Here is a 236,968-nt window from a genome sequence, read left to right on the forward strand (position 1 = left end):
AAAATATATCCTAGCTGCAGGGAATAGAATTTCCTGTTTCAGTTCTAAAAGTTAGTTTCCCCCACTCCTCACCCTCAGCAAGAGGAAGATGCTTTCTTGACAGTGGTCTGATCTGTTAGGTCGCCCACAGGCAGAGCCACCCTATGTCTCTGGGAGGGCTGAGAATGGCCTCTGAGCATGACAGAGGAAAGGGGGCTCAGGTGGCAGGACCGAGGTGCTCCAAGCACATTGGTTGCAGACAAGGGCCTCAGTACATGAGGACCCACCTGGGAAACATCACCATCAGTGGAACCCATGTGCAGTCTGCCCATGTGAGTTGCTTGAAAGGGACACTTGTCTTGGTGTGAAATTTTCCAGGGTTTTATTCTGGCTGTAAAACTTAGTTACCTAAAGATGACATCAGGGAAGATGTGGAACACGAAGCTCCAGGAGTCTATCCTCCATCAGGTCCACAGCTGACCTGGCAGGTGCTCTGAAGCCACTGTTTGGTAACTCTGGGTCCAGCAGAACCCATGCAGCACCCAGGAGGGACTGGGAAGAGGCTGGTCAGTGTCAGTGAACTTCACTTCAGCTTTGGCTCAGTCACGCCTACCCTCCCCCGTCCCCAGGACACGCAGACCACATATCTGTGGCTTTCTGGAGCCCGGGTGCGAGGGTGGCACTAAGGACTGGTTCTCTGAAAATCAGGATCATATATTTCTGATTACTGCTTTTGAGCATTAGTTCTGGTTTGTAGAGAAAATCTTTGTGACACTGGATTCGGAGTGGTTTATTGAATATGTCATCAAAAGCACAAGCAAGAATGGGCTCAATCCTCAGTACCACAGAGGGAGGGAGGGGGGAGGGAGAGAGAGAGAAAGAGAGAGAGAGAGAGAGAGAGAGAGAGAGAGAGAGAGAGACTAAACACATAAAGAACAAAAGAAAAAAAAACAGATAAATTGGACGTCACCATTAAAAGTGTTTGTGCATTGAAGGAGACTATCAAGAGTGAAAAGAGACAGTCTGTTACAATACCTGATAAAGGGCTGGGGATGTGGCTCAAGCGGTAGCGCGCTCGCCTGGCATGCGTGCGGCCCGGGTTTGATCCTCAGCACCACATACCAACAAAGATGTTGTGTCCGCCGAGAACTAAAAAAAAAAAATAAATATTAAAAATTCTCTCTCTCTCTCTAAAAAAAAAAAAAATACCTGATAAAGAATTAGGATTCAGAAATATAAAGACCAACAACTCAACAACAAAAGAAAAAAAAATTCAAAAATGAATAATGGATTTGAATAAATGTTTTACAAAGACACACAATTGGCCAATAAGCATGTGGAAAGAAGCTCCTAGGGCTGAGGGTGTAGCTCAGGGTTGAAGTGCTTGTCTGGTGCTTGCCATGTATGAATGAGGCCTCGGGTTCAATGCCCAGCACTGCAAAAAAAGGAAAAAGGTTCACTGCAAAAAAAGGAAAAAGGAGCCTCTGTCATAAGTCATTAGAGAAACGCAAATCAAAACCAAAATTTGGTACTACTTCATACTCATTAGGATAAAACAAAAATGTGCAAAGTGATGTGCAAAAATCGGAACTTCTTTGCATTGCTGGTGGGAAAACAATTTGGTGGTTCCCCCAAAACAGAATTACCCTGTGATCTGGTAATTCACTCCTAGGTACAGACCTGCAGAAATAAGAAAGGAGGACTAGAACAGATAGGTGTAAGCCAATATCCACTGCTGCATTCTCACCATAGTCAGAGGGTGGGAACAACACAGGTGACTATCAAGGGATGAATAGATAAACAACATGGTGTGTGCATGGTGTACACACACAGATTCAGCCATAAGGAGGAGGGAGGCCCAACACCTGCTACAGTGTAGATGAACTCAGAGATGTTATGTCTCTTGAATTAAGCCAGACACAAAGGAAGAAGCACTGTATGAGTCTACTTACATAAAGAATCTGCAATAGCCAGATTCATAGAGACTGAAAGTAGATTCGGAGGAATGGAGTTATTGCTCCATGGTTTCTGAGCTTTTGTTAGCTGCCATGAAAAGATTTTGAAAGTAGACAGTAGTAACAGTTACATGACATTGTGAACGTAATTTGTGCCACAGAGTTGCACACTTAAACATAGTTAAAGGACAAACTTAATGTCTTATGTGTATATATGTATATGTATATATATTCTACTGCAATTTTTTTAAATTAATAAGGTAATACATCAAAAAACATTATCCATACACTTTAAGTGAAATTTATAGTATGTGAGTTGTATCTCAGTAAATCTTTGTTTTAAAAAACTCCTAGTTGACGGCTGGGTTGTGGCTCAGCAGTAGAGTGCTTGCCTAGCATGTGCGAGGCACTGGGTTCGATCCTCAGCACTATGTAAAAATAAATAAATAAAATAAAGGTATTGTGTCCAACTACAACTAAAAAATAAATATTAAAAAAAAAAAGACTAGTTACCTAAGATTGGCAAATGCCACTTGTGGTGGCAGCTGGCTAGATGCTAAAGAGCTCGAGATCCTGATTAGGTGCAGTTGCGGCTGTGGAGGGACTGCAGATGGGATCAAGGTTACTAATCAGCCAACCCTGAGACAGGACAATGATCCTGGGTCATCCAGGTGGGTCTTCAGAAACAGACAAGGAAGGTAGGGGTCTGCGAGGTGAGGCAGGTGAGGGCCAAGAGCAAGTCAGTGTCACCCGCCATTTCTGGGTCCTGAGTGGAGGTTGGAGTCAAGAGAGGAGGAGAAAGGTGACTTCTAGAGGTGAGAACAGCTCCCGGCAGGTGGGAACTTCAGTCCCACAACTGCAGGGGATGGGGGGCTTGTGAGCGGATTCTTCCCAGAGCCTCTGGCAAGGGCTTCAGCCGGGACACTGTCAGCAGAGGGCGTGGCTGAGCCACATGGGATGGCTCTCCTGCCCCTCAGCACTGAAGACAATAAAGGTGTTGGTTGACGGTGGTACGTGAGTGGTGATTTGTCACACAGTGATAGAGAACTTTCTAATGCACTTGTTGCAGCTGGGTATTGCCAAATGGGACATGCCTTGTCCCTTCCATGTGTCCATCGGCCACCCTGACCTGGGCCCCAAGAGGCTGATCCATGCGGACAACATTTGGCCTCTCCTGCTCCCTGGGTTCCTAGCAGGAGGCAGAGGGCAGGAGGGAGTCTCCCTGACTCCCGGCCACATAGCTCAGGGCAGGCTAAGCCCTTGACTGAAGGTCACAGCCCCTCTCAGGGTGTCCCTCTGTCCACACTTTGCCTAGGCCCCAGGAACCACCCCTTCCCCTAGGCTTGGGGAGGTGACAGGCCCCTGTTTTTCCCCAGGGAATGCTCTATTCCACTTCGTTTCCCTGTACCCCTGACAAAACTGTCAACCTCAGACAAAACTTTAATCCTTCCTCAAGGGATTTAATTTGAGGTCATCTGTTTGTTGTTGTGACCCTAAATTAGAAATTCATAACTTCATGATCCCTACTTTTGTGTATGTTTGAAATTTTATATAGTTTGATTTCTAAAAAATGTAAAGCTACCTTCTAGTTGTATCTCGTTTAATTTAGTGCCTGTGCATTACAGTATAACTAACAGGTGAAAATTACACAGAGGTGCCAAAAAAGGTACAGAATGTCCAATTTATTTACTAGCTCATTTCAGTTCTCAAACTCGGAGCTGCTGATGGCAGACAGCTTGTCCTGCTCCTCCAGATGTCCCCAGCTGCACACAGCCATTTTTCAGTCCCTTGTTGTGCTCAGGAGTGCTGTTGCCCTGTCCTTCCTCAGGTCTACCTCTAAACTCCACAGAGCCTGGTCCTCTACACAGCACATATTGACCCATGTGAGGCTGGGCTTGTGTTCCCTGTGTCCCTCTGGAGACCTCCTACCAGGCCCTCCCTTGGCCTCCTCATCCTGCCCACCTGACCTAACTGGACCTCAGCTTCTCCTCATCCCTTCTGCAGATAGGCAAGGTCCAGCTGTCCTGCCTCCTGCAAGGGGGACTGGGTAGTCAGTGGGTAGTTCTCAGGGCCACCCTGCCCTAGAGAGGGCCATGCAGGATGTGGGAGTCACGGTCCATGCACCCATAGCTCTTGCTTTTCCTGCATATTGAGCACGCTGACCCAGGACCACCTCTATTCTTCCCTTCCCTCCTGCTCTGCTCAAGTCTCCTGGGGGCCTTAAGTCACTGGGGCTGCAGGTCTTTCTCTTTTTAACCTTGGTTCACTGTCATTCCCACCACAGTTCTCCCAAGGACAAATGGAGGTCCTAGCAATCTCATTCCAAAGGCAGAGTCAAAGGTCAGGGTGTACAGAAAGGGTACCCTTGGGCTGATGCCTCAAGTGAACAATCCCAGCACATGCACCCTCAGAGGTGAGAGCCAGTAAAGGCCCATTCTCACTGGATCAGGGTTCCCAAGGCCAGGGAGTCCCCTCCTCATCAAAGCCATTTACCTCACTACTGAGAGCAAAGAAATACTCTTACCCAAGGAACAAAGGTTTTGAGGTCTGATTTACAGTCTCAGAAGCCCTTCTATTCTTTTCTTCATCTACTCACAGATTTTGTTTAAAAGCCCAGCCACGTGGCCCAGTTCTGCTCTGTGCCCAGACGGACAGCCCCCAACAATGCCTCTGCTGCATCCGAGGTTCCTGACACCACAAGAGGGAGGAAATGACTGGTCTCATCTTTGCCCTTCTAGAAGGCAGCGGGTGGGTGTGAGGCCAGGCTAAGTCAGCGCAGGTGCTCCTGGGTATGCAAGAGGGCAGTATCCTGTTAACCCACCATCAGTCAAAAAGCTCTGTAAGCACCAAATGCTCTCAGTAGCTACCCTACACCTGGCCCAGCTGCCCAATGAGGGGCTGCTGTTGCCCAGCATCACGAGAGAGGATGGCACCCTACCTCTCCAGCCAGGAGAAAAGCAATATTCAAAATTGAAAGCATGGTTTCTACTTCATGCACCACTGTGATATAAAAAAAAAAAATCACAATTCAAACCATCATAAGTCAAGGACGCCCAAAGAATGGAAGAACAAAGTGACCTGAGGATGGAGAGCCACTCCTCATTGTTGGGTGACAGAAGTTCACTCACATTAGCTCAGAAGCTGAGCACCTGGGCTGCAGAGGGGCTTTCCAGCAGCTGGTCCTTCTCTGGCACTAGCATTCCATGCGGAGGAGGAGGTGGCCCATGTCCAGTCTGGGTTGCCTACTGGCTGCAGGTCCTGTGAGTGCATGCCATCTTTCTCCTCAGAGGCTCCCCAGGTGGGCAGAGCCCTATCTCCATGGCATTTCTCCTTGTGAAACTACAAACTGGAGTCCTTGTCACACCCAACCAGAGAGGGCCAGAGCCCTGAGGAGAGCACAGGACGGGACGCCTGCTCCAGATCTGGCAAACCCCGTCCAACCAAGCAACCTGATACGACTTCAAGATAGAGCTTCATCTGCTGCTCCCTTCATCTTCATCTACTTTACTGATCCCCATACATCCCTCTGGCCCCAGTAAAACCCTAATCTTTTCTTTGGCTCCCCAGACCCCACCCCCACCCCAGAGGCCACCTGGTCTCGTGTGTCCGAGGTTTCAATCCTGAGTTTTGTATTATTCCTAAACAAAGCTTTTATACTTGGAGACTGGTCTCTGGTTTTAGTTGACTATCACCCTTCACGTACCTCCACAGCACCATGCCAGGTGGGACAGGCATCTGGTAGGCTCACACAGAAGCAAGGGAATTGCAACATTATTATTTAATCATATAAGTTTAAAGGGTACTGTGATATAATTTGATACATGTAGACAAAGTGTAATGATCTAATCAGGGTGGATAATATTTCCACCTCAAACATTTAAAATTTTTATTAACATGTAGTAAATTGTACGTATTCATGAGGCCCTAACCATGAACAACCCCTATGAAAATTAAGTCATGTAGGAGCCCCAAAGCCTTGAGCCACCGGCTGTGAGAGCAGCCTGATGCTCAGGTGGGCACCTAGAGGCAGCAGAACAGCCAGGGTGCTCCAGCCCAGCCACCAGGTTGAAATCCCCAGGACTGTTCTCAAGGCAGTTCCAGAACAGACCACATGAGGGCAGTCAGAGCCCCTCAATGTCTGGAGAGGAAGAACGGGGGTGGGAGGAGTTCTGATAAAGCCACCAGCCTTCAACCATGGGCTTCCCCCTGACAACCCTGTTTAATTCTGATGACCTGCCCAAAGTCCCACCTCTGAACATCCCGAACACCACGGGGGGGATCAAGTTTCCACCCTCAACATCCCATGATGCAGGTTAAACTCCAATATGAGTTGCGGAAGATACAAACCATACTAGGTGTGTTCAGATCCAGGATGTCCCCAAAGTGAACACCACGGTGGAAAGTCACATTTGAGGGCAAACAAGAATTTGGAAGTTGAAGTTTGTTAGCAACAGAGTGCATCTAAATCTTCAGGGGTGTCCCCCTGCCCTGTGACTCTAAATAAACAATGCCCTGGCCGTGGTGCCCACCAGCCCCACCTGTTGGCCCTCCTGCCCTTAGTGAGGTTGCCACTGAGATACATAAAGGAGCTTCTGGGGACATGGCACCAGGTACACATAGTGGCATCTGATAACCGTGATTTTGCCCTTCCAAATAAGGCAACTGAGTCAAAAGGACACATGAGTTACAAGGCTTGAGTGTCACCTGCATTAACATAGTTTTCTTAATATTCCAAGGTACGGGAAGGGAATGGGTTGAGATTTTAATACAGATTCCAAGTGTGATCAGCTCTTAGGAACCTAGAGCTGCGTTTTGTTGGTTACTTTAATCAAACAAAATAAAGGAGAATATGTACCTTGTTGGAACCCTCTGGCGCCTCCTCACAGTCTCAGTGCCCTCCCTGTGAAGTGCATATTACAGAAGTACCCAGCCCTGGGGACATCTCAAACTTCCCATCAAAATGCTCTTGAGGACATAAGAGGTGCCTTACAACCCCAGGGTGGCAGGTGGTGGTGAGGAGGTGGAGAAGGTGCCCGCAGGCCAAAGTTAGGTGTTCCTAGAACACACGTCAGTGCCTTTAAAAATCATATGAGTCTTTCATTAAGCGCCATAGTATATAAAAATTTAAATATAAAATACTATTTTAATTTTTTAGCATCTGCTATGGATTGAAATGGGGTCTACCAAAAAGATATTTGAAGTCCTAACCCTAGTACCTCAGAATGAAATATTTTAAAAAGGTTTTGCAGATATAGGAAAATTAAGATGAAGTTATTAAGATGGGATTGTTAATCCAATAGGACTGGTGTCCTTATTAAAGGGGGAAAGTTGGACAGATAGACATGCTCTCAGGGAGAATGTGCGAAGACAAAGCCAGAGGCCAAGGTTCTCGGGTAAGTGAAGGAGCACCCAGACAGCCAGCATGCCCCCAGGAAAAAGGGAAGATGCTGGCATGGACTCCAGACAACCCTTAGGAGCAGCCCTGCCAACACCTCCATCTCAGACTCCACTGAACTGTGAGATCAACTGCGGTTGTTGAAGCCACCCTTGCAGACTAATAAGCAATCAAATCACATTGACACTTGAGGGAGACACACCACTGTCACCCCACGTCTCCCACCCCTCCCCAGCTGATGTCCATCTCAGGAGACACAGTGGAGCTGCACAGCTCCTCCAGGGACCATGGAAACACACACAAAAGCACTTCATGGATTCTTGAGCATGAAAAGTCCAGCTATTGCCAGGAAATGGCAGGGAAAGGCAAAGAGGCTTCTGGGAAATGGTGACATCAACTGAGTCAAGATGACCAGTGACTTGGAAGCCTACCAGGGCGCTCAGGAAAGCATTCAAACCTCCATCAACTCATAGGCGTGAAAAGCTCAGGGATCATCGCCTCTTTAATGGTCCCACATAAATTGGCTCAGCGCATAGAGTATTCAAGTATAATTCCTACAGATGCAACGTAGAAGAACATCTAGCCTTCTATTTAAGGGCAGTATTGATCTTCGGAGCTCATGCTACATGGACACCAGATCTCCAATGGAAAGACAAGGAACAGACATCCAGAAAATGATGGCACTCACCATGCATTTTGGTGGGGTTTGAATGTGAGCATATTCCCAAGGGAGAAGAGATTTGGGCCAATATTTTGTTCGATAGTAAAAAAGCCAGAATGAGGTTTATAGTACCAACACCGGAAGGCACTTAAGTACATCTATTTGGAATGCCAAGCATGGTTTTTATTAACACGACATCAGGCATGTAGAAAGCATGGGGACAGACTCCAGGCCACCGTTGTAATGGCTGCTGTAACGATACTGAAGGCACAAATGATGAAGAGCCGGTGCTCCACTTGTAGACATAAACACGAACGGACCTTAGAACAAGACAAGGGCCAGCATGGGGTCACACCAAGGTCTCTACTTCATTCCTAAAAAAATAATAAATCACTCAATGAATTATAAGTTTCTTGATATGACTCTTCAAGATGCAAATCTTTTTTTTTTTTTTTTTTAGTTATAGATGGACACAATACCTTTATTTTGTTTTTATTTTTATGTGGTGCCAGGGATCAAACCCAGTGCCTCACACATGCTAGGCAAGTGCTCTACCACTGAGCCATAACCTTGGCCCTGAGATGCAAATCTTGATGTATTGATTGTAAAGAAACTGTGAAGAGAATAGGACACTTGAAGACTCCAACACCTCCAACCACCGTAGGCCTATCATAGCAAAGCCAGGAGGTTTGAGAGGCAAACAGAAGATATTTCATGAGTCTATAATTTTTTTCTTGTCATCATTTCAGTTCTTCAGTCTTCACTTGCTGTGTCAGTTCTGGGGAAGGCAGGTTCCGAGTAGCGTTCCCAATACTTTCAAACAGATTTCCTTTTTAATGTCAACAAATGTTTCAGGATCCTCTTGAAATAACTGTCTTTGAAGAAAAGAGAGGAAATAATGAAACTGTGACCCTCCTGAATAAAGTTGCTTATCGTCATCATCAGATCAACTGGACGCATTGAAGAGGGTGGCCCCCCAAACTCCCTGACTTTAGGCAACTGCATTCACTTTAGGCAAGGCTTGGTGCACATGGAGGGTCTAGGTCCCTTGCAATAAGATTAAGGAACAGCCCACGTTGGGGACCCCTGGCCAAGGTACCTGGGTTTTTCAGTGCAGGCCTCTGTCACACACACAAGGATGGCAGCTGTGGAGAAGGTTCGAGCTGGGACGAGGTTAGTGGATACCTTGAGTCTTGGCTTAGCTGCTCTCTAGCAGCTCAGCTAATCTCATGGGGTCTCTATGTCTCTTCTAAAAAGATGCCTTGCAGGGTGGTAATCTTAAGTGAGGTGAGGCTTCCCACACAGAACTGAGAACCTTTGCTGTCACCCCAAACGTTCCAGGGACCAAGAATCACCAGTCTGAGGGCACCTGGGAATAAAGAGCCACTGGGTTGGATGAGGAAGGCAGTGTCAACTGCACTCTGGAAGAGACACCGCCTGACCTTCCTCGAACTCAGAACTTGCCATCTCCTGGCTAGGCAGCATCGGGCCTGTCGTCAACCAGAGCTCTGCCATTGGGATCCCATGTCTGTATTCTTTTTGTGGCTCCCCACGATGATTCCAATGTGATTGAGGTTGAGAGCCATGGAAAAACATCTAGGAAACAGAAAGACCTGCTGGGGTTTGAAGGGATTGTGCTGTGTCCATAGATCACGTGGGGTGTGGGGTGGGAGGTGGTCACTATCTTAATAACACTGAGGCTTCCCCATGAACATGGGATGTCTCTCCGTTTATTTAGAAGGGCGAACCTTCTTGATCACCTGTTACACTGATGCATTAACCTAAATCAAGGATCATCTGCATTTTACTGATGCCTCGTCTGAACCCAGAGTCATCCAGAAACCTATGACGATACCGTAGCTGGAGGCTGCAATTCCAGCTGGTCTGTCCAACTCTCTTGGAGCTTCCCTCTGTTGGCTCTGCTCACTGAAGCAACTGATAGCACCCCAGCCAGCTCCACCTTCGTGCATTGATGAAAAATAACAACTCTGCTTTGAGGAAATAAGAAAATGGTTTATTCTGAGCCAAAAATGATGACCATGACTCGGGAACACAAATTCAAGTGACCCGAAGCAACACAGTTTCTTCCTGGAAGGAGTTACGTGAGCTTTTATAGTCACCAAAGAGAGGAGGTGGGTCATGAGCGGTGGACCAGAAAGAGGAGAGGGAATCTCTTCTGTGAGATTCAGATGTTATCACATTCTTAGCTTTTGGGTTTGTGGAGGCCAGAGATCTTCCAAGCTTACCACACACTCCAAAAGTTTTATCTTATATGCTGAGGGCCATTACCAAGTAGGAAATTTCCTTGCCAGCGTACCCCATGTTAATTTCGCTGTTGACATTGCATGTTAGGTGACCCTGCCCAAGGACGAGGGTGGATCCAGGATTAGGGTGTATCCTGCAGTTTGAGGAAGTATCCCAATCCTTGGGTTTAGGGCGTTCCCGGTTTAAGACAAGTTTAAGGCGTTCCCAGTTTAAGACCTTGGATTTTAGGGAAGTTCGATGTTGAGGATTATTGCTGCTGGAATTAGGGCGTTCCCGCTGCCTAAGCTCCTGTTGAACTCTCGTGAGATTCAGAGAGCATTTTGGGAAATAAGCCTCATGGAGTAGGTGATTTGGGTGGCAGAAGAACTGGGATTTCGAGAGAACGTGTGTGGAGGCCAGTGTGAGTTCGGGAATAAAGAATTGCTGTTTGAATCTACAAAGCTGTGTGGTGGCTCCTGATTCTGTGCCCAGCCGAGACTGTGGCATTATAGTCACGAGAATGCCGGATCCGACACAGGGGTTGATATTAAATGGCTGTGAAGAGAGACTATAGCTAGTGCAAGATGACTTGGGCTCTTGCTTTCATCCCCTCCACAGCCATCAGTCCTGGGCCAGCCTCAGCCGGAGATCTTTAGTTCACAAGGGTATTTCATGAGCACAATCACCTGCCTTCAAAAACAGCTGAGAAACAACTGAGTGAGACAAATTAAAAGGAGATGAGTTATCTGTAGTGATATGTCCAAGACACAGAGATAAGTGAATAAGGAAATCACCAAACTTTGTGTATCCTATGACCTGTGTGTTTTTTTACAACCAAGATATTTGTGTGTATGTGTATAGGGAAGTCCTGGAAGGAGACCCAGGAAATTCTGAGTAGCGTTTCCTTCTGGGGAGGGAAATGCTAGTGGTAGTGGGATCAGTGAAAAGGACTATGACATTTTTTTTTCCTTTTTAAAATTTTTAAATTTTTTTTTTAATTTTAAAAATATGTTTTAATTGACTTTTGATCTTCTACCATCCTCTCTTATCAGTGGAAGTTTCTACTATAAGCAGGTGTTGTCCTTGCAGTAAAAAGAATGTCTGGTTGAGAGAGTTGGGAAAGATCTCCCCTGTAGTGCTGATTGCAGAACCTTGAAAATAGGAAGTTGCTGCCTCTCCCTCCCAGCCTGGTGACCTGGTGACCATGGGGTGATGGGTCCCACCCTCCCGGCAAGGGCGAAGTTTGCAGGGGAGCCACACAGGCACACACACACACCTGAGGGGACAAACCAGCACCTTCCCCTCCCCACGGTCCTCCCCCAGGCCAACTGTGAGCCCAGCCACAGCAGCTGCCCTGAGATTAGGTTGCTGATGGTGTCCAGGGTGGGCGCCCAGGCCCCTCATCCCTCTCCAGGGCTGCTGCAACCTTGCAGCACTTCCTGTTTGGGGATTAAGGTACTCTGTGGGGTGACAAAGAGGAAGCTGTGGCTGTGACAGTGAGAGTAGTGCAGGGAGGGCCTCTTGCCCTTGGCCTCTGGGCACCTTGCAAATGGCTCAGCAGGACAAGAACCGCCCTCTAGTGCCCCACGAGCCACAGGACAACCTGGTAGCCTGCTGAGGGCCATTGCCAAGTAGGAATGACGCATCGAAATTTCCTTGCCAGCGTACCCCATGTTAAATGGGCAATTCGCTGTGACATTGCATGAGTGTTTGAGAAAGGTGACCCTGCTCAAGGACGAGGGTGGATCCAGGTTTAGGGTGTATCCTGCAGGTTTTAGGAAGTATCCCGGTTTAGGATAATTTGGGTTTAAGGCGTTCCCGGTTTAAAACTTGGGTTTAGGGAAGTTCCAGGTTTAAAGTGTACCCTTCGGGGGGAATAGGGTGTGTCCTGCTGCCTCAGGCACGCCGGATCCTTGAGTTCCCGTTGAGTTCTCGTGAGATTCAGAAAGTATTGAAAAAAAAGCCTCGTGGAGTAGGTGAATTGGGCGGCGGCAGAACTGGGATTGCCCCAGAGCGTGTGTAGAGGCCGGTGTGAGTTCGGGAATAAAGAATTGCTGTTTGAATCTACAAGGTGTGTGGTGGCTCGTGATTCTGTGCCCAGCCAAGACTGCGGCAGTAGCCCCTAGGTTTCCGACCTGTGCTATACAGCTCAGGATCTGCTCTGGGTCCTTGGGTTGCTGTGTGACCCCAGGCCAATTCCATTCTGGAGCACATTCAGAAGCAGTTCCTGCTTCCCCTGAACAGGTCCCCCTTGCCTCAGCTCTGCTTTGTTTGCTCCATGAAGCTGGCCTCAGCTCAGAGGGGCTGGTCCCAGAGCCTCAGGGTTGGAACAACAGAAAACCTTTCTTTGCCTGAGGGCTGAGGGACCCGCAGGGAATGGAAGAGGCCAGAAATGGCTGCCTTTTAAATATAGACCTTCCTGTATGAAGTGACTGTTAAAACTGTGCACATATCTATTCTCACAGACCAAAAGAGGGACTGGGGGCTAAGCTCAGTGGTGTAGCACGTGCCTGGTACGCATGAGGACCCTGGTTCAACCCCAGCGTGCGTGCGCGCGCGCACACACACACAAGCCTAAAACAAAATCAAAGTTGTTTTTTGTTTGTTTGGGTTTTTTTGCTGGCTGGGGGTAGGGCATGGAGATAAAAATTCTGGATTGGTGGCTGAGGATGTGGGATTGTGGTAGTCCGGGGGCAGCTGGCCTAGCAGAGGGCCACATTGATGTATTAGTCTTCTTTGGCTGCTGGAACCAAGCATTACAAACTAGGTGACTTAAACCACAAAAATTTGTTCTCTCATAGTCCTGGAAGTCTGGAACCAAGGGGTTGGCAGGGTTGGTTCCTTCTGAGGATGTGAGGGAGATTCTGTTCCAGGTCTCTGTCTTGACCTGTCAATCTTTACACAACATTCTCTCTATATGCTGTCTATGTCCAAATATTGCCCTATTTATTATTTATTTGGTACTGGGGATTGAACCTGGGGGTGATTCATCACTGAGCTATGGCCCAGGCTTTTTTAAAATTATTGTTTTATTTTGAGACAGGAACTCACTAAATTGTTTAGGGTCTTGCCAAGTTGCTGAGGCTGGACTCCAATTTGTAATCCTCCTGCCTTAGCCTCCTGAGTCACTGAGATTATAGTCAGGTGCCATTGCATCTGGCCCACTCTTTTAAAATAAGGACACCCATTACACTGCAATAGGGCCTACCCTAATGACCTCATTCTACCTTGGTTTCCTATAAAGACCATCTCTCCTGACAAGGTCACATTCTGAGGTAAACTGAGGGTTAGGTCTTCCACATATGAATTCAGGGGACACAATTCAACTATAACAACAGAGCTTCCACCAGCCCCTGGAAGATGTTCCTACAGTGAAGCAAAAGCCAAGTGGCCACATTCCTGGGAGGTGCAAGCAACAGGGACTCTCCAGTCACCTCAGGAGAGGGTGGCCCATGCCCAGGAGCACAAGCAGAGCTAAGGTTCAGACTCAGTGCTGGTGAGCTCAGAGAGCTCCTGGCTCCGCTAGGCTCATGCTGTCTCTCATGGCTCAGTGGTCCCCACCTCCCTTCCAGCTCCCCCTGGGGAGAACACACCTGGTTTCTGCCCTAAGACTGTCTTGCTTCCTTGGTTAGCCACTCACCGCTGCACTGATCAGCAATGGCCGGGGTTGGGGATGAGTCAAGAGGAGACGCATGTGACAGATGCAACTGTTCTTGGGTGGGAGCCGTGGTGGGCAGCACCCGGCAGCTAGACAATGGCCAGCATAGTCAGTGTCCCTGAAAGTATATTGTCTAAAGCTTCTCCTAGTGGTGGCTCCCAGGGGGGCTGGTAGCAGCTGGTTGGCTGCTGTAAATAAGTTGTTTTGGAGGGATTCATTGAACGGTGCCTCAGCTGGAACTGCTGAGTTAATTGGTCATGGAGTAGACAGGTATGAGTTGACTCTGGAGTAACACCTGCCCCCAAAGGCCTGGAACCACCCACAGGATGGATGCAGGGATGGATGTGGGTTTAGAGAAGACCCCATCCCTGCCCCAGACTAATGCAGGGGAGGCCGGACCACCAGAGCCCAGGCTGCCCCCCACACAGAGGGACTAGGGTCAGCAGTCCTGCTAGGGGCTGATTTGGGGACCCGGGTGTGGTGGCAGTACTGCTGCCAATGAACACAATTGGCCACTATTTATATGGCATCACTGAATGAAAAACAGATGGGTCAGCAACTGAGTTAGCCATCCAGGGCAATTTGGGGCTGTAGGCCCTGGTGGACCCACCCAGCACAGAGGGCTACATGCAGAACCAGCAGGCCCCCGAATCATGGGATGATCCAGAGGGTCTAAAAGTAAGTTCCTGATCCTTGAGACTTGAGAATTGTGTTCCCAAGTCTCAAGGAACTGGTGTCTGGCCCTAGATGAAAGAAGGTGGCCCTGATTGTCTGCCCAGAGGGCTAACTGACTGGCAGCTGGGGTGGCCCTAAGTAGCAACAGGGGGGTGTGCTCATCTGCCAATGAGACATGCCACCCAGAGGACGGTCGGTCAACGGATGGAGCCGTAGGACGAACGACTTTATTTAGTGAAATAAATGCGCACGGCTTCCCTCTTTCCCAGAGGCATTTGCAATGAAGCCAGATGTTAAGGGAAATGGTGTTCTGCATGGTGGGGCTCTGTGTTTGGAACACTCCATCCTGGGCTCTACGAATAGATCCCTTGCCATGGCTGGAAGGGAAAGTGGGAATTGAAAGGGAACAGCCGTGAGCAAAGCCACCTGCCTTAGAGAGGACTTGGGGCACCAGAGGCCATTGGGGGTGTTAGAGTCCATCTTCCAGCCATGCTCTTACCTGGGGTTTGTGATCATCCCAGGCACAGTGCTGAGGGCCATTACCAAGTAGAAATGACGCATCAAAATTTCCTTGCTAGCGTACCCCATGTTAATGATTTCGCTGTTGACATTGCATGTAAGGTGACCTTGCTCAAAGACCAAGGCGGATCCGGGTTTAGAGCTGATCAGGTTTGAGGAAGTATCCCGGTCCTTGGGTTAAGGGCGTTCCCAGTTTAAGACCTTGGATTTTAGGGAAGTTCGATGTTGAGGATTATTGCTGCTGGAATTAGGGCGTCCCTGCTGCCTGAGCTCCCATTGAGTTCTCCTGAGATTCAGAGAGCACTTTGGGAAAAAAGCCTCGTGGAGTAGGTGATTTGGGTGGCAGCAGAACTGGGATTGCCCCAGTACGTGTGTGGAGGCCGGCGTGAGTTCGGGAATAAAGAATTGCTGTTTGAATCTACAAAGCTGTGTGGTGGCTCGTGATTCTGTGCCCAGCCAAGACTGCGGCAGCACAGCTTGATATTTAGTGTTCTGAGTTCTTATGCTCTTTGCACACTGCTGCACTGAGGTGGTACAGCTGTGGAACAGCTCTTATGCTTTGAGATGCCATTTCTTTTCTTTTTCCTTTTTTTGGTATTGAAGATTGAACTCAGGGGCACTCAACCTGAGCCACGACCCCAGCCCTATTTTGTATTTTATTTAGTGACAGGGTCTCACTGAGTTGCTTAGCGCCTTGCAGTTGCTGAAGCTGGCTTTGAACTCATGATCCTCCTGTCTCAGCCTTGAGAACTGCTGGGATTACAGATGTGCTCCACTGCACTCAGCTGACACATTTCATTTTTATAGAACAGTCATTGGCACTACAGGCTTAAATGAAGAAGACGCCAATTACCTCCCACAACCCCCAGGGCCAGGTATTTTTAGCTCACTGTTAAACAAGAGCTTCATAGGAGGAAGACCACCTTCTCAGGAACTGCAGCTTCAGCATGGCATAACTAATGCTTAGACTCCCCTTCCTTTACCACTCCATGACCCCCCTGGGGCTTCTACAGGATTGTTGAGCCTGCAGAACTGTTAAATACCCAATGAAATGTATTCTTAGCTTTGCAAAATACAAGGAGACACCCACAGGCCACTGTACTGATCAGGAGGAGCCCCGCACCTGTGGCTTTCCTGGAAAGGTTTACAGGTGCCACCTCCTGGGGAGCCCTGGCCAGCCTGGCACATACCCCTCTGCAGTAAACCCAGCACCGCGGGGAAGGCTGATCATTCAGAGGGCTCCTGCTGATCCCAGGCTCTGCCAACCCTGAGAAAAACCCATCACAAGGCCATTTCACTCGGCGATGAAATTCCAGTGAGGAGCTTTGTGCTGCATTGTGACAGCAGACTTTCTGGAATGGGGAGAGCAGGCAGGTCAACCCTGGCTTTTGGTTCTGAGCCTTTCTGAGTGCCAGCCTCCTGCTCTACTCAGGGGCACTGGCCCTGACAGTGGTTCCCCCAAGCATTTGGCATGGGCACAGTTTAGCCCTTAGCAGCCTGTGTCTGCACTCGTGCACACACGTGTGTGGTTTGGGGGTCTGTACAGTGGGATGGGGAGCTGGAAAGGGGTGCTTTACAGAAAGCCAGCAGGTCTGGGACACAAGGGAGAGTTGTAGCATGTAAGAAATGTGACCTTCCTCTGGCCTCACCCTGGGTTTGAGTCTGTGAAGAGGCCAAGCAGCTGCTTCATCTCACAGGCTCCAGGATTTGGGATGAATTCCTTCTAAATCCCTGCAGTGGCTGGTCCCCACGTGAGCAGCCCTTCCTCAAAGCCCCAGCACATGACTGCACTGTGCTCACTGCCCCATCCTGAGTGACAGTTCCTGCAGCAGCAGCAGAGCCGAGGACCCTGGCTGCCCTCCAAGGGCCACAGCGGCTCGCTCAGGCCCAACTGCACTCACTTGGACTTTCCTCTTGCATCCTGAGGCCAGAGTTCTCATTTTTTCAAAGCTTAGAAAGGCATTTTTGAGACTCCTAGTTAATTTGGCTCATCTTTCATAGCAAGAGAACTGTTTGTGGGCTTGAGGGGGATGTGGCAATAGGTTATTTCGGGCCTTTCGAAAGGCTTGTTTTCCATCTGGATGGATGTGTTATCTAACAGGCTGTCCTTCACAGAAAAGGAGCAAAGTCTGCCTGGCACCAGCTTGACCGCCGGCTGCTCCTGGGACAATGGATGATGCTTTGCTTCTGGGTGCAGCAGATTCAAAAGAGGGGGGCTGGGGCACATGCAGACTGAGCTAGAGAAGGCCCAGGGGATGTGCTGTCAACGGGGCGCCAGGGCTTCTCCAGGGCTCTGGGGCTGTGCAGTTTGCCCCACTAGTGACACCAGGCCCCCTGGCAGGAGCACAGGGCCAGGGCAGAGACAGCCCAGGAACCACTTTATAGTTTCTCAGTAAATGTTTGTTGACTGAATGACTGACTGAAGCAATGAAAGCCAATGCAAATTAAAGGAAAGCAAACATTTCCCCAGCAGAAGAGAGGGACTGAAATGACAGAGAGAGGAGGCTACTGGCTTCCTTCCAGGAGCCAGCTGCGGTAGCCACAGGGCCTTTGAAGCATTGTCACAGGAGAGGGGACTCCCCTTCTGCAGCTGCAGCCAGGCCCTTCTAGCCTTTGCCCTCAACATGCCCTAGTGAGGCACACCCCACCTCGGTGGGTACAGTGAATGGAAGCAAAGCTGCTGAGAACCCAATGCTGCTGTAGACTCAGAGAAACTGTGAACAGCTCCAGGCTGGGGATCCCCAAATCCCACAGCTTCACGGTTCTGAATGACAGGCATGATGGTTCAGGATGGAGCCCTGCCATGTCCACGTGGCCTATGCCGCAATCAAGGCTGAGCTCCGGCTCAGGGGTTACAGAGAAGTTGTTGCAACATTTCCCAAAGAAACAGAGGCGAGGGTTTGGTTTCTGCTTAGATAGAGCAACTTCCTCGGGGCACTTAGCCCCGGTCAGCCAAATGTGCTTTCTTTCTTTTCTTTTCTTTTTTGGTGCTGGGGATTGAACTCAGGACACTCAACCACTGAGCCACATCCCCAGCCCTATTTAGAGACAGGGTCTCCCTGAGTCTCTCAGTGCCTCGCCATTGCTGAGGCTGGCTCTGAACCCACAATCCTCCTGTCTCAGCCTCCCGAGCCGCTGGGGTTACAGGCGTGTGCCACCACACCCAGCCCAAACGTGCTTTCTTAACACAGGCTGGACTAACAGCAAGAGGGACGTAACTAGACGTCCAGCATAAATGTACAAAAGCACCCGCGGGAGGAAGCTGGCTTGAGTCGTTCACCCTGGTGGGGCTGTTCCTGTGAGTTTGGTTGTCCCTGTTAATAATTTAAGAATCTCCAATATGCTGAGGCCGCTGTTCATGGGCAGTACAGGCCAGGGATGGCTGAGCTACACTCTACCCCATGCAGTGCACCTAAAGTCCCAGAGGACATGCCCCAGGTCTTTGGGAGCCACCTAAAAGTATTAAACCCACATGAAAGCTTTGAAGCCTCCTTTCCAAAGCTCTATCTTCTCTGCGGCCCCTGGGCCACTGTCCTCTCCCAGCCACAGCCCAGCTTTCCTGTGCCCATCAGGCCTGAGAACTTTCAGTGTTGCAGGAAACGCAACACTGAAGCCCAGCCAGTCTGCAGAGCTTTGGGGGAAACTTCCCCTTCACCAAGCCAATGCTTGAGGGCCCCAGGTGCGGAGGTTGCCTTCCTCTGCCCCTTCGTCAGTCATGTCTGCACTAGTGTGGGTAGGTGGGCTGCCAGAGCTGTTTATAGACCCCTAGATTTAGGTCATGAACATATAGACCAAATTTCTTTCTTTCTTTTTTTTTTTTTAAAGAGAGAGAGAGAGAGACAGAGAGAGAGAATTTATATATATATATATATATATATATATATATATATATATATATATATATTTAGTTTTCAGCGGACACAACATCTTTGTTTGTATATGATGCTGAGGACCGAACCGGGCCGCATGCATACCAGGCGAGCACGCTACCGCTTGAGCCACATCCCCAGCCCTAGACCAAATTTCCCATGTGAAATTTCTCCCCCGTCTCAACTCTGACTTCACTTCTGTAGTCCTTCGTTTCTGTGCAATTGCTCTCATTTACCTACACAGTGAGATTTAAGAGCTACTACATTTATGGGAATCCAGAAGATTCTGTATAATATTATGCTGATTTTACATAAAACACTGTATTGATCCCTTAGCATGCTTTGCCTCATTTAACCCCCCAAAAAGCCTATAAAGTAAGTGCAGTTGTCACTCTCAGTTTTGGTCTGTTTTCTGTTGCTATAACAGAATACCTGAGAGTGGGTAACTTATAAAGAGCATAGGCTAATTTGGCTCATAGTTCTGAAGATTATGAAGTCCAAGATGGGGTGGCTGCTTCTGGTGAATACCATGTGCTGCTTCAGTGAATGGTGGGAAGCAAAGGACATGCTGGTCTATCAGGAAGAGAGAACAGTGCTCTCTAGATAACTAACCCAGTCCCAGGAGAGCACATCTCAAGCAGCCAGGGCTCTGTTCATGAGGCTCCTCTGCAGTGCTGCACCAGCAATCAGGTCTCAGCATGCATTTCAGAGGGACAACCCATGTTCAAACTGTGGCAGCCTCACTCTCTGAAACTGGGGGAGGCGGCTGAGGCTACCTACCAGCTTGCCCAAGGTCATGCGGCCAGTTTTGTGGTAAGTGAAGGTGGGCTCAGGCATGGCTCCTGCATCTGGTGTTGGTGCCCATGCTGCAGTGAAGAGGAGGGGCTCTGGGAGACAGCCTTCCTGAGTGGAACCCAGCCTGTGCCTCCCTGCAGCGAGATCGAGGTGATTGCACCATGGTTTCCACATCTGAAAAATGAGCGCCTGTGGTCAGGTGGCAATGACCTAACCTCACAGAAAATTTGCAAGAGTAATTCTATAATTCATGAATGGCTAGTATCTCCACATTTGCTTTATCTCTGTTTTTTTCCTTTCTGACAATCTATAAATACCATCATTACTGCTATTTTTGTTAAAGCATTTGAGCATGAAGTTGCAGATTTTTTGATCCTTGACCTCTAACAAGGACATCTTCTATCTACAGTGTAAATCTATTCAGAAAATTTAACATGAATGCAATACTGTCATCTAATACACCATCTACACCCAGGTCTCAACGAGTGACCCAACAGTCCCACCGTAAGGAAATTGCTTTCTCCTGCTCCTGGATCCAATCTGGAATCACATCGCTCTGGTTGCCGGCTCACACGAGTCTCCTTTAACCTGGGATGGCTCCTGGGTCTGCTGTGTCTCACGTGGTGTTGCTTCTGAAGATGCCGATTGTAGGATGCTCCTCCCACAGACCTGATCTGTCCCTCATGATTAGGTTCAGATTAGGTGCCTTGGGCACCAATGCCATGGAACTGCCGTCCTCTCAGTGATCACGCTAAGAGGCACATGACGTGTGTTCTAATCTCTGGGAGAGGCTTTGAGACTATAAATATCCGTTCCTCTCAGACTCACACCCAGGGGATTCTAGAACAGAGTGGAAGGTCCCAGGCCTGGTGCACAGGTGCCCGCCTGCACCTGGAGGCTCCTCGCCCACCTCCTGTCCTTCCCCCTGCTGCCATGTCCCTCTCCTGCGGTCAGGATCCTGTGCTTCTCATGACCCCGCCTGCCTGCCCAGCACAGAGGTTTGCAGAGCAGGATTCCACAAGTGCTTGTCAGACCAAACTAAATAAAAATCCCAGATCTGAGGTCTTGTCCTGGGGGTGAGGGCAGCAACAGTGGTGCCTTTCACAAAGGTCTCCTCTACAGACCCCAGCACAAAGGGGCCTTTCATCTGCCTGAGGAGGCTGAGGCTGACGGAGCCCTGAGTGAACATGTATGTTAAAAGGAAGGAAGGAAAGGAGGGAAGACAGACCATGAGGGGGGATGGAGAGCTGTGGGGTTGAGGGGTCCGCAGAGAGGAGGGGGCAGGAGGAGGAGCACACCTCCCAAGCCAGCCACTCTCCTCCTCCTGGGGACATTATGGTTTGAATGTGCCCTCAAAGCTTCTGTGTTAGAAGTTGTCCCCAGTACAACAGTACTGAGAGGTGGGATCTTCCAGGGGAATCAGGTCAACAACTCAGTCTTCCAGAATGGCTTGAAGTCAGTTTCTGGGAAGATGAATGGTCTCCCTTCCCCACTCCCTGTCTATGTGTGGTCTGACCCTTCTGCCCTCCTGCCTCTGCCCAGAAGGAAGGCCCTTGCCAGGTGTGGCCCTTCCAACTTGGACTCCCAGCCTCCAGCACTGTGAGAAATTAGCCTCTGTTCTTTATAGATCACGAGGTCTCAGGTCTCCTGTTACAGCAGCCTTCAGGGGACTAAGACATGATACCGAGGAGTAAAGACCACCGAGGTTCCTCGTCAGAGCTGTGATCAATGCCATGCCTTCATTCATTCAGGACTGACAAGGGCCTACTGCAGGCTGTCGCTGTGGGAGAGCTGGGGTGGGAGCCGTGAGCAGAAGGAAGAGCTGCTGCCATGGAGCATGAGTTAGTGATGGGAAGACAATGGGCACATGTGGCCTACTTCCATGATCGTGTGCACACATGGGGAGTGACAAGGGTCGGCTGCAGGGGAGGGCCAGGGTGGGAATACTTTGCACAGTCAGAAACAATAAACTAGATTTACAAACAGGCTAGGAATGAATCTTAAAAACATTGTCAGCTGTAAGAAAGGCTGGATGTCATCTGTGGTACAAGCACATACAACCACGCCCTAGGTGCACACATGTGAGCACATGTGTGTGCATGTATGTCTCAGGGCATGTGCAGATGTGGCAGAGAGGGAGGTGAGGAGGCAGGCTGGAAAGGGATAAAGGGGACATCACAAGTGAGAGGCACTCTGTCTGGAGGGACAGCACGGGGCTAGGAGCTGGGCTCTGTGGTTGGCCCAGGGTGGCTGCCAGGGTCCTCAGGTGCAGGTGCTTGTGATTCTTCCAGAAAGGGTTTGGGCAAAACTGAGCAGTGGGCCAAAGTTCAGTGGAGAGGGTGAGAAGTGGGGGTTCTCACAGTACAGCAATTCAGGGACCGCTCGGAGGACAGCCGGAGGTCGCTCTTGGAGGACAGCGCATGCTTGCATAGCTGAGCTTTTAAAGAAATGGAACTCCTGTTCTTGCCTCCATTTGTCTTCCCCCGGAGCCAGTTTATTACCCTTTGGATAGCCCTCGACAAGCTTTATACGTGAGGGCCTTGATGTCCTGGTTGCCAGGGAAACAGGGCGGTTGTGACACAGTGATAAGAGAAGGTCCTGGTGGCCGGGTTATGAGACAGAATGACAACATGGTCTGGAAAGATGGGTTGTAATTAATTATTGCTGCAGGAGGTTTTGACATACCAGACCCCACTTTGTTGAAGCTTGCCTGCTTCGATTAGGTCCCCCAGGACTTTAATAGTTGCCTCAAGGAATTCTAATTCTCTACAGCTTGGGGAAGGTGGGCTGGACTGCCTCTTGTTCCCAGATGCTTGCTTCTTTCAGTAAGTTCTCCTGTGGTCTCTGTTGTGACTTCTGGAGCTTCCCCTTCCAGCCCACAGCTGATCGCATAGTCTGGTTCACATTCCAGCTCCATCACCTGCAGATCACCTGTGGGCGAGCTGCTGTATGGCTCTAACGTTCAGGTTTTCCATCTGTGAAGTGGGAATAGTTACAGGATGTCACAGAGTGGTCATGAGAAATCTGTGAGCCAGTGCATGCCGAATCTTGTCATGGGGCCAGGACCACAGTGCACTCCTGGAAATTCTTAGGTATTAACATCCTTCTCCTTTGCCACCTAAGAGGATTGGCAAGCTAGCTGAGTCCCAGAACGCCTCCCTGTGTGCTCAGGACACTGAAGTCCAGCTACTGGCACCTGTGGCTTTCACTTTCTAAACACAGCAAGCTGGCCATCCATAGCCAGCTCCAGAATTGGCTGGCACAGGCCAGTTCAGACTCCAGCTGGGCCTCTTCTTATATAAGAATAGGAGGAAACTGGACTCTGTTGATCTCTCCTCTGGGAAGCTCTTCCATTGCCTGTGTTTACTCTGCAGGGCACCTAAGTTCAGCACAGCTTCCTTTTTCTAGAAGTTTGACATAAAATCTCATAAGTGATTGAGTCAAAGCAGGAGGAAGAGCATGTGTGCTCACCTGAGTACATGTGTGTGTGGACACGTCTGTGTGTGCGTGTACATGTTCTAAGTGGCTGCTGAGTCCACCTCCAGCTTTCATCTTGTGGGCCCTTTACTCTGCCCTCAGCCCAGACACGATTTGTGCCTCTGATGTTGGTGGATCATGCTGGCAGGAATTACAAGTACAGTTTTGAAACCTATACTTATCAGATGGCACCAGGTTTCAGTGAGACAATAATGACAGGACAAGCCATAGTTTCTCTGGGACAAAGGGCGGAGTAGCTCTCTGTGGCTGAGCTTACAGAGCCACCAGAACTGCTCCACCTTGCATGGTGGGAACCAGGGGAGAAGGGCCCTGGGAGGAGCAGGCACACAGCTGTGAGCACCAGCCAGCCAAGGTTCTACCCTCAAAAGCACCAGGGACAAGGGTGACGCCTGGGCTGTCCACGCAGGATGCCACATTGCAAGTCCCTTGCACTCGGTGACTGGCAGATTCCTCTTGTCCTCCCAGCAGCTGTCCCAGGGTTGTTCAGTAAGTATTTGTAAAACAGAATCAAGGACTGAGACGATAATTTAGGATAAAAAGTTCTCCCTGGATGTCACCATAGGAGCGCTCTTGCTGGCTCTGCACTGTTCCTGCTCCCAGCAGGGCACCTGCAAATATGCCCTTGATTTGCTCTCTGCTCACTCTTCAGAGCAGCACCCCTGGGAGGCTTCAGTCTGCACAGCAGGCTCTGGGGGCAGAAGCATGATCTGCCCAAGAGTAGAGTCCATCCCTCTCTTGCCACCCAGGGCCAGTCTCTCCCCAACCCCCCAACACTTAGAGAAACAAGAAACACAGGTTCCTTCCTGTGCTCCCTTCAGCCTTTGCATCTGATATCCAAATTGCAGCTGCTAATGAGCAGTGAAGTTCTTCAGGCAGACACTGGTCGCATGGACCCAGACTGCTGAGCCTCACGTCCCTGGTGAATGCATCAAACTGCATCTGAGGCTGACTCCTGTTTTCAAAATGTGCATGTCTTTACTGTCAAGGAAAAGGCAAACTGTCCGTCCCTCTATTCACACTCACACATGCAACTCCTACGACAAGACCTGTGGGATTTCCCCCGACACTGAGCTGTTTGCCAGTGGACTCCAGCAGGGGTCTTTGAGTTCCATTTGATCTCGACACCATCCACCTGCAGATGGCATCTGATCCCACTGGTTGAGGGCTTAGTCTCAGGGGACCTCAGCCACGTCAGGTGCCAATCACAAGCAGTAGGCTGGCATCTGTCTTCTGAGCAGCGGGCTATACATGGGTTCCCAGGATCTCTATCCTCGCCTTATTAATTTGCTAGGGCAACTCACAGAACTCAGGGAAACACTCGTGCTCACCAGTGCTATGGTGAGGATAGAAATGCCCCTCAGAGGCTTGTGTGTTGAAGGCTTGGCCCCCAGACTCTAGCGCTACTGTGAGGTGGGGACCCATTAAGAGGTGGGGCCTAGTGGGAGGAAGTAGATCATTGGGGGTGTGCCCTTGGAGGGGATATTGGGACCTGAGTCCCTTCCTCGGTCTCTTTGCTTCCTGGCTGCCATGACATATGCAGCTCGCTCTATTACACGTTCCTGCCATGATGCACTGCCTTACCCCAGGCCCAAAGGCTCAGAGCCAAGCAACCATGGGCCAAACCCTCTGAACCATGAGCTGAAACAAACCTTCTGTCTTTTTTCTCACAGTGTATCCCTTCAACAAGTGACAAGTGGCTGTATTTCTTAGCAAAATCCCAGCAGTCAGATATTTGTTGCCATAATAGAAAGCTGACTGACACAACTGGTTTATTATAAAAACTAGGACAGGGGCTGGGGCTGGGGCTCAGTTGTAGAGTGCTCGCCTAGCATGTGTGAGGCACTGGGTTCAATCCTCAGCACCACGTAAAAATAAATAAAATAAAGGTATTGTGTCCAACTACTACTAAAAACATATATATACATGTATGTGTGTGTGTGTGTGTGTGTGTGTATAATTAAAAAAAAAAGATAGGACAAAGGTTACAGATGAATAGCCAGATAGAAGAAGAGTGAGGGACCTATAGGGGATAGTGCAGAGCTTCACGCCTTCTACAGAAACCACCTTCCTAGCACATGCACGTGTTCAGCAGCATGGAAGTCCACCAAGTATTATTGCTCCAGAGCTTTTATAGAAGTACAACCTTCGGTGCCCTGTCCTTCCAAGAGGCCAGTCAGTGGACTGAAATTTCCCATTTCCCAGTTGCTTGGTGTTTCTGGTAACCAGTCCTACCCTAAGGCTATCTAGGGTCACCAACCTGGGTTATCTCATCAGCAAGAGCTCAGTGTGATCCAAAGGGCTCACTGAGCATAGCAAAAGGCACCATCACCACTCAGGGAGTTCCTGGGGTGACAATAACCACAATGCCTTTACCTGCATCACCTATCATCACAAGTATGTTGTTACACATGAGTCATTTCTCAGAGCTCCCCCAACTTTCTTATCTAGGTTAGAACCAAAAAAGTCCCCTTTGTCTAAATAAACATGTCAACTTATCCTCTTAGATACAGACTTGCATTCAGTGGTAGCTGTGCTAGTATTCCTTCTTTTTCTCCTTCAGCAAACCCATGTTGGTTCCTCTCATTCCGTATTCCAGCTCAGATCTGGAAGCACAGCCTCACCATGCAGGTGCACATACGTGTACACACACACGTGCATGGCAGATCTCAGGGCTTGCTAGGAAGAATTTCTCTGATGTCAATCAAAGAAGCCCAAAGGTCTCACTTTATCACTTTATTAGCAGTCAAGTTCGTTTAGAGAAGAGCAAAGACTGCTGTCCTCCTTGCTAGGTATCAGAAGGTGAAATTGAAATTGATTGGGTCTCTGTGTGCTGGATCCAGAGCCTTGAAGGATCATTAGTCAAGGAGCAGTGGAAAGAACATAGACTTAGAAATAGGCCATGTTTCAAAAAAGCTCCCTCTGCAGTATAGCTATGTGTCACAGAACAGCATTTGGGTCAATGGCAGACCACGTCTACTCTGGGGGTCCCACAAGATTATAAAGAAGCTGAAATTTTCCTACTGCCTAATGATTCGTAGTCATCCTAGAAGTCTGCACAATGTATTTGTGTTGATGCTGGTGTGAATTGACCTACTATGTGGCAGCTGTGTAAAAGTGCAGCACAGTTATGTAATTGATGATGTATTGGTTTATGTGTTTATCATTCTTTCCTTCTTGTGGTAATTTTAGAGGTAATATTTTCTTGTACTTAAAAAAGCAAAACATGCGCCAGGTCACTCTGGCAGTGGACTCCTGCATCCTGTGTTTTCTGTGGCTCTTTATTGACTGAGGCCATGTTAGTGACCTGTAACAGCTGGGTTTGCGGGTGTGACCTCTATAAGGTTCACACAATGAAACCAACTAAGCATATTTCTCACAGTGTATCCCCTCAACAAGTGTCACGTGGCTGTATTTCTTAGCAAAATCCCAGGCTCTTTGCACTCTCTGTAGTGGGAGGGGGTCTAGCTGAAAGCTTAAAGCTCTCATTCCAGAACCAAAGCACCTGGGTTTGAATCCTGGCCCTGAGTTTTCTTTTGAGTGATCCCGGGCAAATCTCTTAATACACCTTGGCCTCGATTACTTTGCTTACAAAATGAGACTAGTAATTGTACCTACCTGTAGAATTGTAAGGGTCAAATGACTTCATCTGTATGAAGTTCCTAGAATAATGCCAGGGACCGTGGCAATGATTGGGTGAGGGGGGATATAGCTAATATCATTTGCAAAGTGAGGCTCTGGTGCCCAGGTGATCAGGAAGTTGTAGGAAGATTAAAAGTGCTAACATTGAAATGTCTGGTGGCACCAGTGACCCAGGGGCAGGGCTTCTACCCTCTTCTTTTAATGCTGGCATACCTGGGACATTCAGTTATCATGAGCAGCAACAGAAGTTTTGAAAGGGGAAAAGGCAGGAAGTAGATGGTGTGGGCAAGGGGAACTTAGAGCAGGGGAAGTGGTGCTGTGGGCAGCAGCTGTGGCCCAAGAGGTCTCTGTCCTTGTCCTCTCTGCCTTCCCCAGTGGACTCATAGCTCAGAGAGGCAGGTGCCTTGGGGGCTGGAGCATATTCGCTGGGCTCCATAGAGTGGCTCTGTCAATAATCTGGCCTTGGCTTGGATCCCACCGCTCTGGGCCACACTATCTTCCCCTGGAAGTGAGCAGAGCTCAGCAAAATCCTTCTTAGAGTCCCCCGCTGGATACTGGTGGCTTTGCAGGCTACGTCTGGGTGTGTGTGTAGGGGTTCTGAGCACTGGAGCAGCAACAGATGACACCTGAGTGACCAGGTGTGGGTGTGTTCCATGAAAACTCACATGGGAGCGCCGAAATTTCAAGAAGCAGCATTCTTCTCTTGATATTTTTCAACCAGTTGAGAGTGTGAGAACAATCCAGGGCTCACAGGCCATGTGGAAACAGCATGGGGCTTGGTTTGGCCCACAGGTCGCCCACCCCTCGCAGACTCAGGCCCCAGGATCAACTCTGGAATGAGTAAATGTGTTTTTCTCATTCTTTCTCTGCATGCACAGACATCTTTCACATATTGTTAAAGTAAAATACGTATGAACCTATGTTTATATAAATCATTAACAGCGCTGTGTGTGAAGTACCCCTTTATTTAATACAAGGCAAAGACCTAGCTGACCTCTCTTTGACCATTTGTCCTAATGCCTAATTTACCTCTCCCAAGCAGCATCAGACTCATGTAGAAAATGAACTTTAAAGACACTCTGATCCTTATTTCACAGTCAAAATCCAACAGGGTTGTAGCTCTGTCAATGCAGGGCTCCAAGACAGTGTGGCCTCAGAAATCCTAGGTGGCTTCACACAGTAGAGGCTTTCAGCTGCTGATTTGAACTTGACAGGGATAAGGGCTAGAAGGTGCTAGTGACCCAGATGGCAGGCTTCTTCCTTATCTTCCAGCTCCTCTACACATTTGCATGAAGGGGACATGAGGCAAATGTAGGGAAAGGACTGAGCTTGAGGCAAACTCACCAGTGCCTTGGATCTGGGTCCCAAGGGCAGCCAGGGGATCATCTCTCCTGACACAGGTCACAACCTTCTCAGAAGTGGATTTGCAGCTTGCCTTTAATACATTATCTCCCAAGCCAAGAATTTACTAACTGAAGTTGTGCTCCTAGACATGGCAACTCTGATCAGTGTCCCTTGGTAACCATGGGGGACTGTGGTTCTAGGACCCTTGCAGGTACCCAAATCTGCAGATGCTCAAATCCTGTATACTCCTCCCTCACCTTCAATCATCTCTAGATTGCTTATAATACCTAATAAAATGTGCATGCTATATAAATCGTTGTTATACTGCATTGTTTATGGAATAATGACAGGAAAGCATTTACAGATGCAATTTTTTTCTGAATGTTTTCAATCCCTGGTTGGTTGAACCAGCGCATGCAGAAGCCACAGATGTGGAAGGCTGACTATTAACTGGTATACACTCACACATGCTTTTATATATATAGATAAATAAATTGTGTGTGTGTGTGTGTGTGTGTGTAAAACACATAAACATGCACTCACAAATACACATAGCTTAAAGATTGATGTGTGGCCCCCTAACCTGTACCTATGGGATGCTAACTTCAATATTTCAAATAATCTTATTTTTTTTTCCTCAGGAAGGAAAAAGAAGAGCAAACTTTTTGCTTAGTTTCTTGGGTGTGATTGAAGATCATATTTCCCACCTGTCACCTATTCTCAGGCAGAAGTGCCACCCCATCAAGCATGAATCCATTTCCCAAGCTGTCACTCTTCTTGTTCTCACCTGTTGGCATCACTGTATGTGACAGAAATGAATAGACTCCTGCAGACAGACGAGAGATTTGTGATTTCTGGCACCAAGAATGTACTGGAAACTTTAGAAAAGCCATCCTAGATGGCTCCTCCTGCTCAGAGAACCACGTCCCCTGCACCTGTCCTGGGCTATTTGTGAAATTTGTTGATACTGTACTTGCTCCCCTGTTTAAATTACAGAAGAGAGTCTCTGGGGTGGCTATGGAATTTGATATGGAGGCAGGGGAGGTAGGCACATCTCCATGATCTGGCTGTTAAGTTTGACATGAGCCTTGGGGACCTCTGCTCTGGCACTCTTGGCCTGCTTTGTCTGAACCATGTTATACCATCTACAAAATCTTGGGATATTTTTAGCTGCTAAAATTAAAGAACCTTAGCCTCGCATGGCTTCAGTAGCCTCTGCTCCATTTTCCTTCTCCTGAGCCCCAACACAGGGCCCCCTCCTAGGTGGGTGAACTGAATGGTGCACAGGACACAGGCTTACTGTTCTACTGTTGCTTCTTGAAATTCTGAATAATTCTTGAGCAAGGAAGCCCACATTTTCATTTTGTACTGTGCCCCACTAATTATGCAGCCAGTCCTGCCAGAACGTGTAAGCTCCTTGCCACACAGAGCATATTTGAACAAATGTCCGACAATTATCTGTGCCTCAGATCCTGCCCTTGCCCTCGCTTCCTGCTCTGCTTCAGGCACTAACTGGCTTCCAACTCTGGGCTTTCCCACCTGGTTCCAGCCTGACTTAGCCTGCCTTGCCCCCGAGGATCTAGAGTCTAACCTGACTCCCCTAGGTTCCCTTTCACACAGGACTACTCATGGCTCTTTATCAGACCCTCTTCTCTGTGCCCAGTGTGGCCAGCAGCCTGGGCTATCATTTCACAGTGACAAAAGTCTTCCTACACATCTGTCTCGGTTTCTGCTTTCATACTCCTCCCACTGCCACCTTCCCACTGCCAGCCTCCTTGTGCCCAGGGCCTCAGTTCTGTGGGCTCCTGCACATGGATGTTTGTTTTTAATCATGCTCTGACTGCAAACAGAAGGTTCTGTCCCACCAGACAGAACTGCAGCCCCCTCCAGCAATGCCCCAGTCTCCTGGATTCTCTTTCCTGGCCTTTGTCTATGCTAATTTCCAGACTCCTTGGTAGCATGACTTTTTGGTTTTGTTAGTAATGTGCGTGTGTGTTTGTGTGTATGGGCACATGTGTATGTGAGACAAAAAAAAAAAAAAAATGACAGGCACCATGCTCGCCAAGTGGTCCTTCTCATTCTTCCATCTTCGACATCTGTGGCTGCCCCAGATGGTTTGAAAACCACTGCCCTAACATCACTGCCCCACTATGCCTCCCAATTGGCAATGACTACATTGGATGCCCCAGGTAGAGTCAGATTTAGTGGTGGGTCCATCCCAGATGGCTCCTCCTACAGCCTCTCTGGATGACCTGCCTCTCGGTTGCTCTTCCACAGTGCTGACTGCGGTCAGGTCTGCAAGAGTCCCTCCTCCCCAGGACTAGGCAGAAAGTCTGTTAGTCTCAGGACACCACGCATGCGTGAGCCCACCTTTTTGTCCATACAGACAGCCACCTTCTCTTATCTGGACAGTGTGCAGGCTGTTTCTCCTGTGCTGCAGCAGAGCTGCTCTCAGGTGGCTGTTATCTCACCTACTGGTGACATCTATCTTGGGTAGAGCAGGCCAAGCACGTTGCATTGAAAGCTGGTGATGCTCAAGGATGTTGGCAATGCAGTGCCACAGTCAGCAGCCAGGGCTGGTGATGCTGAGGGCAGCTAGCAGCCACAGTGGTGGGAAGCCATGAAGAGCTATAGGAGCTGCTGGCTTCAGCTTTGGGAGAGTTTTGCCATGCTGAGAACTGCCAGACACTACAGCTCAGAGCTGCTAATGTGCAGGGAGCTGCACTTGCCTATTCATGGTTTCTATCCAGATACAGCAAAAGGACCCTTTACTGGACCCCAGTCCAGTGATGGTACATGCCTGTGATCACAGCAACTTGGGAGGCTGAGGCAGGAGGATCACAAGTTCAAGGCCAACCCGGGCAACTTAGTAAGACTCTGACTCAAAATTTAAAAAATAAAATAACAAGGGCTGGGGATGTAGCTCAGTGATAGAGTAACTTCAATGTCTGAAAGGACATGCAACAAACAAAACAAAGAAACATTTATCGATACCTCAGATCCTGCCCTTGCACATGTATGTGTGTGCCTATGTGTGTGCACATATAGTCTACACAAGGGTCATTTTTCTCATACCAAGAGTGTTAGTTGTGAGGAGTGAGCCTCTGCATGGCCATGTGCCTAACACCTGCCTCTGATGTCAACTCTAACTCAGTACCTTACAAGTTAAGTAACAGCACCTCCAGATTGCTTTGGGCTGGTTTTGAACACAAGCGGTCAGCTGTCCAACCTGGCAGCCCTTCAGAATCATGGAGAGCATTTTTTCCCAGTCTATTTCCTGTGCCAGCATACAGACTACTGAAGCAGTCTCTGAGAGAGGGACCCTGAAATCTGCACTAGTCAAAAACTTCCTGCACTGAAACTGGTTTGGAAACCACTGCCCTAACATCAAGCCACCCCACCCCGGGGATATAAACCTGATAAGGGTACCTTGCCACATCCGGTGCCTGGCCCTGCATGGAGGTAAGAAGGTACTATGTCTTAATTCAAAGCTGAAGTAATTGAGGCCCTGGGAGACTGCATGACCTGTCAAAAGGAGAGAGAAGGTGGCCAGGACTATGCAGTACCTGGGAGGGACAGCTCTTCCATGCACATGGTATGGCAAGATCCAGGAGCCCTTCTCAAGGTGGGCTCGACTGGGGCACATGAGGTACACCCTTGGGCCCATCACACTCCCTCCTCTGGGCACTCCTGCTCTTTGTGCAGAACCGTCGTGGACCTGTGGGGTGGTCATTTGCTCAAGTGCTCACCGCCCCCTACACCTGAGTTTACCGTGATGGCTGTGACACAGAATATCCCCTGAACTCAGACATGGACATGTTGCTTTTGACTCTCATGTTGGGCAATATTTTAGTTCGCCAGGGTGTTTTAATTTACAGAAACTTCCTCACAGTCTGGAGGCTGGAAGTCTAAGACCAGAGTGTTGGCAGGGTGACTCTTTCTGAGCAGGGAATGGGGGACAATCTGTCCCAGGCCTATCCCTTGGTCTGGTGGCTCTCTCACCATCTTGGGCATTGCTTGGCTACAAATACATCCTGCCCCACCCCACCCCAACCCCATCTCTGCCTTCACCTTCCTGTGCTCTTCTTCCTGAGTGCACCTCTGTGCTCAACCTTTCCCTTTAAATAAGGACACTGGTCATATTGGTTGGGAACCACTCGAAGACTGAATTTTAACTAGATTACCCCTGTAAAGACCTTTTCCCTAAATAAGATCATGTTCTGAGGTCCTGGAGGTTAGGTCACCAATATAACTTTTTGGGAATTCAATTAAACCCATAGCAGCAAGTACTGGTTCTGTGACCTTGAGCAAGTAAGTGAAGCTTGCAGAATCTCAATTTCTTCAGCCATGAAATAGGGATTAAAAAATTACCTACTGGGGCTGGGGTTGTGGCTCAGCAGTAGAGCACTCACCTAGTACATGGGAGGCACTGGGTTCAATCCTCAGCATCACATAAAAATAAATAAATAAAATGAAGGTATTGTGTCCATCTACAACTTAAAAAAGTTAAAATAAAAAATACCTACTGTGCAGGTTTTTCTCTTAGTAATTATTATCAGATTAGATAAGGCACGTAACAATGAGATTAGTTGCTAAAAACTAGGTTAAAAGCAGTGGGGCACTCTCCACCCCTGTGTGGGGGAGTTGTGTGTAGTGTGTGTGTGTGTGTGTGTGTGTGTGTGTGTACCATAGACTGTGACTGTCCAAATCATCAGTGTCAGAGCCTAAGGCAGACTGTTAACAGCAATCATGAATGGATGCTTATGGTTCTGCCTGAATGCTGCCTTCAAGTTGCCACTAAAATCTGGAACTGGTGCTTTGGCTGGTGGTCAAGCTCATGGCCTGTTTCTCCAGCTTGCCTGATGAGAGAGTCCAAAGCACAGATTCTCACCACAGAGTTCCAGGTTTGCTGGATCCAGGTGGGGATGAGGGTCTGCAGGTCATAAGCCCCTCGGGTGTTACTGGTTGAGTCTGGAAGAGCACGGCTCTGGTCGCAGAGGGATTGATTTCTCACCTTGGCCTCCCCTGCAGCTCACCAGCTGCTGTAAACCACTGAAAGGGGATGGGGAGGCTGTTTTCCTAACTTAGCCCTTGTGCCTGACTTTGAGTCTTGAGATCTCTAAGTCTTTTGCAGCCCTCAAGGGCCACCCCTTGCTTGTGAGCTCAGAATAGTCTGCATTGTAATCATTGTAATCAGCTCTACAACTACCTTGACATCTTTTTCTGCATCTTCCCACCAGCTGGAGAGCTGGGGGCCTTTGCATTTAGTGAGTGTCCAGCTGCAAGGACCTGCTGAGCAGCAAGATTAAGACATGCAGGAGACAGCTGCCCAGGAAGTGAGCAGGGACCAGTGCACCTTTCACCCTTCTGATAAGGAGAGTCACAAGACATGGTCCCAGCCTTTGTCAGACTGACTGGGCGAATGCCTCCAGCTTGCTCTGTTCTGAGTTTGGGCCTCACAAGCTTCTTTCAGTTTTGGGGTCTGGCCAACCACCTTGGGGCATGTGGGGTACCCAGGGGGAGAATATGACTCTTCTGGGCTGCAGATTCACTAGCCCACATGGATGAACTTCCTTTTTATAAGCTCTTAAGTATGCAAATTGAGTTTTTCTTAGGGCTTAGCCGGGAAAACACACACACACACACACACACACACACACACACACACACAATGGATGGAGATTAGAGTCAGAAGCAGAAAAGACACTGGTTGGCCACCCACCCTGGAGAATATATTTGGAAGGGTTTCTGGAAATTCCTTTGCTGATGAAGGTTGCTATCTTCCTGTTGGGTCCCTTCTGGACAAGTCTAGATAAAGAGCTCAGGTAGAGCTGACTGCCTAACAGGACGAGAACAGGGCTCTGCAGGGAATATCTGAGGTCAGACCCACCTAGGCCGGGCTCTCTGCAGGACTGCTCTTGGCCTCTTGCCCAGACCTTCACCTCTGGGACCACCTGCTTGTGGTTTGGTGTCTATTTTTAGCTCCCGCCAGCAGCCACATCCTCATTCTTCCGCTCCACAGATCTCTAGTTAAATCTGTGTCCTGCTCATGAGCACGCGGCAATAATGCAGACTGTTCCTAGACACGGGGTCCAGATGGCCAGTCACTGAAGAGTCTCAGAGGGGGGCTATTGGAACAAAGGCAGAGGGAACCACAGCACAGGCTTGCCGTGGTCAGAGTGAGGGCCTTGTGGTCACCTGTGTGCCCCTGGCGCACTGCTGAGGCTGCAGTGCTATGCAGATTGCACCTAGCAGACCCAGGGGTGCCTGGTCAGGCTCGGGACCCCCCTGGGCAGCTAGCTGCTCCCTCGGGCTTCATATTTCAGGATGGACATTTGGTAGGGCACCTTCTCAGCTTCACAGCCATCTGGTGGACACTTGTTGGAACCTCCTGGGGAAGAGGGGTCCTTGAAGGGACTCTACTTACTGAGCCTGCATCAGAAGTCCTCGTGCACTGAGCTGTGCCCAGGCAGCACTCACAGTCCCCTTGAATTCCTGTTGCTGTTGCTGTTCCCTTCTTGTCCATTTTCCCTTCTTAAAGCATGTGGTCCCCCATCTGACAGTTGAAATTAAATGAACTTTTTAACTTTCACTAAAAAATTTAAATGTTATTTAAAATTAAATAAAACCCCAAATAGTATTTGTTTGTTTGTTTGTTTGTTTATCTGTAGCTGGACCTGCTCCCTGGCTTGCCGGGAATGGCCATTCTGGTGGAATCCCGCCTGCAATCCAGAGGAATCTGTGCCCATGATGGCTGCTGATCTGGAGCTGCCAGTCCTGTCACATGGCCTCCAGCTCATGACTCTTCATCAGAGCATCAAGTGACTTGGTCACCGTGGCTGTGATGTTATTTACAGAGCTCTGCCCCAGGAAGCCTGCTCTGGGCTTGGGCCTCTCCTTGGCTCCTTTCCAAAAATGTGACTGATTTCCTGTGCTGAGAGCCGAGACTGCTTATCCTAAGAGCCACTAGGATAGCCCTGAACCTGTTTTCAGTACATAACGGTGCTCCGCAGGAAGGGCCAACTCATAGGTAGCGCAAGTGCTGTGAGGAAGGGGCTGTGAGATAAGAGCCCAAAGTCCCGATTGGAATTCTGTCTTTGACATCTGAGTAGCTGTGTGACTGTACAAATTAGTTAATGTCTCTGGGCTTCCATCTATAAAAAAGAATCACAAAGAGGATGCCAATAGAGGAATGAGCTCAGCCAGGCCTCAAAGTCAGACAGAGTTGCATTCAAGTCCTAGCTCTACCACCTATTGCCTTTAGCCATTGCCACCATTCCAGAGCCTCTGTGGCTAGGAGAGATGGTATCTGCCTTCTGCTGTTCTAGTGGAAATTAAGAGTTGATTTATACACTGTGCCTGGCCCATGGTTAGGCACGGAAGAAGTGTTTTTGCTGACAATAAAATAAAAATAAAACATAATTTCTCTCTACTCCCATGGATTTTTGAAAGGACCAAATTAATATATATGACAATATATACGGTAAACTATAAAGTAATATAAAATATCTTTGTCATTATTGGAATCTGTTTTTTTTTCCTCTCCAACAAATTTACTGTTTTCCTCCCCCAAGATTTGTTTTGTTTTTTGTTGTTGTTGTTGTTGTTGTTGTTGTTTGTTTTTTTTTTTAGAGAGAGTGAGAGAGGAGAGAGAGAGAGAATTTTTAATATTTATTTTTTAGTTCTCAGGGGACACAACATCTTTGTTTGTATCATCTTTGTTTGTATGTGGTGCTGAGGATCGAACCCGGGCCGCACGCATGCCAGGCGAGCGTGCTACCGCTTGAGCCACGTCCCCAGCCCCCAAGATTTGTTTTAATAATTTTTTTTTGTAGTTGTAAATGGAAAGCATGCCTTTATTTTACTTGTTTATTTTTAAGGTGGTGCTAAGGATGGAACCCAGAGGCTCACATATGCTAGTCAAGCACTGCCACTGACCCACAGCACCAGCATTATCCTCCAAGTTTTTATTTTAAAATTTTCCACTTTGGAAAAAAATAAGAAACTTTATTCTATTATGTAAAAACATCTGAACATGCTTTCCCGAGATGCAGCAATTATTAGCAGTGGCTTCGGGAAGCTCCATCTCTCTGTTTCTCTGTTTCTCTTTACTACCTCTCATCTTCTTCCCTATAATGTGCCAAGCCATTGGAAAGTCAGTCACAGATGTCACGACCATCCTTCCAAGTGCTTTCGTGAGTGGAGGATGGCTTAAGAGTCCTGGCAACACTCTTGCTGGTAAGATCTGCACTGTCATTTCCCCGTCAGCCTGTGCAGGATGCCACGTGGGATGGCTGTGGACTGGTGGCCTTACAGATCTGGAAGCCCAACATCCAGGTGTTAGGTGATGGGTCCCTGACAAGGCCGATTCCTGGTGTGCAGGTGACCTGTCCTGCTGTGTCCTCACATGGTGGGGAGAGAGCCAGTGGGAGAGGCTCCCATGTCTCTTCCTCTTGCAAGAACACATCAGGGCCACCCTTGTGACCTCCTCTGGACCTCCCAGAGGCCTCGTCTCCAAATGCCATCACCTGGGGAGGCAGGACTTGAATATGTGGCTTATAAGCCTTTGATTCCTGTCATCAGGGACCCTAATGCTGATGCTACAATCTCTAAAGGATGGTCTGTATTCAGAATCCCACCCCCCAACCCCCCAGCATTCACCCTCAAAGCCTTGCTTACAGCTACTGATTCCAAAACGGGATCATACATTTTGTTTGATCTCTTTAGTTCTATTTAATCTGGAACTGTGTGGCCTGACTCCATCCACCTTTGGCTGCTGAGTACTTGGAATGTGACCAGTTCAAACTGATTGCATTAAAGACTGAGAAAAAAAAATGAAAAAGAATGTAAGTGATCTTATTTAAATGAATTCTTTATATTGGTTTCACATTGAAGAGATAACATGTTGAAAATATTGGGCTAAAATGCATTATTAAGATTAATTTCACCTGTCTCAGAGCTTTGTGATTTTATTTCTTACATTATATTTCTATTGGACAGCACTGTTCTAGAATATTCTGTCCCGCCTTTGTCTATATGTGTGTGTATCTTTTGTAATACAGACATTTTTAAAAAATCCAAGCCTATTATCTTATGGAGTGCCCTACAATCTGGATTTGTCTGTTTCTTTTTTTTTTTTACTATATTCTGGTTAAATCTCTGGCAATAATACAATTTACGTGATTGTTATGGTCTGAATGTGAGGTGTCCCTCAAAAGCTCACATGTGAGACAATGCAAGAAGGTTCAGAGGAGAAGTGATTGGGTTGTGAGAGCCTCAACCCAATCAGTGAATCAATCACCTGATGGGAGTAACTGGTGGTGACGAAGGCAGGGGGGGTATGGCGGCATAAGGTGGCTTTGGGGTGCATGTTTGTATCTGGAGCGTGGAGTTGCTCTTTCCGATCATCATGTGAGGCACTTCCTCCACCACCTTCTTCTGTCGTGTTATTCTGCCTCATCTGACACTTGAGGAATAAAGCCAACTGTCAGTGGACTGAGAACTCTGAAACCGTGAACCCTCAAGTAAACTTCTCCTCCTCTAAAGTTGTTCCAGTTGGGTCTTTTAGTCACAGCAGGGAAAAAGCTGATTGAAACAGTGATGTTGGCCCTTTGCATGAGGAGGCTCATTGTGTGTTTATCCCACTGTTGGGGATGCAAAGCATGATCTCTGTGAAAGTGGCATCTGCTGGATTCCTCCTGAAGGCCCCTCCTCACCCTCGGGAATCCTGAGACCATGTGAATGAACATCCTGTGCCTACAGCCTTTCACCACATGGTCTTCTCATCTAGGGACAATCTTGCTTCTCTCAATTATAAGTTAGTGGTTACAAAAATCACAGGCACCTTAGTCTTTCATTTTAACTCAGCTGCATGACTCATTTCCTATTTGAGTCTTTTGGGCTAAAACATGGTGAACAATTCGCCACTGTCTAGGTCTCATTATTTTACTGGTTGCGTAGCATTCCATTATATACAATTTAAAATAAGATGTGGTTTACTTAATCCTTATTGCTAGCTATTTAGGTTGATTCTAAATTTTTGCTATTAAAGTATTGATTGCATGAATGTCTGTGTACACTGTCCACCCCTTCATCTCTTGCTGAGATACATGCCTAGAAGTGACATTTCATTTCCAAGTATGTTTGGTTCAATTTGTGATACATGCACTCAGATTTGTTCTCCAGAAATATCACCCAGTTCACACTTCTCGTGAGTCAGCCAGGACGCTTTCAGCTGCAAAGGAACAAAAATCCCAGCACAGCTGAGCTTGAATAAAGAAGACATTCCCTCACACAAAAATCAGAACTCCAAGTGGAAGTTCAAATACTCTGTCTTCTCTTAGATTTTATTTTACTTTTTTAGCAAAACACCAACAGAGACCTACTAAGTAGACTTCCTGACTTGCTAGTGGATCTTGATAGCAGTTTGAACAGCACTGGTTTGAAATATTCAAATTCCTTTCTGGATCTGGGACAGATGAACCAACGACATCCAGAGGAAGGAATGTCATCATCATACCTCTGTGGGGTGGCGAGTTACTTTCCCCAGCCCTCCTCATTCTGGACATCACTGGGCTTTCCAGCGTTTGCCAATCTAATAAGTCAATAGGCCATCTCCCTCTCTGAAGTTCCCTCTGTATCCCAATGAGATTACACAGGACAGCAGTGTGATCCAGCACAGAAGGCCCACCTGCAATCCTAATCTGGAGCCTCTACTTAGAAGCTGAATAATTTAGGTCAAGCTCCTGTACCTCTCTGAGCCTCTGGCTCCTCCTTTCTGGAATGAGCATAATATCTGTTGCATAGATTTGTTGTGAGAATTAAAAGAGATCAAGTCATGGGGCACATTGTGCACAGAGCCCTGGGGCTCTAAGAGATTAGAGAGGCTGATGTGTATGTGAGAGAAGCTTCCAGAGCTTAATTAAAGAAAAGGAGGCGAATGAACTTTAAAACAGGAAATGCACCCAGCAGGCACAAGTTTACACCTGGTACCAGTGGGGAGCACACACATACCCTTTCTCTGGGCTTGCACTGCTGGTGGGGTCTTGGCACTGCCTGTCTCCTTTGATGGGGACAGGCAGACAGAAGTGGTGGGAACATGAGGTTAAGGGAATAATTCTAAAAACTGGGCCCACTGTGCTGAACTTCACATGCTTTTTCTTTTAAAAAGCAGCTTACCTGTGGCCCTGTCTGGTTTAAGCAAACTACCTGTTATCTACCAGAGAAATGCAGGTCTGAAATGATCCTGAAAAGAGGAACCCAAGTTACCCTGAAGGCAGACTTTTGTGCCCCTTACATGGATCACATTCCAGAATTCAGGGAGATAAGAATAACTTCCCCGATCATGAAAACTGTAAGAAGAGGTTCCAATTAGAACCAGTCAGCATGAGCCAGAGTGACCTTGAGTTGCCATGGCAGTGGGGACTTGAAAGTCTGATGTCAGCCTACTGTCAGACAAAAGCCAAGAGATGAACCTGGGCAGGACACTCTGGAAACTTCCCTGGAACCCCCAATAAAACTGGAGTGCAGAGAGGCACATAGTCCTCTCCTGAGAGGACCCACTCTCTCCTTTCAGAGTGTCCCCTTGTCCCCTTTCCTATTCCTGCTAATAAACTCATGCCTGATACTCTGAGTGACATGTCTGAAATCTTTCTGACTTGATCGAAAGAATCAGGGTTGAAGGGAGGTCTTTGTGCTGCCTCAGTTTCCTGGAAGGTCCAGCCCTGGAACACCTCAGGTCCCTGTCTCCCACCCCTGAACAGCAGCCGGCATCTTGCCTGCCACCTTTCCCGTGCTGCCTGCACAGGGAATGCCTGACTGGCCCACAGAAGCTGCAGCCATCGTGGGAGGTGCCGGAGGCGCTCGGTGTAGGTTCCTGGGACCATCAGTTTCCCTCCGCACCCTGTGGTTTGTGTGCGAATCTCATGGACAATGTCTCCTGCAGTGGAGGAGGGAAGCCTAAGTATTTACGGCAAGTAGGAAGTGGTTCAAGAATGAAGAGGAAGAAAAAGAAGTGTTCTGTCTTCTTACAAAAGAACAGACTCCGTGGAGAGAAAATCTGCAGATTGTGATGGGCAAACTGCGAAGAGGCCCCAGAGTCTGGGTGTTTACAGCCAGCGCCAGGCTGCCAGGGTTGGCTGAGCTCTAAACGTGGCCTTGCTGTCCTGTGAATGTGGACAGAGTGATTTCAGTTGAAGGTAGCTAGCCCCTAATTAAAGAGGACACATGGCAAGAGCAGGTCAGTCGTAGAGGCACCAATGTCCTCAGAAAAGGTAAAAATTAGGTGACGTCAGAACCAACACCTTCTGTTTTTTGACAAGTGAGGAGACTGTTTGAAATTGTGGTTGGACTTGCCTCAACATTGTGACAACAATGATAACATTTATAGTGTCACTGTTCCCGTTGATTTCTTTTCCCTGACTTTATCCCAATAGAGCAACAGAAATCTATAAATGAGAAAAAAATCAGTCCCCTGGAATGTATTTACTGTGCTGAGCATCTTACACGAAATGTTTCTTATAGGCCTCATATTGAGTCTATAAGATAGGTTACAATCATCCCCATTTTAGAAACATGGAGCCAGATGCACAGAGAGGGTGAGTAACTTGCTCAAAAGACCACAGCTAAGTAGTGGTTGCAGAATATGAATTCACAAGAGAGCTCTCTGTACAATATTGCTAGCCCATGAGATCTCACTATTATACAAATGAAATAAAAAGGCAGCTGATTTCTGAAATGCAGATGTACTCTATGGTGTTAACTCAAAGCCTAAAAACATGCCTGGAATTGGTACGTTGTAAGATAGTGGTGGTGCTAAAACTTCCAGGGAACCTGGAAAGACTCAAGGATTGAGGGAAGGGTCACTTCAGCCTCATCATGGGCAATAACCAAGTCTGTATGGACTCCAGTCCATGGCTGAGGCCCACTTCCAGGACTGGCCCATTAGACCACAGCAGCCAGTATAATGACCAAGCCATCAGGATAGATTTCTCCCTAAGGATACACACTGCTAGGACTGAATTGGATTAAGCCAGCCTGGACCTGGAGGGAGACTGTATTTCTGTTTTTCAAAACTGGACTATAAGGGGCAGCAGCTGTAATATGGAGGCCTACATTCCCCTCCTGCCGGGGGCTTATGCCTCCAGCCCCTGTCCTCTCTCCTCTGGGAGCCCACTACAGTCCAGTTGAGCTCTCCAGACCTGCCCCCTGCCCCAGTGAGGTGCTGCGCAGGGCCAGCCCAGCTCCCCGCACCAGGCACCAACCCTCACCACGGTTATTGCAGTCTTACCAGCTTTCAGTTTGACCAGCTCAGCCCTGGGTCCTTGGCTTCATTTGAGACAGAAATCACAGAGAGGCAAGCCAGAAGTACTTGAACCAGGCTTTGTTGGTTTTATGCTCAAGCACACAGGTAGGGCCCCTCAGCTGTTCTCCCAAGGACTTGAGGAGTAAGGCTTCTGTAGATGAAAACGATGGGTGTTTCTGCACACGTAATTATAAAGTTTTTTGTTTTTTGTTTTTTGTTTTTTGCTCTGGGCACTGGGGTTTGTATTTGACCTGGAGATCTGCTGATATTGGACTCCTGCTACTGGGCTCAAATGATGGCAGAGGTGACCCTGCCCCACCCCAGGAGGTCACCTGCTGGTCAAGTCCAGGGTTGTAGGAAAGCTTAGGGGAGGATCAGCAGCTCCTGGGCCTGTGCTTGGGGAATCACACTTTGAAAGCAGCTTGTGTTAGGCGGGGGCCTTGGTGGGGGAAACCAGGCTCCTTACTGCTCTGTTCTGGTTATTTCTCAGTACCCAGAGGCCACAGAGGCAGAGAGTGCCAAATTAAGACAGCAAACAGAAAAAGGCAAGGACCCACCCGTCAGCACACCAGCACTTTAAAAGAAAGCAGACGTGGAGGTCATTTCCGACTTTGGCATCCTGTATCATGATCATAAGAATCCTTTATTCAGATACAGCACACAAATTAGTTGATGACTTCCTTTGTTGTTATAAACTGCCAGGCCAGAGACAGAGAGCCAAGAACAATGAAGTATCTTGCCATTAAATGAAACTGCACCGGGTTCTAGTCATTGGTGCAGGGAGTCTCTTCCCAGCCCAAGTCCTGACCTATTTCTCAGCTTCTGAAAAGAAAGAAAATCTGATGAGCTCAATCCATGCCTAAAACTCCAGGGGGGCTTCTCCCCGATCCTGAGCTAAACTCCAGCTCTTCCCTCATGGTAAAAAGAGTCTTCACAATCTGTCCCCTGCCTGCCTCTTGGGTCTCAGCTTTTATTATGATGATGATTATTTTAAATTGGCAGTTAGGATTGTACGCACACCCCTCTATAGCAGGATGCCCCTCCGTGCGCGGTAGCTGTCAGCACCTGGGCTCCCAGACCCCGTCTCAGCCAACAACACCGACAGGCCAAGCCTGTGTCTGGTGGCCCTGCAACCCTCCCCTTGCCTCTCTACCCTGGCCTTCACGCTTCCTCTCAGCTAAGATGTCACTTCCTGCTTTTCCCACACCAGAGCCCAGCTCTGCCAGGCACATCATGGCCCCTGCAGTTACCCTCCTCCAGCTGCCAACCCTCAAGAACAAGCAAGCTCCGCCATCACTGCTCTAGTCCCAGAGCCCTGCCTGCCACGTTGTCTGGCACATCACAGACACTTGACAAATATTTATGGTTGAATGTTCTTCATGCTCATATGATTTTTGATGTTTTTTTGCTGTTTAAAATATAGTTAACTGTTTTCTTTTAATACTCTCTGCTGTGTACTGAAAATAACCAAGTGACTCATAGCTTCTCCAGCTCTAAGCTGACGCCTACTGATGCCATGCCGAGGCCAGGACCGCCCCACCCCCACCCACAGCACACACCTCAATCACACCGTGTAGGGACCTGAATGCTGCATTGAGAAACTGGCTTCTACCCAACACCAGGGAGGGTCAGTGGACATTTTCTTAGGACCAGGGAGTTTGCAATTATAGCTCTGTCCAAAGATGGATGTTTCTGGGAATTGGAGGATGGATTGGTGGAAAGAAAGCCTTGAGCGTAAGGGAAACTGGCTGGAGACCATGGCAGTAATCAACAGACCAGGTTGCGGGAATCTGTGTAGAGGAGGGCCAGAGTTCAACTGAGAGGCAGGACTTGGCAATCAAGCAGATGTGGGGGCAAAAGGAAGAGGCTCAAGTAGATTTCAAACTCTTGGGTCTGGAAAATGGGAAGGCTGGTGACGCCACCAGCAGAAATAGGGGTCATTAGAGGCATCAAGGGAAGCACCTCACTTTGTTTAGGGAGGAGAAGTGTATGTTGGATGTGCTCGCAGAGAATCGAGTTCTAAAGTTTAACTAGTCAAATAAAATTAGAGATAAATTTATTGAGTAATTGCTCCATAGTAATCAGTCACTTTACAAAATTTACTTCTTGAATGCTGAGGACACCGATTCCACTATTCTCCCCTTTTATAGATGAGGGAACACAATGGAGTCACTTTTCGGGTTCACCCAGCTGCTCTGAATGGCAGAGATGGAATTCCACCCACACTGTGGGACTTGGCGCCCTCGGTGTATGGGAAAGAGAGGTTGGAGAGAGGGTTCAGAGCTCTCTGCAGACATCAGAGGGGTCAACACAGGACGTTGGTGGCAGCTCTGAGCTCAGACAAGGTTGTCCAGGAAGGTGACATGCAGAGGCAAGAGCTGGTCACCAAGTACAGAAATGGAAGGCTGAGAATGAAGAAAAAAAGAAAAGACAGAGGTGGAGAGGAAGCAGGGGTGGCCACAGTGGGCAGTGCGTGGAGGAAAGGATTCTAGAAGGCAGAAATATCCCTGAAGAGAGGTGAGGTCATGTGCTGTGCAGAGGTCAAGAGGAACAGTCATTTAAGGCCATGTAATTGCCTATTATTTATTCTACGTTTGATGGTTGGGCTGATAATCAGTGTTCTTCTGAGTGCATGTGGGCATCTACAGAGCAGAAGGAAAGGCCCAGGAAGCAAGTTGGGCAACAACAGCAGCATCTGTAGGATGACACCGAGGACCAGCAGAAAGGGCTGGAGGGAGATTGGTGCTGCAGTCTCCTTATCACAAAGAGGCAAAGTGACCAGCCAGGTATGATCCTGAGACTTCTCAAATCCCACAGGGCACCATCAGCATAACAAGAGCCTCAGTGGGGTTCCGTGTGGACACATGATCTGCAACAGCCTTAGCTCTGGCCACCTGGGGCCCCTGGATCACTTGATCTGACATCAAGCTCTCTTTTCAGCTTCAGCACCAGATGGCAGGGAGGTAGCCATTCCCAGAACAAGCTAGAACTCTTTTTCATCCAGCACCATTCAGAAAAGACTTGGTTGCAAGGTCGGAATATAGAGGCAGGTGGTTCTCTCTAGCTTGGTCAGCAGTGAGATGATCTTTTGGTTTGAGACGCAGAGGTTCTGAGCCCTGGGGAATTTGAGGCCCTCTCTCCTCATACTGGCCCCTTCAGAAGAGGAGAGATTCCTTTCCTTTTCCTTGGTTCAATAATTGATGAACTGGCATCCAAGCTGCTTTGACTGAGTTCCTGTTGGAGGCTTAAATGGCCTCAAAGCGTCTATGCTGGAGGAGGGGCAGGGCTCCTGGCTGTCAGCAGGGACCTGATAAGGGCTTGACTAAAAGGACAGGCCCTCCCTTAGGGCATGGGACAGAGAGGTTGGAGAGGCAAAGCTCCAGCCCTCATTGTGCTCATTGGCAAATGTAGGTTTTCTCAGACCTCAGATCTGGAAGGGACAGTACTGAGTCCTAGGAGCAGGGCCCAGGTGTCTCAACTTACAGTCCAGATCTCTTTCCACTCGAGCATTCAGAAAGCAATCGATCCCTCTGTCCTTGGATGTTTGTCCTATATCAGCATTCCAGCATCTAATGCTACTTACCATCCCCAAAAGCATATCTTTGTGCATCAGGCAACACAGAAGGGAGAGGGATAGACAAACTTTTATAAAGCCCTGAGCTGATGCCCAAGGAGTCTCTTCAGAGGGAATGTGAGCTTTGGGGAAAGGCCGCTCGGGCTTTGGGCCGGTTCACTCCTGGTTCTAACCCAGGCTCCATCACTGTGGCATTGGGCAAGTCATTGCTTCCCGTTGCCAACCTCGCAGCTCACCACCAGACTCACTCTCACCGTTCTGGAAGAAGTCCACGGCTTGTCACCTGGGACGAGCCTGGTGAGGGGCTCTCCAGCAGAATCTCCTTCCTTTCCAGCTTTTAGAGGCCACCCACACTCCTTGGCTGATGCCCCTCCTCTCATCTCCCCAGCCTCGGGCTTTTGTCATCTCCTCTCCCACCACTGACCCTGACCTTCCCCTTATACAGGGTCACAATAGATGACATTAGTCCCGCCCAGACAACACGGGAAAATCTCCTGTCTCAAGATTTTTAACTTAATCACATTGGCAAAGTCCTTTGGGCCATTATTCTGTCTTTCATGAGCTCCAGGAGGCTCACAGATAATTCTTAAGACAATAATTTCCATGTAACTGTGCTTAGATATCATTTCTTATAAGACTTCTTTGAAACCCCAAAACTAACTTAGAGCTTCCTCCTATGTGCTCCAGCAGCCTTCTGGGCTCCCCGCTGTGTAAACCCTTCTGCCCACATTATAGTTATGAGAAACTGATGTGACTCCATTTTTGAGAAACCAGCCTCTACCTCAGAGCAAAGCCTGTCCAAGGAAGGGAGTGTGACCCTTGTCCTTGGAAAAACCCACAGAGCACTCCTAAGCACATATCCACCCTGCTGTTTGTCTACAAATAACAGGAGAGATCTGCAGAGCCAGGTGTCCCTGATTCAGTCAGGCTAGATGAGGACCCCTAGCAACCCCCTAGCAACCACCAATCAGCATGAGACAGGGAAAATACCTGGGATGCCAGATGACCCCTAGTAGTTTATGGTGGTTGATAACTTGTTGGGAAACTATGTAGTTTAGCACATACACCCCTTGTGGTTTAAACTAATCATTTTTAAGTGCGTCAACCCCTTGAACTAACCAATAATCCTTTCCAGATTCTTTCCCAAAACATAATACACTAACCATGTTTTAGAGTTGTTTTATGATTTTCCCGCAGTGTGTGATGATTTGCTAAGAGATGCTATGATGTATGTGAAGTCCCTGCCTTCCCCAAAGAGTGTATAAAACTGCTGCAAACTCTGGGCTTGGGGCCTCTCAGAGTCACCAGTTGCTGTGTGTGCAGAGGACCGAGCTAGCTTGCAATAAACGCCTCTTTGCTGCTTACGTCCATCTTGGTCTCTGGTGGTCTTTTGGGGGTCCCGAACTCAAGCTTATCAGTTACTTGATCACAACTTTATCCTGTAGACTAGACAGTAAAACTCTGGGGAGGGGCTGGGATTGTGGCTCAGTGGTAGAGCGCTCAACTAGCACGTGCGAGGCCCTGGGTTCCATCCTCAGCACCACATAAAAAAATAAAATAAAGATATTGTGTCTATTTACAACTAAAAAATAAAATATGAAAAGAAAACTCTGGGGAGCAGAAACTGTGTCCTGTTTATTTTTGTATCTCTTGACCCCAACACAGAATCTGGTGCTTGTAGTTGCTTAATTAATATCTGATGTTATGAAGATCAAATGAGATCGTATAAAATACTCAGTGGTATCTGACTCAAATAGGTATTCAAGAGATGGTAGAGGGCTGGGGCTACAGCTCGATTGGTAGAGTACTTGCCTCATATGCACAAAGCTCTGGGTTCAATCCTCAGCACCACAAAGAGAGAGAGAAAGAGAGAGAGAGAGAGAGAGAGAGAGAGAGAGAGAGAGAGAGAGAGAATATCCTGTTGCTAATACCCATTATGTCCAAAAAAGGGGGAGATATCTGTGAAGGTAAATGTCTTCATCCCTTCATGGGAAGCTATGAGACTGCACACCTTCTAACTTAGAAGCAAAAATTCTGTCGACAGTCTAAGCTAATGCTGTGGTTCAACTTTTCTGTTTTTATGGTAACACTGTTTTGCCCAGAACCTACTACATATTTGCTGAAGAAAAGTTGCTGTAGGTCTTTTGGAAGCAAGAGGGACAGGAGAAAGTGCAAAGAAAAAAATCGATTACCTGTATTTTTCTTTCCCGCCTGGACAGAATAGAGATGCAGCCCAGGTCTGCCTTACCTTTACAGGTAAGATCCAGCTTTTGGCTTTAGTCACATTTCCTCTCAAGGGATCATCACTGCTCTCTGCTTCTAATGTTTATACCTGGTACAGTGAGGGAGGAGAGATAGGCAGCAGGCCAGGAGGTTCTGGCAGCCTCGAGGTGCTGGATTCGTGGTATTTCTGAGCTTGCTATCTGGCCTCATGCAACTCATCTATCTTGCAATTTCCATAAAATGCATGACTATAAAATGTATGACTCATCTCAGAGATGCCAAGAAATTCAAAGACTCTGTGTTCCTGTCATTAAAGGAGAAGAGTTAAATACAAAAAAGTTGCTGCAAACTTATCTATAAGACTGTTATTAGACTAAAGCCAAGGCCTGAGCAAGATTTGATTTCATTTCAAAGCTAGAAGCAGGGGACCTAGTGTCAGAACTTTGAAGGTGCATGCTGTTTAAAGTGAATCTGTCACCCTGCCATATGGATTGAGATTCAAACCCCTCCGTGGTGGCACTAGTAACCTTGCCTTTTTTTGCCAAGTAGCAGCATGGACTGACTGCATGCACAGCCAGAGTGTGATTGCTGTATGTCTTGGGCCATATTCTGTTCCTAATAACAAAACGTCACAGACTGGGAAAATTAAAAAGAAACAAGATTTATTTGGGCTCCTAGTGCTGGTCCAATGTTGAGGGCTGCCTCTGTTTATGGCCTTCTTGCTTGCAGAGTCCCACGGTGACACAGGGCATCAGCTGGTCTGAGACAAAGTGTGTGTGTTTGTTTATGTGCAGCCTGGTATCTCCCCATCCCACCTCTGAACAAAAAAGTTGGATTGTTTCCACCCTCTTAGGACTTTGTGAGGGGGGCTACATCTCAACATGAATTGCAGAGGGGTCAAACCACATTGGAACCACAGCTGGAATGAGGACATGGTCCCTGCTGGAGGCTAGCTTCAATCTGATTCCACACGGGCGCCCCACCCTGCTGTGAGGGGCTGAACCTTTACACCTCAAGGCTAGGCTGCTCCTCCAGAGCCATGGCCTTAGTGGAAGAGATGAATGCTGGGCTGGGCCTTCAGGGTCACCTTGGAGAGGGTGCTTCCCAGAATACAAGTGAGCTGCCATCATCTTTATTCATAATCTCCATAAGCCCCGCCTTGATATGTGACATGGGGATGGGGGCAAAGTGTTGTGGATGGTGAGGGCAGGAGAGAGAGAAAGAGGCGAGCAAAAGCACCTATCAGGTTTCCAGGTGGAGCTGTGAAGATAGAGACTTGGCTTTGCGTTGGGCCCCACAGAGATGCAATGGGGTTGGAGTGGGCCCCGAGAATTTGCATTCTTTGACAAGACCCCAGGTGATGCTGATGCTGCTGGTTGGGGACTACAATTTGACACCTGATCTAGATTTCTAGGGGCAGGTCAGGGCCAGGTATAGAATTAGGAGACAATGGCATGGCTATAATTTAGATCTAACATGTCCCACAAAGGCCCACGTGGAAAAGGCCTATCTTTGCACAATTAGGAAGTGGTGGAACACGTACGAGGTGGGACTAGTGGGAGGTCTTCTGGGTTACCACGGCCTGTGCACAGCCACCTGTGTTTGTAAATGAAGTTGTAATTTCTATTTTAAAACAGGATACCTGGCTATACATTCACTTATACAATAATTCTAGAATATTTCATACATCTATTAACACGTCAATAAAACATTAGCATTGCCTGAATGCTTTGTAACATGAAATCATTATCTGATTTTGGATATAATTTCAGAAAATGTAACATCACCCAAAATGTACAGAAATGCATAGCAAGAAAGCAAGTCTTGGATTCATCCCCCAAAACTACATATGAAGCTATTTAGGAAAGTTATATAAAGATATTATTTTATATGAGGTGTGTTGCAATATACTATTCAAACCCAGAAATCTTGGAGTCAGTGTGGGGAAGGCTCTTGGAGATCTGCTTTGCAGTTTTCTTAGAGCATCTGTGCCCATGTCAGAGCCTCCTCGATATTCTCACAATTTGCTCCTCTTCTCACTAACACCCACATCCTAAAATAAAGCACACTCACAGGCATGATGTGCACAGTGGAGTGATAATATCCTGCCGTCCTCAGCAATATTTATTCAGTTTTGAGCCCTTAAGAGGGAAACCAAAATTAATTCATGATAAAGCTAGAAATCTAGACTTGGTTAAAAAGTTATTTCTCTGTTTAATGATTTGTCAGATCCCAGCAAAGTTAATGATCAGTACTGTGGCTGCCTTTTGATCTTAAGACAAAGATGGGATAGTTCAAGGAGGCGCTTTGCCACTGACTCAGGAAGGACAAGTAGCTGCCCATCCCCCGTTGCTCCCTGCACTTGCTTATGACCTCGGATAGTTATTCACCTGTGCATCAAGCCACTGTCTCAAAGATGAGGAGCACTTCCTCCTGGGGCTCTGGTGAAGATGAAAGGATTCCACACAGGCAAGGAGCTTAGACTACGCTCAGCACACAGTGAGTGCTCAGCACACAGTGAGTGCTCCGCAGATGAGAGCCATTGTTGACTATTAGAGATTGGCCACCTGAGCCGAGGGAGGTCTGAAGGTATCAGGAATAACATGAACAGGTAACTAGAAGGGTCACTCTCTCTGTCTCTCCCACCCCAGAGAAGGACCCCAACCCTGGCCCAGCTCACTGAACTCCATATAGCCCCCAGGGCAGACTTACTCTCCATGGTTTCCTCTACCACTGCTAGGCCAGTGACTCCTGACCTTGACCTCCAGCCCTGACCTCAAGGCCTGCTTCTCCTGGGCTCCGACCGCACATTCAATACACCCCAACCCTAACATCACCCCACTCCCTCAGCCTCCCCTAGCCTGCTTACTGGGAGTCTCCAGGCCATCCTCTCTCTCTCCAACCTGCTCCATGCTTACTCAGTAACCGGGTCCTTCCAGTTTTACCTCTCCAAGTGCCTCAACCTGTCTTTCCCCACCCCTCTACCACTGTGGACCTGGGTCGTCCTGACGTCCAGCACCTCCCTGCTTAAAACTTCCAGTGACCTCTTGCTTCTGCAGCATCCAAGCTTCTGACTGTCTCTTCAGTACCCTCCCTGATCAGGCCCAGCCCCTCTCTCTGACTTGTTTTTCTGCACCTTCTGACTTGCACTTTTTCTAGCAACACTGAATTGCAGTCTATCCCCTTGTCCACAAAAGGCTGCATTCTAGTTCCGTGTCTGGGCTGACATGGCCCCCACTGCTTGCAATGCCTTTCTCCCTTTTATCTGGCTACCTCAGATGGAGGACGTCGCCTCCATGAAGTTTTCCCTGATCCTCCTCTCTCTCCAACTGGGTTCCACATCCTTCCCTGGTGGCTGTCTTGTCCTTGATGTGGCAGGCCTTTGTACTTGCTATTCCACATCCTTCCCTGGTGGTTATCTTGTCCTGATGTGGCAGGTCTTTGCACTTGCTATATACGCCTCCCACCCTAGACCATGAACTCCTTGGAGTCAGGAAATGCTGCTTCTTGTTCACTTTTGTTTCCTGTGTGACTGATATGATGCCTGGCATGTCTTGGGCACTTACTAAATGAATGCAGAATGAACAGACAGTGTGTCTCTTGGAGAAACTAGATGATAGAGACTAGTGCGCGTCCCCGAGGTGGGAAAGAACATCCCTGGCAACATGGATTTCACTCTAGGGCTCAGAAGGTGAAACAGCCCACGGGGCTCAGGGATGGGGGAAGAGGAGAGAGCAGAAATGGCCTGGGGGAAGCCCAGAGTCAGAGGACAGGTTATAGAGTATCCATATCCCCTGCACCTCGACACTCTGCCTTGGGTTTACACATGGCCAAAGCAGAGGGGAAATGAAATGACTATTTGCTTACTCAACAAACCCACGTGAGCATCTACTCATGAGGCAGGTAGGGCCAGGTGTGGGAGGACACAGCAGTGAACAACAAAGTCCTGTCTCAGCTCTCTTTGGGCTAACCAGCTGGTGGGGAAACAGAAAACATGAGAGCAAGCACAGAAATCTCTCCTGACAAGTGGTAGTAAGAACCATGATGCAAGAAGCAGGATGCAGAGAGAGAAAATAGCAGGCGGGGAGGGAAGGTCTCTCTGAGGATGTGGTTTTGAGCTGAAGTTGAGCAGGACAGGAAGGAGAGGGAGGAGGAGCAGCCCAGGACACAGCACGGAGGCACCAGCACTTCCAGAAACTTAGGAGCCCGTTTCAGACTCAAAACTGGTACTGGAGGCATCACAAAACCCAATTTCACAGCGTACTACAGAGGCCTAGCAACAAAACCAGTGCGCTGATGGCCTCAAAACAGACACATCGACCATGGGATAGAAGACAGAGAAACAAACCCACACAGCTACAGTCATCTGATTCTGAAAGAAGTGCTAAAAACACAGGTTAGAGAAAAGCAGCCTCTTTTGCAAACGATGCTGGGAAAACTAGGCAACCATATGTAGAAGAAAGAAAGGAGATCCCTGTTTGTCACCTGCACAAAACTCAATCCAAAAGGGATCAAAGACCTCAGTATAAGACCCCAAACTTTGAAACCACTAGAAGAAAAACTAGGGGAAACAATTTAAGATACAAGCACAGGCAACTGCTTCCTGAATAGAACCCTGTGGCTCAGGAAATAATAGCAGGAGTTGGTAAATGGGACATTTAAAAAGCTTCTGCACAGCAAAGGAAATAATTAACAGGGTGAAGAGAGAACCTACAGAGTGGAGAAAATCATTTCCTGTTACTCTTCCAACAGAAGATTAAAACCCAGAACATATAAAGAGCACACAAGGGCTGGGGGTTGTGGCTCAGTGGTAGAGAGCTGGCCTAGCACGTTCGAGGCCCTGAGTTCAACCCTCAGCACCGCATAAAAATAAATAAATTAAATAAAGGTATTGTGCCCATCTACAACTAAAAAAATAAATATAAAAAAAGAACACACACAAAAAACCCCAAATCCCAACCCATTCCATAAATGAGCAAATGAAATGAAAAGACAAAGTGGCAAATAATTATATGAAAAAAATGTTCAACAACTTCAGCCATCAGGGAAATATAAATCAAAACAACAGTGAGCTTCTGTCTCATCCTGGTCAGAACAGAGAGCAAGAATACAATTAACAAGCCGGGCCTGGTGGCACTCGTCTGTAATCTCAATGACTCAAGAGGCTGAGGCAGGAAAATCATAAGTTGGAGATCAACCTCAGCAACTTAGTGAGACCCTTTTCAACTCGGCAAAAGCCTATCTCAAACTAAAATGTAAAAAGGGCCAGGGATGTGGTTCAGTGGTGAAGTGCTCCTAGGTTCAATCCCTGGTATAAATAAATAAATACATTAATTAATTAATAATGCTGGTGAGAACATAGGCAGGCAAGGAACTCATACTCTTCACGGGAATGTAAATTAATACAACTAGTATGGAAATCAATATGGAGGTTCCTCAAAAGACTAGGAATGGAACCACCATATGACCCAGCTGTACCACTCCTCAGTATTTATCCAAAAGAATTCTAGACAGGGTACTTCAGAGGTATCTGCATACCCACATTTTTCATGGTATGATTCACAATAGCCAAGTTATGGAGTCAGCTTAGGTGCTCATCCATGAATGAATGGATAAAGAAAATGTGTCATTTATACTCAGCAGCATTTTATTCTGCCATAAAGATGAAATTTGCAGGAAAATAGGTAGAACTAGAGATCATCATGTTAAGTGAAATAAGTCAGACTCAGGTATTTCAAGTTTTTTTCTCATATATGGAAGCTAGAAGAAGAAAAAACAGACACAATTAAGGTAGATCAAGGAAGAATATAGTATATAGTATAGGGGAAGGGGAGAGGGGAGTGGGGAGGTAGGGGGAGGAAAACCAATGGGTTTATGTTGTATGTATGTGTTATATGCCTCAAAGAAAGCCCTAATGCTGTGTAATTAGTCTGTACCAATAAAAAATAAATCACATATTAAAAAAAAACAAAAACAGGCTTACGTCAGGGACCAGGCTTAGATTCTGCTCCAAGTTCCACAGCCAGGAAGCATTATGGAGGGGAGCCATGCGGTGTGGTGCCTATAAGCTGCTGGGGTCAGGGTCAGGACAAGCCTGGGAAGGATTAGGGGAAGAAGGGGGAACAGCCAGGGTTGTCTGGGGTAGTGGTAAGTTGTTTAATCTTAGGAAATATTTTCATTTATCCCATTTTACAGCAGAGGAAATGTCATCAGAGCTGGAGGACCTACATCTGCCCCTTTCCTCAGTGGGAACTTAAACATCTATTGCTGCTTCCAAAGCTCCTAGGCTCCCATGACAAAGAGTAAAGAGGAAGATAATATCTTCATCTTTGGAGGGTGGGAATTCTCACCCACTGCAAATGGGGATGCAAACGGGGATGCAAACGGGGAGTCTTTCCAAAAGAAAACCCCATGCCTTAGAGGTGCATCTCCTCCCAGAGTCCCTAGTTTTAGTTTCAGGAATTGTGAAAAATACAGCATCTACCAAGCAAAGATATTTAACCAAGTCTTTTTTTTTCTTTCTTTTTTTGTTAGGAAACCACAGATTCCTTTTTTTTTTTTTTTTAAGAGAGAGAAGAGAGAGAGAGAGAGAGAATTTTTTAGTATTTATTTTTTTTTTAGTTCTCGGCAGACACAACATCTTTGTTTGTATGTGGTGCTGACGATCGAACCCAGGCCGCACACATGCCAGGCGAGCGCGCTACCGCTTGAGCCACATCCCCAGCCCCTTAACCAAGTCTTGATTATTGGTGTTTGTAAAAGTGAAATAGGGCATTGGTAGAATAGACTTCAGCCCTCTTCAGTTAATACAGTGATGATAATCTGTCCACAGGGAAAGTTTCTGCACTATAATTTCTATAAAGTATTTATATAGAGAGAAAAAATTCTAGAAGAATCTCTGCCAAAATATAAAGAGTGGCTACCTATGAAAAATGGCACATTTGGAGCTTTTTGTTGTTGCTATTTTTTTTTAATCTACAGCATCTAATTTGTTAAATTCAAAATGTGAATTTTTTTTTTATTGGCGTATAACATGAATACGAAATGGGCACTCACCTGCTCATGACTTGATGAGTGATCATAAATTGAACACATCCAGGAAACTAACAAACGGATCAAGAACCGGGATATTATCAGGCTCCTAAAAGTCTCCTTCATAGAATCATTTAGAACCTACTGTATTTTCTTACTTCCTTCACTAAAGACTATGTTTGCATGATTTTTTAAAAATGGCTGCATTTGATTGTAGTGAATTGATCAATTGTTCTAAGAATGTTTATACCTTATCTTTTATAAACATGACACCATGTGGAATCTGTGATGATCATTAGTATTCTGGTCACTTTACAGAGCACTATAACCCAGGACACTTCTCGGAAATTTCAGAAGAAATTAAGCAAGTTGGTAGAGAAAACACACTACCTCAAGTATTTCCTGAAGCCCTCGTACAAGTCTCCTTGTCTTACGGATGAGAGTCAAGAGATGATGAAGTGTAAGAGCAGTGTCGAGAACTTACTACCAACTCTCCTTCCCCATACCCGCTTCCCCTCTGGGGAGAGTCCTTTTCTGTTAACTTTAGAAAAAACACACAATGTTTCACAAGATGAAACTCCATTCCGGTGGATCTAGGCAGCCAAGAAGTGCCGGTTTCTTATAAATTTGAAGGACAAAATCCACAGACGAGTCAGACCAAGACATGTGAGCATAATGATAAAATTTATTGAAAAGCAGGAGCATAACTTTTGCAATGCAATTGAGAATAAGGGAATTTCACCCTCAGAAAATGCTAGTCTAGGGGATGATATAGCACTTGGGTCACTGCCATTGGTTCAAACTTATGCTAGTTAGAGTTTGGACACGCACTAATACTGTGGGTCAACTCTGGAGTCCCAACTTCCACTCAACTTGCCCACGTCCATTTCATCAGGGCAGATCAGAGGCGGAGGGGGAGGTCGTGGATGTGGCTGCAGCGCTGTGGGGAACCGGCTTCTACAGCAAGCATCAGTCCCATGCCCAGACCTGGCTGTGGCAGGGGGAGGTGGATGCCTTGGCTGGCCTGGGCACTGGCTTGCGGTGCCTGCATGGTGGGCTCCACATGCCCGCAGGTCATGCCTGCCTCTAGTGCTTTGACACCCCCCACCCCCCCAGGCTGCCACTCCACTTTCCACCACTCTGTGGGCCCCGGAGCCTTGTCATTCTGACCTGTGAATCTGTCACTGCACAGAGACCCTGGGGAGGTCAGGCTCTGCTTTCCCTGGTCACTTTTCAGGAGTGCCTCAACTGGAGGGTCTATTTTGTCCTTCTTGAGAACAGTATTTGTCCATCAAACATTAGCAGACAGGCCTGTTTATTTTCCTAGAGATGTGGGGCAGATACTTCCTGTTCTCACCTGCCCTGCTTACTGGACCAGCCGCGGGAACAGGTCAGACTTTGCCCAGGTCCCAGGCCTTCCTTCCCTATTGGGCTTCTAGACCTCCTCTTTGAGAGCCTCTGTACCTTTATACCTCTGTACCTTTATACACCTTGGAGGAAGATAAACCTTTAAATAAATAGGTGAATATGGTCTTAGAGCTGTCATCCTTCTCGTGACCTTTGGACATTGAGAAATACTTTGGCCTTGGACAGCTCTGGACTGTCCTGTGTCTCAGAGCTGGTCCCATGGGGTGGGGCTGAGATCTGGGAACACAACTTGAGTGCTGAGTAAATATAGTGCTTTCTGGGCTTCCGGTGGGAATTCCAGCACTTAGAATATGTCGATGGTGTCAATATTATCCTCCTTACAAAAACTAGCTGAGCCAGGGACTCCTGCTCTGTCCTAGGCTGTGGTAGACTGGCCACAGGCAGAGGTCTTCATATGGCCTTAGGCTCAGAGAACCTTGGAGCCAGTGGCTCATGGATACACGGATGATGCACAGTTCATAGAGGGTCCGGTGAATGGGGCAGTATGGAGGGCTCCAAGCACAGAGCAGAGGACAGGGATGTACCAACCAAAGTGCAACCAGAAAGCTCTGTGACCAGCTCTGTCAGGAAGCAGGTAAACTACAGGGTTCAACTGCAAGTCCACTGCACTTACTGTCTGGAGCACCACTGGGACAGTGGTGGACAGAGGTGGACAGTGGTGGACAGTGGCTGGAGTCTGCTTTCATCCTTGGACATTCAGTACGGAGCAGTCACACTCCCTTCCCTGCACACACTCCTTTTGTAAAACTTAGGTATTAAAAGCGTTTACATTATTGTGGAACTATCAACACTATCTGATTCCGGAGTTTTTCATCTTTCCAAGCAGAAACTCTGCCCCCAGAAGACTATAACTCCCGATTCCCCATCCTCCACCCCTGGCTGTGACTGTTCTATTTTCTGTCTCTGTGACTTGACTGCCCTGGGTATCTCCTGTAAGTGGGATCATACAGTATTTGGTTTGTGACTGACTTTGTGTTACTTCACTGGGTCTAAATGTCTTCAAGATGCATCCCTTTTGTAGTGCGTGCCAGAATTTCTTTCCTACTAAAGTTAATATTCCACCGTATGGTTTATCACATTTTGTTTACCTATTCATACATCAATGGACACTTGGGGGCTGGGGATGTGGCTCAAGCGGTAGCGCGCTCGCCTGGCATGCGTGCGGCCCAGGTTCGATCCTCAGCACCACATACAAAGATGTTGTGTCCGCCAAGAACTAAAAAATAAATATTAAAAATTCTCTCTCTCTCTCTCACTCTCTCTCCTCTCTCACTCTCTCTTTAAAAAAAAAAAATGGACACTTGGATGCCTCTACCTCTCAACTATTGTGAATAATGCTAGTAGGAACATTAGCATTCGAGGAGCTGTTTGAGACCCTGCTGTCAATTCTCTGGGTTCTATACCCAGAAGTGTAATTACTGGCTCATATGGTAATTCTGTTTCACTTTAAGGGTCCTTCCTTTTGTAGCAAAAAAAGGATTCTGGGAGGTGAGACTAGGTGGAGAGGAGAGATGGTAAGAATCAAGGGTCCTTAAAGCAGGAGAAGCACTTCAAGGACCCAGGACTAGTAGACCAGCTGGTGAAGGTGGACCGAGACAATGCAGATTTGGGGCTGACAACATGAGTAAGCTGAAGAACTTTTGTAGCAAGACAATGAGAGAGAGAGAGAGAGAGAGAGAGAGAGAGAGAGAGAGAGAGAGAGAGCGCCAGAATGATGACTCTGTTTCAAAGAACATGTTGAATTTCCATGAACTCTCTAAAGACACTTCAGCTAGCCTGAATGTCTCACAAATCAAAAAAGTCCGGCTCCTCATGGACAAAATCATCAGAGAGAATGGGAACCTTGTGCACCCCTCTGTACCCATCAGTAGTGACGAGAATACAGACAACAAAGTAGAGAGGTGTCGGGGTGATTTTGCCATCAGGAAGAAATACCCCCATGCGGACCTGGTGGGATGGTAGATGGCTTTGAAGGAGAAAGGGGGGCGGTGGTGGCTGGGAGTTTAGCTACATCCTGAAGGTCCTGGTTTTCCTGGAACAGGCACTCATCCAGTGTGTCCCCATATGTTGGGAAGTCGGGGCCACACTCCTTTTTACACCCCCTTTCTGGGGAGGGAGGAAGTCATGCAGGAGGTGGCACAGCTCAGCCCATTTGATAAAGAGCTTCATAAGGCAATGGGAAAGGTACTGAGAAGCCCGACGACAACCCCTATGGTGAGAAATACCTCATTGCCACCTCAGAGAAACCCATTGTGCTCTCCACCAGGGTAAGTGGCTGTGGCTAGAGGATCTGCCCATCAAGTATGCTGGCCTGTCCACCTGCTTTCACCAGGAGATTGGCTCCCATGGCTGTGACACCCACAGGATCTTTCGAGTCCATCAGTTTGAGAAGACTGGACAGTTTGTGTACCTGCCACCCCAACATAACAAGTCATGGAAGATATTTAAAGAGATGATTCCAAGGCAGAAGAGGTCTACAGTCTCTGGGGGACCCCTTATGTGAATATCGTCTCAGAGTCTTGGAAACAAGCTGCCAGTAAGATGCTTGACCTGGAGCCTGTTTCCAGGCTCCAGAGCCTTCTAAGGGTTAGTCTCTTGTATTAATTAGATCATCAGGCTCACCAGCTCCAAATCAGATACAGGTTGACCAAGAAGATGATGGATAAGGTGAAGTTTGTCCATAGGCTCAACACTGTGATGTGCACTACCACCCATACCCTCTGCACCATCCTGGAAAACCACCAGACAGAGCAGGGCATCGTCATGCTGGAGAAATGGAAGGAGTTCATGCAGCCAGGACTCCTGAGAACTGATCCCTTTGGGAAGCCCGCACCCATTGACCAGGAACCTTCAAAGAAGCAAAAGAAGCAACACGAAGACAGCAAAAAGAAAGTGGCAGCAAGAGATGTCACCCTGGAAAGCTGCTGCCAAACACGGAAGTCACTGATGCCTGAATACTCCTTCCTCCCAGCTTGCTGGGCTCCATTGCTGTCAGCTGGGACTTCAGAGCTTGCGCAGGAGCGGGGAGGCCAAGCATCCGCTCATGGCGCAGTCCCATCTGACTGCACAGCTACACGGCAAACTGTCTGCTATGTACAGTGCAGGCACCCTGTCACCCTGTCCCTTCACCCGGGCACAGAGTCTATCACTGATGACTGGTAACTTGCTGCAGAGGGGAAGAAAGGATTCCTTAGACACTCTTTAGAACCTCAAGGTTGGCAGGGCCAAGATCGGAAACCTATTCTTGCATGGCTTCCCTCTGACACCTGCAGCCCCCTGTCTGTGCTGGCACCATGGGGCTTTCCTCCCAGGGCTGGAACACCCCACAGGGAAGTCTCCCGGTGCCAGTGCCATAGCTGTGGTCACACGGAAACCAGATCCCACTGCCAGGTGGCAGCCCTCTGATCTTTCTTCATCATCGCCATCTTTTTATCTTCTGGAGAAAGTTTCATGCTTTTTAAAAGTCTTTCCTCTTGTGGCAGTTTGAAGACTCCTTGTCCTGGGCACTCCTTCCCCAAGTGAGAGTATTTCAGTACAGTTCTTGGACTGGGACCCAAGCTGCATGAAGTGCCCCACAGAGTCCAAGCAACATGGCTGAGAGAGTCCTTCACCTCCTTTATTCTAGACAGTGCTAGCAGCCATTTGGGCCAGGGAGGGGACAGACAGGTATGAGTCAAGTCTCTGTGACACAGCTGGACTTGGTAATGCTGGATAAGTGGACAGTGAGCAGCTTAGTAACCACTATTGGCAGTGGCAGTGACAGCCCCAAGCAAACCGAGGTTTGTCCCAAGGTCAGACCAGTCAGCCCAGGTGGCTTTTATTTTTGACAGGCAGCAGAAGGATGGATGAAAGCCTTCAATCTATGAACTATCCTTTCTTATGAAGCTTGCTTTTGACTGAAACCCTGGACATTTCTTCCCACAGGTGTTGTCTCTATTCTTTATTCAACTATTGATGTTTTCGACTCGTTGGAAGGCCTGCCATTTTTCTCTACTAAATGTCATGCTTTTACAATCATTCCAAGATTTTTTTAGAGCTAACTAAAACAAACAGCTCATCTCAGGCAATGGGTGATAGTCACCCATTTATATAGGCCTCACTATATTTTTTTTAATCTTAAATTACCCTATTTTTGGAATCCACTTTTGGGGGCTACCTTGTATCACACTATGCATCAGAAGAATGTTTAAATGCTGGTAACTTGTAAAAGCGCACCGTCTTTGACATGCATCATTTGCATGGTATTTACTAACAAGGGCCTCTGGGTTCATGATAGGGCCAAGAAATATTTTCCTCCAAAAAGCCTTCAAGAAGAAAAAATCGATTCAGTCCATTAGGCTGTGGCAGGTGACCTGACAGTGGTGGAATTAAGTGAGGCAGGAAGCACCATCCGAGATGCAAATAACACTTAGAGGTGTGAAGTCACAGGATTTAAACTGCTTCAGGGCTGTGTGGGTGTGTGTCTGTGTGTGCGTGTGCACGCGCGCACATATGTGTGTGTTATAACCTGAAACAGAGCTAACAAACATCTCAAAGTAAAAATGTTTCTTTTTACTCTCTCTCTCCTAAAGGCATACATTGACAAGGATTTTATTACCCACAACAGTCAGTCAGTTTTCATGTTGGAAAGACAAACAGTTCTCTTTCAGTTCCTTCGACTCCTAGCTCTCTGTTGGACATGTGTCCCTGAGTTAAACTGGAGCTGGTGCAAGGATGATAAATACAGTCAAACCCACTTTAGTCTCACTAACAGCATATGGAGGAATCCACAGACCCAGCTCAAACAGTGATTGACAGGAGTGGCAATAATTATTTATCGAAAATTATCTATTGAGGGCCTAACACCTTCATGGCACGAAGTATGCTAGAACACATTTATAAGTATTTATTGAGGAACTAATTCAAAAGACTCTGCCAGGTGCTTTAGGGTTGAGCCAGGAGTGAAATTTGAGAATTGTATGTAATGTGGTTGTATCTATTATAAGCATCTACTTTAATAGCCCTTGTTCTAGACTCCAGTGTGATGTTATAATGTGAATCTTTTAAGGTATAATCTGTATCCATAAAATAAAGTGATTGGTATCAATTTCTAGTGAAGTAGTACCATGGAAGTTCCGAGCAAATACAAATAACACATCATAGTCACTCAACAAATATTTATTGCACATCTATTATGTGGTCTTTATATGCATACATGTAACACACCCCCACAGACATGGTCGAGTTAGCAGCTAAGAGGATGGACTCAGGAATCAAAGGCCAGATGCCACCATTCAAAAGCAGAGCAACATGGGGAAGATCTTGTATTCCTTATTTGTGAAATTGGAAAAAAAATCCACCTGGCAGAATTGTTGTGAGGATTAAATGTGAAAATGTTCATAAAGTACTAGCCCAGGATTTGGCATACTTTCTCAATAAAAAGTAGAAATATATTGTCTTATACATGCATGTATGTATATAAGAATTTGTTAATAAAATAGTAATACAGACATTCATACCATGCATGGAATTAAAATGATGACAGTAATTTATAATTGACATTTTAAAAAGGTGAGGAAAGGGGGGACAGATGTCAGCACAAAGGGAAGGAAAAACAGCAACACTACAGGTTTGTTGAGTTTACAAGCAGAGGCACGTGGCCCTGCCGGGACTAGACTCAGGCCTCATTCTGGTGGCAGTTGTTCTTCCCCCAAGGACTGCAGAATTCTCAAGCAAGAGTAAGGATGATCCTCTCAGGGACAGACATAAGACAGCCCCCTCTGCAGAAGTCAAGGAGCCATGACTCACAGGAGCCACCACGAAATCACTAACTGGAAATCCTTGCTGCAGCCGCACTGCAAAGGAATTGGACTTGATTTGCCAAATTCCCCATGTGATACAAGCATGGCCACCTGCCAATGAGCCAGAGGGAGAGAGGGCCATTTGCCTTCCTGGAAACAGATTTCTGAGCTCCATCACCTCGTGAAAAAGCAGTGTAAGGGTTTAGAGAACGCGGTCCCAGGGACTCTTGGCATCGAGGACAGCAGGTGTCCTGCCAGAGGGTTTGGTTCATTGGGCTTTGGCAGCTGGGCCCTCCTGAGGTGGGCATTGTGCTCTTGAGGTTCATGAAGACATTGTCTTCACCACTGTGGCTTCCTCTGGTGACATCAGAAGCACAGCAGCATTTTATTTTGCCAGCTCAGGCTGCCTCCGTTTTCCTTGCCCCTGTAATGCCAGGAGAATAATGCTACCCTAAGCCAGCTGAACAGAGGCCAGGATTTAACTGCAAACAAGAGACCCAGCTGGCTACCAGCGTAGAGGACACCAGTTCCACTGCGGCTGAGCGGGAGGCTGCTGATGGGCCTCCAGTGGAGATGTCCATGGAGTGACCACCGAAGGCAAGGGTTCTTTGCTCACCTGAAGAACGTGATCACTGTGCAGGTAGGATTGCCTATTTCTGAGACTGCCTAGTGCCAGCAGAGAGCATGGGCAGCCCAGGTGGCAGACGAGGTGCTGGCTGAGAGCTTAGGTACCACAGGGAAAGGTGATTACTGATGGATTCCAGGTTGGTGCCCTTGGATGCTGGCTCCTGCAAGACTGTTTGCTCAGAGGGGGGCAGCTCTGCAGAGAAATCTGAGGGGAGGGTATCTGAGGAAGGAGAATAAGGGTCTAAGTGGGGTGAGCTGGAGACCTTCATTGGAGAGATTCCAGTACCTATTCTTGGGAAAAGAAATTGAGATTATTTTTTTTGTCTGAGGCTTGATGTAGATATAAGAACTCACTCAATAAAGGGATGCAGATGGGCTCACTAGGACATTAGGACACAAGGCACATCACACTGAGCATATCCAAATGTACTTTCTTTCCCACCTTCTAACTCCTCACTGCTGGCCCTCCCGTAATCCTTTGGGCCCCATGGCATTCCTGACCTGAGGACTTCTCAAGACCATCTCTACCCTCTGGGTTGGCACAGATTGGAGTGGAGAATTATGAAGGGCTAGCAAAGCTCATGAATGAGATCCAAGGGAGCCAGGACCATGCCCAATTGGGAGGGGTGGAAGACAACCTGGAAGTCAGGGGGTGGGCCATTATGGTAGAAGTGCTGAGGTTCAGGGATTCTGAGCAATCATTCTGCAAGTGTGGCACCTGGAGACTGGGTCAGCTTAGCTGGGGGTGGAGAGGGGCCAGGAGTGAATACAAAGGCAACTCTATTTGCTCTGAAGCCAAGCCAGCAGCTGGGGGCTCTCTGCCACTCCATAAGCCTGCTCGCAAGGACTCTCGTGTCCTCTGAACACCCCCTCCCATCCCCACATTCCCTTGGCTCCGGTCCTTGTCACGTCCATCAGGGCTGGTGCAGGAGTCCCCCGGCCACCGTCTGTGCCTCTAGTCCCTTTCCTTCTGACCCACTCTTCACTCCTCACCAGCATGATCTTTCCAAAATGTAAGCATGGTCATCTCTCCAGTTTCAAGGACTCCAGTGGCTTCTCAGTGTCTACAGAATAAAGCCCAAACTTCTAGCTTTCAAGATCTGCCCCTTGGCCATTACAGGGTCATCTGTGACTTGCCTGCTAGGATGCAGTGCTGGAGTCAGCTGAGTATTGGTGGTTCCCTAACAGGCCCTTGTGGCAAGCTTCTTACTGCCTATGCTCTTCCCTCAGACCCTAATACTCAGTCTCCTCATCTTCCCAAAGCCACCTCCTCTGTGAAGCCTTCCCATGTTCCCTCCACAGCAGGGTTCATTGTTCTGCCTCCTAACCTTGTGTGTGTTTACATACGCATAACATAAAGGTTACTCTTTTAACCATTTTTAAGTGTACAACCTAGCAATATTAACTACTTTCACATGGTTGTGTGGCAGTCCCCAACATTCATCTCCAGAACTTTTTTATTTTCCTCACTGAAACTATCCCCAGATGCTACCTGCTCACTCCCCTTGTCCCTCAGTCACTAGAATCACCCTGCTATTTTCGGCTCTAAGGCTGTGATTACTCTGAATGAGATTTCATCTACGTGGACTCTTACAGTAGTTGTCCCTTTGTGACTGGCTTGTGTCACTCAGCACAGTGTCTTCAAGGTTCATCTGTTAATAGCATGTGTCAGGACTTCCTCCCTTCTTAAGGATGAATAATATCTCATTTATGGGTGGGCCCCATCTTTCTTATCCACTCATCCATCAGCAGACACCTGAGTTGCTTCCATCCCCGGCTGTCATGAATAGTGCTGTTATGAACATGGGGAACAGGAGTCTCTTTGAGAGCCTGCTTTTTTTTCTGTTGGTATCCACCCAGACATGGAGTTGCCAGGCCATGTGGAAAATCTAATTCCTGTTCTCCAACCTCAAAGATAGTCAAAGTCAAGCATGTTGCGTTTACATCCTCATTGTGGTTCAGTAGCCTCGCATGAATTCCCTCCGAGGAATTTTGGATAACTTAAGCACAAAGAATGCCCAGCAGGGGATATTTGATTTTTCCCTGCAGTGAAAGTAGGTTTTCCACAGAAGTGGCAAACTGGTTGAAACCTGACGGTGCAAATAGCACTCGAAATCTAAAATTAGACTCTAAGAAGAAAATCTTGAGAAATACAGTTAGTGAGTTTCATAGTCACCACTTTGTTGTGAGCTTGGGAATTTGGAGACAGAAAACCTCATTTGGAGCCCTGCCCTTACTTACAGTAAGTTACTTAAATCTCTAGGCTGATTTCATCATCAGTAAAACACAAAATACCCGTTTACATTCATGGTAAGGAAGGAATCCAAATGAAAGCAGTCTGGTAACCTCAAGAAAGGGGATCATCTGAACTGGCAGAAAGACTGGCACCCCGTGAGGTGCTAGGGGACACTTTTAGCTGAGCTGCAAGGCACAAACTGGACTCAAGGTCTTCTCTCAAAGGAAGCTACTTGGAATTCCTTGGGATGAATTGTAATAACAATAGTTGGTCATTACCATAGGGAAAATAAAAACCTGAGGAGGAAGCAGAAGTCCAGGGACCCATTAAAGTGATAAAGGAAGGTGGAATTGGAAAAAAACACCTGAGGAGTTAGTTTTATAAAAATAAGGCACAGAAAAGAAAAAAGTTATTGGTAAAAATGGATAGCAAGTCCTGCATGGAGTGTGTGCACCCTAGGCGGGAAGTCTTGGTTAACTTTTAGGATAAGTACTCTAACCTATTTTGCATGGTTGCTTCTGGCTCTGTGTATGAATTAGGTGTGGCAAAGACGTGGTTATGGTCACTAATATGATGTTGGTGACACTTTTACTGAGTAATAAATAAACTGGCTTTCTTGCCTTAAAAGAACTGACCAGTCAACTTATTTTTATATCTTCCAACCTCCAAGTTTGTCTCCCACGTGTTAAGATGCTGTGCTAATTGGGGCTCACCAGGGAAGGCAGTGGGCAGCAGGCAAGCCTACTGATATTTGTTTTCTTCACATACTGATAAAGTAATACCAAAGGGTATATATTCTCTCCCCTTCATTCCTCTGTCTTTACTCCCTGAACTGAGAAAGTGGTCAGCAAAAAGAAACATGTTTGGAAACAATTACAGAATTCAGGAGACATCGCCCATTGATGGGAAATCTGAGACAGGGAAGGCTTAGTGCTGTCCGGGGGTGGTGGTAGTTGAGAAAAACAAGACTGCAGTTTCTTCAGAAAAATTCAGAGCCATTTTCAGGACTGTCCGTTTATGGCTCTGTATTCCTCTGTTCTAGAGAGATTAGAAACAGAAAAGCAATCAGGATGTAACCATGGTGGCATTTCTAATGAGAGGGGGGAATGGTGAGTGTGATGGTGTGGAAGGGCTGAGTACGTACTTGGAGGGAAATGCTTTTTCCCTCTTCTGTTCCCCTTCAGACTGTCTTCCACACGGTGTTCTAAGGCATCTGGTCCGGGAATCAGTAAACACAGGTGGTGCCTGTGTGCCCCTGGGCCATGCTGGAGGTGAATGTAGTCTGGCACTCAGCCACTCTTACCATATCCTCCTCTCTATGCAAAAGCAGTCCCCAGTGTCCAAGCAATTTGTCTTATTTTGGAGAGCTAGTGTGTGTCGGCCTTGATGTGTTCCGATTTCAGGAAAACTCCTCAGACCTGAAAGACAACCTTCCATGTGCTGACTGTTCCCAGACCACTCTCAGTATTAAAATGCTGTCACAGGTGAATAGGACACTCACCTAGGTGACTGCCTGCAATTCATGAGGACCTCAGTCCTCTGGACAGCCTGAGTCTGGGGTGGTAGATGGCAAGCCCAGGGTTAAAAGCCAGGTTTCCAACAATTAGCAGAGCACTGCTGCCAACAAATGCAGCTCTGTATCCCATCAGGAAACAATTGCTCTCCTATTAGAACTAATGACCAGTCACAGCGGAATTGCAGAAATGGAGCTATAGGTTCTGCCAGAAACAAGCCAGGGGAGGTTATATTGCAGGGTATGAGGTCCTGGGATGGAGCCTTACAGTGCACTTCCTGATCATCTATTGCTTTGATTTGGTGGCCTCAGATTCCTGGTTGATGCTTTGAATGACTGGAGAAGGAACTCATGCAGTCTGAGCAGCAGAATGAAAATTACCATGGTTTTCATTCCAGTTTTGAGCATGTTTTTACCAGGGAGAGCAGGTCTACTGAGTCAATGGCCAGGGAGTGTTGGGAGAGCAGAAATCATGTAGAATCCAGGAAAAGCCAGATCAAATAGCAGCTTGCACATGGGCCACAAAATCCACCTCCAGGGCCAGAGCTGCTCTGCCACAAGCCCCTCCCTCCCTGTCTGGAGAGGGAGTGGAGTCTGCATTCAGGTGGAGGCTGAGTCCACCTGCTCCTGCACCTGCCTCTGGGAATCATTCTCGGAGCTTGCTGCTTGAAGCACCCTACCTCACTAACACGTGGGAAATGACATGTGATTGTTTTTAAATATGGATAAAAATCCAGAAGCTTATGTTGTTAAATAGGCCTACAAATTTTGGAGTGCCTTGCTTATTTAAGGCCCTTTGCAATCTGCAAGGATGATTTAATATATCTAAACAGAATCAACCGTTTCCCTCAGTTAGATTGCTAGGATCTAGTGACGCTCTGTTCCCTTGTCTTCTCGTGATTGGTTTTCCAACCTAATGTCTGCATTGGTTTCAGTATCACTGTGTGTTTAAAACCTCCTTTGTGGGTAGGATCATTGCACTTCCAGAAGGATTATGCAGTTTGTTTTCAATAAGACGACATATCTAATGATACAAAATTGGAATTTAAATAAAATCTGCCAAAGCATGAGAGGACACATAACCTTGGTTGGCCACATGACTATAGGTCAGAGAGATTACTTCGGCTATTTGTATACATCTGTATTCCTATATTCCTCATTTATTTTAAAAAAATTTATTGAGCAGTTACTGTCTGGGGCATTTGGGAGCACAAAAAGTCAAAACATGGCACCTACAACTTAATAAACTCAAAGTGTATTTGAGAAGAGAAACAAATTTTAAAAACACACAATAGTAATGTTGTGGGAAGCTGGAGAGATGGGGAGGACACCATGAGGTTGTCTGCCACAGTTACGTGAGATGTTCTTTCCCTTTTAATTGATAAAAGAGAAAAAAGCACATTTTAATTTAAATACTAACTTATAACACTGAAAGGGAAAGACGGTGCCTTTTGAACCTTCAGTGCAAGTCTCATGTAGGTATGGGTTAAGATATGAAAGCAGTTGTGTGGAACAGGACTCCTGGCAGTGACAGCACACCCTGACTTAGGGTACCCTTTCATTCTTGAAAATTAAAGTAGACTCTCCACCAGCCCTTCTGGAGAGTGAGTAACTGGTTATAGTTATGAAATGTCTAATCAGCATCCTACTAGTTCCCCACAATAGGTCCGAGATCTCTGTTCCTTATCAGTTTGACCTATGCTTTGAGGTTTTTCAATAAGCAATTGACATTTTAAGCAAGATGGAACATAACTTGGTTAAAAATGACCAGGATGACACCTGGGGCAAGGACAGACAGGGGTCATCTTCACTACCCTCCTGCCAGCCTTTCAGCATTCTCACCCTGCCTGGAACCTGGTCTTGACCCTTTCTCCACCACAAAGGGTGCTTCTTGCCAGTCTTTACATGCTGTTCCCTCTCCTAGAATAGTGCTTCTTAAACTTGAATAACATAAACAACACAAATAACACAGGGATCTTGTTAAAATGCTCAGTCTAACTCAGTGAGTCTGGGGCATGGCCTGACACTGTTTCTCACAAACTCCCAGGTAATGAAGCTGCTGCTGGCCAAGGAACAGCTGGGCCTGAACACCCTTCCTGCATGTCCTGGCCAAACTGCCGGTGATTAGTGGATTCTTTTGTTGCTGTTGTTGTTCTAAGTAGTTATACATGACAGTAGAATGCATTTTGACACATCCTACATAAATGAAATATAACTTCTCATTCTTCTGGTTGTACATGATGACACTGGTTGTGTAGTCACGTATGCACATAGGGTAATAATATCCAATTCATTCTTGACACATGGACTTTATTTATTTATTTATTTATTTTAAAGAGAGAGAGAGAGAGAGAGAGAGAGAGAGAGAGAGAGAGAGAGAGAGAGAGAATTTTTAATATTTATTTTTTAGTTCTCGGCGGACACAGCATCTTTGTTGGTATGTGGTGCTGAGGATCGAACCCGGGCCGCACGCATGCGAGGCGAGAGCGCTACCGCTTGAGCCACATCCCCAGCCCGACACATGGACTTTATATGTCTAGGCAATGCACAGACACACACAGAGCAATATAGCAACCATATCAACAACACCAATCAAGCAACAAACCTTAGGAGACGTTGACCTGCCCAAAGCCTTCTGAGTCTTTGGTGTCAAGTCTAGAGTCAGCACTCCAAAGAAGACTTTTCTGACCTGGGATGAGCTTAGATGTCCATCCATGTCACTCCAGAGAATCCTAAGCATGTCACTGCCATCCTCCTCTCTCCCATGGTGATTGCTTAAGCAAGTAAGCCTGTGTGGAGTCCTAGCAGACCTGGAATATCTTGCAACTACCTTTGGATCCCAATGCCTTGAATGTTGCAAGTACACAGGAGATATTCAAATAATTAAAAGAAGGTTTAAATAATGGATTGATCTTGCAAACTTACTGGTGGATTCTGGAAGAGTTAGAGACATTTTTAAAATGGTCCCAAAGTGTGTCATACATAAACTGATAGAGAAAATGTAATTGAGCATCTTTGTTGTTGTTGCTGTGTTTGGTACCAGGGATTGAACTCAGGGGCACTCAACCACTGAGCCACACATCCCCAGCCCTATTTTGTATTTTATTTCGAGTCAGGGTCTCACTGCATTGCTTAGCACCTCACTTTTGCTGAGGCTGGCTTTGGTGATCCTCCTGCCTCAGCCTCCCAAGAAGCTGGGATTATAGGCATGTGCCACCATGCTGGGCCATAGTGAGAATCTTTTGTGTAACAGTTTTTGAGTAGGCAGTGGAACACATATATCACCTGTTTCTTACCCTGAACCTCTTAGCCCTGCCTGATTCTTTCCTGATTCTAGTCAGGAGATATGCTGTTGTATAAATCTGTGAACACTTGGACTGTGTTTTCCTGGTTTCCTTCTGCATGAGCTACATGATTTTTAGAGAATCCTGATGATGTGTGATCTGCTCTGATCATCTGGGCGTTGGCTTTATAAACAGGACTAGAGAGGAAACTTGCTTTTCTCATGGCAGTGTTTCTTCATTTCCCTTTACTTCTTAGCCTGACTATTGTGTACAACAGACTTTGTTTGCTCTTCCAAATTGAACAGTTCTTGTAGGTTACAGCTGTAAGTTAATCAGAAACGTGTTGACCGCAGGAATATATCAGGAATTAGGACAGATAAATATTTGCTATTCAAATAAGAAATGCCAAGTAAATACCTAAGCCAAGAATTAAGCTCAACAAAATACATACCTCCTTTTTATTCATGACAGTGATGGCAATAGTAATAATGACAAGAATAATGATTGTGTGTGTGTACTGAAACATCTGTGGGCATATGTGTAAATTACCAGTGATTCACTTTGGAATGAGATCACAGAACACTTTTTTTTTTCACTGTTTTAATTATATATTTTTTAATTTGTTCTAATAGAATACTTTTCATCTTCTACATTATATGTATTTCTAATGTTTAAAATTATTACTATAGTACATATTTCCAATAAGCAGATAAGCAAGTCAGAAATTTAAAAATAAGCAGAAAAACAAGTCAGAAATTTAAAAAGAAAGAAACGCTTTTATGAGAATCTGTGACAGGTTGCCCACAGCAGGTCTTTCCCACATGTGAAAGGAGAATACCGAGTCACTTCGCAGAAGTTTCCACAGCAAAGTAGGAAATTCGGACTGGTTTTTGACACTTCTAGCTGGTTGAAAAGGTCATCTCAAACACTATTTTTTTTATATTTACAAATCTTTTAATGCAATGACATGAGTTTTTGAGGACAGTATAGATGTTTGGATTTAAAATGCTATTGGTGATTTAGTAGAGAAAAATGACGCAAAAGAAGCTTACTAAAATCCAATCTGATAATGTTTACAAAATGTTGCTATCAACTAAATGAAGACACGAATCATTAATTCACCACTTCAATAAAGTTTTGAGGTACCTACTAAAATAACATATAAAAAAGATTTACATATATCCTAATAAAATAAAGCACTCTAAAACTAAATTTTTGGGGGGCGGGTCCCAAGGATTGAACTCAGGGGCACTTGACCACTGAGCCACATCCTCAGTCTTTTTTTGTATTTTATTTAGAGACACAGTCTGAGTTGCTTAGCACTTTGCTAAGTTGCTGAGGCTGGCTTTGAACTCATGATCCTCCTGCCTCAGTCTCCCAAGCTGCTGGAATTATAGGCATGCACCATCACTCCCAGCTGTCTATAATTGTTTAAATGTAAAAATTACTTGGTCTTTAGTTAAATGTATGATTTTAACTATCTGTATAATTTTTTAAAATACTTTTTTAGTTGTCGATGGACCTTTATTTATTAATATGCAGTGCTGAGAATAGAACCCAGTGCCTCACACATGCTAGGCAAGCGCTTTACCACTGAGCCATGACCCCAGGACCTATCTGTACAATTTGACCATGCTATTGTTACAGAAATTGCAGTCCTATATTCTTTCTACCACTACCCAAATCTATTTCCTTTTTAGCACATGGAAGTAGGCATTTAAGCAGCAGAACTTTATCTCAAGATTATGATTAATTTTACTCTTTGAATAGTTATTTTAATTGTAAACAAAATTTTCTAAATTAATTAAAGCATTCATCCAAATATTTATTGATTGACTACAAAATCTCAGGCACTGTTCTGGTGCTTGGGGTACATCCTAAATAGAACGAAGATTGCTGCCTTGGGAATTCTACAGTCTAAATGGGGATGACAATAAAAATAAGCATAATGAATAGGTAAATTATGTAATATGTTAGAAACTGGTAGGTGCTATGAGAGAGATGATGTTTATAGAGTTTTAAGCTACAGGATACCAACTCAGTACCAGATCTCAAGAGACAGGTAGCCTATGTTTTTTAATAAACTTATTTTAGGGGAATTTTTCTTCTGAGGGAAATTCAAGTCCCAGGGCAGAGGCCTGTCCTGCCTATGTTTAAGGGCAGTCCTGAGTGTGGGCCTCCTTGAGAGAGAAAGTAAGAGCACAGACAGCAAGGAGACAAGGGAGATCTCCTTGTGCCATCTGGATAAAATGCACCTCACATGGAGGGACCAGGCAATGCAGAGGGGACCTGTTTGGCATGTTTGTTAATAGCATAGAGCCCAGTGCATCTGCAGTGCCTAGAGAGTAGGAAGTGATGAGGGTGTGGGGGCCAGACAATTTGAGCTCTTGAAGATCATTGTGAGGGCTTTGGTTTTTACCTACAGGAAATGGGGAGCAACTGCAGGTTTATGAGCAGAGATGTGACATGATCTGATTTACATATCTGTTCATGGAAAATTTTTAAGAAATTGTAGGGAATAACAAAATGTGAAACTGTGCATATTTACATTAACTGCATATTTTAAGCCTTGATATTATAAGATCATTTTAGAGTCAAATTATAGATAATTTACCTCTTTAGAAATTTTTCCAGTATGTTATATATATGTAGGTAGACTTCCGTCTATATTTTTCCTTCTTTTGCATATTCTCAATTACGCTTTTTTTTTGGTGCTCATTTAAAACTTTTAACTAAGGGCATTTCCTTTTTGTCTTCTCCTTCTTGTTGCAGCATGGGGGATTGAACCCAAAATTTGTGCATGCTGGGCAAGTGACCTACCATTGAGCTATATCCTCAGCCCTTTTTACTTTTTGTCTTGCTAAGTTGCCCAGGATGGATTCAAACTTGCAATCCTCCTTCCTTAGCCTCCTAAATTGTTGGGATTACAAACATGTACTAACATGCCCAGCCAAAACTAAGTTTTATCTAATATGAATACTTAATATTCTAAGGTGCTCCTGAACAAAATCAGTACTGTAGTCATTTGGTTAAAATGCTTTATGACTCTGCTATACAGAGGAAAGAATAATCACAAATGATTTTACTTTGTATCTTTTACAAATAAAAACACTTCATGGGCCAAATATCATTTGCTTTAATAGAATTGTGATTATCTGTTACTTTCCATTCAAGAGAAACAGAAAGTTACTTGACACTTCTGTTAATTATAAAAAAGGCATTTTAAGATTTAGCTAATGAAAAGTTGATATATAGGAGCTGGGGATGTGGCTCAAGCGGTAGCGCGCTCGCCTGGCATGCGTGCGGCCGGGGTTCGATCCTCAGCACCACATACCAACAAAGATGTTGTGTCCACCGAGAACTAAAAAATAAAAATAAATAAATAAATAAAAAAAGAAAAGTTGATATATAAATGAGAGTAGATTCAGCCCTGGGTTAAATTGTGAAACAGGTCAAGTTTGACTTCCTCTTCCTCTTTGAGTTTACAGGCACCAAAATATCTGCAGTGCCTGGTACAGTACCTAGCACACAGTAGGTTCTTATTATATATTTGTTAAATGAGTGCCCATTTCTTGGAGGTGTCCCTTTTATTAAATTGTTAAAGACTTTGTATGTTGTCCATTTTTGGAGTATTTACACTTTAAAAGACTGTGGGCTGGGAAGTGGGTAACCTCTACCTAAAGATATGAACTGCTAATGGTTAAACATCAGAGTCACAGCGGAGATTTTTTTAAAGTGGGGAAATTTCTGGAGAGCCCCTTTAAACCACATCAATGGACAACTATTTACTTTGCTTGTCACTGGGCCAGCTGTGAGCTGAGGAATTCAGAGTTGCCTTTCCTTTGTAGCCTTTGGACATAACATCTTGAATCATTTCTATTTCCTGATTCCTGTGTGGAAAAAAGTTATCAGAATTGTTGATTCTACGGCAATTTCTACCAATTTGTAGACTTTTTGCTTACATATTGTATTATTCAGTAGAACTTGAAAACTACTGAATGATACAAACTGTATCTTTATAGTTCAAGCCCTTTTTCACCTCTGACATTCTACAGGCTTGTAACAGTGGCTGCAAAGTGAGGAGGGGTGTCCCTGAAATGGAGAACTGCCCACAGCAGCAGTCTGTCAAGTTCTTGCTGAACCCTGCAGTCTACAATGCAGCTAAAACATCCTGCATTTAACCTGTGGCTTCCATGCTCTGGAGAGACTCCACTAAGACATATTCCACTGATGGTTATCAAAACAAAACATAAGAGCTGGACAAAAATTAAAGTAGTGAAGACAAATGCATTGCAGTAGAGGGAGAGAGACCCCAGTATAGAACTGGGCTCCATTCTGAATACACTAGGAATAAGTGGGAACTTAAGGCAAGGAGAAAGGGGCCCATGGTCAGAAAATTGCTAAGAGGAGAGATCAAGGTAATGAATTCTAGTTGAACCAACCTAGCAAGATTCTAGCTGTAGGCAAGCCAGCATGAACAAGGTGGAGATGAATAATTTTAATTAGATATCAATTAGATTCATGCTAAGCTACCTTGGCAGCATTATGTGCTACAGTTGGAGTTTACAAGGAAGAGAACACATGGATCAAGGAGAAGGTTCAAAGCCTGACTAAAGTTTGGGAAGCAAAGGATCCCTGTCACAAGGTGCACACGGGTGCTGGAACACAAGGGCTGAACTGACAAATACACTTCTGCTCTGAATTAATGCTACTGTGACTTTGCAAGCCTCCCTGCAGTTCTTGAACAAAGCCTAAGGTAACCCCACCACACGGTTTTCCCGCCCCAGAGAGGCTCGAGATCCCTCGTGGGTAACCCTGCCATCTGTCCGGACCCCTTCCCCTATTCCCTCTAGACCTGCACCCACGAGCCAGGACAGCAGTCCGCTAGACCGAAAAAGTCGACGCTGCGAAGGTGCCCAAAGCTGCACTAGCCCAGCCGGCTCTCCTGTGTTCTGACACAGCCGCCACTCAAGTGCGAGGAAGTGAGGCGCCGGCCACTGCTCCGCCGGGTAGCCCAGCGGCTAGCCCAGGAGCCCGGGAGCCCCGACGGCAGACCCCGCCCCGCGCCGCCAAGCCCCGCCCGCTTGGCCCACTCTCCTCCCTCCCATTGGCTCGGAGGTTCCGCGCGTCACGCTGGCGACCCCGGCGTGCCCTCCCAGCGGGGGCGGGGCTCGGGGAGGGTGAGGCGGTACCGAGCGCGCAGGCGCAGACGAGCGGGTCTGGCCCGGGACGCGGGGAGGAAGGGGTGGTGTGCCCGGTTTCCTGGGTTACCTGCGGGGCGGGGGCTGGGAGTTCGCGGCGGCCGGGCGGCGGCGGCGGCGACTGGGGATTCTCCGGGTGAGGGAGCGCGCGCGGCGGTCCCGGAGCAGGTAAAGGCGGCCGCCAGGCGCCGGCCACGCCGCGGAAGGCTGGGTCGGACCCCAGCGTGGCCTGGAGGGAAGGCGGCGCTCAGCCCGGGCGGGGATCGCGGCCGGAGCGCCGAGGACGCTAGGGACTCGGCCCGCGCGCCGGCCCGGTTTCCTGGGTCCCGGGCTGCTCCTGCTCGGGCCCCGAGACGTGCCCGTGGCGGCCCCGGACACTAACTTTACTTGCCGCAGGCTGGCGGCGGGCTGGTTCCTCGCCGGGTGGCCGCCCAGGCCGCGGCACCCCCGGGCGCGGACGGGCACCCGGGGCTGACAGCTCCCGCGCGCCTCCCCGCCGCGCCCCGTCCCGCGGCCAGCCCACCTGTCAGTCCCCGGGCGCCTCGGTCCGCGCGTGCCTGACACCCGTTCCAGGCCACAGCCCTGGTCCGGGGCATCACCGGAGCCGTGGCCGAGCGCCGCTTCGCCCTGCCGGCTGTGAGGGAGACTACCCAGGGAGACTCGGTGCCCGTGTGCAGGCCGGCGGGGCAGCGCGGCGGAGGGCAGGAGCCGGAGCTAGGAAACGCTGCCTCGGCCCCGGTCCTTACCGGGTTAAGCAAAACAAAACATCCCCATATGCTCAGCAGACCATGCACACACCCAATGACAGCGCCTGGTAGTTGATGGGTTTGTTTTAAGCGGATAGAAAATTTTAAGGTGTTAAATCTTGAGTTGAAAATGCTAGTGTTGAATTTGGGCCAGTGTTTCCTTGAAAATCGAATTCAGCTCGACTTTTCTTTGGGGTTTGTTTAACCGATTGATAGGACAAACTGAATTGAGTTTTTCTTCCTGAATATTCTTGGCTTTTCTGCTCTACTACTTTAAACTTCCACACCCAGAAACCTTATGCTAATAAAGATGTTGACTCTAAGCTTTCATTTTATAGATGTAGTTGATTAATATGGGCAGTATTAAAGAGCTTTGCAAGTAGCTAGCAACTTGCTTTCTGGTAGCTGTTTGCTATCATCTATATCAGTACTGCAAAGATGGGAGGATTTGGAGAAGAGAAGGCATAAGGAAAAATGAGTTATTGTAATTTAATTTGCATTAAATACTTATATATTATATAATATATAGTATATATGTATTTAGTAAATATTGTTGAACAGTACAGTGTGCCAGACACTTTTCTTTTTTTTTCTTTTTTTTATTTTTTGATTTTATAGTCTCAATTTAAATTTTTTTTTAATTGGTTGTTCAAAACATTACATAGTTCTTGATATATCATATTTCACACTTTGATTCAAGTGGGTTATGAACTCCCATTTTTACCCCGTATACAGATTGCAGAGTCACATCAGTTACACTTCCACTGATTTACATATTGACATACTCATGTCTGTTGTATTTTGCTGCCTTTCCTATCCTCTACTGTCCCCCCTCCCCTTCCCTCCCCTCCCCTCTTCTCTCTCTACCCTTTCTACTGTAATTCATTTCTCCCCCTTGTATTATTTTTCCCTTTCCCCTCACTTCCTCTTGTATGTAATTTTGTATAACCCTAAGGGTCTCCTTCCATTTCCAAGCAATTTCCCTTCTCTCTCCCTATCCCTCCCACCTCTCATCCCTGTTTAATGTTAGTCATCTTCTCATGCTCTTCTTCCCTACTCTGTTCTTAGTTACTTTCCTTATATCAAAGAAGACATTTGGCATTTGTTTTTTAGGGATTGGCTAGCTTTGGAGCTTACATTCTAGTCGGGGACCTCAGATAATAAAGGAAGGGTATTGCTGTCAGTTAGTGTTAGGAACTACAGGGAAAAAGCAAGGAAGACGAAAGACAGGAAATGGATTGGGTTGCAATTAGAGGTAGCAAGGAAAGGCCTCCTGGAGAAGATGACTTTTGAATTGGAAGAAAGTGAGGGGTAATTCTTGCCCTCTTTGGGGAAAGGGTGTGAAAACAGGGAAAGGCACTTGCAAAAACCCTGAGGCAGGAGTTTGAGATTAGAGGGAGCAAAACTAGGAGTCTTAGAATAATGCCAGAGAGGTTAGTGGGATGGGAGATCATACTGAGTAAGGCCTGATAGATTTTTTTTTTTTGTAAGGAGGGGAGTCATTCCTTGAATAAAAAAGTGTGCAATCATATTTACCCTTAAAAAGGATCACTCTAGGGCAGGGTTGGGCAGGAACAGGCTCAGGGATACCAGACCTGGGACTTGCCATAATCCAGGCCAGAGATGCTGGAGCTTGGATCAGAAGAGAATTAGTGGCAGTGGGGAGAGGTTGTTAATTTATGTATAAATTGAAGGTAGAAATGTAAAGGATACCAGAATTTTTGTCTTTAGAAAATAGAAAAGTAGGGTAGATACATGAGGGCTACCAGATATGGAGAAAGTGAATTTGAGGACAATACAATTAGACTCAAATGGAGATTATTAGTAGTATACTCTAGTGACTTTGTATTACAGGAATTTTTATGTTACCTTGACTATTCTAAGGGCATAATATTTTTCACCCACAAACTGCCAGCTTTTATTTCATGCTCATTTTCTTTTTGGTTCTTTTGAAGCAACCTAGTCATTCTTTCCCTTAGTGTAGTTTTGTTTTTGTTTGCTTGAACTCAGGCCATGTGTTTTTAGTTTTAGTAGTAGAGAAAACCTTATAATCCAGAATTTCAGAGTATCCTTTTAATGTGTTGCTGTATTTAATTTGAACACCTTCATTTGATTAATCTTTTTCTAGATTATCTTAAGATACGTAGCTTAGGTTAAAAAAATTAAGCTCTAGAAATGTTATCAAATGTGGCTTCATTTTGCCATTTGTGAAATTAAGTGGAAATTACCTGGATTTAAAAAAAAATTAATGTATTTTTTTGTTGTAGGTGGACACAGTACCTTTATTTTATTTTTATATGGTGCTGAGGATTGAACCCAGTGCCTCATGCGTGCCAGGTGAGCAGCACTCCACCACTCAGCCACAGTTCCAGCCCCAATTACCTGGGTTTTTAATACTTTACTAATAAATCAATAATATACAGAGATTATCCCAATTCTTTTGTTTCATTAAAGATGTCTATAAATGGGACGTTACATGTTAAATGGAGATTTTTTTTTTTTTACATCAGATTATACAGTATTGGATCAGTAGAACTCAACCTACAAAACTTAAATTAAAAAGTATGACTCCTGGAATTTAATGTCTGCCCCTTTCATGAACGAGCAGAAAATAAACTAATATTTTTTAAATGAATTTTCAACCTAAGTATACCTTGAAAATATATAAAATGTGTCTGATTAGTAACTAGTTATAAATTGATCTTAGAGTCAATGGGGATACTATGTTCTTTTTGATGCTTCTTTCTTTTGCTACTGTTTCTCACCTGTGTTTTCCTTGTACCTCTTAACTCCCCTGGTCTTGTTTTTAGTAATTGAGAGAGGTCTGATAAAAGTTGAATGCTTATCAAGTTTAACTGCTGGGAAAAAATAAAATACAACAAAGAAACCTAATATCATGGAAGAATAAGGCTTAAATCAATATTATTAATTAAGAAAGGAATCAAATAATTTTCTATAATGCTAGTCATTGTTTAATTCAAATGTGATTATTTGAAACTAAAAACCAAAATCGATGAGGAAATGAGAGCTTCTAGCTATTTTAAATAGGAAGGTGTGATGGAGAACTTGGGTGGAGGGGCAGTAACAAGGTTGCCAACTCTAACAGTAGAGTTCTGTACATACTTAGAAATGTTTATGAAACTGCCACTAAGTTTTAAAAAATACACAGGTGCTCATAAAATGGATTACTACTTGGCAATTAAGGAAGGCTCTATAGATCATAAAGCAACATGGATAAATCTTAAAATAATTATACTATATGGATAAAGACAGGCCAAAAAGGGACGTACTACATACTCCGTGGTTCTGTCTATAAAATGCTAGAAAATTCACACTGATCTTCAGTGACAGAGAACATATCAATGGTGACTTGGGTATGGGGTAAGGAAATGTGAGGCAGAAAGGAGGGGGACAGTAGTGCTCCAGGAAGCTTAATGGAGTGCTAGATATGCTCACTATCTTGATTATGATGACAATTTCATGGGTATGCACGTATGTTGAAACTTACCAAATGATATACTATGAATATGTTCATTTTGTTCTGTGCCAATGATACCTTAATAAAGTAGTATTTAAAAGTAGCTCAACCATGAAAAAACACAGAGGAATCTTAAATGATACCACTAAGTAAAAGAAGCTAACCTGAAAAGGCAGTATGCTTTATGATTTCAACTACATGACATTCTGGAAAGTAAGACTCTGGAGACAAGAAAAGATCATTGGTTGCCAAGGGTTGAAGGGAGGGAGGAATAATGTGCAAAAAGAGTACAGAGGATTTTTAGGGAAGTGAAACTGTCCTGTGAGATGTTAGAATAGTGGACATGTGCCACTGAATGCTTGCCAACTCTTGCTGCATGTACGCAGGAAAAGTGACACTTAATGTAGACTATGGACTTGGGATCAGAATGACCTGTCAGTGTAGGCTTATCAATTGTAACAAATCTACTTCTTTGGTGCTCGACTTCCAAAGCCAGGGAGACCATGTGCAGGGACAGGTATATGGGAACTCTACTTTCCACTTAGCTTAGCTGTGGACCTAAAACAGGTCTAAAAAATAGAGAAGATTTTTGTCAGAAAACTGAAGAATGGCAGATTTTACATTTAAAAATTGAGGAAGATGGAGGTGAAAACTGAGAAATTATACATTGAAAATCTTGACAGTGACTGATTTCTAGAAAGATAATGGACCAGATTGCCACATGCTTCATAATTACAAAAGAAAACACTGATTTCTAAGACTTGGAATTCTTTTTTTTTTTTTGTACCAGGGATTGAATTAAGGGACATTCAACCACTGAGCCACATCCCCAGCCCTATTTTGTATTTTATTTAGAGACAGGGTCTCACTGAGTTGCTTGGCACCTCACTTTTGCTAGGGTTGAACTCGAGATCCTCCTTTCTCAGCCTCCCAAGCTGCTGGGATTACAGGTGTGCGCCATCGTGCCCGGCCTGGAATTCATTTTTAAAGAATAAATCATATTAAACTAACCTCATGCGCAATTTGCCAAAGGTATAATATCTGATTCTTTGATTCTAGACTGGGTGAATAGTGATACTGATAATTGTTAATTTTTAAATTACAGATAGAAGAGTGGGGTTGAAGATGTGAAGTTCATCAGTTTTCTTCAGTTTGGTGGAATTAACTATTGTACTTCCTTTGTTAGAACCAAGTTAATAGAATTAAAGTGGGTGGGGGGATTCTGAGCCAAATAAAAACATCTTCATTTAATAAATACATTTTTAAAAATACTTTTGGTAATGGAGGACAATGGATGGAAGCTTGAACAGGGAGATATGATTGGTGGAAAATTTTTCTCTAAGGATGGATAAGTCAGGGATACTTTCATGGGTTGAGGCAAGAGGATATCTAAGAGGAACAAAATTGTAGTCAAATGAGAAGGAAAATAATTGACCAAAAATTGACCAAAGGAAATGGGAGGGATGGGACCCAGGGGAAAGGGTTGCTCTAGAGAGCAGTGGTGCCGCTTCCTAGTTAAGAAGGCAAAGGAAGTAGTGAATGGATGTAGATAGAGTCAAGTGTCCAGGATGTGTCTCCTTTCTTTGTGAAACATGATTATCTCCTGAAACTAAGAAGGAAAAACATGGGCTGGGGTATGTTTCAGGGAAAAGAAAAGTTACTGTTGTGACTGGGAAGGGGACAGGTTTGAAATGACAAATGTACAAAGAGGCTGTTCAGAATGGTTGAGCTATTGCCTCCACCACTTACCTGCAACAGTACAGAACCTGAACCTGAACCTGAATGGGAGCAGAGGGGAAGGTGTGATGGAGAACTTGGGTGGAGGGGCAGTAACAAGGTTGCCAACTGAAGGGCTGAACCTTGGGCATCCTACTTGATTGAGGAAGAAAACCAAACCAAGCAAATGTGAATGAAGAGGGTAAAGAATCTCGGTGAGTAAGGAACAGGATTGATGGCAGTATTGGAGTACTAGAGATGAAAAACAGATGTGATGTGAGAGTCCTAATAAGATTCTAGACTTGGAGGTGTTTCAGGTGATAAGAGCCAAAGTACAACTTGGTAATGGTGGGTAGCCAAATTAATGGTGCTAATTACAACAGTTGTGCTGTTGTAAAAAGCTGCAATTTATTGGACACTGTGTACTGGTCACTACACTAAATGCTTTTCATATGTTGTCATACTTAGTTTCATAACAATTATTTAGGACCATATTAGTATCAATATTTTACATCTGAGGAAACTGGGTCTTGGTAAGATTAAGGAACTTTCTCCAAAGCACACAACAAGGAAGTACCTGAGTCTGTCTAACTCCAAAGCCTTTGTGACCAGCTAATAAACCATGTTGGTCTTCTGCAAAGAAGGGATTATTGAGGAAGAGGAAGGCGAAGCACTTTAAGTCTACTGTGTTGGGATTAATTGTTCTTAAGGATCATGAAGCCCCTGGAATATCAGCTCTTGTGGAGAAAGACTTGACAAAATTCATATAACAGAGTTGACTGACTCAAAGGTCAATAGGTGCCAATTATAAATATAGCTATACTATAATATTAATGTTGGATCAAATGAAGTACAATGATTTGTGAGTCACCTGGGAGACCAGGGGAATACTAACTTGTCTTCCTGGCTTGGGATCTGGGTGATATAGTGGTTTATTAAGAAGCAGTAAGGTGATCTTTCTGTGTGAAGGTAGAGGCTATAGGGAAGCTTCTTAGCAACAGGGTGAGGGTTCTGAGGGGTAGGGAGTAATAAAGTCGGAGGCAGGATGACTCACCTAGTTGTACTTGAAAAATCAGAAATAATGGATGGGTACCTGGAGAAATCATGTAATTTATTGGCCAAACAGGTGCTATTTTGTGAATGAAAGAGTGTCACTAATAGTTGCTCTGGAAGATTAGGTGTAAACCAGGACTGTCCTGGGCAAATAGAAATGTTTGGTTGTACTAATGGTCAGTATCCAGAGAGGGTACATTGGAAAGGGACTGTAGATGTTGAGAATGAATAATTGAGCCCAAGCTAGAAGGGCATGTATTGCAGCACACCAGCTTAAAATGATCTTCTCTAGCCCCAAAATATTGCCTTGAAATGGTCCAGGTACATCTTTATAAATATCTGGGGATTTAGAGAAATTTCTTAGTTTCATCTGGAGTTGAACATTTGGAAGTGCATCTTGAAACAATAGGAGTGGTTGAGATAGTCAATGGAGAACGCAAAGAAAGAGAATATAGGTGAGTGAGACAATTGGGAGCCAAGACCAGCCAAGGAGACAGAAAAGTGGTCCGAGGAAAACCAAGAAAAGCAGATAAATGTGTATGCACATGGGTTTTGTCATCTCACAAGTCAGGAGAGGAGAGAGTTAAGAAATGGATGGTTAAACATCTCATGCTTCATTTTCCTCAGAGAGGTCAAATCAGATAAGTACTGGAACATGTCTATTGGAATGAATTTGGCAATCAAAAGGTTATTGTTGTTCTTGGCCCGAGTAGTTTAGGTAGAGTAGTGTGGGCAAAAGCCAGGCCACAGTGCAGGTGTGGTGGGTGAGGTGGATTGAGAACAGCTTCCTTTATGGACTGCCCTTGAATAATTTTGAAAGAGGAGGTATCAGCAGGATTTTTTTTTTTCTTTTAAAAGGTTGATAGTAGGGCTGGGGATGTGGCTCAAGCGGTGGCGCGCTCGCCTGGCATGCGTGTGGCCCGGGTTCGATTCTCAGCACCACATACAAACAAAGATGTTGTGTTTGCCGAAAACTAAAAAAAAATAAATATTAAAATTCTTTCTTTCTCTCTCTCTTTAAAAATAAATAAAAAAATAAATAAATAAAATGTTGATAGTAAAGAAGCCAGTGAAGATGAAGGGTTAAAAATTAGGAAGGAGCTGGAAATAAAACCAGTAATGTCTAGTCAGTAAATCTGTTATTAAAGAACGAAAGAAAGATCAAGATACATTTTAAATTAAGTAAGATAGATTATATAATAGCTAAAATTTATCAAAAACCGGAACCAACAGGCAGTGTTTTGAAGAGACAGATTCCCAATTGGAAGGGAATATTGGAAAATTTATGTATAGAGTGTGGACCACCTCTAGGGTTCTATTTTTCTGCACTGTTTTTTCATATAGGCTAGTCATAGCCCACCTGCAAGATTATTGTTTCAATAGATTTGTGATTTTTCTAGCTAAGTATATTTAAATATTTTGTTATAACATTTGATTTTTGGCTGGATTCAGTGTTTAGTAATTTCTGTTTATTTGGCATTAGTGAAGTTAAATCTGTATGCTGTGTAAATATTATGAACTTTTCCCCCTGATGGTACTGAGGATTAAATCCAGACCTTTATTTTATTTTGAGACAAGATCTCACTAATTATTGAGGCTGATCTCAAACTTGCAATCAACCTGCCTCAGTCTCTGAAGTAGCTGAGATCATAGGCATGCTCCACAGTACCTGGCTAAGTACTATAAACTTCTAAAAAGCAATATGGTATACAAATTCTTTCCCCTTCTCCTTTTCTTAAAATTGATCTGGCCAAAATGTAACTTGCCATAATTTTTATTATTTCTGTAGTTCACTTGTCTTCATTCCTTGAACAGAAGAAAAACAATTGCAATTTCATAAATATCATTTCGACAGCATAATTATTACACTGAGCTTGGATGAGTGTGAAATTAAAACAGTGATGAGAATGATTTCCTCATTTATCATACAAATGTGGCCTGTTTGAAAGGGCAACATAACATCTATCAGTTCAGAAAATGCATTCATTGTTATTGCTTCTGGTTGTTCATTCATTGAAGTGCAAAATTCAGTGTATTCTGGCCAATGGCAAAAGGAAGTTTTACTGGTGTAACTTGAAGAACAGCTGCTTATATTCACAGCTCTTATCCTGCTTTTGATATTTACTTGCCTAGACTTTATTAAACTTCACTGCATTTTGACTTAGAGTTTGTTAAAGATTAAAACCCTTTGCCATTTTCCGAATTTGCTCTTAGTAATGTGTCTGAGGATAGTAATGGTGATAATTATTCTTGAAGTATTTTCTTTTTATACTTTTAGAGAATATTTCTAATGTCGTTGGTTCCTCATTACTAAAATATATTTTTTTCTCAATATCTTATTTTAAAAAAGTAGAATACCAGTTTTGACAAAACCTAGTTAAGTACACCTTAAGGAAATGTTTAAAGTGTGTGATCATGATCTTGAATAGATCTTCATTCTTACTACAGTTTCTGAATATTATTCTGTCACAAAAGTTTACAACCCAAAGAGACATTGGAAGATCATCTAGTTTTTGTTTTTTAAAATTATATATAAGAACAATAGAGGGTCAGAAAGGTTAAGCAACTTGTGTGACATCCTAAAGAGTTTGAGGTAAAACAAAACCTGAAAATCTCTTGATTGTTTTTAGTCTGGTACTTTTTCTACTATACTACCAATTTCTTAAACATTTAAATCATTCTAATAAAGTAATTCTATAGCCAATGATGCCTGTGCACCACAGAACCCCAGATCCAATGCAAGATCCCTTATGACTCTGCCTTGTGTTCTTATGTGTGTCTTCATGTAGACCACAGTGACAGCGACTACTGTGATGATGCCCACTGTGGTGGGGGGAAGGCGAGGGTTGGATTTTAAATGGCTTTACTCAGAAAATGTCATTGATGTCCCTGTCTTTTCTCTGCTCTCCAGAGCCTGTGCTCTTCTCCCCTGTCTATTGATCTTCCTGGACAACGAGGAGGCAGTGGGTTCCACAGCTGGATCTCAATTTCACCTTGTTCTTGCCTTTCTCCCTATGAAATGTTTTATAACAATAAACAGTTTTCCATGATTGACTACATCAGCTACTTTTTTCTTTCTTTAAAAGGAAACTTATGTGTTGTTTCTATGTGATCACAGAAGAACGGGAGAAAGCTACAGTTGTCTATCCTTGCAGATTGTACTGAAAGTTATGTGTCTGTTTTCGGTATTCTAAAACCTACTTTGCAAAGTTTTTCACTTTAAGTAAAATATATCTGAAAAATAATTCATCATTATACTGTTGCTATATAAATGATTTTGGTTGTTTTCATTTCATGTTTAGTATAAGACTCCAAACTGTTCTTCAGAGGGTATGGAAATGTATCATGTCTATAGTAGATTTTGAAGAAATTTAAAACCATATTCTATGAATAATAATCTTTAGCATAGTATGAGTAAACATCCAAAAGTTTAATGTTGAAGGTTTTTTAATATAAATAATTGTGATAAGGTGTTTAGATGTTTGTGTAGCACTTTGCTTCATTAATACCTTCAGTGCTTGCTGTGGAATGCAGAAAGGCATTTGTGAATGTGCCTATTTATTTCTCAGAGTCTTAGCTGGGGGAAGATTTCCTAAAAATATTTGAACAGTAAAATGTTTCCTATTGAATTTAGTATTAAATAAATTGTTTGTTGAATTCTTATTGTTTGTGGCACTGTATTAGGCCCTATTTTTTTTTTTTAAGTAAAGTAAGTCCTTAGTTCTCTCTTAAGGAATGGAAAATAACAATATAATCTTAAAATACAGTGCTAAAATAGAGGTGTGCAGAGAAGTTTTTAATTGGGAGTTAATGGAAATTTCCGTAGCAAAAGCAACATGATTAAAATAGTAGAATAATATAGAGGATACCCTATGGGGAATTGTAGGGTAGTGCAGTGTGTTAGGATGTGGTAGAAGATTTGGAGAGACTTGATGGTGGCATATATTACATACTCTGATTTTAAGGAATTGAGATCTTATCCCCTACAAATTGGAATGTTATTCGTAATCTCCAGAAATCTGAATTACCTTTTTAGCAATTGTAAGATTTTTTTAAATACCTTTGTTTTATTTATTTTTAATTTTTTTTAGTTATACATGGCCACAATATCTTTATTTTGTTTATTTATTTTTATGTGGTGCTGAGGATCCAACCCAGGGTCTCACACGTGCGAGGCGAGCACTCTACCACTGAGCCACAACCTCAGCCCCAGCAATTGTAAGATTTGATTAGATGGAAAACAGACCATAGGCAGGGTGACCAATTAGGAAGTTGTTGGTATTGCAAGTGAAAAGAGGAGGCGAGGGCCTAAGAATCCGTAGGTATAGTTAGAGGAGAAGTGCCGGTTTCAAGATAATGATGATAATATCTAATAATTACTAATTTTTCTCCAGTCTCCCAGGCACTGTTATGCATTCTGCATGAGTTCTCTCATTGAATTTTTACATTTATGACAAATGTAGGTACTCTGGGGAACCCATTTGTACAAATAAGAAACTGAGGCTTAGAAAGAGGAAGTCAAGTACCCAAGAACATAGAGTAGTTGATGGAGACATGAACCAGCAAGGTGTCAAGAGGGAGAATTATCTAGGCCCCAGATGAAGTGCTATCCTGGTTTCTCATCTGAGTGGGTAGAGGCTATAAACTGAAATAGAAGTGAGGAAGGAAGAGTCAATATATAGAATACCAAGAGATTGCTCTAGTCTGAATCCTGCTCTGAACTAAGTAGCTCAACGACCCTTGGACAATTGCCTAACCTTTCTGTGCTTCAGTTTCTCAAAAGTGAAACAATAAATAATAGCACTTATGAGATTATTAGAGGATTAAACCAACTATGTATATATAGTGCTTTCAGCAGCACCAGGTGTGTATGCAGTCACTGTGGCTGTTAATTAGATCCTCACCATCATTGTTGTCATTCTATAAAAATCCAAAGGTCTGCCTTGAGGATGGATGAGCTAGTTAGCATGAAACTTCTATATATTTCTTGCAACTAGGGTGGAAAGCCAGTGGAGGAGTTCTATGTGGATAGGCCTTCATGATTCCTTTTAGTGAAGACTCACTAAAATTGCAGTGTCTCAGAATTTTCTGCCTTTTTGTGGACTCAGGGTCAACACAGGTTCTTCTGAGGTATCTGGTTGCCCATTTTGTTTTAGGGAAAATAAACCACTTGTTGAAGGGCTTCAGTTTGATAGATGCTGGTGTGTCTTCCTCTGAATTTCTGTTAAAATTCTGTTTTGCTACCCTGTGCCTGGATTTCCTTGGCCAGCTTTGTCATACAAGGAGCCAGAGTGGCCTCTTCCTTCCAGACTTTCAAGGCAGCTGGATTGGACAGTGTAAACAAGACTTCTGGGGTCGAAGAGAGGGGAATGGATACAGGTAGTATTGTTTGTTGACTCCCAAAAATATGAAAAAAAATAGTAGGTACTTTTATGGGGGTCACCCCCTCCTGAAATACTTTTAATACATTTATTTTTTAGTGTTCTTTATTTGAACAGTCCACACAGTTCTACAGATATTGAAAGTATTTCATTAAACACATTGGAAAAAGGGAAAATATATTCCACTGTCTTTGAGAAGCTTACTTAGGTAAGAAATAATTGTTTTGCTTATAATAAATTAATGTCAGCTTAAATAGCTGTCTTTAGAAAGTAATATCTGGAAAAGAGATCACAGCTGAAAGTGTCACTTTTGCCAGCTATTAAGAGGTTGCAGTATTTACTTAGAAGATCTCACTTGCTATTGCTGAGTCAAAAGATAAAATTGACTCTATGCCTTTATGAAAATATATGATTTTAAATTATTCGTGTTCATTCCTTTATTCATGTCACTTGTGACATGGTGTAAATAATGTTACTTCTAATTTTTGTTTTTTGATTGTTAGTGATGTGCTGTAAAGTCAGTCTGAATGCATCATACACAATAAATGTAGGAACAGTACAACCATTTGTTTCCATGTTTACTGCTTAAGGATTATTATATTTCTCTGTTTTTAATGTGAAACATTTAGATCAAAGCAGTTTTTATCCCTGTGGCACTGAAATTCAAGTTAGAGCTAAAGGTGCTACTTCTTGTTAGATGGTAATTACTTCTTTCTAGGAGAAGCAGCAACTTTTTTCCCTGATCACTTATTTTTTGGTGTAAATGAAAAATGCAGAAACATATGGGGAAAGATGACATGAAGCTATAGATCAGGAAGTTAGAAGTTTGGGTAGCAGGGCGTTTGTAGCTGAACTTGGTGCTGGAGCTAGGCATTAGAATTCTCTGACAGGTCCCATTCTGAAAGGCATAGTTTATCTGTGAGAATTCTTCCAGAAACTTTATGAAGTATCAGGAAAAACATTTAGTAGAAAATCTGTAGACCTAGTTACTAAGTTCTATGACTTTTGGGAAATTTCTTACTTTCCATGTACCTTAATTTTCTTATCTATGAATGTTCTTAACTGTAATGTGGTCTTTAAACCATAGGTCTTTTAACTCTGTAGAGTCAAGGGACCTAACTAGTTCTGTGACCTTGGGCCTGTGGGCCTCAGGTTTTTTTTTTCCTTCATAAAGTTTGGGGTTAAAGACTATGATATCTAAAGTTTCTGCTTTTATGAAAATATATTATTTTAAATTATTCATGTTCATTCCTTTATTCATGTCACTTGTGACATGGTGTAAATGATATTACTTCTAATTTTTATTTTTTGATTGTTAATGATGTATTGTAAAGAATATATGAGATCTTTGGGAAGGTTGTTCCCTAGTTTATTATCAATATATATTGAACTCCAGAGAGATGAGATTTAGCATATTTAAGTCCATATCAACCTACTTTATTTTTAAGAAGACTGCTGCTTCAATTGTGGCTTATTCTGATTCAACAGAATTTATTGAGCACTTATTATTCTGTGCATTATTTTGTTTAATTCTCCAAATAACCCTGTAATTAATTTATAACAGTCTCCATCTTTTTAGCATACAGCATTTCTGAAAAATATTCTATCCAGTGGTAATTTTTCAATAGTATTGCAATTAATGAACTTGGGAAAACATATGATCTTATTTTAAAAGGAAATTTAAAAGAATTTTTGTCATTTGGTGAGATTAAGACTTGAGTCTTTGGGCATTACCATTTGATGAGGAAAAATTATATTTTTCTATGTTCATTATTATAAAATTTTTCTTGTCTTTTTCTTATTTTTGTGGAAGCCACAAGGCAGGGTAAAGTGGAAAACACAAGTACTCCTTTGCTCTTATTTTCATTGCTGCCTTGGAGATTGAATCATAAAGCTGAAGACTGAATCATGAATCCACTGTTCTGAGGGAAGGTTGCAGTGACCCTTTCCTTCCTCCAGGCGGCACTCTCACAGCATGTTCAGCTTGTATTAGCTTTAAATAGAACCATGGAATTGGCCAGCCATGTTATTGGTGTTATATAACGTCATAGGAGCCACACAGGTACCCTTTGGGCTAGACAGTTTATGGAAGAGGAAGCCAAACTCCACACAGCTCTGTGTGACTGGCTGGGAAGGGCTGGATTCCCATCTGCTGCCTCTGGGTCCTTTGTTTTCACTGCTGTCCTATGCTGGTTACATGCATATTTGTTCAGAACAGATTCTGAAACTAATGAAGACAGAATGAATAAACAGATTAATATATATTTGTTGAAATATTTAATAAATAATAAATATTGATTGAATTAATGAGTTTGTGAAAAATGAAACTGTAAAAGCCCTTTCCCTTGGCACTGATATTCTTCAGGAGGAAGCTCAGTGACCTAGGAATCACTTCTTGCCTATTATTGAGCTTGAGGTTTTTATGTTTGATGTTTCGGTGGATAGTAGATTATGGAAATTAATCACAGAACTAGAACAGAGCTAAGACTTCAAAGTCAACTATCCAGATGTCTGCAATAAGTTTCACTCAAAAGCAAAGCCATTGGTGATGATTTTATTGACAATTTCATTTCTAGAAAGTAAAGGAAATGATCAGCAGACCTGGTACTCTGAACCTAACTTTGACCTACACTGAGGACTTAATCAGACAAGGGAACATAATGGGAATCCTGAAAGGCCATGCCATTCATTCAGTAAGTGAGTTGAATTGCATGCCTTCTGTTTGCCAGGTGCTGTTCTAGATGCTGGGAATCTGGTAGTAAACACAACAGACAAAACCCCTGTCATTTTGGAGCTTTCATTTTAAGAACTTATGAAGATCTGGTGTCTAAACACCTAGCCTTGTGGTTACCTACCTTTCATTTCACTGTAGATACCTACCTGCACAGTTGCACTCAGGATGTCATTATCATCTGGAACTGCTTGTATCCAAAAACTCCAACACCCTTCATTTGCATGTTGTCTCTCCTTCATCTCACAGAGATCCAGACTTTCTGGATTACCTGTAGTTTCTCCTTGTCTATCAACATTTGCCTGACCTTGTGTTTGACCATGGGGACTGTTCTGACACCCATCCTTTTGTTCCCTTTCACTCCTGCTTCTGCTTCTGCTCCCCTAGTCTGCCGTCTTTGTTGGTAGGCTCAGGCTGCTGAATCCTGCTGAATAACTTAAAGTATCTGAGAAAACTGATACCATCAGAAACTTATGGTTTTCAGCCTCTGGTGAGATTCACGCTGTCAAGCAATCATAGAGTCTTTACCAAACAATTAAAAATAATATATGGAAGAAAGGGAGAAGTTGAATGGCCAGATGAACTGATTTTAAAATTTTACATGCAGACCGAAGAATGAAGGACATGAAACCAAAATATATATGTACAAATCATAAGAAAGGAATATAATCCTAGTCAGATAATAAGCTTTTGAAAAAAGGCTGACCTATTTATTTTATGTATAGAGAATGAAAATGACAAATAAATAGTATATTCTTATTAACTAACTGACCCTTTAATCAGATATAGAGCCTGAATGAAACTCTCAGCTTCTGTTTTCTGTCTTTGACACAAGAGAGTGATCCACACCCAGGCTAATAAAGGCAGAAGTAAGAAAAACAAGTTCACATCTTATGGTCAGATTCTGAGAAGATTTGCTAATGTCTTTGCTAAACTGGTAATCCTTGAGTCCTGGTGCATGTGAAAACTTGTAAGAGTCTGTAGAGGGATAAAGTCCTCAAATTAAAAGGAATGTAAATTCTGTAGATTCTAGTGTATTGATGGTGCCTCCACAAAAGACTCGAGAGAGCATTTAAAAGATTTGCAGGTATATACAGAAGGAAAAGATGAGCAGTACAGGTTATGTGGGTATTAGACAATGAGTCACCCAGGTAGTACTGTTTCCAGTTTTGACTGGAATGCTACCTGTACAGGCAGGAGGCTGCTGCAGCTGTAGTAAGTATAGATTTCCATGGGGTGTTTGACAGTCATTCTATCATTCTGTCCTTGGAGACATACAGGAGAATTAGATCATGGTATGGGCACAGTTATTGAACAGTGAAATTCGGTCTTAGCTTGAACTCATTGGCAGTCCAGTGGGAAATCTCTCATGGGCTGCTGTTTTTGACCTTGTTATGCCCATCAATTTAACACCTCCTCCCCACTTCTCACTCTCAGCTCATGACCTTGCTGTTGATTTCACGAAGAAAACTGGAAGTACCTGCAAAGAATTTCTTGGTCTTCCCACTGCCAATTATACACACCTTGCTACATCTGTACCCATGTATGACATCCTTCTTATTCAATTAGGTGGACTGCCCCTCCACTTAAATATTGGGTTTTCTTAACTTTGCCTTCATTGTCCTACAATTATCTTTCCTTCTAGTTTTTTATATTTCCTTTCTCTGTTGAAACAACAGTCTATAGCTTGGCTTATAATCATGCTCTTGGGATCAGTTTTTAAGCAAAAATCCCCTGCCCTCTATGCCCCCCTCAAGTTGCCACCCATTTCTTTGCATACTTTATGGCACAACTTCCTAAAAGGGCTGTCTAAATTGCTTTCTTCTGTTTCTTTGTCTTTCTTTCCCACTCCCCAGAAACCATTTTTTGATGAGACTGTCAGGATTTCCGTGTTCCCATCTTCATCTTCCATAGTGTCTCAGCAATATTTTTTATTCTTGCTCACACCTTCCTGTTCCAAACTTTATTTATCTGGTTTTCTGGAAGACACCACTCTCCTGGCTTTTTTCCCTGTCTCTCTTGATGTTACTTCTCTTTCTCCTTTGCTGGATGGTCCTCTTCTCCCTGACTCAGTCTTGCTCAGCCCAGGCAGGACTCAGTTCTAGAACCAACACTCATCCTCAAGGTCCCTACCGTTCATTACAGCAGCAGTGCTACAAAATTCTAGCACAAGAATATTGTCTGCCATGTTAGATGTAGAACAGGCTCATCATCTCAGCAAGTTCTCTTGTATTCTTAAGGAGAAGGGTTTCTAGGAGAACACTGCTTTGCTCTTTTTATATCTTTGGTTCCTGAAATGTAGGACAGAATGACTTTTCTCACTCTTTCGAATCTCTTTTGACTTCTCTTTTTAAATCTTGCATTCAATATCTGGTGCATTAAGCATGCATCTCAGCACCTTAAACACAAATTTCTCAGATACTCATAGAACCCATTTTCTTATTCCACTCAAGGTTTTGCTTAAGTTTCACCTCTTAAGATCTTCTGAAGCAGCATTCCTCCTACCACTCTGTACCTTACTTTGTTTCACCTTTTCCATAGCACTTAGCACTGCCTGACATTACAGTATGTGATAGTGGGTTTTTTTTTTTTCTTGTCTCTACCCCACTAGAATCCATGAGGATAGGGTTTTTGTTTTTGTTCTATACCTAGTACCTGAAATAATACCTGGCATATAGTAGGTAATCACTAAATATTGCTTGAATTAAATGATTTTTTTTTTATGGTACTGAGTATTGATCTCAGGTCCTTTCCCATGCTAGGCAAGCATGCCACCACTGAGCTGTATCTCCAGCCCTAAATGACACATTGAAGAATTAACTAATGACATAAAACTAGAAGTTGTAACTAATACATTAAGTCGGGGTTTTTTAAATTGTTTTATCTGTTCATATTTTACTAGTCATAATGTGAAAGAAAGCGAGACCTATAATTTTTCTGAGATCATTTATATGATTATAGGCATTTGTTACTATGTCCTTCATTTATGGTAAATGTTAAGAATATAACCATTATAGGAATATTGTTGGGGCAAATCATATTTATTGTATTTATCTAATACAAAAGTTGTATTAGAAGTGGAAAATTATAGTAATAATGTTGAATTTAAAATTTGGCATTATAACTGTAAAAGACAGAAAGTAATAAAACAGGGTCCTTGGCCTTAAGGAGCTTCTGACCTAGTAGTCAGAAAGTTGTATAGATAAGTAACTACAGGGTGTCTGTGTTGTTTGGTGACAGGCAAATAGATTTAATGTCCTAAGGACAGCTTTAGTCTGTTAAAAATATATGCTTCCGGGCTGGGGATGTGGCTCAAGCGGTAGCACGCTCACCTGGCATGCGTGCGACCCGGGTTCGATCCTCAGCACCACATACAAACAAAGATGTTGTGTCTGCTGAAAACTAAAAAATAAATATTAAAATTAAAAAAATATATATGCTTCCCAACTTCCTTAGTATAATATCAGGTGATAAAAACAAGAATGTGTTTAAAGAGTGATGTGTGTAAAGAGTGATGGCAGGGCCAAGGAGGCTGTCGTCGACTGCTGGCAGTTAGAATTATGATCTTGGAAAAAATGAGAACTCCATGGATACCCAAGCTGGGTTTTAGCAAAACAGATACGTAAGCCAGGCCAGTTTAAGAGCAGTAGTAAAACTCTTTAACGTTGCCTAGAATATGTCTCTCAATAAGAGAGAAAGACAGTTCTAGATGACTGTCAGTCCTTTCTAATGGCCACACTGAGGTGGAATTGTTTTAGCTTTGCAAGATATATGGCTCTACCTTGTAGCAGTCCAGCTGAGAGGGTGTTGGTAGTCAGAGCAATTAAGGGAATACCATTTTTAGACTCATAATTTGGTAATTTCCTCCCTCATGATTTTAGAGTTTATGCCTGATTCCATTAGCTCAGGAAGCAGGAGGGTATGAACTCCATTCCAGAGCTATCCCATCTGGGCAGTGGAGTGAGTGAGAGGCCTGTGCTTTGGTGTCTGTGCTGACGTGGGCTGCACCCACCAGGAAAAGGTGTTTTTCCTAGTTCACACAAAGCCCTGAGTATTCTAACACAGCTCTGTTCCATTTCCTGCCTGCTCCCTCCTCATTTGCCTAGAACAGTGTGTGGTACAGGAGCTCAAGACAGTGCTCCAGAGTTGAGCATTTTAAAACAATTTACAATCACTCTTACCAAAAAAAGAAAAAAAAAAACCATGTGATTTAAAATAAACCTGCACAACTATAATAAGGAAATGTTTTTCATATTTCTTCCTAGTAAAAACTATAGAGAAGGGGAGAACAGGCAACCAAAAAGAAGCGTCTTGTCGCTATTCCAGAAGTAGGAATTTTTCTTTAGTATTCCAAAAGTAGCTTTTTCTGTACTGTACATGACAAATTAATCCATTTAAGGAATTCAAGGATATGAAATTTGGTGGCAATTAATATTTGTTTGGTTTTAGTTTTTGGAGTTCTTTTATGTCCTCAAACACCTTTCATCCTGAGAAAGAATAATACTGTGGCTATCCATAGGAACATTAAGATGAAGAGGTGAAGACATCTTTCTCAGTAGTATGAAGGTGATAGTCCAGTGTCTTCTAGGTTGTGTGTCAAGAAGACCTCGACTAGTCTGATTATCCTTTATAATCAACTTGTGACTTGCCTGGAGGCTGCAAGGAGTTGGAAAAGGAAGAGGTAGTGAGAACTATGGTTAAGTTCCTAGCACTGTGTTCTAGGATTCCCTCTTATAAGATTCAGTACTTGAAGTTAGTTAGGCATTTCTTTTTTTCTTTCCCCTGAAATTATAAAAAATTTATTGGCTATTTCATACAACATATATAAAGAGTAGCCATTGTTTTTTTATGTGAGAACTTTATTTGTTAAAATTATTTCTAATTTTCTATTGCCAATAATATATTTATCCTATTTTTTTCCCTATAGGTGAAGCTTTATTCTAAGACTGTTCATCTAGTTTGTGAAGTCAAATTACATTGACTCTAAATGTTACCAAAGTGTTAAAAGACTGGTAAGTAATAAAATAAATATTAGCAGTCAGAAAGACTTGATTCAAACTAAATCTTTGAAATTGTGTTATATGAAAATTAATGACACCCAAAGTAAAAGCAGTTAAACTTGCCCTTCGTGGAAATGGAGATATAAATTGTAGTTTATTCATGCTGTAGCATGTTATAGGTTGGTTTAAAGGAAGAGCATAATGTTGAGAGGGAAAGCCAAAGTACAGACACCTATAGTACATATAGGACTTTTTGTATATACTTGTTAAATGGTAAAAGTCATACTGAATACTTTCATAGCTGTAAACATGCAAAAAATATAAAAACATGCCATGCAGTGATAAACACTAGCTATAGGGAGGTAGAAGTGTGGGCGCACTTTCCTGTATTAGATTTGACTTCTTTACACACACACACACACACACACACACACACAAATCGGTGCATGTGCACACACACACATGAACTGACCTGAACTTGATGTAATGCTTGATAGATGTGGATGTTGACTATAACCTCATGTATATATTCTTTGTACTTTTATGAGTATTTGAAATATTAGAAAAAGTTCAAAGAAAATGCAGTGTTTAACTTTTAATTTGGTGTTCAGAATAGCTGACAGGCCTTCAGTTAAATTTAGCATGGCTTTCAGGAAGAAACAAATATTCATGTACAAAGTAGAAGTGCCCCTGTCAACCTGCCTGTGTTCTGTTAGTGCTAGCTGGCACAATCAGACTCAAGGGAAATTTTGTAAATACATTGCATAGAAGAATTCAGAATTTTTGTAATTTGTAGATAATAGGGATTTATTGTGACAATGTGGTGACTATAGATGGTATATAGTCTTGAACAATGTAAAGAGGGTGGTGTTCTCACAACATAACCACATGAAGTAGTACATTTGTTAATTAGCTAGTTTTAACCATTTCGTAGTGTGTATATACTTCAAAATATGCTGTATATGTTAAGGATGATTTTATTTGTCAAATTGAAAAGTAAAATAATAGAGAAAAATGGTAAAAAATGTCTTGTGAAAAGTTTTTCAAAATGTCTAAAAAAAGAGGGAGAGAGAAGATGGTGGAGTAGAGGAAGGACACACTTCTTAGCACCAGACCTCAGGTGTGGAAGGACTGTACCTCAGTGAGGTGTTTATGAAGGAAGCTCACTGAAATTTAATACTGGACAGCCAAAGAAACCAGAGAGACCCAGAAAGTCAGAAACTTCAAACTTCAAACTTCAAACTTAACCAATACATTAGGGACGTACCAGCTTGGCTGCTGAGGACAGGGGAGAACAGGCAGAGAGGGAAGCGCAGCAGGAGAAGAAGTAGACCTGGGGACCTGTGGAGTGGAGAGGGAGACCCATCTTAATGGACCCAGAGTCGGTGGGGGAATCACCTGGCCCACATGCTGATAGTCTGGCAGGAGCCAGGGTGGCTGGCTTGGGAACCATTTATAAGCACCATGATGCAGTGAGTACAGATAGGAGATCAGGAACTCATAAAAAAAGTTGCCAGCACCCATAGCAGTTGCCTATTATGATCCCCAGAGTGTTCCTGAGCCAGACTGACTGAAACAGGTACAAAGACATTGTGCCTGGAACATCCAAACTTCAGATATCAAAGAAAGAGAGTGCTCCCTTTGTTGCTGGTGCCCTGTGAGAGCTATTGGGAAGACACCTGTAGTGGCACTCCAAGGCAGATGCCTGGTAACTCACATTCATCACAGTGAAAGTGAAACCTGTGGAGGGTTAGTCCCAATGCCTTAAAAGTGAATTTTACTAGATGGCCGAGTGATCCAGACACCCAGCAATTTAGGGAGCAAATCTCAGATCCCCACCAACAGAGTTCCCAAGTTCAGCCAGGACTAAACCCCAGGACTAAATTGGAATTTCCAATTTAAACTCTGTAGCACCCCACTGCAGGAATACAGAGTTCATCAGCACTCCCTAGTCTGTCCCACTCTACACAGGGAGACAGGAAGCTGAGAAATGCTACAACCAGCTTTGCTTCCTAGCCTTGACAGCTGGCAGCTAGGTAAAGAACACAAATACATTGAATTTGCCATCCCTCAGCCTGTGACCCCAGGTCAGAACCCAAAAATAACTATAAAGAATGAAAATCCATCTCTGCCAACAATTTTGACCACTTTAGCAGAAATAAGCTCTTTATTTATCATTAAGATTTTTCTTCTTTTTTTTTCTTATCTTTTTTCCAAATTCCCATTTTTTAAACATTTTAAAAAGTTTTCACTTTAAATTTTTTTCAAATATAATTTCATTGTATTTTATTATTTTTAAATTTTTCCCATTCTGTGAGATTTTGTGTGCATATATTTGTATAGGGGGGTATGTGTGTGCTTACTGCACATAGGTTTGAAAATATATATATGGAATTTTACTTTAATTGCTTTCTTCTGCACCTGTTTATCATTAAATCTTGATTTGACTTAGGTGGGGTATAATTATATGTGGATTTGAGTTGTTTTTATCTTATATTTGCTTGTTTGTTTATGACTTGATTTTTTTGTCCCTCTTATTTCCCCTTCTTCTCTTCCCCCACTAATAGCCAAAATTTCTTGTTCCTTTTCCTTTCTATTTTTTATTCATTTAGTTAATAGTTTATTTCTCCTTCTTCATAGCCAACGTCTGCTATCTCTTGCCTCTCCTCTGTTCACTTTTCAAAATATGTCATACTTTCTCTTGCCTTTCTACCATATTTTCACTTAAGAAGCTATAATTCCACTATTAGAATTATATAATTTGTGTAATTCCTACCCCATTCACATTGTGATGATTAATATAGTTGATGACATAGTAGACACCTGCTATTTAATACCTGATCTAGTTCACAATTTTTTTTTATTGTTAAATACTGACCCCACCATTTCTGAATAGATGACAATAAGTATTATAGGTGTCAATGTAGACACTGGTATTTATCTTAAAGCTGTACACCTGTTGCTAACATTAGTGTTATTCTGAGTTCTTTGTTTTCTCTAGGAGGGACTGGAAAGTGGGACACTTAAGTTTTACAGAGTAGAAGTCCTATTTCCAAGCAATACTCACAACTCAGACAAGTGACAGCAAGTCTCACCCCACACACAATCTAGCCTCACCTAAGCCTCACCAACACAACATGTGGAATTGGGGATACAAAAACCCCAAACCAACAACCAGTTCTCAAAGATAAACAACCAGAGAGGGACCTGAGGTCCTACTCTTGGACATCTTCTCATACATCAAAAACAGAGAGAAATCCCAGAATAAAAAAGATAGCTACACATAAAAGGTCATTCACATAAAAGAGGAAGGGGGAATCCACCATCTCAATTATGTACAAGTCTAAGACTTCTGAAAACATCAGAAAACAGGCAAACAAACCCCCCCCCAAAATTCACAATCCCTCAACAGAGGATTCCACTGATATGGAAGTGAGTGAAATTCCAAAAAAAAAAAAAAAAAAAGATTATTAAAATGTTTAATTAACTAAAAGAAGATCTAAAGAATGAATTAATAGAGCAAATACAAAATAAAAATTAAAAAATAATAAAAAATATTTATTTTATACATATATACAAATTTTATTTGTTATTATAATAATACTTAAATTCAGGTGGGAATCCAGGAATTAAACTATCAGGCCCTAACACAAGCAGAAATCAAGGTAGTATAGGAATTTCTCCAGCCTCTCCCTTTAGTGTTTAATCTGCTTCTCTTTGTATCTTGTTGGTTCATTGTTATCCCTTTGGCTTCTTGTGAGCCTCAGCTACCACAGGCTTATCTCTATGTGACCATTCAGCATATCAACTATACCCTTTAATTCAAATTCCTAAGAGAGAGAGAGAACCCAATTTGCCCAATCCCTTTGCAAGCAATACTATACAACTAGATCTTGGAGCAAACATCTATATTGACTGCTCCTGACTCAGGTGTGCTTCAGTTGGTGAGGGCCCAGAGCTTGTCCCTGCCTCCTGACAGTTGGTATAGTCACATGGCCCACTACCTTCTCATCCAGACTGTGGAGTAGTCTTAACCCCCAAAGGCCGCATGCATGTCATATCATTTAACATCTCTAGGTTAAACATTTAAAGATTATCAGAGGTCTTAAAATTACTTTTAACCTTAAGATAAAACTTTATTTACTTATTTGTTTTTGTTTACTAGGGATTGAACCCAGAAGCACTTTACTGAGCTACATCCCCAGACTTTTTTATTTTTTATTTTGAGACAGGATCTCACTAAGTTGCTGAGGTTAGCCTGGAACTTGTAATCCTCCTGCCTTAGCCTCCATAGTTGCTGGGATTACATGCATGGGCCACGGGCGCCTGGCAAGATAAAACTACCTTGAAACTCTTTAGATATATTGTTGCTTGTGATTTTCCTTTCTGAAAATTTGTACACGTTCTGTATATATGTTTTCCCCTTCTTGTATCTATTTTACCTTATTATTTTCCTTCATTTAAAATGTCACATTGCTATACATTTGATTTTAATATATACTAAGAAGTAAATCGGCATAACTTCAGTTACTGGAATTCTTTGACTTTTTACTCATCTTATGGAATATCTCCCCCACCCCCTGTCCCAACATTAACTGAATTCTAGAGTTTCAGGAGGGTGGGCCATTGATTGTGGGCTCTATTTAATAATGAAAAAATCAATTTATATTTTTAACAGGTGTGTCTTTCTGTTTTAAAACATGTAAAGCAAGAAAAATTTTGCATAAGTAATGGATTTATTTGTATTCTGTTTAAGAGAGTCAGAACCCACCTTGACCGCCATTCCTCACTAGTGTCTTCTCTCCAAGTGTTGTCACTTAACCCCTTCTTGGCTATGCTCAGGCATTGCAAACCTGGGACTTTGCCATGTAGCAATTAGTGAAGGAGTACTTGAGATCAGAACCATGCCTGAGAAAATTATAGATTAGGACCAATGCCTAGAAATTTTAAGCAAAAATTCTGTTAAAGGGCTGGGGATGTGGCTCAAGCGGTAGCGCGCTTGCCTGGCATGCGTGCGGCCTGGGTTCGATCCTGCACCACATACAAACAAAGATGTTGTGTCCACCGAAAACTAAAAAATAAATATTAAAAAAAAAATAATAAAAAAATTAAAAAAAAAATTCTGTTAAAAACAGAACAGGTCTGGGGTTGTGGCTCAGTTGGTAGAGTGCTTGCCTAGCATGTGTGGGGCACTGGGTTTGATTCTTAGCACCACATAAAACAAATATAATAAAGATATTGTGTCCATCTACAACTAAAAATATTTTTTTTTAAAAAAAAAACAAAACACATAATTTAAAAAGTAAATTTATAGTCATTTTTCTAACCTTTTTTATAATGTTTATTTTTTAGTTTGGTCATGAGCACAGACAGTAACTCATTGGCACGTGAATTTCTGACCGACGTCAACCGGCTTTGTAATGCAGTGGTCCAGAGGGCAGAGGCCAGGGAGGAAGAGGAGGAAGAGACACACATGGCAACCCTTGGGCAGTACCTTGTCCATGGGAGAGGATTTCTGTTACTTACCAAGCTAAACTCTCTCATTGATCAGGTAACATTTTTCATCAGTATAACACAATTGATTACAACTTGGTAACTTCTGGGTTACATAGTTTCTGCGAGTCTCTTTGAGATAAAATACTCTTATGTCTCTCCAACAGAAAAAAAAAATGGCCCCAATTATGTACACATTGTTTATTTGGATACTACTTTTCAAAACATCTGGAATATCTTAAAAGTTTCAAATGGCCTTTCTTCTAATGTGGTTTCATATATGTGCTTTTTATCCTAATAGCAGTGAGATTACCATGATTATGGGTAGGTGTACAAGATTACAGTTCAGAAATATATGAATTCACATTTTCAATAGAGATAAAATATGTTTTTGAAAGGTTAAATATGGATTATACTTTGGGAACTTGAAATTCGGGAGTGAAATCAGTGAATTCTTTTGTGTTAACCACTAATTACTGAGTCCTATAGTTTATTTCTCTAGTTTTTCATACATTGTTATTTTTGCTTGAAGTAGGGCCATATGTTTTGCTGTTTCTTTATTACAGAATTAACAGAATTTCAAAGCTAGTTGGGGCTAGAAAGCAGTCTTCATCTAACCTTTTGTAGATGAGAGAACAAATGCAAAGGCATTGAGCAACTCACAGTTAACTGAAGCTAAATATGATTTATTAAATATTCCATGTTAGTAGAAAAAATGTTACTTTAGGAAAGAAAACTCTGCAGTCTGCTTTTAGGAACCAATTAATATGGTCAGATAATATTTCAGTTACCTTGGATTTAAAAGATAATAAGGTTTCTGTAATATTAATATGACATTTTTAAACACATTGAATATTACTGGCTTTACACATGCACTTAGCCATCACTAAAAATTTCTTTGCTCTGAATGCATTTTACTAATAAATATATTTAAAAATGTCATATGTACCTAAGTTTGTTTTACCATTCTCCTGTTGTTTAACCATTTGAGTTGTATGCGTTTGGCTATTATGAATATACCTGCTATGAATATTCTTTTTTTTTTTTTAAGAGAGAGTGAGAGAGGAGAGAGGAGGGAGGAGAGAGGAGAGAGAGAGAGAGAGAGAGAGAGAGAGAGAGAGAGAGAGAATTTTTAATATTTATTTTTTAGTTCTCGGCGGACACAACATCTTTGTTGGTATGTGGTGCTGAGGATCGAACCCGGACTGCACGCATGCGAGGCGAGCGCGCTACCGCTTGAGCCACATCCCCAGCCCCTATGAATATTCTTGTAAAAGTCTTTATGTAGCTATTTTTCATTTCTCATGGGCAACTATCTAGGCATGCAATTGCTGGGTCAAAGAGTAGGTGTTTGCTTAACTTAAACTATCAAACTGTTTTCAGAGTAGTTGGACCATTTTTTATTCTCACGAGCAATATATGAGAATTTCAGTTGTTCTATAGCCTCTCTAATATTTGATATTGCTAGTTTTCTTAGTATTAGCTATTCTTAAATGAATATAAATTAGTAATCTTGTTGTGGTTTTAATTTGCATTTCTCTAACAACTGATGATATTGAGCACTTTTTATGTACCTATTGGGCATGTATATATAACGTGTCATCCCTTACCCATGGTGACACATTCTAAGAGCCCTTGTAGATACCAGAAATCATGGATAATACCAAACTTTCTCCACATTCTTTTTTCCCTCTATATATATACTTATGGTAAGGTGTAATTTATAATTATACACAGTAAGAGATTAATAACAATAACAATGAAATAGAGCAGTTGTGACAACATACTGTTATTAATAATTGGTAAATTACTTATTTCTGGAATTAAGTATTAATATTTTCAAACTGTGCTTGCCTATGGGTAACCAAAAGTGCAAAACTAAAGTCATGGGAAAGCACAGACTGTTGTTTGTTGTATCTTTTTTTATGAATGTCCAAGCTTTGTGACATTTAAAAAAATATATTTATGTTTTAGTTTTAGGTGGACACAATATTTTTATTTTATTTTTATGTGGTGCTGAGGATCAAACCCAGTGCCTCATGTGTGCTAGGCAAGCGCTCTGCCACTGAGCCACAACCCCAGTCCTGCTTTGTGCTATTTTTAAGGTCTGATTATTTGATTATCATCGAGTCATAGTTCTTTGTGTATTCTGGAGACAAATCTTTGTTGGGTTCCAAGTATTTTTTGTGGCCTTGTCATTTCTTTTCTTTTTAAAAAATATTTATTTTTTAGTTGTAGTTGGACACAATACCTTTATTTTTTTATTTATTTATTTTTATGTGGTGCTGAGGATTGAACCCAGGGCCTTGCAAGTGCTAGGCGAGTACTCTATCGCTGAGCCACAACCCCAGCCCTGTGACCTTGTCATTTCTTAACAGTGTCTTTAGAAAAGCAGATTTTTTTAAATACTGATTTTGTTATGTGTGTCCTAAGAAATCTTTGTCTTGCAATCCCAAAGTTGCAAGATATTCTTCTAGTTTTCTATTTTTTTTTTCCTAAAAGCTTTTTGGTTATTGCTTTTGCCTTTAGATTTGTAATACAATTTGAGTTAATATTTGTGTGTGGTGTGAGTTGTGGAGTTGTGGTTCTTTCCTCCTCCTTCCCCCATACAGTTATCCAGTTGTTCCAGCATTGTTTCTTCTTATTGGCCTGCTCTTTCTGCAGTGGATAACTTTGGTGCCTTTGTTGAAAACCAATTGACCACATGTGATGATCTCGCCCTGACTTTCTTTTCTGTCTCACTGGTTTCCCAGTACCATACTATCTTGATTACTGTAGCTTTTATAAAAGAAGTCTAGAAATTATGTAGTGAAGGTCACCAGTTTTATTCTTGTTTTTTTAATATGTGTGTATACACACACACACACACACATATTAGGTGTAGATGCACACAACACAATGTTTTTATTTTTACGTGGTGCTAAGGATCGAACCCGGGTCCTGCCAGTGCTAGGCAAGTGCTCTACCACTGAGCCACAATCCCAGCCCCTTATTCTTGTTTTTCAAGAATATTTTCTGTCTGTGTTCTTCCCAATTACATACAAATTTTATCTAGCTTTTTACTTCTACAAAAATGCACACCCTTATTTCACTTGGGCGTGATGTTGAGTCCATAAATCACTTTGGAAGGAATTGACAACAATGTTGAATTTGCCAGTCCTTGGACATGGCAAAAATCTCTGTTTAGTTGGGTCTTCCAACTTTTTAGCAATATTTTATTTTATTTTTTTTAAAGAGAGAGTGAGAGAGGAGAGAGAGAGAGAGAATTTTTAATATTTATTTTTTAGTTCTCGGCGGACACAACATCTTTGTTGGTATGTGGTGCTGAGGATCGAACCCGGGCCGCACGCATGCCAGGCGAGCGCGCTACCACTTGAGCCACATCCCCAGCCCATTTTTATGTTTTTTTTAATGTTTACTTTTTAGTTATAGTTGGACACCATAGCTTTATTTTATTTATTTATTTTTATATGGCACTGAAGATTGAACCCAGGGCCTCACAAATGCTAGGCGAGTGCTTTCTGCTGAGCCACAACCCCAGCTATTTTATGGTTTTTGATGTAGAAATCTTGCACATTTCTTGGTTAAATTTACTCAAAATATTTTATGCTTTTTTGACGCTATCATAAATGACATTTAAACTTTTAATTTTCCTATTGTTTGCTTATAGAAATATAGCTACTTTTTATATATTGACCTTTGCTAAATTCACTTATTTTTTTTTTAAAAGAGAGAGTGAGAGAGGAGAGAGAGAGAGAGAATTTTTAATATTTATTTTTTAGTTCTCGGTGGACACAACATCTTTGTTGGTATGTGGTGCTGAGGATCGAACCCGGGTCACACGCATGCCAGGCGAGCGTGCTACCGCTTGAGCCACATCCCCAGCCCTAAATTCACTTATTAAATCATGAAAATTTTCTGTAGTTTCCTTAGGGTTTTCTATGTAAACAATCTCATCTGTGATTAATGATAGTTTCACTTCTTTCCCAATTTTATTTTCACGCCTTTTGTGCTGGCTTCTAGAACAAAGGCAGGTAGAAGAGGTGAAAATGGACATCTTAGTCTTGTGTCTGACTTCAAGGAAAGCATGCACTATTTCACCATTGAATGTCATGTGGGTTCTTGGTGTTTCTTAGATACCTTTGATTGGAATTGGGGATCTCTTCCAACATAAAAATTCTTTCCATGTAATATTTGGTAATAATGGTTTCTGATTTCTTCTATATCCTGACTATAAATATATAGCTGCATTCTTACACAGTAGATAGAAAATAACAATGATCTAAAAATTAATATATAAAATTGGACCAGTATTCATAACTATGTGGTATAAATAGTACTGTTTAAAATTTCATTGTTATATATTTAAACTGTATGAACATTTGATAAAATTGTTGATTTTTTTGCTGAGTAAAGTATGAAGTTTCACTGACGGATGTTATACATTGATGAATAAAATTTAATTTAGACATTTTAAAAAGTTTCTTTGATTATCAGCTATTTTCTGTGTAAAATTCTTTAGTCTTTTTATATTTTTGTAGTATCATCACTTTTATCTATAGTACTACCTAATTGGCCTATCTGTAGTGATACGGAAAATACATATGACAGGAAGACAGCAGGCTTTGAAGAGTGTGCCTACACAGTGTGCTCACTGGTTCACTCAGCTGACACTCGGCACCCACTGTGGGCCAGTGGAGATGAAAACATGCAGCGGTCTTTTCCAGGAGCGCTTAGCTTTAGAAGAGACGGGCAGATGGAGGAGTGTTGACCAAAGGTGAGAAGTGCAGAGGAGTCCTCAGCAAGTGCTTCTGAGAGATGGGCTTCCCAGGAGGGGGCCTGAGGACATCAGGGCTGGAGAAAGAAGAGCACATGCAGTGAACCACAAGGGACTCAGAGCTGACAGCTCAGGCAGGGCTCACCCTGGAGTGGCCACTTGGGCTCCTGTAGGTCAGCTAGGCATACTTCTGGGTTTTCAGTCAATCAGCAGATGCCGGAGGGCTGTTGGATGGGGCTCGTGGCCAGGCTGCTGTAGTTCTCATCTCTCAGCAGGCTCAGCTTCTTTACATGTGGCGGGAGCATTCCAAGAGAGTGAGGGAGAAGCTGCAGGAAGCTACATTTTATCACTTTGGTTGCCTTCTGTGGGTCAAAGCAAATCATGAGGCCAGCTCTGATTTAAGGGATGGAGAAATAGACTCCATCACTTGACAGGAGGAATTTTAGTTAGTCGGTGGCCATGTTTCATGTACCATCATCTCTTCTCTGGCCAAAATTAGAAGGTCATATTTCTGTAGGTTGGATAGCCTAGAGATGACCAGGGAATAGATCAGTGTATGGCATATTCCACTTGGCTGGACCGAGGGTATGCCCCATTCCGCTAGATACCATGACTATTGTGTATCCAGTGGATGTTGAGAGATAAAACTGGAGGTGATCTGAAATAGAGGACTGCAAGTTCTAGTTTTTTAGGGTACCCACACATAATAGAAAAAGATTTGATAACTTCCAAAAGGACAGAATTAAATATGAGGTTTCTTTGGGATCAGAAAAGATAAATAAACCTGGGAATATACCATATCTAAAAAAATAATAGGTCCAGTGGATTAGGGAGCATTGCTCTGGTAATGAATAGGGTTAGAAATGATGGCAATTGAGTGTGAAAGCAAGAGTTGTTTCCTCACTATTGTACTAGGCTGCCCGATGGTCTACGGGTCCTCCTCAGGGTGCAATTCCAGCAGAGGGCACAAAAACCAAAAATCTGCTCTTGCTGCAATATCATCCCTTTGAAAGGCTTATGTTTTCTGAAAACTAGTCCACTTGGTGAAGTGAGGCCAATAGGCATGCTGTTCTGAGGAGAGGAGCCATCATCTTGGGATGCTGGGGAAGGAGAAGCTTCACAGAGTAGATGTTGCAGGGCTGGACCTCAAAGGTGGCCAGAGTACCTTAGCTAGTGGGAAGGAGCCAGGGTGCTTGGACCTCATGTAGTGCAGAGGAGAGCAGGCAGAAGCGTCTGCTCACACAGCAGTGGTGAGGTGCCAGCGTGCTGTTGTGGAGCAGGAGCCGAATTCCACAGAGCTGCTTCACACATCTTTGAGGTTTCTGCAAGCTCCCTTAGAATGCTGCTGGTTCATCTATTGAAGATAAAGAGCAGATGAGGAGGACTCTACAGGAATGATGGGCTAAACAGTGGTTTACTGATTGTGTGATGGGACTTCCCCCCTAGTCACTCCATTAAAGCTGCATTTGTTAAGGTCACTGGGACCCTGCTTTTGCTAAATGCTCTTCAGCCATTGTCTGACACAGTTCAAAAATAACAGCTTTTGACCCTGCTAACTCTCCTCTCTTTTCATGAACTGCTCTCTTCTTTGGTTCCTCGGGCTCCACTTCTCTTTTGCCAGGCTGCTTGTGTGTAGGTTTCTCTCTGGTGCTGACTTTAAAAACCTCCAGAGCTAGTCCTCCTCAGGATCCTCTTGTGTTTCTGCACACTCTCCCTGGGAACTCACATACACCCTTGACTTCCACCCAGGACTCCTGGGTGTTTTTATTCACATCTTAAGTTCTAGGTATACATAGCCTTTGTCTACTGAAATGCATTTGGATATTCCACAGGCATCTCAGACTCAACAGGTTTAAAAAGTGAATCCATCATCTCTACCCCAGCCTAATATCACTCATAAATTTCCTGTCTTGGTGATTCATTATCAGCCATTATGAAGAATCTTTTTAGATCTTTTATCCTCCCTCCCTTATGCCTAAGTCAACTGCAAGTCATTTTAGGCCTACCTTACACTTTCTCAAATATTATTTCCTTTACCATTTGTATTGTCAGAATACCTCAGATGGTCATCATCTCTCTCACTGGAGATTGTGTCTGTGCCTCTAATATTAACTGCCTCCCCGTACCAAATCCGATTGTATCACCCTGACCCCCTCCCAACAGGTGGTGTAAGAAATAACTTCTAACTTGATTGGTCTTTAAATCTTTGACCACCTGCGGCCCAGGGGGCCCAGGTCTCCCTCTCAAGTTCCAGTCCTACGTCAATATCTCTAATAAAGTGTGTTCCTTTTCCTGAACTCCTAAACTGATTACCTGTACCACATCTGGGGAGTTACTCATACTACATGCCTTCTGTTGTTCTTGTTTGTATGTATTTTATGGACCAAATGAGGGGACCTTCTCCAGGGCTTGGACCATTTACTCCAGAAAGGGTAAGACAGTAAGTCCTGTGGATATAGTGTGCAGTAAATATTTATCAGATTACCTTCACTAATAAATCCTTTTCTCTTTATATATATCATTTTTTAATAGCATAATTTTCTGTTTAATTATTTTTGAGTTTTACATTTAATTGCATGAAGACTTAAAAATTTCTAGTAACTTATTATTATTTTGCTAATTAGTAGGGCTTAATTTTTCATTTTCACCTAAGAAATCTGTTTTGTCATAGGTAGGTGAGGAATTCTTGCAAGGTGCATGGTAGTAATAAGAGCTATTTTTGGAAATAACAGCAAGAATGTGCTAAATACCAGCAAATACTCCCACATTCTTCTGTCATTGGAAAGGATTATAAATGGAAAAGAATCACAGTTTTAATTGGACTTACAATAGGTTAATTTTATTCCTTGCTTCTCAAATGCAACTCTTCAATAAAAAGTGTTTTTGGTTCCCTTTAAGACAGGTATTAGGAAGGAAAGTATCTTATGCCCTTAGAACACAAAGGATTCTTTCGTTTCTGACAGGCGTTGACGTGCAGAGAAGAACTCCTGACTCTGCTTCTGTCACTGCTGCCCCTTGTGTGGAAGATACCTGTTCAGGAGCAGCAGGCAGCAGGTATGGTCCCCTCAGCCTGTCACTGGCATCATCCACAGCCCACTGGGGGAAATCCCACTGAAAAGCTGCTTCTGCCTGAATGGTTGGTGCAGCTTCAGATTCTGCATATATTAATTTTGATTTATTTTATACTTAATATGAAAAATTCTTTAGCAAGCACATTTTAAATTTTTTTCAGTAATACAAAAACCATGGTGCTTGTTAGGGAATTACTTAGGGTAATGATGATTAGAAAATATATGAAGAAGCAGAGCACTTATCTGAGAGAGTAAACCTAGAAATGTCACATCAGAAAAATGGATAGTGGGAAAGTGTGAAGAAAGAAATTAAAGTTTCTTTGCTTAAAGATTGCTGTTACCAGTTCTCCAGAAATGACTTATGGTGTTTGCTTTAGTTTATCTAAAGTTGTTTCTTTCTTTTCTTTTTTTTTTTTTTAAGAGAGAGAGAGAGAAGAGAGAGAGACAGAGCGAGAGAGAGTGAGAATTATTTATTTTTCAGTTTTTGGTGGACACAACATCTTTATTTTATTTTATGTGGTGCTGAGGATTGAACCCAGTGCGCCGCGCATGCCAGGCGAGCGCGTTACCACTTGAGCCACATCCCCAGCCCATAGTTTATATAACGTTGTTTCTAAAGGATAAGTTGAAATAATATTTTGTTTCAAAAACCATGTAGAATTATTACACTTAAGGCCAAGAGACATTTTTATTTTCTGATTTTGAAAAATAAGTCTGTGTATATATAAAAAACATATATGTGTATATGAGTATATATATGCATATATATTTAATATGTATGTATATATGTAAGTTTATATATATTTATGTATTCATGTAAATACATGAAACTCTAAATATTTCACTGGAAGGATTAGCAGTATTCCCCCTTGACCATTTCTGGGAAATGTGAATTGTGAAATGCTTGAGAATCAGGTTAAAAGAAAAAAGTCCTCCTGTACTTTATATTTTAATGCCTTGTGTTTTTAGTAAATTTCTCATATGGGGCTCTTGTATGAGGTTATCTAAGGTCTTGTAATATTGTTGATTTACTCTATGTTCTTATTTTCCTCTGAATTTTTAGAATTCAAAAATTGTTAGTCACATAAGAAATCTGATTATTATCTTTTTAGGGAGATTTTCTTAATTGCCTATATTTTTTGCTTCAGTGGAATTGGTCAGACTCCTTTTAATTTTTCCTCTCATTTGTTTGTTTCCCTCTACTAAGTAAAGCATAGTTCTTTAATTTACAGATTTTTATTCACTCTAAATTGCAACTACATTTTTCATGTAGATTTTGTTACATATTGCAAAGGGAAAGATCAATTTAATCATCTTTTTAGTAAAGAAGATTCATTCATTTCTCCAAGAAGTAGCCATTGAGTGCTGACCACAGGGCAAGCCCTAGGCTAGTAAGGACTGAGGATCAAACACTGATGTCCATACCTTGTGCTTAGTTCAGTTCATGAGGCCCTTGAGAAATATTTTTATTTCAGAACTCTTAACCTCAGTCTTGGTGAACATTTGGTATATACTATATGATTTTGAATTAATTTTGGAAAAATTTAAAGTTCTTAAAGGCTGTAAACTAACTACTGCTTTTGTGAGAACATAATATATCCCTGTATCTTCATTGTGACACTACTGGAGGAGGTTTGTAAAGTGATGTGAACAGCAGCACTAACTATTGAATAGAGTCTCTTATGTTGCAGTTAAAATGAAATATATGGTTTTAAATCCTAATTCTATTCTCCATTATTGGTTTCCAAATTAGTTGATATCCTTTGAACTAATGCCACCTCATGTTTAGAATAAGAAGGATAAATATGAGAAGAAGTAACTCAGAGAGAGCGTAACTGAGGGAAACAGCCTATAGCAAAATCATGTGAGGCTGGACTCCTACAGTGGGTGGTAGGTAAATGGGAGAGTCATTGACTGAACAAATTGAGTGTAACCACATGCTGAGGTGTTCTAAATCTTCTTTCTTCATTTCATTAGATTTTAATTTGCCATTGTCATCTGATATAATCCTGACCAAAGAAAAGAACTCAAGTTCACATAGATCTACTCAGGAAAAATTATGTTTAGAAGGAAGTGCCCCATCTGGTCAGGTTTCTACAAAAGTAAATGCTTTTCGAAAAAGCAGACGACAGCGTAAAAGTACCCATCGCTATTCTATAAGAGATGCTCGAAAAACACAGCTCTCCACTTCCGACTCAGAGGGCAACTCAGATGAAAAGAGCACGGCAGTGAGTAAGCACAGAAGGCTCCATGCGCTGCAGCATTTTGTAACCCAGTCTCCTGAAGACCACCTCTCACCTAGACTAAGTTCCTTTGTAACCAAAGAGCAGGGGTCTCCTGACACCATGGCTTTGAAAAACTCCATAGAGACTACTCCAAGGCAGGAGACAAGCACTGACATTTTAAGTGAACCAGCTGCCTTGTCTATTCTCAGTAACATGAATAATTCTCCATTTGATTTATGTCATGTTCTGTTGTCCTTATTGGAAAAAATTTGTAAATTTGACATTACTTTGAATCATAATTCTGCCCTTGCAGCCAGTGTAGTGCCCACACTGACTGAATTCCTAGCAGGCTTTGGGGACTGCTATAATCTAAGTGACAAGCTGGAGAGTGAAGTGGTTTCTGTAAGTTGGACCGAAGAACCTGTGGCTTTAGTTCAGAGGATGCTCTTTCGAACAGTGTTGCATCTCATGTCAGTAGATATTAGTGCTGCAGAGGTCATGCCGGAAAGTCTTAGAAAAAATTTAACCGAATTGCTTAGGGCAGCTTTAAAAATTAGAACTTGCTTAGAAAAGCAGCCTGACCCTTTTGCACCAAGGCAAAAGAAAACACTACAGGAGGTCCAGGAGGGCTTTATGTTTTCCCAGTTTCGTCATAGAGCCCTTCTTTTACCTGAGCTTCTGGAAGGAGTTCTACGGATCCTGATCTGTTGTCTTCAAAGTGCAGCTTCAAATCCCTTCTACTTCAGTCAAGCCATGGATCTGGTTCAAGAATTCATTCAGCACCAAGGATTTAATCTATTTGAAACAGCAGTTCTTCAAATGGAATGGCTAGTTTCAAGAGATGGAGTTCCTCCAGAGGCCTCACAACATCTGACAGCCCTAATAAATAGTGTGATGAAAATCATGAGTACTGTGAAAAAAGTAAAATCAGAGCAACTTCATCACTCAATGTGTACAAGAAAAAGGCACAGACGCTGTGAGTATTCTCATTTTATGCATCACCACCGAGATCTCTCCGGACTTCTGGTTTCAGCTTTTAAAAACCAGCTTTCCAGAAACCCCTTTGAAGAGACTGCAGATGGAGATGTTCATTACCCCGAGCGGTGCTGCTGTATTGCAGTGTGTGCTCATCAGTGTTTGCGCTTGCTGCAGCAGACTTCTTTGGGCAGCACCTGTGTCCAGATTCTATCAGGCATTCATAGTGTTGGAATATGCTGCTGTATGGATCCCAAATCTGTAATCATCCCTTTGCTGCATGCTTTTAAATTGCCAGCACTGAAAAATTTTCAGCAGCATATATTGAATATCCTTAATAAACTTATTTTGGATCAGTTAGGAGGTGCAGAGATACCACAGAAAATTAAAAAAGCAGCTTGCAACATTTGTACTGTTGATTCTGACCAGCTGGCCAAGTTAGAAGAGACACTGCGGGGCAGCTTGTGTGCTGCTGAACCTGCCTCAGGTGCACCCAGTCCTTCCTACAGATTTCAGGGGATCCTGCCCAGCAGTGGATCTGAAGACTTGCTGTGGAAATGGGATGCGTTAGAGGCTTATCAGAAATTTGTTTTTGAAGATGACGGATTACATAATATACAGATTGCAAATCACATTTGTAACTTAATTCAGAAAGGCAATATAGTTATTCAATGGAAGTTGTACAATTACCTGTTTAATCCTGTGCTGCAAAGAGGAGTTGAACTAGCACATCACTGTCAACACCTCAACATTACTTCTGCTCGAACTCATATGTGCAGCCACCTGAATCGGTGTCTGCCGCAGGAAGTGCTTCAGGTTTATTTAAAAACTCTGCCTATCCTGCTTAAATCCAGGTTTGTATATGTATATATATACTGCTATTTTTTTCTTATGGATGCTTTTGAATGTGTGATAAAGCGTATGCACTGGCACTTCTAACCCTCATATCTCCAGGGTCTTATCAGCAGCCTAAACCATATTTACTGTTGTCTGAGTTTATTAACAAAAAAACTTTAGTTTAATTTTAGTTTATTAACAAAAAAACTCCGCCTCTTGCTATAGTTTAAACTGTTTTTTAATTTATTTTGACTGGGAGTAGTAGTGGTAAAGAAGAGGATAGTCATTGAATTTAAGGTCTCAATGGAAAAAACGTAAATTTTTAGATATATTTCTGAGGAAAAAAAACAGATGCAACATAAATATCTAAGAGCAAAGGCCAAGTTTAATTGTATTTATAGATGGAATATTATTAGCCATTAAAAATGCTTATATAGGAGGTAGATGTATGAGGCACTGGGTTCCATTTTCAGTTCCACATAAAAATAAATAAAAATAAAATAAAGGTATTGTGAGTTGGGCATAGTGGTGCACGCCTGTAATCCTAGCGGCTCTGGAGGCTGAGGCAGGAAGATCAAAAGCCAACCTCAGCAAAAGCGAGGAGCTAAGCAACTCAGTGAGACCCTGTCTCTAAATAAATAAAAAAAATAGCACTGAGGATGTGGCTTAGTTGTTGATTGCCCCTGAGTTCAATCCATGGTACCCCCCACCCCAGCAAAAATGAAAGTATTGTATGCTTACAAATATTATGCTGGGACAAGAGAAAATGCTTATAATATTTTGTGGGTAAAATATGCAAAATTTCAGGGGTTGGGGTTGTGGCTCAGTGATAGAGCACGGGGTTCCATCCTCAGCACCACATAAAAATAAATAAAGGCATTGTGTCCAACTACAACTAAAAAAATTTTTTTTTAAATATACAAAATTTCAAACAATATTCACTTGTTTACAATCATAAAATATGTACATATATCAGATGATAATTATATATTGAAGAAGTGGCATTAGGGGATTGTTATTTTTAAATATCATATTTGGATTTATTACCTAAGCAATACATATAGAAAAATAAGAAAATACAGAAAAACAAATGAAGGAAATTAAAATTACTTGTAAACCCACCAGTGATTTTCCAGATTTTGGGATTGCCAAGTCTGGTACATTTAAAAAATAATTTTATAAACAAAGCTTGCTTCTGGTAGTTATATTAGCTTTTCAAGTTAATGCTTATACCATTCTTAAAAACTTGTAGTAAAATAAATATAACCTATCATTACTGTTTTTACATGTGGCATTTTGGGGTTCATCTTAACACAACTACTTTAAAACTAATACTGATATTAAATCATTTCCCTACAATTATTTTTAAAATTTTGGACCTTTTTTACTTTGTTTAAATACAACTGACTTCCATTGAAAGTTTTGCAACTCTTTTGTGGGCAACCTGGATCTTTGTAAAATAAATTCTGAGAGTCACTGAATTGATTTACATTGCATATTTCTAGAATGATTTCAGTGACCTAGACCCAGATCTCACTTGGGACAGAGCTAAATCTCCCCTCCCACATACACTTTTTTTTTTTTTTTTTTTTTAAAGAGAGAGTGAGAGGAGAGAGAGAGAGAGAGAGAGGTTTTTAAAAAATATTTATTTAGTTAGTTAGTTCTCGGCGGACACAACATCTTTGTTGGTATGTGGTGCTGAGGATCGAACCCGGGCCGCACGCATGCGAGGCGAGCGCGCTACCGCTTGAGCCACATCCCCAGCCCCCCACATACACTTTGTAAATTTTTTTTGCTGTGCTGGAGATGGAATCCTGGTCCTTGCATATGGTAGGCAAGTCCTCTAGGGCTGAGCTGCATCCTAGCCCCCTGAAAACCTTCTGGTAGTGTTCAGTATTTGTTCTGATCAACTGGCCAAATTAGAGACAACTGCAGAGAAACTCATGTGAATCTCCACCTGAGAGAAAAGCCTTCTGAAGAGAATTTCAGCTCTATGATTTGATTCTTTACCTTTTTGAAGTACAGATGTAAAACAAATGAAAAGTCCTGAATGAACCGTTAGGTAGAGGAACAAATAAACTCCAGATGCTTGTCTGCTCTTAGGGCATCTGTGTCTGGATGATGGTGATTGGAGTAGAATTTTTTTTTAAAGGTCTATTTTTTTTTTTTTAAAGAGAGAGGAGAGAGAGAGAGAATTTTTTTTTAAAGAGAGAGTGAGAGAGGAGAGAGAGAGAGAGAGAGAGAGAGAATTTTTAATATTTATTTTTTAGTTCTCGGCGGACACAACATCTTTGTTGGTATGTGGTGCTGAGGATCGAACCCGGGCCGCACGCATGCCAGGCGAGCGCGCTACCGCTTGAGCCACATCCCCAGCCCCTGGAGTAGAATTTATATAGAATTTGCCATTTGGAGAAATATATTCTTCCCTGATTTGCTTCACTTAATTTGGGTTGTATATAATCCTTTCTTTTTAAATACTTTCAGAGCCATACATGCAGTATTTGAAGAAGGATTTGAGAGTGATTCTAAAGTAGCTTGAGGTTCTAGCCAATATCTAACTAAGAACTTTATGAGATAATTAATAAATCAAGTTAGGTAGTATTAAGTATATAATGCATGCAGCAATGCCATATTTTAGTAGTTTATGTACCTATTTATAAATGATGTTCATATATATATAATATATATATGTAAATAAAATATTTTTCCCATTTATCTCACAGGGTAATAAGAGATTTGTTTTTAAGTTGTAATGGAATAAATCAAATAATTGAATTAAATTACTTAGATGGTATTCGAAGTCATTCCCTAAGAGCATTTGAAACTCTGATAATCAGCCTAGGAGAACAACAGAAAGATGCTTCAGCTCCAGCTATCGATGGATCACACACTGAAGAGAAGGAGCCCTCATCCTCAAATACAGGGGCCCCTTTTCATGGCCATCAGGCTTATTCAGATTCTCCTCAGAGCCTCAGCAAATTCTATGCCGGTCTCAAAGAAGCTTATCCAAAGAAATGGAAGACTGTTCACCAAGATGATCATATCAACACCATAAACCTCTTCCTCTGTGTGGCATTTTTATGTGTAAGTAAAGAAGCAGAGTTGGATAGGGAGTCGGCCAATGAGTCAGAAGATACTTCTGGCTATGACAGTACAGCCAGCGAGCCTTTAAGTCACGTGCTGCCATGTTTGTCTCTTGAGAGCCTCGTCTTGCCTTCTCCTGAGCATATGCGCCAAGCAGCAGATGTGTGGTCCATGTGTCGTTGGATTTACATGTTGAGCTCGGTCTTCCAGAAACAATTTCATAGGCTTGGTGGTTTCCGAGTGTGCCATAAGTTAATATTTATGATAATACAGAAAATATTCAGAAATCATGAAGACAAACAAGGGAAAAGGCAGGGAAATATAAATGTAAATGAAAACCAAGACTTTGTCAGAACTTCTCAACAGGAGAAAGCAAGGAAAGAAGATTTGTCATCTCTGACTAAAACAAAGGACCACACACTACCTGATGGGGGTAGTCTGAAAAACAGTACTGACTCTGTAGGTGAATTAGAATCACAACGTATTTCTTCCATAAACATGGAGCCTATTTCATCTACTGAAGCTACTCCTGAGGAAGCAAAGGTGTTTAGGAGGCGAGAAAGTGAGACCGTACTTCAGAGCATACGACTTTTGGAAGCCATTCTGGCCATTTGTCTTCATAGTGCTAGAACCAGTCAACAAAAGATAGAATTGGAGTTATCTAATCAGGTAATACTTTGCTCTTAGTCCAGCGCTCGCTCTCTCTCTCTCTCTCTCTCTCTCTCTCTCTCTCTCTCTGTGTGTGTGTAAAAGTTCTGACTTAATACTATTATCATTTTATTTTTACAAAACTTTTACATTTTGAGAAATTCCTGTGTGCCTAGCATAGTTCAATTCCAGGTATCATGAAAGGCACAAAGAACCTTGTGCCTTAGCCTTTGCCTAAAGAGCCTTATAGTTTAGTTTGTAATACAAAAGCCCATGTGAAGCAGTTCACATATATAGCTTCAGATGAGTAATTATGCATATTGTGTTTTGGAATTCACAATCTTGGTATGACTCTGTTGGGTTCCCTGCCTAGATCCCCTCTCCTTGGTTTGTGCTCCAGTGTCGTCCTCGTCATGTCTGTCTTTTCACGTGTTTCTTGTGTTGGACTGAGAATGTTGAGGCACCCATCTGCTGTGGGCTGCTTCCTCCTCTAAAGATCATCTTGGCTGATAGAGTGCCGTGCCCAGGCAAAGGGTGCTTACTGTCAGTGGTTGACGGATGTGGCTCTGGGAGTGAGGACAATCTCTGTGGTACACTTTTGGCTCCAGAGCTTTACATGGAATGAGCGAGATTTTTCCTGAAACCACATTCTTTGTCTGCATTCTTCTGACCTCTTCTGCATCTGTCACATCCTGACAGATATCTCCAAGAGCACCCCTCACCAAAAAGAAATTCATGGTCTCAGGCCCTACTACTAAGGAACTTGGGAATGTGGAAGATCTGATTTCCTTACTATCTTGTCCCTTCCTATTATTTCAGCCAATGAGTCCCCTTACTCTAGTTTCAGCCTCTGTGTAGCCTCCTGTCTAAAACATCTTAATGCTTCCATATTGTTCTCAGTTAAAATCCCACTCCTTAGCATAGTCTGCAAAACCCTTCACAGTCTGCTCTACTTCTTTGTGTAGCCTCACATTCTGCCACCCCTCATGGTGCTGCACAGTCAGCCATACCGAGTTGATCTTTGCCATCGCTTCTGGGGTTGTGTGCATGCTCTTGTGCTTGGCATAGTCTTTCTTCCTCTGTTCCAGTGCCTGCTGTTTCCTGCTTGTTCTCTGATCCTCCCATACAATCTTCTGGGGTACTTGGTCTCTCAGGCACCTTCTCAGTTTTCTGTTCTGAGAGCATTTTTTTTCATAGTTCTGGTAGAGTTATCATCATACTCCTATGTACCTGTTTCTCATGGTGGATGATAATTCCTTAAACAAGTTGGTTTCTTTTCCATCTTCATGGTCTCATCACCTATTTTAGAGATACAAGCAAGCAGCAAGAGCTTCCTTCATGAGCAGAAGGAAAGGACTGAGAAGAGAATTAGAACTTCTTAGAATCTTAAGGAATCTTTGAGAATAAGTGATAAGTGTTTTAGACAGCTTTTTCGCTGCTTTGACCAAAATACCTGATAAGAACAGTTAGAGGAGGAAGAGTTTATTTGGGGACTCATGGTTTCAGAGGTCTGGTCCATAGATGGTTGACTCCATTCTTTGAGGCAGAACATCATGGTGGAACAGTGTCGGAGTGGAACGCAGTTAGGAGCCTGGCAGCAGGAAGCAGAGAGAGCAAAAAGAGAGAGAGCTCTGCTCAACAAGGTCAAAATATATACCCCAAAGGCACAGCCCAGGGACTCACCTCTCCAGCCACACCCTACCTTCCCTCAGTTACCACCCAGTTAATCCCTACTGAGGATTAATGCAATAATTAGGTTAAGGCTGTCATAACCCATCTTCTCCCTCTGAACTTTCTTATATTGTCTCACATATGAGCTTTTAGGGGACACCTCATATCTAAACTACAACAATAGAAAATTTGTAAACTCTAAAGATGGTTAATTGAAACTATGAAGTTTCAGGAAATAATCTTTGTGATGCAATTCATTTATGTAATTGAAGCTAAAAAACAAGTAATATATTTAATAAATAAAAATGTTATTAACTTTACCATAGAATGTTGGGATAAGAGGTCAAAATTTATATAGTCAATTTACTTTCATATCAACTGTAAATAAATGGTATTTCTGTTTGTTAAGAAATTATTTATTTTGTCACTCTTTGTTAAAAGCATGTTATTGATATTCCTGGTCTCTCTTATTTTACCTTAGAACTTGTCTGTGGAAAATATATTGTTTGAAATGAGGGATCATCTTTCCCAGTCAAAAGTGACTGAGACAGAATTGGCAAAGCCTTTGTTTGATGCCCTGCTTAGAGTTGCCCTGGGGAATCATTTAGCAGATTTTGAACATCCTGATGCTGTGACAGAGAAGGTATGAACCTTTATGGTTGTGTTATTGGGTATGACTAGCAGAGGCAGACGTGTGAGATGGGACTAGGAGGTTGGTGAATGTGGTTCTTAGAACATAGGGACCCAGATTTAGTCAGGTGAGTTCCATGGGGGTAGTGTTTCTTCAGTACCTTACCTCAAAACACAGGAGAGCAATATGACATGCTTTTCTTTAATCTAATCTAGAAATTTTCTGAGAATTACTTCAAGTAAGACAAATATATGATTTGATTTGATAAGTCTTACATATAACTGAGTTTATTAAGTGGTAATTTAGGAATGGTGAGATTCAGCTATCTAATCTGGTCCTATATTGATGCAGCTAATATTTCCAGAACTCTACTCATTTTAATTTTAAATCACTCAATATGAAAATGACTAGTACTTTCATAGAAAATAGCAATCATAGTATTTTAGTGGTTGGTGTTAACATTTTTTTTTCTAAAGTAACTTTTAATTTTTTCTCTTTAGCTTTGTGATACACAGTTGACTCATTTCTTTTTTCATGTTTCTTTTATGTTTGTTTCATTATCACTAACCTTTATATAACTTCTCTTTGGCCTGCTGCTAGTCAATAGATAGATGTGATGTTTAATAATCTTTTACTGAAATATATTACTGCTTGCCATAACTCTTTTATATCTATACATCTATACCTCTATTATTTTTATTTGTTTAATTTTATGTGGTGCTGGGGACTGAACCTAGGGCCTCACGCATGCAAGGCAAGCATTCTACCACTGAGCTACAACCCCAGCCCATGCCTGCTGTAACTCTTCAAATTTAATGAAATAACTATTAATGCCTTCATCTTATTATTGAATTGATTGGTTAACTCTAAAATGTCAACATACTTTGTGCTACTTTTTATTATTGTTGCAATAAAATACACTGAACTTTTTAAAGTGAACATGTGTTCTTAAGTGAAGATATTGATAGCATTTTCATAAGAAAATGTCTTATCACAGGTGTTAAAACAGGAAGTTAATACTGATACTCTTGATTTTTGAGATGCTTATATATAGACAGTTAAATTCAGAAATCTTCTTCACTCTCTTTGAAAAATTTTCATATTTTCTATGGTTATGAAGTATTATTTATAAAAATTCTTTGAAAAAATTTCCAATAGCAAATAAATAATATATAAACATTAAATAGTGCAAAATATAATTCCACCTCCTAATGGTCTTTAGTCATTCCTTATTGTATCACTAGAATGAAATTTCTTAAGTAGGTTTATTTTTCAGGGAAATCGAGATGACCCATCTGTTAGAAACCACTTTAAATGAAGTGTTAACTTGTCTGAAAGGTACTAGAAAGTTTGGCTTAGTGAATTTCATAATTCATAACGGTTACTAGTTAGTAAGATTTTCTTTTTCTCAAAAGGTAATAAATATCCTCTTGCTAGAAATGAGGGAATATTACAACTGTTGCCTTTGAATTATCCTGATCTTCTAGAGTCATCAGTCCGAGGAAGAGTTGTCTTCCCATCCTGGAGATTTTTCAGAAGAAGCTGAGGGTCCTCAGTGTTGTAGTTTTAAACTTCTGGTTGAAGAAGAAGGTTATGAGGCGGATAGTGAAAGCAATCCTGAGGATGGCGAAACCCGGGATGACGGTACAAATGTTGTAGAAGTGCTTATGATTAGATCTGCAAAGTATTCAGAGTGATGCCACTTTAGAACTCTGTATTGCCTTACAATTTAAAATGTATCACGTTAACATTTATTTGATCTTCACAACAAATCTGGCATTCGTATATGCAATTTAAAACATGAAATGGATCTTGTTATCACAAACATTGACTGAGAGCCTAAGAACATATGTGTATTTTCCTGGTTTCATATTCATTCCACTGGGAAATATAGACCATAATTATCAGAAATAAACAACACAAGCAGTATAAAACTAGGTGATGTGATAGTAGTTGAGTGATTAGGGACACCCTTTCTGAAGAGGTGATATTTACAATTTCTCTAAATAAAGAAAACCAGCCAAATACTGGCAGTTTATTATAAAGAATAAATAACAAAAGGAATGTAGACATCATTCTGTGACATCCAAGAATTCAGTATAGATTTCTTCTTAGTTTTCTGCAGTCCAGTTTTGCCCTTGGGATGGAACTGCATTGCATATGATCCTTTGTCTCTGGGCTTAAAACTTGAGTGGAATGGGAAAGATGGGTTGATTTGAGCCAAAAGATTTCTAGGCAGGCTCTGTCTTTTCCTATACTGGCCTTATTAATGTCTCAGTACTGTTAGTCTTTACTAAATTTAAAGTTATTTATTTTCCTCAGAGTTAATTTTCTTTTTCACAGAAAATAAATGGGAGTAATCATTAATATTTTGGTTAAAGGATATAAGGAACCCATGGTTGGTGCTTTTTGAAAAGATATCAATTTTTGATGGTTTTATCATAATATAGGTATGATTTTGTAATAGTATAGGTATGATTTTGTAATAGTAGATGTCTTCCCTTTTATGTTTGCTAACTAGATCTCAACTTCAAGAATTCTGGTCCAGGTAGAAATTTATAAATTTCTTCACTCTACGAACATTTTTTGAAGATCACAGCAGTCTCTTTTTAAGATCTGTCTTCCAAAATGTCATATTCAGTAAGACAGCCTCTTTTTCTCACATATGGAGAAGACAAAATTTAAAATTTATCCACCCACCCCAAGCACAGTGCATACTTGTAATTCCAGCTAGTTGGGAGGCTGAGGCAGAAGAATTGCAGTTTGAGCCTAGAAATCAAGAGCTGAATCTACTATTTTCATAGTAATATGGTCAAGTGAATTAACCTATCCTGTGATCTAGGAATTTTGGGGGCAAAAAGGTTGGAATAGTAATTTTTCTCCAGTTGTGTTGGAGGGATGTATTTAATTTTTATCACATGTGTATAAAAATTGCTGTTGATAATATTTGTAGTTTTATTGGATATCAAAATTACTTTTAAGACTACTCATTAAACTTCAAACTATCCACAAGACTTGATTCAATACTTGAATCAAAAGTAATATTGGAGGAAAAGATTTTATGAGCATCTTCTTATAAATAGCACTTTGCCACTAGGTCTTCAAAATGGAGAATAAGGTTTAAAGTATTTATTCAGTGTTTTAGAGTATAAACATAGTCTTTCCTGTTTCCCTTTGCAGGGGTAGACTTAAAACCTGAAACAGAAGGTTTCAGTGCATCAGTCAGTCCAAATGACTTGATTGAAAAGCTCACTCAAGGGGAAATAATATATCCTGAGATTTGCATGCTGGAATTAAATTTGCTTTCTGCTAGCAAAGCTAAACTTGATGTGCTTGCCCATGTATTTGAGAGTTTTTTGAAAATTATCCAGCAGAAAGAAAAGAACGTTTTTCTACTCATGCAACAGGTAAAAATGTTTTAAGTTCAATTGCTACCTATCATTGATATCCCATTCCCCCATATCTTTACTTATAACCCAACTCATCTGAAAATTAGTTGAGATGATCACTTATCTTTTATAATACCTGTGGTTTTTTAAAAAAATTTTTGTAGTTGTAGATGGACAGCATGCCTTTATTTTATTTGTTTTTATGTGGTGCTAAGGTTCGAACCCAGTGCCTCACATGTGCTAGGCAAGCGCTCTACCGCTGAGCTACAGCCCCATCCCCTAATACCTGTGTTTTGACCTTGAAGTAACATTCTAAAATCTTCTGATTCTATATTTCTCTAAAATAGCATAAAAAGTTAATATTGTCATTGGCTGACCAGTAATGAATTCCTTTTATCTTTCTGAAAATGGATAACTTTTTAAAAATTGCATTTAATTGTAAAGTATGTTCATTGCTTTAAAATATTTTTAAAAAATCAAGATAGTATGGAAAAGAAATGCGTAATTAATCCTACCTAGAGCATTTTTCCAGTCATTTAAATGCGCGCACGCGTGCACACGATTCCTATTAAATAATTTATTACGATGTTGAAGTTTTTCTGTTTCCATTTCGTAAAACATTTAATTTCTTATGTTTCATTTTATAATCTTTAGGGAACTGTGAAAAATCTTTTAGGAGGGTTCTTGAGTATTTTAACACAAGCTGATTCTGATTTTCAAGGTGAGTTAAAACTGTTTTAAACAAATAGCTTTGAAATTGTTTTGTTCTTGTGTGAAGAATTGATCATCACAGTATCCATTGGCATTGTGCTCTGATTTTAAAAGTACCTTTATATACATCATCCCATTTGTCCCTCTGTCTTCCTCAATTAAATAGACATACTTAATGTATAGGGATGAAAAGCTAGATTTGGAAGGATTAAGTAAATTGTTGGGTAGCGTTTTGGGGATGGTAATATGGCACAAATGTTCTGCTACTCCCTTTCTCATATTGTCTATTCTCTAATTAGTGCTTTCTCAGACATTTGAAAAACTAATAATGATATATAATATGATGCTTAGCCACATTAAATCTAAATTTTAGTTGGAGTATGAAAGCTAACATAAAACAATAATTTGGGTTTGTGCAATGTTTCCTCCTGACTAAATTCAGATTATACAGTTTTGGCAGGAATACTTGGCAGTAATGTTGGGTCCTTCTGAGGACATTATATCAAGGGGTTCATGGTGTCTATATCTTACTACTAGTGATGTTAACTTTAATCACTATAGATGCTGTCTGCCAGGTTTCTCCATTGTATAGTTACTATTTTTCCCTTACAATTAATAAGTATCTTTTGGGGGTTGTATCTTAAAATATGTAAATATCCTATTTTTCCTCATACCTTAACCCACAAATTTTAGCATCTATTGCTAATCATTCATGGAAACAGCTAAGACTAGTGTTGGCCAAATAGTGATTTTCTATTCCTGTCATTCTTTCTACATTTATCAGTTGGGATTATACTCTAAAGAAGAGCTTTATTTTTCTCCTCCATTTACTTATGTCGTGTATGGGTGTATTATTATACTCTGTATTGCACTCCTCTCTGTCAGAGTCCCCTCTTACCATCTAACATTAGTATGGTGTCTGTTATAATTAATGAAGCTATGTTGATATGTTATTAACTATGTTAGTTTATTCAGATTTCTTAAGTTTTTGCCTAATATCGTTTTCCTGTTCATGGATCCTACCCAGGATATGCCATATTACAATTAATTGTCAAATCTCCTTGCTTTGTTGTTTTGGTGTCAATCTAGGAAGATCCAATCTTAGGTCATAAAGATTTAATACTTATTAAAATAATTTTCTTCTTTCTGAATTCTCTGCTTTTTGTTTTCTTGCATTTTAATTGTAATCTTGAGTCTTTTGGATGTGCCCTACATGTGTCTTGTCTTTTCTCTCATATTATCCACTTCTCTCTTTTTTTGCTATATTCTGGAAGATATTTTTCAATTCTATTTCAACCTTTTATTCAGTTTTTAATTTTGGCAACTATCTATTCAATATTTTTAAAATATTTTTTTTAGTTGTAGAAGAATAGGATACCTTTATTTATTTATCTTTATGTGGTGCTGAGGATCGAATTTAGGGCCTCAAACATGCTAGGCAGCACTGTATTACTGAGCTGCAACACTAATCCTCTATTTAATATTTAAGCTCGCTTTTTGTTTGATTATTTTCTGGCTATTTCTTTTTCATATGAGGATAGAATATCTTTGTGTGTGTGTGTGTGTGTGTGTGTGTGTGTGTGTGTGTGTATATACATATATATGGATATTAACATTTTAAGATGATTTCTTGCAACCCCTAAATTACTATTTTTTTCCTCTAGAATCAGTTTAATGATTATTCACTTTTTACATCTTGGGATTATTCTTTTAGATTTCTGATTCCCAAATATTTTGTGAACCTTTTTTGCCTATTTATGTTTAAAAAATTGTTGGGGATTTCCTCTTCTTTTTTGGCCTCTTCTCTACATGGATGTCTATTGAAGAGTTGTGGATGGATGTGCCGGTAGATGGCTAGTCTCCCCAAATGCCCTAAGGAGGAGAGCTTTACTTTGGGGAGCCATTAGGGCCACAGTTACCCCACAGGGCACTTTGCGTACATCATGAAAATGGGTCCTCTGCACACAGAGCTTCGCCTGTGAGGAGCATCTTTCTTTATCCAGGCAGGACAGCTTCACCAGAGTGCGCAGCCTGGTGAGCTGGTTAGGCAACTTGACCAGTATGCTCAGTAGCCATGATGTTGACATTCCACTGCACTTCGGAGCTTTCACTTGGTAATCCATTCCATTTCTTTAGAGAAGAATCCTCAGGTTTTTAGCCTAAACTGAGAACCGAGCTATCTCCGCTCTGTAATCAGAAACAGGAAGAGAGGTGACGAGTCACCAAGAGACATTTCATTCATTTCTGTGTTTTCAGCAGCATTCTCATTCCCTCTCCTGATTTTAGACCAACAGATGAATCCCGTGCTGCTCTAAGTCCTTTGCAATTCAAAGGAAGTAGGATATAGCTTTCTCTTTTATCCCTCTACTTCTTCTGGGCATGGGGGTACACGCCTTGTAATCCCAGTGACTTGGGAGGCAGAGGCCAGGAGGATCACAAGTTCAAGGCCAGCCTCAACAATGTAGTGAGGCCCTAAGCAACTTAGTGAGACCCTGTCTCAAAATAAAAAATAAAAAGGGCTGGTGATGTGGCTCAGTGGTTAAGCACCCCTGGATTCAATACCAAGTACCAAAAAAAAAAAAAAAAAAGAAGTTTTTGGCTTTTTTTTTTTCACCTGACATGTCTCCAAAGCACACAACCATCCTCACTGCTTTTAGTTTTCTTTTTGTTGTTACGGATTCCTTCCTTTTGGTAATTTTATACTTTAGTGCTTCGAGTTTTCAGTAGTTTTACGTCCTCATTTGGAATGGAAAAAAAAAAATCTAACATACTTTATTCTGCTCATATTACTTTCCTACTCTAAAACCCTTATAGGGTTCATCTTACTTAGAGCATTAAGTCCACTCTAATTTGTAGTTTCATTGCAAATTGTCTTTTCAGGTGTGCCCTCTGTGACACTACTGCATCAGCTCATTGCCTTTATAGACTGGGTGGCTTAAACCTAGCTTCAGTTCTCTGATCTTCAGGTCTTTCAAAACTACCATTCTTTTAAGATACACCTCAGGTTTTATATCAGTCTTATTTTTGTCACGTCTGAGGTGGTAATAATAATTGATTCAGATGTTTTTGGTTTTGGTAAGGATCAGCTGAGATAATGCATGTAAAAATAACCACTGAACACTAAAATGTGCTCTGTAAAGACTAAGAAGATATTTTACTCTAAAGAATTCTATGAATTTAGTGCCACTGTTTGTATTTTATGCTAAACTTTTTAGTAAAATAAACTATTTAAACTAGTTTGTGATATTTAAGTATTTGTATAATCTTTACTATTTATACTTATTTCTGTCATTTAATTTTCCATGTAAGTAATAGCTATAATTTAAACATTTCAAAATGAGAAGGTAACAGACCATTTTATGGTAAGGGGAATGGCAGCATATCTAACAGATACTCTATTGATTTAAAGAATGTCTTCAATTTACTTACAGCTAGCCAATCTTTTAAGAAAGTGTTTTGTTGGTTGAGTTGCATTTAGTCACCTTGCTATTTGTTCAGCAAATTTTGTGATTACTAAATTGTTCATAATCCATGCAAGATGCTTATTTGTTTTCTTTAATTAAATATGTACTGGCTGTTTTATATTTAGCATGCCAGAGAGTACTGGTGGATCTCCTGGTGTCTTTGATGAGCACAAGAACATGTTCAGAAGAACTAACCCTTCTTTTGAGGATATTTCTGGAGAAATCTCCTTGTACAGTAAATATGCTATGATTTTTACATTTTTCACTGATATTTTAATAGAATGTATTTAGTTGGAAATCACTTAGCTCTTTCTTTTGATGTGGCAATTGTTATATAGTCAATTTCAGGTGTCATGTATGAAGTACCCAATTATTTTATTGTTTGCATATATTTTAACCAAATCAATATTCACTTTGATTTTGACTAACCAAATTATAGTTCCTTTAACATACTTTGTCCCTAACCTTTGTGCTTGAGAAATGCTAATTTTAATTACTAAAGACAATTTAATTGTAATTACAACTATCTTTGAGATCATTCTTTTCCAAAAACAAGATTATCCACTTCTCAGTTATCTTCCTTATTTTCTTTTCCAGTAGGATAGCCCAGTGGCTTTTAGTTGCTGAGAAACCCGTGTGTGTGTGTGTGTGTGTGTGTGTGTGTGTGTATGTGTGTGTGTGTGTGATGCTGGGGATGAAACCCAGAGCCTCTCGCATGCTAGGCAAGCACTGTACCACTGTCCACATCCTGAGCCATGGTGAACCCATTTTTATGATGAAATCTCAACTAGAAATGTTTGTAAATAAAACAGAAAACATTGAGGCTGCTTTGTGTTAAAGCAAGTTTGGGTATCCTAGCCCTTGCCCAACTCAACCCCACTTCACCTTCTGCACCAGTCCTGTGGCCTCCAAGGAATCATGGAGAACTGGCTGTGTATTTATGGAAGGCTTGTAGTACTTGCAAGCTCACTCCCTGATACCAATCAGCATCAGATGTCCTTTTATGTGTGACTTGGGCATGCCACTAGAGCATGCCTCGCTCTCCTTAATTATTGTTCTTCCCTTTAATTAAGTGTTCATTTCCTCTCTTTTAATATTTCAGATCAACCAAAAAACATGTAATTATGAATCAGTCTTAAAACCTTATTTCAGTTTGCCAAACACACATGAAAGAAAATTTATTTGACTAGGAAAAAAGCATGTGAAATAAATTGGAAAGTAATTGAGCATTCAGTTTTATGAAGTTAGTCATGTTATAGTATCATTCAGAAATCTGGAGAATTTTTAAGGTCTTTGGTTACATCACTCATTTTAAAGTAATTGAGAAGAACCACAGTGTACAGGGAAATGAACGCTTTTTTTTTTAAAGATATTACTGATATAATCATCATACTTAGCTTATAATGCTTAAAACCTACTCATAAATATTAGGTTGTACCATAAAAATATCTAAATTTAAACTAAATTAACCACAAGAGATTACAACTTTTAAGAATAAAGTATGTTTCATATTTCATTTTAATATACAAAAATAAAAATCTTAAAGATATGCTAGATAAGAAGGTATTAAAATAGAAATACTGATATATGTGGGTATGTTTGTATTTTCACTAATAACCTGAATTTCAAAATAATTATGTATTAGATTACATGATTATAAAGTTTCATTCGTTTTTTCCTCTAGGAAATTCTTCTTCTGGGTCTTCTGAAAATTGTGGAAAGTGATGTTACTATGAGCCCGTCACAGTATCTGACCTTTCCATTGCTGCATACCCCAAGTTTAAGCAATGGGGTCTCACCACCAAAGTGTCCCGGGATCCTAAACAGCAAGGCCATAGGCTTACTGCGAAGAGCACGAGTTTCACGGTCTAAGAAAGAGGCTGACAGAGGAAATTTCCCCCATCGGCTGCTTTCCTCTTGGCACATAGCTCCAATCCACTTGCCATTGCTGGGGCAGAACTGCTGGCCACACCTGTCAGAAGGTTTCAGTATCTCACTGTGGTTTAATGTGGAGTGTATCCATGAATCTGAGAGTGCCACAGAGGAAGGAAAGAAGATAAAGAAAAGAAACAAATCCTTGATTGTACAAGACAGCAGTTTTGATGGAGCAGGTATGATGACATGATTATCATTTGTACAACAAGGTTTTTTCAGAGGGCAATTTTAGTGGAGAGTTAAGATATACAGTAGTGTTCTAACTTGTTCTTAATGTTCTTCACCTTAGAGGGCCTGATTTACCAAAGTTTGAATTCCAGATAGCCTTAAATTTGGTTCCTTCTGTACTTTTTGTCCTGGGGGTGGGGGACAGGTGGGATGCTGCTGGGGTCATTAGCCCCATTCCCTGCCTCTTTTCAGGTCCTGTTTCTGGATAGGGTGGCTCCTGATGTTAGGATAGGAAAGGCTACAGCCCTAGAGCCACTTTTGTCTGGCATCTGGTTCCAGGCCCTATCAGGCAGCTCTAGTCCACCTTCTTTCCCTTTGTTTCAAGTTTTCTTTCTGGTGTCATGCCTGACCTCAGTGGCCTTCTCTTACTTAGTTCCTGTCACGGGACGTTTACATGAATCATTCATTCTCCAAAGTAAGAATATGATTCATTCCAGCCCTTTCTATAACTGAGGAATTGTTATGCTGCCTTGTAACTGTATCTCCTATAATCAGGGCAAAAATTGTGGCTCAGCGGCAGAGCACTTGCCTAGCATGTGTGCAATTTGATTCTCAGCCTCGTCACCACATATAAATAAACAAAATAAAGGTCCACTGAAAACTAAAAAATATTTTTTAAAAAAGCAGTTTTTGGTGGAGGGAAATAAAATAAGTAGGATAATTCTTAAGGCCCATGGAATTAATATAATAATAAATATAATAATTGAATGAGACAGATGTTGAGGATTTTATATGTACATGGAAATGCAGACATCACTAACTATTCATCCTAGAAATCTTACCCACCCCTTGAAGACTCTATTTTAGAACATAAGCCCCCACCCAATGTCTGATCTCCATTGATCTGTACATGGAAAGGAAAATTCCTAATGGCACAGTCAAGATTGAAGCAGAGGGAAAGTACCATCTAATTTCCACGGTTGGAATTCACTTTTCATAAATGCTTTCCATGTTACTAACAGCATAACAGTTGTATGCTTTTATGGGTTAGCCTTAGAGGCTAAACTTAAAAAAAAAAAAATCTCGTCAAATAATTTGTTTCAGGTAGTTGTAATATCTTCTGTGGACGAAGTTTGCCCCCTGAGAGTGATAGTGCTGAAAGGGTACTGCCTGTCACGGCATTGCCGCTGCTGCCACCACTGCTGCTACTGATGTTTAACACGCCTTGTGCCCTTTTGGTTTGTGTGCTGCTTTGCCCAGCTCTCCCTGTGTTCATTTTTAACCCTGATAACAAGTCAGTAAGGTGAGCGCTCACACTCTCCATACCTGTAGCTGAGGCTAAGCAACATGATCAAGTCACATAGCTGGTAAGTGGTGGAATGGGACCAGGCCCATATGTGTTTAATTCCCAGGCTTAAACATCACTGCTCTGCTGAAAGCAGATTGCTTTCTAATGTTGTAGTTGGGCATTCCCAATGTGAGCAAGATCTTAATAAAATGAATAATTGTACACAACTACTGAGAAAAGTAAAGATCCGAAAAATTTTTGAGAGATCTTTACTCCATGCGAGACCCTGGGTTTGATCCTCAGCATCACATAAAAATAAAGAAGTTAAATAAAGAAATTGTGTTCAACTATAACTAAAAAATAAATTTTAAAAAATATAAAGATGTATTAGAAAACATTTTAGAAAGGTTATTGTGCATAAATACTAAAAAAATCTAAAAACAGCAGACATATATAAAAATTTTTGAAGAGAAATGAAGAAAATATTGCAGTGATATCACCTATTCTGACATTGAACTGTATACATTTGAGGAGGTTATTTAACCTCTCAATTCTGTCACCCCTAATGTAGGGATAATAATATTCATCTCCTAAGATTTTTATGAGCCTTAAGTCAAGAAATATTTGCTGTATTCCTGCTCTCTAATTCCTAGGTTCACACTGGTATTTGTTTTGTTCTTTTATTTGTTCAGGTTCAGATTTTATATAGAAATGTTTTTTAAATGTTAAAACAGATATGAGTTCTCTATATCTATCATATCTTGGGCACTGGTCCTCAAAATAACTATTGACTAACTCTTCCTCTTTAGGACTGTTGCCACTATGCTCAGAGGAGTATTCTTAAAAATTGGTGGTTGGGCTGGGGATGTGGCTCAAGCGGTAGTGCGCTCGCCTGGTATACGTGCGGCCCGGGTTCGATCCTCAGCACCACATACCAACAAAGATGTTGTGTCCGCCGAGAACTAAAAAATAAATATTAAAAATTCTCTCTCTCTCTCTCTCTCCTCTCTCACTCTCTTAAAAAAAATTGGTTGTAATTATATCTGTTGACAACTAATATTTATGCAGTTTAACAATAATTAGTAATGTTTATATTTTGTAGGAGTCTTAATAAGCCTTTGGATGTGCATTTTGGTAGATCTTAACATAGCTTTACATGAAGTCACAGGCATCATAGTAATAAGTAGTTCATTCATATATAAGCAGGGTTCAAGTGGTGAGAGAGAGAAGTCAGAATCAATAACCAGATAGTGCTTAGCTGTAAGCACTTACCTCTTTGACTTAAAGAAACTATAATGTAGAGTTTTAGAATCTCTTAGCAGTTACATTCAAAGATCACTCACCAGGGAATCTAAATATTATTTTCAAACAGTATAATATGATCAATTTTTATGACAATTGTGGAGTGAATTTGGTAGTGTGAGGTATATGACAATGTTGTGTGCTCTCTGGACCAGGGTTAATGATGTTAAGTGCCAGTCAAACGATAAAGGCAGCTTGGTGGAGATGGTAGTAAGTAAGATGGTAGTGAGGTGGCAGCCCAACAGTCATGCTCACTACTGCTCTCAGTCATTATAGACTTTAAAACATAGTAACTTGTAAAGTGCTCGATAACTGTTGGTGTGTATTATGCTCTTTTGGAGTTGGCATCTAAACTTTGGAAATATTGTTATTTGGAACAGGTGAAGTTCAGACATTTCAGGTAAATACTCTGCTACAAATGAACCACCATGCATCATATTCTTTTAAATTTATTCTTTGCTCAATTTTTATGAACTGTTTTACTGACCATTCTAACGTGTTTTTCTCATAGAGAACGAAAAACCAGAAGGTGCAGAATATACAAATCCCAGTGAAAGACTCATCGAAGAAGGCTGCATTCATTTAATTTCCCTGGGATCCAAAGCATTGATGATCCAAGTGTGGGCTGATGCGCACAATGGCACTTTTATCTTCCGGTATCGATTATCCTTAACCCCTAATGAATAGATGTGCATTTCAATAATTTAGACATTTAATATGAGAGCCAATAATGTGAAATAAGGCCCAAAACCAAACAAACCAATGTGTTACTTCAGAATATGTATTTTATAATGTTAGAAATGTTTCTAGGTATCTTGTATGCATTAGCTCTTCTCTTTTTCAATCAAGTGAATCTACTCTCAAAGTAGATTAGACCTCCAGTATGTTCAGGCATTTGGACATTTATTAAAATAAATGTGAACCAAATGTTACATTGTAATTTCTAACAAAGACAATGACTATGTACATAGAAATAATATTTGTTTACAAACTGATTTCGAAATTATTGCCCTAAATTAACACCAGCCAATGACCCTAACCTATCTTAGCTCATAAATTGAGGTAATAATATAATAAAATAACTGATATTTTTGGTGTAAGACAAAGACCTACTGACTTTTCAAGTTAGTTTATTTAAAAATAGAACTGATTTTTAACCTCACTTAAATATTTAGAATTGTAGTTCCTATGTATGTATTAAATAATAAAGTCAGAATTTTCATGTTTTTCAGCCAATCTGTTTTCTTCCCTTTTTTTCTGTAGTGTATGCATGGATTCAAATGATGATATGAAAGCTGTTTTACTAGCACAGGTTGAATCACAGGAAAATATTTTCCTCCCAAGCAAATGGCAGCATTTAGTACTCACCTACCTCCAGCAGCCTCAAGGGAAAAAGAATGTACATGGGAAAATCTCCACGTGGGTCTCTGGACAGAGGTATGAAGCGTTTTTTAAGAATACATATTAATCTCAGTCATAATTTTAATTAGTCTATTATAACTCTAGAAAGAGTTCAGAAAACTGAAAGTAAAATTTACTATATATTAACATAAAAAATTGTATTAGAGTTGGGTTTTTCTATTTATCCCTTTCATACAAAATAAATCTGCCATAGAATTAACAATTAAGGCTTAACACAGTGGGTCTGCTGTATGCATGCGTTCTGCTCTACAGATTCAACCAACCTCAGACTGAAAATACTCAAGAAAAAGTTGTGTTTATAGTGAATATATACAAGGTTTTTTCTAATTATTCTCTTCACAATTCAGTATAACAATTATTTACAAAGCATCTATGTTGTATTAGCTTTGATAAATAATCTAGAGATGACTTAAAGTATACAGGAGGATATGGGTTATATGCAAATATGCCATTTTGTATGAGAGACTTGAGCATCCTCAGATTTTGATCTGCAGAGGTCCTGGGATGGAGGACAGCCCCCTGTGGATACTGATGGATGATTGTATTTGTGTTTGGGGAGAATGCAGAAATTCTGGACATTTAGATATTTATGTACAATAAATATTAGATCAAAGAATAGACTATAATTTTATTCCTCAAACCCATGTTTTAAAAAAATTCACAAGGAATTATTTAAACAAATTGGCTAATAAAGCTAATACCTTAATTAAATTAGGCTCCTAAGAGAAATTACAATGAATAGAGAAAAATGTAAATGAAATTACATGACTGTAAGAAAAATGGCTGGAAGAGACTAAATTAAATAATGAAGTGACATGGTAAAGATATTTGAGAGGGTATACTGACTACCAAGCAGCCAAGTCTAGAGCTGAGCCCACAGACCATTCTACAGTGTGTCCTTTAGCTAGGTGCTTATACACATCTTCTAATGCCCAGAGCAGGCTAGACCACAGAAAGAGCATGCATCCTTAGCACAAATCAACCTGTTCATCCATTCATCACATTTATTGAGCAATTACTGTGTGCCTGCCATTGCTGTAGGAGGCTGCAGGAATTGATTACTTTTAGCTGTCAGGCTTCAATGATGGAGGAAGGCAGGGAGAAGGGGCTTATGAATGTCTCTAGGGTAGCTGGTCCACAGTGCCTGCCATAGGAAAGAACAGGTTTGGTAGTTAAATTAAGAATTCAGCTTTGTTTTATTCAGTTAAGAAAATAACTAATTAAAGCCTAATATCCATATTCCAAATAAATGCTGTCTGGAAAGTTCTCAGTCTTCACACCTGCCTAAGCCTGAAATGGCAGCTGCAGCAATCAGTAAACTTGTTTGCAGAACATTGAGTCAAAGGTGGGGCTGTGAGTGGATGCCTCTTTCACCTCTTGGACTCTCTTATTTCTGGAACTCCTGACAAGGGTCAGCCATTGTATTAAGAACTTTACATAGAGTATCATTCTCCCCAAACACTATGAAGTTGGTGTATTTACTCTGTTTTACGTGAGTCAGTGAAACCCAGAATAGGGTAAGGTAGCTGTCCAAAGTCATGGCACAGGCAAGGAGCACAGCTGAGATTTGAACCCAAGCTCTGACCCTAACTGGAGCCCATGCTTTCAAACCCTGTACGGTAAAGCTGTGCAGCCATTTTCTAAATCAGGCTACCTGACAGATATGAAAACTAAGTATTAGACACATTTAGAGTGAGAGATTAGATTGTCATCACAGACCACAGTTCTGAAATTAGTATGATCACCTGATTAATTTTCTTTGTCCTTCCACTTATTTCTACATTCCTTTGAAGAACATTTTTTGTCATTTGGTACAAGTTAATGACTTAATTAGCAGAGCAGTGAGCATGTGAACAAGGGCAAAAATATTCTCATATTCAGTGCTTTTGTCACTTTCTGAGCTATAGATTAAAATTCAGCAAAGTAGCAGGATACAAAGAATAACTTCTTAATAATACATAATAACAACTTAAAATGACTTATTAATATCTCATATAAGTTGCGATTTGATGAACAACACATAAATATGGTAGAAATATATAAAATAGTAGATAGTTATTGAATTTTTTTGCATTTATCTCGCAGTAGGTTTTCATTCACCCTTAAAAATTATATTATCAGGGGCTGGGGATGTGGCTCAAGCGGTAGCGCGCTCGCCTGGCATGCATGCGGCCCGGGTTCGATCCTCAGCACCACATACCAACAAAGATGTTGTGTCCGCCAAGAACTAAAAAATAAATATTAAAAAAAAATTCTCTCTCTCTCTCTCTCTCTCTCTCTCTCTCTCTCTCTCTCTCCTCTCTCACTCTCTTTAAAAAAAAAAAAAAAAATTATCATACTGTCACCAGGTGGCAGTAGTGTTTTAGTTATAAACATTTTTTTGTACCAAGGATTGTCTAGACTTAGCCTATTAAAATAGTTAGTTTTGCTTGTGAAATATGAAACATGAAAACAAAAGGAAAATTTTAAATAAATATATACAAGGTTGAATTTCTTAAAAGGACCTAACCATGTTAGTTTATTCTAAATCTTCATCTTATTCACAAATTTTATCTAGACTTTGTCTTAATAGTTTACCTTCATTATCTTAATAAGAATTTAAGACATGCCTAAAGTAGGGGTGGAGCTTGACACTCATCAGTTTCACTAGATGAAGAAGTCCTCCTAGCTTCCTTGCCTATCTATGAGGAAAGTCTTGCTTTTCCTGTCCTTCATAAGCATCCCTGTAACCTTTATCCATGGAGAAAAAAGACTAGTCCAAAGTTCTATAATCCTAAGCATTTAAAAAAAATGTGGATAGCTTTGGCATTTCAGTGGTGAGACAAAGCAAAGCTTGGTGAAGTGACATTCTATTTCTGCTTAGTCTTCAGAGTCCTTTCAGAGGATATGAAATTTTAGGAATTGTTTACCAAAATAGTAGACTTCTTGGTAAAATTAGGGGAGGGATGGTTGGTTTGTTTCTGTAAACCAGGAAGGCACATATGCAGAAGTCCAACAGTGACAAAAACTTGGAGTGAATGGCTGGTCACACTCCCGTGACCTATTGTAGACTCTTCAGTCACCTTTCCTTTGTCTGCCTTTCTGTGGCGTGTGGATGGGCAGCACCTCTCACCCAAAGCAGAACCAGCATCCTCTCTTCCCATCACCAACCATCTATACTGAGCCAAGAAGCAGTATTCAAGAATGTCCCATCACTAAACAGTCATACTTTAAAATGCTTAATTCTAGTACTCCCTGAAATCACTGTCTTGACTTTGTTTTCAATGCAGGAAGCCTGATGTCACTTTGGACTTTATGCTTCCAAGAAAAACAAGTTTGTCATCAGATAGCAATAAAACATTTTGCATGATTGGCCATGGCTTATCATCTCAAGAAGAGCTTTTGCATTTGTCTGGAAAATGGGACCTGGGAAATTTGCTCCTCTTCAATGGTATATTTTCCCCTTGAAAGCATTTCCAAAATTTTCTTTCTTTTAACAAATGTTAAACTAAGTACATTAACCCAGCTAAAATGTAGATCTCTGTTCCTTCACCTGTGTTTAATAAATAGTATATTCCCAAGATCCTATGATGTACTTTTGAAGGACTTAAACCTTTTCAAATGTGGATCTTACGACTGAAATACATTAAGTGCATCTCCCTCTATCCCACTCCAAACATTAAATCAGCATAATTTTACAGTACTGAAAAATGCAGTATCAGGACTAGTAAACGTAGAATGGTTCTCTCTTTTATTTATAATTTTAATGTTTCCCGTCAATACTAAATTTGCCGGGGGGGGGGGGGGAATATACAAGTTAAATATATGTCATTAAACCTGGCATATAGTGGTATTTAGATAGTGCTTTTTGAAATATGGGAAGGAATAAAGACATCAATTCAAGTTTATTTTAAAATGGAATTTACCAAAATATAGTTTCCATTTATTAAAAACAAAAAGCAAAACAAAACCAAAAGCTTATTTTCTGATTGAAGGAGCATGTAGTGAATAGTTGATAGAATCTGGCAAAAAGAACCCCTGTCCTCTTGTCCTCCGTGACAGATTCTGCTTCAGTTTTTAAGTGACTAACTGTATTTCTCTGCTACTCAGGAGCGAAGATTGGTTCACAAGAAGCCTTTTATCTATATGCCTGTGGACCCAATCATACATCCATAATGCCGTGTAAATACGGCAAGCCCATGAATGACTGCTCCAAGTATATTAATAAAGAAATTTTGCGATGTGAACAAATCAGAGAACTTTTTATGACTAAAAAAGATGTGGATGTTGGTCTCCTAATTGTAAGTTTTAATTTTAGAAATTTAAACTTTAGAGTAAACTTTATATAGGTATATTTATTGAAATATATAAATACCATGCATTAGATTTCTAATTTTTCATTTTGTTCCTTAATATTTTCTTACAGTATTTCTTACAATATTTTATTTTTTTCCTGAAAAAATACTCAAAACACTTTGTCACTATGTCATAATTTCAGGTTTTAAATTTATATTTTTCCTTGGAATTATATTTCTGTAATAATTTTATCAGTTTATTTTATACCTAGTAAAATTTCAGGAAAAATGTTTGTGATACAGTGAAAATATAAGCCTTATATACTTTTTATAATATTGCTCATTATATTTCTTTTTCATTCTTAACAAATAAATACTAATGTTCATTTATACTATTAGTTTTAATTACATGTATCAGATTTTTGATAACTGATTTTTTAATATTAGTAGAAGCTAACAATATTGCCTTCAAAGTATTGCTAATATGATACTCTCTGTTTTGTTTTGTTTTGTTTTTAACATTATTCTAATGTTTTGTTCTACCAGTATACAGTTTAGGAGCTACTGGTGAGGATTTTGCATTAATAACAACTAGAAAACAGATTTCTTAGTCTTAGAAGAGCTACTAAAAACTGGTACATCTGGCCATGAAACTGTTCCTCCTCTTGTTGTCTTATTGTGTGGGGTTTTGGGTTTTTTTTTTTTTTTTCTTTTCTTTTCTTGGAATGGGGGGTTGGTTCTGTTTTTGTGGTGCTAAGAATCAAATGCAGGGTCTTGTGCACTCCAGGCAATGGCCATGCCACTGAGCTGCCTCCCTGGCCCTTCCTCTTGTTTCTTGTGAGAATTACAATTGTAGGCAGAGATTTCTTACTTGAATCAGGCCACTATTTGGGAATGTATTTGTTATTGTTGAGATTTATGTTTCAAATAAAAAATTATATGTAGCTCAGTGGCAGAGTGCTTGCCTACTATTGGGAGGCCCTGGGTTCATGCCACAGCCCCCTCCTCCACAAATAATTTTATAATTCTATAACATTTGACTAAAGGAGAAATTATAGTACATATGTTTTGTAAAACACATATACATCTTAATGCTATCAAATATATATCTGTGGCAAAATAGAAACAATGGATAACTGTGGAGTTTATCAGAAGTTCTGACATTAGGCATGTAATCTCTTATCTCTAAGGAATACTTTTACATGGTGTGTGCAGAGTGGGCCTGGGTAGGTTTTGGCTATCGGCTATTATCAGGTGGGGACCAGAGATGCTAACTGGTCTAATTACCAAGGTCCACTCACTGAGAAGATTCACTGATGTTTGGCAGAATACCTGGATAGGAGCTTCTGATGGAGTGGGTCTGTGGTGTGGCCAAGAGCATGCCTTTTTGGTAAACTCCTGTGTGACCCTGCTGCTACTGCTGCTGCTGGTTGGGGTCATGATTTGAGATACTCTGCTTTAGGGAAAGTGAGGTACTCAGACAAGTATTTGTTCAAGTAATAATTTTATCTCAATCATGTACAACAGACTGTGTAGGTTCTTTAGCTGGTTTACAGATATACTTGTTGGTGTATGTATCTGATGAAATGGTACTTAAATTGCCATGAATCAAACATGACTAAAGCCCAGGATTCCCTCCGCTTGTATGAGAAGACACCAAGTATACATGATTTCCCTGGGCCTGGGCTGCGCAGCTGCTGCCACTGAGACCACCTCAAAGTTCATTCTGCATTTAAAACTTACGTTACTTTTTAAAGTAGTTCGAAAAAACTTGGCAGGGAGCTAGAAACTATTCAAAACTACCATATGAATGGGAGAAATATTGAAAGTTCTACTTAATTTTATTTAGTTGTGCTGACAGGCTGGAATTCTATTCTAACACAAAAATGTAGTTTAGAGTCACTTTTAAATTAATTATAGGCCCATGAGCAAATCTAAAGCCAAAATTTCAAATGATTTGACCAGGGTCTCCATATTCCTAAGTGCTTAGGACAGTGCTTTGTTTATAATGAGTGTGGTCTAAGACTTAGCTGTTATTAGTAGTGATGGTAAGTATGATTTCATGCTTATTCTAAGCTGACCAAAGCTGGAATCCTTCTCAATCTCAATGTGTTTATATTTTCAGTCACAACTTAGTGACAGTGATTTCCCTTTGGGAAGCAGCCTTTCTTCTCATGTTCATCTTTATTCAGTGTAGTAGCCATTAAAAAAGCAAAACAAAACAAAACAACAACAAAAACACAAAGATAAAGACTACCTGGGTGTCTTTCCACTTTGAAATATTTATTTGCCAGTTGATGACTTAACCTTTTAAACTTTGTTTTGTAATTAAAGGAAAATATTTGTGTTTCAGGAAAGTCTTTCCATTGTTTATACAACTTATTGTCCTGCTCAGTATATCATCTATGAGCCAGTGATCAGACTCAAAGGTCAGGTGAAAACCCAACTCTCTCAAAGACCCTTCAGTTCAAAAGAAGTCCAGAGCATCTTGCTAGATTCTCCTCAACTAAAAAACCTCCAACCTACTGAGTATAAAACGATTCAAGGCATTCTGCACGAGGTTGGCGGAGCTGGTATCTTTGTTTTTCTCTTTGCTAGGGTAAGACTCATGGATTATAGTTTTGTCTAAAAAGAATCTACTTCTTTTTTTTTTTATATTTATTTTTTAGTATTCGGCGGACACAACATCTTTGTTTGTATGTGGTGCTGAGGATCAAACCCGGGCCGCACACATGACAGGCGAGCGCGCTACCGCTTGAGCCACATCCCCAACCCCAAGAATCTACTTCTTTATTATTGATTAAGAGTTCTTTATGAATTATAAAAAAAGCTACACCTAACCATACTAAGATAAAAATCTCATATTAAGGATGACATAAAGCTTTCTGCAACAGATGGTTAAGGTTTCTTCTAATTTATGAAGATTTTAGAAGTTTTCTGTTATCCACAAATGTAATTAGAACAATCAAATGTTAAATTATGAGATTTTAAATTGCCTTTGGAAAAGAATGCATGCTACAGTAATGGTGTAAAGAAATTTTTTTGGTACTAGGGATTGAACCCAGGGGCACTTAACCACTGAGCCATATCCCCATCCCTTTTTATATTTTATTTAGAGACAGGGGCTCGATAAGTTGCTGAGGCTGGCTTTGAACTTGTGATCCTGTTGCCTCAGCCTCCCCGAACCACTGAGATTACAGGCATGCACCACTGCACCTGGCAAGAAATGTAATTTTAAAAATTAGATTTGTGAAAAGTTATCCCTTAAATTTCCCAATGCATAGAGAAAAAACTCCAAAGGTCAACAAATAAGTGAAAGAAAATTTTTAGTTTATTTGGGTTGGGAGTTTTGTTTTTTTAAAGAGAAGAAATACAAAAAATTTGATATGAAAGAATGTAGGTAATCACATGTGTTAAATTTTTAGTCTCAACAGATTAGGAGAAAAATATATTCACCTCTTGTTTTTAGGTTGTTGAACTCAGTGACTGTGAAGAAACTCAGGCATTGGCACTGCGAGTCCTGCTCTACTTAGTTAAATTCAACCAACAGAGAGCTCATGAATTAGAAAATTGTAATGGGCTTTCTATGATTCATCAGGTGTTGATCAAGCAGAAATGCATTGTTGGCTTTCACATCTTGAAGGTATGACTTCTTAAAGTCAATTCCCATAGTTTCTGTGGGTGATTCTCACCCTTCATTACAGTATTCCAGTAAGAATCTTGGGTTTCAGTGATTCCCGAGAAAAATGAAGGAAACTCATTATTGTATATTTAAGCAAACTCATGTACTCTTTTGGTTCTTTCCATCATTCAAGTAATTACATTTTTCATTTTATAAAGCATTTTAGACAAGTAGGAAAAAACTCAAAGAATTTTAGACTTGGCTGGACTGTAGATGTCCTCAGGCTGGCTCCTCATGCTGTGGACTGATGGTCTCCGTCCCACAGTTTTGGAGGAGATCATAGTTTATAGGAACCAGAGATGTACGTTTGTATCAGGCAGTGCTGCTGTAGTTAGTTTTAAAGGTATAAATGCCTAAGTCATTATATATTTAAATACTCATCTATCTAAAAGCTGGATGGTAACATTGTGAAAGTATTTCTCTGTGAGTACTGGTATTAAGGCAGAAGTTGATTTTTCTGTCCTTGCTCCCAGCCCCACCTCTTTAAACTGTCAAGATCATTTCTGACATAAATCCTTACTATTAATAGCAGATCGTTTCCACTTAAAAAATAAAAATAAGATGTGGATGGTTTTTGTGTCTGAAACTGAGTAATTGCTTACAAACAGTTGGAAGTTCAGGATTTTCTGTTTATTTGAGTTGCAACACAAAACAAAGACACTTTATGAAATGGTGAATTAGTAGCTAATATTCCTTTTAATGTTAAGACTGCAGATTGAAAACTTAATATTTCTATTGATTGTTTGTCTAACCACTCATTAATGCATCTCATATTGGTGCTGGTTTTCCATAGACCCTTCTTGAAGGTTGCTGTGGGGAGGACATTATCCATATCAATGAGAATGGAGAGTTCAAGTTGGATATAGAGTCTAATGCTATAATCCAAGATGTTAAACTCTTAGAGGAGCTACTGCTTGACTGGAAGATATGGAATAAAGCAGAGGCATGTAAAAATATATACTTCTTTTTCATTTTTTATTGTGTTAGAATGCACATAACATAAAATTTACTTGTTAAACCATTTAAGTGTACAGTTCAGTAGTATCAAGCATATTCACAGAGTTGTGCAACATTACCACTGTCTTTCTCCATGATCCTTTCCATCTTGTAAAGCCACAGCTCTGCACCTGGTAAACAATAACTCCCCATTTCCCCTTCCACAGCCCTGCAGCCATCATTGTATTTGCTGCCTCTGTGGACTCGACTACTCCAAACAGCTCATCTAAGTGGAATCATATAGTGTTTGTCTTTTATAATTAGCTCACTTCACTTAGTGCAATGTCTTCATAGGTTCATCCAGATGTCATAGGTTTAAATTTCCTCCTTTTCCAAAGTAGAATAATATTCTATTGCATGTGTCTACCACATTTCACTTTCCATTCTCCATCCAGGGATATTTGCCTTTCTTCCAGATCTCAGCTATTATGAATATAGATAGATGTGTATACCCTCAAATATTCACCTAATCATTCTTCTAAACCACAGAATGAATTTACTACTTCAGTGTAATATTCATTGTAAGTGGAAATCTGGGATTATTTCCCATGCTGAGTTTTGAACAGCCATGGTAATACTCAGTTGGAGGGTCATGATCAGAACTTGCGCTGGCTCAGAATACTACAATCAGGCAGGAGCACATGGTGCATTTAGATCCCTTTTGGGACCTACATTTAGCATAAACTCCAAAAGAGGGTATTCTAAGAGTCTGGGGAACCAGGTCCAAGAGACAGAAATGGATGTCCTTTTGAGCAGAGGAGCCACACTGGCCAGGATGCACTGTCTGGATCATGCCAAGGGCAAGACTTTGTCAGAAGCATGAAATAACGTAGAAAGACAGTAGGTCTAGGCGTAGCATCTCAACACCTGAAGTGGATGGGCTGGTTTTCACGGGACTCATCCAGGGAATGGGTACAGGGCTGTTTACTTTCTGCCTTGGCTTTCAGCACTTGTAGTGGTATGGGGTCAGACAGGCTGCTCACTTCTAATATGGACTGTGCCTATTAAGTGTGGCAGGGTTTTAGAAGTTACTGGTGATATTATCTATTTTATTTATTTATTTATTTATTTATTTTTGTAGTTGTATATGGACAGCATACCTTTATTTTATTTGTTTATTTTTATGCAGTGCTAAGGATTAAACCCAGTGCCTCACACATGCTAGACAAGTGCTCTGCCATAGAATTATGGCTCAACCCTACTGGTGATTTTTAAAAAACAATAGATTGTCTGTGATTAGTTGAAATATAACAATATTATCAGCAAATGTAATTATTTGAAGAGCTATTCTAAGTATATACCTTTAGAATTTTTTAAAAATTGATTATTCCCACTGGATATGGTTGTGTGTGCCTGTAGTCCCAGTTACTTGGGATTGCAGGTTCAAGAACAGCCTCCACAACTTAGCAAGACTCTGTCAAAATAAAAAATAAAAAGACCTCGGAGTGTACCTCAGTGGTAGAGCACCCCTGAGTTCAGTTTCCAGTACGAGAGAGAGAGAGAGAGAGAGAGAGAGAGAGAGAGAGAGAGATTATTCCCAAATTTGACTTGGCTTTCGGCAGTTGTAGTGGTATGGGGTCAGACAGGCTGCTCACTTCTAATATGGACTGTAATGAGTTGTGAAGCCAAAAAAATAAATAAATAAAAAAACTTTTCTAATCTATCATTAATAAAAATTAATTAGCTAAAAATTTCTAGAAAATAATTATTTTTCTACTCATTGTATAGAAAATTTTTATAAAATTGTTGTTATATGAAGAGGAAGTCAGCCACAAACTTAAAAGTATTAAAAAGTAGTGCCAAACAACTAACTCAACTACTGCTGTTTTTCGTATGTTGTGGTATTGATGATATTTGTCAGTTTGTGTTCACTTTGTAATTTGTCGTGATTTCTCATTCTGAATAAAGATTTATTTTAAGATCTGAAAAATAGAAGATATATGTTTCATGTTGCAGAGAAGGTAAACACATTTAAGGGATAGCATAAAAATTAATAAAAAATTAGATGAAAGGCTGTATAAGTATATAATAAAGAATGTGCTCAACTGGAGATTGGAATATCTATCCTAACTAAATTTAGGCAGTTTATTTAGTATTTCAGAAGACCATGAAAATATGGGGTTGATTTAAATTTTTTTTATCACATTCAAAAATGATAAAATACACATACACTTTGATGGATTTGAAATAAGGATTTCCTTCCTAAGTAGTTGTTTTTAACAAAATCTGGTTTTTGTGTTGGCCATTGAGTAGCAGGGGCACTGTTTCATTTTGGTACTCTTTGTCAGACCCAAGTCAAGTTTTCATACTGGGGCTGCCTTTCTTCTAGGTGTCTGTGTTTGGATTTCGGTTCCGTCTTCTGAAGAGAGCGGCCCTGCTTAGAGTAGTACAGTTAAGTCTGACAGTTCCTTGGTTTTTCTGTTGTTCATCACTGTCAGATAATGATAGGAGAAATAATAAGATCTGCAACCCAGGCCAGTTATTGTAACTTTTTGTCAATAGCATTATTGAAAGATCAATTAGAGGAATAAGATGAGGTGAAGATAATCTTTCAATTATTATCAGTGAGATCCTTTTTTCGTGCTATTCTGGATAATTTTATTGATTCAATATAGGAGGAACATTTTAAGGCACCTTCAAAGGATACTAACTACTCTTTGAAGATGCACAATCTTTAATAGCTCGGAGAATTCTATTATGTTTCACATTGACCAAGATGCAAATTACTGTTGAGTTTTCTATGTTTTAAATAACACCACTTTTTGAAAAAATTATTTGAAAATAACTTTCCATCTTGTAAAGCCATATTGGTAATGTATGTTTCTTTTTTTTTATTGATTATTTAAAGCATTACATAGCTCATGATATATCATCTTTCATACATTTGACTCAAATTGTGTTTTGAACTCCCATTTTCACCCCAAATACAGATTGCAGAATCACATCTGTTACATATTCACATTTTTACATAATGCCATATTAGTGACTGTTGTATTCTGCTACCTTTCCTATCCCCTACTATCCCCCCTCCCCTCCCCTGTTTCTTTAATCAGAATAAGTAATTCAAGATAATTTACCTTTTGAAAACATTTATTAATGCCATGAAAAGGGTAATGCACTAAAGCACTTAAAACAATATTGTATTCATCACAGGAATTTAGAAATGACCTGTTGACTACAAAGAATAATTGTAGGGAAATAAATTTTTAAGATTAACTTTTTTTCAGGCGAATTTAATTTTTGGCATTAAATGTATGCACAGTGTTACTTTGTCATTTTGGTAGTCTTCTCAAAATCCTGTGGCAGTTTCTGAGCATCTGTGTGCTAACTGTGTGCGTTTGTTCTCTCAGCCTGGCGTGTGGGAGACTCTTCTCGCAGCTCTGGAAGCCCTCATCCGCGCAGAGCACCAGCATCAGTGGTTTAACACGCAGCAGTTGCTGAAAGCCCGGGCAGTGCACCACTTCCTGCTAACGTGTCAGGTTCTGCAGGTACCCTCCTCTGCCTTGGCTTAGTGGCTCTCTGCACTTGTTTCTCTCTAATAACTCAACTCTGAGCATCAAATCTTAGTGGGATTTTTTTTCTCTTTTCTTCTTATTTATCTCCAGGCTCTTCTTTCAACTTTTGCCTCTTGATCTCACACTGTCATCTTTCCTAACTCAAATGACAAAAGAACAGCAACTACTAAGCTTCTGAGGGTTCTTTTTGTGTTGGGATAGAATGGTAATTTAATAGTCTCTCAAACTGTAGCAATAGCTGATGAATCTTATTCTAGTATTCCTTAAATAGCAACTTACAACTATGTATTGTTTTAATAAGCATTGTTTGCTGAAGACCTGCTTTATATACTTGAATTAGCCTTGTGTCTAATATTGCAGAGAAAGTAAACCAATGACCTGTTGAGAAATAATAAGACCTGCAACCCAGTCCTACGTAAAAAAAAAAAAAAAAATAGGTCAAAGGCTGTATAAATATCCGATAAAGAATATGTTCCATGGAGACTGGAAGATCTATATTAACTAAATATTGGACACATATATTGAACTAACGTTTATTGGACTAAATATTGAAAATATACTCACTGTGTTAAAAAGTCATACTAACTTCCTGAGTTACATTGTAGTGTCTGTGCTATGGTCTGGTTTCTAGTCAAATTCCTTTCTTTGCTTTTACAGGTGCCCTTTTACCTGATTAGTTGGTATATTGGGCTATTTTCCAATTTTTTAAAGTGTCTGAGGCCTCTGTTAGAAGTTAGACAAGTGCAGACGTTCTTGGGATTAGTGATTTTTCGCGTTGGCAATGCCTGTGCTTCAGTGGCTCTGGGGCTTCTCGTTGTGGATGAGTGACATTCACCCTCTGTGACATCCTTACAAAGCTCTTGCCATCTGATGGCCACATACCTCCTCTTATGCCACTGAAACCAGATTTCATTCCCTTTACACAAGAGAGACTTCTCTCCACTTGAGGCATGTAATGTTCTCATTGCTGCAGAGGTATTGATTCCATTCTTGTCATCTGGCCAACTCCTACTTATTCTTCATGCTTCAACTTAAACCTTGCTTTCTGAGAGAAACCTAACCTGCTCTTTCCATCAAGATTAATCCCTTCCCCTATGCACTCTTACTCTCACTGTGTATACCAATGTGTAAGTTTACATTATTTATAAGATTATAGTTTATTTCCCTCTGTAGCCCTCCTGAGGGCAGGGATATGTTTTTTGTTGATCACTCCATAAGCCTAATACCTGGCACACAAAGTACCTAATAACTCTCTGTTAAATGGACAAATTCTGAAAAAGAGGCAAGAGCCCTTCTGTGGGGAGCCACACTGAGTGACCATGCCTTCCCGTTCTGATGCACCAGGGGATCTGAAAGATCACTGTGGTCTGGCACAGTAGTGCCATGACTCGTGACTCTTATCTTTTCCTCACTCGGATAGCAAGGCCAGTCTTCTGAGTGGGGCATACCCCTGGGGTTGAGCTACACTCACCTGTTCCTTTGTAATCCTACCCCTTTGCCCTGTTTGAGATAGAATGTTCCATGGAAATGCCCTTTGTATGTCCCCTTCTCTTGCTCTGCCTTTGGGTGGCCTTCCTAGATGTCAGTCAGCCTGCTGACAGCAGACATCACAGAGCTAGACTCAGCCCCTGAAACCTGACCCCTTGCCTCATTTGAATGGCTTCTCCCCAGTAAGAGGGTTTAGCCCTCTCTCTCTCTTTCCATGCACCCCTAAGGTCAGAGGAGCTGCTACAGGACCCAAAGGAAAAGGTATCTCTGCCTCTGTGTGGTTATTTCGTGCAGCTCAGTTCTCCTGGAGTGACACTAAGTGTGTTACTTGTGGAATGTGACACCCTTCAATGCCTTTCTTGGCCCCTGTGGAAATTAGATTATTGTCTTCAGAAATACCAGACAGTGGAATGGGGGTGTGGCTCAGTGGTAGTACACTTGCCTACACCTTATGCTCTGGGTTGTTTCCCCAACACTAAACACAAAACCAAAAACAATACAGTACAGTGATCTCTCAGGACCCTTGCTTACTGAATGTTTTATGCATCCTTTATATATAAATTTTCTTCTAAATCTATTTCTGTTTATATCCAGTTTGAAATTATTAGACAATTTGCAATGAATTTAAATGAAAATGTGAGATTCTTATTCATCTTTTAACTTAGAGGCTTCAATCTATATATTTTTATTTCCATATTATTTATAAAAATGATAGAAAAATCAAGGAACCAATTCCTTTTCCTGAAAAGTGTGTATTTCTTTACCCCCTTCATTTAAAGAGCCCATTTATCAAATTAACAGCTGTTTATTAAGCATAGCTTTTCATTGGGTATTATGGAAAGTATTTAAAGAAATGAAGTTAGTCTTTGCCTTTAAGGATCTGAACCTCTGTGGTATTTCAGGAAGATTAGCAAATGGGTAACACGTTGGATATGAGGCAGTTTGATCAGTTTGAGAACAGTGTGGAGAGCCTGATCTAAGGCACTAAGGGTGGGAGTAAAAAAATAGGGAGCAAATATGAAAGAGGTTAATGAATACGACTTGCTTCTAATAAAATGGGAGCTTCAGGAGTCACACGTGACATAAAATTTCAACCTGGGATAATAAAAGACATTATCAAAAAAAAAAATGGTGGTGACTGTGAAGCAGTGGGAATAGATGGGGGCACCATGGGATGACAGCTGAGGTGAGAAATGGTAGGAGGCTGAGGTGATGGGCACCTTGGGATGGATGGCTGAGGTGAGAGGTCATAGGAGGCTTAGGTGTGCTTCTTCGGAAGCATCCATCCTCAAGATATGAAACCAGAAAAATCAGCTGTAGGAAGAGGTGTAGAAAGGGTAGCTGAAGAAGAAGAGAAGAATCAGGAAACTCAGAAAAGCAAAAGCCATGGGCAAGAGGAGGGAAGAACATACACATAAGGTGGTACCTGGAGCCCAGTGATGGAGAAAGTTCAGAGAAAATGTTGGCCGAAATGGGCTATGACCTTGAACATTCTTAATGCCTTATAAGATAACAGTACGATGGAAAAGACAAGAATCAGATTTCAGGGACTTCAGGCAGTATGTGAGGTGGATCATGGGAGGCAGTAAGAGCAAGCTATTATTTAAGTCTAGCAGCAAGAGCAAAGAGAAAAACAGAATTACAAAAGATTGATTTAAGGGATTTTTTTAAAAATGAAATAGAATACCAGACTATTTTATTTTATTTTATTTTATTGTTGGTTGTTCAAAACATTACATAGTTCTTAATATACCATATTTCACCGATTGATTCAAGTGGGTTATGAACTCCCATTTTTACCCCGTATACAGATTGCTGTGTCACATCAGTTACATTTCCATTGATTTACAAATTGCCTTTCTAGTGACTGATGTATTCTGCTGTCTATCCCATTCTCCACTATCCCCCCTCCCCTCCCCTCCCCTCCCCTTCCCTCCCCTCCCCTCCCCTCAATGGAGTATTACTCTGCAATAAGAAATGACAAAATCATAGAATTTGGAGGGAAATGGATGGCATTAGAGCAGATTATGCTAAGCGAAGCTAGCCAATCCTTAAAAAACAAATGCCAAATGTCTTCTTTGATATAAGGGGAGTAACCAAGGACAGGGTAGAGACGAAGAGCTTGAGAAGAAGATTAACATTAAACAGGGATGATAGGCGGGAGGGAAAGGGAGAGAGAAGGGAAATTGCATGGAATTGGAAGGTGAGCCTCAGGGTTATACACAATTACATATAAGAGGAAAGGAGGGGTAGGAGAAAAATTATATAAGTGGAAGAAACGATTTATAGTAGAGGGGGTGGAGCCAGACTATTTTTTAATAAGTGGAGCAAGCAAGTTTGAAGAAACTTGGGCTGGAATGGCTTAGGAAAGAACACCTGATAATGCAACCAGGAGAGCTGGGGAGGTGCAAGAGGTGCTGTTGAGAAGAAAGGCAGATGGTGTGGCAGAAATAGCTTTGAACTGGAAGTCAGATGAATTTTCCTGTCTTAGTCTGGCCACTCTACAGTTGGGAGATACTGACACAGGGGTTTTGTGTTTGCTTTTGTAGACTCAGTGTTCTCTCACATCTGTAGTAGTCAGACTAAATTGTCTCAAAATTAAAATCTACCTTTTAAATACTCTAATTCAGCAGTGCTTAAGAGTCAAAGAGGAATAGATGTAGAGACATGTATTTGGACATAGGGAGAAGGAAGATGAAGAAGTTTACCTCCCAAACTCTTGACCTAGAAGCCTACTGCTACCCATTGGGAAAGTGGAATTGGAGGACATAAAGTTGTATCAGTCTCTACTTTAGTAATTACTTGACATTCTATCAAGTCTCACTGTTCCAAGCAGTAGATGATGCAGTAGGGGGTTAGAAGCCTGAGTTAAGTTATAGTTGCACTATTTATATATTTTCTGTAGCACTTAAGCTAGTCACATAACTTCTTTTTTAGCCTCTTATTCTAGAAATAAGAAAGAAAACCCCTTTAGAGCCATTGTGAGAAAGAGCTGTGTAAATCAATGTACAGTATAAAGTGTAACTAGCTTTATGTACACGTTTTCCCTATGGATTTCATAGAAGCAGTATAATAGAAGAGGAAGTCATAGTCATAGCAATAGTCACAGTAATGATGGTATTGACATTTATAGTTTTGTGCACACAAATTTCATATTTTAGAGCATTTTGGATTTTCAGATTATGAATGTTCAATTGTAAAGAGTATGCAAGGTTACAACAACAACAAAAAAACCTCTAAGATTTGAGGCATGTCTGATCTCACTTGGATGTGTGAGTTTACTATGTGCGAGGCATTGTTCTAAGAGTCTGTGTGTTTGTTCCTTGTAAGAACTCTGTGAAGTAGCGTTAGCGTTTTTCCCATATTATTGACAGAGAAGTGGAAGAGTGGAGGTATTGAAAAGCACACCTGAGATGACGCTGCCAGGGAATGAAGGAGCCGGAGTGTAAGCCTAGGCGTTAGGCTTTGGAGTCCATGCCCACAGTGCTGTGATGTGACTTTCCTCAGTCTATTAAGATATGTGGGATAAATTGCTATCGGCTTTAATGAACTTTTAATAACAAGATCAAGATTACTAGACTTGAAAAATAACAACTCAACATAGTGGTAAATAAGGTCTGATTAGAGTAGTAAACCAGCCGAATTCTCTTAAAAAGAATATCGTATTTAAATGAAAAATGTTTTTTAACTGTTCTCTTTAAATCTAAAGAGAATTTGATTTTTATTTTTTCAGGAACACAAAGAGGGGCAGCTTACATCCATGCCCCGAGAGGTTTGTAGATCATTTGTGAAAATTATTGCAGAAGTCCTTGGATCTCCTCCAGATTTGGAATTATTGACAATTATCTTCAATTTCCTTTTAGCAGTTCACCCTCCTACTAATACTTATGTTTGTCACAACCCCACAAACTTCTACTTCTCTTTGCATATAGGTAAGTATGACATTTTTGTTCAATCTTCTGTCCCATTGGCCCACTTGATCCACATTTGTTTGATATTTGTTGAATGGCCTATCTGAGCTAGAAATTGCTCTAATTACTTACTGGGGTAGAAACAGGACACCGGGTTATGGAATGAACCTGACTGATCTCTGCCTTCAGGGAGCCTGAGTACCTAGGAGAAAGGAAACACTCAGATGATAGTGTGTATTAGAAACAAAAGTAAAGCTAATGAGACTTCAAAAGAGAAAGAGTTTAATTAGACCATTATATACAGAGAGTATTTAATAGATTACACAATTATCTGTTGTGGGCATTGAAGAATTTAGGTAGAATTTGATAGGTAGTTTGGAGAATTAGCACTTCAAGCAAAGAGAATAACTTGAAGAGAGGAAAATAGAAAAAATAGAGATTTTTCCTAACTATGTATATAGGATCTATAAAGGACAAATGAGAAATAATACCATATTAAGGCATTTATTTATTTGTTTTCCCCAAGGTCATGTTAAATGAGTCCTTTAATGAAAGGCTAGAGATTTTGAACTTATATTCTAGTTAGAGATCATTGAAAAAGGGTTTTTTAAATTTTATTTTGCTTTGCTCATTTACTTGTTTGTTTTTGAACAGAGATGTGATGTAAGCAAATTACTGTAGGATTTATGAGTAGGAAACTAGGAGTAGTAAGTCCAATTAAGTAATCTGTAGGAGTATGAAATAACAGAATATAGGCATAGTAGCAGTAGAACTGGAAAAGAGGGATAAAAGGAGAACTGAGAAGATTAGGATGGGATGAATGGGTGTTAGGGTAGAAGATAATGGCTTTGGTTTTATAAAGCATGTTGCATTTGAGGTGCTCTGTAAGAATAGTGTAGCAGGCAACTAGAAAGAAAGGTTATAGCATGGGGGAGATTACAATGAGCTACCTGTGCCAAAGTGAGTTTCAACTCAGAATAGATGAGATCACTGAAGAGCAATGTAGAAAGAGAAGGAAAGAGGGAGCCAAGGTAGGACACTGGTAATATCACTATTTAGAGGTTACAACGGGAAAGAGGAATCAGTCTAAGAGAAGATGGAATGATAAGTTTTTAAAGAACTAGGGCAGAGAAGTATTGTAAGAAAGCAAGCAGGAGTGAACCTACGAAAAACCTAGGTGGTAGTTTAGAATGGAAAACCAGCTATACAACAGCCTTTTTAAGAAGTCTAATAAATGAATAAATGAGCAACACTAAAAATCCAAATGAAATTAGGTAGTATGACTTTGTATTAAGTTCAGCACATTAGAGGGTAAGTACTGTGCAGAATCCTGAGAGAAGAATAGTTGCAAAGTTGAGTAAAATATGTTTCCCTCCCCTCCAAGATCTGTGGCCTAGTAGAGGGGAGAGAGATGGGAGAGAGGTGGAACCATATCATGTGGAAAGCACAGAGATGTGGAAGTTAGCGTTTTGGTTTTCTGGTAGCAGAGAGCCTGCTTAGGGCTGAGGGGACAGAGGTTTCCTGGAGGAGGTGATACCTGCTCTGAGTCTTAAAGGTAGGTAGGAGTCCAAGGGAAGGGCCTTCAGGCAGAGGAAATGGCTTGAGCAAGAGCTGTGAGAAGTTGGTGCTGCTGAAATGGAAGAAGCAAGCCTGGCGAGAGGTCTATGGACAGATCGTGGAGATGCTTGTGGACAATAAGCTTGGAAAGGAGGCAAGAGAAAGACAACAGGAGATTTTAAGCAGAAAGATTGACATTTTTGGATAGAAAATTCTGATGGCCATGAAGACGTGAAAGTGACAAGATGTCATCAGGATGCATTTTAGAAATCCCTGACAGAAATCCAGATAAGAGATGATACAGCACTCTGGTAGGGAGGGAACAAGTTGAGGGAACCAGAAATAAAGTCAGAATCGCTTGGTGACTGACTTGGCACAGAAGAAGCAAAACTGGTGGCCCAAGTGGCTTCAGGCTCCCCATGGGGAATGAACTGGTGCTGTTGTCAAACTAATCAGAGCACAGAATTGGAAGGGTGGCTTTAGGCAGAAAGATGGTCCAGTTCAGACTTGTTGCATTTGTGGTGCACTGAAGAAATCAAGCACTTGAATTTAAAGTATGAACCTCAGAAGGCAGATTGATCTGGAAGGAAAAAAGCAAAGTGAATGTGGCCAGCAACAATAACAACAAAATCTGTAATGATAAGTCACACAGTGTGAGTCCTCACAGGTCAGGTATACACTAGGATAAAGTATACCACATTTTTCTCTTTGAATATCTATTTGAAATTTGTATTTAATTATTTGCTTTTAAGGTTATGTTTTTGTTTTACCCCTTTTTAATATTTTGCTGTCTCAATTTTATTTTTTAATCATAGATGGCAAGATCTTTCAAGAGAAAGTGCAGTCAATCATGTACCTGAGGCATTCTAATAGTGGAGGGAGATCCCTTGCTAGCCCTGGATTTGTGGTAATAAGCCCATCTGGTTTTACTGCTTCACCACCTGAAGGTAAAAATAGCAATAATGAAAGTATACCCCTACCTATTTCTGTTCTAGACTAAAATAAATGGAATATTAAACTTAAGCATAATATATTTAAACAACCCATTTTTACTACTTTCTGGTATCTATAATTCACAATCTAATAAGAGCTATCTAACACAAGTTCCCTGGAGAACAGATTGAGTGGCTGAGGCTCACACTTTCTTGCTCTGACATTGTCTGTCCTCTGTTATCACAGTCATTTATCTTTCATTAAGCCTTTGACTTATTTTCCCATTTTCTTCAAAACCCTGGTTTCTTTGTTTTACACTCACCTTCCTACCTGAGCAGCTTCACTGGTAGATGGATGGCCATCCAGTACTCCAGCCTCACACTCTTGTCCCATCTGTCATGGACATGATCATCAGCAAGGCCTCCAAGCACACCTGAGACAGGGTTCCACTGTTTATTCTACATTTATGATCAATTTTTCAATCATGGGCATCATTCTGCAACATTTTCAAATGCAGTCACACCTCCATCTTTCCAGGTCTTTTGAGCAGACTCTTTGGCAGGTTTAGCCCCTAGCCAATAGAGAAACAGAATCCTCTGGGGATTCACAGGAAAATGACAGAGAAGATGCCTCCAACCTTTCTAATCCACTCTCTGATCATAACATCCTCTCTTTCTGATTTTCTTAGGGTTAATGTTTCAGATTTTGAGATGGGGTCTCACTATACTACCCATACTAATGTTGAACTTAGGATCCTCCTGCTTCAGCCTTCCAAATAGCTGAATCACCATGCCCAGCTTTTCTGGTTTCTTTACCACAGTCCCAAGGTTTTTTTTGCCTCTGCTTTCCCTATCCAGCCAAAATCCCATTAGCCTATAACTTCAGCAATTTTCTTGACATCATCTTCAGTTTCCTTGTCCCTTGGCCTGTTGGTTTTCTTTTTTAAAAGTATTTATTTATTATTTTAGTTATAGTTGGACCCAATACCTTTATTTATTTATTTTTATAGGGCCTCGCATGTGCTAGGCGAGCACCTAACCACTGAGCCACAGCCCCAGCCCTGTTCGTTTTCCTGACCTGAAAAACCCTAACCTGGCCTCAGTCTGACCAACCTCACACTGCTGAAGACTGTACCAGGGCTTTTAATTTGCCCTATAATTTTTCTGTTTGTTCAGAATCACTTCCTTCTTGTGTTTCTATAGTAAATGTATTCAAGTCTTTATGTCAACAGTACTAAAAGACTAAAAAGTCTTCCAAATTACTCTTTTTTAAAAAAACATTAGTTGCAGATGGACATGATACCTTTATTTATTTATTTATTTATTTATTTATTTTAATGGCTGTTTAATAACAATAAAATTGCCATTTATTGAGCACTTATTATATGCTAGACACTATGCTATAGGTCTTTCTTAATCCTAAAAGCAACATACAAAGTAGATATTCTGAACTCTCATTTGTGTTTGCAAAAACACTGCTCATATGGTACAATTGAGTGATCTAACTGAGGCCACTGAACTAACAGAACATTTGAATCCAGTTATCTCTAGTTGCAAAGCATCGGGTCTTTTCACCATATCCATGTGTCTGCTGGCCTGAATAAATTGTTTCACTTCATTCATTTCATTTCAGCAGAACCACTAATCCTAATGATTTTAAATCATGTGGTCAATATTGCATTTTGTTAAAGAAATAGGAAAAGGCATATGTTCTTGAAAGATTTTAATGAAATGTGGTTAAAAGAAAAATAATTCTGGCATTTAAGCATTTTAAGCATTAGTTGCTGGGAAAATTAACCTAAATAGATTCTTTAACAGTAGGTAGGTGGGCCTTCACCATGACTGAGACTTATAGTGCACAGAAAAGTGGTCCCTCTTAGCAGCTTTTTAAGTAGTATTTTTCTGTTGCTCTTCCTAGGAGATAGTTCCTCCACTGTTATTCTACAGCCGATGGCTGCCCACTTGCTGCGTTCCAGAAGCCTGCCAGCATTTCCTACCTGTCCACAAGTGCAGCCACTAAAACTGACTGGAAGTTTGGGTTGTAGTATTGACAAGTTACGAAACATTGTAGATATGTATGTTGCTGCCCAGCCAGAGACACAGAACCCTTTGGGGGAGTTCAATATGCTGAAAACAGGCAAAGAGGATGCACTCATCAGTAGCTGCGAGTCTGCCAAAACTGTCTGTGAAGTGGACGCTGCTTTCACAGCCCAAAACTCTGCCAGTGTTGTCCCAAAAGGAACACTGGGATCTCCTGTGGTCAGAGTAGATCACAAAGACCTAGGAGCAGAACCCTGGTCAGATGATGAAAGCCCTGGGGATGAGTCCTGCCCACGCCGACCAGACAACCTGAAGGGACTGGCCTCCTTCCAGCGAAGCCACAGCACCATTGCAAGTCTTGGGCTAGCTTTCCCTTCACAGAATGGATCTGCAGCTGTGGGCCGGTGGCCAAGTCTCGTTGATAGGAACACCGAGGACTGGGAAAACTTCGCCTTTTCTCTTGGTTACGAGCCAAACTTCAGCCGTGCTGCAAGTGCTCACAGGTACTCACGTATTTTTTGTGCATCCCTCCTTCTTTAAATATTCTTTGAAGAATGTCTACACTTCTAGAAATGTCTTCATTATGTCACTTCTGATATTACGTTATGTTGATACCAAACGAAAAGTGCATTTCTTCTCATTTTAATATTAGGTAGTATTGAGTTCCACATTCAACAAAAGGCTTAACTAGCTCTCAAAAATATCTCTTGTGGCTTATTTTATTTTTTGGAATTATTAGGGAAAAACCCCTTAGTTCATGGGAACAATCAGATTGATTCTTGTTCCCACTGGCATCTCAAGTAGTACTGCCCAGTGGGATCTTCTGTGATGATGTAAATGTCTTCTCTGCGCTGGAGAGTACCACAGACGCCACTTGAAACATGCCTGTTGAAACGTGGCCAATGCCACTGAGAATTGAATTTTAAATTTAATTTAAAGTAAGTAGCACAGTCACTCCAGTACTAAGCATCATAAACACAGAATAGAATAGTGTTTAGTGTACTATATTCCTAAAAATACCAGTGATAAAAAGTGATGGCAAGTGTGTTAATCACAGTTTAATTTGGAAACATTTCCTAATCTTTATGAGATTTGTTTTACATGTTAAAATTACCACTCAGCATAGTTCTTAGGGTAATCATCGTGTGGTGTTACCCTTACCCTGTGTTAGACTTTTTGGTCTTTATTTTAGTGTAACTGAAGACTGTTTGGAACCTGTATGCTGTGGACTGTATGAACTCTTAAGTGGCGTTCTTCTCATCCTGCCTGATATGATGCTTGAGGATGTGATGGACAAGATCATTCAAGCAGATACACTTTTAGTCCTTGTTAACCACCCTTTGCCAGCTATACAACAAAGAGTTATTAAAGTAAGCGCAAACACTACATGAATGCTGTTTTAATTCAGAAAATAAACATATGTATAATTTAAAAACTTGAATATTTATGTAAAATAGACTTGAAGCTTTATTTTATATTTAGGAATAATGAACTAATGTAGTTTTTATTACTTATATTTTGTATGTATCATCCAGTTTTAAGTTATCCATATATTTATTCATTCCAATGTTTTTTTAAATCTACGAAGAAATTCATACATCTAAACATTTAGTAAATCTATGTCACAAAAATTCACAAGGTAAGTGTGGTTCACTGAGATCTCGCCTGCATAGGCAGAACATCAGAGTTTAGACGCTACCTCAGGTGTCAGCTCAGATGTCATCTTCTCAAAAGAACTTCCCTGATCACCTTATCAAAATTACTTCCTTCTAGCACTATTCTTTATTTTTTCTATCAAACCATCCTATTTATGTCTTATATTTATCTTTCACTTATTCTGTGGACTTATGTTTTAATCTCTCACATGAAAATAAACTCTTCATATCTCGTGTCTGGTATATAAGAGTTGTCCAAAATGGATTGTCAAATGAATAAATATTTAATATGAATGGCTTCGAGTAGAAAGCAACCAAGTGCTGGAGTGGTCTTTTAAAGATTCTCATTCTCTTTAGTTTGGATGTAGAGATTGTATAATCACTTGCAGTTCCACCTAGTATTCACTGTGCTTCCATTTCACATGCAGAGCACTGAGCTGCACGCAGAGCACTGGTTGCTCTGTGGGGTACAGAGGGGAGTAACATGATCCCCTACATTCAAAGAGTTTGTGGTCCCATGAAGAAGAGGGTCACAAACCCAAACACAAAACGCAAGGGGCCGTGCTGCGTGCTGCAGTGGCAGCACTGATAAAGAAGAATGTGAGCAGAGGGGGAGCAAATAATTCTGATGCGGACACAGGGAAGGATTCGTGGGGGGAAACAACTGGATAGTATACTGTCAACTTAGGAAGCTTTTTAAATAAGGCAATAAAAATAGATGTTTGAAGAATGGTAGTCTGTCACCACTGTGAGGGAGGGACTGAAAAATAGGGAGAGGTGGACATGCTCCCTTTGCAGGCTAGCATAGTATTCAGGGGAGAGACCACTGGTCCCAGAGGCTCACTTGGAAGTCCAGGGGAATTCAGGAGTTTCCAGCCTGGAGTAATGAAGTCAAAGGACCAACAGATTTGAGAGACTTGTTAGGGTGGAAGAGAGAAAGATACCTTCATAATTTCAGGTGGGGAGAAAAGCCCAAAGTAAGTTCACCTTGAAGTCTATGGGATGGAACTAAGATCCATCTAAGTTCAGAACCATGAGAGGAGTGGTTCTGGAAAGTAAGTTGAATACACGTTGTCTTTAAAAAAGGAAGGGTGGAAAATCAGGCCTGTGTTCAGGATAAATAGCCTGTCAAGTAGTCTAGAAATAGAGCTCTAAGCAAATAAATGTAGATTCACAGGGAGAGCCTCGTGCACTGATTTTATTTCCTTCAGAATTAAGCACATGTATTCATTCCACTTAAATTCCACCAAGGCTGCCAGTCTGCTAGATGTCCCTGCTCTGCTGAAATGGCTGGTTTTTCATCACAGCAGTGTTTAAAAGTCTCTGAGAGAGTCACTCCTAGCGTTCCACAGTCAGAGACAAAGTTCCTCTTACTATAGAGGGAGGGAGTCTTTCATTGAGCTTTCTGTGTTCTTCTATATTTCTGAATAACTTATACAATAACTTATAAATACAAGTATGATATACTGACTTGTATGTATTAAATCAAATTTAACATATGATCTAAATTGTCATGAATTTTTTCTTTAGCTCTTACATGCATATTTTAATAGAGCATCTAAGGAACAAAAAGATAAATTTCTGAAGAATCGTGGCTTTTCCTTGTTAGCCAACCAGTTGTATCTGCATCGAGGGACTCAGGAATTGTTAGAATGCTTCATTGAAATGTTCTTTGGTCGACATATTGGCCTTGATGAAGAGTAAGTGTGTTCTTCCACCATAATTGTTTCTTTTTTTAATCTTAACTGTCAAATTTAGTAAGTGCACTCTTAAAATCATTTGTCAACTTTAGAAAAAAATCTAATCATTTTCCAGGTAAATCAATTTATTATTTTGCATATGATATCCTTTCAAATATTACTTCTTCCTTTGTATTTAATTCACTAGCTAAAAACTAGAAACAAAGAAATGCTGTATCAAATGAAAGAAAGTGATAAAGTAAGATTTGGCTTGTTGTACTAACATGAGAAAGTTACCTGAAAAGAGAGATGGCTAATGTGTTCTCAACCATGGATTATAGGAGTGGTCAGAGCAGGACCTCCTCCCTCCCCTCAGAGCCTCGGGTCTTCTGGAAGAAGAGGGAGACCCTCACTTTAATTTCCTGCATGTCTTGATTCCTGAGATTTGGCCCTGGAGTAGTGCTGAAGAATTAGCAAATAAGTGCAAAGTAAAAGAATATTTTTCACCTAAAGTTTTCACAGAAACATTATTTTTATTATTTCTGTTTATTAAAAAGAGAAATGTTTGTCTCCTTATTGCAGTAGACAGATTCAGACCCTGAGGAATTTACTTATTTATTGAGATTTCAATAGCACTTTTCATTTGCATATAGCTTTTAGTTTTTTCAAAGCGATTCTGCATTATCTCCTCTGATTCTTGAGAAGAAAGTAGGGCAGATATCATCACACATATTTGACAGGTGAGGTGCTTAAATAATTTAGCTGCATCACAAAGGCAAATAGATTTGGAACAAGAACTTAAGATTCATTCATTCCTTTGTGCTGAACCTCTTCTTACTAGCTCATTGTCTTTCAAATACTATGTAAAATAACAATAATAATCCTGTATGCTTGTTACGTAGCAGGAATGCCTTAGATATTAGGGGCACATGAATGGATTAAAGTCAGTTACAGAGATAAAACAGTATACATATTTCTTTTGAATGTTTGCATATTTATCTTGGGATGGACTTCTGACAACAGCTTTTATCTTATTATTGGAGAGGGTTTATAATCTTTAAAAAGATTAAGGATCCTTATTTCCCAAATTTATTTTCTTATTACTTCAAATCAGGTTAACAAAATGACCCAAATTTATAGCATCAAATCAGGCTAACATAATGACCCATTTTTTCTTATTTTTGTGACTATTGCTTCTAACATGTTCTTAATTGTATTTTTTATTATAGATTTGATCTGGAAGACGTAAAGAACATGGGACTTTTTCAGAAATGGTCTGTGATTCCTATTCTGGGACTAATAGAGACCTCTCTGTATGACAACATACTCTTGCATAATGGTCTTTTACTTCTTCTCCAAATTTTAAATTCTTGTTCTAAGGTAGCAGATTTGTTGTTGGATAATGGTCTGCTCTATGTGTTATGTAACACAGTAGCAGCTTTGAATGGATTAGAAAAAAGGTAAGTTTTAAATTGTTACTTAAATTTATATCTGATAAGTCCTTTAGAAAAAGAAACTTTAGTAAGAGCTAACTTTAAAGTGTAACTTTTCATAATGCTTTCAAAGTTCTTTGCCACAGAAATTTTGAAATTAAATTAGCTTGGAGAGGGCATAATTTCCAGCAAAGTTTAGTTATGAAGAGGGTATTTGACCTATTTTTAGATATTTAGAACCTGAAGACAAATAAGTTTAACTGCCCCCAAATAGATTTGCTAAGCTTCCACCATAGGATTATAAAAATTGTTACCCTCATCAGGAATAGGAAATTGAGGATGAGAGAGATACAGTAGCTCATTGAATATCAGACAGCCAGTAAACAAGAGAGAACTTGAGGACTGAATCTGTCTCACTTCAAAAGTCTGTTTTGAACTCACCATGCTTTCTTACTATTAGCATACTCTATCACTATCCCTGAATAAATTAATTTATAATAGTCATATTCTATCACTATTACCATAAATTAATTTCTAGTAGTCAAAAGTACATTGGCAATTGATTAACAGCTTTAAAAATATGTTGAGATTAGATTTTTTATTCAGATTTTATATCTTTGATGTCTCCATTTATGGCTGGGCGCCTGGCGCGTCTTCCTCCTCCGATGTCTCCATTTATGATGCACACACAGCATACTATTTTTACTAGCATAATGATAAGATACAAATCTTTAGAGTAAACATGAATAAATCTTGTTGCCTATTAAAGCATTAAATGTTATCTATATTCTTTCAGAGAGAAGAGAGTATATCTTTAGTGATTCTCTAGGCCAGAGACAACTTCTACTCTACTCAGTTCAACTTTCATTGGACACTTACTATATTTAGGGTCTATATACTTGATATATGAGAAATAAAAAGAAATACCAAGTATTATTTCCTCAAAATGCTTAGTCTTGATTTCAGTACAATTTATGAAATTGATAAATTGGAAAGGGTACCTGCAGCTTGTTCTAAAAGTAGTTTTTGCTTCTGTTCTGTAAAAAGATGAATTGTGCTTGTTGATAGTCCCCGTGTGCTGCTCTATATGCAGTTACCATGTCTAACCCTTGCTTGATTTGAAAAAAAAAAAAAAATGAATGGAGGGAAGAGGTCTAACAGCATATACCAAAGTAGGTTATCAAGGCTGAAATTGAGGGACAGAAGTAACTGATTCATATTCAGTATATATTTAGAAGTGAATAACACACATTCAAACTTATTATCTCTTTTAATCCTTAAAATAACTATAGTTTACACTAGTGAGGTTCAGAAGGCTAATTGATCTTCTCAAGCTCACCTTCTTTGGGGAGCCTCTCTTTATGGTTTTGCTCATACCCTCATACCCTTCCCCCTTAGTGCGGACTAGGAACCTGCTTCTGCATTCCCATGGTATCTTGTGTTAACCTCTGTTGTTGCACTTACCACCACTTACTGTTGATAATGATCTCTTTACTTGTCTGGTAAAGATTATATTTTTGACAGAAGTAAAAGTGTATCTTCTCATTTTTGTTCCTAGTATGCAATGTGCTACCTGCCATAGAGTAAACATGAATAAATATTGAATAAATGCATGCTGGTAGAATGGGAATTGAAACCAGTTCTTGTGGTCTTAAATTATTGGTTCTTACAATGTCCTGCATTGTGTTTTGGTCATCTTCAGCCTTCCTGTGAATGAATACAGATTGCTTGCCTGTGATATTCAGCAACTTTTCATAGCAGTGACGATTCACGCATGCAGTTCCTCAGGCTCACAGTATTTTAGAGTTATTGAAGACCTTATTGTACTCCTTGGATATCTTCAAAATAGCAAAAACAAGAGGACACAAAGTAAGATTTAATTTTTATGGATCTGAGAGGTAGCCAAACATTTTTGGGGGGCCTAATTTCTTTTCTCTTGGTAACTCTTTTTTTTCTAAAGGCTTAACCCTAACTTTGTGATGATATTGATTGGCTTTAAAAGGCAGCATTTTGGAATGGTAAAGATAGTGATGCCTTGACATAGTAGCTGGCAGCACATCATAGGAAGCTGCCATCAGCTACTGGTTTTTCTTGCCAAGTAGAATTGAAATTCTATGTGGAATAGTTATGCCCTATAGTTTTCTTTAATGGTAAATATTAAAGTGAAGGTAAAACTTGGAAATGTGAGAATTGTGGGTTGAACATTTGTTGTAGGTACCAAAAAAAAGTGTTCTTTGAAACAATTATGTAAAATTATATAAATTCATGTATTACTTTTTTCCTTTAAAATTTTATAGAGTCCATTTGGATATTTGCTTTAAAAATTGCATTTAAACATAGTTTTAAAATACTATCACTGAGAACCCACATTGAGAGAAATGAAAAGTTGTGCTGCAGTTGTGTACAATGAATCAAAATGCATTTTGCTGTCATATATACCTAATTAAAATTAAAAAGAACAAGCTGTAGTGCTTTATTGAAATGAGACCTTAATGCTATGAAATTAAAAATGTTTATCACTCTAAATATGAATTATTATCTTTTCAGAATTTTTTTGCAAAATAATTGTGTAAAAACAATAGGACTGATATTTTAAAAGAGGAATATTCACTTGTAAATGTTACTGTTTTTTATGTAAAATCTATAATGACCTTTCTCAGTATATTTTCTTAATGAATGAATAGTAAAATTAAATTTGCAAAACATATGGTATTATAAAGAATATTAGAAATGATTGAAAATAAACTTGACAGTGGCATAAATACTACACTGTCTGAAATCTTCCTAATGCAACTATAGTTTAAAAAACCTCTTTGTAGCCGACTCCTGTCTATAATTGTATGTGCTCAAGAAAATCCTTTAGTACAATAAAATATCACTGTCACAAATTTAAAAAAATTTAAATTAAAAACATTTTAATTTTAAAAATTTTAAATTAATATCAAATAAAATGTTTAGATATGGATATTATGTATTATTTGGGATATTATTATTTAGATAGTGGATACCTAAACAATATTGGACATATGAAATATATAAAAATTTAAAAAGTCAACTCTTAGCTGGATAACATTCCAGTCTCTTCTGTTTTTAGGTATGGCTATTGCACTGCAGCTTAGAGTCCTCCAGGCGGCCATGGAGTTCATAAGGAGCACCGCGAATCATGACTCTGAAAGCCTTCCTGATTCAGTCCAGTTACCTTCTGCCCCCCATCATGTTGTGTTTCAGAAGCGGAGGAGCATTGCTGGTGAGTATTAAAGTGATGTTTTAATAATTATAAATTGAAAGTAGTTTGACTTTCATATATTTTCGTATCTAAAATATTTCTCAGGTTAAAAAGTTGAACTATAAAATTTGAGAAAATTTCCTCCCAAAGGAAACTATTCTACTACTTTATTTTCAGTTCTTGATCAGTTATTTCTTAAGTCATCCACCATGTCAAGCGCTAGGTTAAATTTTGGAGTTATAATAGTTAAAAAACAGATTCTGCCCCAGAAGAGATTATCAAATAACAGGAAGTGCAGAGGGCTGGAATAGAGCATAGTGGGGTGACTGGCTTTACTTCAGGTCTCCGTGGAAGTGAAATTTCAGTACATTCATAAAGGATGAGAAAGGTAGAGTCAAGGAAAAGTGTTATAGGTAGAGTGAGGGGCACAGGCAACAGGTCCAAGGTTGGGGAAGAGCTCAGCTTGTTCAGAAAACTGAAAGAAAGCCCTCTAGCTAGAATGTGGCCCTGGAGGAGAGAGTGTTGCCAGATGAGGCTGTCCAGGATAGTGCGGGCCTGTTCATGGATAACCATATGGATCGTTTCAGAGAGTTGGGAATTTTTTTCTAATGGGAAGTTGTCAAGGTTTTAAGTCATGATCTAATCAGATGTTCATTTTGTAAGGGTGACTCTGAGCTTAGCATGGTGGCACACACCTGTAATCTCTGCTGCTTGGGAGGCTGAGGCAGGAAGATTGCAAGTTCCAAGGCAGCCTGGGACACTTAGTGACTCTCTCAAAATAAAAAATGAAAAGGGGTGGGGTGTAGCTCAGCGCTATAGCACTCTGGATTCAATTTCTAGTACTGTAGGGGGAAAAAATGCCTCTGGTTTCTATAGAATGTGAATTAGAGGAGAGCAAAAGAGGTAGTGGGGAGTCAAGGAGGGGTTGCTGCAGTAGTGAGGCAGGCAATGGCCTCTGGCATGTACTCGGTTAGAATGCACGTGGCGTCAGAACCAGCTGTAAATTAGCACATGTTATCCAATAATCTGTGTTGATGTTAAAAGACCTCCTTAGGTTTTCCACAAAACCTGCTATTCCCTTTATACAAACATAATCTGGAAAGATAACTAAAACCACAAACAGGATACATGCGCGAGCACATGCACGTATGTGTACATCTGTGTTTAGTAGACTTTTATACGTACCTACACATGTGTTTACACAAACACTTAAGTATCTCCAAACAGAGTACTATTTTTTTTCTTAAATTTAATTACCTTTACAGACTTTTTTAAAAAAAAAATATTTATTTTCTAGGTGTAGATGGACACAACACAATGCCTTTATTTTTGTGTGGTGCTGAGGATTGAACCTGGGTCCCGCGTGAGCGCTCTACCACTGAGCCACAATCCCAGCCCAGACTTAAAGACTTTTAATACCAAATCTTTCTTCTATTCACACTAATCCACTTATTTGTGTTCAATGCTCTGCAGAATTTTAAAGTCCTAAAAACTTCACCCATATAGAAAAATTTTAAACATATGTCTTATAGTAATTTAACTTTTTCTAAATAAAACTTCCATAGATGAAACTTCTGAAACATTCATGTAACTAAACTTTCTGCCCCTATGTCTTATTATTTATTACCCGAGCTGTCCCTCCTCCTGAGCTGGCTGACCTTTGTACCTCTCTTTTGTACCAGGTAGATTATTTCCTGTCCCAGATCTAGTGGTATACTGCACAGCTTCCTACATGCCAGTAGATGCTTTGCAAACACCTCCCTTTGCAGGACCCCATCCTGCAAATAGCACTGAGTTCCCCTCTCTTCAGAGAACAGAGTCCCAATTCCCTGGCCTCTGTGTCTCTTCTTGGCATGGATTTATATAAGGGAGAAAGATGTAATTTTGTCTAAATGGCATCATGCTGTGTACCTACTATTTACAAACTGATTTCTATTTCTAATTAATATATTATAGACATATTTCCATATCAATAAACATTTTAATGAATTAATGTTAATCTCTTGAATTGATGTATCATGATCTTCCTTTTATTCAATAAACAAAGTTTTGTAACTTTTTGTTTTTGCCATTATAAACAGGACAGTAAAGTACATTATTTTAAATGTATCCTCTCTGCTTCCTTGCATATCAGTATCAAAAATTTTACATGTCATCTGAGTGCATGAAGTTAATCAGCATTGGGATATTATTTATATATTAATTATATACATTATACATATGTGTCTAAATTGTCATTCATACAGATAGTAGATAGTTTTGTATTATTAATATAATTCACATACAAATGAATTTCTTTTTTGTTTTTAGCCAATAAAAATACCAGCCATTAATAATTTTTTATTCTTTATAAAGAATGAGGCAGATATTGTGTTTCACATACATTATTTAATTTAATTCAGAAAATAACACTCTTGATCCATTCATTCAATCATCAAATACTGAGTACCAACCATGTACCAGCTACTATTTTACTTGTCCTCTTGGAACTTGAATTAGAATAAGCAATAAGCATATAAATAAATATATTGAATATACTGTGAGATAATGATAAATATCTACCTGTGAGGTAAATTTTATTATATTTCTAATCCACATCTTACATATGAGGAAATTGAGGGTTAGAAAGAAATGTACTTAAGGCCACATCAACTCCATGTGGCTCGACAGCAGAAGTGCTAACATACCCCCCACTTTCCCAGCATGCAGTGTGGATAGGACAGCATTCCTTCTTTCTGTTCCCTGCCCTCCCTCTGGATGGCAACTGTCAATCACCAGTGGGAAAGTAGTCAGAGACATAGACATCAGGGGAGAATCTGCCTGAACTAAGGACTCTGCCTGACAGTGTTATTATTGAATGCGACCAAGATACTTTTTGTTTGTTTCTTGTTGTTTCATGAGTGACTATACCCATCAAATGTGCAATGTAAAATAACTATAAAATTTTTAAATGTCTCGCAGGATAAGTCATCAAAACCTATTATAGTTTACTCATACATAAGTCATTTTTATAGAAGTTATTTATGGAAATTGACATATTTTCATGATTTAAAACAAAGGTTCAATTCCAATGAAGGGTTCCATTATTCCTCACCTGCCAAGACGTCATTTTGGTTCCTATGGTCAACTTCCGATGCCCTTCTCCTTCAGCCCATTAAATCAAGACTCTTCCCCCATGTTTTCTTCTGGATGCACTAAAGGTGTGTTACCTTCCAGAGCAGGTGCAGTAATGGTGCCAGAGCACCACTCCAGTCTGTCCAATCTGACAAAAAATTTCTCAGAAAATATTCATGTAGCACCGAATTCCAAATGATGCATCTGCACCAAATCATTCTAATAGCAAATCACTGGGCTTACATTCACCCTTCTAATCTCTTTATTTTTATTGGCTAATTTCTACTTCGTCGTCATATATGATTTTCAAAACTACTTTATAAAATTCAACAACAGTAATTATCCAGAAATAGTAACATTCTTACTAAACATGACATACTTTAAAACTCTGTTGATGATTTTGAAACACAAGAAAGTGAAACAGTATTGGAAAATATTTTACCAAAACATTCTGAACCACTTATGCCCATCTAATACTTTGAGTATTTCAGAAGACTCAAACCTTCAGAAATTATATTCTTCCTGTTAAACTATATCATGGGCTTTGACCTGGTTATTTTGAACTTCAGAACCAGAAGTACTGTTGCACTTCTTGGAAAAGGGGAAAATATCACTTTCTTTTAATTTCTTTCTCTTTCTTTCCTTTATATAAATTCATTTTGTAATAAATAAGTCTGTCTTTTTGTGGTCTAATAACCAAAAAGTTGTAGTAAAAATAAATTTCTTGATTGTTGTTAACACTGGCTTTGCACATTTTAATATATGTACTTGAAGGTCCTAGAAAATGTCCCCTGGCTCAGACAGAATCTCTTCTGACAAAAATGCGTTCAGTGGCCAGCGACGAGCTCCACACCATGATGCAGAGGAGAATGAGCCAGGAGAGTCCTAGCCAGGCAACTGAGGCAGAGCTCGCCCAGAGGCTGCAGAGGCTCACTGTCCTAGCAGTCAACAGGATTATTTACCAAGGTAGGACCACAGAATTGACTTGTCCTTCCTCAGACAGCGAATGTAAAGAAAAGTAACTTCAGAGGAACCCATTAGGTTTCAATTTTTTTTTAATATTTATTTTTTAGTTTTCGGTGGACACAACACTTTGTTTGTATGTGGTGCTGAGGATCGAACCCAGGCTGCACGCATGCTAGGCGAGTGCGCTACCACTTGAGCCACATCCCTAGCCCCTAGGTTTCAAATTTTTAAACTGCATTTTTTTTCTGTTCTTAACGTCTACATTATTAAAGGAATTTCTTACCTGGAATGGATAATCTGGAATAAAAGGATGATTTTTAATGTGTTAAATGGAATCCTAGATTGACTGTTGATTTTAGAGTAATTTGGTCTAATATTTTAACTTTTCTTTTGAGGTAATTATAGATTCACATTAAGTTGTTAAGAAATAATAGGGAGATCCTGTGTACCTTTTACTTTGTTTTCCCCCAGTGAATCTTGCAAAACTATAGTACAATATCACTATCAGGATAATGACAGGAGTTTGAGACCAGCCTGAGCAACACAGCAAGACCATATCTCAAAAAAAGTAATGTTATATAGATAGAAGTGTGTGGTAGGTAGCAGATTGATTGAGGCATCATTGACAATGTATATGTAAGCCAGTACATCACATTTACACTTTAAATACCCACAATACACAATGTCTGTTTCACAATCATGCCCAATAAAGCTGGAAAAAAAATTTAGGTAACCTCAGAAAGGCAGGGAAAAGAAAAGAATGATTGTTAATCACTAGAAAAGCAGAAAACCCAAGGGGGATATTTTGTCTTAACTTTTGTAATTTACATTTGGGGCAACAGTTCCCAGGCTATACTCCAAAACTGAACCAGGATTATCACATTAATTGGATTGTACATACAGTGAAACAGTTCTGCAGATCTAGCTATGCAAATATTATGAGGTCTTTATGTTTGATTTGTACAAGAGTCTTACGGTTCTAATAATTTTGCAGTTTAATTCATCTTTTCTAGTAAATTAAATCTTAATGTATTTAATTAATTCATCTTTTCTAGTAAGTTAAATCTTAATGACTTAATGTATTTTTAAATCTGCATTGTTTTAGGTGAATTCTTCCTCTACTATACTATATATACTGTCTTGTATACCGTCCCACATTTATATTGTGATAATTGAATTAGTAATTGCATAGAATATTTTTACAAGCATAATTGTTACTTATAATGGTAGTATTGTAATTTGACTAATAATTTTTGTTTTTTTTTTAATTCAAAGAGTTTAATTCAGACATTATTGACATTTTAAGAACTCCAGAAAATGCAACTCAAAACAAGACCTCAATTTCCCAGACTGAAATTTTTGAGGAAAATATGCATCATGAACAGCCTTCTGTTTTCAATCCATTTCAAAGAGAGATGTTCACCTACCTGGTTGAGGGATTCAAGGTATCTATTGTAAGTATATTACTTGGGAATGTTCATTCACACAAAAGGAATAGAGATAATATGTGTATGTACTACATTTCCAAAATCTATTTCTTTGTGCTCTTTCAGAGAGTCTTCTGAAACTCAGACAACTTAAAGTTTTAATAATCAAGTAATATATATTCCGTATTTCCCCATTCCAAAATAACTCACCTCATACAACCTTGGTTTCTAGATCTATACCCTGAAAGCCTTTTTCTAATCTTGTAGTATAGGAAGATCAGTATCAGAAAAGAGGAACGCTTTGATGCTTACTCTGAGATATTAATCAACAGCCTATTTGTTTTGTTTTGTTTTTTTCCCTATAGATGGGCACAATACCTTTATTTTATTTATTTATTTGTAATGTGGTGCTGAGGATTGAACCCAGTGCTTCACACGTGCTAGGCAAGCGCTCTGCCACTGAGCCATAACCTCAGTCCATATCAGCCAGTTTTTAAAGGACTTTACTTACAGCCATACTCTTGAGTTTCTGAATTTTGAAGTTTAGATCTTAGAGTAAACCCACCCAACACCTTAAAAATGATTTAGAGAATACTGGCGACATCAGGCTCCATTTATTGTTATCTCACCTGGGCTTCCATGGGTCATTTACGGATAATCCTGAGGAACAAATCAGTCAGTTCATGCCATAGATAACTAACACTGATCCAGTTCTAGCAGAACTCATAAATCATGACTCTGGCAGTCTCTAATCTAAACTAGATTTTAGTGTCCAGCTCTGAACAGCAAAACAAACTGCAGACTCACCTAGAATTAAGTCACTCATACAGAGCTCTTAGGACTTAGAGTAATTGGGAAGTCATTTTCCAAACTCAGAATCAACTCCAAAATGTACTGGTTCCAATTTTGAACTCAAGGCAAGTGATTTAACAAGAAGTCGGCTAGCTTCAGTGGTTGAAACAACCTAGGTAGTCATTTGTTAGGGAAAATTGATGGTCAGCTTATATACATTCTTAATTTGTGAATGTTATGCTAAATGTTGTGGTACTAATTCTTTATTATGAATCCTTTCCCTTATTGCAAAGTGAAAGTGGGTGTATCTGCCATTGCTCTTTGATAATTTTGTTTTTGGTTTAATTTTTAATTTACAATACTAAGCCCTTGGTAATTTTTTATTTTATTTTATTTTATTTTTTTATTGAATGTTCAAAACATTACAGAGCTCATGATATATCATCTTTCATACATTTGACTCAATTGGGTTTTGAACTCCCATTTTTACCCCAAATACAAATTGCAGAATCACATCGGTTACACACTCACATTTTTACATAATGGCATATTGGTGACTGTTGTATTCTGCTACCATTCCTATCCGCTACTATCCCCCCTCCCTTCCCCTCCCCTCCCATCTTCCCGCTCTACCTCCTCTGCTGTTGTTCGATTCTCTCCCCTTATTTTTCCCCTCCCCCTTGCCCCTCACAACCTCTTATAATTTTGTGTATCATTGAAGGTCTCCTACCATTTCCATATGCTTTCCCTTCTCTCTCCCTTTCTCTCCCCCCATTCGTCTTTGTTTACTGTTAGTCTTTCCCTCATGCTCTTCCTTCCTGTTCTGTTCTTAGTTGCTCTCTTTATATCAAAGAAGACATTTGGCATTTGTTTTTTAGGGATTGGCTAGCTTCACTTAGCATAATCTGCTCTAATGCCATCCATTTCCCTGAAAATTCTATGATTTTGTCATTTCTTAGTGCTGCATAATACTCCATTGTGTATAGATGCCACATTTTTTAATCCATTCATCTATTGAAGGGCATCTAGGTTGGTTCCACAGTCTAGCTACTGTGAATTGTGCCACTATAATCATTGATGTGGCAGTATCCCTATAGTACGCTCTTTTAAGATCCTCAGGGAATAGTCCGAGAAGGGCAATAGCTGGGTCAAATGGTGGATCCATTCCCAGCTTTCCCAGGAATCTCCATACTGCTTTCCAAATTGGCCTCAACAATTTGCAGTCCGACCAGCAGTGTACAAGTGTACCCTTTTCCCCACATCCTTGCCAACACTTATTGTTGTTTGACTTCATAATGGATGCCAATCTTACAGGAGTGAGATGGTGTCTTAGGGTAGTTTTGATTTGCATTTCCCTGATTGCTAGAGATGGTGAGCATTTTTTCATGTACTTGTTGATTGATTGTATGTCCTCCTCTGAGAAGTGTCTGTTCAGGTCCTTGGCCCATTTGTTGATTGGGTTATTTGTTATCTTATTGTTTAATTTTTTGAGTTCTTTGTATATTCTGGATATTAGGGCTCTGTCTGAGATGTGAGGGGTAAAAATTTGTTCCCAGGATGTAGGCTCTCTATTTACCTCTTTTATTGTTTCTCTTGCTGATAAAAAAACTTTTTAGTTTAAGTAAGTCCCATTTGTTGATTCTTGTTATTAACTCTTGTGCTATGGGCGTCCTATTAAGGAATTTGGACCCCGACCCCACAATATGTAGATGGTAGCCAACTTTTTCTTCTATCAGACGCAGTGTCTCTGATTTGATATCTAGCTCCTTGATCCATTTTGAGTTAACTTTTGTGCATGGCGAGAGAAAGGGATTCAGTTTCATTTTGTTGCATATGGATTTCCAATTTTCCTAGCACCATTTGTTAAAGATGCTATCCTTCCTCCATTGCATGTTTTTAGCCCCTTTATCAAATATAAGATAGTTGTAACTTTGTGGATTAGTCTCTGTGTCCTCTATTCTGTACCATTGATCCACCTGCCTGTTTTGGTATCAGTACCATGCTGCTTTTGTTACTATTGCTTTGTAGTACAGTTTGAACTCTGGTATCGCTATACCTCCAGATTCACACTTCCTGCTTAGAATTGCTTTTGCTATTTTGGGTCTTCTGTTTTTCCATATGAATTTCATGATTGCTTTATCTATTTCTACAAGAAATGCATTGGGATTTTGATTGGCATCGCATTAAACCTGTAGAGAACTTTGGGTAATATCGCCATTTTGATGATGTTAGTTCTGCCTATCCATGAACAGGGTACATTTTTCCATCTTCTGAGATCTTCTTCTCTCTCTCTCTTTAGGGTTCTGTAGTTTTCATTGTATAAATCTTTCACCTCTTTTGTTAGGTTGATTCCCAAGTATCTTATTTTCTTTGAGGATATTGTGAATGGAGTGGTTTTCCTTATTTCCATTTCAGAGGTTTTGTTGCTGATATACAGGAATGCCTTTGATTTATGCGTGTTGATTTTATAACCTGCCACTTTGCTGAATTCATTTATTAACTCTAGCAGCTTCTTTGTAGACCCTTTTGGGTCTGTTAAATATATTATCATGTCATCTGCAAATAGCGATAATTTAATTTCTTCTTTTCCTATTTTTATGCCTTTAATTTCTTTTGTCTGTCTAATTGCTCTGGCTAGTACTTCGAGAACTAAATTGAATAGAAGTGGTGATAGAGGGCATCCCTGTCTTGTTCCAGATTTTAGAGGGAATGCCTTCAGTTTTTCTCCGTTTAGGATGATGCTAGCCTGAGGTTTAGCATATATAGCTTTTACAATGTTGAGGTAAGTTCCTGTTATCCCTAGTTTTTCTAGTGTTTTGAACATAAAGAGATGTTGTACTTTGTCAAATGCTTTTTCTGCATCTATAGAGATGATCATATGGTTCTTGTCTTTAAGTCTATTGATGTGGTGAATAACATTTATTGATTTCCGTATATTGAACCATCCTTGCATCCCAGGGATGAATCCTACTTGATCATGGTGCACAAGTTTTTTGATATGCTTTTGTATTCGATTCGCCAGAATTTTATTGAGAATTTTTGCATCCAAGTTCATTAGAGATATTGGTCTGTAGTTTTCTTTCTTTGAAGTGTCTTTGTCTGGTTTCAGGATCAGAGTGATATTGGCCTCATAGAATGAATTTGGAAGAGCTCCTTCTTTTTCTATTTCTTGAAATAGCTTGAAAAGTATTGGTATTAATTCTTCTTTGAAGGTTTTGTAGAACTCCGCTGTATACCGATCCGGTCCAGGGCTTTTCTTGGTTGGTAGTCTTTTGATGGCTTCTTCTATTTCTTCCTTTGTTATTGGTCTGTTTGAATTGTGTGTGTCTTCCTGTCTCAATCTGGGCAGATCATATCACTTAAGAAATTTATCGATATCTTCACTGTCTTCTATTTTATTGGAATATAGGGTTTCAAAATACTTTCTAATTATCTTCTGTGTTTCTGTAGTGTCTGTTGTGATATTGCCTTTTTCATCCCGTATGTTAGTAATTTGAGTTCTCTCTCTTCTTCGTTAGCATGTCTATCTTATTTATTTTTTCAAAGAACCAACTTTTAGTTTTATCAATTTTTTCAATGGTTTTTTTTTTTTGTTTCAATTTCGTTGATTTCTGCTCTAATTTTAATTATTTCTTGTCTTCTACTATATTTGCTGTTGTTTTGCTCTTCCTTTTCTAGGTTTTTGAGGTGTAGTGTGAGTTCATTTATTTGTTGGTTTTTTCTTCTTTTGAGGAAAGAACTCCAAGAAATGAATTTCCCTCTTAAAACTGCTTTCATTGTGTCCCATAGATTCCGGTATGTTGTGTCTGTATTATCATTTGTCTCTAAGAATTTTTTTTATCTCCTCCTTTATGTCTTCTGTAACCCATTGATCATTTAGTAACATATTGTTCATTTTCCATGTGATGTAGGATTTTTCCTTCCTTCTTTTATCATTGATTTCCAATTTCACTCCATTATGATCTGATATGGTGCAAGGTATTTTCTCCATGCCTTTATATTTACTAAGAGTTGCCTTATGGCATAATATATGGTCTATCTTTGAGCAGGATCCATGTGCTGCTGAGAAGAACGTGTATCCACTTGATGATGGTTGATATATTCTATATATGTCGGTTAAGTCTAGGTTATTGATTGTGCTGTTGAGTTCTATAGTTTCTTTATTCAGTTTTTGTCTAGAGGATCTGTCTAATGGTGAGAGCGGTGTGTTGAAGTCACCCATAATTATTGTGTTGTGGTCTATTTGACTCTTGAACTTGAGGAGAGTTTGTTTTATGAACGTTGCAGCTCCATTGTTTGGTGCATACAAATTGATAATTGTTATGTCTTGTTGGTGGATGGTTCCTTTTAACAGTATATAGTGTCCTTCTTTATCCTTTTTGATTAACTTAGGTTTGAAGTTGATTTTATTCGATATGAGTATGGCCACTCCTGCTTGCTTTCGAGGGCCATGTGAGTGGTATGATTTTTCCCAACCTTTTACCTTCAGCCTGTGTATGTCTTTTCCTATCATATGGGTCTCCTGAAGGCAGCATATTGTTGGATTTGTTTTTTTGATCCAGGTTACTCGCCTATGTCTCTTGATTGGTGAGTTTAGGCCATTAACATTTAAGGTTACAATTGAGATATGATTTGTACTTCCAGTCATGTTTATTTATTTATTTATTTTAGTTTGGCTAGTTTTACTTTTTGGTTATTTTCCTCCCCCTTTACTGAGATACCTCCTTCTGTTAGTTTTGGGCACTATTTTTCAATTCCTCTTCTTGTAGTATTTTGCTCAAAATGCTTTGCAGTGCTGGTTTTCTTGCTGCGAATTCTTTTAGCTTTTGTTTATCGTGAAAGATTTTAATTTCATTGTCAAATCTGAAGCTTAATTTTGCTGGATACAGTATTCTTGGTTGGAATCCATTATTTTTCAGCATTTGAAATACATTGTTCCAGGATCTTCTCACTTTCAAAGTCTGTGATGAGAAATCAGTCGTTAACCTAATTGGTTTACCCCTGAATGTAATCTGCCTCCTTTCTCTCGTAGCTTTTAATATTCTCTCCTTGTTCTGTATGTTGGCTATCTTCATAATTATGTCTTGGAGTTGGTCTATTATGGTTTTGAATGTTTGGGGTCCTGTAGGCTTCCAAGATTTGGCAATCCATTCCATCTTTCATCTCTGGGAAGTTTTGTAGAATTATTTCATTTAATATGCTGTCCATTCCTTTGGTTTGAATCTCTATGCCTTCTTCTATCCCAATGACTCTCAAATTTGGTTTTTTTATGACATCCCATGTCTCTTGAATAGATTGCTTGTGGGATTTAAGCATCTTTTCTGTGTTGACTATATTCTTTTCAAGTTGATAAACCTTGTCTTCATTATCTGATGTTCTGACTTCTACTTGATCAAGTCTATTTGTAATATTCTCGTTTGAGTTTTTAATTTGGTTTATAGTTTCCTGCAATTCTAGGATTATTGTTTGATTTTTTTAAGATCTCTATCTCCTGGTAGAGCTCGTTCTTTGCCATTTGAATTTGTTTGTTTAATTAATTTTCAAAATATACTTTTATTGCTTGGACTTGCTGTCTCATGTCTTCTCTAATATTCCTTTCCATTTGAGTTAGGTATGCCTTGAGTTCTTTCCCTATCCCTGTTTCTATGTCCTCCTGTAGAATTAAGTTGTCCTGCATTGTTTGTACTCCTTTTTTCCCTTGTTTTCTCATGATGTTCACGTTACTTTCCAGCTCTATTTGATTGCCGTGTTTCTGCTCTCTTCTGTAGATTTGTTTTGGTTCTGTATTACTCTGTCTCTCCTTTGTGTTGTTAAACTATGCCTGCTAACGTGGATTCCGCTGGGAAGGAATTCCGACGGCCGAGTTCCAGTGACGTCACTTCTCTGCTATGACGGGCCCCAGGCTCCTTGCCGGGGTGTCCTAATGGGGGTGTGTGACTGGACTGTCTCTGTTTGGTTTCAGCTCCCGGTCGCGGCAGGCTGGCGGTCGCCAGCCGCCCAGTAGCGCAGGCAGCGGGCGGGTGATCGGTCGCAGGGGGGGGGGGGTGGACTCCAGCCATCCAGTTGCCCGGGCAGCGGGCCGGCTGTCGCCGGTGGGCGGGCGATCTCTAGCCACCCAGTCGCGTGGTCGGTAGCTGGCGGACGGGCGTTCTCCTGCCGCCCAGTTACGCAGGCAGTTGGTAGGCTGTCGCCGGCGGGCCTGCGGTTTCCGGCCGCCCAGTCACGAGGGCCTGGCCTCTAGTCCCCTGGTTTCTCCTGTTAGTCTTGGTTTCTCCTGCTAGACCAGATTTCCCCTGAGTGATGGCTCTCAGCAGTTCAAACTGTACTCTGGACCTGCCGTTTGTTAGGTGTGGAGGGTGGCTATTGGGAACCCTGGCACTCTATTTTTGTTTCCGTTGTGGGGGATAGAACTGTACCACTTCCTTCCCCGTCTGAAATCCCGTACTCAGCCCCGGGGTCAGTGCAGGCTCAGCCGGCGGGATTCCACAGAATCGCAGCCACTTTTCTCCCTGCTTGCTAATTAATTGCTTCTCTGCGTCGCCCCGCTGTCTGTAGCCGTGGAGCAGGCCGCACGAATCAGTCCCCTTGGTAATTTTTTAAATGGCATAAGACTTTAGCTTTTTCATCCATTTTTCTCTTTTTTATTGATAAAATGTGTGTAACATAAAATTTATCATTTTAACCACTTTAAAGAGCACAAGCTTGTGACATTAAGTAATTCATGTTTTTGTGCACCACTATCTCTAGAACTTTTTCATTATCCCAAACTACAACTGTTCCTATTAAACAATAACTCCCATTACCCAGTCCCACCCACCCCCAATAACCACTTTTAGTCTAAGAATTTGACTCTTCTAGATGCCTCATATAAGTGAAATCACATGATATCTGTCCATTTGTATGCAGCTTATTTTATTTAGCATACTGTTTTCTGGGTTCACCCATGTTGAAATATGTGTGGGCACTTGACTGCTATTTAAGACTGAATAATATCCCATTGTATGTATAGACTGCATTTTGTTCATACATGCATCCATTAATGGATGTTTGGATTATTTCTACTTCTTGGCAATTTTGAATAATGCTGCTATAAATGTTATTGCACCTTCATCTCTCTTAAACTCCCACCTATATGGGAACAATATGTCTAACTTTGAATATTGTTTTAATTCTAGAATTTTTTAAAATCTAGAATGAAATGTATGTATGTCCATAAAAAGACTTATACAAAAATATCCATCACTGTTGGACTCAGCTTGTTGACTTTCTTCTATCATCTTTAGGGCTATATGAGGTTTGTATATTATCACTTAAGAAGTCTGATCCTAATTCACTCCTATTTTGATTTAAGGGTTCAAGTAAAGTCAGTGGTTCTAAGCAGCAGTGGACTAAAATTCTATCGTCTTGTAAGGAAACCTTCCGAATGCAGCTTGGAAGACTACTTGTGCATATTTTATCACCAGCCCACACTGCACAAGAAAGAAAGCAGATATTTGAAATAGTTCATGAACCAAATCATCAGGAAATATTGCGAGACTGTCTCAGCCCATCCCTGCAAGTAAGTATCTCAGCATTTGATAAAAGTAAGTAAAGTTTTCAAAACAATAACTGAAATTAAACTGTATTTTTATGATTAATGTCATGAATATAATATTCTTAACAAACTATTAACCTGAGGTCTTTCTTAGATTGTTTTATGCGGGGTTGATTTGGTTTCTCTGTTTATTTCCCAATCTTTTTTCAGTGTTTAAATTAGGAAGTTCTGTATCTGAGTTCTTGTAAGATCCTTTGTAATTTATTATCATATCTTGGAGTATTTTTAAAATAACTGGAAGCCTTTTTAAAAGTATTTTATTATCTATGAAATACATATACTGAGTATCTCAAGTAAGAGTACATACAACATATTTCAAAAAATGTCCAGTCAATTATGATGAAAAAATTTGGAATGATCAAAAGCAGTTAAAAGAATATTTAGAATATAAATTCTGTCACCTTAAGAGTGACCAATGGAGCCAGGCATAGTGGTACATACCTGTAATCCCAGTCATTCAGGAGACCAAGGCAGGAGGATCACAAATTCAAAGCCAACCTCAGCAATTTACCAGGGCCCTAAACAACTTAATGAGACCCTAAATCAAAAAACAAATACAAATGGCTGGAGATGTGACTCAGTGATTAAGTGCTCCTGGGTTCAATTCCTTGTATAAGAAAAAGCAATCAATGGAGAGTTTAAATGGTACATTGAACCATTTTGGAAGTCTGCTAAATAGTTTCTTATAAAATTAAACATATGCAAACTCTTGACCCTATGCAATTTTCAGATATTTACCCAAAAGAAACTAAAATGTGTGTCCATAAAAAGACTTATACAAAAATATCGACGTCAGCCTTTTTCATAATAGCCAAATCCTGGCAATAACCTAAATATGTACAGAGGCAGATGTATAAGCAATGTGTGGTGTGTTTGTACAGCAGACTGCTGTGCAACAACAGTAAAGAGGAACAGATTACGGATAGCCCTGCCCTCGTGGATGAATCTCAACACAGCTGAGTTGGTGAGGGGACAGCCAAGCACAAGTGACGCACAGTCTGTAGTCATTCATATCAAATCCAGGAACAGGAAAAACTAAGTATGGTGATAGGCTTCAGAAAAGCAGTCTGTGGAAGTGGTGGTGGGGAAAGGAATTGCCTGGAAGGGGTCATGAGGGAGATTTTTAGGGTGATAAAAGTAAGACTCCAATAGCTTGGGGTTTTTTTTGTGTTTTTTATGTGAGAATATTTTTATTGGTTGTTCAAAACATTACATAACTCATGACATATCATCTTTCATACATTTCAGCAACAAAAATGTCCAATAGTTTGTTTTAGGCAGTGGTTACATAGAGCAGAGGAGAGAGAATAGGCATGGGAGGGGGACAAGAGAAAAAGGTGGGTCGTGTGTTGCAATCAGATTCCACGCTTGTGTGAATTTGTCAGGATGAACCCAACTACTATGTATGTAAAACTCTAATTAAAAAAAAAAAAACTCCTAGAAATAAGCATTTAGTATCTATTTGTAGATTTTGTCATAAGTTGTTCCTCAATAAAGAAGTTAATTTATGACATATTTAAAAAGAATAGGCATCCCTTTAATACCTAGAAAACTCAAATACATCATATAGGGTTGAGACTCTCCTGGGATACCCTCAGGCACTCTTTCCAGCTGAGACTCTCAAGTGCACTGAGGGCGATGATTATCTTCCTTTTCCCAAAACAGAGCATATTGTCTCCTGTTCCCTTCTGTGGAAAAATTTGAGGTGGTGTTTTTTCTTTCCTTTTACTCAGCAATGTTTCTATGCATTAAAAATCAACTCTGGGGGCTGAGGCTGTAGCCCAGTGGCAAAGTGCTTGCCTTGCATATGTGAGGCACTGGGTTTGATCCTTAGCACCACATAAAATTAAAAAAAGATATTGTGTGTCCATCTACAACTAAAAAAATATTTTTAAAAAAATCAACCCTGGGGCTGGGGATGTGGCTCAAGCGGTAGCGCGCTCGCCTGGCATGCGTGCGGACCGGCCCGGGTTCGATCCTCAGCACCACATACAAACAAAGATGTTGTGTCAGCCGAAAACTAAAATAAATAAATATTAAAAAAAAAAAATCAACCCTGGTGTTAGCAACCCTCTTTTCCCCATCAGTTGCCTCCTCCTAGTCCACGTGTCAGTGACATCACTGTTGGACTCAGCTTGTTGACTTTCTTCTAAATCCATTTTGTCACCAGGGCCAGTCACCTACCCGCTGTATCTCTCAGATGCATCCCTTTCTCTTTGGTCTGCCTTCCCAGTCTAGCTCAGACTTTGCCAGTTTCCTTGCTTACTGTAATAATCTTCTTGCCACTTCCACACCAAATTACTACACCTGATTTTTAAAAGCTTCTTATGGGAGCTTTCAAACATATCTATAACCTGGGAGAATCAGGAAAGGGTTCCCTAGGACTTTACCCAGCTATGTTTTTCTTTGTAATATTTTGAAGCAAATCCCAGGTATCTAATCATTTCACCTAGAAATACCTCAATTTGTATCTATAAATGGTAAAGATCTTTTTTACCTGCCACTCTCCGCAATATCAATAGTAATTTATTATTACCACTTAATACCCAATCAGTATTGAAATTTTCCCAATTTTTTTCTAATTTTTTAAATAATTAATTTGCTTGATTCTGGATCCAAGCAGTGTCCACATTTTGCATTTGTTTGGTGTCTTAAATATTTTTAATCCTCATCAATTCTCTTCCATCATTGTATTTTTCAGGGTCACTTATTCTGTAGAGTTTCTCACATTGCAGATTTTACACAGTGACCATACCCTGTGGCTCTGGATCACAGGCTGGGCTGGATCCCCGTGTTCTTGTGTTGTTCTCATATCAGTGCAGGGGGCACAGACTGTCTGATTGCTTTGCTTTGCCTGATCCATCCAGTCTGTAGTGTACCATCCATCTTTAACCTAATAGCATACCAGTCATGAATGATAATTGCCAAATTCTGCTTCTCCCCTAGGAGTTAGAAAATAGTCATTTCCCTGAGTTTCTCATTCCTTTACTATCTATTTGTCAAAATTCATCATAGAGAAAAACTTTCCCTTGTCAATTGTTTGACTACCTTAAAATATAGTCAGTGAAGGAAAGGCAGAATAAATGTTTGTTTCTACTTTTTTTCTTTTAATTGTGCTGGGGGTGCAAGCCCAGCAAACATTCTACAATTGAGTTACTCCCCCAGCCTGTGTTTCTTTTCCTATTTATTAAATTTTAAAGTAATGAGTTGATTCCCTTGTAGTCTCTAACTTTTATATTGTTTTAATTTGAGGGATCTTTATGGACTCAAGTAGTATAAATTAAATTCTATGTGTTTTAATCTATTAAAGTTATTATTATTTGATATTCAAACTAATGCTGCAGAGATTGAAGTTTTTGTGTCCTTTTAACATGGCCTTTTCCACTTTTTACAAGTTAACAAGATGAACTTCCTTGATTTCTGGTACAGAAAGATGTCCCAGGTTTCCTGTAGATTTTCTTTCCCTTAACCTGAACCATACTCCCCAGAAATCCCTGTTCTTCTTCTCAAGATCACAGTATTTAGGGACTACAATTCTAGGTACTAAGCGCATTCATTTCCTCTTAGTTTTTATTTCTTCTCAGTCACTTTAGTGGACAAAGCTAGGAAATAGGTAATTTTTTTTTTTTTTAGAAAGAAAAAGAAATCATGAGTTCATCTGGTAACTTTTTCCTTTTTGTGGATTTTATGTTTGTAGTTCTTTTTATTAATGTTGACAATTCAGATGACATTAACATAATTACTTGCTTTATTTTTCTGTATGTATACCATTTTTAAAATAAGATGTCACTAACAATTATAATTAGTGATGATAACTAATATTACCACTAATAACAATCCCACTAGATGTAACTTAAGATTCTTTTGTGGTTCTCTTTGTTCTTATGTTACTATCAGGAGTATACGTTGAAAATGAAGTATTATAAAATCACTTAAAATAGTTTATTTGGTTATGCCATCAACTTTAACCAACTAGTTAGATTCTTTTTATTTTCTATTTTTACAGATTCCATTGGGTTTTTGTTTAATTTTTAAATTTAAAAAAAATTTTAATTTGTTTAATTTTCCCAAAGCAGAATTGTGAAACAGCATATTTAGAGAGCTTCTGGCTTTTTACTTGTGCCCTCCTCTCCTCCTTCTCCCTATAGGTAGTGTGTTCGTTTAGTTTATTTCTGTTGAAGGTATAACCAAGTCTGTCCACAAACACACACATGCCTCTGCCGATATCAGATATCACCCCCTCTACTCAGCCTACAGGAAGGTAGTAAGCAGAAAAGCCTCTTCTGCCCTTACTTGCTTCACTTAAGAGTGTGTCCACAGGTTGTTATGTGGTGGTGTGCAGAGATTTCACCTGCATACCAGATAGCCTCCATTTGTAGTCTGCTTGGATCTTAAAGCCCCACGCTGTTTGTCTGCTATAGCAGATCAGTTTGTAGCCTCGACTCCTTCTAGGTAGTTCTGTCACTTCTCTTATTGCTTCTTCACATCCTATGCAGCCTACTGCCATGCTGTTTTATGCACAATGCCCTCTCCTGTGTCCATGAGCCCCTTTCCCTCTTCATCCCTAGACCCAGCTCACTCCGTAGCACCTTCAAAACCATCCTCCCTTTGTATGGTCCACTTAGAACTCTTCCTTCTGAGAACCTTCATTGAAATTTTTTATTTTATGCCCTTTAGCGTTTTATTATTTTGTAGGGATATATGTTTAATAGAGTCGGTTCCTTTTTGTTTTTGAGCTTAAGTCTTGCTACTGTTGCCCAGGCTGGTCTCAAGCTCATAGTTTCAAGACATTCTCCTACCCCAAGCCTCCCAAGAAATCTGTTTTGTGAGGGCTAATTAAAAAAGAAAAATGTTTGCATCTACCCCCCTTAACACCTTTTATAGTCCCAGAAACTATAATCAACGAACAATTGATCAGAGGATGTTAAAATGAGATATTAGGAACAACTTAGTGTTAAAGAAAATAATGTGTTTCTTTGCATATTCAGAATGAATAAAAACATTTCTGATAGTCTTTCAAGATAACTTTAGAATGCCACCAAATACTAAACTGAAATATTTTACAAGTTATATCAGGAATGCTACTTTTAAGACATGTATATTCCAGTCATTTACCATTTTTCTTTATTTGCCAACTCTTCAAGCTTTTACTCACACAGCACCTGTTCCTTTTCCTCTTTTGGTCAGGTGACAGCTGTCTTGTGACTAATGCAACTAAATGTTGCATTAAAATGAGCTTTGATATTTTCACCATTGCCTGTGTTCATCTTAGCTTCGGGGAAATTACATGATGGATTCCATGTTAATTTAAATATTGCCCAAAATGTAATCATTTCCAGATCTATCTGTTGACATTTAATACTGTTCTCAGTTTAAAATGTCATAAAAGCAAATGCAGTGGTATTGGTATCAATGCAAAATTTTAAAGCAAAATGGACAAGTTTAAGTTGTTGACAAAATTAATATATTGTATACACATTACCATCTGATATAATACCCATAACATGGAAGAGTCACTTTATTTTATTTATTTATTTTTGTGGTGTTTTTAAATTTTTTTATTAATATATGACAGCGGAATGCATTACAATTCTTATTACACATATAGAGCACAATTTTTCATACCTCTGGTTGTATACAAATTCACACCAATTCATGTCTTCATACATGTACTTCATACATGTACTTTGAAAAGCATGAGCCCAAGTTGGGTTTCAGTTTGGATTGCAAAGAACAATTGTCTACCTTATGTAATGCTCTAATTCTGGTTGAGGGGCTGCCTGTAGAAGACTGACCCAAACCACTCCCCTGGACAAGCGTGTGGAACTTGGTGCTCAGATCTCGCTGGCTCCAGAGCTTTCCACCTCTTGCTCTCTCTGAAAGCAGTGAATAGATGAGCCAAGATAGGCTTTGTTTTGGAAATTTCACCAACTTCTCTTCTACTGAGCAAAAATCAAAAGGAAAGGAATGGAAAAGCATTTCTTTCACATTTATGGTTTTAAAAAGAAAGTTTCCCTTCTTTCCCTGAGAAAAACCAAAAAGTCTTTTTCTGTATCCCCAGCTGTATTCCCATATCTTGTATTCCTTTAACAAATCCTCTCCAAAATTCTGTCCCCAGAAGTTAGCTAGCTAGTGTTCTGATTTTTAACCTCTTAAAATGGAAAATGTCAAATATACAGAGATAGACAGAATAATATAATGAACTATGTCACCATCACCTGGATTTAACATTCATTAGTGTTTTTATTGTATTGGAGTCATGTCTTCTTTTTCTAAGTTATTTTAAAGTAAAATATGAAAATCATGGCATTTTCTACATTTTTTGTTTAAAGGCATTTTGTTCTGCAATAATAACATCATTACACCTAACAAAATCAATAGTTATTCTGTAATGTCATCAAACATCCAGTGCCTAATTAAATTTTTTTCATTTGTTCCTGGAGATGTCTTTTGTACCTGATGTATTCAGATCAGATTCAAACAAATCAGTCTAGCAATTTAATCTAATTTACTATTAAATAATTTATTTGGAAGAAATAAAAATTCCTTATTACTAAAAAAAATATTATTTTTTTAAAGCATGGAGCCAAGTTAGTTTTGTATTTGTCAGAGTTGATACATAATCACCAAGACGAGCTGACTGAAGAGGAACTAGACGCAGCAGAACTGCTGATGAATACTTTAAAATTATGTGGTCACAAGTGCATCCCTCCCAGCGCACCATCAAAACCAGACCTTATTAAAATTATCAAAGAGGTGAGTCAGTGGAACCATGATTGTTCCCATTACCATTGAGTATAATTTTGAAAAACGTTTTAATTGTAGAGTATCACTGATGGTAAACTTGAAGCGATTTTTTTTTTTTTTTTTACTATATGGTGCTTTTTCACTTTGAGAGAAAAAAAGTAGGTATTTTAAGGAGCTTTTTATTCTCTGTAGTCATCCTTGTCCATTGTCAAGGGAAGATTCTTATAGTGATAAGCAAGTTGATCCATACCTTGAGTTATGGGTTCTTCAGTAAAAAGGCAAAATAGGGGAGCAGGTGGCATTGTTACTCCATCCAGTTTAGAAGTGAACTCTTCTACCCTCACTCTGTAACCCAAAGCATGAAGTAACAAAGGAGAGTGATAGCATTACTTAGGTGCCTTATATATTTTAATATCCTGGTCTCCTGAAGATATTTTTTCTTGGGTTAGCTTGGTTTTAAAATTAGTTTCTTAGCCTCCATACCATAACATTGGGACATGACGAGAAAGAAATTTTATGTAATATATTATCATACAAATCTTTTAGGAACAAAAGAAATATGAAACTGAAGAAGGCGTGAACAAAGCTTCCTGGCAGAAAACAGTTAATAATAATCAGCAAAGGTAAGATTTTATGTGTTCCAAAGTCATATCCTGTGGGGATCATTAGGTCTCATGTTTACTTTTAGCTTTTCTGGTTTGGTTTGGTTTTTGATTTTCTGAGATTTTGGGCGGTAGGGCAGAGATCAAACCCTGGGCCAGGTGCATACCAGGCAAGAACTCTACCACTGAGCTATACTCCCAACCCTCGTGTAATCTTTCAGTTTAAAAGTACTGTGTTTTGATAAGTATTTAATATTCCATATTCACTTAACTTATGAACAATCTTATTATTTAGTCTCTTTCAGCGTCTCGATTCAAAATCAAAGGATATATCTAAAATAGCTGCAGATATCACACAGGCAGTATCTCTTTCCCAGGGAATTGAGAGGAAAAAGGTGATCCAGCACATCCGAGGAATGTACAAAGTTGACCTGAGTGCCAGCAGACACTGGCAGGAGCTCATTCAGCAGCTGACACATGATAGGTGAGCAGGGGAGGCAGTTTAAAGTTGTTTACCTGTGGGTTCTGTAAGTGGGTGTTAAACACTGTTTTCACTCAGGAATTCACATTCACAAAATTGTTTCAATAGCTTAAACATTTTTTTGCTTAATCACAAGTGTTTTCTTTTTTTTGGAGAATAATCATAAGAGTTTTTTTTTTTTAATTCTTGGAGGAAAAAAAGAGGGGGCATTAGCTCTTTCAGACATAAAATTGACTTTAATTTTAAAATACAGTCTTTGCAAATGAATAGGAAAATTACTGAAGTAGGATAATTGAAAAAAGTGATCTTTTTCTAGCTAAGACTTGTTTAATGTGATTTAGAAGATGCATTATGAAAAGAGGGAAATTTAAGTATTATTTTTTAAATTATTCAAGAAAATTGATTTGTATGACTTAGGGTACTAAAATACATTATTACATGCTGAGATAAATTATAGGTAGATGAAAGAATTAAACTAAAAAAGTTTATAATGTGGAAGAAAATAGAGCATCAACTCTGAAGAAGCTCTAATGCAACAGAAAAAACTGGAAAGAAATTATTGGTTTTGAACTTTAATTTTTTGCTAGTGTAAAGATGAAAAAGCATTGAAGTCTATTTTTAGCAAGTTTATCAAAGAGTTAATATTTCTATTGTTTGGAAACCTTATGCATATTTGAAAGTAAAATATCATAATCCCTTTTTTCAAAAAAGCAAAAGCACAAACAGCACGTGTACTAAAATTGGAACAATACAGAGAAGGTTGGCATGGCCTCTGCACAGGATGACACACAGATCTGTGAAGCATTGCATATTTAAAAAAAAAAAGATATGAACATACTTCTCATGTGAAACAAATAGAGCTAATAAGCAAATGGGAAAGCATTCAGTATTTCTGGAGGCTAATTTGATTTTTTTAAGCTTTTAGATACCCCATTTTACTTTTTACATTAAAAATATTTTTTCAGGGGCTAGTATCCACAGCAAGATAGTAACTGAGAATATTAATTGTCCTTGGGCAGAGGTCTGGTGGCATTGTACACTGTGACAATTTATGTCAGAACCCCAGATTCTTTTTGTTTTGTTTTGTTTTTGTACTGGAGATTGAACCCAGAGACTCTTAACCACTGAATCTCATCCCCTGTCCTTTTATTTTGTATTTTGAGACACGATCTCACTGAGTTGCTTAGGGCTCGCTAAGTTGCTGAAGCTGGCTTTGAACTTGCAATCCTTCTGCCTCAACCCCCTGAGCCCTTGGGATTATAGGCATGTGCTACCATATCCAGCTTCCCTACAAACATTTTTAACTCTCAAAATGTTTTAGTGATTCTATCATAAGGAAAATATTCAATATACATAAGACAATAAACATAAAGGTTTCCATCTCTGTATCATTCACATTAGTGAATTGATTGAAAAGAATGTAAATGAAGAGTACTAGAAACATGGTTAAATACATCTACGTCATGGTGCGTCCACTCAGTGTAATATTCAGCAGACACTTGAAAAGATGATAATGAAGGTTATGCTGTGTTCAGTGAAAGAAAGCAGGACATAGAAATATATATGTAATAGCTATAACTGCAAATTAAAAACAGATGCATGTTTAAAAATGAAAGAATCTAAAGTTTAGGGTAGTAGGATTAAGGGTGATTTTTCTCTTATTTATTTCTTTTTTTAATATTTAATATTTTAATATTTATTTTTTAGTTGTAGTTGGACATAACACCTTTATTTTATTTATTTGTTTTTTATGTGGTGCTGAGGCTCGAACCCAGGGCCTCGCATGTGCTAGGCTCTACCACTGAGCCACAACCAACCCCAGCCCTCTTATTTATTTCTAAAAATATTTTAATACTTAATATTTAATATTCTTGTCAGCTAAAATATAAATTTATTTTAAAACATTTTATATGTGATACATATCACAAAAAGAAGCTAATTTTTTACATTAGGTAATAGACACAATGGGAAATGTTAAAAAGTTAACTTGGAAAAAAGTTTTTTTCATTAGTTAACCATACAAAATCTAATGTGTTATATTATGTTGCTAAAGTTTTCATAGTAGGGGTAATATGTCCTTTTTAAAAATTGAGTAGACACAAGAAACTAGAAGCAGAGCTTGCTCCAGAAGGGTGCTCAGAAACTGGGACTCGGGAGCAGAAGGATACATATTTTTTATATTATTCTTTTGTTCTATGTATATGCAGTCCTTAGCCTAAATATCTAAATACTGTTTTTTTTTAATTTAATAGATTCATTGCTATTTATTTACTCAATTTCTATTGTGATTTTTAAGGCTGTAAGTCCTTGGTGGCCAATTAAAATGTTCCCTTTTTTTTCACATTCAGAGCTGTCTGGTATGACCCCATCTACTATCCAACCTCATGGCAGTTGGATCCCACAGAAGGGCCAAACCGAGAGAGGAGACGTTTGCAGAGATGTTATTTAACTATTCCAAATAAGTATCTACTGAGAGATAGACAAAAATCAGAAGGTAATAATGGCTTCTTCCTCAGCACATTAATATGGCAGATTATGGTCATTAGATAATATGTATGTCCTCCCCAACAGATGTGGCCAAACCACCACTCTCTTACCTGTTTGAAGACAAAACTCATTCTTCTTTCTCTTCTACTGTCAAAGACAAAGCTGCAAGTGAATCTATAAGGTAAATTTTAATCCACATCCACAGACATTCACTTTCTTGTGAATGTATGGTTTTTTTGTAGCATTGCTGTAATATTCATTTTATAAATTGCTGTGGTTTTAAGAAAAGTCCTAAACAAGAGAGGCTCAAAATAGGACATGGTTGGATAGCCAAATTCTAAATGGCATTACTGATAGCACAGTCTGTTACATCTCAGTTGTCATACTGTGTCTGACCTTTGTTAGCATACTTATATTTTTGTAGTTGACTTTTTTTTGATAGCTCTATAGAGTAGATAGAGGTGCTGGTGATCTCATCAACAGGCAATATATTGTAGCAATTAAAGGTTCAAATTCCAGAACCAACTCTTCCTAGTAATCTAATCTTGGGCAAATTACTTATTAGCCTTTCTCCCTCAGTTTCCTTACCTATTAAAGGAGGGAAATAATCATACTCAAATTTTCGTAGCATTGAGTGTTATGTGTGTCAGTGTATATTAACTATTGATAGTATTATCACTACAGTTGCTGTGGTTGCTATTATTATCATGCCTATTTTATATATAAAAAACTAAGCCTCAAAAAAATAAATAACTTGACAAAAGAATAGAGAATAAAACTTTTCTGACTCCAAGATTCCCTAGTATACTAGGTTTTCTTTATGTATTGAAGTATCAGTGGCATCAAACTGAATATCTGAGACATTGAAGTCTCTTTTACATAGCCAAACCCTTATACTGTGTATACAGGAATTATAAGAATTTCTTAAGTGTTCAGTCTTTTCCTCCTCCACTGGAATGTTAAGACATAGTATTGCCCGTGGGTTTTGACAAGATACCTCATGCTATTGAAACTCTAGTTCACTTTGCTGAAATCGTCCACTAGATAAAACTTACACTCTAAAAGTGGTCAAAACATTTAATTGCAGTGATTTTAAATATGTTTTGCCAGAGTAAATCGAAGATGTATCAGCGTTGCACCATCTAGAGAGACAGCTGGTGAATTGTTATTAGGTAAGTCAATTTTGAAGAATTTTATATACAGTTTATCCTTAGATAATTTGAAGTGTTTTGACACATTTACATTATATCAGATAAACTTTCTCTAATACCACATGGCTATGACATTATATAGACAATAGTTTCCCATGATCTGCAGGAGATACATCTTAGACCCTGAGTGTGTGCCTGAAACCATAGAGGGTACTAAACCCAGTGTATACTTTTTTTTCCCTGTATACACATACCTATGATAAAACTTTGTGAATTAAGCACATTAAAGATTAACAACAGTAACTAAAAATAAAATAGAGCAATGATAACAATATTTAATAATAAGTTATGTGAATAACTCAAAATAACTCTCAAAATATTTTATTGTACTTTCATTTTTTCACCTGAAAGGAAACACTTGTGGCTTCTCTTTGGCACATCTGAATTTCCAGCATCACCATTGTTTTGCTTGGGGGCCATTATGAAGCTGAATAAGTGTTATTTGAATGCACTGTAATACCACAAGAGTCAATCTGATAACTGGGATGGCTACTAAGTGACTAATGGACAGGTAGCATATATAGCATGGCTGCACTGGACAGAGGGATGATTCATGTTTCAGGCAAAATGGAGCAGGACAAGGTTTTATCATGCTGCTCAGAATAACATGTAATTTAAAAGTTATGACTTAAAGACTTATTTCTGGAATTTTCCACTTAATATTTTTGGACCATAGTTTACTATGGGTAATGGCAACCATCAAAAGCAAAACCACTGATAAGGAGGGACTAGTATAAAGCTTATGACTCATAAATTATAAGAAATTATATCTTGCCCAGGCACAGCAGCACATACACTTAGGATGCTAAGGTAGTAGGGTCACAAGTACAGGCCAGGCTGGGTAACTTAGTGAGGTCCTGTTTCAAAATAAAAAATCCAAAGGCTGGTGGTGTGGCCCAGTGGTAGAGCACCTCTGGGTTCAACCCCCAGAACTAGAAAGAAAGAAGGAAGGGAGGAAGGAAAGAAGGTGGAGGGAGGGAGATGACATTTGGTTTCTGAAAACACATAATTAAAATTTTAATGTTAATGAATCTGATGTCTTCATATGTGCACATTTTTAATCTAATCATTCCTTTTACAATATACCAATTTAGACTTTTAAAATAAAAATATATTGGTATACTTATATTTCCTACTATTTTAACAGATACACTTATACATAAGACATATATATTATATACCTTGATATTTTTCATAATTTATATTCCTTCTTGTGCTTCTGAGAGAAAAGCCAAGATTGTTAATTCATAAATACTTTTATAGTTAAATTTGATGGGGATTTTTTTTCCCTCAAAAAATGAAGAAATAGTTATAAATACCTGGTCTCTAATCCTTTAAAGAACCATGAGCATGCTGTCAGCCAGCGGTGCTCAAAGCTGATCCTAAATCAGCAGCATTCAGCATCACATGGGAACTTACTAGAAATGCATTCTTGGTCCCCACCCAGAACTCCTGAATCGGAAACTCTATGGAGGGTGGAGTCTGTGTTTGGACGAGTTCTCTGTGACTCTAAGGTACACTCAAATTTGAAAAAGTTGCAGCCTCCATGGTCCAAGATGGAGCTCTGAGCTCGCTGGGACTGAGCCCCACCATCCCAAGGATGGAGATATCATCCTTCTCGGAGTTAGCTATGCCACTGCTGCATGAGCCCCCAGAACTCAAGGGTGATCAGCATGCTGGCAGCAGAGCCCCAAGGAAGTTCCTAACATTTTAAAACATGGTATGTGTTAGCAACAGGCAGCCTAGGAAGCAGAAAAAAAAATGGGAGCTATTTTGCTCTATTGAATGTTTCAATCGTTAAAACAACTAAGGATTATTATTAATCCTCTTTTGCTAGAAAATTTGGTTTACTCCTTGACTTAAATTAGTGTGTGACAAAACAAAGCAAATCAATGTGCTTGTAATATAAAAAGCATAATGATAATAATAAATAGCCAATATTTATGTAGCATTAAGTGCCAGACACTACTGATAAGCATTTTTATATATTTTAATTTAATTTTCACAATAATTCTATAAATTACAGCCTCCCCCACAACACACACATCTTTTTGTTAATAGACACATTGAAGTTAAGTAACTTGCCCAAGATCTTATGGATACCATTTAAAAATATTTACTGAGTGCTGGGAACTGTGTCTAGGTATGGAGTTCAAAGTCAAGCCCAAGAACTCTAGAAGTACTGCTTTAATCATATCTGATAACAGTGTGTGTACGTTTGTAAACTCTTACTCTGCAGGTAAATGTGGAATGTATTTTGTGGAAGATAATGCTTCTGATACAGTTGAAAGTTCGGTGAGTAGAGGCTTAAGTTTTTACTTACATTAAGCCTAAACGAATTTCAAAAATATATAATCCATTATGAGAGAGCAGGCAGAACTATTATGGCTTATCTATTGTCACTCCGTGTATAGATTGATCTAAATGACAAACATTTTTAAAAGATAATTTTAAAAGGAAGATTGTGCCATCTCCTCTGGCTTGTGCAGGCCCGAGTCTCTCAGCAGTTACTATTATGTCTCATATTCTAAAGTGCTCCTCTTCAGTTTATGTCCATTCTGTCTCAGCAGTGTCCTTAGTAGCCACAGTAGCTACTCCCCACCACTCCTAATTTACTATTAAGTACCTTTGCCTTCAAAAAGAAAGAAAAATTTTGTGTAATTGAATAACTTAAGTCATCATGATATTCACGTAGCTTATTCTCTGGATATACTGATACTTTATTATTATTAGAAAATAAATTTTCTAATTATTATTAGAAAATAAATAAATTATTAGAAAATAATGAAAAGAACTCTTAAGCCAGGCATGGTGGCAACCGCTTGTAATCTCAGCAGCTCTGAAGGCCGAGGCAGGAGGATCATGAGTTCAAAGACAGCTCAGTGAAAGCGAGGAGCTAAGCAACTCAGTGAGACTCTGTCTCTAAATAAAATACAAAAAAGGGCTGGAGATGTGGCTCAGTGCTTGAGTGCCCAGAATTCAGTCCCCCGTACCAAAGAAAAAAAAGAACTCTTAATTCATATTTTCCTATAGTAAGTCTTTTTAATCCATTTGAATTACTTTGTATACCATTAAAGTATTTTTTGAGATTCCTATAATAAGAGAAATAAGGGTTTTTGTTTTAGAAAAATCCTAAAGCCTTGAATTTCTAAGGCTATTAAATAAGATTACATATGGTTTAATGATGACTGTATTTTTTAATGTAATTAATTAATGAAAACATCAAATTTGATTATAATACCAATAATGTGGAAAAGTCAAGAAAATATTTAATGTAGCCCCCCCAAACTGAGAGGCATTCTTTCCTGATTTATATAGAAATTAACTCAGGGTTTGTCCCAGTTAGTAAAAGTATAGTTATTTTTCAAGATGTATCTTTTTATCAACCAAATAATTTCATAGTTGATATATGAGATAACATTTTCCTGTGTCCAGAGATGACATTTTCCTTCTTTTAAAGACTTCTGAAAATGCCTTTGCCTTTTGATAGCCTGAAGGACCTTTCCTTCTTCAGTGCATTTATAGTATTATTTTATCCTATATGACATTTACTATCTTGCATTTTAAGCATTTGTACAGTTTTATTTCATGCAGAGCACTTAACAAGTATCTTGCATAAGGATGTTTAGTTGTGTGTGTTGAATTGAATTGACATTGAAGCTAAACAAAGAGGAATTTCATTTAAATCTGAGAATATTGTGCTTTCATTAAAGTTTTTTATTTTATTTATAATGTATTGACTCTGTTCTAAAAATTATTTGGGACCCAGGGAAAACACAGAATATAGCAATTCAAATTTTAAAATTTTAAACATGCTTTTGAAAATAGAGAACTTGGTATAAAATATTAATTGCAATTGAGTTCTAAATTTCATTCTGAGTTTCCTGTTGGCCGACACAAAAGGAGTAGACAAACATAGTTTTCCAAAAGTGAAAATTAATAGGGGGAAAAACTAGGAGGCACTTTATTTGAGGATTTAAAGTCTTATACTTATTACAAACATTTTTCATGATTTCTCTATTACAAGCATTGAGTAACAATTCATGTATTCAGTTTTAATTTATAAACTATTAGACTCACATTGTTTCAGTTTTTCTTGGTTTTATACTTTGGAAGGAGACAGTAATGGTATGATGTGTAGGACCCGTGGCCCTACCTCTAATTCCAGAATGTGGGGGATTGTCTGAGCAGGCTAGGATTAGGGCTTTCCAAGGGTCACTTTTTCAATCTCCCCCAGGTACATGGGAAGGGTCCCTGGCTCTGGTGGGTGTTGGTCTGTGAGAGTGCCACACTAGTCTCAGCGGTGTTCCTCCAGAGACCCTGGTTTGCCTTTGCAGGGTGGCTCTAAGCACAGGAGCTGCATCTCACAGCTTGGAGGTCTCCAGGCCACGCAGACAGGCTACTCTGACTCAGACCCATGTGTGGGCATGGCGTCTGAATTCTCAGAAGCCTCCTTCTGTTCTCCACACAACTTAGATCAAGGAGGGACACTTCCTGATATTCTCTGCACATTGGTTTTGTCTGTACTTTTGCTGGGAATGTGTCTGGTCATGGATTTTAGCTTTCTGAAATTGTCTGGGCTCAACACTCTGATTCCAGAAAACACAGGCGTTATCTCTTGTATGTTATAGATGTTCATTCATTTCATTTCTGGAACCAGGATTAGTGCATACATGTATATACCTACAAACACACACATAACCAGGCAGCCAAAGTGTGACTTCTGCTCCCGCCCCCCCCCCTCGCCCCAGGGATTTCATTTACTTTTCTTTTCTTGTAGGCTCAGGTATGCATTTAAAAGATTTGCTTAGCAAAAATAGTTAACCTGAAAAGACTACATAGTTATGGTTCTAACTATATGATGTTCTCCAAAAAGTGAAACAGGGAAGAGCTTAGTGGTTGCCAGTGTTAGGAGAGATGAGTAGGTCAAGCCCAGAGGGGTTTCAGGGCAGTGAAACTGTTCTGAATATTTCTTTAATGGTGAATACATGTCACTTTACATTTGCCAAAACTCATAGAATGTATACCAAGAATGAAGCTTCATATAAACTGAAGACTTCAGGTAAAAATAAGAATCAATACTAGTTCATTAATTATAAGAGTATTCCACATGCAATGTAAGATATTAATAGCTGGGAAACTGAGTGCAAGCAGTTGTGGTGCTGGGGGAGAGGGCACATGGGAACTCACCTGCTCAGTTTTTTGTAAGTTTAAAACTGACCTAAAAAGAAGTCTTAAATTTTTTTTATTCCTAAGTTTTATCTAGCATTTAAAGTGTTTTATAGTGGGAGAGTATTCATCTTATCTTTCATTTTGCTATAAAAGAAGGATTTTTCATTTCATGTTGATATTTTTAAAATTTTTTAATTAAAATTCTGATTTATATTTCATGTAAAGCAAACACTTCTATTTCTTTTGTCTTAGAGCCTGCAGGGAGAATTGGAACCAGCATCATTTTCCTGGACATATGAGGAAATTAAAGAAGTTCACAAGCGTTGGTGGCAACTAAGAGATAATGCTGTAGAAATCTTTTTAACAAATGGCAGGACACTTCTGCTAGCATTTGATAACACCAAGGTAAATCCAGCTTTATAAATAGATTTATATTGTTTAAGTAATCCCAAGACCAATATCTCTATTCATAATGATTATGTGAAAGTTTATTTTATTTAAACTTCAGCTCACTGTTCTGAAAGCCCCCAATTTTTTTTTTTTGTCTTATTTCTTAGTCCTAGTTAAAGTAAACCCTTAGCTGTATGAGCATTCTTTTTGACCTTCAAAATTGCATTAAATTTGGATTTCCCAAAATGACTGAAAGAAGTACTTCAGCTTTCTCAGTGCTGCAGTTGTCCATCTGGGACAAGCCTTCTCTTGACCCACGTCCTTCAGCTACTGTTTCTCTGCTTTCCTTTTAAAGAACCCCCTGGGGCACTTGGGGCACCTGTCCTCTATCCTCCCCTGCAGAAATGCTACAGTCGCTTCCTTCTCACTACTATGGTCAGGGCCACTAGGGCCAACATGTTGCTAAACCCTGTGCTTGTTTTTCCTGGTCCTTGTCTTACTGGGCCTGTTCGCAGCGGTTGATGCAGATGATTGGTCTGTTCTTCTTAATGAAAACCTTCTCTGGGCTTCTGGGCCACCACTTCCTCTTGATTCTTCTTTTCTTTCACCAGCCATTTCTACCCATTCTTATTTGAAGATCCTTCCTGGAGTGGCTCAGGACTCATTCTTCAGGCCTCTTCTCTTTTTCTCTAATCTATGGCATTAAAATGCCCTCTGCATCCTGACAATCTACAACTTGTTCTCAGTACCTCAGTACCTTACATCTTTATCTTCAACACATAAGTGACACACTCAAATGTTAACCCCAGCTTGGCCTCTCCATTTGGAAGTTACTGATTGGCATCTTAAATGTAACATGTAGCAAAATGAACCTCTAACATCCCTGCTTCACCACACGCTCCTAGCTTTCCCCATCTGAATACTTAGCAACCATCTCTGTGACATCCAGGCCAAAATCCTTGAGATTATCCTAGGCTTACAGTTCTTTCATCCCCGTGTCTATTCTTTTAGAATACATCCAGAATTTTTTCCTCTGATACCATCATGGTCTAAGCCTCTATCTTCTCTGCCTCTTAACTGGCCTCCCATTTCCATACACACTCCACTCCAGACTGCTCTTGACACAACAGGTGGAGTGTGTTGGGTCATGCTGTTCTTCTGCTCGAAACCCTCCAGTTACTTCCCATGTCACTCAACCCTTACAGTAGCCTAAAAAAGCCCTGAATAATTGTTTACCTTGTTAACTCTCTGACCTCATCTTCCACCATTCTCTCCCTCACACTCTCTGTTCCATCCATGGTGATTTGGCAAGCTTTAGAAATTTTTTTTATTTGTTTTAGTTGTTGATGGACCTTTATTTTATTCATTTATTTATATGTGGTGCTGAGAATCCAACCCAGTGCCTCACACATGTGAGGCAAGCACTCTGCCACTAGGCCCCAGCCCAGCCCAAGCTTCTTCAGATTTAAGCTACAAGTTTGGGTTATTAAACTCTATTTCTCCCTGTTCCAAAACTACAGCCACAGCTTCTCATTGTTGTCACTTTCTTTTAGTTCCATCTCTTACTCTCCCGCCTTGTGGCTGTTCTTCCTATGCCTGAGCATTTACCATGAGTATTTTGCATGTTGTTAGCAAAAGCTTGGCTTTTCTGAGTTTTTTTCCTCCCATGCATTACTAAATGACATTTAATTGGTTTAGAAGAATCAGAATACTCTTTTACTGTGACAGAACTTTTGTGAATCTCTACAAAAAAGAGTTCATATTTCTTTTCATTTAGTACTGGAAATCCCATTTACCTAAGATATTCCACTTGATTTTTAAGAGAGAAGTGTTTTCACTCCACATTACAGATGTAACTCAGCACCAAGTCTAAGCAGAAGCACAGACCACATCTGTTCTAAGCTGGCTCAAGACTCCAGTGCAGAGCCCTGCCCTTCCTAATGTACCATGTCATATTTATCCAAAAGGAAATTCTTTTTTCTTATTGACATTTCATTATCTTTATGTAGAGCACTTTCCTGCATAGGTTTTCCTTAGAAATTATTAACAGATAATTATTAGGAGATTTTTCTAGCAGCAAAGCATAATAACTAAGAGCCCTGCCTCTGGAGGAAGACCTACTCTGAATCTCAGTGTTCCACCAGTTCATTTTATTGAAGAAAACCTTTTTTCTTGGAGGACTTGGGATTGGTAGCATGTTTTTAATGTTATGGTTCTTTGTGGGGAAAGGGTGTCAATAGCCTAAACAATATCTGGGTCTTTTTTTTTTTTATCCTTCCCTTTTAGGTTCGCGATGATGTGTACCACAGTATACTCACAAATAACCTACCAAACCTTCTGGAATATGGCAATATTACAGCTCTGACAAACCTGTGGTATACTGGACAAATTACCAATTTTGAATATTTGACTCACTTAAACAAACATGCTGGCCGATCCTTCAATGATCTCATGCAGTACCCAGTGTTCCCATTTATACTTGCTGACTATATTAGTGAAACCCTCGACCTCAGTGACCCTTCTATTTATAGGTGAGTAAAAAAAAAAAACCCTTTTGGTTTCATCCAAACATAGTATTTATGTCACTAAGATTTTTTTTACTAAAAAATTCAAACAGGCACAAATATAAAATGGCTGTATAATAAAACCCCATATTTTTATCACCCCAATTCAATAATTATGAATTACAAAATCTTTATAATCTAGGGATGGCAAAATGGTGATTTCTTATTCTCTCATTTCTCATAAATTAGAAGAAAGTGTACAAGATAAACCTAGGATATTTTGTTGTGCCAGAGAATAAAAAAACTAATATTGTATTGTCAAAAGGGCACAGAAACAAACTGAAGTGGCTCTCATTACCAAAGATAGGACAGTCTGAGAATCAGAGAGAACAACGACTGCAAGAAATTAAAATACATTGAAATGAAAAGATAGGTTAAGTTCCTAACTACCCAGGTTAAGTATCTTTAGCTGAAATGCTGGAGTCTAGAAGTGTTTGACATCTTTAAGACTTGCATAGCTTTTACCAGTTGAGCATCCCTAATCCAAAAATCTGAAATCTGAAATGCTCCAAATCTGATTTTTAGTACGGTGCTTAAAATGTCTTGAATTTTAGAGCATTTCAGATTCCAGATCTTCAGATTAGAAATACTTAATTTATATCTTTTAAAAGGAAAACAAGACAAACAAAACAAAATAAACCTCATTGGTCCATTAGTGATTACTAGAGTATCAGTTTCTTAGTTTGAAATTTGAGAATTAAAAGACATGAATTCAGCATTTTTCTGCCTTTCCTAAATGAACTGTATTTTAAGTAACCAAAATAGGCCTAGTTCATGAGAGAATACTGTGTTTATTTAGCTTGAATTTTTTTTCTCTTGTGTAATTTAAGGAAAATTTTATTCCAAATATTCCACTTGGTATATTAACCTATCTTAATTATAACTGCCAAAAAAAAAGGGAGGGGTGCCTGACTCAGACAGTTCTCAAGAAATTGGGTTCATCTTAATACATTGTCAATTTTAAAAAGAGCAAGTGGCATTTTTATACACTGCAGTGACATTTAAGCATTTTATGCGTTGCTGGTATGAAGAAATTTGCTCTTTCTAAAAGGCAGTTTGACAATGTCTATCCAGAGAACTTAAAATGTGCTTAGTCTGTATAGCAATTTAACTTCTAGGAATTTTTTCTTAGAAAATACTGAAGGATGTGGGCTCTACCACAAAGACTCCTACTAGCCATAGGTTTCATGAACCTAGGAACCACTTCTGCCTGGATCATTGCATTTTTTTGGCATCTGGTTCTGCTTGCAAAGATTTAGCCACAAGTATAGTCCTCAAATCATTTTTTCAAAGTAGCTAAAATTTAGAAAAAAAAAACCCTAAATGCCCAACACTAGGTTTAATTAGATTGTTACATGTTGTAGCTATTAAAACAATACCATAGGGCTGGAGATGTGGCTCAAGCGGTAGCGCACTTGCCTGGCATGCGTGCGGCCTGGGTTCGACCCTCAGCACCACATACAAACAAAGATGTTATGTCCGCCTGAAAAAAAAAAACAACTAAAAAATAAATATTAAAATTCTCTCTCTCTCTCTCTCTCTCTCTCTCTCTCAAAAAAAAAAAAAAGAATTAATTAAAAAAAAAACCATAGCCAGTCATAATAGCACACACATGTAATCCCAGTGACCCAGGATGCTGAGGCAGGAGGATTGCAAGTTGGAGGCCAGACTTAACTTAGCAAGGCCCTAAAGGGCTAGGATGTTAGCTTGGAGTTCCCCAGGGTTCCCCGATACTATATATAGTATATTGTCAGCATTGAACTTTTTTTTACTTTAAAAAGCAGTAAATATGTGTATAGATCAATGAAAACAATCTGGGCAAGTATATATGAAAATAATTACCTGTGAGTAGTAGTATTGCAACTGATTTTTTAGTTTATTCTGTTTGCTCAATGATAATTTCTGATTTGTCAGCCACAACAATTACCATAAATTACATGGCAGGATCTTTTTTTTTTAATACCTTTATTCTATTTACTCATTTGTATGTGATGCTGAGGATCAAACCCAGGGCCTCACATGTGCTAGGCAAGCACTCTACCGCTGAGCTATAGCCCCAGCCCCACATGCCAGGATCTTAAACAAGATTTTCTCTGATTTTGAGATGTGAATTCATATTTATTCTATAAAACTGTTTTTACTTTTGACCAAGGTTTTTAATTAGAAAAGCCTTAATAGAATTAGCATTTAATATTTCTAAGTTTCATATCCCTAGGAAATAATAACTTATCAAAAAAAAAATGGCTGTTTCTGTATCTCGTAAGCAGAATTGGTTTGACCTACTGAACCTGAGGTTTGTCTTGCTGTTGACCTCGTTACAGTGCCAGATGTTGAAACCCTAGTTATCCCATCCCTGTGCCAGACCAGATGGCTCCCAGCGAGAGCAGCCTGTCTCTCCTTATAAGAGTTGTTTCTCTATTTCAAGAGCCACACAGGATGCCACTTGATTCTGTAGCATGGAAAAGTGAGGACATAGTCCTGGCATTCTGTCGCCTCCAAGAATGGCAGCATGTGGTATCCAGCCAGGGGGAACACCCACACTACGCGGTTACATGTGTGCACGCATACCCCCACTGTGCTCAGTGCATCCCTCAACTCCTGATTAGATTGCATGATATTTATTGCAGTACTCATTCCAAATCTCAACTTGGTCATTTTAAGCATGTATCATATATTCAATTTTTACTAACTAGGCTCATAATTACATAGCCTCCCCTCGTGATTATAATTACTGTCCAAACATCCCTTTACTTTATTCTGCCTGACTCATATAGAGTCTGGAAAATGGAGCAAGAACTTTCAGGTCTTGACAAAATCAGCTGCCATGGGCAGCATCAGTTATGACTTGGGGAGGCTGAGGAAAGAGGGGGAGCAGCTCTTCTTGTTGAGGTTACACATGAGTTAAGAATTCTAATACAGTACAGACCTGATGAAGAATTCTACCTTAGTTGTTTAAACAGCCATAGTTTTAAGTGGTGACTGTTGATTGCAAAGCAACACGTGTAAGCATAAAATAAGGGCCAAACATTTCGTGGATCCCTTGTTTACTCCCAGTATGAAACACAGCTTAGTCCTGGCAGTATCGAGTTGTTTCAGACTTTTCCCATTATCCTTTTCTTTGTAGAAATCTCTCTAAGCCTATAGCTGTGCAGTACAAAGAAAAAGAAGACCGCTATGTGGACACGTACAAGGTAGCTTTAGCTTCTGTTCATTCTATGATAAATGAAAAATGGGGTTTTGTTTATAGACTTGTGATTACCTAATTTTAAATTTATACTATTGCTTTTTCTTTTCATTTCCTTGTACTTTAATTGACTGACAACTAGAAATCATTATATGAAATCAATTTTCTGAGAACTCAAGAGAATTAAGAAAAAGAATACCTTTATTTTGGCATAAATTGAAAGCTAATAATCCATTGTTATTCAAATACATAATTGTAATTCTTATAAAAATCATAAAGCTTTCCAGGGACCTGCTATTTATATCCCCCAGTGTAATTTACATAGCAATATTAAAATATTGATTGTATATCATAAACCTTATTAATCATTAAAAAGTATGCATTGGTTTATCAAAACAGAAATTTACCAGATTTTCAATTTTAAAAGTAGAAATGAATTAATTACCTTTTTCTGTGATATTAGTATTATTGGAATTCTATTGGAAATATAAAAAGCTCACTTGCCACAATTATGTTCTTCACAACAGTATCAAGATAAAAGCAGCTGAAACAGTTTTCTCATATTCACACATTGTTTTATATCCCAGTTCCCAAAACATTCCTCTAAGAACCTGTGACTGTCACAGTTTGATTTTGCACTTGAAAGTGGGGCTGTCTATAGGAGTATGAAAGGGATTCAAAGATCCAGTACACCTGACTTTGTTATGGAGCCAGACAGAACCGAGGGGAGATGTACACAGTGATGTACACAGATGTTAACTTCCTCCTTCATGTTGGGAATACAGGAATCATAAAAGATCACCATGTTCTTTTCCACCTCTGTGTAACATACTGCAGAGCAGCCATGCAGTATTATAGTAACTCTGTAATAATGGGTGATGTCTGTATTTCTATTGCATTTCCTCTTCTGGAGAAACATTCTGTATGGACAAGGTGAAACGCTATTCAAATGCAGACCTCTCTAGAGATGGGAGCAGCTCCCGTTCCTTGGGGGCTTGATCCACTTAGATGTTGGGAGCTGGTGTGCTGGAGGGAGGATGCAGGGCAGGTGGGTTTTCTGAGTAATTAAGAGCACAGGGGTGCAGATGCATGATGAGCTCAGGTGGTCAGGCTCACAAGGTTCAGGACAGACTCCTAGATTCTCTAGGTGGTTGAGGTCTCTGGTCAAGAGTGGGCAGACAGGCCAGGGAGAAGAGCATGGGTGACAGGGAAGGATAAAAGGGGAAGCAGCACTTTCCCAGTGTTGCCTGAAGCACATGATCATTAGTCTTCTGGGGCTTTGTTGCCTTCAGTATCTGGAGGAAGAGTACCGCAAAGGAGCCAGGGAGGATGACCCCATGCCCCCCGTGCAGCCCTACCACTACGGTTCCCACTACTCCAACAGCGGCACTGTGCTCCACTTCCTGGTCAGGATGCCTCCTTTCACCAAAATGTTCTTAGCCTATCAAGGTAAGGGTGTTTTTTGTAACTGCACAGAAAGTCTATTGGGTCATCAGAACAAAGAAATCTTTTGTTTTTTCTGACTTCTTGAGAACTTATTGAGACTAATGACATCACAGGAATTCTATTTATTCCTTCACCAAAATCTTCCTCAAAAGAGCTGTAGTACATTAAATCATCTTACTATTGTCTCAATTTTTAGCTTCAATTTAAACATGTCTGCTTAAAAACATGCAGTTCACTTTTTAAAAATTGAGATGTATTTTACAAACCATAAAATGTACCCTAATTTTATAGTGTATGCAGTTCATTTTTAAAGATTTTTCAACATTATGATTATTTTAAATCACCAGCAAATGCCATAATTTCATTCTTCTTTGTAGCTGAATAAAACTCCACTGTGTATATATACCACATTTTGTTTATCCATTCATCTGTTACCAGGCACCTGAGCTGGTTTACAGCAGTTACACTGCTATACACATTAATAATATGCCCATATACTATAGTATGCTGATTTTAGCACTTTAGGATAAATACCAAGGCATGGCATAGCTGGGTCATATGGTGGTTCATTCCTAGTCTTTTGAGGAAGCTCTATACTGCTTTCCAAAGTGGCTATACTAATTTGCTGCCTTCTTTCCCACATTCTTGCCAGCATTTATTATTATTTGTGTTCTTGATGATTGCCATTTAACTGGAGTGAAATGAAATCTCAATGTAATTTTGGGTTTTTTTTCCTCTAATTTCTAGCAATACTGAACATTTTTTCCATATATTTGCTGGCCATCCAAAAGCTTTATATTAATTCAATGCAATCCCCATAAAAATACTAATGACATTCTTCACAGAACTAGGGGAAAAAAATAGTCCTAATTTGGTAGAATAAAAGACCCAGAATAGCCAAAGCAATCTTAAGCAACATAAATGATGCCAGAAGCATCTCAATACCAAACCTCAAATTTTACAGTATGGTATTGGCATCAAAGCAGACAGGAAGACCAAGGGAATAGAATAGAAGGCACAGAGACAAATTCACATAGATACAGTCATCTGATAATTGACAAAGGTACCAAAATCATATGTTAGAGAAAAGACAGCCTTTTTAATAAATGGTGCTAGGAAATCTGGATGTCCATATGTAAAAGGATAAAACTATATCCCTATCTTTCACCCTGCACAAAAGTCAACTCAGAGTGAATCAAAGACCTTAGAATTAGGACAGAAACTCTATAACTGCTAGAAGAAAACATAGGCTCAACACTCCAACATATCAGTGCAGGCATAAAACACAAGAAATGAAACCAAGAATCAGTATTTGGGGTGGCATCAGTTTAAAAAGCTGCACAGCAAAGAAACAAGAGCATGAAGAGAGAACCCAATGGAAGAAGATCTTTATCGGCTGTTCCTCCAACAGGGGATTAATATCCAGAATATATAAAGAACTCAAAAGACTGAACACCAAAAACGAAATAACTCAGGGCTGGGGAAATAGCTCAGTTGGTAGAATGCCTGCCTCGCATGCACTCTACCTGGGTTCAATCCCCAGCATTGCAAAAAGTAAAATAAAAAATAACTCAATTAATGAATGAGAAAAAGAACTAAACATGTCTCAAAAGAGAAATATAAATGGACAACAAATATGTTAAAAAATGTTCAAAATCCCTTGTTTTCCTTCTTTATAATTCATTCACTCAGTAAAGAAATTGTTGTGTATCCATTATGTACTAGTGTGAATGACAGATAGCCAGGCCCCTACTTTTATGGAACTTTTATTATACTTGGGTAATAATATAGTAATCAATTAAGCAGTATGTATATTATGAAATCATGATTGAGGTGAAAAATAATGGAACTGGTTTCAAATTATTTATGGAAATACATATTTTCAAGGATATAAATTCTCTCTTAAACTATGAACAAACAAAATGAACATTATTTTGATCTTTTTGAAGTAGCAAAAGTTATGACAGGCTTCAAATGAAATTAAGTCTCTGTGTCTTAACTATATTATTTGTATTTCTTTGTAGATCAAAGTTTTGACATTCCAGACAGAACTTTTCATTCTACAAATACAACTTGGCGCCTCTCGTCTTTTGAATCCATGACTGATGTGAAGGAGCTTATTCCAGAGTTTTTCTATCTTCCTGAGTTCTTAGTCAACCGTGAAGGTACAGCAGCAAATCATTTCTCTGTTTTAAATAGTTTAGTTATATATGGACATAATATCTTTATTTTGTTTATTTATCTTCATGTGATGCCGAGGATTGAACCCAGAGCCTCACATGTGTGAGGCAAGCGCTCTGTTACTGAGCCACAGCTCCAGCCCCCAGCAGCAAATCACTCCTAACTTGTATTTCTGAGAGAGTGTGATAATGTTTTCATTTCCCAAAATGAAAATAGCTGCACACTGATCTCCTGGAGCTCTGCAGGTGCCTGGGCTAGGACCTCCAAAACTGGCCCTAGGCTGTTCCAGAATACCTGGGAGCTCTCAAATAGCCCCCATCTCACCCCATGGTAATTTTATGTAAGCCCTCAGTTTATACCTCACATTGTATCATTTCAAAACACTTTCAAAATTGGTGAAAAAAGATCTTTCTACTGTATTCATGCACAATCAAGAAGTAGACAACACTTCAATTATATAGGGATCTTACTCAGTTTTCAAAAGATCCTTTTTAATTTTTGTCTGTTATGTTGTTTAGCTTTTCTGTCCGTAAAATGTAGCACAAAAACATTTTTATTCAAAGGTATTTCTTTTAGGACGATTTTTTTTTTAAGAGAGAGAGAATTTTCAAATATTTATTTATTTATTTTTAGTTTTTCAGTGGACACAACATCTTTGTTTTTTTTTATTTTTTTAATGTGGTGCTGAGGATTGAACTCAGCACCCTGCGCATGCCAAGCGAGTGCGCTATCGCTTGAGCCACATCCCCAGCCCCGATGATTTTTTTTTTTTTTAATAACATTTCCAAGGATTTTTTTGGGCTAACAGACTGAGACAGACAGAGATGAGCTCATTTGTGTCACGAAAGGATCCGGGTATTCCACGTGCTGGTATCACTTTGTTGGAACAGCAGTGCATTGTAGAAATGAAATCAGAACAGATACCCATGAAATTAATAGGCACTCTCAGTTTATTCTGGGATTGCATGTGCTTTGTATTGGTTGGGTTTTTCAAAGTACAGAATTCTATTTACTAAAAATTCTTAAATAATTATAACTCATTAAATAAATTCATTTAAATGTTAATACCAAAAAAATTGAAGTTTTAGTTTGATTTTAATCAAGTTTACAATTGACCAGATATTTAAGAACTTATCTCATTTGTAGATTTGATTAATGGGAATTTGGAATTTGTGAGCAGTGGTTTTCTACTTTTTCTTCATCTAATTTGTGGGTATAAAGTGGTACGTGGATCAAGTTGAAAGATCTTAAGTTTAATCCTGATAGCATTTATGCACACAGCCCTCTCCGTAAATCAGAAAGTGAGCGAGCAGTTGTGTTTTTTATTGCAAAGGTCAGTGCTCCTAGCTTGGGAGTACTCGTCTGCTGAGGCCAAGAGCTCTTGAGGCCTACTCTGTGCGCTGAGTGAAGCATGCTTTGGGAAGTAAAACTTGATATTAATCTTCTCGTTTAGGTTTTGATTTTGGTGTGCGTCAGAATGGTGAACGGGTTAATCACGTCAACCTTCCCCCGTGGGCACGTAACGATCCTCGCCTTTTTATCCTCATCCACCGGCAGGCTCTAGAGTCTGACCATGTGTCCCAGAACATCTGTTACTGGATTGACTTGGTGTTCGGGTACAAGCAAAAGGGAAAGGCTTCTGTTCAAGCCATCAATGTTTTCCATCCTGCTGTAAGTGACTCTTACAATAATCTGCGCATACATAAGATAGAACCTGGATATTTTAGTTACCTGGTAGGCTGTTTCTTTAAAATACCCAACTTATCAAACAGAATTGGCAATTATACTGATTTGTTATTATTCTTACCCAAGATTTTGAGGTTTTATATTTCAACTTTTAAGAAATATCTTAGGTACATGTTAAAGGTTCCTCAAGACCACCCCCAGGTTCAGTAATTTACTAGGTGGATTTAAGGACTTATCATGCAAATCAGATTTGTAATGGGGAAGGGTACAATGCAAAATCAGCAAAGGGAAGAGGAACATGGGGCACAGTCTGGGAGAAGCCAGCACAAACCTCCTCTAGTCTCCTCCTGGCGAAGCACAAGAACACACTTACTTCCTCCAGCAACAAGTTGTGACACACGTGAAGTATTATTGTCTGCCAGGATGTTTGTCAGAGACTGAGCACCAGGGCCTTTCGGGGCTGGTCACAGAGGCACCATCTGCTTTGCACATGCTGGAGCTCCAGACTCCCAGAGGACAGCAGGTGTTCAGCAAGCACAGCATTGAGCAGTGTAGGCACAGTGGTGGGAAGGCTCTGACTGCCAAGTTCCCAGACACCAGCCACGGGCCGCCTGGCAAGCATATCTTTCCAAGGAGAACAGTCAGCTTGCCACATTAACTCTTTTCTGCACACTCTCCTACACACGTGCTCTGTTTGAAAACAACATCATTTTTCCTCATTACAGAAGCAGTGCATGTGCCTTGGTAGGAAAATTACAACATACAGACTGGCAAAAGGAAGAAATTTATAAATAAGGTTTGATGTCACCATCCCAAGAGAAATATGAAAACCAGCTTCCAGACTTTTTTCTGTACATTATTCCAGTAGTATAATAATATTAGTACAGTTAGGTACCCTTTTTCTCTTCTGAACAATTAGTCTTAAATTACTCAGATCACTAGATATCATTTCATATGATTTTTAATGGCTACTTACTACTCCAAGTATAGTGATTTATTTTACCAGTATGCTGTTGGATATTTAGTTAGAATCTGTTTAATATCTGTTTAATATCCTTGAGGTTATTTCTTTGATTTCCTAGAAGTATAATTGTAACACTTTCATGTGTATTTTTTATGCTGTTGGATAAACTAACCTTTAATTTTGAAAATATTATCTACTCAAGAAATATTTCTCTTGCTAGGCTTTGGGGTACAGAGGTATTGAGGGTAGATGGGGTTAGGAGGAGAGGTAGAGTAGATAGGTCTACCCTGCTGTGGAAGAGGGGTTCTTCTGAGGCCTGTTTAAGGAAATGTCTCTGTAAGCAGAATGTTTAAAAAGCAATTGATGATGAGAACAATATTTGCTGATGCTGCCTAGGAGTCACTCAGTACAAGTACAGAGATAACCTGTTAATTCACTGCATGTGATGTTTAACCTCATGGCTTCCCTAACTTTAAAAAAAGCAGGTTAAAGTCAACTGATCTTGGACTTCCCCTCCAACTCTAATTTTCTCCATAGATTGTGACAAATCTATAAGTGTTTTATAACAAATGTAGCTAAAATGCACAAACAACTCTACACCTATGCTTATTTATGCCAGAGATTCATTCTAAAAAATAGTCTAAAAATAAAATTCTCTTTAGTCCCTTTTGCTATGTAATTATGTGGGGTACCTCCAAGGTTATATAAAATGAAATTCCTTAAGAGATTTATTATCTGGAAAAGAGAGTAAGACAGGTTTACCGATTATTCCAATAGAAGATATATGCTTTGGGAAAGTTATTTTGAAAAAGGAGATAATAATTTTATACAAAATAGTAGTAGAGGAGAAAAAGACCTTTTCCTTCTACCCATCATTGACTGAGGCTTCTGGAATAAAAAGGTAACAAGAGAAAGGCATTCAGATTTATCTCATTTGAAATTTATGTGCCATAAGAACGTTAAGAAAATGAAGACCCCAAAAGTGTTTAAACCCGGTATTTTTATGCTGAGTTTAATGGAAAGGGAAGCATCGTGGAGGAATAGGATAGGATAAAAAAAGTCTGAGCCTCGTGCAAGAAACCGGGGGAAACCGTGAGGCTTACTGGCTCTGTCCTCTCTATGTGTCCTCTACCCTGACTGTGGAGCTCAGGATGCTCTACACTAGGGGAGGGGGAGGGCACCTCTCACAAGAGGGTCTTCTGACCTGCTTCAAGGCAAGGCCAAAAAAACCCTTTCTAGGTTTTATGATCAGCTTCAGGGAAGATCAGAGAGTCCTTCCTCTGGCTTAAAACATTCAGTGTGCCTAGGTGCTGTGTTTTGAAATAACATGTCCTGAATCCCACTGAGTATAAAATGAAGGGTTCAGATATAATTTTTTAGCTTCATTCATATTTGATACTAAAATACGACTTTTAGAGCAATTAGGAACTTTTGCACCTTTTCAGTTATTCTTAAATAAAATCACATTAAAAGTACTTGGAAAAAACCTATCTGAAGGCTGAAGCTGCAAGGGAGTTTTCATCTGACTGGGAGGTTTCATTGGGTCTTCAGTATTTGTAAAAGGATAGTGTTTATACTATTGTTCTAGGGGCTGAATAACATTGAGTTCATGGGGCGATGTAGTGGTTAAGTGCCTAGTGTCTAAGTTCAGAATTGAGTTCAGATCCCCACTCTGACTCCACCACTTGTGGGACCTTGGGCAGATGGCTTAACCTCTCTGTACCTAAATGTGTACTTTTATAAAGTGTGAATGACAATACCAGCCTCTTATGGGAGGAATCAAATTCATATTAGGATAATGGCTACCATACAATTAAGTACAAATAACTGTTGACTTTTCCAAAAGACATATACAAACGCCTTTTACCTTCCTTAATTCATCATTCATAGTTACTTGGGGTTCCCTTAGAAACTTATAGCACCAAATGTAAAGAAGCACTATTTTAAAGTAAATTTGAAAAGAGCTCATCAGATTTTTTGAGTACATGCAGTCAGGCAGCCCTGTGAATGGCCCTAGTTCAACAGGCATTTGCAATGACTATTTGGTCCCTGATGCTGGAGGTAGAGAGTGAGGGCAGTAAAGATGAAGATTATTTAACCTGAAGTGTTTTGGCATTTTATTTTGATGCTTATAGAAATGCTATTACCCAGATATGTAAATTAAAGTCGGCTGTGACTGGCTTAATGCCAAAAGCTAGACTGTCCACGTGGGTATGCACAACATGTAACAGGTCTGTGGCCCGCTGCCAGCTTTGGATGTGAAGGAGTGAATACATAGCACGTCCACCTGACCTCAAAGTATGGCCACCCAAGAAACACAAAATAGCACCCCTTCCATCAACAGGCTTGGAGCTTTCATTGCTACTCACCAGGGACCACTTGCAATTTTCATTGTATTTTAACTTTAGTTATTCCTTTTATTATATATTACTTTGGACAGCAACTTCTTTAGTAGTTTCATATTACACATGAAATCTTGTATGATATTCTCAGGCATTAAGTTTAAATTGTTTTATAAACAAACCTAGTTAGCATCAGACAAGATATATTGTTTTTAATTCACTCATTTAGAGACATTGATTATTCCTATTCTGATCTCAGACCATTAATAGGTAGCTAACCTGATCAAAAATATCTTAAATCATTTGCATTTGAAATAGAGAGGAGCAAGCCATTGTCTAAAGAATAAAACCAATCTTGGTTTCCCTTTGGCACCAAGCCAAGTCTTACTCATCAGATGTCTTATGTTCTTTTGCTCTTTTACCCTGCAGACGTATTTTGGAATGGATGTCTCTGCAGTTGAAGATCCAGTTCAGAGACGAGCCCTAGAGACCATGATAAAAACCTATGGGCAGACCCCTCGTCAGCTGTTCCACACAGCCCACGCCAATAGACCTGGAGCCAAACTCAACATTGAAGGAGAACTTCCAGCTGCTGTGGGGCTGTTAGTACAGTTTGCTTTTAGGGAGACCCGGGAGCAGGTCAAAGAAATTACCTGTCCGGTATGTCACTCATATTTTAGTAGAATTCAGCAAAACCTGATGGGACTCTGTGGTTCTAGGCCCTCATGTGGGCTCTGGAGGCCCAGAAATGAATAGGTGTGGTCTTGGCTGTGAACAGCCCTGCAAGATAGGCTCAGGCAGCTAAAGCAGTATCCTATGTGTGGTAAATGCTGTGCCAGTGAGAGAAAAAGAGTGCCTTCGAGCTCAGAGGGAAAGAATTGGTCATGTCAAACTGTGGCCCTCCTCAGGAAAGACAGAGAAGGGTTATTACAAGGGAAAGCCTCCCAGGATGCGACACATAGGACGAGGAAAGGAGCCCTCAGGACTGGCGCCCAGTGAGCACATGAGGATGCCCATGGAAGCACACAGTCTGGGCCTGGTTGTCATCTTAAGCCATAAGCTTAAGGGCTGGCAAGGGGCTCAGTGGTAGAACCCCACCTAGCACGCCCTCAGTCTTGAGTTCAAGCCCCAGCACCACTACAACAAAAAAAGAGCACTGGCCAGAGGTGTGACTGTTTTGGTTTATACTTGCTGGGGAACTTTACAAATTTATTGGGCCTCCCACATTCTAATGATAAAAAGTATAGCCTCTGACAATAGGAAGTAGATATAATTTTTCTTTGAAATAGAAAAATCAAGCAAGCCTTAATCTTCAATTAAGTTCTTCATATAAAAGTAGTAGAAGTTAGAATGTTAATTGTAGAGTGCTTCGAGAGTTTGCAGGAGGCCAGTAGAGGTAAGACAGTCGGGGAGGGATCCTTAGAGAGGGATCAGCAGTGGCTCTCAGATACAGGGAGCTGTGCTCATTTTCAGAGAAGAAGATTTCTACAAACCTTGTTTTGACAGTTTTATATAATAATATGGCTCAAATATATCTGCACACTAGAAATAAATTCTTTATGCTCCTATATGTCAAATGTGCATATTAAATACAAACTCATTTAACTATTAAGATTCAATTATAAATCATTAATATGTTGGGCATTCTTGTTTTGCTAAAACCAGATCACAATGTTGTTTTTCATGTTAGAAAGGAATATTTTTATTTTGTGTTTTGAAGCCTTACAAATCATTTAGCTGCTATCATTACCATAGTTGCTATTTTTAAAAATAATCCATTACTTTTTCTTGTCAAAATAATTTAACAATATTTATCTTAAAATTATAAATGCCACCTAATTTACTACTGTACTTATTGTTAATGAGCTGTCTTAAGTTGGCCTACATATGGAAATTTGGTAGTGTGTCTGCTGGCATTGGGATGTGGTACCAACTTGCCTCGTTGCCACCTCAGGACCTTCATACTATCTGTCCTCCCCCTGGAATGACCAATTCCAGATGGATTCAGGTTGGCCCGCACTGCACTCAGGTCTCTGCCCCAGCATCTCTGTCTTTCCAACCCTAATATCTAAAACAGCAGCTCTGTCATTCTGCCTCCCCTTCTTGTTTTGCTCCATGGCACACACTGTCTGTATCTATTGACTCTCTGTGCCCCACAGCCCTACTTGATGGAAACTCCATGGGAAAGGACTTTGTCTTGCTCATTACAATGTCTCCAGCTCCTAGGATGGTGCCTGACAGACATTATTTTTCAAAATAATGACTTCTCAGTTGCAAGTTCTTTAGAGTTTGGCTTGTCCGTACTTCTGGCTGACATGTCATGCATTTAGGCCACTGCTTCTCTATATTTGAAGCATTGTGAAAGCTTCCACAGGGTTTCTCCTTGGCCCTCAGGTGGTGTCTGCATAGAGTTCAGACGTAAGCCACTAGCTCTGAAACCCAGGGGCAGTCCTTGAACTTATGAGGATCAGCCAGATGACCTATCACTTCTGTGGATTCCAGTTCATTATGATAGTTAAAAACAACCAGAAGTAGTTGAGAAGCATTTCAGTAAAGTGATCTTCCTTCTTGCTGACTCTGACATAAAGCAGTTGCCATGTGTCTTTGTATGTAACTGAAAAACAAAAGTTTAAACTCTGCAATTCACACGAAAGTATTCTTGAGGCAAGAAGTTATGAGTGATACAGCATTACTAGAACTTAGCACCACGTTTTCCCAGTTTCAGCATTCATAGGCTAAAGACTTAGAAAAGAGTGCTTAGTTGGTTGCAGTGGCACACACCTGTAATCCCAGTGATTTAGGAGATTGAGACAGGAGGATTACAAATTCAAGGCCAACATCAGCAACTTAGCAAGACTCTGTCTCAGAATAAAAAATAAGAAGGACTGGGGATATAGCTTAGTGGTAGAGCACTTGCTACTATGCATGAGGCCATGGGTTTGGTCCTCAACACCAAAAAAAAAGAAAAAAGAAAAAGTTTATCAGAATACCTGGTGTTGACCTCCCAGTCCTAGTGTGAGCATTTCTGAAGCTCCTCAGCTTTCCCAGAGATGCTCACTGTTTCCAGACCACTGGATGCCACTTAAAACTATATATTAAGCTGGGCGTGGTAGCCTGTGTCTGTTGTCCCAGTTATTGGGAGGCTGAGAAGGGAAGGAGTTGGAGACCTGCCTAGGCAACACAGTGAGACCCCATCTCAAAACAAACACTCTGCCCCAGTACTGGCCCAACAGAAGCAGCAGAGCTCCTGAATGCTGTGGTTTTTTTAAAGAAGAGAGTTTGTAGGTCAATGATACCTGATTTTTCATTCATTTGGAAAATAACATAAATAAATTGCATTGAAAATATTTACAGGTTGTGTGTGTGTGTGTGTGTGTGTGTGTGTGTGTGTAAATTACTGAAATTTGCTTAGTATGTTATTTTTATTAGATTTACATTTGAAAAGTTGAAAGCAAAACAACTAAACTTGTAAATGTTTAAAACAAATAAAAACAATTGAAAAATAAAAGATTAATAGAGTCTAAAACAATAAAAGAAAGAGCATGGAAAGAGCAGAATTTTGGGGAGAGATGCTAAAAGGGCCTGGTTCTTCCCTTTTTGCTTTTCCTCTCGACTCTGGTTTTCACTTGAAATAGAGAAAGTGCTCTGGTCACTGTTCACAGGCAAGCACCAGTGTCCCCCCTCTATATCTTCCCCACACCCTGCCTTTCTTTGAGCCCACCTCTTCTTCTGCTCTAGGGTAGCTCTTGGTTCTCCAGAACTTCCTAGCACTTTCTGGAGGTCTGGGTGCTCTAGTCCCCTCTGTGTGCTGTGCAGGTAAGCTCTTCCATTCAGTCACAAGCATCCACTGAGGGGCTGATCCCAGGAACATGGAGAAGTCTATGGTGGCCTCTGTCTTCCAGGAGTTCACGGTTGAGTGAGCTTGTCTATGCCACATGTGGTCTTAATTTGTAGCTGTCATATGTACTTTTGGCTTATCTTCCACATTACAGTCCCCTATAGGCATTCACTTCAGCTTAGGTATTTCAGCTAACCTGAAAGAAATGTGCCTTGGTAAATTTTTTTTTCCTCTGCTCAAATTTCAAGGAATTTTTAATTTTTAGCCAGAAATTTTCATGCAGGCTAGGCTGAAGCCACAGAATGAAAATCAAATAAGGAAAATGTTCCTACATGCTAAACATAGGGAAGTAAAAATATGTAAAATACTTCTTGTCCTCAAAGAACTTATGATCAGATTGTTTTCTCTTCCTTGTTTAGGATTTAAATTAGAAGTAATTCTGTATTTACCACCTTTAAAAAAAATCACACTTTTCCCTTTCCTTGGTTATAGAGCCCTTTGTCGTGGATTAAAGGCTTAAAGTGGGGAGAGTATGTGGGCTCCCCGAGCGCTCCTGTGCCTGTGGTCTGCTTCAGCCAGCCCCACGGAGAACGGTTCGGTTCTCTCCAGGCTCTGCCCACCAGAGCAATCTGTGGTTTGTCCCGAAATTTCTGTCTTCTGATGACTTACAGCAAGGAACAAGGTAAAATGAAACAATAAAAATCATTCTGGGGACATGTTTCATTAGAATGTTTCCAGCTCACCTGTGCTGCTATTTTGTATGACTTCTAAAGTTTTCTCCGTCCTTGGTGGAAAACTCTGCTTGTGTATGTAGTTACTTAATGTAACATATGAAAAACATGAAAATTAAATGCAGTCCCATTTAAAATGAAAGGAGGAGTTGGAAAGAGACAAGGATACATGGTCATGCTCAGAGGATGAAAGCGTTACCAATTTGATAGAAATGTTCACTTTGAACCTCTTAAACCCCACAGTAGACAGATGTATCTAAAAGACAAATCTCAAACCTCAGAAGATGGAGCCTCAAGTTTAAACCACAAGCAAAATAAAACAAAGGAATTAGGAGAGCCATGGAAGTAGGCTTTGAGACATGAATGTGTGAAAAGCAGGGCTTTGCTAACTCCCCAGTGCCAACTCAGTGACAGTGACACATGAAGAGTGCTGTGTAGCAGGACCCATTTGTGTGTCAAATGTCACCTAGACAGGGAGGAAGTAGGGCATTCTCCACTGAAGCAGTCTCTTAATCCTTCCATATTGACTGTTTCATTAGATGCAAAAAAAAAAAAAAATTCCTCTCCTATGAGATCGTGGCGTGAGCACTGAAATGACTGAGGACAGTGAGCTCAAGACAGGCTGTATACAGACTTGCCTGGAAGCCAGCCTGTGACCTGATGCCCTTGGCAGGTAGTACTGTTAGCATTTAACCTTACCTTCCATGCACAGTGCTCCTCGGGGAAGTCCTGCTCGCAGCCTTCCCCAGCACCATGTACAAAGGTGCCAGCACCCAGGCCAAACAGGCCACCTGAAGAAGTTACGTGTGCCCAATGGTCCATGGTTCTTTCAGGCTCACTCTTATTCTGTCATAGAATGAAGGATAGTTCTTATAGTTGCTGGGAATAGGGAGCATGCATACCATTTCATCTCAGTTTAGCGAGTTAGGACAAGTTCAGTCTACTTAATTGTAATGCCTGGGAAGTCAGTGGTTTATTCTCACTAGTGTATTGTAAATAATTATGAGGCATTGTAACTATTCACTGCTAATAAGGTTTAAAATACTAAGATGTGTAAATTATTTACCTTTAAATAAATTAGAGTGCACTGGGATTTATCTCTATTAGTATTATCACTTAGCATTATTGGATATAGATGTTTCCCATATAATTCTCAACCTATCTTATTTATGCCACTGTGGTCCCAAGCTCTCAGTGTGTTTCCTCAATAGCTGTGTTCACTCAAATTGCACTTGACTTCCCCACACACTATATTTTGGATTTGTTAGTACCTTGATATGTGCAGAGAAGTGCGTTCAGCTAAGAGCTCTGGAAGCACAAAGCCCAGAGTTTGTGCCCAGCTTTGCTAATTACTCAATGTTTTTCACATCCTGGCTTTTGGCCTATAAAATGGGGAAAATAAAATTTCTTCTGTCCCAGAGTAATTTACTGTGAAGATTCAAAGAAATAATGCACAGGAATGATTAGCACAGGGCATGGCTCATCCTAAGTGTTTAGTAAGTGGCCATCAGACACTGGATACCCTGGGACAGAGACTCTCAGTGACACTGCATGAACCTGACACATAACAGTCCACATAGACATTCCAGAGGCCATTTACTGAGAGAGACTGCAGCCTGCAGGTGAGAGTTAGGGGGCCTAGGAACTGCTGGACACTCTCAGCACTGACATGAAAAAGCTCTGAGTTTTTGCTTAGTTATACATGTTACCAAGTGGCAGCTAATGAGGTGGTTTTGATGGTCTTAAGGCCCGTTTCTTGAAGTGCTTTTTCCACAGCATTACCTCGGGTCCCCCTCAGGCACCCTGTGTCAGCGTTGGAATTCCTGGGTCTAAGCCTACAGGTGCTGAAAAAACAAGTTTCCTTGGAAAGTCTTTTTAAGATCCACTGCTGTGTTAGGTGAAGTTTGTTTTCTAAAGAGATAATGTCGATGTTCATAGCAGCACAATTCACAATAGCTAGACTGTGGAACCAACCCAGATGCCCTTCAATAGATGAATGGATAAAAAAAAATGTGGCATCTATACACAATGGAGTACTATGCAGCAATAAAAAATGACAAAATCATAGAATTTGCAGGGAAATGGATGGCACTAGAGCAGATTATGCTTAGTGAAGCTAGCCAATCCCTAAAAAACAAATACCAAATGTCTTCTTTGATATAATGAGAGCAACTATGAACAGAGCAGGGAGGAAGAGTAGGAAGAAAAGATTAACATTAAACAGAGACATGAGATGGGAGGGAAAGGGAGAGAAAAGGGAAATTGCATGGAAATGAAGGGAGACCCTCATTGCTATACAAAATTACATATAAGAGGTTGTGAGGGGAATGGGAAAATAAACAAGGAGAGAAATGAATTACAGTAGATGGGGTAGAGAGAGAAGATGGGAGGGGAGGGGAGGGGGGATAGTAGGGGATAGGAAAGGTAGCAGATACAACAATTACTAATAGGGCATTATGTAAAATTGTGGATGTGTAACCGATGTGATTCTGCAATCTGCATTTGGGGTAAAATTGGGGGTTCATAACCCACTTCAATCTAATGTATGAAATATGATATGTCAAGAGCTTTGTAATGTTGTGAACAACCAATTAAAAAAAAAACAAAAAACTTGTCAATGAGAAACTTGGTTACTTGGGCACCTGCCACAGGCTGGGCGTTCTAGTAGATAATGAGAGGACACAAGACTTAGAATAGGGCGCTCCTTTCTCTCACAGCTCATATTCAGAGGAGCTGAATATGAGTATATCCCAGTTCCTTTGTTGTGAAACTGATGCCTATATTTGGTTATTAAACCTACAAAACAAAAAGAAATCTGTGAATTGTATTTTCAATGTATTGTTGATTCATTCAAGAACTTTTTGTTCTGTCCATATGCTAGGAGTCCTGCGGATGACTAGAGTGCATGGATCTCTTCTCTCTTCCTGAAATCCCTCAAGCTAGTTTTAAAGCACTGCAGGTTTCAAGGACAGTCCCATATACAGCATTCATGCTGTGTTTACCATTATAGCAACAAACTGTGAATTACAAACAGTACTGAGAAAGGAGATCACAATTTCTAGATCTTTATGCCAAAAGCACTCAATACTATGTTGTTAAAGTAGAAGAGAAGAGAAGTCCCTAGAATGAAGGGTTGCCATGCTTCATGCTGCAGGTGACAGGGTCATATCCCCTCCCTGAGTAGATGGGTCTTCTCTCCTAGCAGAGTCTCCTTCTAACATTAAAAGTTTTTATACTGACCTTTCAGCGTTAGTATTTAGAAAGTTATTTAAGTAGTTTGCCTTTGCTGTTGTTTAAGGAATGGTGTCTCAGAACATGAATCAAGTGTACTTGATAATCATTGTGTTTTATAAAAACTTCTTTAGCCTTTAACCTGCCTTTTGGGGGGCTGTCATATAACCACTGAGAAGTGACAGTTAGATACTTTTCTTTCTCCTCTTCCTGGAGGTGTGAGAAGCATGAACAGTACTGACATTCAGTGGTCGGCCATCCTGAGCTGGGGGTATGCTGACAACATCTTAAGGTTGAAGAGTAAGCAAAGCGAGCCGCCAGTGAACTTCATACAGAGCTCCCAGCAGTACCAGGTAAACCATTCTGTGGAACACTTTATAGTGATTAAATACCATGCTTTCCAAAGGAGCCAGAGCACATCAGCTTGTTTAAATATCCTGCAAGTAGTGTTATTGAGGAATTGGTGTCTGCCCTGTTCTTTGAACTGTACCTGTTATTGTTCTCCATCTACTTCTTTGTTGAGAGGGTTATCATGATGGCCTGTGAGCAGAACTGGCACTGTTTTCTTCCCTATTCACTTGCCTTTGTCACTAGGTCATTTTCTTTAACCATAGCGCCATCTTGGTCACCTGGCTTTTCCTAAGTGCACTCGGCATGGTAAAGTAGCAGAATACTAGGCCTCAGGCCCTGTGATCTGCTCTGGATTCCTGGTTTTCTTATTTATTAACCGTGTAGTCTTTGGGATATGACAGCCTTTCCAAGCTGGGGTATCTTTCTTCTTCTTTAAAACGGAGAGAGCAGGACTCATGCTACCCTTAAAGAGCAGTTATGAAACATTTCCAACATTTGAAGTTTGTCAACTGTAACTGTTGTGTAGATGCGTAGCACTGCCGCAGGCTCTGAGTGCACAGCCTCCCTTCTCTGTCTGTGGGAAGTTCTCCTACCGTTCTCTCATCTATCGTCTAGGCAGCAAACCTGTTCCTGTGCCCTAAAATGTCCTGCATTCTCTGAGCTCTTTAGGGACAGGGTGAACTACTCTGGGGAAGTTTCTGGTGGTGAGAGCAAGGGGAGCAGAGACTGGTTGGCATAAGCTGAGAGGACGTCACCCTTTGCTTCCTGGCTTTCCAGTAAACTGACAAGCAAAGAGGAAAGGAACCGTGAAAAATGGCCTACTCAGATTTTAATAAGAATTCTTTTTAGTTTTGAAACATATCAGCTACATTCATCAAACCATTTGATGCAGACAGAGATATATGTCTGAATACAAGCAAGTTATCACCATAAATCATCATAGAGCTGGCAGTGAAAATTAGCTGGCACTGGAAACACAGAAGCTACTGAGGAGTAAGCATGCATGTCTCACTGACTCCTTTTTGGAACTGTTACAGATGGGGGCGAAGAGGGAAACACAGGCACAGTGGGAGTGAGATGTGTTTTGCATTAACATGACTAGATTATGACCAGGTGCAGCTCCCTGCTGTCAACAGTTATCTGGATTTACAATCTAGACTTTCCAGGGAGAAGGTGAAGAAGAGCAAATGAAATCTTCAAATCTTCATCACCATTAACTGAATGCTAAAGCAAAGACTCTTACCATGATTTTTCAGTCAAAATCTTTATGCCTTCTATTATTAGGAATTCCTTCTACTTGTTTAAAAGTTGACTATTACTGATTAACTCATTAGGTAGACTTAATATGAAGAAAGGACAAAGAAACAATGACCTTAAGCTTTTTAATTCACTGATAAATCTTATTCAGTACAAAGACAGTTGTTTATCAAACTATTTTTGCAACAGTTGTTTTAAATATAAATCTTGTTTTTTATATGGTATGATTTTATTTTTTCCAGCTTTATTGAAGTGTAATTGAAAAATAAAACCTATTTATATTTAAGATATACAATGTGATGTTTTGATACACTTTATGAAATGATTACCACAGTTAATTTACGTGTAAGATGGGAACATTTTAAGAGGTACTGAACAAACTCCAAGTACTTAATAAAGTCCTGCTAACTGCAGACCCCATGGCGCACACCACGCCTCCAGAGCTCTGTCATCCTGGACAGCCAAGCCTCTGTCCCCTTCAGCCAGGGTGACTATCTTCCCACCCCAGCCCTGGAGACAGTACTTCTACTCTCTGCTGCCACAAGCTCAACTCTTTTAGAATCCACAACATCTTGCAGTATTTGTCTTTCTGTGATCCATGTGTGTGTGTGTGTGTGTGTGTGTGTGTGTGTGTAATATTATATAATGATATATATATCATATAATATATATTATTTGTATCATGTAAAATTTGGTACACGAGCACCATAAAAGATGAGCAAATACTCTCCTAAGTCTTTTTAACAAAAAGGGATAGTCCAGATTCTTGTTGTAAAATATTGTATGATAAAGTATTTCCAGTGAATTGACAAACTGGGTCAGGAGACCACACTTCATTTTATCTTTAGAGATATGTTGTTTGCAGACTCAACTCAAAGTGGTACAAGGCCCTAGGAATTAGTCCAGAGACCCTGTACCTAATAGAAGAAAAAGTAGGCCCAATTCTTCATGTTGGATTAGGCCCTGAATTCCTTAACAAGACTCCTAAAGCATAAGAAATAAAATCAAGAATCAATAAAGGATGGATTCAAATTGAAAAGCTTCTTCTCAGCAAAAGAAACAGTGAGGTGAATAGAGCCTACAGAATGGAAGCAAATTCTTACCATGTGCACATCAGATAGAGCATGTTCCAGGATATATAAAGAACTCAAAAAAACTAACACCAAAAAAACAAATCACCCAATCAATGAATGGGCCAAGGAACTAAACAGACACTTCTCACAAGATGATATATGATCAATCAACAAATATATGAAAAAATGTTCAACGTCTCTAGTAATTAGAGAAATGCAAATCAAAACTACTCCAAGATTTCATCTCACTCCAGTCAGAATGGCAGCTATTAAGAATATAAACAATAAGAACAGTTGACGAGGATATAGGGAAAAAGGAGCACTCATACATTGCTGGTGGGACTGCAAATTGGTGTATCCAATTTGGAAATCAGATTCCTTGGAAAACTTGGAATGGAACTACCATTTGACCCAGCTTTCCCACTACTCGGTTTAAACCCAAAGGTCTTAAAAACAGTATACTACAGGGACACAGCCACATCAGTGTTTATAGCAGCACAATTCATAATAGCTAAATTGTGGAACCAAACTAGATGCCCTTCAATAGATGAATGGATAAAGAAACTGGTATATATATACAATGGAATATTACTCAGCATTAGAAGATAATAAAATCATTGCATTTGCATGTAAATGGATTGAATTGGAGAATATCATGCTAAGTGAAGCAAGCCAGTCCCCAAAACCCAAAGGCCGAGAGACTGGGATTGTGGCTCAGCGGTAGAGTGCTCGCCTAGCATATATGAGGTGCTGGGTTTGATTGTCAACACCATATAAAAATAATAAAATAAAGGTATTGTGTTCAACTACAACCAAAAATATATACATATCAAAAAAAACATAAAGGCTGAATGTTTTCTCTGATATATGGATGCTGATCCATGGGGATGGGGGGGCGTGGGAGGAATGGAGGAACTTTAGATAGGGCAAAGGGAAGGGAGGGAAGGAAAGGCAGTGGAATGAGACAGATGTGATTACCCTAAGTAGATGCATGAAGACATGATGTGACTCTTCTTTGTGCACAACCAGAGACATGAAAAATTGTGCTTTATATGTGTACTGTGAATGAAATGCATTCTGCTGTCATGTATAACAAATTAGAATAAATAAATAAATTTTAAAAAATAGATATGCTGTTTGCTCATTTGTTGTTCAGTTTGAGAAATTCATCTAGAATACCACCATATGGAGACTCACTCTGAGATCTGACTTAGGTGATCACTGTCATCACTGCCGAGAGTCTAGGGCATTGCTGGCACCTTGCCATCATCTTGTGATTAGTCTCTTAACTCTAAGAGGCTTCTTTTTCTTTCACTTTCCTTCGTTGTTACTGGTAGAAAATGAAAAATTCTGATTTCTTAGCTGTTCAGTGAAAACCAAAAGCAGACTCCAGAGATGGTGTGTCCGCCTTCCTTTGTGCTTTCTTAAAAGATGATTCTGTACTTTGGACAATGCAGTAAGGAAACCAAAAGATGGTAGTTCATTTCCCTCACTGTGTTATCCTTCTAGGAGATCATTCCATCATCTCTAATTTTGTTCATATGTTTTTAGCATAGTTAGGAATAACTGATGAGTAGTGATGAAATGATTCCTAGAACAATGAAATAGCAATATGTTTCAATATTTAGGAAAAATAATATCACGGTCCTTTTAGGTTTAGAAAAGACTTCAGTGGATCAATATGGTAATTGAAAGAGAATGAGTTTTCTTATGTACATTTATAATACATGTTTTATCCTTTATGTGTGTGCATATATATATGACATATCTCTCTCTCACACACACACACACACACACAATATGATTTGTGTTTGTTTGTTTAAGGATTAAACCCAGCAGTGTGCTACCACTGGGCTGCATTTCCAACCCTTTTTATTTTTATTTTGAACAAGGTCCCAGTAGGTTGCCCAGGCTGGCCTCTAACTTGTGATCCTCCTGCCTCAGCCTCCTAAGTATCTGAGATAATAGCTTGCACCACCACATCCAGCTATTCTCTATATTTTTAAAGTAAATCTTTTTGAAAGAATAAAAGTTATGAGGTAGCAGTACTTACAAATAGTTACAACTAATGAAGAAAGAAACTCAAAAAATAAAAGTGGATCCAATGGATCCATGATTTATCATGAGTAAAGAAGAATCATGATCAAAGAAAGTAATTTTCTACTGTAGCAGAGAACTTAAACATTTTTGTAGGTCCAGGAATAGATGGTTTGAAAATATAAGGACCAGTGTTGTGTTGTGGGGCTAGACAGAGATTGGCTTTGAAATCAGAGGCCCTTCCTCCTGTGACTCAGGAGGAGACTCAGAATTGCACAGAGGCGCAGAGGACAGAAGAGGAATAGGCAGTAGGTAGCTGATGACCTCCACCTTCTTAGTGAAGTGGGGAGGGACTGTGGGCTGCAGCAGAGGTGCCCTGTGGGCAGAGCATTTGCAGTCAGAGGCTGTGGATAGGGCACTGGGTGTCATCTGGGGCTCACAGGAGGCCTGTCCAGCCACGGGGGGAACCCAGCTAAGCTTGAATGGTACCTTCTCAGCTAGAACCAAAGAATTTTTCACCAAAAGAGTGACCCCAGATTCTCTGCTTCATGCTTGTATTTACTTCTTCTCCTACTCAATGGCCTTTAGGACTGGCAGAAGCGATGCCTCTGTTGAATACTCTCTGTTCTTCACCAGAAAAGAAGAGGGGAGAGCTGTGTGAAAGTGAAAGCAGTCACTGAGAGACTCACACAGGCACTCAAGTTCAAACTGGGGTCTGACCTCTCCTGGACCATTTAGCTGAGCTGCTGGGGAACAGCTGACCTCATGGGCCTTATAATACCTTTTGATCTGGAAACAACTTTTAAATGTTTAGTTTAAAATTACAGAGAGTGTTATTATATCTGGCACCAGCCCCATCTTCTCAAGTAAAACATTTACCTGGAATTTTGTGATTGTGTAATTTTTTAAATAGCTGTGAGAAATAGAAGCACTTCTCACAATTTGAAGACATTACATTATTTGATTTGTCCTTTTTGAAGGTGACTAGTTGTGCTTGGGTACCTGACGGTTGCCAGCTCTTCACTGGGAGCAAGTGCGGTGTGATCACGGCCTACACGAACAGATTCACCAGTAGCACGGTAGGTCCTGGGCCCTCCTGTCAGGGCAGGAAAACCTTTGCAAAGTGGCATTCATTTTCCCACACTAGTTCTTAAAATGTGAAAAGTTACATATCTAACTCTTTATATTTAGGTTTAATATGATTTTCCGGGGGTGGGGGGGAAGACGGCCAGCGTCTCATTAGGGGGTTCTTCTGCCACAGGAATACAAGCCCCCCTAAATAGCCACCTAAATCTTAATATCTCAAATAATTAACAAATAACAAAACACAACACTCAGAAATATATTTCTAAAAGCGAAGCCCCTGATAGGTCTAGTCCACATGGGTTCTTGAACTAGACAAAGATAAAATGGCTTGGTGGTTTATTTAAGGGGGTACATTATGAAGACAAACAACATAAGTATTGGTGAGGATGTGGGGAAAAAGGCACACTCTCATACACTGCTGGTGGGACTGCAAGTTGGTGTAGCCCATATGGAAAGCAGTATGGAGATTTCTTGGAAAACTGGGAATGGAACCACCATTTGACCCAGCTGTCCCTTCCTTGGTCTATACCCAAAGGACCAAAGGACTTAAAAACAGCATACTATAGGGACATAGCCACATCAATTTTTATAGTAGCACAATTCACAATAGCTAAACTGTGGAACCAAACTAGATGCCCTTCAGTAGATAAATGGATAAAAAAAAATGTGGCACATATACACAATGGAATATTACTCAGCAATAAAAGAGAATAAAATCATGGCATTTGTAGGTAAATGGATGGGGTTGGAGAAGATAATGCTAAGTGAAGTTATCCAATCCCCCCAAAAAACAAATACCAAATGTTTTCTTTGATATAAGGAGGCTGATTCATAGTGGGATAGGGAGCAGGAGCATGGGAGGAATAGACAAACTCTATATAGGGCAGAAAGGTGAGAAGGGAATGGAGGAGGCATGGGGTTAGATATAATGGTGGAATGTGATGGACATTATTATCCAGAGTACATATATGAAGACACGAATGGGTATGAATATACTTTGTATACAATCAGAGATATAAAAAATTTTGCTCTATATGTGTAATAAGAATTGTAATGCATTCCGCTGTCATATATAAATTTTAAAAATTAATTTTAAAACAAAAGCAAGGGTAAGGTTTCAAGGGTGGAGCCTTGCAGTCAGCAGGTTGATTGACATCTTGGCAGGTCACACCCCTCTCAGGTGCTGTGTGGGATCTTAGGCAGAGCTTGAGAGGGAAGCTCACCTGCATCAGGCAGTCAGTACCTGTAGGAAGTGCCCCAGGGAGTTCCCAGTGCCAGACTTATCTCCTTAGGAGGCTACTGTGCGCAACATAGTCCACACACAACCCACAGATGGCTGGTGACAATGATCATGAAAAATTTGGAAATAATTGTATAGGCTCTTGCTCTTTAGTTTCAAAGACAGATAGCATTTTGAGTTATAATCTGTTTTTTGTCTTGGGTTTGTCATAACATTGGAATGCTTGCCTGCCTTCTCAGTGTCCACCTGAATGCTTAGGAAGGGTAATCACATTTGAAAGCTTAGAAACCCTAGTGTTAAGCATTCCCATTCTCTCTGGATAAATTTCTATTACTTAATGGAAGAAACATGTTTTAAGCCATTCACTGAACTTCCAAGATACATAGCTGCTCTTAAGTGACTCCCACCAATTTCACTTTTCTCAGTTATATTATAAAATATATTTTGCTGGGTGAGACCTGTAAACTAGTATAGGGTGACTTCCAGGTTCTTCTTACTTCATCTGTGCTCGTTCCTTGTTAAGTTTCTGTGCCATGATCCCCTGGGGTATAAAGGTGATAATATTGCTTTTGTCTCGGAACCTAAGGAGCCATTAAAATGTTCTCAGCAGAAGTGATAGGCCCCGTTGGCCTCTTAGGGAGACCTGAGTAGAATCTGCAAGGAGAAACCCTTCCAGGGTGAGAGACAGGACACAGTGGTACAGGCTGCATATGAGGAAGGACAGGCAAGGAGGGGACAGACAACAGAGTTCGTGCTCCAAGACAGGAGAGGAGCCATCCAGTGGCAGGGAGCCTGACTTGGGCTGGGTCTTGAAGGGTGGTTTCCTACATGGAGAGAAGAGGAGAGAACATTTCAGCACAGGAACCAGCTCCCACAGTGGCATGGAGTCAAGGCCTGGTGATTTGGAGGGTGGCAAATAGTTTTCTGTATGGAGCATAACATGTAAGGAAGACATGGAAAAACGGGGCAGAAGGGGGCTGAGCCAGGGGTCAGGGTCCTGTGTGACAGGGACAGATGCTAAGAAACCTAAGCAAAGGAAGGCCATAACTTGTGGAATGTCTGCTTCATCTCACTTTTACTCCCAAAGGTCTAAAATGGCTCTCACCCTGTGCATCTTGAATATCCACAGCAGCCAGCACCTTTAACCTCTGAGCTCACCCACCTGTTTGTGTTTCCTACAAATGTACTCCAAAGCCTGCCACAGAGGCAGAGGTGTGCTATGCACTCAAGTCACTGCGCAGCTGGGTACCTTTTTAAAAACTGGCTTCATCCTTTGCTCTTTATCTCCACTTGCTTTTGTCAACGCTTTGAACCACCTTGCTCTTAGTTTTCCTTATTTCTGTATTTTTAATTGTGTACCAATAAGGTGTATAGTACAGGTTTAAAAAGAAAAGATTAAGATGTCAGTGTAGAATTAAATGCACACAGAATAACTTTGCACATAGCCCACCAAGGGTATGGCTATTATAATTCAAATACAGCAAGACGCGTGCTTCTCTGGGTTGAAGCCATGGTACTTGTGAAGGCTCCTATTGCCTACCTTTCCCCAGTTGTATATTTGCATGAAAGCAGACTGCTCGGCTCATAGTAAGGATTTTCTTTTACTCGTAAGTATCAGGTAATCAAGTCCTGGAATTAACAGTTACTATTTAAATAATATCCAAAACTGCAACTCACTAGACGTGGTGGTGCACGCCTGTAATCCCAGCAACTCAGGAGGCTGAGACAGGAGGATCCCAAGTTCAAAAGGACTGGGGATATTGGCTCAATGATAAATTGTCCCTGGGTAAACTCCCACTAGCAAAAAAAAAAGAAAGAAAGAAAGAAAGAAAAAGAAAGCAACTCACTATGGTTTTTATCACTGTCTGGGGTTTTCAGGGAGTCCTTATTGTTGCGTTTTCCCATCAACCATCTCATCCCCCTGGTGACTCTGACACTGCAGTGTGGCCTGCCTGAGTCAGCAGAAGACACCCAGTGTTCACTCTTTGAGGTTCGTCAACATCTAAAAAAATATTTTAAAAAAATTAAAAACAAAAAGGATTGAGAGCCAGGTGCAGTGGCACACACCTGTGATCCCAGTGGCTTGGGAGGCTGAGGCAGGAGGATCGTGTTTTCAAGGCCAGCCTCAGCAACTTATCGAGACCCTAAGCAACTAAGTGAGACCCTGTCTCTAAATAAAATATAAAAAGAGTTGGAGATGCGGCTCAGTGGTTAAGCACCCCTGGGTTCAATCTCCAGAACCAAAAAAAAAAAAAAAAGGAAGAAAATTTAAGACAATAGTAATTTCTGACAAGGGAGAGGAAGTAGGATATAAAACAGGATATAAACTATATGTATAATGTTTAATGCTTTCTTTAAAAAAATAAACTGAAAATATTTAGTTGGTTTAACTGGGTGGTCAGTATATAGGTCTTTATTACACCTGCTCTTCTTAAGTTTGTATGTTCTTTGAAGGGAAAATACTGAAATGTTTGTGATAATGAGCAGCCCGATAAGGAAAACGAGAGCCAAAGCTCATGGACACCCGGTCTATGTAGGCCAGGCTCACCCTCAGGCCTCAGCGTGCTCTCTTGGGCCTAGGAAGACAGGCCTTAGCTGCTGACGAGGAGCAGGGCATGAGAGCCCATAACCACAGGTAGCATCATGAAATTGGTGCAGCACCTTTGAAAATTGCACTGTCAAGAATTATAAGTTTACAGTCATAAAATTCTGGAATTTTCCCTAAAGAAAAAGTATATAAAGCTTTTAAACATGAAGAATTTTATGGTACTATCTATAATTTGAAAAATTGGAAACAATTTTAAGCCTATAAATGAAAGACACTCAAGTAAACTGAGTTATACTAACCATATAGAGTATTATAACACTTTAAAATTATTACAAAGACAGTATCAAAACTAGAAAATACTTTTGGGGGCCTGGGGATGTAGCTCAGTTGTTAGAGTGCTTACCTTGCATGCACAAGAACCTGGGTTCAATCCCCAGCACCATCAAAAAAAAAAAAAAAAGAAAGAAATTCTCTTCTAGTTATTTTGAAGAAAATACTTATAGGAGAATGTGTAAAAGATAAAATAAATAATTTTATGTAGCAATATTACAACTATAAATATATATGTTCCTTTGAAAAAAAGATTGGACAAGAATTGACAAAAATGAAAAGCATACAAGTTGATGAAATCCACAAATATAAAAAGTCAAAATTTTTTATTAGTTTTACCCTTTAAAACAGATTGAACTGAATAAGACTGAAAAATTGATCACATGAGAGAAAAATTGATCACATGAGAAGGCTGTTTGAGTCACATGACTTCCTTATTTTTGAGAAACTATATGAGAATATTCTATGCTGATCTTTATACATTCTGAATTTCAGCCATCAGAGATAGAAATGGAGACTCAGATACACCTATATGGGCACACGGAAGAGGTGACCAGCTTGTGTGTTTGCAAACCATATAGCATCATGATAAGCGTGAGCAGAGACGGAACCTGCATCCTGTGGGACTTGAACAGGTATGGGGGGTGTCCAACTCACACGTGGGGGTTGTTGGACTCACTTGTGGGGAGGTGGGACTCACATGGAGGAGGAACTCACACGTTGGGGGGGGGTAGAACTCACGTGAGGGGTGTGGGACTCACATGTGGTGGGGGGTGTTCAACTCACACATGGCTTTTTTTTCCCCCTTGCTGTGCTGGGGATCAAACCCAGGTCACACACATGCACTCTACTACTAAGCTACAGCCCCAGCCCCAAAGACGGCTGTTTTTAATATTGTAGTTCTTACTTATGAGTAAAATAGTACCATTACCTTATAACTTTAAGAATGAAACACATGCCTAAAGATAAGATTACCTTTATAATCATATTAAGATCAAAAGATCAGGTAAGAAAACATGTATGTCTTAATGTAGACACATACTGAGGAAGTCTTGCCAACGACCCACACTGATGAGATGAGCTGGGTTTGAAAAGCTGGCCAAAATGTTAAACCAAGAAATCACTCAACACAGACATAAGTTCTGCAGATCAAGGGTGGGACTGCTCTGCAACCTTAAAGGTCAGCCTCCATGCTAGACAGTACGCTGGAAAAGAGAGCATGCACCCAGAATTTCTTACTTTTATAGGGAGACTCACAAGGAGTTGATAGAGTGTTCTTCACCACATAGGCAGGGGGCAAAGCTTCAGAGTGGAATCTTGCTTCGTGCTGTCTTGTGGTCAGCAGATTGATGGACATCTTGGCGAGTCACACCCATCTCAGGTGCTGTGTGGAATCACAGGCAGAGCCAAAGGGAAGGTGCACTGGCATGGCACAGCCCAGTCAGCCTGCGATGCTAGGCCTGTCCCCTCACATGGCTACTATGCGCATAGTTCACACACACAGCCCATGGATGGCTCATGACAGAAAAGAATTATACAAATAAGAGAATAGTTCTATTTAGTAATCATATGCAAATTCATGTCTTTTGTTTTTCAGACTGTGCTATGTACAAAGTCTGGCAGGACACAAAAGCCCTGTCACAGCTGTCTCTGCCAGTGAAACCTCAGGTGACATTGCTACTGTGTGTGATTCAGGTAAGCTTGGCCCAAGCCACAGCACAGGGCTGCCACTCTATCAGGGCATCTACCAGCTGGTTACTTTCCAGGAGGAGCTTCTGTCAGGTCCCTCCCTGCCTGGCCTGAGCACTGTGGACATTGCATGTATTTGCGTTAAAATACAATCAGGTCTGAGACTGAGATCCTTGATATAGGCATCAACTTGTACAGAAGTTAATGTTGTCATAATTTAGCTGCTTCCCTGATATATGAAAAATTGCATTTGAGCACACATAACCAAATTATTTTCATAATTATTGGAATTTTCTTGGTTTTTGTTTTTCTTTGCTTTTTTTTTTTTTTTGCTTCTGCTTTTTAGCTATTGACTTTGTTACCTTCCTCCTATTAGTAAGTACAGTAAACTGAGTTTGAAGACATAATTGGCTTTTATTAGTCCTTCATGACCTGGCAGCACCCCACCTATGAAATAGAAAGACACTGCGGTGAGCTGAGCAGGAGCCTGCTGTGCTGGCAGAAGTCTGGAGCAGGCAGAGAGGACTTCCTTACTATGCCAGCTCTGGTGACCCAACCCCTTATGATTGGTTACTGCAAATCTGTTTTTTTGAAAACTAGCCCACTTCCAAGTTCAGTTTGATTATGTGGCACCTGGCTCCAGTGACTCTGTTTGGTTTATTCTGGTCTGTTGGGGCTCAATGGCCTCCCATACCTTTACTTCTGATAAATGAAGAGCATCTGCAGGTGACAAGCCTTAAGGGGTGTCTTCCCATTCTGAGAGAGGGCAGTAGCATAGGATAGTAAGTGGAGCCATGATCTGCCTTAAAACTTATATGCAAAAATACATCTCCTGGCCAAAGTCAGGAGTTTTTCATGTGTGTATATTTTTAAAACAATGCATCTAGCAACAAAGAACAATTAGAAAATGTACGATTTCCTGATTGAATTTCTGCTTTTAAGGAATTTTTTAATTGAAAGGATCCTTTGAACAACCATTTGCTTCTGTCTGTCCACTCAGCCTAGAGTATCTTTGACACGTCTGTAGAAAGTGGTCCTCTATCCTTTGTTTACATTTTTGTATTGTTTGATTTTTTATGATGCCAAATATATGGTATCTTTCCAAACACCAACTGTTTCTTCAATTCTCTACCATTACCTGGGTGAACAACAACACAGCTCATTCACCACTGGAAGTGAGCAGTTTAGGAGTAGCCATGACCACCTGCTCTCAGGTTTAATGACTCCCTAGAGCAACTCAGAACTCAGTACAACCCTGCACAGGTTGAGTATCCCTTGTCCAAAATGCCCAGGACATGGGTGTTTCAGATATTGCATATTTTTTATTATAGAATATTTACATATATATGCTGAGATATCTTAGGTGTGCGGCTCAGTTATAAACATTAAATTCTCTTGTGTTTTTATCTACCTTGCACACACAGCCTGAAGATAATTTCGTGCAGTGTTTTTCACTTGCATTCTGTCTGTGACCCACCACATGAGGTCAGCTGTGGAATTTCCTACCTGTGGTTGTTGTCAGCATTCAAAAGCTTTCCATCTTCAGAGCCTTTCTGATTCGTGGTGCTGGGCCTGCACTTACTACTACTATAGTTCATCATGAAGGGTAGAAATGAGCAGCCTGCAGAGCCTGTGGGCTGAGGTCCCGAGAGTCCTGAGCATGGCAGCACTGTCTTTGTGGAGCTGGGGAACACACTGCCTGGCCCGTGGTGTGTTCTCCTAACCACAGCACCCCCAACCTTGTCACAGGAGTTTGATGGAGACTCCACTAACAGACTGTTGGTGACTGAACAGTTTCAGCCCCGCCTCCTTCCCCTGCATGTGGGGGTGGGTCTGAAAGTCCCTGCCCTGGTGACCAGCCCCTTGAGTCATCTCCTTCTTGTAGCAAAAGACAGTACATCTGAAGGGGTTTTGGAGTTCTGTGCCAGGAACCAGGGACAAAAGCCAGATGTTTATTTTTTATTATGCCACACATGTCTCTTAGGATTTTGACTGTTGTTGTTGTTTTTACAAAACATTCATTCATTTTTATATTCAAGAACTATAATGTCATTAGTCATGATGAAAGATTTTAGGTGTTCACGTAGTTTTTGCCATTCTCAGCTCCATCATAAAATCATGTCATGAAAACATTTTTATTTCCTAATGATCACAGCCAGGGGGAAAACCTTACTTAGAGCTGACCTAGGTAATACCAGTGTGAGCAGATGATTCATAAATTGGCTAATTGTTCTTCCTGGGTTTGTACATTAGCAGCTTTCACTGTGTCACATCCAGAGATATGCTGGACGAGTAAATAATGATATTTATATGAAGTCCTCTACTTTCTTGTTTTAGCAAGGTTTGAAAGTTAGGGCTTACCCTTAGGAAGCCAGATTTTTTAAAGTTAATTACTTCCCTGCTGCCAGCAACAATTCATATCTGTGATATTATATCAGCTAGTCAGCTGGGAACTAGAAACAAAATTACTTCTGCTGCAGTTGCCAAGGGTCCCTAGATAGTGAACAGGGTACAGAATGATAGGCACAGCTTTTTTCCAATTTGAACAAAAAAGCCTTCTCAGCTTCTCTAAGCCCTCTTGAAACACATACAAAATAAGTCATAAAGAGCACTGGTGCCAGGAGTGGTGGCACACAGCTGTAATCCCAGTGGTTCAGAAGGCTGAGGCAGGAGGATCACAAGTTCAAAGCCAGCCTCAGCATCTTAGCAGGGCCTTAAGCAACCTTGTGAGACCCTATCTCAAAATAAAAAGTAAAAAGGGCTGGGATGTAGCTCGGTAAATTGTCCTGGGTAAATTCCCAGTACAAAATCAAACAAAACACTTTCTAAAAAAGAGGCCAAACTCATATGTAGTGACCCAAATGAGACTAGTCCAAGAAGGGAAAGAAGTTACCAGATTTAACCTACCAGAGATCTTGATCCTTTAGTGGATACTATACAAGTAACTTTAAAACTAAAATTAAAAATAAATAAATATAAATATGCTTGTATGTACTTATATGTGTAGTGTGTGTATATGTGCATGAAATCTTTTCTAAAGTTACTTTGGCAGTTTTATTCCTCCTGATCATACTTCCTCAGTTCTTACTATGGGATATAGTTTTCATAGTGATAAGATGTGAAATTAAATAAATTATGAAACTCAGATTATTTCTGTATTTTTTTATTAAACCATTTTATCATTGGACCAAGTACGTGCTTTTGGACAAGGATGGGCCCGGCCCAGTCCTCTGTCAGAGTGGTACTACGAAGTAGAATAGTGCTGTTCTCAATGTTCTTTTAACCTCTGTGACAGCGTGTAGGGAGAATAACATGTTCCTCAGGAATGCTCAAGTTTCTAACTTTTTAGTTTATGTGTTACATTATACATGAAGCTAGGTGCTATGGATGGGAGCTACCAGTGGGGGCGGGCGGGGGGGAGGCAAGACAACTGAGACCAGCCTGGACAACTTTGCAAGACCGTGTCTCAGAATTAAAAATAAAAGGGCTGAGGAGGCATGTAGCTCAGTGGCAGAGCACTTGCATAGCATCCATAAGGCCCAGGGTTCCGTCCCAGAACAGCCAGAATTATACAAACATACATACACACACACACACACACACACACACAAATTATTTATATATATATATATATATATACACACACACACATACACACACACACACACACACACACCAATACCAATGACTTTTTTAAAAAACTTTTTTCTAAAATCTTTATTTATTTTTATGTGGTGCTGAGGATCGAACCCTGGGCCCCGTACATGGCAGGTGAGCGCTTTACTGCTGAGCTACACACCAGCCTACCAATGACTTTCTTAAGCCTTCTAACCTAATACTCACCTGTTTACTTCATCTTAGGGGAAAAAACAAAAAACTTTTAGCAGATATTAGCTCCTGCGGAGAGGATGAATGCAGCCTGCCCGTGGGACGGGTGACTATCCACCATTCTGTTCTCTAACATACTGAGTCCTGTGTCTCAATGCTGTTCAGATAGCATCTCCTAATCAGTGTTGTGCAGTGGGACATCTAAGTGACCCTGGGACTGTGGGCGCAGAGTAGATTTAACACAGAATTGCATCTCAGCCCTTCTGAATGTACAGTGGCATTAACTAGAACAGCAGTGTGTGTGTGCATCCACCGCCACTGTGGCAGAAACTTCTCCATCAACCCAAACAGGAAGCATGGCCATGGAGCAGTGGCCATGCCCACCCTCCTCTACTTTCTGTCCTGAACTGGCCTGTTCTAGAGACTCTTCATGTCCTGTGCACGTGAATCACATGGTGTTATCCCCTTGTTCTTATCTCCCTTCGTGTAATGCTTTCAGGATTCATCCTGAAAACTAACTTCCTTTTTTATGGTAAATAACATGTCACACATGCACACACGCATGCACACATTTATTTATCCACTAGTTTTTGAGGGCATTTGAGTTGTTTCCACCTTGTGGCTATTTTGATTAATGCCACAACACCATGAGCATTTTGATCTGTGATATTGAAGGTCTGTAAATCAGTAAGCATTTCCAATATTTGTTTCTTTATATTAAATATGAAGTATTTTCATTGCCTTAATAAAGGAGAGAAATATGTTCTCTACTTCTGTGTTAGCCCTAATAAAAAAGTGAAATGGAAGGTACAAGACAGTGCTATCTGAATGTCCCACCCCCAGCCTTTCTTCATCAGCTCACACCCTGAGGCCCCAACATCACTTATTTCTGCAGTGTGGCGGCGATTATGGCCTCTCCCAGCCCCAGGAAAACTTGAAAATAGCTGGTTACTCTGTGGTCTTTGAAAAGAAGGATTTAGTTCAGTAAGGCGTGGAAAAGTAAGATTCCGCATGAGATATTCTAAAGAGTAGGTTTTCTGTTTTGTAAGAATTTTAGCTCAGGTAATTTTTACTGCAACTTTTTTTCCTTTTTGAAAGTCACATAAGTCACTTCTGATAGATGGTGTCACAGAATATTTCCATCTCTTTTTGGAGACCGCCTGGCATTCCCAGGGCTGCAAGTGCTCAGCTTGGGCAGTTTGCGCTGAAATGCTGCAGTTGCTCAGAGATCCGCGGTTGCTCACGGTGTAGCTCTTCCGTGAACTGCCTGCCAACCTGCCCACCTGCCCACCAACCCTGGTCTCTAGGTAGCATGCAGGTCCGTACCATGCTGCCCCCGGGCTGCCAAGGAGCATGGCCTCAGGGCCTCCCTGGGTATTCAGTAGGCCTGGGCTCTGACTCCTACCTTTAAGTGACTGGGACGATTTGATGTTGTAGCTGGTGGAGGCAGTGACCTCAGGCTCTGGACAGTGAATGGGGACCTCGTTGGACATGTGCACTGCAGGGAGATCATATGCTCCGTGGCCTTCTCCAACCAGCCTGAGGGGATATCCATCAATGTCATTGCTGGGGGACTAGAAAATGGAATTGTGAGGTAAGAAGAGTGTGGACTCGGACTTTTTTTTATTTGTTTTCATTTGTAAGGATACAGCAACTTTAGAAATTTAGTTCCTAATAATATATGGGCATATTATAATTTAATCTTAGATTCAGAATCACCTTTAGGTACAAGTTCTTTGGTTATTTCCCACTTCTAAATAATAAAGATAGCTTTAGTATAATTTTGATATTTTGTGTTAACTGTTAAAAGATTAACAGCATGACAGTACACAAAGTTAAAAGTCTTTTATTCTCACACCCACCACTGAAAACTTCCTGGAAGTCATGCTGTTAGTGGATAGTTACATTTCCTTCCAGGTGACTTATAACAGATAAACAGATGTGCAGGTGTCTGGAGGGGGTGTGGAGGGCACTTTAGTTGACTTTACTGCATGATGACTTTTCCCTCTAGGCTGTGGAGCACATGGGACCTAAAGCCCGTGAGAGAAATCACATTTCCTAAATCAAATAAGCCTATTGTGAGGTAAGATCTCCCCCTTTGTTCCCTGTGATTTGTGATGGTATTTTTGTTAGATCCTAGAGTATGCCAACATAAAGAAAGAGGTGCTTCAAGGCTTTGTGAAGGCCAGCCATTCCTCCCACAGGGCTGTCAGGAACCCAGAGCAAGAACCACATTCCCTGCCCTGGGAGCTTACGGCCTGAGGGTCCCCTGGAAAGTCAGGCCTGGCAGTGTGCCTGGTGGGCCTTGGAAGGCGAGAAACTGTACTTTCTTACTTCCTTATTTGCAAAGTCCACAGTGGCAATGGCTTGCTGCAGGGGTACATTTGACAAGATTGGCAAACAACCAGTTCTCTTCGCTGAGCTAACGTATGTGACTTTAAAAACTCACATGGGGGCTGGGTTGGTGGCCCAGTGGTAGAGCACTTGCCTAGCATGTACAAGGCACTGGGTTCGATTCTCAGTACTGCATATAAATAAATGAATAAAATAAAGGTCCATCAACATGTAAAAAAATATTTTAAAAAACACTTAGAAATGAAGCCATTCACATTCTACTTTATTAAATTTATTTTCACTGTCCTAAATTTAAAGTTTAATGAACCTAAATTATTTATTAATGTTAGATTTTTTTTACTCTTTTGTCTGTCAGGGAAATAAAATATATTTTTAAAACAATCACTTAATTTTTAAAAGGAAACTATACTGCTGTTATATTTTTAAGGTTTTCCACACCCAAGTTTGTGCTGTGTAGGTGGTAGAGCAGGACCAGGCAGGAAAGAGAAGGGAGGCAAAGCAGGGACCAATTCGGCCAAGCTCCTGGCCCCACTGAAAGGGAGCTTCTCACACTTGTCCACAGAGTGACTGTGTTAGATCTCTGCAGACCCCTGGGTTATGGGCACACTTGATTTGTCCCTGCCACTACACCTCAACAATGTCAAGAAATATAATGTATCAATGGGGTTTGCTTTTACAGCCTTACGTTTTCTTGTGATGGCCACCACTTGTACACAGCAAACAGTGATGGGACGGTGATCGCCTGGTGTCGGAAGGACCAGCAGCGCATGAAGCAGCCCATGTTCTATTCCTTCCTCAGCAGCTACGCTGCTGGGTGAATGGAGGGAGCTATGCGTTCTCCAGAGCACCTCAATTCCAGGGGGATGGTGGGCTTCACCAGGGCAGGAAGGAGGCTGAGCCCGCAGAAGTGGATGACTAGGCACACCCTTCAAATAACCACACATCTGTTCATCTGCACAGAATCCCAACGCCTCCCTGGGCCCTGAGAGGCGCGAGTCCCATCCTCATCGAGGGATGCTGCAGGAGCTGCGTGATGCATACCAGCCAGCCAACCAAGGGCTCACGTGGTACATTGTACATTAAATCATGTTCTCAAAGGGTTTTCCTACCCAGGTATTCTAAAGAAAAAAATCAAGGTCTCCCTTAAAAAGGGCCAATAGAATTTCAGTTGGCTAGCTAGTTATTTATATAAGACACTCTAAAAATTATATTTGAAAAGTTTTCTGCCTTGAGATACCCCTACCCCTGACACACCCCAAAAACTGGAAAGAGAGAAAGATAAGATTTTTCAGGACTCAATAAATTGCTTTCTTTGAAAAGCAGATAATTCAGTAGGTGCCTCTGCACCAAGCATTCTGTGGACTATCGGAATACTAAGAGGAAACTCCTAATGAATCTCAACTTCAGACAGTTTTTGCTGGTTGCCACCTCAGCTCAAGGGAGAAACAGAATTTTTCGAAAGCCATGAATAAGAATATGGTCATCTTCAATTTCAGACATGTCCTGTTTCTTCATGAAATTTTTACTTAAAACCCATAACACTAGATATTGAACATCCTTAGCTAAATCATTAAGGATCAAACACAATGGTGAATCTTTTAACATCTGCCATTAGCAGTGCCGTTTACAGAGCTTTGAACACCTGTGTGGGAAAAGCCTCTGCTATGCAGGTGAGCACAGGCATCATACAGCTGAGGTAAAGCAGCTCACCCAATCCGCAGCATGAACCGTCTTCCCCAGAACAGAACCACAGAAGTAAAGGAGACAGGTTGCTGTCCTTTAAACAGAAGCAGAGTGATTCTTTAGGAAGCCATTTTCACTGAGTTACAAATAACCTCTGCCACCTGAAAATTCTAGGAACAGGAGAAAACCATTCCATAGCAGACTTACATAACATGAAGACGCAGTGCTAAACATTTTGAAGTAGTTCATCTCTGCCATGCAGTGAGTGACAGCTGTATTTTACTTGCGGTGCTGCTTTAGTGGCTTCAAAAATTGCAAAATAGGCTCAAAAATATGTTACCATGGGATAAAAATGTATATTCCTGCCTGAGAATAAATTGCACATTTGTTTCGGAAATTTAGTTCACATGATGTTTACAGAACTGCTTTTCTAACTTCCAGACTTTCTAAAACATTCTGCTTAAAAACCATAAAACACAATTCCAGAGTCTCTGCTGGGAGCTAGGCACAGGGCAAGGCCCATGGCCTGCGAACTTTCAACCTCAAACGTTGAAGTCATGGTTTGCACGAGCCAGGTGTCCATTCTGAGGTCCATGTGAGTGCAGAGATGAGACTATTCCTATTCACATTGAAGTGATTTGCTTTGTTTAAAAAAAAAATTGCAGCTATTGTCTAGCTTCCATTTTTTTACTGAGAACTTTAAATTACTCTCCTATTAGAATAGGGTTGCTACTTGGTCTTTTGTTTTTAGTGCTGGATTTCATCATTTATCTAAAGTGGAAATATGCAAAATAACTGGTCTTGTTAAGAGTGCAATATATTCTATTTTTATGTAAAAATAAAAATTAATTGGGGGGATTATTTATTCAGCATGGAACCTAATATGTATATGTTGGAAACACTTCCTAATGTGCATGTTATAACAAACATTCCTGTAAATTATCACAAGCTCTGTTATCTTTGTATACACTGCCACTTCAATTTGGGAATAAATTTCATAAAAATAGGTATTACCTATCTTTTATAGGATTTACGACCAGATCTGAAATCAATGGCTTTTTGTAGGGGGGAAGGGGTGGAGTGGGTACTGGAGATTGAACTCAGGGGGACTCAGCCACTAAGCCACATCCCCAGCACTATCTTTATTTTATTTAGAGACACGGTCTCCCTGAGTTGCTTAGTACTTAGCTTTTTACTGAAGCTGGCTTTGAACTCAGGATCCTCCTGCCTCAGCCTCTGGAGCCACTGGAATTACAGGCATGCACAACTACACCCATCTCAAATCAGTGGCTTTTTAGGTTCTCTCTGCAGTTCCCCTATAAATTTCTATCAGTATAAGAAGATAAAGACAACTTTTAGGCTGTGTTTGTATGTTAATGGTAGAGCGCTTGCCTACCATGTGTAAGGACCAAGGTTCAATCCTCAATACCATACATGCACACACACACACACACACACACACACACCACGAGAGAAAGAGACAACTTTCATTTCTTAATTGTGTGGGTTTTTGTTTTATTTTGTTTTTGTTTTACTAAATGTTATCTTTCAAGCTTTCCTACCCTTAAATGAGACATCAGTCCCAAGACAGGCTGTTCATTTTAATGGGAAGAACATCTGTCCTGCCCCCGTGATATATATGTACCCTGAGCCCCTGCCACATGCCAGGCACTGTTCTAAGTGCAGAGGATTTGGTGTTGCAGTGTCTCTGCCATCTTGGAAGTTGCAGGCTGGTGTAGAAGCCAGCAGCAGTAACATAAGCAGCACACAGTATATGCAGTTAAAACCATGGTAGATGCTCAGGGTGTAGAGTCAAGAGTATCCAAAACACAACAGGAAGAACTCAGGTCAAATGGAGGTGATCTAGAACTCCTTGAAAGATTGAAGGTTTTGTTGCTACCTAATGGACAAATAGGAATCCAGGTGAGGATGGGGCAGACGGGTCCAGTATAGTACATGTGTGAAGACGGGGGTCAACAGGCAGGCCCCAGCCAGGAAAGGGAGGTGCATCTGCCTGGACTCTCACCTGTGTGGGTAGGGAGGGCTCTGGCACCAGCAGGCCAGGATCAGGCCCTCTGCTTCTGCCTTGCATCTGTGGGGTGTTCCAGCTTCTCAAGCTGGCTCCTAGGTGTCCGGTCCCCAAGAGAACTCGGCACAGTGCAAGCCTGGGCTCCCACAGCCAGTCTGCCTGCAAGTCTCAGTTTGCACATCAGGGTGCTGATGGGGAGGGAGGAGCAGGATTCCTCAGCCCTGCATTCCTGGCCATCTGCCCCTTACTACTTCAGATAAGGTGTTAATGTTCCTGAACAGGAAAGAAGAGCAGAG

General features: G+C 40.6%; 1 protein-coding gene and 1 pseudogene across 2 annotated transcripts; both read left to right on the top strand.

Moving 5' to 3' along the window:
• Nucleotides 1-57,525: 57,525 nt before the first annotated feature.
• LOC308651273 (serine--tRNA ligase, cytoplasmic-like) lies at nucleotides 57,526-58,745 on the top strand (annotated as a pseudogene). The gene has a single exon. The product of its transcript is annotated as a serine--tRNA ligase, cytoplasmic-like (transcript).
• A 15,691-nt stretch (nucleotides 58,746-74,436) lies between these two features.
• LYST (lysosomal trafficking regulator) lies at nucleotides 74,437-234,063 on the top strand. Its single transcript, XM_081297182.1, has 53 exons — nucleotides 74,437-74,600; nucleotides 94,465-94,549; nucleotides 99,890-100,088; nucleotides 107,771-107,861; nucleotides 109,856-111,932; nucleotides 114,639-115,668; nucleotides 117,800-117,961; nucleotides 119,437-119,593; nucleotides 121,130-121,356; nucleotides 121,993-122,059; nucleotides 125,639-125,748; nucleotides 127,198-127,624; nucleotides 130,718-130,862; nucleotides 131,470-131,643; nucleotides 134,898-135,058; nucleotides 135,718-135,908; nucleotides 138,256-138,501; nucleotides 139,372-139,545; nucleotides 140,378-140,527; nucleotides 143,931-144,068; nucleotides 149,317-149,515; nucleotides 151,867-151,998; nucleotides 153,902-154,526; nucleotides 155,216-155,393; nucleotides 157,209-157,378; nucleotides 158,587-158,817; nucleotides 160,493-160,659; nucleotides 161,885-162,037; nucleotides 165,905-166,096; nucleotides 167,372-167,550; nucleotides 175,667-175,873; nucleotides 182,489-182,665; nucleotides 183,203-183,279; nucleotides 183,554-183,742; nucleotides 186,088-186,233; nucleotides 186,311-186,407; nucleotides 187,337-187,398; nucleotides 189,677-189,732; nucleotides 192,862-193,014; nucleotides 195,286-195,530; nucleotides 198,688-198,754; nucleotides 200,040-200,196; nucleotides 202,218-202,358; nucleotides 203,828-204,045; nucleotides 207,796-208,026; nucleotides 211,697-211,886; nucleotides 215,383-215,519; nucleotides 220,865-220,963; nucleotides 225,584-225,723; nucleotides 226,686-226,783; nucleotides 232,043-232,199; nucleotides 232,617-232,688; nucleotides 233,640-234,063. Exons 3-53 carry the CDS (start codon nucleotides 99,897-99,899, stop codon nucleotides 233,776-233,778), a joined length of 11,400 nt encoding a protein of 3,799 aa, XP_081153308.1. The 5' UTR covers nucleotides 74,437-74,600; nucleotides 94,465-94,549; nucleotides 99,890-99,896; the 3' UTR covers nucleotides 233,779-234,063.
• The last annotated feature ends 2,905 nt before the right edge of the window (nucleotides 234,064-236,968 follow it).

Source organism: Spermophilus citellus (assembly GCF_964194105.1).
Source record: "Spermophilus citellus genome assembly, chromosome: 6".
Taxonomy (NCBI): domain Eukaryota; kingdom Metazoa; phylum Chordata; class Mammalia; order Rodentia; family Sciuridae; genus Spermophilus; species Spermophilus citellus.

Coding starts and splice junctions, on each gene's coding strand:
- LYST (XM_081297182.1), top strand. CDS start 99,897: ATGAGCACAGACAGTAACTCATTGGCACGTGAATTTCTGACCGACGTC. Junction 125,749..127,197: donor TGGAGAAATCTCCTTGTACA/GTAAATATGCTA, acceptor TTTTTCCTCTAG/GAAATTCTTCTTCTGGGTCT. Junction 220,964..225,583: donor ACAGATTCACCAGTAGCACG/GTAGGTCCTGGG, acceptor TCTGAATTTCAG/CCATCAGAGATAGAAATGGA.